Source organism: Candoia aspera, chromosome 1, assembly GCF_035149785.1.
Source record: "Candoia aspera isolate rCanAsp1 chromosome 1, rCanAsp1.hap2, whole genome shotgun sequence".
NCBI lineage: Eukaryota > Metazoa > Chordata > Lepidosauria > Squamata > Boidae > Candoia > Candoia aspera.
The window spans coordinates 244,885,632-245,173,989 of NC_086153.1; the positions used below are offsets into that span (position 1 = coordinate 244,885,632).

A 288,358-nucleotide genomic window follows, 5' to 3' on the forward strand; every position below is an offset into this window, starting at 1 on the left:
GAACAGGAATGATTGTGGGAATGATGTCAAGGCAGCCCAGAGCTTTCTTGGAAGGAGAAAGAGAGAACCTAACCCAGGAGGCAGGACAAAGTGGAAGGTCTTACAAATGGGAAAGCACCCAACCTACAGCTCCACCAAAAATACTGCAAAGTTCTGTTTGTGTTCCCTCCACGAGAGCTCAGACAACAATTAATCATTCATTAGCTTTATTAAAATTAATTAGTTCAGCTTCTCTAGACCCTGCACAGGCTGCCTGACACTGTGGAAACACGGGATAGCAATGCCAGACAGCAGACTTCATACAGAATGCTTTTTCTGTTACACACAAAAAATAAGTAGGCCAACCTATATGAAGGAGCTAACTGGATGTCATGTCATCTGCTGAGCCAGGGTTCCTAGTAAGATCTTATGAAAGAACTATCATCCCATTCAGCCTCCCTCCATCTCTCACTCATAGCAGACCAAAAAATTAAGTAGGCAAATGGAGAAAAAAGAAGTTAATAGTCATCACGCACATATCTTTATTTAGGTCAAAAGATGGGGGGGGGGGAACTTACTAGAAGCCTTTTATTGATTTCCCATGTCAGTCATGGAAAGCTTTCACTGCAAATATCTCTAAGAATTTTCATAGACCCTTCTAGACACCTGCTGTGAGTACTGTCATTTATTATTTATTCTACTTATTCTGAGTAAACATGTATAGGTCTCCATTGTGATCATTACAACAGGTCCTAATTTTTCAGTCATATCCAAAACTTACCCTTCAAGGATGCTGCAGCTATTAATTGTACATTAAAATTTTTGATTACAAGTTAATGGATTTAGTTGAAGTCTTCTAAATGTGCTAAATGTTCAAAGCTATGTCAGTATTAGCTTTCATACATATCTTTTTTATTTTTAAAAAGTATAATCCTGAGATATCTCAGAATCTTCTTATCTCTATTTAAAGAAATATTTTGAATTGCTTTCTTTTATTTCTTGCCACCATTCTGTGTGCACTTTCTTTTTTCATTATTCTACCCTTTTATCTACTTTTTCTTTTCTCCCTCCTCCCTCTGCCATCTGCCATCCTTTCTCCTGCCCCATCTCTCTTACTCCATCCTTCAACTATCTAATAAAGAAGCTTTAAAAGCTGCCAATGTCAGGTGAGAAATTGTCTCAGATAAAAAGGATTTTTTTAACTACTAGGAAGTCTGTTAACAGTAAGTAATTAAAAAGATCTCATTCCCTCTTTGTAATTAGTCCCTGAGTATTGTATTTCTAGCTGTAACAAGTGGTTCATTTCATTACAAATGATGAAACAGGACTGATATTTTCACCAAGGACTTTATTCTCTTGTAACTTCCAATGAGAAAATCACAAATAGAGGAGATTGCAGCTTTTCATTAACACTTTAGGCTGTATTTACACTATAAAAAAACACTGAAAGATACTCAGGATAAGACTTTTTTTTTTCAAATCCTGGATTATCCAATTCTCTCTAATAGTCAATATTAACCCTTGAGTGTAATCAAAACTCTCAGCCTCAGTGCCAAAAAAAAAAACAGCTAACTTACACAAATGTCGCAGCTAACCAGCAGGAAGGCAAGGGTCACATTCTGAGCAAAGAGTCACAGACCGACTATAAGGAAACCCCTGTTTTTTTCTGGAAAGAAGTGTTACCTGAAGAAGAAACATTTTTATTTTCTGCAACTGATCTGCTAGTTGTATAAAATATATATTAAATTTATACATAACTTCTATGTGACAGGAACTGAAATACCAAGTGTGATGGAGCATATTCACAGAAAAAGCTTTAAATTAAATCTGGTGCCAGTATTCATAATCCAGTTACCTATTATGCATATTGTTGATTTTCCTCCATTTTGGTCATTGTTCCAGCTATCTCTGAGAAAACTGGTTGCCTGACACCTCTTGAATTGTGGATTTTATTGTTTCAGTAAAACTGCCCACACACTTTAGATGCCCATTTTTGCCCAATGGGGTTGGATAGGGGGAGAGGAACAATGGAAATGGTATGGCTGAACTGGTCCTATATTGCCACTTCTCCAACTTTTTTTTTTTAATCAGAAGCCTAATAGAGATAATGACAAAGCTACAACTAGGTTTGGGTGGCCTAGTGGGCCATAATTTAGGTGAGTAAACTAACTATAAACTAATTGAAGTGAATATTTGTAGCTCAGGGTTGAACTGTGGAGTCCTTGGTGCTCTCTGAGCCTTGTCTTCTTGCAGATGTTTCATTGCCAGACTAGGCAACATCTTCAGTGCAAAGAGGGAGTGGGCCTTGCTCTCAGTTTATATACCGTGGCTTGCCCTGCTTGTGTTGGTGTGGGTGTTGTTCTCTCCTTGGGAGTTCTTTGATTGGGCTGTTGTTTGCTGCTTGGTTGATTGCCTGAGTTAATAGTTCCTTGATTAGGGTGTATTGTGCTGTTTGATGGTTCATCTGGTGTTAATCCTAGTGTCGATTTTTACATATCTGGGTGTTGATTGCTGGCAAGGGAGTATACCGGTCTTTTGGCTTTTCTACTGTCTCTTTTGAATGGTATGTAAATGTTGTTTACCTCTATGTGTCTGTTGATGGCTAATGTATCCATCAAAGCACCACACTGTTACACGCTTTATAGGTGACAGCCAACACTTTCAACTGAGCACAGAAGCCTCCTGAGAGCCAATGTTGGGTTTCTCTGACCACCAGCCTGGCTGCCACCACATTTTGTACCAGTTGTAGTCTCCAAGTCACCTTCAAAAGCAGCCTCACATACTCCTGCATTGCAATATTTCCCTTCCAAGGCAATCAGCTCATGAGTTACCATTTCAACTCAATGTCCTTTAGTATGACATTTATATCTCACTCTCTTCTAGAAGGTGAAAATGATTTCTCCTCATTTTCTCCTCACAACAACTCCACAGGATAGGTTGAACCGGGAGATATTGGCTCTGTTCACACAACATCTTATTATTTTTATTTTATTTTATTTATTTTATATCCCACATTTATTATTTTTTTTATAAATAACTCAAGGCAGCGAACATACCAAATACTTCTGCCTCCTATTTTCCCCACAACAACAACCCTGTTGTCCTGTTCAGACTATGAGGCAGCCAGGCAAATTTACTATTAAATTCTTTATTTACAATAACTATTTACAACAGCAAAAGTTCTTGTAATAGGATTAGGCAATGCAATTCAATCAAGTCCACCCAGGCAGTAAAGGACGCCCAGGCGAGGCTGCTGGTTCAGATTGTGGCAAAACAGCGAGGCAGAACTCAGCTAACTCTCTTACTGAAACTGCCAGACTTGGTGAAGCTAGAGTGCGTGGCAAAGAGGTGGCTGGAGGCACGAGTCTGTGAACGGGCATGCAGGTAGGACTAGGCGGGAACACAGAGGCTAGACAAGACTGGACTGGAACATCTAGGCAAGGCTTGGACCTGGAGACAAGGCTGGACTTGGCTGGAGCGTCAAGGAAAGACTCAGATCTGGAGGCAAGGCTGGGCTGGGCTGGAGCGTCTAGGCAAGGCTCGGATCTGGAGACAAAGCTGGACTTGGCTGGAACATCACAACGAGGCTTGGAACTGTAGGTGAGACCAAATCGTGTTGAAGCAACAAGGTGAGGCTTGGAGTTGGATGCAATGCTGTGCTCAACAGGGATGGCAAGGAGAGGCTCACCTGGAGCAGCATGTGCACAAAGCAGGTCCGCAATGACAGAAGGAGCTGGCTCTGGTTCCACGCTGGCTACAGGCAAGGCTTCTGACTGGGGTAAGGACTCTTCTGCAGGGGCCGTGAGCTCGAAGGATCAGTTGTCTCTGGCTGCTTGCTCTTGGCACACCTGCCTTTTTAAGTGATCCTTTCCATGCCTTTTCTCACCTGCAGCCAATCAGGCTGCCTTTTGATTCACGTGCTTCTCTGCTTGTCTTTCACGAGCGCTGATTGGAGGATTTAAACCTCCCTCCAAAGTTTGTCCAATCAGCGCTTCTAGTTTCTCCTGCTCTGCTGAGTCACTTCTGGGTTTTATTTCTCCAAATCCTTCCTGATAAGTTTCAATTTCCCCTTCTGACTCAAGATAAGTTTCATTTTCTGAGTGAGAAGCAGACTCAAACCTCACACCTGTAAAGTGAGTTGGGCTGAGAGAGAGTGACTGGCCCAAGGTCACCTGTTAATTTGTTCATTTGTTGGCGATCACTCGTAGCCAAGTAAGGTTGTCTTCCAGGATTAAAATCTTAATGGTGGATCCATAAGTGGCTGTAAAGGCCAATTCTGGATCCTCACAACCTCCCCCACTGAGGGTATAAGTTTCCAGATGGGAGACGGTCACAATGAGGATTTGCTTGATGTGCCTTCCTCTTGGCTTGCTTCTCCCTTTCGCCCTGTACTCCTGCTTCTTCGAAGTCCGTAGCGCCTTTAATAAGGGCTGACCTCCAATTTAAATGCTCGTGAGTTAGGACTTCCCAGTTCTCAGTGCTGATATTAAACTTTTTAAAATTAGCTTTGAGGACATCTTTGAATCTCTTTTGCTGTCCACCAATATTCCGTTTTCCATTCTTAAGTTGGGAGTAAAGTAGCTGCTTTGGAAGATGATGATCAGGCATTCAAACAACATGGCCGGTCCAGCGAAGTTGAAGTTGGATGATCATTGTCCCAACACAGGTGGACTTCGCTTCTTCCAATACACTAATATTAGTCCACCTATCTTCCCAAGTAATTTGCAGAATTTTTCAGAGGCAGCGTTGATGGGATCTTTCAAGAAGTTGGAGGTGGCATTTGTAAAAGGTCCATGTTTCACAGGCGTACAATAGGGTTGGTAGTACAATGCTTTGTAAACAAGCACTTTGGTCTCCCTGCAAAAAAAGTCACTTAGGCTTTCATGCCTAAGGCAGAACTAGAACTCTCAGTCTCCTGGTTTCTAGGCCATCGCCTTAACCCCTAGACCAAACTGGCTCTTATGCCATGGTTTTATTGACTATGCATAAATTAAGGCACATTATACATCAACCATAGCTTAGATACTATGCTAGCTGAGTTTTCATAACAAGCAAACCACATTTTCGCTTTGCATATTGTATAACCCAGCCAGTGACTGATACAAAATCTTACACTGGCTGGGTTCATACAACATGCTGACACTGGAACCTAGGTTAAGACAACGTAGTAGTTGCATTCACACAATATACCATGCCAAAACCAATAAATCATATTAGGGCTTAATACGATAATGTGCTACACACAGGAAGTGAAGACCATGGCTGGGTTTCTACAACACGTTGATCCACAAACTAACCAATCTTACACTAGCCTAGCCTAGCATTTTATGTAGCCTACCTGGTAAATTCCAAGGCCAAGTGGAAACTCGAACCTGGATCTCTCTCTCCCACTAGTTTTAGCCCAGTTCTGTAATGATTATACCACACTGGCTTTTATGAGCTATGTGCCTGCTTTCTAGGAAGCCTGAAAGTATTTGAAGCCACTAGGAGTACAATTTGTTTCTAGATTGTTGTGACAGTGTGAATGTTACATTTTGCCTGGTTTGGTTGATTATGCTGTGTGAAGTTACTGCAACTGTAAGAACAATTCAGCTGTGGAAGAAGCTCCCTATAGAGGTTGTTTGTGTACTGTGCCAGCTGTCATCGGTGCTAGACTGCCAGAAGCTTTGGTGTGGCTTCCTGCACTGAGCACCAGGTTGGATTTGATGGTCTCAGTGGCCCCTCCTGACTCTATAATTCTAGTGCATCTTTACAGACCCAAAGAATAGGACCAGAACAGTTCCAGAAATCCTGAAAACCTAAGCCTGGAGCAGCATGTGCACAATCTAAAGATCTAAGCCTCCAAACATCAGCTTACATTGCAGATCATTGGATTCATGGGAATTGCTGAGGAACCAGAGTACTTGTATGAGTCTCCCCCCACCCCATGCAAAATCTTCGAGAAACTCTTCACTGGCCTTTCACATGTTCTGATCTCATCGTCTAAATGGAATAATTCCAGACATGTGTAACTCACTTCCAGTGTGTGCCTTAAAAGTTTCAGTTAAATTTTATTGCCTGTATTTTGAAAGTAAAAAGTAAACATCCCCTTCAAGTTGCGATCAAATTCTGATGACTGTGTAGCAGAAATAGAATTCACGCGTGCAAAACGAATTGTTACGATGTTTTAAACAGCATAGTCAGGGAAAGCGAAGAAGTGTTGGTGCAACGGAAGCTGCCGGCGTCAAGTCGATCTCTATCCACTGAAACTAATGCGAAGTTAGACCGGTCCGAAGGAAAAAAGAAGTCAAGGCAGAGGAGGCGAGCAAGGGAACGCCTCCTTTCCCTATTGACCTTTTTTGGCGTCCGCCGGCCTTTCTCACCGTGCTATGCCGCGCCCTCTAGCGTTGGTCCAGAGTTCTGCTCACTGACCTCTCCCCCGGAGCAGGAGGAAACCGCATCCGCAGTGGGCGAGCCCGAGGCAGGTAGCGCGAGGCAAGCGCCAGGAGCAGGTCGCTGTCCCCGTTGTCATGGAACGGAAGGTGGCCCGGGAATTCAGGCACAAGGTGAGCGGGAAGCGCTCGGAGCGCCCCACGCGGCCCGCCGAACGATCTCGGCGGCGTTCGCGGATGCGTCGCTTTTTGCCTCGGTTCGGCCTCGCGCGCGGTGGAAGCGGTGGCGGCTGGCGGAGAAAGGAGGAAGTGACATTTTGTTGGGACTCTGGACTCCTGGTATCAATTAACTCGGGCTTGGCGGGGCGGGCAGAGGAGAAGAGCGGAGGATGACGGATGAAAAGTTTATTTCAGCAGAACTGCGGGGGTCTCTTCAAGGGGCCGAGATGTGGGGGGTTAGGGTTCGGCTCTTTCGAGAGGAAGGGAAGGAGATTCCCTTCCACAGGGGAGGAGCGGAGAGGAGCATTCCCTGCTTGTGGCGGAGTCCGCGCGCGCCGCCAAACCTGGGGCTGTTAAAGTGATCCCCTTTCCATCCATACACCTCTCGCAGTAGCGGATCTAGGTCAGGCCGAGTAAGGTTGAGAAAATGAGTCACTTTTACAGGAGACATCCTTGTTTTAAAAATGGTGACTCTTATCCTCACTCAAAGGGAGGAGAAAACTTCAAACATAGTTTTCCTTCCGTTTTGCCTTCCTTTCTCTTTGTAGAACGTCTTTGCCAGTAGGCAAAAGGCTTGGAAAGGCTAGTAGCGTTCCATAATAGTTCTTTTATTCTTATCTCCCAGAAGGGTAAGAAAAGAAAAATAATGCCAAGAGTGGCAAGTTAATACTAAGAAAAAGTATTCAGAAGCGTACAGGTGAGCCTAAAGATTATTTGAACGCAATTTTTAAAAAGCCTGGGTGGATGAAAGGCAAAATTCTGTTTATTCATTGGCCTTTTTCAAATACGTGATTTCATCAGTGGGAGAATGATGGACAGCAGAAGAAATGAGTAATTGACATTTCCAATGTTCACATATAATGTTTGTTTGTTTACTCCTCTTAGAGGTTTCCCAAAAGAGGAACCTTTCCCAGCCTTATACCTTTTGGATGTGTTGGCCTACAGTTGCCTTCTACTCCAAACGGCATGTTCCAGATGCAGCTGTCCTTATTTTGCAGTGTACAGATTACCATGAATATCATCCAAACAGCTCTACTGTAAGAGACCTAACCTTAAATGTCTTCCTTTTTCCCCTGAAAAAGGTTGTGGTTGCAGTTTAGAACAAGGGTGTGGAACTTGCATTGGCTGAAGAGTCACATCATGCTTTGCATGGCATGCTAAGGGCCACACTCTCCAAGTAAGCAGGGCTAAAGCCCATTTGGGGAGGTTCAGAAATGTTACATGGTGAAATGGGTGCCAAAAGCATCTGCATGGTGTAAGAAGACCTTCTGTTTTGCTCTTTAAGCCACCAGACCCCAACATTGCAAAAAAAAAAAGGGGGGGGACTGCAATTTTTGGCCCCATTTACTTCTCAGGCAGACCACATACAACCTTAGCAACTTCAAGATGCCCATCTTAAAGTTGCCAAGTTTGAAAAACACTGTTCTAAGCCATACTTAGTACTACTTTGGTCTAGAAAACAATCAGAAAATATACATACTGTGTTTTTAAGTAATATGTGTTTATTTTAAAATATAATTTGTGTGGCATAATTTATTTTCATAGGTTTCTTCCTTTTCCCAGGCATAAAACATTTCTAGGGGGAAAAACCAAAATAATTCTTTCAGTGAACTTAATTCCAGCAAAATTATTTAGGATTTCTCCTCTATGTAAAACAAAACGAAATATTTCTCCACCTTTTGTCTTTTATGCCTAAGAATTAAAGTTATCCAGTATAGTATTAGGTCAAATTATCAGAATACCATGAAGCAGAAAATGTTAAGATGTTTTGTGCAGCTTTTTACCCAAGACACCAGTTAGTTATAATTATGGCTATTTCTCAGAGCTATTAACATTTAGTTGTGGAGCAACAGACACATTTCAGCCATGGGCATCTAATATATTTATGGTCCTGTACTTTGTACTTGTGGCCTTTTATGCTGATAATATTCATGAACCATTCTGAAATCAAATTTGCTTATTTAAATTTCTACTATGAACACATTCCATACCTGTTCAGAATCTGGCTTCATTACCATTAGCATTATGTAGAACAAGACTAAATGAAATTAATACTTTCAGTAACTGACTCTGTAAGAAAACCTGGTTTATTTAAAGCAAAGGCTTCTATAGACAAGATTTAAATGTTTTATATGAACCTTCAGACAAAGGTTGTTATTAAAACATACTGAAGCTTGGATAAGTTTATTTGAAGTAATTGTAATTTGTTTTCGTGCCATTGGGGCTTCTGAGACCACAAATGAAGAGGGATTGGCTAAAGGAGCAACTGTGGGTTCCAAGTATAGAACTCATCATCATTATTTATGTTCTTATTTTATTTGCTTTAATGTCATGGAAAGGTCAAGTGATGCAGCAGAGTGCTACTGTCTCTTTTAGATTTATGTTCCATTCACTGTTGCCCATTCAGAAGCCATTGACTATGTGCAGACTCTTGTAAATATTCTGTTAATATATCTCTGGACTTGTTTTCTTCATTGTGACAACATTCTGTTTAGAATAATATACAGCACTTACAACTGATTCTTAACTGTTTGTTCATAATTTATTGGCACCCCTCTCAAAAAAAATAAATTAAAATGATTAATTGAGAGTATGTATGCATTGCAGATTAGTTTTCTTTAGGTTGACACTTCTTACAATATTTTTGTATGCAATTCATCTGCTTCTTTTTGAGTACCATTATTGGAAGTACTTATGGCTATAACTACATACCTTGGGGTCTCCAGGTGACCTGAACAGACATGAACATTAATTAAGGTGTATTACACCAAAGACTGTTAGACCGCCCATTCAAGCTACATTAATCTGGATGTGAAATTTAGTTCTTACACAGTCAGTGAAAAACACCATGATAGCCAAACTGATGGTAACAAAAGACTGATGGAAACAGCCCAGCTGATCCTAAAGGGGGAGCCAAATATTCTATTACGTAGGCAAGAAAGAAAACGATGTAAGAGGTTTTGAATACTGTTTCTGCATATAGACATGTTTCAAGGTGTGTTCTTGAAACACAGCACTTGCTGAATTTCTTGGATTATGGCTTCCTAACTTGCATTAGTAAGTACTGGTGGTCCCCTGTGCAAGCACCGAGTCATGTCTGACCCTTTTGGTACTTGCTGGAATTCTTCGATTTCTTGTGAGTTTACCTAAGTGGTTCAGTCCTGCCTGTGGAGTGAAGCTGGAAAAACTGTAATGAAAACTTTAGGATTACCACTATTTTGCGTACTGCAGTTAACCCTATTGGGATTAATTAGCATAGAAAAGATATTTTAATTTTTAAAATAGTGCTATTTATATGAGTGATGCTTTTGAACACACGGTTCCAAGTGGGACCACAGCAAAGAAGACCCTATTGCTTATCTCCACTGGCCCAATTATTTTTATAAGTGGATTTGTATATATTTCCTCCAGTGTCGATCATAATGTGAGTCGGGTTTTTGTGTTGTGAATGTAACCTCAGCCCAAACTATTTTAGAGCTTTAAAAGCCAATGCCAGCACTTTAGATTAGGCCTATTTGCACTTCATTATATGACTTACATGTAGAAATATAATGTGTGTGTTTGTGTATGTAACAAATATACAGTATATGTATAACACATTTTATATACACACACACAGTATTCATATGTATATGTGTGTGTATGTGTGTGTGTGTGTGTATGAAATATACATATAATCATTATATGCAGAAATAGAAAAAAATTGACCATAGTGAATAAGGCTTTGTGCCCGGGCCTGGGGCCCCAAGTGTGGGAAGGACCCCGTTTCATGGTTATATTAACACCATGGCTTTTAGATCACTCGGCTGTATTTATATTTATTTTTAATTTTTGTTATTGTTTTTATTTTTTTACATCATGACTGTTTTTATTGTTAGCCACCCAGAGTCACTAGTTTGAGATGGGCAATATAAATTGAATGAATGAATGAATGAATGAATGAATGAATGAATGAATAAGGCTGTGGTCACATTACCAACATCACTCTGTTCTGTGATGATCCTGCTTTCCTTTCTCATGGTTTTCTATATTTGTACCATACTTAGTCTTAGGCACTTCAAACAGAGGATGCTTTTTAATATTAGATTGCTGGTTTTTAGCTGTTAATTTATCAGGATTATCCTCTGAAGAATAGGATATGTAACCACCTTAAAACAGGGAAATGGGATATGACAGAAGGCATATTTTATTTTTCATTTATTTGTTGCATTTATATCCCATCTCAGGCAATTTAGCTCTCGGTGAAGTATATCCTGGTACTGAAGAAACCAAAAAAACTAGATACATAGGGTTGATACTAGTAGTAGTGATAATAGCAATCTACAGGTAGGAGCACCCTTTAGTTTCATCATTTCCCTTTTATTGCTAGGTTAAACATGTGGTGAGGGTTGAAGCTGATGAGACTGAATCACTCATCCTCAGTCAGATGGAACTGTTATTTAAACATGGAATGGAATAGGTGCCTTTAACTCTTTAGGCCAGGGAAATAATAGTCAAACCTCTCTTGATTCAAAAGGACAGGAAAGAAGGTGTAGAATTTCAACTCAAGGGCTGAGTGATGTGTGTCTATATATGCATATGACTTGACACCTGTATTTTTCAGCAGGCCAATTTTCTCATTGTCCACAATAAAGTATTATCTAAAGCATTATCTAGCCATGTCCGGTCTATTGCTTGGCCTGATGAAGTCTGACAGAGATGAGTGAAGACTTAAAGAACAGAGGAAATTTTGTTCATTTATTAGTTTTATATCCTGCCCAGGATATAAAAGTGGTGAACAAAGCATTTCCACCTCTAGCTTTGCTCCCACAAAAAACAATGGGGTGATAATAGCTGTCTTCCATTACTGGGCATGAACCCATGCTCTGATTTAGCATAAAGCAGCTTGGCATGTTCTTCTCTTAACTGGCTTTGAATTATATTGAAACCATTTAATTCTCAGTAAAATGCACAAATAATTTATTTTTACTGTTAATAGAAACTAATAGGCCGTGGAAATTCCTGATTTCCAAAAAGTATCCAGAGAAGCAAGTCATTGTGCAAGACTCCTTATTTTTATTTATTTTAGAACAGTTAGTAGAGTGAAAGTCCTGCAACTTGACACTAGGTTAAGTGAATGTGCTGTTTCAGAGAGTGAAGAAAGGATAACTATCTTACAGCAAGTTCAGCCACAATATCAAAGCGGCGTGGACTAATTTACTTCACTGCACATCTTCAGAAGGATGCTCACATTCAGTGAAACCAGTGAATAAATGGTTTTGGCCCACTCCTTCATGTTTGCATTTGAAATCATGGGCTACCTCAGTGAATGGCCTAAATGTTTTTTTAAAATATTTATACAGCAATTTAGTCATCATCAGGTAAGGGAATCAGATACTGTAAGGGTTGCACTCCAGTATGATGTTGCCAAACTCTGACATGATCAGAGAATTGGGTGGGTGGTTTTGGTTTCAAACCATCTCATAAACAGCTTTCTTTGTAGATACTGTCTTGGGACTAATGGCAGAGGGAAGATCTTCAGCATTTCTTATTTGTGAACAGAGAGAATTATAGTGAAATTATTCATTTTTCAGGTTGACCTGTTAATTGATAATGAAGCAGAGAAAGATTATCTATACGATGTGCTGCGGATGTACCACCAGTAAGTCTGTATATCATAGTTACTGCTTTTATTTTTGTGATGTCATTGTGCTTGGCTGGAGGTAATAGATATATAGGAAAATAGCCCTCTATTTTAACTCATAGTAAACTTAGTAACATAAAAAAATGGAATAGAAACATCAAGCACCTCCTTGAGCAATCGTTTTTGTTAAGTAAAAGACAAATGGTTATTTGAAAAAAATTACCATTTGTTAACGTTGCTTCATTGTATATAGTTTTCAGTAGATCTAAATGTATTATTGCATTTACAACAAGGTCATCAGTATATTTCTACAGGAGTTGTGGTTCTGTAAAAACAGACAAATGCATTGCCACATGAGCTCATGTGGCCAAAGCTAATTTCATCAGATCTATGGGATGGTGTTTTGAAGTAGCGGATAGGTATGGACATGGAAATGTAGCAGTATAAGAAGGGTTTCAAACAGTGTGAGCAGTGAGATCAGAGGAATTAAATGAAAAATATAGAGACAGTGATGATTACACTGAAGTTTATATAGATACATACATATATATATATACTGTGTATATATATAGTTGTTTTATCTTTAAAGTGCTATATAACTTAAATAGTAGTGCTGCAGCTGGCTAGTCTTCTTCAACAAGAAAATGCCTGTTCGATTTTTGCTCTGTTTCCTTGTGGTTTTCTCAACACAAATAAGCAGAGTGATTAATAAGATACAATTATAGTTTATTTTCCACTCACTAATAATTGAAATAGCCATGAGCCCATTTTATTTTACTTAGAAGAAATGGGAGTATTTCTCCAGTTTTCATAGGTGTGTAATTTAGATTATTAGTTTGTGAACATACCTTAATTAATAGCCCCTCGCAGAATGACTTTTGGCTGTTTTCTGTGTGATTTTTCCCCAAAGCTATAGCTTGGCATGGTTTTGGCTACTAACTCATTTTGGTTTCCCTTGAGACTGTGTAATTGCTTCTCCATTCATAAAGGTTGGTGTGCAGCAGTTTAGAATAGAAAGAGTTCTGCTAATTATTTAAAACTTTGGTGACAGGAACACACCTCTTTTCTTTGCCCAATCCTTATCTGCTCTGTCACAAAAGTGTACATTTCAGAGAATCCACTCTTTTTGCAAGAGGCTGTACTTTGCTTCCTACAGAGAAACTCAAGCATTTGCAACTCCTTTGTCAATATTAGTCTCTATCTACCTTTGCTTCTATCCTTATCCTATTCTATTCTTCCTAAAGGACCTGTCTTTGCCAAGACGTTTAGTTTAGTTTAGTTTAGTTTTTTATTACTTGGATCAGGAGTGGGTCCATATTAGATTCTGTCTTAATTTTTATTTTACATCAGGGATACTTAAAGACGTAATACCGAGGCAAATGGTACTGAAGTTCCTCCCCCATGATGGACTCCAGTCCTCGAAAACAAATGCCACTAGAATTGTATGAATCTTTTAAAGTACTCCAATACTGTTTCCTTATTATTGCATCACAAATGAACATGGTCTGTCGCTATAATGCTTCATTAAATGGGGAAAGATTTTTGTTTAAAATAAATAAATGGCTACTTATAAAGGAAAACAGTGCATACAAAATTCATGGTGTTAAAGTTTCATAATTCTATACAGAAAGCTCAAGTTTATTTGTTGTTCCATTGAAGGCATTGTAAATTTTGTGGTTTGTATTTGGAAGTAGCATCACCCTGTTTTGAATCTAATTGTTATGAATAATGTACTGCTTGTACATCAAGTAACATACTAGGATATTCAGTATCTATGATGATACAGTTGTACTATCATGCATTCTACATGCATTTTATATAGATGAATAGGTAGTACAGAATGAGTTCAACCTTCCCAAACCTGGTTAAGACTATATTTTCAAGGACTTCCAGCTATCATGGTCAGAATATCCCTGCAAGAAAATTTAGTAAATATCTTTCTAGCTTTAACCATATAGTTACAGATAAGTGATTGGATCCAAAGAAGGTTACTTGTATTTATTTCACACTGAAATCAGTGAAAGATAAATTATAGCTTACTTTCTAATTTACTTGGTTTTCACTACAATCGTACATGCACAGATATATATATATGTATATACATACATACATACATACACACACAGACACACAGACACCCCCCCCCCAATATTCTACCTACAGCTACCCTGCTATTCCTCTTTGAATAAGCAGTGTTGTGCAAAGTGCAGAAAAGGAGTAAGAAGTACTCAGTGCTAAACAAAAGAAATTAAGTACATGAGATGTGAAAAAAGAAATACGCAGTAGTTAAATTTTACACCAATACCTTATACAATGCTTATATTATAGAACTTAATCTTCCATATGCCATGGTTGTTACAAGCTGAGCTGACAGCTAGTAGGTTCTGCTGCTCATCAGTGATTTGGTCACTCAAGGCTTTCCCATTTTTTTTTAGTAAAATAAAAAAGGTATATGCTAGGCAACCAGCCAATACCACATTCTGTGCTAAATACATTGTCAGTAGTTGTCAGTTATGGATTTGCTTTATAACTTTCCACAATTTCATTCTGTAGATCCAAAAATCAGGAGGAGTCTGGTAGCCCTTTTCCAACTAACAAATGTAATGAAAAGTAATAACTTTTCATGAGCTGCATCTTGCTTTGATACTTTGTCACTTGTCATAAGCACACAGGGTGGCTCTCTATTACTATAAACTAACACAACTTTCACAAATTCTGTAGATCCATGAATCTTCCAGTGTTGGTTGGCGATCTGAAATATGTAATCAATGAACCAAGTCGACTGCCATTGTTTGAAGCCATTTGTCCTCTTATCCCATTAAAACATCAAGTGGAATATGATCAGTTGACACCTAAACGAACAAGGTAGGTTTGAACAATATCTTTCTTTGTATATGGGAACAAAAGTTTTGCTTCGGAACTAAGCTAATTCTTCTTATATGAAAACTCATATAATATCAAACCATATTTCCATACTTTTCACATAACTAATTATTTTTGTATTATAAAGCCCATACCAACTACAGAACCACTGCAAGGTTCTTTCTGAACTTCTTCACCCTTTCCTTCCTCTCTTTTTCTGATCATTAAGCATGACAGATCTACATTCCCCTCCCCCTTGCTAACCATTTATTTCACAAAGAACTACCAGACATCATCCAATTAAAATCTACCAAAATCCATACTCAAGTTGAAATTCTTATCACTAAGCTCCTATTATAAAAAACACATCAACAAATCATCCAAGGTACTGCCTGGTCAGTCTGAATTTTCCTCCTTCAGATCTATTCCCACTCCCTTAGAAAACCCTGTTCAGTGAAATTTGTTTTGTCTTTAGGGAACTGGTGGAGAGCAATGACTAGGCCATTCTGGGAAGGGTGCACCTTTTAAGTATCATCCAATAATGAAATCTATAGCAAAAGATTAATGAACAAGAAGAACAAAGCATTCCGCAATATATAAGTTTGCTGAATAAAAATACAAATTTTCCACAGCAACACAAGAGTTGAAATGGTTGTTGATATAATTCTGTATCCTTGCCACAAATTAATCAGATTTGAATAGCATATAAGCTCCAGAAAACAATAAAGTATTTGAAAGCCTGGATAATAAAATTTGACTCATGTACTTCATACTCTTTGAAAGCCTGGAACCTAATTATGAAGGAAAAACTGATTTATAGAAACTTTTAAGTTTCAACTGTACTGTACATTCTTTCAGTTGCCACAGTTTGTTATTCCAACCTTTACAGGAAACTGAAGGAAGTGAGATTGGATCGTCTGCATCCGGAAGGCCTTGGGATAAGTGTGCGAGGAGGTGCTGAATTTGCTTGTGGCCTGTTTATTTCACAGCTAACAAAAGGAGGACAAGCAGACAATGTTGGACTTCAGGTGAGGAAAAAAAGTGTATGTAGCTAAAACAAAGTCTTGCAGGTACCATAACCAAAATGCATTTTAGGAAAAAAAAACTTTGAGATTGTAAAGAATAGTTGAAGGAATCATTCCCTAAAAAGTATATATCATCACTAGTATGAGATACAATCTTACTATGGAATAGAATGATGTTAAATGGCTTCAGCTGCATCATAGACTGAATAGTGAATTTATTTATAAAAACTAAAATTCCAAATAAATATGGAAACTTGGAAGTCTCCATTAAATTCATCTTCATGATACATGGTGAGAGTTTACCTCTTGTTTGGTCTTATATCCTTTTTGGGGCAAAATTCTATCAGTGGTGAACATGAAGTAATTCTTATCTAAAATGCCAAATCTAGTCATTATTTTATTTTTATTTATTTATTTATCCAATTTGTCTCCTCCCATCAGGGGACTCTGGGCGGTTTACAATAATCAATTAAAACAACAATCATAAAATATACAGTATAAAATTACAATAATAAATAATATAAATAAGAATAAAAATAAAAAGTCCAAGTGGCAAAAGAATCTAAAACAGTCCAAGTTTGGGAGGAGTGGTCTATAGCAGCCATCCCCATGTAGATCTATTCCCCTCTCCACCCCAAGCGAGGCAGCAGAACCAGGTCTTCAGACTCCTCCGAAAGGCCAGGAGCGATGGGGCCAATCTCACCTTCAGGGGCAGCATGTTCCACAGGGCGGGAGCTACTGCAGAGAAGTCCCACTTCCTGGACCCCGCCAAATGAAGTCTTAGAGACGGGGTCCGCAGCATGCCCTCTCTGCACAATCGGGTGGGACGGGTTGATGTAATGGGGAAGAGGCGGTCCCTCAGGTAACCTGGCCCCATGCCATGTAGGGCTTTAAAGGTAATAACCAACACCTTGAATTGGACCTGGAAGCAAACTGGTACCCAATGCAGCTCACGCAGCAGTGGTGTTATATGTGCCCTTCTAGGGGCACCAAAAACAGCTCACGCAGCTGCATTCTGGACCAGCTGAAGCTTCCGGTTACTTTTCAAGGGTAGCCCCATGTAGAGTGCATTGCAATAGTCTATATGAGAGATAACAAGGGTATGAGTGACTGTTTGAAGGGCCTCCCGATCCAGAAAGGGGCGTAACTGGTGCACAGCACGTAGCTGCACAAAGGCTTTCCTGGCCATGGCTGCTACCTGCTCTTTGAGCAGGAGCCGTGAGTCCAGAAGGACCCCCAAGTTAGACACCAGTTCTGTCTGGGGCAGTGCAACCCCATCCAGAACCAGCGATGTTTTCTTACTACAACAAGGCTGATTCCAACCCCACTATTCTCACTTACTTGGTCTAAGGGTAAGTGACAGTGAAGACTCCGGGAGGGACATTAGTCATTGATTGGAGATATACAGTTTAAAAAGTTAAAAGTTATCACCTTTAAAGTCCTACATGGCATGGGTCCGCCTCACCCCTATTACATCAACCCATCCCACCCGGTCAGGCAGAGGGGGCATGTTACGGACCCTGTCCATGAGGGATTGCCAATTGGCAGGGTCCAGGAAGAGGGCCTTCTCTGCCGTAGCACCCGCCCTTTGGAACAAGTTACCCCTGGGGGTAAGACAGGCCCCCACTCTCCTGGCCTTTTGGAAGGGAGTAAAAATTTGGTTATGCCACCTGGCCTGGGATGGGAGGGTGGACAGTTATTCCTGGGGGTAGTTGGCTCCGGGAGGGTACCAATGGTTAAGATCTTCCCATCTGGAATTTTACATTTTATATTCTATTTTATATTGTATATTTTGTATTTGCATTTGCATTTTTAGGTATTTATATTGAATTGTTTTAGCAATTTGCTATTTTCATTATTTGTAAGCTGCCCAGAGTTGTTGCACGCGAGATGGGTGGCAAAGAAATTTAATAATAAATAAATAAAAATAATAAATACACTACACTTTAGAAAATATGAAACCTTACACAAGATCCATTATTGATTATGTGTGCCCTCAAGTAGGTGTTGACTCTTAGCAACTACATTGATAGATTTTCTCTAGGATGATCTATCCCCAAATTGGTCCTTCCAATCTCTGAACTCAGAAGGCGGTTCCAGTCTTGAATTGGTATGCTAAAGGTTACCAGTAGACAGACAGTAACTAAATCCAAGAAGATGGAAGGAATATACTGAAACGCATTACAGTAAAGGTGTTAATATCTTAGAAGGTATTACATACTTAAAAGAACTTAGGAGTAGAATATGAAGTTAGATCAGCACTCCAGTCATTACCAAGTTGGAATGATATTGGAATTGATGGATCCCTTGCAGAAATAGGGAAAGCAACAGAAGAAAAAAACTGTAAACATTGTAACCAAACTATGCCAGCAAATCTGGAGAATGACACGGTGGCCAACAGATTGGAAGAGATCAGTCTACATACCAATAACAAAGCAAGGAGACTTAACAGTATGCAAACTCTCATACAATATCCTTAATTTCACATGCTAGCAAAATAATGTTTAGGATTATTCAACCCAGATAGAGCCCTACATGGAAAGGAAGATGCCAGATGTTCAAGCTGACTTTAGTAAAGGCCGAGGAACAAGAGACATTATTAAAGATGCTAAATCATTGAGAAAGCCAAACAATATCAAAGAGAAGTCAACATGTGCTTCATTGATAATGGAAAGGCCTTTGATTATGTCAATCATGCCAAGCGAGCAGATACTAAAGTTACCATTTGTACTTGTAACTTGATATCTCCTTGAATATCTTCTGTATGCTGGGAAAGAATTCAGCTTTCTATTGCATGTACACAAAGGGGGAGGGATGAAGCACACCCAGATGCTGCTTATATCATGAAAGCAATGACTGATGAATTCATGCACATTCATGTTTTATGAATGGTTTAGAAAATCGTGAACATTAAATATTAACTCTTAAGCTAACTTACGTCAAGAAAAGGCTAAAAAGAAAGAAAAGAGCGAGTCCATGTTTAAATGGAAGACATTTTAAGAAATACTAGATTTTTCCCTGTAGTATAATAAAAACTTTCTAAAAATCTGTTAGGAATCTGCAGCAAATGTAGCTGCTGACCTTATTTTGTTGATATGTAATGTTAAGTATTAACATAAGCTGTGTTCATAATAATCTGCGAGGGACACTCTCTGAAACTTTCTGAAACCAAGTAAATAAGAGAAGTTGACAGGAGGTCCATTGTTCTGAATTGCTGTCTCATGATAATGCTAAATGCTACTGAAATTTCACCCATCTGCCTTATTTCATTAAATCTCCACACATTTGCTAAGCTGGAAATAATGTGGTCTGAGAAAAGGCATAATGATCTAGCGTCAGGATATCGGTTTCTTCTCTTTTTCCTTATACCATACCTATGAGACATTAAAAGGTTTCTGTACTGCTGAAAGTGCCCCCATATATATCTGTAACTGAGGAACATTGTGGCTCTGGTCTATTTTCCTGTGATTTCTTCATTTTTTCTGAATAGATAGTGTTTAGCCTTTTCATACAATTCACCTTTTCAAATATTCTTTTAGCTATTCTCTTGGATACAGATATCTTTGAGGATTTTGTGGGCTAAAAGGAGTTGGAAGTTATTATGGAGAACAAGTACAGCAAAATGAGAAAAGAGAAAATTTGAAACCACCGCAGTTCTTCTTCCTATAGTCCAGCTAGTAAAAAGGCTGTTTTCAAACGTCAAAACAAAGCATTTTCTGTTTGATACTTTTCTTTTTAGCCCTATAGTTCTTCGGTAATAACACTTGCTGCTTAATCCATGCTGAAAATGTGAGACATAAAACATTTCCCTAGAAGTATTTCCTTGGACATAGAATGATCCCATTTGTATATAAAGAAGACATTTTCTACCTTACAACTCTCTGCATTCTAAAATGCTTGAGAACTCAAGTTTGTTCAATTTTTCTTTTATGGCAACGGTGGCAGTAGCAGTGGCATGCTAGAAAAAGAAAAATATTTGAGAGGGTGGAGGGAAGAGGATAAATGAGGTCCTGAAAGGGCTACTTTTACTTTTAGTTTACAGACTTAGAAAAATTGTGCTCTGCTATGGAAAGTATAAAATAGTGAAGATTCCTTCAAGTCAAACTTAATGCCAATATGGACTATGTGGAAAAGTTTGCTGTTTTCTTTTTCTGCAGCTTTGGGATTAGCTAGTGGTTTTCTATCCAAGTACTAAGTTTCATACTCCTTAGCCTTTTTTGAGGTCAGCCATGGCAAGTCAATTGTTTCTGAGAATATGGGAGTAAAATTAACTGACAATCTGTGCTTCAGATCATACAAGAAGCTTCACTTTGGATAAATGTTTTATATAGGAATAGGATCAAGACAGACCAAGCAATGCTGGCAGGGTCCTCATTAATATGGAAAGTACCACCCCTCTTCCCTTGCTCATAGTCCCAAGTAGGAATTCAGCAGGACTTGCTATAGTTCAGGTGAATATGAGTGTACTGAATGAAGATTCAAAACTGAAGAAGCTGCAGGTTGAATTTCACTAGAGGAAGAAGTCTGAGTTCTGGCTGAATGGCAAGAAACAGTTGATTGGTTTATCTTTTAAACTGTGATTATTTTAGAGGACATAATCTTTCTTGTGAACAACTCAAAAACATTTTGTATATTTATTAATAAATAGAAGCAGCACAATGCTCCCCTTTTTTCTTCTCACCACAGTACTGTTCAACAGATGACCTGTAAACTCCTGTCACTCAAAGACACAGGGAGCATTGCATTATATTTTGGAAATATTTTGATAAATTCTAAATAAAAATAAATTATGACTTTCTGGCCAAGAGTGACTGACAATTGCAGTTCTCCTTGGATAAAGATAGAAAGCTCCACGTACTGTGGCTAACCATTGTTTGAGGGAAAGCAGACTGCTTTGAAGGCAGATTGGGGGAATGTTAGGAATGGCCAAGGATCTTGAGAATTAGACCAGTCTCTGTTGTGCCTCAAAACAGAGCTGGAGTTTATGCCAGTCTAAGAGCAAGTACAGTGTAATACATTTGCATTCTGTTCAAGGGAATTCCACAGGGGTAGGGAGAATAGAGGGCAGGGGAAACACCACTAGCTTGAAGCCCCTACATTAGTTTACCGCTTCTTTTTGGGTTGCAAAAACAACCTGGATTTTAGCCCATGGTGGCTCTTCATTAAGGCATTGTTGTTAGTCTTAACCATCATCATCATCATTGTCCTTTGTTTTTAAAAAAAGGAAACCTGTGGAGATTATGGCCTTGGAAAAGAGAATTGTCAAAGTGAGGAGTGGGAGTTTTTCAAAACTAGCTTCTGGAGGAGGATCTTTAAAACGTAGCAAAACTGTTATCCAAACATAATGGATATGAATATAATCATAATGGATATGAAACAGATTACCCTTAGTTTGATCTGCCTTTATTACATGATTATTTTGCTGATCGTCTACACAGCATCATAAGGATGCCCACTTAGCAAGTGCAATATCTGCTTTCATTCTGTTCTGCTTTACCATCACTGCAATCCCAGACTGTTGTTATATTTATTAATTCAACTGAATCTGAATTAATTAAAGTGAATCTGGGCAGCTTACAATTAATTATCTTAAAAACCAATTAATAACAATAGCACATCTCCCTATTAGGGATTTGTGCTTAAAAGAAGGGGTGGGGTGGGGAAGGGAGACTCATTAGCAATAAGGATTTTGCCCAGAAGATGGAGCAATCATATCATTGCTAACGTTTATGGAGACAATTGTTCATTCCATTATTTCAGCCTGACCCACAAGTAATACTTTGAATCTAAATTAAAATCTTCTATGCACTACATAGTTGTTACCTATTCATTCTAGCAGGTCCCTTTGGGCTTAAATAACCATATAACATGAATAAATAAATAATCAACAAGAAGAGAGGTCTTCTAAACTAAATTATCAGTTGCATAAGAGAGTCCTGCCTGAGAGAATATAATAGAAGACCTACTATACTGTCATGAATTTGCCAAGCTGTGGAATAAGACTAAGTAAAAAACCAGATTTGTAAAACCTATGGTGATCTTCCATCTATGATCTCATCTTTTTGCACTCTGTAACCTCCCCCAACATTTTTTAAAGGATTACATATTATTGATTCTTGGACCATTACTTGTGTTTTAATTTATTTCCAAGCACAAGCATATCAGGGTTACTGGTAATTACTGGTATTAGGCCCATTGTTGGGGAAAATGAAAATGGTTAGAGTAAGACTAAGGATGGCAAGTAAGAGGGTCAGATAAGAGGGAAGAGGAACAAATAAAATAAAAGGTACCAAATCATTTCCTGAGATAAAAGCAGGCTTGAGAAAATGCTATTTGCACAGCAGGGAAAATAGTTACTACTACATTACATAGCATCAGCATGATTTACACAAACTAGTCTGTGCATAATTCACTTTCCAAATTCAGCTGTGTCACAGCTTCCACATGGTGACCCACGTGCTGTCCAAGATACTGAAAATTACTTGGTGTATTCATTACCAGCAGAGTGCAGAATATGAGTATCTGTTGACTAATGCGTGGGAGAAGAGACTCTAACTCTTCACTGCATGGAATGCCAAGACAGAGGTCCACTTTTCAGAAACTTCCCTGAGCAGAAGGAAATCATTGAAACACACAAGCTTCCTTCATTCTCCCTTGCAATGCATGCCTACTTACATAGTTATTCATTATCATAAAGGGATGGGTTGTGCTGTTGTAGATTGTATCCCTTCAGTAGGATCCACTTTTCTTGGAAATTTGGCTGGTGGGATGGGGGTGGGAGGAAAAGAACTGGAAGAGATAAGATGGAATTAGTGGCTTCCCATGGCTTCCCCCGTCTATGAATAAACTCGGTTCTTTGTATGTTTGTAAGTAAATGTATTTACCAACACACACTTGTTCATTCAGTCACGTCCATCTCTGTGACTTGGTAGACATCATTGCACCAGGAATGTCTGTCAGTAACAGCATTTTGTAGATTTTTGTAAAATCATGATTGGGTTATCAGTAATAGTATCTAATTGATTGCCTTCACTTTTTCCAAGGATCAGGAACTTCTTCTCTTGCCTTCATGTTATGTATTCAAAATATCTAAATATAAGCTTTGTAATCAGTGCTTTCAATGAGCTTTCTGGGTTTGCTTCACCTGGTATTGACTGATTTGTTCTTCTTGTTAAGTTATTCTTAACAGTTTTCTCCAACACCTCCAACCTTTCTGATGATCCAGCTTTCAAATCATATATTATAACAGAAAAGTTATAGTCTTGGCAATGCACTTTCTTGTCAGTGTGCTATCTCTGCCCTCTAATATTTTGTCTAGACATATCAGCAAGTGCTTCTTTACTTCATCCCTGTGAATTTTTGAGACAAGGAAAATAAAGTCTGTTACTACTTAATTCTTTTCTGCTACTACCTGTTTATACAACCTTATTTTTAAAAACGGGCTAGAAACCAGGAGACTGAGAGTTCTAGTCCCACCCTAGGCATGAAAGCTGGCTGTGTGACCTTGGGCCCGTCATTCTCTGTCAGCCCAACTCACCTCATAGGGTTGTTGTTGTGGGGAAAATAGGAGGAGAAAGGAGTATTAGGTATGTTCGCTGCCTTGAGTTATTTATTAAAATAATAAAGGCAGGATAAAAATTAAATAAATAAATAAATAAATAAATAATGAGTGGAAGGCTGGCCTTTGCAGACTTTTTCTTCATCTTCCATCTCCTTGCTTCCATCAGTCAAACTGATGCCAACAGCATATCTGTTGATGTTTGCCTGGCAATTTTAATTCAAATTTCTTTTTCTTCTGGTCCAGCATTTTTCATTATATATTCTGTAGGTAAGTTAAATAAATACAGTTAACGGTATACACTCCTTCTCCAATACTGCTGCACTCCTTCTCCAATACTGAACTATTAAATAGCTCCTTATTCTACTCTTAATTATTACATCCTGGTTTGCACACAAATTCTTCAGTGGGCAGATGAGGTTGCCTGGTCTGCCCATGTTTTCAAGGACTACCCACAATTTTCTATGGCCTACAGTCAAAAACCTTTGTATAACCAATAAAACAAAAATCAACACCTTTGGGAAACTTTCTTGTCTTTTCCATTATCTATCGGATATTACTAATGTGTTCTCAGGTGCCCCTGTTTTGTGTGAATCCAGCATGTACATGTCATGTTTGCCATTGCAATATTTGATTTACATCGTAATGTTTCGCATGCCATGGTGCTGACGCGCGTTCCGGTTGGGAGGGAGCTGCTGGGAGACCTTGTACCAGGCTGTCTATCTGTTTTCATGGGGATGGAATGTGTTTGGGTTATCGTTTGTGTTCAAGGTCTTTTTACCCGTTGATTAGCAGAACTCGTTAGGGGCACCTGGGGTGGGGAATTTGAAACGGTTGTACGGGGGGAGGGCTTACATTCGCACCGAGGGTTTTTAGTTTGTATTTGGCACACTTCTGCTCATTCTCAGCTTTCTTTGTACTTGCACACTATTCTTAAATAAACCAGATTTGATTCAAGCTCTTGCTTGTGAGTCTGAGTGTGTTTTAGGATAGGCAACCATTACAGTACATTTGGCAGCTCCCATTCCAAGTATTGTTGAAGTCTGGATTTCAACATTCTTGACCATTAGTATGTGAGATTAACATAATTGTTCAATAGTGTGTGTTCTTTAGCACTGCCTTTTTTGGTACTAGTATATCCAGTAAATCTCTTGTCCTTTCCATTTGGTTATGTTCCGTATATTCACCCCATCTCTTCTTTATATTTCTTTCTTCAGTAGATCTTGGTCTTCTTTATTTTTCAATCCTGCCTATCTTAGCATGAATGGTTTCCTTGATTTCTATAAATTTTGGAAATGAATCTCTTGTCTTCACTATTTGATTGTTGTCCTGGTTCTTTGCACTGCTTATTTAGACCTAACTTGTCTCTTCTTGCCCTTTTCTGGAACTCCGTGTTTAGCTATGAAGATTTTCCTCTGTCTCTGTTTTATGTGCTTTCTGCCTTTCTATTTTTAACGTGTCAAAAGACTGCTACATTCCCTTCTTTTGTTTATGCAATATTTTTATTTGCTTCATCTTTAATGATATCCCAAATTTCAATCCAGAGTTCTTCAGGATTATATTAGATATAATCCATTAAATCTATTGTTTACATTCAGGGAAAATGGTAGGGTTATTATTATTAGTTTTTTAGTTTTCAGTTATAATTTTGCAAGATGTTCATGATCTAAGCCACAGTTAGCACCAAATCTGTTGCTGTCAGCCCCACTAGATGGACCAGACCAAGAATCAACTCCACAGGAAAGCTAAAACTACTTTTATTGAGATTGGCTATTATTACAGAATCTTTCAAGTGTGATTGGGCTGAACGTCCTTCCCCTTCTTATACTCAGTGAAGTAGGGAAGGGTCTGCCTGAGCTGCTTCCAAATAATATCTAGATGTTATGGGCTTAAAGAATGCTTCAGCCCTTTTTGCCTAGGCAACAGCTCCTGCATATTTCCATCAAGGTCATCTTCCTTACTCTCTACAGTTGTTTTTGCAGATTGAATAGAGCTTCTCCATCTGTTCTTGCAGAGCATATAATCAACTTGGTTCCAGTGTTATCCATCTGTAGAGCCATCTTTTCCAGTCCATTTCAGTCTGATTCCTAGAATGTCAATCTGGACATTTCTGCTCTGACTACATCATGTTATCCTTGATTCATGGTTCTGACACATACACACGTACACACACACTATACTATCCCATTTTAAGCTAGCAAGTTGGAGTACAGTGGCATAGTGTAATCAAAGGAGCCAAGGGCAGAGAATTTTAAGACACATCACCACAGATTATCTCCATCTGCTTATGAGAGTGCTTAATTATCACCTAAAATCTGTTCAGGGTGTTATTTCATTGGCTAGAAAGTGTGGTTTAAAATCAGTTAATTCAGGATTGAATTAAATTTGACTCACGTGAGTAAAGCAAGTTATAGTTTGAGTTCTTTAAACCAAAACTGAGCAGTAGAATACTTCGTTCTTGCAATGTGCTTTAACACAACCTGACTTGCTTTTCTAAACTATCAGATGGAAACAATATACAGTAGTTATTACGAATTGCCAGTGACTGCAAGGAAAATAAATTGAAACCGACTAAAACAACATCTTCTACATAATCAGTGGTTTTAGACTCATGTAACAGAATTTGAAAGATCTAGAGTTCATAAGATTTAGAGAATCAGTTCTATTATTAAATTATAGGAAAAACAGTTTGCATCTGTTGCATCTTTTATTACATGTTTATCAGTTTATATGGTAACAAAAGTAATAAAAAGCTAGATAACAACTTATAAGGCACAACCTCCATGGCAGACATATTGGGAAGAGGTAGGCCTTACTATGGCAGCCATTTTATGTACTGAAAATGCCATTTACACCTAGGATCCAGCCAATCCACTGTAAAGAAACTGAATGAAGGATGGGCTTGTAGAAATAAAATTATTTCTTTCTCAGCAAAACATAGTCACCTGAGATATGTTTGAGGGACTTTATATGAAAGTTTTTTTCTTATCCATTCTGTCCATTTCATAATAGAAAGTGTTGTCCTTTATACCAGAAGCAGCTTCTTTCCAATGTTGATTTGCAACAGTATATTTATGTTGAAATGTGCTATTCAGTTTTGATTGGTTGGTTGATTTTTATTTAAGGTCGGAGATGAGATCGTTCGAATAAATGGTTACTCCATTTCCTCATGCACTCATGAAGAAGTCATCAATCTTATTCGCACAAAGAAAACAGTATCTATAAAAGTGCGACGTGAGTACAGCATTGCTTTGACATGTGATAAGCTTGGATTAATTAGATAAGATGATATGCAAATTTTGTTAATCACCATTAAATATTATTTCATTGCAGATGTTGGGATGATACCTGTCAAAAGGTAATGCTTTTTTCTGAAAACATATCTTTTATGTACAATATAAAATAGTAATTTTCAGTTATATCTTTCAGCTTGTTTTGCTAAAAAAAATCATCTACAAAAAACTAAAAACTGCATAGCTTTATACATACTGTAAACAGGTATCATAGATAAGTAGCAAATGGTCTGGTAGGCTTTGGTTTGATTTTGATACATATCAATCTTACATCTTGTCATCTGTGTATCTTTTCTTTCAGTTCCCCAGATGAGCCTCTCAAGTGGCAATATGTAGATCAGTTTGTATCAGACCCCGGGGTAAGGTGCCCATTCAGCTACCACAGATTGTGTCTTGTGGCCTTAAAATTATTTTTAAACATCTGTCCTCATTATAGACTATTCCTCTGTACTCATGTTCCTAACCACTGGACTTGCTGATTGGGACTGATCAAAGTTGATATCAAAAAACGTCTGGAAGTGGCTGGGTTGTTTAATCTGATGGGGCAGATTAATACTTATATTTTTACTGAGTGACAACTTTCCTTTTTTGATGTTTCCCAGAGCAATTAACAGGTTCATAAAAATAGACAGTGACTTCCCTCAAGTTAAAGTCTACACAATTAAAATATTAGGAGGGACAGTGAAAATTCTGTCACTAACTCTTAATGTTTTAAAAACTGTGAAGCTATTACAAGAATAACTAGTTGAGATGCAAGCTGTAAAGATAGCCTGATGAAATGGCTGTTGCTAAGTGACTAGTCTGTCACCTACTCTGATGTAGCCTTACCAGCCTGGATGCCAACCAAGTATGTGGACTTGAACTCCCATAATTCCCTTGCTGGAATGATCATTGCTAAGAGTTCTGAGACTTGAAGGTCATATATCTGGAGGGTGCCCACATTGGAGAACTTTGGTCTGATGGAACTGGCTGAAGAAAATGCCTACTAAATAGCATCCCAGAATTAAATTCTTGTATGACCAATGATCCTTTAAAAAGCAAATTGCATATAATGGCTAAAAGGCTGAATTGGAAGATGTGGCCTTAAAGCAATTTTTGGGCAACCAGTCTTTCTCATACTAATATGTTCTGCGAATGGGTTGGGATAAAATTTATATGATAGAAACAGACAGACAGACAGACTTCAGCTAAATTTAGCTTTATTAGCTAAAATAAAGAGAGCCAGTTTGGTCTAGTGGTTAAGGCAAGGGCTAGAAACCAGGAGACCGTGAGTTCTAGTCCCACCTTAGGCATGAAAGCCAACTGGGTGACCTTGGTCCAGTCGCTCTCCCTCAGCCCAACCCACATCACAGGGTTGCTGTTGTGGGGAAAATAGGAGGAGGAAGGAGTATTAGGTATGTTTACCGCCTTGAGTTATTTATAAAAATAATAAAGGCAGGATAAAAATTAAATAAATGAATAAAATGCACACAAAAATGAAGATTAGGTAGTAGAAATCCTTAAGGTTCCCATCCTACCCACAAAAATAACCCAGTGAGGACTGATCTTGGCAGTGGACGTGCAGTGCCGACCGTTGCCCGGAGGACTGAAAAAAAAAAGTTATGGAAAGTGACAGAACAGAACAGAATAAAGCAGCTTAGAGCATTCAAGTTTCACTTTTATAGGTATAATTGTTATATCAAATGATAATTATATCATTTTTGTGGAAGCCATTATACCTATGACAGTCTGCATTAACTTTTGGAGTTTTGTTTTATTTCTGAAGAGTGCTTCCAAAATGCTTAATGTAGCCACTATTGAGATTTAGAAAGGCTAAAATAGTAGAATTAATTTGATAGCTTACAATGGCACTGATATGCAAGTCTGACAAGCATCCTATCCCATCATATTGTTATTGGTGTAATAGGTAAGAGCTTCAGCGAATGTTGCTCTGCTGAATGATCTTAATCAGATTTTCTTTACTCCATTCCAAATTCCATTCATGATTTTTTCTTCTTCCATACCCCTACTCCCAGGTATCATTCCATCCTCCCTCAGTACTCTCAGACCACCCTGGGGCCTTTTGGAAGAGTTCCCCCCCCCATAAATTTGTGTTCTATTTACAAAAAAAAAATGTCCCTCCCAAATTTGCTGATTCCTCGATTTTATAAACACTTTTTTCAGTTCCATTAGGAGAGGTGCTTTAGAATTTGAATTTAGTTAGCATATGAGATAATGTGAAAAAGTCATGGCCAGCCTGAGGCATTTTGCTGCTTGAGGTGAAAATGATCTGCCGCCATACCAACTGGACTGCAGCCAAATCTAACTTCAGGCCTGATGATGGGACAGGATCTTCCCCCTGTGATTGCTTTAGAGCAGTGTTTCTCAACCTTGACAACTGCTGGCTGGGGAATTCTGGGAGTTGAAGTCCACACCTCTTAAAGTTGCCAAGGTTGAGAAACCTTGCTGTAGAGTTATAAAGCAGATTGTCTGGAACGCACATATCTGATCTCCAGCAAGGTGAACAGGTATGGAATTACTACTGCTGCCCCTCTGTGCTATCTTCTTAAGCAGCTGCCTCGTTCTCCTGATCTCAGGCCTAGCTTTTCCAATATGAGTAAACAGATCAACTAATCTTGTGTTTCATTGAATCAATTTGAATTGGGAGGAGGAGGCAGTGGGATAACTTACCTATTTAATTAGTGGCAGTCAATCCATTGCAGTTTCAGAAAGCCTGTTCTCCTCTTATTTTAGAATGGACAAAACAGCATTGCAGGTCTTGCATCATCAGGAGGAAAACATCATAAAGAAAAGAAAGTTTTCATTAGCTTAATTGGTACAAAGGGCATGGGATGCAGGTGAGCTACTGCATTTTCTTGTTACTTGTTTCTCCAAGACAATGTAGTTAGTAGGAATGAGCCATTAATTTCATTATTGAAGAATTAAATATGATGGTTGTGCAGTGCTTTGGATTTGATTCCAAAAAGGTACTTTGAAGTAGCTCTGGGGAAAAAAAATTACTTTAAAGAGTTACAGATGGCTGCTATGTTCATAGTCCAGCATGCTTCAAAACACCTTTTTGGACCAGAATATGAAGTGCTGCGCAGCCCTGTTAAACATGTATTTTGCTTTCTCATATAAAACATTAAGTATTAAAAGGTCTGATTTTGGCACTTTTATTGTTCAAAATGCTGGTACAAATTATTAAGCCCCAAAGCAGAGGTAAACTACAAATATGTCTGCATTCTGGATCAGCATCTCAGCTGTTTGGCCTTTGATTCCTGTGAATCATTTGCACATTTTTATTAATTACTGAGATGTGAAAACTAGAAGAGTCACTTGCCTGTAAAAGTAATTTTCTTTTCATATAGATTAGAACACTTTAATTCTCTCCAGTGAGCTTATTTTGTCCTATTCATAGAAATAGATCCAAGCAAAACATTTGTGTGATGCAGTCCTTGTTTAACACACAAGTATTACAATAAACCTCTTCATTTTATTGTAATAAACCTTGTATCGCTCTCTTCTCCTTGCTCAGAAAAATCCCCAGCTTACCAGATTAGATTTGGTATATATGCAGGATGTGGGGGGATGTGATTAGTCTATTCTTGACATGAATTACATTAATTTGTGATTTTATTTCTTTCATGTTCTGTTCCAGTATTTCCAGCGGTCCTACACAAAAACCTGGCATTTTCATAAGTAACATTAAACCGAATTCCTTGTCTGCAGAAGTAGGGTTGGAGGTGAGAATAAACTATACAAAATCTAGTTATGTGCAAACTTTTAATTTGGAAACAGTTCTAATGGCCATTCTCTAATGATGAAAAGTTTGGTTTGTGAAAGTTGGTTTTTAACCTGCAGGTGAATATAGTATATTTTATACTATTATTGTTAGCCATGTTGAGGATCATTTGTTAGTGTTAATTAGGTAAATAAGGGGGGGAGTCATCAGTTAATTAAGTAAATAAGGGGGGGTCAGTCATATGTTCCAGAAGTTAAAGTAAAATAATGAAAATTGTGATAATTATGTACATTTATCTTGTTGCTTTGAAATGATCTAATCTTATGGCTCAAGCAATTCAGTTACCTTTCCTGGAGCTGTATGATTTCAGAACTTTCAAGTCTCCAGTGCTCTGAAGACAAGTTGCAAAGAAGTCAGGTGAAGAAGAGGAGGAGGAGGGAGGAGGAAGAAGGAGGAGGAGGCCTCTCCCTCCATTCCCCAGTGCAAGCAAATAGAGGAAATCCCATTTTTCCAGGCTAAGGGTGCATTCCATACCTCTCATCTGATCTTCCAGGATAGATAAGAAATTTCTTTGATACAAGGGATAAAGATCCAATCTCAAAATCCAATCTCATTATCAGATCTTCATTGAATAGAAAACTCTGCGGTGCTCATCTCTTAAATATTGAATTGTGACACCAAATGAGATAATCAAAGATAAATCAGGTAGCTCCTGAGAGGCTGAGTGTTCCAGCATTAACCCTGCCTCTAGCATGCCCCCTAACCTTGGAGGAGAATTTTGATCAATGATTCTGTTTGTTGACAAGAGACGGGGAATACTGTGTGTGTATGTGCATGTGTGCATGCACATATATGTTTTAATGGTAGAAAGAGTAGTGAAGAGGAGAGCTTTGGGGATCTGTCTTATTTCAAGAGTTTTCCAAAGCAAGGACGTTAACTGACACTTACTATACTAAGAAGTATACAAAAGAAGTCAGCACTTTTGTTTTGTTGATTGCTTTTAGGTTGGTGATCAGATGGTTGAAGTAAATGGTATGGACTTCTCTAATGTGGATCATAAGGAGGTAATGAAAGCCAAAGTGGCCCTCTGGGGCCTGGTTTCTTGAGGGACCACCTGTCTCCCATAATACCTGCTTGACTGGTTCGATCTGGCAGAGGGATCGAACTGGTCTGTTGGCACACTCCAGGTTCCATCAATTAAAGAGTGCCACCTGTTGGGACCCCAGAAGTGCACATTCTCTGTAGCAGCATCTGCCTTCTGGATGAGGTTCCCCTTGTAATTTGAATGGCTTCCACCCTACTGGGTTTTTGAAGGGCCTTAAAGACCTGGCTCTTTGCCCAAGCCTTTGGAGAGGATGATTGATGCCCCTTTCTTCCTTTCTGTTCCCCTCTGCCATTGATGTCCCTTTGTCTGGTGCTGTTTTTATGTTTTCTATATTGTTCTTCGTTTTTTAAATGTTTTAATAAATGTGAACCACCCAGAGTCCCTGGGAGTTGGGCAGCAAATAAATTTATTATTATTATGCATTCTTTAAAATAAAATATAAATATACAACTGATTGATTCAAGCCCATTGGTTGTCACAAAATTATAGCTACAATTAGCCAAAGATTTCGAACCAGAGAAATGGATTTTAATTCAAAATCTTTTTCAAAACAGGTCAGTTTTGTCAAAAGTTCTATACACCTGCAATCCTAACATACAGTACTTACTTGGGAATTACTTTCTTTATGTTCTGCATAAAATTGCATAAAACTGAATCCTCATTTCAAAATTGAAGAACTATCTCTAGGTGTTTATTTTTTATTAGAAGTTCCTAAAGTAATGTTATCATGTTGCGTGAACAAAACGATCAAAAGAAAGTTTTGTTGCAACAGTGTTTATGACAAATGCCTGGAAAAGGGTTAAATTCCCCTATATTTTAGAATATTAACTGAAAAAAATAACATACTGAGAAGAATAAAAAGCTATTCTGTATTGTTAGTCCTGTAGAAATCACATACTTTTAGAAGATTTAGATTTAACAATTGTTTGATTTCTCTGTCAGCACTTTCCTTTTCTTCTTCTTCTTTTTTTTCCCAGGCTGTGAAGGTGTTGAAAAGCAGTCAAACCCTGACAATCACTGTTGTAACAGGAGCTGTAAGTATTAATGTCACAGCAATCAGCAAAAGACTTGTGAAAAACGAGAAGGCTACTGTATACAGCAGTAAGAGATGAAGTACACACAATGCACGTTTGCCAGGATCACCAAAAACAGGAAAATGGGGGTGGGAGATCCGCCCTTACTTCCAAGTTCATGTAGTTAAAATCATAAATACTTTTACCTGGCCTTAAGTAACTTAACATTACAATCTTGTATATACCTACGCAGAAGTATGTCCCATTAAATGTAGGGGGTTTACAGGAAGGTAAATAGATACAGGATTACAGACTGGGTAAGTGTGATGGACTACAGTAATGCAGCTGGTTCTCAGGAAGGAGGGAGCACATTCCAAGGAGGGGGGCAAGATAAGAGACAACACAGCCTGGAGCTGGAACGTGGGAAGACTAAGAGGTTCAGAGTAGCCACACCCTAGAGCCAGCAAGGTTATTTCCCTTTAGGTTAGAGCAGAGTAGGTTTAGTCTGGCAAGGTTCTGTCTGTACAGTGTGAGCAAATAAAGAACTGGAGTTTGGGTGGATTGATTCCTTGTCGTTCTTGGGCTAGGCCTGACAGTAAGTTATAAACATCACAATATTATCTTTAATCATCTTTGCCAGTTCAGTATTACTTTCTCTGCTGTTTTATTTTGTTATGCATGTCACTTCATTCATGCATATACAGGTATTTTAGGATATCAGATCAGATCTGGTGATCCATCAATAGTACATTGTTAGTCTTTAAAGTGCTACCTAATGCCTTGTTGCAGTTATTGTCTCATATATTGCATAATTGTCTCTCATATTGCATATGCAACCGTAGAAAAAGTCATCGTCATAAATCTTGATCCATGTCCACCTATAGCAGATGCCACTTGTAGTCACACTCATACATGTAATATATGTGTATCAGAGGCTACAAATGGATGCAGTTTGTAGCTCTGCAAGTTGTACACTGAGAGAGATTTTAGTTTAAAAATTAGTTACCTAAATATTTCATCAAGCATTCTACTTGCTTTGTACCTAGATTGAGCTTCTGCTGCAGTTTATCATCTGTTTCAAAACGATAAAAGGAAAGTAAACAACAGCCTGTCCTAATTCCAGAAATACATTCACATTTGTTTTGTCTCACTGCTCAGCCAGAGAGACTGCTTGTATCACTAGCTATGTATAGCACCTCTGGTGCTGTGTTCACACCCCCAGTTCACACTGAGGGGTGTGAATATATACAGTTATAAGAAAATAGAGGTGGGAATGTAACATGAAGGTAATCAAGCCTCAATAAACAGCACTAAAATAAAATAGTATGCAGGTTTAAATTTATGAGACATCGTGATTCTAAAATAGATTTAAAATGGACTTCACGGCTCTCAAATGCAAATTTCTACAAATGAAATCCCAAGATACAGTGGGTGGAGGAGTAGGCACAGACGGCATACGTAAAAATAAGAACAGAATTCAAACAACTGCACCTTAACATGCCTCCAGTGTTTTCCTTTTTACATTTGTTACAGCTGTGTTTGTTTTAAATTATTTCTGTTTTATCAAAATTCTCACAGATCAATAAACGAAACAAGGTATTACTTATCTGTAAGTTTTGTAGAGACATTTGGTTCTCCCTGAAGAAAATATTGCAAAAGGTGTTATTTCTCAAACCCTCAAGTTAATTACTATGATAATTGACCAACTAAGTTAATTAACAGGGATTTAAAATAATATTTAGGGCAAGGAGCTGTTTATGACTGAGGAAGAGAGGCAAAGGGAAGAATATAACCGTGAGATGGAGCGCCAAGAGTTAATGCGTCAGAAGTGGCTTGCACTGGAAACCAATAAAATCCTGAAAGAACAGCAAGAAAAAGAAAAACTGTAAGAGCTTGGGGCAGAAGGGGTCTCGTGAATTAATGAATTACCATAATGTGCAACTGTTGATTCATATAACTATCAGAACTTAGTTAACTTGATTTCTTTTCTGAAGGCTTCAGAGCATTGCAGTGATTATATATCATGATCATTTAAGATTACTGTTTCTCAGACACAAAGCCTGATTTTAATAGTACAGAGAAGTCAGTAAGGTATTTTAAAGCAAAGAAGCATTTTCTTGTCAAAAGGCAATAGTACTAATCAAGAGCAGATGGCTATTAATAAAAGAGAAACAGGTTTTTACGTGTTTTCTGACTTTCCACACTAGGGATTTATAATGTCTTATAGCTGCAGCAGGGGTATAATAAAGCCTATCTTCTGTACTGATATATCCCCATTATAATGGCTGGATGATGCTATAAGAGCCTAAAAATAAATATGTGGAATTGACCAATGAAGTTACATTTCATTATGCAAAATAAATTATATTAACAGCAGGAGTGGAATTCTGATTTGAGAAGATAGGCCACTCAAAATGGTGTAATAAAATGTTCTTTCCATGCCATTAAATGACATGCTTATCCACTCTTTATAATGAAGTGAAATGTTGACCAATTCAGAAATTTAACTCAACACTTCTCGAACCCAACATACATCATGTTACCCTTCAGCATTAAGTACTCTTGAAGAGAAGCATGACAAAAGCAATAAAGGTTTTCTGGAACCTACTACAACATGCATGCTAGCATATGCACTCAAAATAGAATAAACCAAAGTTATGTTCATAAATACTGTAGTTCTGTCTTTTCTGCTAATCTAACACAAAGAAAAGCACTGAGATCCTAACCCAACTAAGAGTGAAATACTGAACTCTCAGTATTTAACAACTAGTACATTAAATATTGAATTCCTAGAATAACCACTCAGTGGGACATTAAAACAAAGTGAGAATTTTTTTTCATAATTCGAGACAACCCCAGAAGAAATGCTCAAACCTGTTCAGAAGCCCAGGAAACAGTCTCAAAATAGCCACATTAAACTTCAGGCTTCCACAGTTCAGTCATCTTCTTCAGTGACTCTCAAATCACAAAAGATGTTGGTGAATAAAGCCCAAGTTCAAATGTTGATCAATCCTACTAGTAACTCATCTTTGTTCATCAGAAAGAATCAGAAGGAATAAGGCTTAGACCTCTTAGTAGGTGGATAAGTCTTGCATTTCTCATATATATCTATCTGCCTATTTCAAGGTGTAAAATTGTGATCTATCGAAAATTAGAACAGGCTATCTACAAATTGTGACTTGTTACGTTAAGTATCATTAATTAGTTTCACTGGGGTGTATATTTCTAGGCGGAAGATGGAGATTGCACAGAAGGCTGCTGAGGAAGAAGAACGATATCTTAAAGAAATTGAACAGTTAAGTCATTCTTTCATGCATGCCTTTTCCTCTTGAATTATGTTCTTCACATGCCTATATTTGCTTTTTTAAATGGTGCTATGACTTTGGGAATGGCAAAAAAGCAACCAGGAAAATTCAAATTGTATTTCCAAAACCCTTCCTTCAAATATAGATATACAAGAATCAGACCTCGTTTCAAATCACAAGTGGTAGAAACAGCTGTTTAAATTAGCTCATGCTTAACTGGAATAGTTCTTTCTGACATGTCAAGGATTGTTTGGTTAAGGACCAGATTGTCATCCATGCCTTCTATCTCTTCTCAAATGATACAATATAACAGGAAAATTCTTACTCACAAGTCAGATCTGGCCCATGATCTCCATCCCAATTTCTCAACACAGTAATAGTGGTATGAGGTGAAGCTTTTAAAAATTAATTAATTAATTAATTAAAATGGATTAAAATTGGGTAAATAGGTATAAGAATGATTTGAGGGGGAGGAGATAAGGGAAGGGTGGAGTTTTCTTTCCTAAACACTATAATCCCCCCACAAATGCCCCCTGCAGAACAATTAAGCTAAAAAAAGCAACTGTTTCCAAGGGAAGATTTTTTAAAGCACATTTGCTATTCAGAGGTATGTAAGAGGGAGAATCTAGATGGTTGTTGGTGGATGGATAGATGGATAATGGATGGATGACTCTGCAAATGGATGTTTAGAGATACATGAACCCTTACACCAATAAACAGATATGTACAGATAAAAGTATGTAGGGTATAAGGAAACTTACTCTTTTCTCCCTTGGTCCCAACCAAAGACCTGGGGAAGATTAGCCATGGAGACTGATTGAAAATGGTTGCCCCCGTCTCCTGCAGTATGGCAAGCACTGCTTTACGTAGACTTACAGATACGTTTGTCTGCCTTTCACTAAGTCTCATAGTGGATAACATTGTAATAGCCTTATGAAGCTATTAGCCTTAGGAGGCTATTCATTTTTGTTTTTCCTTTAATTTAATCAATACATTTTTACATGGTTTTAATTTTTGTTTTTATTATTTTATACTTCTATATAAGTGACTTTGGGATGCATTTGTATGGGAAGCAGTATAGAAATATATAAAAAATAAAGTAACCCCTAAATATAAGTTAAAAAACCCTTGGAGATTCACTTTTTTCCTCTTCTGACCAAAAACTGGCCAAAGGCAAAACAACTAAGTCAGGATAGTATTTTCCACAGGGCAGCAACCATAGGCCTAGCCACACTTAAAGCTTTGGAGCTGGAAAGTTAAGTACATGCTGAAATGCCTTACTATGAAATCAGAAGGATCGGGGGATGTTTAATTTTGGCTGCATCATACAGTTTATTTTAATGTGCTTTTGACGTTTTTGTTAACTAGAGGAATAACAAAATAAATAAACTCAGCCTTGCTTAGTATGTTTGTAGCACAACTTTCTTCCACCATGAAGCTCAGAATGGTTAGTTGGTTTATATACTGATTGAGTCGTTGATGTTGTTTTTAATCACCAACTCCCTAAGTCTCCTGGCAGCTTACAAGAAAACAAAGCACACTTCCATTAGGTTTCTTGTCCCAAGATTGACTAGCATCAAATCTGCGTAAGCACTAAGGTGGCTCTGTTGGGTGCTTTCATCTTATGTCTCTAAAGAAGCAATATTTTCCTCTTTTCCAGGATAAAGGCAGAGGAAGAGAAATTTAAAAAGCAGTGGGAGGAAGATTGGGGCCATAAAGAGCCATTAAAAGCTGCCAAAACTGTAGTTGCAGAAGTACATCCTCCACCTCATACCAAACATCGATGTAAGTAAGAAGTTTCATTCTTACGTGTAAGAAATATGCTTCATTAATCCCGACATGGCACATTTTTCAAAATGTATGCCTGGGGAGAACCCAGAACTTTGAGCTGTGTAAATGAATCTCTAGGGTAGTTATTGATTTTTCTTCTCTCCCACTTTCTGTTACCTCAATTAAATGCTGTACATTCTGAAGGCTTTTCCAGAGGAAAACAAAAACTACAATAAACTGAGAAGGACGAGTACACCTTCTTTTTCTTCTCAATAAGAAATAATTTCCAGAAACCTATTTTTCTGTGAAAAAGTACATAGACTCGCTAACTGCTGTCATGTTACTCTTGGGACATGTAAATGGTTGGCATTTCAGATCAATCAATTAAGACTGCGTGGCAATCCAGGAACGGAGCACCATTTTATAGAACTGAAGCATGAAAGAATCTATTGCTCATCTGACTGCTAGATGTGCCCACTTTTTTCACAAACTCTTCTGGTTTTGATTCAGCCAGTTTAGTCTAGTGATTAAGGCACCAGGCTAGAAACCAGTTCTAGTTCCATCTTAGGCATGAAAGCTGGCTGGAGGACTTTGTGCCAGCCATACTCTCTCAGCCCACAATATCAGGCTTGCGCGACAAGCCGGTCAGTCAATTCCTGTCGCAACCAACGGATCAATATTTAGTTGATCTGAAAAAGAGCGGACCCTGCACATGCAGGAAAAACGCTTGGAAGAATAAAATTCAGGAGAACCACCTTCCTGCCAAAGAATTGTCATTTCTTTTTCCTTTGTTTCTTTCTTCCTTTGTTTCTCAAGTAGATTTAGAGGAAACTGAATTTGATCAGTCCACAGAAAATGATACAACTGGAATGAAGCTGAAGGAAAGCCAACAGGTTTGCTGTAGCACCTTGACTTCTCTTGATTTTCTTACTTCCTGCACTATTCCACCTCCTGACAGTCAGTCTTAGTGCTGGACTGGACTGCACTCCTCTTGATTTCCTGTAATTCTCACATTAAGGAAAATATTAATATTTATTTACTGTGCTAGCCATCATAATTTTGTATAATTTTTCAATGCAAGAGAAAAACATCATAAAATAGCTAAGCAATGGATCTTTGTCTGCTATGTTTCATTACCACTGTAAAACAGAGGTGGGATCAAGGAATAGTTCAAATCAAGCTGTATCAGGAGTGATTTCTGCCAACAGAAAACTAAGGCAGTGCCTTTTGCCTGTACCCTTCTATGTAATGTCCTTTAACAATTACTGTAAATAATTACAGGAAAGGCATACAGGAAACTATGTAGAACTTGTAAAAATGAAAGGTTTTGTTCAGCTAATTGTGCTTAAAGACTGAGCTTTTGAATGCTATCAGAAGGATTTCTGGACAAAAAACAAAAATTACATATGCTCTCTTCTCAATTAACAAGTTCTTGGTCCTGGTGTCCAAAGAATAAATACCAGCCTTTTTTTTTTTCTTTACTGTATATCCAAGTGACTAGCCAAGTATGAAACTGTAATTTAATTATAAGCTGAACATCTAGAACTGAAGACATATAGTGCAGTCTTTAAAGGACTAGAAGATATTTTAACACATGGAGACGGCTTAATTAAGTTACATCCATGCCTTATAATGCATAAATACCATTTTTAAGCTAGAAAAAATAACATTATTTGAACTGAACTGATCTAAAACTGGTGGAATGCCAATAAATTCCTTCATATACATTCAGCATAAATTGTAATTCTTTTTCATATAAGCAGTGATAATGACAGTTTCAGCTAATGTGTTTTCCATTAAAGAACAAATGACTATTCAGTATAATTTTGTTTGGAAAAATAACAGTTGAATTTTCTGCTGTTGATAGAAAGTAGCATGTTGGGTTACATCCCATTCTTAGATCAATTTTCTTTTAATTTTCAAAATCATTATTTTATTTATGGTAGGGATCAAAGTTCTAGCTCCAGTAGGTATGATCTCGCTGCACGCCAGCTAATAGCAACTTTGAACAGATGCCCTCTACCAATATAACTAGTGAAGCTTTTAGTTGGAGAGTGTCATACAATATGCTTCTGAAAAAATAAGTTCTAATACTTAGATTAAAGCACTTGTATCAAAATTGTCATGAAAGTGAATAAAAATGAGTGTGAAGTGTGAAGTGGTGATAAAAGTGAAGTGGCTGGAACTGTCATAAACTGAAGAAGAATAGACTTCTGCCTGTTATTTATAGCTGTTCCAGAATTAAGATAAAAATGTACTCTGTTTCCATTGCTGTAGTTTTCACCCTTTTATGTCAGTTATACATGGTAATCTGCTGATGCAAATATCTATAATGCATTGTTCTTCTTTGCATACATATAGCTTTTGGATGGTTTTATCGGTATGAAGGAAAATTTCCTACTATTCGCAAGGTAGAAAAAAATATTGGTTGTTGCTATGTTTTGAAAAGTTTGCTGTGGTCACTACATTCCAATCCAGTGTGCATCTTCCTCCATAAGTTATACTTATGCCTTAATAAGCATGAAAGAAGGAGGGGCCTGTGTGTGTTGTAATGACATAGATCCAAACCTGTTGTGTAAAAAAGCACTTCCGTCCTTGCATGGTGCCTGTCCCAAACTGAGCCCAATATCCCCTCACCGGGCATTGCCTTTCTCTCTCCCACATCAGCTGGGAGAACCTCAGTCCTCAAGAATAGGTTTTTAGGGACACAAGGGAATGCAATAAGAAGGCAGGCTGGAGTACCCCACTGTATGAATAAAAATCCACTATCTTACTGTCTACAGTATACTTTGTATCTACACAAGCACTTTCTTCCTTGGCATGTGCAAAACTGTAAATAATGCAAATACTCTTATTTGGAAGTAAACCCTACTGGGATTTAACTTTAGTTAAATTGTGTGATTTAATTAAATTTTGTGATTTAATAAAGTTTAAATTTTTTAAAATTTACTTTAAATTTTAAACATTAAATTTTAAAATTTAAATTTAAATTTTGCAATTTAATTTAATTAAATTTTAATATTTAATAAGTTTAAATTTTGTGATTAGCTAAAGTGGGTTGTGGCTTGCTTGCTTGCTTTTTATTGGAGCAAGGGTATTAAAACTTTATGGCAGAACCAATAGATCACTATAAAATGGCCTACTAGTTATTTTATTTCTTCAAGTGTGTGTGTGTGTGTGTGTGTTTTATTAAAACATAATAAAAAACACAAACATTTAAGATACAATAAAAACAGTTAAAATCATCTGAAATGAGCTCAGACTGAAGCATCCTAGTTAAACAGGAAGATTTTTATTCCTTCAGAGCAAAATGAATGGGGGCTCAAACACAACTCCCAGAGGAATGCTTCATACAGCTTGGGGCTGCATAGGTGAAACCCCTCTCCCATATTACCCACAACCAGACTTTAGAAACTGAGCCTTTCTTGCTGGTGTAATCATCTTGAGATGTTCTTACCCAGATAAGCAGGCTCTCCAATAATCAACATTAAGCTGTTTAGGACTTGAAGGTTGAAAATAATATCTTAAGTTATGTGCCAAAAGCATTGCAAACGGTAGTGCAAAACACAGACATAATGTTTCCCATATTGTGTGCCCTTTAGCAGTCTTGCATTGATTGAAGCTTCTGTTTATTCCTGAAGGCTAGATCCCTCCCGCTACCCAAGGACATTGCAGTACTTAGGTTGGAATGTAATCATGGCATATGTAATTCTTGATAGGCTTGACCAGCTCAAGAATGGTTGCAGTTGACACACTCTTAGTGATTGTGCAAAGGAATTCTTTGTTACTACTGAACGTGCTTTTTCAGAGGGAGCGCAATTCCATCCAAAAAAGATTGAACCTCCATCCCACTGCCTAGTTTCCTACCAAATAACTGTACTTGTTTGGATTAAATTTCAGTTTATTTACCCTTATCTAGCCCATTATCAGATTTAGGCAACAGTAGAGGAATCAGCTGCTTCCTAGAACAATAGAAGTGGGTGTCTTCATATGGATGACCTCTGATTCTAAAGCTACAAACAACTTCTCCACCATTTTCAAGTAGATATAGAACAAGATGGGGACAAAGTGGAACTTTGTGGGACATCACAAGCCAAACAGAAGTTCACTAGAACCATTTTGGGGTGGGGAGGGATACAGCTTAACAAGGAGGACTGGAGTCCCTATAAAACTATAAATTTGGACCACCAATGCAACCAAAGTAGCCTCAGTCCCATATCCTAGCCCCAAATCCTCTTTATATTCTAAAATCAGGTGCACAGCAGCAATTTTTGTAGAGATCTCATGTTTTGGTACAGAAAGATAACAAAATTAAGTCCTTTGGGCTGTGTCCAATGGGCCTGGACATCCTTTGCTGCCACTCAATACTGACAGCAATTGAACATCACGCAGCTCTCAGGCTTTCCAGTAAGTAGGTTATAGAATAATCATTGCAAAATCCTCTTGTGAATGAACTGGGTACATATTCCACATTTCTCTTTTTAAATGCATGGCAACTTTTCAAGTTAATTTCAGAACCCAAACGATTAGAGTTGATTCAAACCAATAACCAAAGTGCTGTGAAGCACTGTTCCATAGGAAGAGAAATAATTCCATGATAATTAAGTCCCAGGCCCTTGGTTTGCCATACTTCAATTTGGTTTATAAAAAGAGAAATAGCCAAAATAAAATAAAGCTACCATTCCCATCAGCGTAAACTCTCTTTTCTTGTTTAGTTCTGGACTTTTCTTAAGCTGCTGTGACAAGCTATGACAAGTGCTTACAATCACTTGTTGAAATCACAACGCTCAGTTCATGGAAACAAGCATTATTTCTGAACCTAAATACACTGGTTTATGCCATTTCAGTCATCTGACTCTAAGTGGCTTATCTCTCCAAATATTTTTTTTTCCTCTTTCCTCTTTTGGCTTCTATTAACTCATATTAGGGTTATCAAACTAAGACACTTAAGCAGGTTAATGAAATTCCAAATAAGTAGCTTGGTTTTCCACTGAAGGGTTTTGCTGTGTTGTTAAGGTTTGGTTTTGGTTTTTGTGCAGTTCGTTGCTTGATTATTCCAGCATTATGTTGTGCAATATATTGCATGATGGAAAACTTGCATTACATAATATGAGCACCTGTTCCTTAAAAGCATGCAAAACTGTGGATCTTTGGGATAATTTTTGAAATCAGTGTAGTGGAAAATGTATAACAGGTGTGCATGAAGGAGAAGCAGTCTGCCTGCAGCTTGTTATCTTTGGCTTTCCCTCAAAACCTGATGTATCGGTGCAGGTTGTGTTAAAACATAACTTATTGTGAGACTGGTTTTTATGCCTTGCTGCAATAATAACTGGATGATTGTATCCCAGTTATCCAGGAGAAGCTCTCACACATTTGTAGTATAGACGCATAATTAATAATAATGATATAACAATACTCCAGAAAGGTAAAGAAACAAAAAAATCCAAAAGTGACAGTCTCAGTGAACAGAAAAAAAGCAAAATGCAACTGGAGTTTGAGCTAAAGCTTCTCAAGGAAAAAGAAGAGAAGTTGGAAAGAGAAAAACAGTTGAAAATCAGTCGACTGGTACAAGAGGTATGTTCTTTGTGATCTGTGTAACTTTGTTTTCTACCTTCCCTCTTGTAAGAAAAGAGTGAAAACATGCATGCTTTTAGATATGGACTTCTATTTGAATATTTGCATATTTAAATGTACTATTGCGGTTGAACGTTAATTAACCTGACTCTAAATCATGATTTAAAAGCTGTAGATCTCCAACATTTGTTTAGCTGTAATGTAACTGTATAATTAAAACGTATATAAAAGTGAATCATTTTCTTAGTTAGATGATTAAACTAATATGGTTCTGAAATGTATTTGATTTGGCATTTAGATTTATTGGAAGACCAACAAATCTTTCCATATTTGGGAGTGGATGTGTTGAATGCAGTGGTTTTATTTTCTTGGTGTTGTATATCAAAAGGCTTTGGTCAAGTGGACTGATCCCATGACAACAGGGAGTAAGACGTCCCCTGATCCAGATGTTCAAATGGCACAGGAAAATCAGCAAACATTGCCCCTCCCTCTTTTCAACAGTCACTCTTTCTCCATCTGAATGAAGGATAGGCTCAGGGAAATCAGGTCTGCTGTAGGAACTCGCTGTTACCACTTCAGTTTTCAGACACACACACCTATTGCTACATGGGGTAAAAAAAGTGGAGTGGCAAGTCCCTCCATATCAGACATGATGCCGCCAACTGTGATTGTACCGTTCCAGTTGTTTTGTTTTTTTCAGCCAGGAAAAAGGAAGTGACATTCTCCTGGCCTTCTTAGAAAACAGCCATTCATTAGTTGATTGTATGAACCTGCGTCCATTAATTTGGGGAAGAGCTAATTAATTAGGTCAGCCATATTGTGTGAACATGATCCCCATATATTGTATTCTGAAAATGGATTCCCCTGTGACTTCCTGACATAGTTCAAACTAAATATGCTTTTTCCACATGTAACAGCATGGATTATCTCCAAAATGGAGGAATAAGTGGTGGGCAGGCATAAGTAGTCATGCTTTTATGTTCCCGAGGATTAAATGCTTGGAAAATTGGATCATCCTTGATCTTGTGTTTGCATTTGAAATATGAAGTATGTCGGAGTCTCTCTTTTTGTTTACCACAGGAATTAGTAGAATGGTCAGTGGAGGAGTCACATATTTAGATACTCACATATATATGGTCAATACTTGCTGAATGTGCATCAAAGGATGATTTATATGTGTGAAATAGCCAGACCAAAAACATTAATATCACCCCTAAAATAATGTTTTTTTAGAACAACCATTTATACCAAGAGTAAGCAACCACGTATCTGCCATATGTTTGGGGTTTCTACTGTATTCCTATCTGCCCCAACAAGGATAGTCAATGACATGAAACTGGAGAGTTCCTGAAAGCGCCAGCTTGCCTGATGCTCGTTTACAATCATTCAATTGCAAATCACTGAATGATTAGAAATTACCAGTGCAATCCTGTACATAATTCCTCAGATATAACCCCATGTATTTCAGCAGGACTTGTTGAGATACATGTATAAATTAGAATCTGTACATCAGCCAATTTTATCATGGAGTGAAGACACATTCAGAAATTTGTTGAGATTGCAGGAGATAAATTACAAGAATATTTAGATCTGTACACAATATTTTAGTGCTGAAATGTATTTCAAGTGTGCCATTGAATGTAAATCTGTAAATGTAAACTCTATTTTTTCTTCTGAAATTGTGGTACGACTCTCAGGTGTCTGAGACTGAACGAGAAGGTTTAGAGGAATCAGAAAAGACTCAGCACTGGGTGGAAAAGCTTTGTCAAACACGTTTAGAACAAATCTCCTCGGTGGAGAATGATTCCCCTGAGGTAAAATAAGATTCTCAGCCACCCAGTAAAATATTTCTTTTGTTATCCTACAAATTATTTTTAAGATGTAGCTTGCAGTACAATCTGTAGCAGGTTCACTTATTTTATCAGGTATGTAATGAAAAGGTTTTTTCGGATCATACGCAGAAATAGACACATCGATCTAAAGAAGCGTTTAGACATGATGAAGATAATAAACAGAAGCAGAATTTTTAAAAATGGCTTTGCATTACTTAAAAAAAAAGTAATGCATAGACAGTTGTTAGAGCTATACAGCTTTTATGTGACAGCATAATACCAAAAAAGTACTGTAGCTTGCTCTTTTCTCAAATATAAATGTTCAGTACTTACAAAAGCTGTCCATTTTTTTTTCCTAACTAAAGCAAATTGTCTAGCACTTATTTTGTTACTTCTATCTTTTTTAATTCAGGAAAGACCCAGATCATGTTGTTCAGGAAAGGCCTAGATCAAGGGTCTCAAATTTGTGGCCCATGGTCTGCATGTGACCCTCCATTTTGTACATCGTATGCCTCACAAGTGCAGGATGGAAGGTGGGCAAGATGATCCTTAGCTGACAGAGCCCAGCTCTGGGTAGCTTAAGGGGTGGCTGCCATCCTGCCCCACAGCAAGGCACTAAAACAGCCAGGACAAGGAGATGCTTCCACTGATGTCACCACAGCTCCTCCTCACTATGGAGAAGGATGGCTCCACATGCAGGTGGTGAGCCAAGAGGCCTTAGGCTAGCACCTCAACACAGGATTAGAAGTGCAACCTCCCCTCTGCCTGCTCAACTCTGGTGCAGAGGCACACTTCGCTCTCAAACTCACGGCTCTGGGTGGAACAGGCCACAGGGCAGCTGCAGTCCTAGCCCTACAACAAGGCACTGGCCTAAGGTCAGCCAGCTTACCACCTAAGTGCAGAAACCAGCCATCCCAGGATCTGCCACTGTCCCTTTCTCCAGCACCTTCATTGCTTATTGTCCCTCCTCCTCATGTGCCAAAGCACATGTGAATGATACTACAAGTACTCCTTGTTTAACAACTGCCTCGTTTAGTGACTGTTTGCAGTTATGATAGTGATGCAAAAGTAACTTTGTGACCAATCCTTGCATTTATGACCTTCGCAGGTCTATAAAGCAAAGGAAAGCTGAAGTAAGGTCATAAGCACAGTTGCGGTTTCACTTAGTGACCACTTTGCTTAATGACCAAGTTGCTGGTCCCAATTGTGGTTGCTAAACGAGGACTACCTATACTGATAGAATAGTATTAAGGGATTCCAAGGCACAACTGCAATTGTCTGGGACACCTGGCCTTGCCATTAAGAGACCAACCCTGGATGACCACATAGTCTTCACTCGTATTTTTCTGCACTCATTCCCCTCTTCCTTTGCTGGCTTCTTACAATTTTTTTTTCTAATACACTCATATGACCCAATCACTTCTTCTCTTTTTACTTTTTGCCATTTCTTCTGGCATAAGTCCTTATCACTGCTAAGTTTTCTGATTGTTACAAAGTGTAGGGTTGTGGGTTTTGTTTTGTTTACTAAGAAAACTACAGTATATTGAAAAATCAGGTGAGGAGACATTCCGCATGGGGTGGTGGTGGTGACAGGATGCATGGGCCAAGTGCAGAGCATTGGCCCAGGATCCGCAGTTTTATGAGTGGGCTGAGGAGGTACTTCCACTGCTCTCAGCCATTTTCCATGCAAGAGACATCTACCATCTATCTAGCACTGCCGTCAGTAGAAACCCTTAAGTTTCTCTGTGCAGCCATCACCGCAGCTGTTTAAATTTCCTACTGTACATGCATGGATCTTGGGTTAATGAATTAGTTCTCGTGCAGCCCTCATGATTATTTGAATTTGAGACCCCTTGCCTAGATGTTACTGGCTATAATAGAAATCTTGAGTGGGAAGCTACAACTTCCTTTCCATTTTGCTACCACTGATTGTTCTTAGCTTGTTAAAATGTTTCTTCAGCTGTAGGAGTTGTCTTATAAATAATAGTTTCCTTTAATATAAGTTCTTATTTATTGGTGTGGAACAACTACAGGTAGTCCTCACTTAATAATCATCCATTTAGTGGCAGTTCAGACTTACGACAGTGCTGAAAAAAACGACTTACAACCGGTCCTTACACTTATGACCATCGCAGCGTGCCTGCGGTCATGTGATCATGATTTGGGCACTTGGCAACCGGTTTGCATTTATGACCATCACAGTGTCCTGTGGTCACATGATTGCCATTTTTTACCTTCCTGGACAGCTTCTGGCAAGCAAAATCAGTGAGGAACAGTGTGATTTCCTTAATGACCCTGTGCTACACGTAATGCCTGCAGTGATTTGCTTAACGACCACCACAAAAAAGGTTGTAAAGTTGGGTTACTTATGCTTAATGATCGCTTTGCTTAGCAACCAAAATTCCAGTCCCAATTGGGGTTGTTAAGCGAGGACTGCCTGTACACAAAATGTTTCTCGTAATAAGGATTATTATTTGTTTTTATTGTTGTAAGCCACTCTGAGTCACTTGCTGAGAAGGGCAGCTATAGAAATCAAATAAATAAGTAGGAATTGGCAGCATTGTGCTCTTGAGCCTAGTTACTTGCTTTTTACTGTTAGTGAGGTTGTGCCATTTTAAACAAGTGCTGCGTTAAAATAAATCTGTTATACTAGAAAACAGGTGTATGTCCTGCTGTTTCTGCTTCTGCTACATCTGTGCGGAGGTTTGCTGGTGGCTTGCAGCTCCATACCACTGACCTTGATGATATCAGCTTAGGTGATACTGGCAAACTTTCAAAACGCCCAGCACCTCTGCCTCCGAATCTCCATACAGTGCCTGTATCCTCAGTGGCTTACCCGCTTTCTCCAGCTGCTAAGGGGCCAGCACCAATGCCCATTTCACCTTCATGGATCCCATCGTCCTCTCCGTCTCCTTGGGTGCATGTCCCACCACCTCCTTTGCCGCCACCATCTCCTCCACCCATCCATCCTTCCATGCAGACTATTGGCACTCTACATCATCCCATCTCCACTCATTTGGATGAAAACACTGGCTGCCACAGTTTTCAGCCTGGGGGCACAGAAGAGTCCTTGGATGACTGGGAAATGAAAAACTACAAAGAAAGAAAAATTAGTCCAGTTAATGCTCAATGTGGCAAGCAGACCTACTTTTCCAGTCCAAAGGTATGACAATAGCATAGAATATATATTTTGTGGCATTCGCAATTCTCTGCTGCTGCTTTGAGTTATCAAGGTATTAAAATATTTTCCACTCTGTCTTTTACTTCGTATGATACTGTGCTGAAATATTTCTCACTTTATTAACTTTCCATAGGAGCATTTTAATTACTTAGTCTGTCATGTCATCACTGTCTTTTTTCCCACTGCATGGAAGCATTTTTATAGATTGTATTACCTTTTTTTCCCCTCACTGCACATCACTGAAGAGCTAGGTAACATCTTAATTCAAGCCTAGTCCAAGATTCAGGATGAGCAGTCTTGTTAACTGATTTAGTGAATAGAAAAGAAAGTATTGCTAAATCCAGGGAAAGACTGGATTTGCCTCATTTGAGCCAGGTGACCCCACTGCTCTGCCAGTGGAGCTGGTTACCATCTTCTGAGAGGAATTCAAGATGCTGATTACACCTATAGAGCCCTTCATGGCATAGGGCCTCATTATTTGAGGGACCCCCTGCCACTGGTGAGATTGTACGGAGTGATTCAGGTCTTACTGATTAAGCTGTGTAGTCCAGTGGGACCCAGAAAGCATGCCTTCTCTGTTGCAGCGCCTGCTTTCTGGAACGATATCCTACCCACCCACCGCCAGGGATCCAGATGGCTCCCACCCTGATGACATTCAGGAAGCTTTTAAAAACCTGGATATTCTCCTGGGCTTTGGGGTGGGGTCATGGCTGAACCCCTGTTGAATGGGATGTTTTTGTTTTTGTATTTCTTCTTGCTTTTTAATTGTAAGCCGCCTAGAGTTCTTGGGAGTTGGGTGGCCTCTAAATCGTATAAATCAGATGGTGTGTGGGTGTGTTGGTATGGGTGTGTGTGTGTGTGTGTGTCAAGAAACAAAAATACAGAGGTTGTTCCAATGGCCAACTGGTCTCAGAGTCTATTAAGTTAGACATTCCCAGCCTCTACCTGAGCATGTATTTGGCACTAGTTAGTTCTAAGAGCAGGATTGGTTAGGAATAGAAACCTACTTCCAAATAAACTATCTGTCTCTACAGATAGTCCTTGCTTAACAACCATTTGTTTAGTGACAGTTTGGACTTACGATGGTGCTGGAAAACCCGACTTATGACCAGTCCTCACACTTATGACTCAGCATCCCCACAGTCATGTGATTGCGTGATTGCAACTGTTTCACATTTATGACCACAGGAGCATCCTGTGGTCATGTGATCGTCATTTTCAACCTTCCTGGTGAGCTTTTGGCAAGCAAAATCAATGGGGAACTGCATGATTAACTTAATGACCATGTGGTTTGCTTAACGGCCATGGTGATTTGCTTAATGGCCACCACAAGAAAGGTTATGAAATCCGGTCAGATTTGCTTAATTACCACTTCTCTTAGCAACTGAAATCCCATTCCCAATTGTGGTTGTTAAAGGAAAACTACCTGCATTCCTTCTGCTTCCAGCTCTTTAACTTTTGACCCAGTGGCTATAAGAGTCTCAACAGCTGAACAATCAAGACTCAGGATTGGGATCTGAGTCTGCAAGTGAAGGGGCAGAAGTAGAGCTAGAGCTCTGTTCCTCCAACCTAGGTCTGCCTGATCCATTATCCTGCATCTCTTCTGTGTGTTATCCTGTGTATTTTCCATTATCCTGTGTATTCCAGTGGTACATCGGGTTGGTTTAAGTCAGGTGAAAACCAAGTATTTTGTATTGCTTATTTTAATAGCATATTAAATACTAAGCAGTAGATCAGTGCTTGAGGAAAGAATAGCAGATGCCCTATTTGTTAGCCATAATGGGGATAAATCATCTTGTTGAATGATTTATATAGGGCAAATGAGATTTGGCTCTGGAAGCAGAAGAAATTAATAGACATGAAGTTTGGGAGAACCTGGCAGAAAAGAATCAGTTCAGTGATATGGACATGCCAAGAAGTGGGCGAAAGTGTACAAAAACTAAAAGAGAAAGGAAGTTTACTTAGGAAAAGAATCTAAGAAGAATAGCTGCCATGTGATGGCAAAAGGGTGAAAGTGTTTAGAGAAATACCTAATATATCTCATCCATGAGTTGTTCTACTTGCCAAGCTCTTTAACATAATCTCTCCAGTATGTTCGCTTTAGGATGCATTATTTTGTGTCCTACTTTCACTGGAGCTATACTATGTAGTCCTAATTGTGCCTTAAACATCAGTCAGCTTTTAATAGAGCAGAGGAAAAAAAAGGTTCTTCATTATGAAGCTACATTCATTCACTGCTTTTTGTTTTGGGGCTTTGTTGTTTTTGTTTCTTGAGTAGCATTTTTTTTTGGTAAGATGGATTATTCATTGTATGTTGCTTTTATCAAAATACAACCCCCTTCTGAGAATATCAAACTGAGGATATCAAACTACCCCCTCCTTCATTTCAAGGCACAATGAAAGGCACCTTTCATATTGAAAAGAATTTCATGTTATTAATTACATTAGTTAAACAAATGTAAATACTTTTGGCTGACATTCTCTTCATTGTAAATAGTGTTGACAAAAATAACATATTTGAATTATCTTTCAAGTGTTTGGTCTGCATAAAATACACAAGTCCTTTCTGTAACATTCTTACATTGGGACCCCTGTAGCAATTTACTTCTGGCCCTCCTGCCCAGCGTCACCCGGCTGTACCGATAGTGTCCAAACCAGTCATGCTGCATCCTGACCATAATATTGTGGTCAGAACTACAACCAAATCAGAAGCCCTGGTAAGTCTCTGCTAATATATTCTGCATGCTTTGAATGTATGGGAGATAGAATGTCCCACTATCGGTGTCAGCCTTTCTTTCTGTGGTCCTTACTTGACTGTACACTGAATAACTCAGAGATATTTAAAAATTAAAAGGTGTTAAGCATCTGCTTTGCACAATGAAGATTTGGCTGAATTTGTTGCATAATCTCCTTGTGGGTGTTTTGTTTTGTTTTGTTTTGTTTTCTATCCTATCCTTAGCCGCTACTAAATCACTTGAAGGGTTTAGAAATCCTTTAACTCTCTAAAGTAACGTAACTGGATGGAATGTAGGGAGGTTATACAAGAGATGCTTGCCTAACATAGGAGCAAGGAAACAAATGGACGTCTATTAAGTAACTAAACAAATAGGTTTTTAAAAAGGGTTGCTTACCGGCCTATAAAATTATTCCCGTCCCTGGCATCCCAGGCTTGGAATCTAAGCCTCCAGCAGACCTGTCCTTCCACCTGCCCTTCCCAAATCCTTTAGGTCTCTCCTCCTGCTGCCACCCTCCTGGGAGAAGATGCCCAGTGTTGCCATCCTGTATTGGCTCTTCCACCACCCAATCACCACAAAACGGTTGACATCAAAAGCTCAATGTGTCCAATAACGTGTGACATGAAATCAGTGCTTCTCGTCTCCCCTGTGGTTACTACAAGCAACACAGATTATAAGACAAAAGTTTAAAATGCAGAACTAATACTAAGAATACGAAATATATTCATTTGGAGTTTTACTCAGGATACAAACTGAGTAAACTGAGCTTTCTATATTGTGAAATTTAGCATTAATTATTTATATCTCTGTAGAATTAGACAAGCAAAAAATAGAATGAAAGGTCTTCTATATGTATCAATTAGACCATTTCTTGTTCTCTCCATAAACAGGATGAAAGATGCTTACTTGTTTTTATGCCAGTTAAGGCCATCCCACCAGTAAGACTAAAAAAATAGCAGTTTTCATCCTGATGTGGCAATAAGTAGATGGTCTTTTGGCTTCTGTTTCCAGCACTGAAGAGACCGATTATTCTTTGTAATGAAATAGGGATCTCATTTTCACTCTCTGTAGGCTAATAAAAAAATGAGTTACAGAGAAACTCAATTTCCATGAAATCTGTTCTGAAGTAGAATATTTAAAACATCTTTAAAGTAAACCAACTCTTTAAGAATTTATTTTAACATAAAATCAATAAGCAAATAAATGGTTAAAAATAACCATTAACTGATCAAATAAAGTTTCCCACTAAAATGCTTTTGATTATGTCATTTGTAGTCTGAAAAATGAGCATTATCACCCAATTTATCAGACTGTGGGTTACCATTTCTAATTGTAGACTTTCAATTTTTTTTTTCATTCAGTCCATTCAGTTATAATTAACAGCTCAGCTAAGTAATTTGAAAGTGTTTCCAAGAATTAATAAAATATCATCTCAAGGTTACTATAGTTAGCAAAGATTTGGTTTGCATTTTTCAATTGACAATTGTAATTAAAAAAAATGTTTTTGCTTTGTCAAGATGGATAGTATTAGATATGGCCCTGTGGAGCATAAATTCTGAATTTATTTTCCAGATTATTTTCATATATCCATTGAGGTGAGTGGAAGCTTTTTTCTAGATTTAGCTATGCAGTAGGTTGCTTATAAGGAGCATAACTAGGGAGGGAAAAATAAACCATCTGCTCTTTACCTGCTGCCTTCCACAATCCTTTGCCAAACATGACAAGCTTGGAGTGAACAGCCTTTCACTGATGCCAACAGGTGCCCTCCTGAGCTTAATTTCATGCGGTGAAGATATTGTTCCTCCTGTGTTAGGAAAGAAAAGGGGAAGACTTGAGAAAATTGTGGATTTTACTTAATCTGGTAAAATGTTATAAACAAGGGGAAGGAGGGCCTTCTCCAGGCAGCAAAAATGTATATCAAATCCTCATTGTGCAAGTGCATGCTTGGTTGGTTCCTCATTAATTATGCTTCTTCCTGCCCTACACTGTAAAAAATGGAAGTTTTGCTACTAAGTATAGGGTTTCCTATCATACTCCGCTATTTCTTCCTGTGTGTATATATCAGAATCACTGGATTGGAAGAGATCGTAGAGGTCTTTAGTTCAATCCCCTGCTTGGTGCAATATCTACTACTGTACCTCTAAGAGATAACCATCCACCCTCTACTTGGAGGCCTCTAATCTATATAATCTCTATACATGTGTATTAGTAAAGTTTGCTGCTTTATTTTTCATTCTGTAAACTATTCCACACACAGCCTCGTGTGGTGCAGAGTGGTAGGCAGCAGTATTGCAACCAAAACTCTCCCCGCGACCCGAGTTCAATCCCAGCAGAAGCTGGATTCTCTCTCAGGTAGCCGCCTCAGGTCGACTCAGCCTTCCATCCTTCCGAGGTTGGTAAAATGAGCACCCTGCTTGCTGGGGAAGGTGACGACTGGGGAAGGCAATGGCAACCACCCCGCTCTATAGTCAGCCAAGAAAACATCGTCCCCCCAAAGGGCCAGATGCATGACTCAGTGGTTGCACAGGGGACCTTTCACCTTTTTTTTAAACCATTCCACAGACAATTGCCAGTAGGATGGTATATCATAAAATGAATAATCATAAATATCTGGTACAAAGTGTGATGATGAAAAAGTGATGAAGCAAGTATCACAACATCACCAGGCAAACCCCAGCCTTTTATATTTGCCCCCTTAGGTAAGAGGCAAGTACAAAAGTAGCAGAATTTTCATCATGATGTCACACATCCATTTCGTGATTTGCTGCCTCGTGCAGATGCCTGTATAAATAAACAGAGAAAAATAACCCTAGTGTGGAGAAAAAGGAAATAACTATCCTTCTTTCTATCTTGCTTCCATTTCTGTCTTTCACTTCAAAACTTCCACTCTTTTCTCCATGCTGTTCTGTCCTTATTCCATCCTTCCCCTCACTCCTATAATCAGTCCAAGATTCCTCCCTCCCTTCTTGCTCCATTCCTCCCTTTTTGCTCAATTCCTCTATCTATTCTACTCCACTTTCGAGTTCTCATTTCTCACCATCCATCCATCAATTTTGAAAGATTTCCCAAATGAAGTCATGCACCATTTTATTTCACTTTTTTTTTATGAGGATAACAATGATAAATACCCATTAGTGTCTTTCCATGGAGTTGATAAAGAGCCAGGTCAGCAAAGAGCAAACACCTGTCATCAGTCCAAAATTGTAAATCCAGAATGGCGCTGTCTTTCCACTGTAGATTTTTTTTACTACACCCCATGCTCCGTAAATCCATAGTTCTTCATATTGATAAATTTCAAATGTTTGCTATATGCTTCAAAATCACATTCACATCTTTAAATCATATTACTCTTCCCAGAATCATATTAAGAAACATACAGATATTAAACCAAAATGGAACAATGCTGAACAAATCAAAATCATATTTGTAAGTGTCTTCTCCAAGTTCACTAAATACTTTTACTCTGTGTTTTTCTGATTTAAAGAAACAAGACTCTGCTTCATCTCTGAAAATTTCTATTTCACCACCTCCATGGTGGCTTTTATCTGCATGAATTCAGCCTTTCTAAAAGACTATAAATCATGAGAAAAGGTTTTTAAAGAGATAAGCAAGTCTACAGAACTTTGTGTTACTTTCCTTCATTCTCATGTAGATCTGGAATAAATCCAGCTTTGGCTGTTCTTCAGCTGTGTGAAACTGTTCCCCCTCAGATGAAAAGTTGGTTCTTGCTTTCTCTGTCTTCTTGATTTTAGATCCATAATTTATGACCACCGTGTCATGGGTCAATATAGAAATTGGGTTACTAAATTAAAAAACAAAACTAAAGTTTTCTGCTTAGCAATTCAGCAGTCAAAAGATGAGACATAGCTCCTTAAGCTGGCAAAGGAGCAAGTTAGGAAATTCAGCATATTGCCATTAGCAGCTGGAAGTCTATTGAGTATATCAGTTTGAATTACAGGGATTTGGCTGGGAAATTAATTGGCTACTTTGTCCTTTATGTAACATTAAATAAATACTAGCAACTATATTTCTGAATTTGCATATATTAATATAAGTTAGAACGAATAAGTGTAATGCAAGCTTGTGTCCTAAGGGTCTATGCCCCAAATCCTTTTGGTGCCAACCAATCTCACTTCTGCCTTGAAAATGGATTGCTTAAAATATCACTTAGGTTTTAGTCAGCTTTGAAAAACTGAAAAGAGAATTTTCTCTTCTGGAAAATTACTTGTGCTGCTTATATGCAAAGACACACATCTCCCAAATTCATTATACTGCCACAGAAAATAATCTCTCTTCTCAAGAAATATGCTATTATTTTTTTCCTTGTATATCCATTTTTCTCCTGATTTGATTTACAAAGGCAAGTTTTTCTCTGCACTATGCTCTATTCAGGCTTCATTTTTACATATTGTCAAACTCCTAACAGCAGCGCAAGACCAAGGAAATTAGATTCACATAGAATTTCATTAATCTAGTTCGATGGCAGGAAGAAGTGGTTACTTTACAGAGTCTTGAAAGGTAGATAAATATACTCCACCCCTTATTTATTGGGGCTGGACTGTACTGGCTTTAAAATTCATCTGGCATTAAACCAAATTATTTTCATTAATCTGGTTTAATGCCAGGAAAAAAAGGGTTAGGTTGGGGAACCTAGGGATGCAGTGGCGCTGCAGGTTAAACCACTGAGCTGCTAAGCTTGCCGATCAGAAGGTCGGCGGTTCAAATCCTCGTGATGGGGTATGCTCCCATTGCTAGTCCCAGCTCCTGCCAACCTAGCAGTTTGACAACATGCAAATGTGAGTAGATTAATAGGTACCGCTTCAGCGGGCAGGTAACAGCGTTCCGTGTAGTCATGCCGGCCACATGACCATGGAGGTGTGTATGGACAAACCCCGGCTCTTCGGTTTTGAAACGGAGATGACCACCACCCCCTAGAGTTGGACACGACTGGACTTAATGTCAAGGGAAACCTTTACCTTTACTGGGGAACCTAGATAAGTTTACTTCAGGATAAAATTATTATTAAATTTATTAAATTTATATGCTGCCTGACTCCCAGGGACTTTGGGCGATTTATTTTTGAGTACATTAAAGTGGGGTCTCTGTGAACTGTTTGGTCCTCTGATAGAATTCCTAATGGATGGACAGGTGCCTCGCTTGTAAGAGAAATCCCCATCTGGCCCTTGCCATGTTTGGAAAACTTCATTTTTCTTTCCCAGACTCTAGAAACATATTTAGGAAGAAAAGCTAAAAAAATAAATTGGTCCTGGAAAGAGTACTGCTTTCCTTAAAAATACGTATTTTTTAATATGAACATTTCAGTAATGACCTAGTGTTCCATATTTCATAAGTTCTTGAATAACATGCTGTGTCCTGGGCCCATTCCTTTACTGGTCAGCCTTGTGAGCTTACCTGATCTTTAGTAGAGACTTTCAACAGCAGGGCCATTAGGTGACTGATGGCCATTGTTTTAATTTCCCAAATGCTTCAGAGGACCTGGACAAAATGAACTTGTTAGCTAGACTCAGACTCCTCATGCTGGTCGGAGCGGAGGCTGAAAAGAAATTGAAGTAATAATAAGTCAGTAATAGACTCAGTCAGATTATTGGAGACCTTGTAGGTTTCTGAGAATATCACATCCTAACCTGTTTAATATTTTTGCTGGTAGAAACAATATCAAAAGAGTTATTCATCTGCAACTTAAGTAGATCTTTCTGATTTTACTTAGAGCTCTTCAAATAGCAGTATGCTTAAAGCAGGAGAATGAGTTACTGTTTCAATTTAGGTATAGCTTCATCAGCACACTTAAATTATGTTGCCATTCTAACACATCTGCTGACAGACTGCTATCCAGTATCACTTCTTTACCATTGCCAAGGGATTCTCAATTTGAAGTTTCAGCACAGTCCTGAGTCATACTATTAAATGATAGGAGGAACTGGTAAGGGGAAACCTGCTGTAAGAAATTAAATTTGCTCTAAGGCTCTATCACTCAGTTTCAGATTAATAAAATGAAACTCTGGCCCATTTTATAAAGGGCATAAATGTAAAATGCATCCAGTTACTCAAAATGAGCATCTGAAAATGTGGCTGTAATTTATTTCCAAGAAACCACTGGGAAATCTTTTCAGAATTATATAATGTTTTTAACTGGACAATTTTTTGCTAGTGTATGTGCTCTCAGCAACAATATTCACCAGAAAGGTTAGCACTGAATCATTAGGTAGGTGTTCAGAAATCTGCAAAGTTGTTAAAACTTACATTAACCTAGAACCATAGGGTTGGAAGGGCTTCAGTGCTTCTGTCTCCTGAAGATCTTATAATTAAAACACTTATGCTTCCGTAATACTGTAAATAGTTGGATATGCATTAGAATAAGTTCTGTTGTTGGCAACTATGGGTACTTCAAATTTTGACTGGATGATAAAAATACAATTTCAAGAAGTGCCTAATTAAGGTGCTTAATTTGGGAGTGTTGGGTAGTTTGGTGTAACTGTTAAAGGTGCTGGATTAGAAGCCAAGAGACTGAGTTCTCATTCTCCACTAGGCATGGAAGTTACATGGGTGACTTTGGTCCAATTACTTTCTCTCAGACCCAGAAAGAAGGCAATGGCAAACCATTTATGAAAATGTGGCCCAGAAAACTGCATAGACTTGTCCATGTAGGCTGACTCAGACAAAAAATAATAATAAGTATCTCTATCTAGTCTCAGTAGGACAATTTTATGTGAATATATTCCCATTTCATTATTTTTCAGGCATACTCTGTTTATCTACTTATGGTTTCTATTCCCTTTTTGGTCTCCCAAAGCAGCATATAAGCAATTGTAAATAATAGTAAATAATTTTATTATGTAATTTTCTGGAGGAGAAGAGACCATCTGAGCAGGTTTCTGTGGTGGTTGTCCCCTGCTTCTTCCTTCCTTTAGAGATCCTTCCTGCAGGAGCACCTGATGGTAATGGGCCTGAGGTAGAGGAGAAAGGAAGAATTCAGTTAAACAATGATGGTTGTCACCCGGCTTCCTACCTTTCCTTTCCAGGGCTCTTCCCAAGGGAAGTTGGAATAGTCCAGCAGAGCAGGCTTTTGTAACCATCATTTATTTGCCTTCCTGCAGTTCTAAAAACCATGTACTGTACATCTACAGGTTTTTCTCCAGTAATTCCAATTAACTTTGACAATTTGAATCAGTGCTTCCCTAATCTGGGTGAATTATCCAAAATTGGGTAAAAGTGGTTTTTCTTTGGGTAACAACACATGAACCCATTACCTTATCACAACAGGGACATTTAAATTGACTTAAAGTGTTTTATGTACATTAGTTAAAAAGTTTTTTTGTTTGTTTTGGGTAATGAAGGAAAAAGTTTGGGAAGCGCTGATATAAATGTAATATCTAAAGCTGAAGGACATCCATATGCATGTGAGCCTGAAGGAGGGGAGAGATGTATGGCTAAAGAACTAGTTGCTAATTCAGCGAGTTGTTTCTCTTTCTTTCAGCCTCAAGAGATGTTTAAAAGGATGGTGGTTTACAATTCGTCATTTAAAACTAACAAAAAACAAGTAAAATCACATTTCCTTTTTGCATATGTGTGCGATACTTTTGCATTTCAACTCTAGTGTGCTGTCACAGTTTTCTCTCTCTTCTTCTGTCTCCTAGCATTGAGATAAAGATTCAATATGTGTTAAAATAGCAAGCTTTGATTCTTTCAATGAATGCACGCAGTTCTACTAAAGTATTAAGAAACTGGCTATGAATACAAAAAGATCTGATGTTGTAAATTCTTCAGTCAATTGATGTTACACACTAGTGATGCTTAGACTTTTTCATTCAAATATAACATAAGGAATATAAATATTATTTTTCCATTCAATTCTATCTTATTTCTACCAGATCCCTTGTTGAAAAAATCAATCTCCTTCAGAAAATGCAGTTTGGTAATAAATGAGGAAAATGCTAGATTGCGTGAATCCACCCAGAATGACCAAGGGAAAAAACGATAGTGGCGTAGACGAGTTCTCAAATAAGTAACGCTATTACAGCTTTTCCAGTGGTTATAATTAGGGTCCCTGATGGATTTTGTAAAAGAGTATATTCTGTTTTAATCTTAGCTTTTCTAGTATTCTTAGCTAGTTGTCAAAGAATGCTTAGGTTATGTTTTTCAAAGACTATCATAAATTTACTGGTGTAGGCTTTCATAGCTGATACCTTGTTGGGCAATGTTGGGCATCAGGATTTAGTGACCATGGTCTAGAGGACAGATTTCCAGATGTTTTTCCAGCAACTATGGCTGGCATCTTCAGAGGCGTGGTGTGCTATGCAGACCACAGGCAACTAAGCAGGGAGTCAGTCTTCAGTTTCCACAGTATAATTGGTGTCCAGTCAGCCCAGTCAGTCCCTGCTCAGTTGCCTGTGGTCTGCATAGCACACCATGCCTCTGAAGATGCCAGCCAATTGCCAACTAAATCCTGAAGCCCAACTCTGCCCAACTGTCAAAGATTCTCACTGCTTAAAAAACACTAGGTAGCAAAGAATGAAGTGAGGGATTCACAAAAGCCATTGTTTCTTGGGAGGAGATGGACCCAGTTGATGCTGAACCTGAGGGCCTTCAGGAAGGTTTGCTTATCTTCAGTAGGATTCTAGCCACAGTTATGTCAGATGAAGAATCATATAAAAATGTTTGTTTGGTATAGATGATTGTTGGTGAATTAAGTAAATGTGCTTTAGAAATGCTTTCTGGTTTGTGTTTTCTCATGGCAGTCCAATGTCATCCTGCTTTTACTCTTCACATGTTCTACTCTAGTTATGCTAGAGGAGTGCAGTGGTCTTAATCAAAATTTATCTTGCCCATGACCTTCCTGTTGGATGGATTAAAATAAACGGTCAGTAGCTAAATCTGAAGAGCTCTTCCAAATTCAGTAAACCTTCAGATTAAGTTATCTAACTCTTGCATTCTAAAAGGTAAATCTGATTTAAGAAGGTTGTATGACTTAATGTCAGGAGGAACATACCATTTCTCTCTTTCTTTCTGGCATTTCTTTCTTACTTCATTTCATTTGATAGCCTATTTTTAATTAGAGCTCTGCATGTATTTGATTACCAATCTTATTTTCAGGGCTTCCAAAAATACGTGGAGGACTTTGATCCCTACACCATGGTAAGAAGTGTGAATTATAAGTGATGGGGGAAAGGCCTATGACTTAGTGATAGCTCACATGCTATGCATGCAGAACATCTGACGTTCAGTACATGGCATCTACCCAAGAAGAGCCTTGCTTTGGATAAAAATCCTGCCAGTCCAGCTGGGTAGCATAACAACTAACCAAATATACCCAGGAAGCTTACAAGTAGGATGTGATATTGATCGTTTTTCAATATTGCTGTCTAGCAACTGTTATCGAAGCATGTTCCCTTTGATTCTGGATGTAATACTGCCATGGCATTTAATAACCATATATTTCATACAGTGACAACTTCCAATTATTCATCAGGTATCAGCAAATTCTATAGTTTAAATATATGTTGCAAAACAACAACAATGCTTTCTTTTACTATTCCTGAATCTCCTCACATTTAGCACATTTTCCACATCATCCATGTTTTTATACAATTCTGTAAGGTTCCCCTTTATTCACCTCCTTTCTAAGCTGAAAAGCCCACCAAATTGTAACATTTCCTCTTAAGGGAGTGATTCTAACTCATAATAATTTTGGTACAAGTGGGATGGTTAAACCCTTACAGAGTATCAGTACTGAGCTACATGGATTAATGAATGATCTTAGTGTAAGGCAGGGTCTATGAATTTCCCTTTTTGTTCTAAGCTTCAGAGATTGGACTTAGAAGAGTTCTCATTCTGTTTTTATATTATATACTTCATGTTATGCATTTTAGAAAGTAGAGATTGCTTACTGACATTTGTTTAATTTTCTAGTTTTCACCAGATCAGATTATGGGAAAAGATGTACGGCTGCTTCACATTAAGAAGGTACTCTCTGTGATGGAAGAAAAATACTGTAATTACTACATTCAGAAGAGGAATTCCATTTCAGAGAATTCAGAGATGAGCCTTACCACTGAAAACATAAAACATTGAAAATTAAGCTGCGATCTTAGCTGTAGCTATTGTAACAAATGTTACATTTGTTTTAATATTATGAAGGACAGCTTCGTTTTTCAGTCTAGTTGTTTCTTCAATCATTGCCTTTGAATCAAATCTTCTTAGCATTTTTCCCACGCTATGGCAGGGTCCGCTTGGCCTTTGAATCAAATCAAATCTTTATTACGGTCATAGACCATCATATTGGCTTTAAATATTATGCTATTGAAAGAATAAATGGACAAAACCTATGAACTGAGTGGGCAAGCACAGATAAAGTGCCCAATGCAGTGTGTGGGTGACGGATGAACACTGAATACATGTCTGAGATTCCACAGCTTAACAATAATTCACTGACGCTTCACTGAGGTTGAGGACGCTTCTACAGTAAATGAACCTGCCTGATTTTAGAAAATTCTTTACAAGTCCACCTTCCAGTACTTCTGCCTGTTGAGATTGGGTAGATGTACTTTGCAGTAAAGTGTTTTCAGTGGTAATGCATCATTTGTAGAGCATCTTTCTCAGTCAGCATAAGGATGGGTAACCATTTTTTAGACAATTGGTTAAGATCCTTCTTGTTCTCTGAGGTTTTTAGTCTCATCTGTATTGCTGTGTTTACTTGTTCCTTCTGACTTAATATGATTTTAGATAATTTCTTTGGTTAACACTGGAAACTATGTTGCTTTTATTGGTCCTACCTAGTATTTTCTATTACGATTTTTATTTGTAAAGCTTGATATAATTTTAATAGAACAGTAGTATATAAAGATTATATCCACTGGTCTATCAGATGATAGAATCAGCTCTCCCTTTCCCTACAATCCTTTAATTCCACATCTGGCTTAGAGGGAGAAGGGGAAATCATTTTATATGTTCCTAACAGAAAATTACCTTGGAAAATATATTTATTTATTTATTTATAAATTTATTCACTGCCCATCTCACCCTCACTGGGGGACTCTGGGCAGTTTACAATAAAAAATATGTGGTGTTTAATCCAAAAAAACTCTATTCAGTTGATGACAAATACTATATGTTCACTTTTTTTCAAACTCTTTAATAGGAAGGATCATTAGACCTTGCAGTAGAAGGAGGCATTGATTCCCCAGTTGGAAAAATAGTGGTGTCTGCTATTTATGAGGGTGGTGCTGCAGACAAGCATGGTGGGTAGCCACTAAGAAAAAAGGTGGAATATATGAAATCTGAACACTTGTTAAATAAAGTTAGCTTTAACTTAGCATCTTCCAGATGTGCAGATTATACCCTGAGACTGGCATAAATTTATTTCTAAAGTACTTATATTTAAATTAAGAACTACTAAGTATTTACAGTTTTCTCCAATTTTCTGAAATGCTCCGGGGGAAATTATCATGGGAGCAAAGCTGCATGATCTAATTTGTTGGTGCATTGGGAAGTGATTAATTCTTCCTGTCATGTGGTCTTCAAGATTTCCCAAACTGCTCAAATATCAAAATGTTTACAAAAATTTGATATATCAATAATGTATAACTGTATTTGAGAAAGGACCAATATAAAACTTAAAAAATAAAATTTGCTATTTTAGCACATAACACCAGTGACCCTACCTGCATCTTTTCCCTAAATACCTTCATCAATATAGCTATTGTGGTATCTGGTAAAATAAATGAGTTTGGAACACTAATATTTTTTATTTTAATTTTCAATATTAACTCAGAATGAAGGTAATCAACAACCATATGTAATACATGGCATAATTAAATAAGGGTAGTTTAATACGTCATGATTTTACATTGTGATCATTCGATCTTAGAGGCTTCTAGTAGAGAAAAATGGCTGCTTACAGAAAAGCATTTCTTGTGCAACCAAACAAAATACCTTTATCATCTTCCTTTTGTGGAAGAAGAAAAGTCAGAGAAGCAGTACAGAAATATAGGAGGGCTAGAAGTAATAACCATGTTACTTTAACTGTAGCTCACATGCAGATGCTAGTGATCTCTATTTATTTATATTATTACATTCATTCTGAAAAGTGTTCTAGTGGTTAAACTATCAGGCTGTGACGGTGGAGGAGAGGTTGAAATCCCTCATCAGCCATGACATTCATTGGATGATTTGGGGCCAATTATTGTCTCTCATCCTAGCCTACCTCCCAGGTGTGATAAATACAATCTTTTTTGAAGGAAAGGTTGAATGTAATATATATCTAAAAATTTTGCATGGTACAACCCAGAATCTACCATTCAGAACCTCATTTTCAATAACTACTTCAGCTGAAGAAAGATAATATGGAATTGCTTGTTCCTTTGCCTTTTATTTCCTTTATCAGGGGGTATTGTGAAAGGGGATGAAATAATGGCTGTAAATGGCAAGATTTTGTTGGATGCTAAACTGGATGAAGCTCGGGCAGCTCTTGCAAAAGCATGGAACGTGGGAGGGGTAAGTTGGAAGGGTTTAGCCCCATCTCAAAAGTACATATAAGATATTCATTTTTCTCAAGAAGTGGCAGTAAATAATTCCTAGCCTACCGATAAACTTCAGATAAAAATTGGTAACTGTCTTATACAGGAATAGTAACAAATGTAGGAACAACAAACTGAAAATTGTATTGTCATATTCAAACCCTGTAATGATAGAATGAAATATGAAACACAACTTTGCTGTGTAAGCATGGATGTTGTTAGCAGTCCTTAAGTTTGATTAAAAATTGGTCCTTTTAATTATTTTTTTAAAACAAAAAATTATTCTAAACAAATTATAAGAAAGTATTTTGAGGACTGGACAAATAATGAGGTAATTGATGGTGTGTAAAAAAATATAATTGTACGCCAAGCAATCAAATTCCTTTTTCCAATGAAGAACAAAATGTTCATGTGGCCAGTTAAGCACTGGTTTATTTAAGCACAGCAGCTGTAATATATGCAGAATAATTCAGTCTTGTTTCCATCCCATGCATATTTATTCAGAAGAAATTCCCAGTGATATTCACATGACTCATCTTTTATATACAGTATATTCATATAGTACTGCTCAGAAAGATTCTGCATAGGATAGAAATTGCTCTTGGCAATGGAGAGAGAGAGACACTAAACTTCTTCACTTCTGCTTAAGCAAAATGCTTCAGGGATATAATCCATTCTTTTAGTATTCCTGAGTGTGTGCCAGTACATTGCATGTTCTTCTGAGTTGGTGGGAAGGTTATGATGAAAGACTGAGGGAATTAGTGAACGATGCAAAAGAGATGAGAAATTCTGAATGTGGGACAGGCCATTTTTTAGTAGCATCAAAAGTGGATCTTGGGGAAAATGAACATGGAAGGAAAGGAAAGCAATGAAAGAAAATGGAGTGACTGCTAGAAGAAAGCATGTAAGTCCTACATGCAAAACAATCTCCCAAATGGAATGGAAAATGGATATAAGGAAAGAGGATGTGAAAGCTGTTTGGAACAGCATGGGAACTATGAGAAGGATGCTTGGTGGAAGGATGAAGCAAAAGGAGCAGAGGTTTAGAAAAATCCGTATTAGAGAATGAGCGAGAGAAAGGTATTGTGTAGTATATATATATAGAGAAAAAATAATAGAGAGCGAGGAACATTTTAGATTAAATGAGGTAAAGAGAATAAATATTTCTTTATTGAAGGAAATAAATGGTTTTGAAGTGGGCTAAACAAGGAGCCTCCAGCAGAATGAATGGAATTAGAAATAAAAGCTATGAAATTATTTGGGATGAGGAAATGTTAAGAGTATTTTAGAGATGTGTGTGGAAATGACGGTGATACAGATAGTCCTTGCTTTGTGACTGCAATTGGGACTGGCAACTCCATTGCTAAGTGCTGTAGTTGCTAAGTGGAAAATCACATGACCATGATGGGCTTACAACCTCACTTCCCATTTGGTTGTTAAATGAGTCGCTGTGGTCATTAAGCAAGACATCACATCACTGCGACTTATATTTACTTCCGTGTTCTCCATTTACTCTGCTTGTCTCAAGCTGGTTTGGAAGCAGGTGAATGGTGATCATACGACCACAGGATGCTACAACAGTCATAAATGCATGTTGATTGCAAAGTGCCTGAATGGCGATTAGTGACCATGGGATGCTGTGATGGATGTAAATTCAAAGATTGGTTGCAAAACTATTTTTTTAAACCATGATAACTTCAAAAGGTTGCTAAACAAGGCAGTCGTTAAACAAGGACTACCTGTATATCAAAGAGAGGCATTGAAATGAATGCTGTAAATGTTAGTGTCCAAGAAAAAAGTAATGAAAAGAAGTGATTAATGGAGAATGTTGAAAAAGGTTAAGACTGCAGGTATAAATGATATATCCAAAGAAAAATTACATCAGTTTATGGAGTTTATATGTGTGTGAAAGCTGCTAACATTTGGAAAAATGCTGTTATTATTTCCCTACACAAAGGGAAAGAAAAGTAGCAAGAGTGAATGCAAAAACTACTGAGAGAATAGTTTGTTAAATGTGCCTGGGAAGGTGTTTGACAAAATTCTGATCCGAAGGGTATGAAAATGACAAAATGAGCAGAATTTCGGAAGTGCAAAGCATAGCTTTGTGCTGGGATGGGGTTAGAGTTAGGGTCAGGATGAAGACAGAAATGTTTATTTGCTGTTTATTTGCTTATGACCTGTTGTGAAGAATACATGTTTGTCAAAAAACGTGCAAATGTCTGTGTGTAAGATCATGCTTCTGTCTATTTTGTTATATGGAAGTGAAAGTTGAGTAGGTCAGGAGGAAGGTAAGGTAAGTTGACACCCGGGGGAATGGGGATTCTTAATAAGTGTTTATAGTAAAACAAGAGGTAGTGTCAAGAATGAGTGAGTGATTAATGAATGTAGATGGAATACAAAAGTATTGAAGTGTACTGGGATGGTTTGCTCACATAAAGAGAATGAATAATGATTGCATTGCAAAACAAATATATCAGGAAGCGTGAATTAAGAGGGAAGACTAAGAAGGATGTACTTGGATGGAACTGATAAGACCCTCAGAAGAGAGGTGAGAAGTTGAAAAAAAAGTCAGTGTACAAAGCTAAGTGTGGATGTGGTCAAAGTAAGGATGGTATGTAAGAAAAGAAAAGTGTGAAAATATAGCTATATTGCCTTTTATTTTTATTGCCTCATATCTTAATTTATCTGGCTCACTATTTTCAACTCCCTTTCTGTGCTTTCCATAATGTTGCTTACTCCAAAAGGGAAAAGAGTGATGGGTTATACCACATTTTCATAACAATCAACCTTCTTAATATAAGGAAAATGTACTCTGAAGGTATAATTTTCATGCCCTGGTCAGCTACATCTCATATTGATGAAGCATTTCTTCCACAGGACTGGATTGACTTGGTCATTGCAGTGTCTCCTCCCAAGGAATATGATGATGAAATGTAAGACTTCTCTATTTGTTCACAGACATAAACTTGATTGCTCTTTTATTCAACTTCAGCTGAAGTCCTTAAGTTCACCTCTGGTTATCACCTGTTAAGAAGAATGTAGTCAGACTGGATATATTTCAGCAAAGGAAAATGAGCTACTAATCAGTATGGAAGATAGAGAAATCTGAAGAAAATAGGTTGAGAGAAAAATGTACCAGTAAAAATACACAAGAACAGTTAGCAACGGAATGGAAAAGAATTAACTATCAAAACAACAAGTAAAGGAGAAAACTTTGAGTCAAGCTTAACTTCTGGGAGTCAGTGATTTGCTATTTCCTATCCTGGTATTTACTGGGAGTGTCCTATCCAAGTAGTAACTGGGTCCAACTCTACTTGTGGAAAAAATTAAATATTTAAAATGCAACAAAACAAAATTATATAGTAGGAAAAGCTTTTGAAAACTCAGGCAATAAATAATTTAAATCTGATAATTTAAATTTGGACAGAAACAAGTAGTCCTCAGTTCAGCTGATATAAAATTAGTACATCAAACAAAAAGTGTGATGGCAATTGCAGTCTGTTCAGTTAGTACTTCTATGCACACATGCTGAAGAATATAAGTTTAGGGTGTCTTCTCTCTGAATAGGTACATAAAAGAATGTGCTGTTTCTGAACCATGTTTAAAAGGACTCCAACAGATGTTCTAAACATCCTGAAATTCAGCCTACTTGTGATTGAGGAACATGGATGTAGGAACAGCTGCAACTGCCAAATCACTCAGCTTCTCCTGGGAGCTGGTTAAATGTGCACCTGGGTATCACCAGGGCAGTACTATGTCTAGCAACATCTCCAGAATGTCTGCTTAGTTTCTCCTGGAGATCGAATCCCTTTTAAGGCCAGTTATATAGCTGTGCTTGTAACAGTGCATCTCTGCTGTGTGGATTATATTGCACTTTATTCATATCCACCCAAGCCCAAACTCCTCTCAAATATTGATTCACAGTATCAACAGAAGTAGAAGATGAAAGAGTCCTTGATATCATAAATAGGGGCTGGCTGTTAAACAATGAGCTGATTTTATATAGATTTTATGTAACACTGGGGTGGGGGGTGCTGTTATAGATTTTTTTTAAAATCAAACCTTAAATGCTTTCTTTTCGAGAAGCTTCTGCAATCCTCATTACCCCATGGCCAAGAAGGATTAAAAAAAAACTCTTATTATGGGAATCTGTCAGGGTTAGGGTTAGGGTTAGAGACATGCAAAAGAATAATTTCCATCCTTAATTTATGTTTCACATTTTGTGTATTTAGTGCTACTGTTCCTTAATCATCTGTTACCCCAAGCCAAATGAAAAGGCTTTGGAGGGCAGTGCATCTGTGTGCAGAGAAGGGGTTTTCCTGCCTCTGTAAACACTGCAGCATTTTCTCAAGGGTGACAGTGGAGCTAAACTCATATATCTTATCCAAATTCATCCTTTGCAAAGCATGTGCCTGCTTATATTTTGCATGCCAATGAAAGGCCAATAAAAATGTTCTTTCTGTTGTAGCATTCTTTAAAAAATAAAACTGATTACATTTTCCTAATTCATACTAACTATAGATCCTGTATTAAGAATAATCCTGTTTTATGCAATACTTATAAAATACAGGTAGTGACATTTTCTTTAGTTGTTCCAGGTTTGATTTGCATTTTTTTCCAGATGCTTCTTGTAAGCCATCTTTTTGGTCTAGGTTACTGTTTAATGTGTTCCCAAAGAAAATAAATACTTTCTAGGACTGGATGCATTTCCATCACACATCAACAGAAGCTGTCATTGCATGTGCTGTTAGAAAAATCTTTAAGAATAGCTTTCCTATTTTCGGAATTTACCATGATCTGTACAGTTTATAGTTACTCATTTTTCAACTTCCATGAAAATCACATCTAATATTTAAATACCCTGGAACTGGCCTGCCAAAACCTAGATTATTGTTCACAGCAGGCTTTGAGTATGGGGGGGGGGGGGCGTTTTCTGTTGTTGTTGCTGTTTGTTTTCTTTTTTTCTTTTTTCTTTTCTCTTTTCTCTGTTTTAGTGTAACTAACTATAGCATCCAGTTGCTTAAGAACTATGAAAGTGATGAAGTTCAGAAATCCACTTGGTGGTGAAAGTACACACGAGTCACTCTTCCTTGTGTTGTACTTTTGGGATAATATTCAAACATATTATGGTTGAAGAGATAGCTCATGCAGCTCATCTCAAGGAAGAAGTGTGCATTTTTCTTTTTCCACCAGAAGCACAAAAGCATTCTTCTTCCCACATCCTCATCTTTGCTAATCCTCACTCGTCCTCAGTAAATCTCCTTAGGGGTCTTGTCATGCTGATGATTTTTTTAGTCCTTTGTGAAAAGTAAGGGATAAATGACGTACTGTTAAAGGATTTTTCACTGTGGTTCACAGTCTGCTTTTTATCTTACCATAGCTTGACCAGATGGGCATTAACTAAATTTTCCTACTGTGCTCTATTTCAGGACATTTTTTTAACAACATGGAAGAAAATAAATACACCTTTTGAAGAAATCTACCAGTGTATCGTCATTCTTACCCAGCTACAAATCTTTAGTTAAGAAGTACAAAAAAGAAGAGCACAAGATTATTGAAGTGATTCAGGCCAATATACTCTTAGAGCAACATATCATGTAATTTCTATTGCTCAGTTATACAGTAACAGCAGATAGCTCAAAAGTTCACTGTAGGTGATAAAAAGAGACAAATGCCGATTTTAAACCTAAGTGCAATTCATATGAAATCTTGTAGTAACTGTCATCATTATAAAGGAGAGAGAATACTTTTTCCATAAGTAATATGTTTACAGTCCCATTCATAACTGGACAGAAATAAAGTGAAATCAGTGGGACTTACTTTCAGGAAAGTATACAGAGAAATGGGGGGGAAAAACAGTTTTAGAAAGACGTGGCTGAAAATTGGCTCTGTACTCTTGTGGGTTTTTTTCTCAGTTATAAACTACCTCTGTGCAGACCTTATGTAAATAGCCTTAAAGGTAAAGATAAAGGTTTCCCTTGACATTAAGTCCAGTCGTGTCCGACTCTAGGGGGCGGTGCTCATCTCCGTTTCAAAGCCGAAGAGCCAGAGTTTGTCCATAGACACTTCCGTGGTCATGTGGCCGGCATGACTAAATGGAACGCCATTACCTGCCCACCGAAGCGGTACCTATTAATCTACTCACATTTGCATGTTTTCGAACTGCTAGGTTGGCAGGAGCTGGGACTAGCAACGGGAGCACACCCCGTCACGCAGATTCGAACCGCTGACCTTCCGATCGGCAAGCCTTACCTTTTGCAATTAATTCAAAATCTATCCAATGCATATTCTCTACAGACGTTTGGAAAAGAGCCACCTAACTTAACCCTAATCCTAACTTCCTAGGATTTAAAACATATTATTGCAAAATTACCAAGAAATTTAGTGGGATTATAGCTGTGTGAAATGTAACTGGGTTCTTATTTTATGATTTAAATTAAAATGTAACTCATCTCTGCTAAGAAATTAATGTTACGTACTAAATGTTACCTTAGTGATTATTTGAAGGTATTTAAGTTAATAAGATCATCCAAAAATCCAGTAACAGCAAATGCACAGGTCCCCGTTCAACATTTATCACAACAGTTATCAAAAAGCATAAACCTGGCACTATACCAAACACAAGTTTGTTCCATTCAAGAGGGATTGCAGTCAGCATGATAGGACTATGGCAGGGATGAAAGGGAAGGAGCAATAAGAATGGGATGGAGTCCGAGAAGAAAAGGTCAGTCTGGTTCTGTTGCTGAACAGGAAGTATTACATGAAGAGTAACTTCAGTTATCAGTTAGAAAATTAGAAAATACAAGTTGAACAGAGTAGTATGTTATATTGCACTCTAGCAATTCCTGTAGCTGAATTGCTTTATTTTAAAACTATGCAGGTTTTAAATCAGTTGGCCCGGAAACTAATACTACAGTTGCATTTGTACGAAGTTTTCAGCAGATTTACTTTACATCAGAGTTCAAGCTATTCATTGCTGGAAAGGCAAATATAAAATGATATAAATAAATAATACACTGTTCCTATATTCATCTAACTTGGCAATCCACATTCTGGTAAAATCAATTATACAATTCACATGTCAGATAAATTATGCTATTGTCTAGACATCGGCATCTGAAGAGGGTGGGGTGCAAGATGCCATCATCAAGGAGATGCCACATTATATGTTATGACATCAGATGTCAGGATGTAAGTAGTTAAGGATGCATTTGCTTGATGATGTCACTGTGCATGTATCATCATTTTGGCATATTCACACTTTGCTGCAAAAGCCACTGCTCTGGTTTAATCAAATATTTACCACACATGGAAACAAAATTCTCTCCATATAGATCAGTTATGTGGCACTGTGTCTTGCATGCATAGTAGTGTGAATGTAACACTGGGCCAAAAATAATAATAATTTCCATAGTGGTATAAATACTGAAGGGTAACATTTTAAAATTTCATTGCTTTATTGTAGATTATTATTTTACAATGCTCAGGTACCTCAGAGTCACAATATTTAATATGAGCCTATCTATCAAAGTTTATATTCATGAAATTATCTAATGTATGAAGTAGAATTTTGGAATCAGAGTCCCGTATTGTCGATCAAATTTTTCATTAAAAGAATCATACAAATTTATTCTTAGCACAAGCAGGATTTTTATGTGTTTGCAATTTCATTTAAATTTCATTGTAAATATTATGTTGTTTTTAGTGTCCTTTTCTAACTTACTAGTATTTGAAATATTTATGATAAAGCAATTACAAAAAGGATAATACAGATTTTGTAAATATTATGCCTTTTTGAATTGCTATCTTGAATCTTATTGCTAAATGGCTAGGTACCCTAAAGCAGTGTGACAGGATACCTAAATATGCATTAAAATTTCTTAAACTGTATTTAAAGGCAATATTTTGAGATAAAATGTTTATTGCCAAATATATGAACTATTTTGAATTTTAATAGTACTGTGATAGTTACTTATTAGTGAAAGATCACTCACATTATTGATATATCAAACAGTCAAAAACCTTTGAGGGCATAATTAAGAAGCACTTGTACCCATACTAAGTGTGTATGAGGTGGGCATAGTAGTGTAGTGATATTTTGAAAGGCTGAAGGTATTTTGATATCTGAAGTGAAGGACATGATATCCACCCCTCTCAGCTTTCCAACTGAATTAGCACGAACCTGCCATCTTGTGGATTTTGAGCCTCTCCTGTGGACACTCCTGGTGAAATACTAGTGGCACCCTGTACTTGGATAGCATTCTCCATTACACTCAGCTAGGGAATGTAGGGTAAGCAGCATGGCAGCTCCACCTCTGTCTTCCAGTACTTTGCCATCACTTCCTGATTCCCGGGAACTTCTTTCTGAGCTTGCAACCTTATATTTCCTAGTGGTAGATTAGTCATGGAAAAACATGCAGAAATAGAAGTTTCCAGATCCAGTTCTTGGTATATCATATAATTCAGCTAAAGAGCTCTGCCCTAGATTTTTAACCCGAACTATACTAGATAGAATATTAGTCTAACAGCGTAAGCTGTCATGAGAACATGATTAGGAACCTTAATTTTTGTATCATTTCATTCCTAGATTCTGTGCTCATCTTTTCCATACTGCAGCAGATAACTCGTAGGAATAATAATAATAAGGTTTCAGCATGGGGGGGGGGGCAGGAGGAGGAGGAGGTGGCAGTTACATGTCTAACAAAATGTGGCATGGGACCTTGAGAGAGATGGCAGAGAAAGTAGAAAAGTTAGAAAACACTGGGATTCTTTGTAAACTAAAACATGAAACTTTTCTTGATAGTATGAACATTCTAAAAGCAACCTCAGGACATTCTACAGTCACTGTATTACAAGCATTTACATTGGCTGTTCACACAGTGCAGCTAACAAGCTGCCATCATAGCCCTTGGTCACGTGCTGTTTTTTAGGTAATATAGTGGGCTTATTTGGTCATCCAAATCCAGAGCAGCTGCCAATGGGTCAATAGAATCTGGAATGTGTAACCCATGAAGCTTAATTTGGTTTGTGCAAATCAATAATGGAGACTACTTCAGGCTTGGATGACACAATAAGCCCCAAATCTAGTTTTAAAAAATTAACCAAGCTTTCTGGGTCACTGTGTTGTACAACCATTGTGCTGCAGTTGGTATTATATGTCAGACTTGCATGAGTTACTGCAACATGGAATATTCTTATGCAATCAGTCCCTGCCCTTTTTCAGGATATTCCAATTCAGCTTTTCCACCTCCAACCAGCAGTGTTCCATGACTACTATATACACTGGCATTATTTGTCTGGTTTCAGGATTCTCTTTCCCTTGAAGATTTTTTTCTGAAGTTTTGGGGATGTATTCTCTTCCTTCCTGTGAATTAGTGGTACTGTTTTGGCTAAATAAAGAGACACATTTAGGGAAAGAGTTTGTTACTGGTTTCCTTTGAAGCAATGTTTCAACTTTCTCAGGATAGTTTATTTAATTTAATCTTTTATTTCTTTATGTTTTTTAAAAGACTTGACATCTGTATTTGAGACAATAATATAGAGCAAATTTTTCTCACAATAATTAAAAGGCACTTATTGTCTCTTAGGAATTTCTTGGCCATGCTACAAACATTACACATTTTCCAATGTGTCCTTACAAAACTCTGAAAGGAAATGGGAACTACAGAAAGCAGTCAAGAATTCTGTGGCACTGTAAATGCTAACCAAGTTATTTTGGCAAGAATTCCATAGACAAAGGACTACCTTATTAGAGTTAGGCAGAAATGTAGGAATTGTAAATGTAGACATTTGTACACATGTACACATTTGAGAGTTTTTAAATTCTCACACCATATTTGCACAGATGCAGGTAAATGCATTGAAATCACCCTGAGATGTTGATTATAGCACAGTGTTTACAATGCCACAGATATCTGTAGGAATAAGCAATCCTAGAAATTCTGCTTGCTCTCCTGCCCTATTTAAAATCCCATCACTGTGTAATATTGCTGGTATCAAGGTTAAAAGTATCACACTGAGCTGTAATATATTCCATTTTTCACATTTCACTTTTAAGTAAGTAGTAGGCTATGGCAATGAAAAGTGCATATGCAAAACCAATTATGACTCAATTTTCTTGATTCCTACCTTTGATAGGGAGATCGATAAGTAATCAAAATGCTGTATATATTCACAGATAAGGTGACCTGCACATAAGTCAACCCACATTTTTCATGGTATTTGGTTAAAAATTTGAGGATCGCCTTATCTGCAAATGGGCTTACACATATGGAAAACAGGGTGCTTTTTACTTTTAAAAAGTATTACTGTATATACTTATGGATACACCCATCTGCGGATAAGCCAAATCTGATTTTTGGGGGTAAACTTTGGCACCTAAAATTCTCGGCTTATCCACAAGTACATGGTATCTGCATCTGAGGGTTGTAAGGGGTGAAAGATAGCTGGACTTCATAAATCCTGTGCCACAACAGAGAAATAAAGTTCAGGTATTTTATAAACTCTAATTATATCCAATGAAATGATACTGTCATACAGCAGAAAAGCAATACTTTTAATCATTTTAAAATGTCAGAATACTGTATGTATGTATGTACGTATGTATGTATATAAATAACTTACATGGCTGCCTATCTCAGTGATCCCAGATGGCTCACAACAATCATAAAATAAAAACAAGAGAATCAAAACAGACCATCCCTTCTCACCAGGCACCAGACCAACCAAACTCCTAAGCTTGCATCCAAGGAATTATCAATGGAAGGAGAATGACTCTTGATGCTACTGTTGCACAAGCTAACAAACTTCTCATTACGCGACTGAGAAATATGGTATAAAAAAATATCAGGGTTGTGAAAACTGGTGCAAAGCAATGTGCTATTGCTGTTATAAACATAATTTCTCTAAGCTTAGAGTCATTTTCCTCATGCAAAAACTGTTCCATAAAATAAACTCAACTCTTCCTCAGCAATTATGCAAACATGTTGTAAACCATGTTTGGATTTCAGACATCTTTTTTACTCTTCTAGTCTTGTCTCTTTTCCAGGATGCAGGTCACTGATCTTATCCTCCCTTAGCTTCAGCATATTTTTGTTTACCCATTGCTCAAGAGGAAATTGAAGCAGGAGAGAAAAGTTTTTTCTCCCCTATGTGAGACAGATCTGACAGTTATACTGACAGGATTTGGGGTGGAAAAATAAAATCATTTTAATATATAAAAACCTGAAGCATGTTGAGAAAATTATTTCTATCTATTTTAGTTATTTAAAGAATAATTAGGATGGCCCATCTGCCAAAGGAATTTCTTCCCATCAGACTGTTGCCAGTTGTTTCTGCTCTGGTTGCATTAGAATAAAATGCTTTTTAAAATAATCAGGCCAGCAATTTTACACAAGAGTTTTGACAGAGTAAAAGAGGCAGAGAATATTTATAGGACCCATCACTCCACCTCTTTCTCTTAGAGTGGAGTTTAAAAATCTGGGCCTTTCAGAATTAGCTCAGAATTACAAAAATCAGATGTAAGTCTGACTTTTACCACTATTTCTTCAGTGCTTCAAAGCTACCTTTAGAGGCCTTATTTCAGTATGTATATGTTTGTAGGCTGGTCAGTAGAAGTCAAGAATATAAGCATAACCAACTTATTGGGACTGTGCATCCTTTGAAAATGATGTGGAAGTGCTTTGTGCCTTCTGCAATCACAGCATCTCTCTCAGGAGTGTCTGCAGGAATGTAAAAAAAGTCCAAGGTGGTGCCACAACCATGCGATCAAAGCCCTGTCACAATGCACATACAAGAGGGGTGGGGCTTTGATCACATGGTTGTGGCACCATCTTGACTTTTTTTACTCTCTCCCTGCAGATGGTCCCCAGTTTAAGAACAAATTCTGTTCCTAAGTCTGTCCTTAAGTCGAATTTATATATAAGTCGGAACAGTTATTCAGTATCAATTAGTCAAATGTTTGTCAGAATGGAATGGAATGGAATAGACTTTTATTGTCATTCCACTATACACCAAGGTACACATTAAAATGAAATTCTCTTGCAATTGGCTCACAAAAAAATAATTATTATACTATATGATATATATATTTACCATTCCTCTCCCCTAATCATTATCCCTAATAAATAACATGGTCCTACATACAACATGTGCCACGATGAAATGAGATATAATAGATATAATATATAATATATATTTTACCTTTCTATGCATATAAAACACTTAAACACTTCCAAATACACTAAAACATCTTAAACATAATAATACACATGTTGTGTATTTAACCCGAAACATTACTTAACTTGAATTTTTAATATAGTAGTTTTTATGGCAGTCCATTCTTAACTAGGAGTCATCTATAAACTGGGACATTCTTAAACCGGGGACCTGCTGTATTATCAAAGCTGTACCTCTTTTTTCAGCTTCCATGTGAGCCTGAAAAAAAGATGCCACTGCCTTAAGGTATGTATGTATGTATGTATGTATGTATGTATTTTTAAGATTTATAAGGCTGTTCAGCTCAGTGTGACTCTGGGTGGTGTGTAGTGTGAACACAATAAATCAAAAAGAAGAAACAATAAAATCATGTAACACTAAACAGACAATATATAGATGTAAAATGTAAAATAGTGACCAAGCACACAACAAAACAACCACAAGGAGACTCCCCTTCACCTGACCCCTAATGCCTGTGGGAAGAGCCAGGTCTTTATCCAGCTCCTAAAGGCCTATCATGTATCATGTATCGGGAGAGTTCACTCTAGAGAACAGGGGCAACCACAGAAAAGGCGCACTTCCTAGGTCCCATAAGATGACATTTAAAAGAAGGAACCTGGAGCATGTCCTCCCTGTGGGAGCTTGTGAGACCGATAGATGTTCTGGGGAAAAGGTGGTCCATCAAGTAACCTGGTCCTATGCCATGGAGGGCATGGAGGGCTTTAAAGATAATAATCAGCACCTTCAATTGCACCCAGAAGCATGCTGGGAGCCAGGGCAGCTCATAGAATAGCAGTTTTACCCAGGTCTGAATCCTGAGTGGAAAGGGTTCAGATAATCTTCCTCCAGGGCCTTCAGAAGCTGGAGGCCAATCATCTTCTCCACCACCTTCCCTAAAAAGGAAGAATGAAGATTGGACAAAAATTGTCCAGATTGGCTGGATCCAAGGAATCCACTCTTAAAGCAACTGTATCTCCCCCCCCCCCCGCCACCCCTTTTCTGGTTGCTGTGGAAACCTGAAAGAAGTCAGTCTGTTTGAATGAGTGAGGTCCAAAGTAGTTCTTCCTAATAATTTTTATTCCTAATAAATTTTAAAGTATGCACAGCCCTACAAATCTTAATCATACATACATTTGGGGTAAGTTGTTGTATTCTTAAAGCCTATCTTTGAACCTGGAGGCAAAAATTATGCAGGAAGGAACAAAGTACTCAAGAGGCAAAGAGGTTGGCTGGGAAGAAGCTTCAAATATAGGAAAATATTTTGAAGCAGCAGCAAGAATGAAGACAATGTGCCAGATAAAAAAACCTGAATTTTAAGATTTTACTTGTCCTTTTCATAACTAGGCTAGATGCAAAAACACATGGAAGCACCAAAGGAAAACAAAATAAGCTTAGCTTGGTTAAGAAAGTTGTTGGCTCACATGTCACCAGGTAATCACTCTGACGTTGCTCTCCATCTGGACACAATGTGATTCAGTTTATTTACACCTCCGGGAAATGACAGCACAAATGGAAAGCAGACCAGAGTCAATATGCCAGCCAAGCTCACTCCCAAACAGATACGGCATCTTTTTTATACATATGTTTCTAAATAAGGTGGTGCAGAAAATTTCCACTGACCCTTGAGTTATCACATTGCTATCAGAAATCCAGCTCTTTTACAAGGTCAGTGCCTTGTTAATTTTATAAGTGAAGACTCTATTCTTTCCAAGCTCTGGAACCTCCTAGAACTGTTACACAAGTGAAATTACTGTAGTTTGTTCCAGATAATCATTTTCCTGTATCCTAATCAAGACCATTAAGTATTTTGTTAGAAGAAGTTAGATGACGTTCTTGACATGACGGGAATACCCTAAAACTACAGTCTACTTGAAGAATCAGAATAATAACAACTGAGAAAAATATTTAAGCTATATTCCAATTTATGTTTTTTTAATGTAAGTTAAATGCTATTTTTAAAATACGTATGCAAAATAATTCAAATGTAAATGACATTATAACTAAGAAAAATACATTTCAGAAAGGTTAAACAGAAAAGGAAATTATTTTCAGGAACATTTTCATCAGCATTGAAAAGCACTGGGAGCTGGGGGGGAAATTGTGATTAAAAATGTAACACGCCTTGCTTTTTTAGGAACCATCACTCAGTATAAGGTAACATCAGCATGATGCCACTGTGTTCCCTGATCAGATATCTCCCACTCCAGAAAACACTGTCCTCTCTCCAGTTCAATTTGGTTTACTCTCAGTGGCTTCATTGGATCACCAAGTCTGATCAGAAACCTAATCCTTGGCACTATTTGGTAAGATCACTCTAAGACAGTGGTGGACACACTTTTTTGGATTTGTGCTTCAAGCTAATAGTGTTTGCAAGCAGTGACACTGTGATATCATGGAAGTAGGTGGAACCAAACAGTTTGGATTTTATTTGGCAGGCCTTCAGGGGTGAGGGCAATCCTTTTAGCATTATTGAATCAAAAGGCACCCATTTTGCTCCTCAAAATCTTCCCATATCATTTTCTTCTCCTTAGAATGTTTCATGGGTTCACTTTAAAAACTAAAATACCGTTTTCTGTCCATGTGACAGCAGTGTTTCATTTCTGGCATGAGCCAACACACACTCTCTAAGTATAGCCTAGAGAAGGAAGAAAAAAAAATGTCACCAAGTCTTATCTCAAAAAGTTAGACGGCGCAAGACTGCCCACTGAACTCAACTATGCCAATTCTATCCATAGAATATTTTTGCTATATTGAAAGTGAGTTCTTTATAACTTGATTTTTCATTTTTCTATGAATGGAAGGTTGTTACCAGAATTTATGAAAAGAATTCTGATCCAGAGAAAGGACTTCTGGCAGAAGGAGAAATAATTATACTGGCAATCATATGAGGTCCCCCAAGCTTGGAAGCAGTTTGTGAGAGCAAAGGGATCCAGAGGTGTGATATAACATCAATATATAAAACCTTTTCTTTTTTCTTTCATCCCTTTACCAGCAGAAATATTTTATAAATATTATTCTGCTGAGAGCCAGTTTGGTGTAGTGGTTAAGGCATCGGGCTAGAAACTGGGAGGCTATGAGTTCTAGTCTTGCCTTAGGCACGAAGCCAGCTGGCTGACCTTGGGCCAGTCCCTCTCTCTCAGCCCTGAGAAGGAGGCAATGGCAAACCACTTCTGAAAAAACCTTGCCAAGAAAACTGCAGGAACAAGTCCAGGCAGTCTCTGGGAATCAGACACGATTGAATGGATTTTTTTAAAAATCCATTTACGGGAGCTTAAGGATCTCATCTTTTACTCAGCAGAAATCCTATTTCTTTTTCTAAAAGATGTTATGATTCAGGTATTTGGTATTGGGTGGGAATTAAGATACTAACTGTGCTTGAAAAGGGACAAATGAGGGGAATGAGAACTATGAACATATTTGTAGGGAGCTGACCTTTGTGCTGAATTTTTACAAGATACATGGGATCAGGTGAATTTGCTAAGATCCACAATATTTAATCCAAACCTGTAAGGAAGTAGCCTTTATTCTTTTATTTCAAAAGGGCAGAATCATATACTCATACATCCTGCTTTTGAGAGGGCACGTAAAAGGGCAAGAGGGGTGTAAAGCCTTTGCAATCTCCATATCTCCATATAACTAAAGGAATAAAACTTCAGTTATGCAGCAGCTTGCTTAGTTTCATCTTGCGTGTTAAGTCTACATGTACATTTGTTCTCCCTAGGAAAACTTTGCAGGGACACATTTGATGACAACAGAGGTAGGAGTACGCAGTGTCAGCTGTCAAGTTAAGACAGCAGATGTCCACATTGCTACTTGTATTCTTCATTTTTGTTATTTTCATATGCTTCCTTCAAGGATTGCTTGTCCTGTGAGAACAGAAACACTGAGAAGCTGCCATAACCACTGACCATCTTATCCAGATGCTTCTATGGCTTCTGAGTTTTCAGCATTTGCCATACATTGTCAATGATATTTCCACAGCTGTTAGAAAAAAATCATTTGCAAAACAAAAACACAAGCTGAAATTTTCAGAAAGGAAAATTGTGTGATCTCTGTCATGCTTTGCATTTTTTCTGGTTTTTGAAAGACTGTAGCATATACATATAACCTGAATGTACTATCTATGAGCATTGCATATATTATTAGAATATTTAGGTGCAGCAGTTTGGTGTGAATCTAGGACCTCTATCATCATTTAACTATAACTTTATTTATTTATTTATTTATTTATTTATTTATTATCTTGCCTTTCATTCAGGGTGTCTGGACACCCTGGAGAAGATGCTGATGCTAGGAAAAGTGGAAGGCAAAAGGAAGAGGGGCTGACCAAGGGCAAGATGGATGGATGATATTCTAGAGGTGATGGACTCATCCCTGGGGGAGCTGGGGGTGTTGACGACTAACAGGAAGCTCTGGCATGGGCTGGTCCATGAAGTCACAAAGAGTCGGAAGCAACTGAACAAATAAACAACAACAACAACAACTTTCATTCAGGTGCTCCGAAGTACTCCCTCCTACTACTTTTCCCTACAACAACCCTGTGTGATAAGCTGGGCTGAGAGAGAGTGACTTGTTGAGGTTTTCCTACTAATAGATTATTGTGCCTAGTCATTTTGGCTGAGTGAAAAAGGTTGCAAGTGATTGTCTCCTCGCACGTGCTTCATGCAAATAGCCTGGGGGAGGGGAGAATCCTGCCCGGACTTGTCTTCTCACTTCTTCTTTTTTCTCTCACTGGAAATGTAGCTCAGCAAGGCTTGCTCCAAAAAGGGAGCTAGGTCCTTTAAATGTTTTGCTTTTGTTTTTGTTTTCTGTAAATAAATTATTTTTATAGAAATGCTTGGTGTGTGACTTTCTTGACCTCTCCTGGGCTAAAGGCTTTCCCAGCATCTGCAACATGACTGACACAAAGTCATCTGTGGAGCTTCCATGACTGAAGATGGACTGGAACCTGGACTGGACTACTCCAACACAGCACTTTATCCATTATGCTCCATTGGCTCTCTAAATACAGTAGACATGTAATATGCCAAAAGAGACCCTTTCATATTTAATATGAAATAGTTATTTAAATCTGAAATCAGTCAGATTATTTCTGGCACAAAAATCTGTTACATTTTCTTAAAGCTTTGAAATATTCACAAATGCCCTTCCTCTCTTTTTACAATAGGAAAGCCTCTCTACTTTAATAGATTAGCCTTCCTCAATCTTTGGATGAATTGGGGCCACAACTCCAGAATGGCCAACTAGTTGGAAATTCTAGGAGTTGAAGTGCACCACATCTTGAGAGCAGAAGACAGAGAAGGCTAATTTACATGAATTGTTTGGCTTGCTTCTATGGCATTAAAAAACTAATATATTACAATTTATTTGAGTTTTCACTTTATTTTCAGTATTAAAAATATATAGTATTCTGCTGTATTTCAACTTAAATTATGATTTATTTCTACTTGAGATCACATGCTTCAATTCCCTTTTCTCATTCTGATTTCCCCATTCATTGCTAATAATACGATTTGTTTCAGAAATAAAATTGTGCAAAGTAGAAAGCATACATTCCATTAATGCATTAGAAAGAAATAATTTGTTCATCCATTTATAATAGTCCTAACAAGCTTTCCAGACTTTCTTACCACTAAACTTTCTTCAAAAAACATTCAGTAGATCAAATACATATAGCTGCATCCTTCCAGCCACTTATCTGATTTATTTCCAACTATGAAATCCCATTTTGAAAAACCCAATTTTTGTAAAAGTTAGCTATTGTTTTGGATAAAAGTACACAGGGCAAGAGGTTTTTATTAGTACTTTTACTAGTACTTGTGGGATGACATGTCTTTTGAATATCACCACCCCCTTTCTCAAGAAAAACTATTCTCTCAAGAAAACGAGTAAGTAATGAATAAATATGATGGCACTGGGGTTTTATTGTGCTGCCAATTGCAGTGCCTCAGCTGAGGCTGTGAACGTGCGTGTGAGTGAGTGGGTTGGTGTAACTGGGCTTCACTGACATCGAGCCAAATTCCGCCGAAATCATGTTATTTAACGCTTACTACTACACTGTGCGCTTCCATTCCTATTTTACTATGTATGCTGCTTTTTCTCTCTGCAAAGCCTGATGCTCTCCCCAGGCAATCAGGGCCAAGTGTCAAGTGGGCCTGTCTGCAGTAAAACTGTTTATAAACAGAGGACGCGGGCTTTCCCATGCACGGACGCCTGACCGCAAGACAGAGGAGAGGCCGTTTTTTGGCCGACGTGAGGAAGCGGCTCCTTTAAGTACCGCGCTGCGCCTTCTCTTTCTCTCAGCTGCTCCCGGAGCTGCGGCGAGGCGAAAGCGTCCGGTCTATTGTTGGAGAAAGCGCACGCGCGCGCCGCTTTTGCCAGCGGGAATCCTCGCCGCCGCCAACCGCCCGGCTCAGCGCGACCAAAGCATCCCCTCTTTCTGCCGCTCACCTGTCGGCGCCGAAGGCAGGTCCGCGCGCCTCCGCGCGGCAAACCCTCCAGCACGCGCGCGTGTGCTGCCGAGGAAGCGCTTCTGGACGCCTTCTGATGGCTTTCTCCGCGCGCACCGCCTCACTGCCGCGCGAACGGCCCGGCCCGGCCACGGCGTCCCTCAGGTAAAGGTGCACGGAGAGCGCCGCCAAGGCAGGAAAGCCGGAGCCTTTCAACCGCGCCGTGTGCCTGTGCGGTCCGGCCTCCCCTTCATCCCGCCGCCGCTGCCGCCCCCCACCATGCCGTTGGCTTTCTGTGGCAGCGACAACAACTCGGCTGCCTACAAGGTGACCGACGGGGTGCTCAACAACGGCTGTTTCGTGGACGCCCTGAACGTGGTCCCTCACGTTTTCCTGCTTTTCATCACATTCCCCATTCTCTTCATAGGTGAGTGCAGCGTGCGGAGGAGGGAGGGAGCGCGGGGCGGGCAAAGAAATGCTTTCCAATTCTTAGCGCCTGTCCCTCCCGCGGTTTGCTGCGCCCACATCCCCGCTTCCCAGCAGAATCCCCGTCCCGCGGACCAACCTCCCAACTGGGTTGCGCTTCTGGGTCACCTTCCTTGGCGTCGCCCATCTTCAGCGGGGCGCAGGAAACAGGAGGACCGGCTGCTTATTCGCAGACCTCCAGGGAACGGGTGAATTGAAGTAAGCGAACTCCTTGTGGGCTGAACGAAGCTGACCTGCTTTCTTCTTTCGCCGGCCCCCCGCTTCACCCAGGCAAATCTCCTTTGGCAGCCAATGGCATGGATGGGGTGCAGGTTCCATCGAGTCCACTTGGCTGGGTCTCCAATAGGTTTAGTGAAATCAAACTTTTTTCTTTTGCAAACACAGCTGAATTGTCAGGTATCATAAACAAAGGGGATGTATGACTCACAGTATGAAATGGAATTGAGCAACGAGGTTATGGTGACTTTAAAAGGAGAGTCTGAAATTTCTAAGCAGAGGAAAATAACAGAAAATAATCTCACTGTAAATAGTTAATGAAGATATTCCTCAGCGTGTGGGAGATGATAGGGACCTTCCAGATGATAATTTTTTCTACTTTCAGCCCTCTTATGTTTTCTCACCTCTTCCAACTGTGGGTGTGTTTGGATGGGGGGAAGTATATGGATAGTGAACAGTGATTTTAATTACTAACAGTAGGAGTTTCCTATCTGAAGATGAATAACATTTTCCTTAGCACAGTATTTCTTAGTTTTAAACCATTTATATGGCTACCCAGAGTTCCTTTTGGTAGATGGGCAGTTATATAAATTTGTTTAATAAATACAATAAAATTAATAAAATTATGCATTTTCAGTTAATTTAATAATCATTTACATTGCCAGCATGCAACAAAATAACCCAGTCCTTGAACTATTAGAACTTTTAATAAAATACTTTGAATTAGATTCCTAAACTAATGAATCCATAATGACTGACAAGTTATTTTGACAAGATGTATTTCTAGGCCTCTTTTTCAAGACAAAAAAAAAGTAGAATTTGTATATGAGAAATATATATGTGAAGTATAAAAAAGCACCAGTGCTAGCTTTCTTTGATGTTAGTTATGCTTTCCCCCACTCAGTGGTTCACTGATCATTCACAGCATCTCCATATAATTGTTTTCTTGTTTGTGGAAAGAATGTTCTCTGTAATCATGGATCTATGTTTGTTTGCTTATTTATTATTTTAATCTGCCCAACAAGAGTTTTCTGGATGGATTACAATGCAATTGCAATTAACAGTTTTAAAAAGAGATATGCATATAAAGAAAGGCATTATTCACACTGATGCTGAACCCAGTCTTGCTGAACTTATTTGTGGAGAAAATAGTACAGCCATTTCCCACATTTCCTTCACAGAGTTTATAACCATCCCCCTCACTTTTATCCTCACAGTTACTCTGTAAGGAATGAATGTGATTTTTCTGTATGTACTTCCCAAGGAAGTCCAGACTTCTAACTATTATACTCACTATTGTTGCTGATTGGATTCATGGCTGTTATGAACCTGAAAATATTTTCCTTATTCTCTTCAGTGAAACTAAATCCAAATGATTAGTTTCTCAATCTATAGGATGAATTACCTTGAAAAGTTCTATGATTGTTTTGAATTCCTAGCCTAATTACAATAGATCTTTGGTTTCATCTGTATGTCATGCTATGCTCTTAATACGATTAGGTGGTGTTGTTTTTCCTACAAATGCAGTATCAGTGCCAAAGCTGGTCTTTAATCAAGTATTTCTCACTGTGTTTTTTTTAAATCTCTCTTTTAATTTATTATGTGAAAAACCTGAAAAGATCAATATATTGTAAGTTAATGGTGATGATCTGCTTTTTATATTTAGGATGGGGAAGTCAAAGCTCCAAAGTTCATATCCATCACAGCACTTGGCTTCATTTTCCCGGGCATAATTTACGGTGGATTTTGACTTTTATCCTTTTGTTTGTGCTGGTATGTGAAATAGCTGAGGGGATCGTGTCAGATGGGTAAGAATACACAATGTATATACTTTTATTCTAACATAACTTGCTGGACCATTCTGCTTGTTAGGAATTGAATCTTAAGTTCATGGTGATTAGCTTAGTGATCTTGTGACATATATCCCAAAATAACAACAACAACAACAACAACTGATATTGCATATATACATGCACACTCAATTGTTTTTAGTTAGCCAGATGATTATATTCTGTTTATCACTTTGTTGTGAATATATTCTATATTCTCTATGGTTCCTATACCTATAAAGGTTCATAATATCCAAAGAGAGAGAAAAGAAATGCACTGACCTCAAAACGTATAAAGCTGAATCCAATCTATTCCAAAAGGGGTTGTGATGCAAAGTTTTTTCCCCCCTAATAAGAGCATTTGGGAATTTGAGACCTTCAACCTACAGTGCTGTTCACTTGAAAATACGAGACCACACTGGTAAAAAGGCAAAGGTTAACAACATTTTTCATTGCAATGTTGAAGAAACAGATATGTGTTATTCTACGAGTATTTAACAGTTACTTATTTTATTTAATAAAATTTGTTAATTTGAAAAGGTGCTACCAGACTCTCTGATTTTGGGCTATCATAGACTAACATGGTTCTCCTCTGGCAGTTATTATTCATTTATTTGTCTCCTAAATAATTCTTGCATCCACACTGGGGGTGGGGCTGAGGAATGCATTTTTACTAATAACTGCTTCCATTGGCAGTGTTTCACACCATTTATCACACCATGCTGAAGAGATACCAGTTGTAGTGTTATCTAGCCGGTTTGGTCTGGTTTGCACAAATTGGTTTTTATTGATTTTCTAAGTTATACTTCATCTTTTTGTCACTGTGAACTAAAACTGAATAAAACACCTTTTTAACTATTGTTGTAAACGGTACAGTTAAAGATGGGAGGTGCACAAGCCAGTGGGAAGATTGTTGGCAGCAGCAGAAAGATTTAGGAAGACAAGGGTTACATCTAAACCATTTGTTACCCAATTTTCCCTAATACCTTAGAGCAGTTTGGGAAAGCAGGAGCTCCAGGAAGACGGGAGAAAGTCCCATTATATAAATATTAACTCCATTCCTTTTACAGAACAAATGTTCAGTTAAGACTGAAGTCAAGATCTACAGTAATCCCGAATCCTTGGCTTGCACTTAAGGAGTATTAATATACACATACATCTCAGGAACCAAGTGTGGAAAGGGGAATTTTGATTTTTTATAGTTCAAATATCTATCAGCACTGAAAGCCCAAGCATTTTCTCCTTGTAACAGTCTTCTTGGCTACAGAAGCTTAGGACTTGTAGAGTATATGAGATCAAATTAAAAAGAGGGTAAGGCCAATACCCAATTTGGAATCAGTTTCAAGAGTTAGAGTATGTTGAATTTCTTAAGTTTATTTTGCTCTCAAAACTCAGAAATACAACAGAAGAACTACATTTAGGTCCTACTCTTTGGGAGGTCTGAGTTTCACAAAAGAGATGTTGATGGGCTGCTTGTGGGCTCTAAACTAAATTTTTTATCCCGCCCCCCTTCTTTTCTAACAGTCTTCTTTGAAGTGAGCTCAATTCCTGATGGCCATGCTATTTTCTTGGTAGCGCTATGGAAACAGTTAGTCACTGCGTTCATCCACAATTTCTGAAATGCTGATACTCCTTGGCAGTCTTCCATTCAAGTACTGACTGGGTAACCCTGTTCAGTTCCACCCCCAGATAAGGTTGCCCAGATGCTCTCAATTGCTGTATGTATTTGGTATTCACCAAAGCAGTACAAATACAGGCACATCAGTTCCCCTTCTCCTGTATCCTTATTCTAAATAATGAAGATGCTATATGAAGATAAAAGTGGGGCTATATAAAACTGTTCACTGGGTTCATACGGATCCAGTGATTTACCTTAGATGATATAGCTCTGATGTGCTTCCTTATGTGTACATATGAAAATCCTCCATCTGGAGACAGCTGGAGGTATGTGCATTATTTTATGTATGTGTATTAATATTTCTCTTTGAAAAAATTAATATAGCTATTAAATCATGTTTCATTTTACTTAGGGTTTCAGAATCTCGTCACTTGCACCTATACATGCCACCAGGGATGGCATTTTTGGCAGCCATCACATCAATTGTTTACTATCACAACATTGAAACATCCAATTTTCCAAAGTTATTAATAGGTATGTATCAGCTGTAAGGAATGTGGGGTGGCCAGCTTGGGAATATAATGGTTGATTAGAAAAGCCTTTGATCTTTATACAGTATGTTCTTATGAAATTGTATTATAGACAAAAATACACAGGGTTTTAGTTATTCCAAAACAGTTTTGGAGGATATTACAATACATTAATTTCATATTGCAAAACTAGAACAGTTTCCTAGTTTTCTGAGAAATGTTCTTGGCTCCCTAGTTTAGTTGAAAGTAAGGGTATACTTCTCCAAGACACTATTCCCAAGCATGTCTAATATTTCCCATAGTTTTCTTGCAACATAGATATGAGGTAGACGCATGAATCATCTATTAAGTTTATGCACCTGCATTTTATGTTAATAGCGCTGTATGCCATTTATTTATTTATTTATTTATTTATTTATTTATTTATTTATGGGGTTTTGTTGTCACCTCAGTGAATGAATTCTAGGTAATGTACAAAATTAAAGCGAAAAACAACAGTTTGCATATTTTCACTATTACATAAAGCATTCCTTTCAAGAATGAGAGCACATAGTTATCTAAATTTCATGTGCATTTGTTATATCTTGGAATATAAAGAGACGATGAAGATTTCATTTACCGGAAATGTCTCAGGAAACCTGCTTACAATGTTACAGAATGAACCTGTCAATGAAGTTCCTCAGATTCTTTCAAAGTCCCTGTTATTTGTTTTAGGGCTTCTTTTTTTACATAATATTATATGCTTGTTTGATCTTGATAATTTTATCTTCTCCAAGTGAGATTTTTGAGTCACTATATTAAATAGGTTTTTTTTAATAATGATAATAAATCTAGCTATATATTTAATGGAAGATTTTGGTTTTACTGCAGCCCAAATATACAATGTAAAAGGTATCTTTCCATTTGGATAAATAACCTGCTGTTTATTTATTGTAATGAAAATAATAAAAAGATAGGCAATACCCTTCTGTTAATTCACAGTCCAATGGTGATGAATAACACACATTTCTTAATATGGAATACATTAGACAAAAACAACTGAAAATGAAATGGATTACAGCAAGATGCATTTGTGTAAATCTATGGTGTATCTATTTTCAGAAAACTGTACAGTTCTGTTCTCCTATCTCAAAAAGGATATAGAGCTAGAAAAGGTGAAAAGGGTAACTAAATAATCAAGAAGCAGGACATATTTCCTGCAAGTAAAAGTTACTACATTAATAGCTTTTGAGTATTTGGAAAATTATGACTAAGAAGGGTTATGATTAACATTTGTAAAAAAAAAAACACATACAAACACACACAAAAACACACACACACACACCATATATGGAGAAAGTAAACAAAAAGGTATATCCTGCATCTTTAATTTAGATATACTCAGTGGAACATCTTGTACCAATGCATTAATTTAATAGAATCTACAAGATGTACCACTAGGTAGCTCTAAAAAGCTTTCAGTAGTGCTTGACAGATTCAAAAGTGGCATTGATCTCTCAAAGGCTGTCTCAACTATCTCAGTGACTTTTTAATTCCTCTAGTCTTACTTCCACTTCATACTGTCCATTATTCTTTGGAAAGAATTGCATTTAAAAATGGCACTATTGTGATAAATATGCATGGAATAAGATTATTCTGGATTCAATCATAACAGTCTGGCCCAGTTTATTAAATTTTATCAATAATGAATATATGGTGGAACAGATTGAGAATTTATTTATTTATTTCGTATTTCAATTTCTATGAACCTGGGTAGCTTACAAGGATTAAAACCAATGATGTAATAAATCAAAATGACAAAAAAAGTAGCTAAGGTTGCGGGAGGGACAAAACAATTAATTAACAAACCATCTCAATCTCAATGGTTATCTTACACAACCTTCTGGGCCACTGCTTGCTGAAAGAGACAGATCGTTAAGGCTTTCTTAAAGAATAGCATGGTCAGGGCCATATGGACCTCAGGGCCAATGCTCTTCCAAAAGGCAGGTGCGGCAACAGAGAAGGCATGCCTCCTGGGTCCTGTAGGAGGACATTGTTTCAGAATCCAAAACATGCCAACCTTGCTGGATCTTACCAGCTGGGCAGAAACAGTTGGAGATAGGGATTCCACAAATATCCAGGCCCCACACCATGTAGGGCCTTATAGGAGACAACCACTTCTTTAAATTACATCTGGAAGCCCACTGATAACTAGTGCAAGTCTGCAGCAGAGTGTAACATGTTCTTGCCAAGGCATGCTTGGAAGTACTTAGGTTGCCAGGTCTGGAACAGCTGTAGCTTCTGAGTCCCCTTTTCAAGGGCAACCCCATATAGAGTGCAGTGCAGTAATCCATGTGCAAGATGACTAAGGTGTGAGTGACTGTGAGAAAGGCCTCTCACTCCAGGAAAGGGCACAATTGGCACAGCAGATGAATCTCTACAAAGGCTTACCTGGCCACAGCTGCCAGCTCTCCACACTTCGAGGAGAGCTGTGAGTTCAGGGGGAAAAAAAACAGATTGCAAATCAGTTCCATCTGGGGAAGTGAAATCTCTTCTACAGTTGAACTTGGGATGTCCCCAGAACAGGATGATCCATTAATGCACAGCCTCTTGATCTTGCTAGAGTTGAGTTTCACCCGGTTTCTGCCCATCCAGCCAGAGTTCAATTCCAAGTGGCTCCAAGTGACTTTATCTAACAGCTGCCTTGAACAGTTCTCACAGTGGCCTTGTAGATGTTCTTAGTCAGCAATCAGCAGATACAATAAGAGCAGAAAGTTAAAGATAGTTACATTTTGCTGCTTTTATCATCACAATGTAGTCTCTCATGTGTACTCTTAAATAAGTTCTGTCAGATTTACTCTTCTTCTAGCAGCATTTTAGGTATCTATTCTTTCGCTTCATCTCCCAAAGCAGGGAGGCTGATACAGCAGCAGCAATCTCAACTGTTCCCTAGAGCCCAACATCAATAACAGCATCATACATATGATTAACTGCAGCCCACTTGCCCTGTTCATTTATTCAGGTTTACACACAGGTCTTAATAAATTAATGGCTGAATCTCTGTATTCTGTGTTGTCCAAAACATAGATTTTGAGTGTGTCCATACCCTAAGCATGCTGAATCCTTATGGATGATCAAAGGTAGGGCCAATTAGACCTCCACAAGATCTAATTATCTACTTGATTGGTAATAAATTAAAAATCAATCTCAAACTGAAGATGACCCTGAAAAATCCACAGTCTGCTAATCTGATATTGTTGAGAAAGAGAAAACAGTAGTTTCAGTCTATAGTATACAGCTTTTTCTGTGGAGTACCAGGTTTCTTTGCTGAGATATGACTTTGCATGTTTGACTAGGGAATAAGCAATCTGCTGAGAAGGAACTGGTGAGAAGCACTGCATGAACAATGCTGCAATTAAACAAATATGGGCCTACTCATCAGTGCTTCAATGACAGCTCACCTGGGAAACTTAGCATGACATTTGGAGAAAGGCTGGACTGAAATTTAATTATTTATTAGTAGTTATTTATAATATTCAGCAAAGATTGTTTAAACTGTTTAGGAAAGATTGCACTTAATACAACATTGCCTATTTATTCTGTTTAATAGATACACGTTTTAGATACTTCATATATAGGGAAGTATCAAGAATGGGGTTAAGACTGTATACATTTCATTAGTATTTTAAAATAAGGAATACATTTATTGCCTTACAACTTTTATTGTATGTAGTCTTGAAATAAAAAGAGAGAACATTTTAATTTCTCCAAGTCTGGACAATAGTTTAGTGAAAAAGTATTATATACTCTTAAACAATAGCGTTCCATATCTGTGTGCGTACACGTATAGAAAACAGCTACAAATGGCAGTAACTTCATTCCATGATATTGTAAAGAGTAAGTTCATTGTTTGCTGCCTCTTTATGCCTATCCCTAAAGGAATAGATCATAAATATTGCATTTATTTAGGAAATGGATTGGCAATGATTATTATTTGTTCTGCAAAATTCAGTTAAGGGAACTGTTTTCCTCTATCCAAAGTGTATGGAGAAGAGAACAAAATAATTCTGAGACTTGTCCTGTCTCTGCTTTTTTTTTTCTCCCTCTCTTTTAAACCATATGTTTTAACTGAAGCAAACAATAGCAAGTGAACTCAGTTCATTATGTGCATTCACTTCCATTAGGCTGCAAGCCAAGAATTAGGACTGAGAAAGCTTTAACTATGGTAGATGATCAAACCTAGAGACTGGGAAAGGAAGTATAACCTTGCTAATATTATTACTCTGAAATTTTTGATTATCATCAGGTTTTCTTAAACTGCCTAAAAGATTCAGAGTGAGACCTTTTTTCTGCATACATTACCATTTTTTTTCTGCAGTAGTGCTCTTATATAGACATCAATACATTTATTTTGCTTTTATCCAATGAGTTTAGTTTATTATGCATTAGCACTCAAAATATTTGAAATACAAAGATGAAATCCAGTGAACGGTGTGGTTTTTTTGTGACAGTACTGTAGTTCTCTGTGCAATTTCCAACTCCTACTGATTTTCTGTTTATGAAAATACAACTGCATTCAGGTACATATGGTGAAGTTTGCATCATGACTGACGTCATTTGCCCCCTTGGCTTCCCTGCTGAGCCCTTGGTGAAAGCAGAGTACAGGTAGTCCTCATTTAACAACCATTTGTTCGGCAGCCATTCGAAGTTGTGGCAGCACTGAATGAATGGTAGTTACACCAGGTCCCCAAAGTTACTGCTGTTGCAGCACCCCCACGGTCACATGATCAAAATTTGGGCACTTGGCAGCCTGCCCATAGTTACAACCAGAGGGGTGCTTCAACTCCCCCCGCCCACCCATCTCCCCCCGTTTCTGCCCTTTTGGCCGCCCTGCACTCCGCCAGCCCTGCTGCCTTGGGCACCACTGGCCCTGCTGCCCTGCTGGCTTTGCTGCCCCAGCTGACCTTTGCCATCTTCTTCCTCCTGCTGCTGATGAGGCATGCCTGGTCTGGCCCTTCACAAGGCAGCTGCTGGCCATGCCAGGCCTTCTTCCCAAGGCCACGTGCAGCCTTGTCCAAATCACATGTGGCCTTCTTGTGAGGCTTTGAAGCCTTCCAAAGCTTTGTAAGAGGCCGCACACGATTTAGACAAGGCCGTGTGTGATTTGGACAAGGGTGGCAGGGCCAGGCCAGGCCAGGTATGCCTCAGCAGCAGCAGGAGGAAGAAGACAGCAAAGGTCAGCTGGGGGTGGCAGAGCAATTATTAAACTGGCAGAAAATGATAATGGCTTGAAGGTGAAGTAGTGTTACCATCTGTCATATTGATCAAAGAAAAAGTAATTTTTTTATTTTTAAAAAAATGTTTTATATCTATCCTCAACATGAACATCTATGATGTCCTTTTTTTAGCTATCTGTGGTAGAGTAACTACTTGGCTCTCAATTTTATATTTTCTTTACTATCAGATTTTTTTCAAATCATATTTTCTTCTACATTTCAAATGCTGCCAAAAGCAAGTAAAAACATTTCTAAATAAAGGATATTATGTTGAAATTATTAACATAAACATATATATGTGTAATTTATTTTTATATTGACTTTAAAAAAAATTCTGAGGATTGTGTTCTACCTGTATATTTGAGATCTACAAAGGTTGTTTTCTGCCTACTTCAGATGTATTCTATGAGTTGACTAGCGTTTCTCCAACTCCCCCTCATGCACAAACCAACACACTGAATGAATGTTTCACTGAAATTGGAATCAAAGATTATAAACAATAAGAAAGAAGTGCATCTATTGTTTTGGGTTATACACTTGGTTAACAATGCAGTTTTTCTAGTAACCATTGCAATCTAATTTATTATACTGAGCTTAAATCAATCTTCAGAGTGTAGATCCTTTTTAAAATAATATAATATATCTTCAGTAATTCCTCTTATTATCAGCATCTCGTACTATTCCTTTGTTTTCAACAGCCTTGCTGTTCTATTGGACTTTGGCTTTTATAACCAAAACCATCAAGTTTGTCAAGTTTTGTGATAATAATATTGGACCACTCCAGCTTCGATTTTGCCTTACAGCACTTTTAGTTGTACTTTATGGAATGCTGCTAATTGTAGAAATTAATGTAATCCGAGTGAGGGTAAGTTATATTTCCTGATCCATCCTTTATAAATCTGTCAAATAAACTTATGAGAATTCAGAAATTAAATGCTTAAATCTAAGTTCTCTAAAAGTGCAACAAATCTTACATATAGTAAATTCGTATGCATGCTACTATGCTCAAAGGAGTTCTATGAGATTTCAGTTAAAATTATAATGTACTAGTTTTTCATTCATCTAAAATTAAAGTTTACTGTTAAATTAGTAAAGGGTGTTTTTTTGTTTTTGTTTTTTGCCTGAACAGATTCAATTCCAGTCCTAAAGGACCTTCTGTCTTCTGTGGCTTCTGCCCAGCCAGTATGATCAGGCAGTTCGCATGTTTCAGTCTTATCTGTTAGGCAGTATCATCTATTGAAGCATGCCTTCTCTGTTGCAGCACCTGCCCTCTGGAACAGCATCCCCTGATATATGTATAGCCCCCACCCTGGTCATGTTCAAAAGAGCTCTGACAATTTGGCTCTTTCCCCAGGCCTTGGATCACAGTGGGTGATGAGTCCTTCATGTTTGATTATCTTGTAGGATAATAAACAGAAAGAGATCTTTAGTGATATGTGGACCAACATTCTCCCAGAAAATAATCCACAGAGAAGAGTTAATTGTATGGGCATGATAGTTCAGGGAAGAAGAACATGAGAGAAAGCTAGACAGCTAGGTTCTTTCTACTTTGATCTGCTGGCCGGAACTTTAGCCAGTTGAAATCATTCTGAGGCAAGGCTTATAAAACTAACTTGTTCTGTAAGATGGTGCCAAACAGTCTGGCACTCATTCATCAAAAATAAATCTGGAGTTAGATTAGATAAATGATTCATATTAGTGAGAAATAATGCTGTTCATCATTAGCTACTTCCAGAACAATTCCATAGTTCAGAAGTTCTATAAATACTTTCCTGAGCCTTTTGTGTGTATGTATTTGTATGTGTGTATGCGTGTGTGTGTGTGTGTATTTAAGTGGCAGAGATAGGACATCACATAATATCCAGCTAGTTACATTTAGGTCCTATCTTTTTCATGCCTTCTGATGAAAATGAGGTTTGGTCTGGTAAAATTATCAAGTTGCAAGCTATGTAAGTCTAGCCCCAAATCAGTTTAATTATAACTGTTATTATTTACTCAGAATAGGAGACAAAATGCTTAAATCTCTATCTTTTTCCAGGCATTAATGACACAATGATAGAAATTATAATTCAATATCCTGGAATTACAAGGTGCTTATCCATCCAAATTGAGCTTAACTTTTGATTCCTAGGATGAATAGCATCTAATAGAGACACAGCACTAATCAGACAAATATTTACTATTTTCCAAGTCATGAACCTGTTGGATGATATTACATGGGAATGAATTCTAGTTATGTTTTTGAAAAACATTTTTCATTGTAAAAGTAGTTTAGCCAAAGCATTTTTAAAATTTCATGTTATATCATTTTGGTTTTAGAGAATCTGCATTTTGCTGTTTGAGTACCTTTTCTAGTCAAATACTGGAAAAAAACAGAACCCCTTGAGAAATAAAAACTCTAAAATTCATGATTGTCTGGTCATCCTGAGCAGGGGAATGATTATTTTATCTGCCTTCACATTAATTTGCTGATTCTTTTTGACCTTATAAAATTTAGAGATATGTTTTCTTCAAGAAACCCAAAGAAGTTAAACCTCCTGAGGATCTTCAGGATCTTGGAGTCAGATTCCTGCAGCCTTTTGTGAATCTCCTGTCCAAAGGAACATACTGGTGGATGAATGCTTTTATTAAAACTGCCCACAAGAAACCGATAGATTTGAAAGCTATAGGCAAACTGCCTATTGCAATGAGAGCTTTGACCAATTACATGCGCCTTAACCAGGCTTTTCAAGCACAAAAGGTATGACTGCAAAACAAATGGATTTCATTTAGTATAGGAATGCTTTCCTAACCATCTAGTGTAATACATAGTGAAGTAATTATGAGTTAATTGTTAGACAGAGATAGATCTATAGTTGAATGGTAACAAATGGGTTGGGATGGTAATTTTAACTTATTTCCCCTTCCCCCATGGCCTACTTGGACTTGCAGGAAAATAAAACAATTACAATCTCTTCTAGTAAAGGTCAGGACTTAAAAACCAATCTGTATGTGTTCCTTATTTTAGAATGTTTTTAAATTTTTAAAATGTCCTCCCCCCTGAATTGACAGTTTTTAATAATAGTTATTATTATTGGACAGAATAAAGACACTCCATACCCACAAGGATCTAAGAGTATTTGGTGTGCCCTCTGCTATGGCTTTGGAAGACCTTTGGTTCTAAGCAGCACTTTCCGCATTCTGGCAGATTTGCTTGGATTTGCTGGTCCACTTTGTATCTCTGGCATTGTTCACGTTAGGAAAGAAAACAACACTCTCAATCCCCAGGTACTACCTTTGAATCATTTTTAAAACGTTTGTCAACTTTTTCTTTGTTATAGACTTGTTAAACTCACTTTTTCTAAACTTCAGCTATAGAACTTGTGGTCCCTGGCCTAATTATATGAGGACATGTAGATGTTTCAAATCAAATCAAATCTTTATTACGGTCAAAGACCATCATAAGGAGGGTAGAGTACAGTAAGTTGAAAACATAGAAAATGTCTTGAGCACTGATGGTGAGCAGGAGGGGACCCCTATCTAGGGGGGAAAACGCATGCATAGTTTAGAGAGTTTGAACTGTCATTCAAAGAGACACAGAACAGACCCGCCTTGACTTTTGGGGTTTAGCTGTATGGGTTTTCTCACGCTCCTTCAGTTTGGTAGGATTTTCTGTCTACAATAGCAGTAATAAAACACTAGAGACTTTCTCCTCGTCTCGGCGTGGTCTTTGCTTAGTCAGGATAGAAAATAGATTAAAGTCTAGAAAATAATATTAAAACACAAAAGTCTAAAATAAATCTGAAAGGGGGTGTAGGAGCATTAGATGGGTATAGGAGAGCATAAAGGTTAGTATGTGACACACTATATCTATCAATTTACAGAGGACTCTAGTATGATGAATTAGATAATCCTTAAGAGTAGTTTATGGTGCCGATCATCATCTGACGAATTTTAAGCGCTGCTGCGCAGAATGTGGCAACATTGTATGTTGTAGCAGGGTTGGTATCTGATAGCAATATTACAGGGAGGTGTAATACTGTCCTGTGCACCCTGGGTATTTATGCAGTAATGGTGAGGTGAGGCTAGTATGAATGTCTCTGTAATACAGGCACCGGAGGAGCACATGCTCTGTTGTTTCTGTGTGACCAGAGTCACGGGGGCCTTGTCTCTCCGGGTAGGGCATCTTCCTGTATCAGCCTTCAAGGACAGCTGAGGGGAGGGTGTGGATGTTTCAAATTCACTCTTCCTCCCTGGACCAACCTTGTGGTAACTGATTCCTCTTCCCTTTTGTGTATGTGAGTGAATGAGCGTGAGTGAATGAGTCATTCAGTTTTGGCTATGACCCTGTTCCAACTGGCGGTGAGCCACAAGAAATGACCATAAGGTTGTCAAAAATGAAATACAGTATTTAAACCAACAGTTAAATTTTCCCATTCCCAGGATTATCATTTTCCTGTAACAAAGAAGCTTAAAATGGGAAACATGTAGATCTCCCAGACAATTGTAACGGCCTCCTCCTCCTCCTCCTTTTTTGTACATAACAACTAAGAAAAAAACCAGATTCTGTTGTGACAAAGCATTTCCATGACAATCTTGAGGGCCATCATATTGGAAAGGTTAATAAAGGGGTGTGGTGTTGCAAGAAAATTCTATCCAAGGAAAATTAGACTATACTTTGTTGTTATACTCCCAGCTCCCTCCCCCACAAAAAGTGTTTATAAATACAAGTTCAGAGAAAACTTTAAGGTTAAGAAATGAGCAATGTTTTGTCCTAATTAATGAGGTTTCTTTAAGACTCCCTAAAAACTAGTCTGTTTGATTGAAAATATGCAGTATGGTAAATGATTGGCATTTGTATAATAAAATGGAAATAGATAATTTCCATAATTGTAGCTTTTAAAACTACAATATACTGTACTGTATATACCGATATTTTTATGTTTTCTCCAACAAGTCAGTATTTGGGAAGAGGAATCAATAACAGACTATAGATTAAAATTATTCAAAAGAAAAAAATACTGTATTTATTATACAAAAAGATTCTGCTTTATCTCATGTAACATATTTAGAAGGTAACCACCCTAGTGATTTATAGAATGATCCAGTGGTTCCTGTGGTAACACAAAGCCTTTCTGCTTTAATACTTTATCATTTGTATAAGCATTATTAATATAGTGTGGCTAACCTCACCATTTAGTACAGGTATCCTCTCTAAGAGAGCACAGAGAAGGACATTATAAAGAATCTCACCAAAATATCATGACTTTGAAAGTGAGAATTTATTTTCATAAGATGTTTTACATTTTCAGTGATATATTATTCAGCCATATATATTGTGTTACAAAATGGATCATGCTAACTATACTTCCTTCTTTAATAATAGCTTTAGATAGCATTAGTCATTTATTTTAGTTCTAGTTCGCACTGACAATGAGCTTGTTTTATCATTTGAACGTATCTTGCTTTCAAAATTAGAAGCAAGAATAAAATAGAGCAGATTGTATGGTAAGAAATATATTAAGATATACAGTACATTTAAAAGAATGCAAATCTGTTTAGGTACAAGAATTCTAATTTAACTAGTTTCATATATTATAAAGACAAAAGGACTTTTTTTAAAAGAATTTTTATCCCGTCTTTATTAATTTTTTTTATAAATAACTCAAGGTGGTGAACATACCAAATACTCCTTCCTCCTCCTATTTTCCCCACAACAGCAACCCTGTGAGGTGAGTTGGGCTGAGAGAGAGTGACTGGCCCAAGGTCACCCAGCCAGCTTTCATGCCTCAGGTAGGACTAGAACTCTCAGTCTCCTGGTTTCTAGCCTGGTGCCTAAACCACTAGACCAAACTATTTAAAGAGAAGCCCAGATGGTATTATTGTACTTGCAAATCATTACAAAACAACTGAAAAAAATTACAAGTTTGATAATGAATTGCACTGTTAATGAATTGAGTTCATTCAAACCACAGTCCAACAGAAGATGTCACTGTGGGTTTCTTTTCCCCAGAGCCACCTACTTCCTCCAGAATCTGCCCAAAGGGCTGGAAAGCTGTCTGAAGTATAATGAGATAAAGCTAGGGGCAAAACAGGAAAGGAGGCTTAGCACTCTACAGATGGAAAAGTCTCTTCTGTTCATGGAATATGAACTCCAAATCTAACCCAAGGTGTTACGCTTGCTATATCATTGTAGTTTGAAAAGTGTTGGTGATTCATTTTGAGTTTAAATAACAGGGCCTTTTTTAGATGAGGCAGTGAGAGTTTCAAACATGGGAAGGCCATTTCAGTATTTGATAGTGATGAATCAATATTTAAATTCAAAATACTAAAACAATTGGTTCAAATACAAGAATATTTTTAGTATTTTGAAATTCCCTATGTACTCACGTTTACCAGGCCACTGAATTCATTGGACAAAAAAATGAAGAAAAACATATTTTGACATATAGCAATACTCAGTAATAGTCAGTAAGAAGAAAACAAGGTTGGAGGCTCATGTAAATGTTGTGTCCTGGATCTCAAAGTCTTGGAAAATTCCTGAAAACAAATAAAAGAATTCATTGAAATGGACAGATACAGAAAACAAACAATATGGGATGTGTGGTCTGTAGAAGATTAGGTCAGCACCTTCCTTCTCTTTAAAGAAAAACTAGATTGACATTCAGACACTGGAATTTGAAACAAAGAAAAGGGGCATTCTTTCAGGCCCCACCCATAAATACTTTCCCCAAATGCCCTATCAAATGCAGATACAGAAGGCAAAGCAGTCAGTGGAGGAAGAGGCTTTCTTCCTTTAGACAAAACCATCCCTTTTATTTCTCTACTCTTTTTTGAACCTCTGTCTCCCTCTTCTTTCTGTTACTTTCTGTTACTTTCATGTTTTCTTTGGTGTAAGTAATAATAAAATTACAAAACATTTATTAACTAGTTTTCAGACTTTTTGCTACAGAAATATAAATACCTAATATAAGAATCTCTCTCTCTCTCTACACACACACTGTATATTCTTAGTTTTACAAAACAGAACAATGTTTTTGAAAGAAAGAATCCCATGGTTAATTTTACCAGTTTCTTGTGAATGTGCTCCCTTTGAGTAGCATTTAGGCATATTCACATACAGTAGATACTGTATGTTTCCCCACTCCTCTTTCATTACAAATGCAACCTGCCTACAGCCTCTTGTTGTGCAAAGCACAATGAATGCATATGGGGAGTCCACAGGGTATAGTAAAAAAGAAATACAGACGGTAGCCACAAGTGTGTGACTGAAGCTCTGCCTGTTTTTTACATGCATTGCACATACACATGCAACTTACACATAAAAAACAGCTGGAGCTTCAATCACACCATCTTGGCCACCTTTGGGACTTTTTTGACCACAGCCAGCAGACTTCTTGAATGCATACCATATTTTATCTCATAGGATTTGATTATATTACTGATAAATCATACTTCTCAAAGTAATTTAGCATAGCCTACAACTTTACTTTTGTGCCATTACACTACTTTGACTTCGTTAAATTAAAAATCTTCTTTTGTTTTGATGCAGTTAGATCTTGTTGAGGTTAAAGACTTCAAACAATGATGCTATAATGCAATAGCCTTCTGGGAAATAACAACCAAATAAAAGGATGCACTTGCTTTAAAAATCCAGACTATAACATGTTGCGGGGGTGGGGGGTGTTTATCAGCACTCAGCTGACACCAAAACAAGATTAAAACAAGAAATTGATTTCAATATCAATATTCACCATAATATGTGTAGCAAAATCTGCTTGATGCAAAAGAGGAAGTCATGTAGCAGTTTCCATGTCTTTAAAAAATGCATTAACATTAATTATTTATGATGGGAGGAAGAGATGTTTTGAGCAAGGTGAAGAAAACTGAAACAATAAGCTGTGTTCAAGACAGAGAAAGGTAGAAAGGAAGTACTTGTCTGGAAACCAACACTGATATTTTGGCAGTGCAATCATGCCCACCAGATTTTAGTTTTAAAACAGAGGGAAAAGAAGTACGATAAATAAAATCATTTTCTTTTGTTAAGAGCAAATTGTTACTCAAGATATCACACTAATTAATTGAAATATTAAAATCTATTGTTGGTTTAGGCATACGAAGAAACTAATTTTTCCCCCACATTCAAATATATTAGTATTTTTCCATCATGTATTCTATGCCATAGGTCATAAAACAGCCAATACATCTTATATTTAATAGATTTTGGACAGATATTTTCATATTTAGTGTTTACGGTATTGAACCAGGAGCAATGAGACCCAGGACCAAGTCAATATTCTACCATGGAAGCTCACTGTGTGGTGCTAAGCCAATGGGTATCCTTCAGTCTCCTGTTATTTCACAGGATTGTTGTTTTAGGGATCAAATGGAGGAAAGCTGGGATATGAATCAAAGAAATAGAATGTACATTACCTAGGTTAAACACAGTTGCATGATCCAGTCCTCTGTAGACATCAATCTATACATGGCAGGAATTCCATAGCGCTCAATACTCAAATTCCCCACCGCCCATCCCAATCTTCTGATGTATATGCATTCAGCCACCCTATCCCCTTTTAGTGTAAGATATTCAAAGTACCTAACTAGCTTATATCTAATCAAAAAGGAGAGCTGATATGGCTAAGATAGACATTAATTCATTATGTTTCATTTAATGGCCCAGTTCAACCCTTTACTGACTCTTAAGAACTTCCTCCCGCTTCATCTTTCCGCTTCTCAAATACATTCCTGAAGAATCAGTTGAATGAAATTATCCTGATGCTTCTGTCTTCCAGTCAAGGTCATTCTTGATATATCTTATTCTTGATATATATCAATTATTCTTGATTATTTTTATCATGTTATTGATCAAGTTATTATATGTATATGTATATATATATATATGTTGTAATACGAAACTAACACCAGACACATACAATCTCTTTAACCTCTCCCAAGGGCAGTTGCATATTTTTGACAAGCAAACTTCAGATGCTAAGTTTTAGTCACTGCTATTTTCTCATTGCTTTTAACTTTGATTTTATTAGTATTGAGAACACTCAAGTGATAATCTTATATGCAAAATGAAGCACTTTAATATATTATAATTTCTAATTGCCACATAATTCTGAAAATAGAAAAATGGTATTTTCAAATATATGCACAATATTTCTAAAATTAGCATACAGCATATCATGCAAAGTAATACGTTCCATAAAAAAGATGATATATAATGGTTTTCTGGCCTAAGTTGCTAGTTCTAGTGCATCCTAGCCAGAATTATCTCCATTGTGTGCTAGTTGCAAAATTTACTTAGGAAAACTTCCATAAATAGACCAAGGGGGATTTTAATGCCTCTTTGGCTATTTTCTGAGTAAGATTCTGCATGGGAAGAGAAACACTGCAGACTTTATTCTCTGCCCTACATTCAAAGCACATGCTTTAAAGCTTGAGAATATATATTTAAAAACCCACCTCATTTTATCACTTCATTGTGCTAATGATGGCTAACAAACCTGAATACATTCCCACCCTAAAATTCTTTGGAATATGCAATTATATATGAGATAAAATTTCAGCCTAAACTTCTTCCTGATGTGCTTGTTTTTTATATACTGACTGTCCTTGTTTGTTTTGCCTAGGGAAACTTTCAGTCCTATGAGAATGCAACAGCAAAATGAAATGTTACACTCTGGAAAATAGAAATAAAGCTTGCTTATTTTTTACAGAAATAAGATTGACTTCAATATGGGAAATACAGTAAATATTATTTTTAACAATAAATAAATTAGTTTGTTAGGGCACTGGCACTCTAATGTAACTCAAAATTAGATTAAATATTTCCCATTTCCCATTTGCATGATCTTATAAGTAATTTCAGCAATTGTTCTATGGCTTGCTAAAATATACTCAGGTATTTCTGCAGTTTCCATTGTGCTAAAGTTCTATTGCATGTATAGGAATTGTTTAAAAACAAAATAGATTCTTAATGGCTTTTGTGTATTTTTTTTTTCTACAGATTAAACTAATAGGTGTTTTCTTCATTTCTTCTCAAGAATTCTTGGCCAATGCTTATGTGTTGGCAGTCCTCCTTTTTTTTGCACTTCTGTTGCAAAGAACCTTTCTCCAGGCATCCTACTATGTAGCTATTGAAACAGGAATTAACCTGAGAGGAGCAATACAGGTATTTCAAATATCCTACAGATTCATAGTGAAATGCTTTTATTTTATAGCTGTTTTTATAGAAAAAGCATTTTATTAATAAAGACTAGAATAACCCCCACACAGATATGTATTTGTACAGATGGTATCAGGAAAACTAAAATTCAGATTGAGCTAATATTAGTGAGGGGTCAGAAGAGTAAGTAAAAGGGCTTCCTCAAATATATCCAAAAGAAAAAGAACAGAATTAGAGGTTTTCAGGGAAGGCAATATATCAAAGAAAAGGCTGACACTGTAATAAATCTGTTGATTTTCATCCTAGCTTGGTACTCAGATGCTTAATGTCATTAAGACTCATCTTAACTGTGATCGTGAGGACATTAAAAATGTGCAAGATTGCAGGTGCTCTTGAGTTAAGGGAAATGGTGGATAGTTTACACCAGGGTTTCTCAACCAGGGTTCCGTGGACCCTAGGGTTCCACAAGAGGTCACTAGGGGTTCCCTGGGAGATCATGATTGATTTAAAAAAATATTTTAAATTTGAGCAACTTCACATTAAAGAGGTAAGTTTCATTCTTTATTTTTAGTTTAAGAACACTGTTAATATTTATCTGTGTGTGTGTGTGTGTGTATACACACATACATACATACATACACACACAAGCCTACACATGAAACAAATATAATAATTTTCCACCTTCTGCCTATATTAGAGCCTGAATATGCAGGGGTTCCCTGAGGCCTGAAAAAGCCCTCCAGGGAACCCTTTTCTCAAAAGGTTGAGAAAGGCTGGTTTACACTATTCTTTCTCTTGCCTAACTGAATATACACATTCATAGCCTAGAAGATTTTGAAAGTCATGTTTACATGCAACGATTAGCTTTCTTAAAATGTACATTCTCTAGACAGACCGGGATTTTACTCAACAGCCTCTTTCTAATGTGATAAACTTTCGTGTCCTTGCTTATATATATATAAGCTGCAGCTGTCCTACATGGCTCCTGAAATTAGTAACTCATCTGATTTCAGCATAAATAAATCATGGCTTGGGTTTCTATATTAAGAAAGGAAGGAAAGCAAGAAAAAAGGAAGCAAAATGAACCTCTGATACCAGAAATAGCAATAATTAATTACCAACAATAACAGTTAAATTGACAGCCAGTTTGGTGTACCAGGCTAGAAACCAATAAAAAACCTTGCCAAGAAAACTGCAGGGACATGTATAGGCAGTCACCAGGAGTCAACATATATATCCTTATATAACTTTTTCTTTCACAAAAAGTCACTTTCTTTTCTTTTCTTACCCAACCAGAATCAGGACTGTACTTTCCCGGATCACATTTAAAGTAATATGAATGTAACAAGATAAGCTCTTCACAATATATGGAGGGTTCCACCCTAAGTCCAACACCCAGAGACTGTACACCAGCTGGAAAGAGGGAGGGCGGGGCCTGGGGAGTGTCACAGCCACTGTCCTGGATGAGACCCAGAGCATCCAGGAGTACTTCAGTAAGATGGCACCCAAAGATGAGCTGCTGAGAGAATGCCTGAGGCAGCAGCAGACATGGGAGGCAGATCAAGCAGAGGAAGTGCCACGGCAAGACAAGACCCTGCATGGGATGTACCATTCACAGATAGCTGAGGTGGCTGACATTAGGAAATCCTACCAGTGGCTGGAAAGGGCTGGACTGAAAGACAGCACTGAGGCACTGATCATAGCAACACAAGAACAGGCACTAAGCACCAGATCCTTAGAAGCAGGGGTTTACCACACTAGACAGGACCCAAGGTGCAGACTGTGCAGAGAGGCCTCAGAGACAGTCCAACACATAGTGGCAGGGTGTGGGATGCAGGCAAGAACAGCATACACTGAATGGCACAACCAAGTAGCTGGCATTGTGTATAGGAACATCTGGACAGCGCATGGGCTAGACCCTCCCCAAGTCCAGATGAGAGATTCCACAGAAGGTTGTGAAGAATAATAGAGCTAAGATCCTGTGGAACTTCCAGATCCAGATGGACTGGCAGGTACTGGCCAATCAACCAGACATCGCGGTAGTAGACAAGGACGAATTTGAAGTCTGAATTTCTAAAATACCTACTAATAATCAGAGGGCTGCCTCCCATTTATAAAACCATATCAGTGCGGAGGGGGCTATGGAGGGAGTATATTCTGTAAACTCCATGCTAATGTTACCATCAAGCTGTTAGCATCTACATTTTATATCCTAGCATCTAGAATATAAAACAGTAACTTGTAATCAGTAACTTTCACAATCTGTTGGAACTTTACTCACATTCAGTACTACTATTATGTAAGTCTCATAGCATGAAATAAACATTTCTTTTGAATAAACTTAATTATATAAAAATGCTGCAACGTATCTATTACTGTAGTGTTAGACGTCCTGATGCAAATATGTAATCTCAGCATTCTCAGCATTCTCATGATCACATCACTATGGTCGTGCCATTGTTTTGGTATCATCATGATTGGTTACAGATGCTAGCAATATGTAACAAGATGTTATCAATGTGGAAGTCTGTTTTTCCTCTTCAATAAAACTGAACGTTTTCATTGTAGGCAAAAATCTATAATAAGATAATGAGACTATCAACCTCCAACATGTCCATGGGGGAAATGACCTCAGGTCAGATCTGTAACCTGGTTGCTATAGACACAAACCAGCTAATGTGGTTCTTCTTCCTGTGTCCTAACCTCTGGGCTATGCCTGTACAGGTAAGAAAATGCATGGATTATTAATTAACTTTAGCCCATGGGGGCAGGGATCAATGTAAAATGTCTGCTTACTATCCTCCCATGGGATCATGAGATGTGAGTTAGTTGAATCTTCATAGCTTTTCCCCCTGGTTTTGTAGTTATTCTGAGGTGGAGTATGCTTTGTTTTTCTGGAGGGGGAGCCTATGTCTCTCTCCAAAAATAACAATTGATGATATGTCTAGAACTCTCCCATCCTCCTAAATGCTCTTATTGTCCAGTTTTGGAATTGCACAAATCAATGTCCTATCTTTTTCCATCATCTTAGATTATTGTTGGCGTTGTTCTGCTTTACTATCTTCTTGGAATTAGTGCCTTAATTGGAGCAGCGGTAATCATAGTGCTGGCCCCTGTCCAATACTTTGTAGCCACAAAACTTTCACAAGCTCAAAGAAGCACACTGGTAAGTTCCGCCAAGATTATCATACCCATCCAATTTCACAGTTTCAGACTACAAATTTGTAATCTCAGATTTATGAAAGTGTCCTTGGCGTAGTTGTTCATATCATATACAGTCCAAATGTCCACTCAAAGGTCAGTTCTGTTAAGTGCATCAAATTTACAGATAGGGATAGAGGATTGTACCTTTAACATTGTTTAATCTACTTATATTTTCAAAATATCTACCCACCAAATTGAAAAAAGAGAGAAAGGATGTACATTTTCTGAAACAAAAATCTGGTATTGTTAAATAAATAAATCTGTTTTCCACACAGAACTAGACCAATTGAAAGCTGTGCAGATATGCCAAGTAATCAACTTAGTGAGTCTTGGATATATAATGCCCAGATTTAACAATGAAACTTCCACTCTATTTGGAGCTGCTCTTAAAGAGTATTTGGAAACTACAGTTGGTCCAAAATGCAGCAGCATGCATCCTTTTGGGCTCCCAGTTTTGGAGCCCATTGCACCAGTTTTCCAGACCCTGCATTGATTACTGATTGGTTTCTAGATGTAATTTAACATGTTGGTGCTGATCTATAAAGCCCTTTATACCTTGGCATCACAGTCCCTTCAAAATTGCCTGTCAGCACCAACCTGACCAGTTAGATCCACCAGGGAGAAACTGCTGCAAATCCTGCATCTTCAGGAGGTGCGGATGGTGGTGCTTCTCCATAGCAGTGCTGATCAGACTGTCTTCCTCTTTGCTGGTCTTTTGGAAGTTCTTAAAGACTCAATGGTTTTGGAGAACTTTCCCCTGATGTGCACATTGCCATCTTTATTTTATTTTATTTTATTTCTAGTTTATGTTGTATGGCTTTTATTCCTATTACTTTTTTTTAGTCCTACTGTGGATATTTTAATCTATATTATTCTATGTAACCACTGAGACTCTGTTGATTGCAGCAGCATAGAAATATATTAAATAAGAGGGGAAGAAGTATTTAAATCAAAATTGAAGCATCTGTCTTTTTGCAACAATTTGTACTACCATGGATTGTTATGTAATACTATATCTTATGAACCCACTACAATCCAAAATTCATTTTTATGCCAATGGTCCAGGAATATTCCAATGAGAGGTTGAAGAAAACAAATGAAATGCTTCGAGGCATAAAACTTCTAAAGCTCTATGCCTGGGAACACATTTTTCATAGTAGTGTGGAAGAAACTCGGCAAAAGGAAATGACTAGTCTTAAGGCTTTTGCTCTTTATACCTCTATATCAAGTAAGTAACCCACTTCCTTTTTTCTGTATAACTGTAAATATTAGTTTTTAGCTAGTTTACTGCATATTTAAGGACTCAGTTCCATTAATAATATACCAGCAAAACTCCCATGGTGTTAAGAAATTATATAGTCTTTAGAAAATTGTATTTCAAAGGCAAGACCAATTGTGTATTTTTTATTGAAATATAAATGAGAACTGCTGATAGAATGAATTTCTCCTGCCAGTTCATCATCAAATCATTTGTACCCTTCCACTTAGAGTTCCCCATGAACCCTCAAAAATTCAATCCAATGGATTGGGGGGACTTTTTTGAAGGCTAAAGGAGGAGAGAGAACAAATCCCATCACATAAGCACTATTTCTTCAATTATGTGAAAAAAGAAAGATTTCACAGACTTTCAATTTCTACTTTATTTTTTCAGTGTTAGAAATATATTTCTGCTACACCTTAACATTGAGATAAAAGTATCCCTTTTTCTACATTTAAAAGAATTGACAAAAATGTACAAATGCTCTCAATGGTCTTAGAGATTTAAAGAAAGCCCTTTTCAAGCAGTCAGATCAGTATTAGTTAATGTGCTTGCATGAAGATCAAAGCAATAAACTATATCTCCAATAAATAGCTGGCTTCATGTATCATGCTAAACTGTGGTTTGCTCTTGTCAAATTGACTGGGTTAGCACATAATGTTACATGAAAATCATGGTTTACAAACTTCAATTTACACAACATTCTAAGCCCAAATGAAACAAACCCCATTATGGATTAACATCTTCTTACTTATGGTCAAAATAGAACAATCATACATACAATGGTAGATACTGTATATGGATCTTCCTTTGCATGACAGGCTAATTGTCAGGCTGTCCCGCAGTGAATACTCACAGACGCTGTGGTTAAACAGGATCAGGATTTATTCAGCTAGGTACAGGTTCGTTAAAGCCGAGAGTAGTATGGGTTGTCAAAACAGTTCAAATATATCCCCTTGTTCCCGCCAGAGTTCTTCCCCCCTCCCCTTGCTCCGCCCTTCTCCGGATGTCCTTATTTGGGTGTGCTTGAGTCATGACTGTGCATGTCTCAACCACACCCTGCTCATTCCTGCCCCGTTCGTCATCCGGAGAAGGCGTTAACGATCGGGTGCCGGTTCTTCTTTAGGTAGGAGATTTTCGATTATTGCTTTCTTTTGTTTTCCTGACTGCTTGTCCTTCTCCCCTCTTTACCTGAGTCTGTCTTTTGTCATGTGTGCGCCGCCATGGCTTTTGCCCCATGGCGGTGCACTCATGACATACCGCCCCTCCCCAGCAGACAAGGTGAGGGGGGGGGGGAGTCTCAGGGGGGAGTCCTTTCCAAACTGCTGGTTTGGGGGCCCTTCCCCCGTGGGTGATGAGGATGGGGGGGGGGAAGTCCCAAGGGGAAAAAGTTTTCCTAAGCTGCCGGTTTGGCTGGGTATGCGTCGTGGAACCTGCGAACCAAGTCAGGGGCTCGCATGTCGCGAGCTGCTACCCATTCAGGTTGGGGAAAATGTCACCATTTTATTAAATATTGGAGGGTGCCCCTGTATTTGCGTGAGTCAAGTACTTCTTGCACTTCGAAGTGCTGTTGCTCGTCGACCATGATGGGCGTTAGGGATGGTTCTTGTGGATGCCATCATGGGTGTTGAATAGCAGGCTTGAGGAATGGAATACTGGGTGCAGCCGTTTTAAATTGTGTGGTAGGTTTAGTTTTACTGTTACTGGGTTAACGATTTCTGTGATAGGGAAGGGGCCAATGAATTTAGGGGCTAGCTTTTTGCACGGTTGGGTTGACTTGATAAACTTCGTTGAAAGGTATACCAAGTCCCCTATTTGGAAGTTTGGTTCTTCGCGTCGGCGTTTGTCTGCGTGGAGTTTGTAGGCTGCTTGTGCCTCTCTGAGGGCGTCTTGGATGACTGGCCAGGACTCCGCAATTTTTGTACCCCATTCTCCAGCGTCCATCAGTGCCTCCGCGGGCTGCGGGAGCTCCGGTATGGGGACAAACTCTCTGCCCGAAACTACTGCAAATGGGGTTTTTCCTGTGCTTTGGTGGACGGCGTTGTTGTATGCTGTCTCTGCGAGCGGGAGTAGGTCGACCCAGTCCGATTGTTGGTAATTCACGTAAGTCCTTAAGAATTGTTCTAGCGTTAAGGATCTCGGTTGCGCCATCTCCTGCAGGGTGGTTTGCTGTTGTGAGGGCCTGTTTGGTTCCGATGAGTTTTAGGAAGGCTCTCCAGAATTTGGAGGTGAAGTTTGACCCTCTGTCAGTCACTATACGAGAGGGGCATCCGTGGAGGCGGTACACATGGGTTAGGAATAGCTTTGCTAGTTGCTGTGCCGTAGGGACAGTTGCGCAAGGTACAAAGTGTGCTTGTTTACAGAAAAAGTCCTTAACGACCCAGATGGCCGTTTTCTTTTGGCTTGGTGGAAGGTCTACAATGAAATCCATGGAGATTTCTTTCCATGGTTGAGTGGGTCTAGCAACGGGTTGCAGTAAGCCCTGGGGTTTTCCCGGCAGTCGTTTGGTTGCTGCGCAGACAGGGCAGGACTTTATGTATTCCTTGACGTCTTTGCGCATTGACGGCCACCAGAATTGGCGTCAGAGCAAATGGAGGGTCTTGAGGAATCCAAAGTGTCCTGCCTGCTTGCTGTCGTGTGCACGCCCAAGTACTGCTGCTCGTTGTGTGTCCGGGACGTACAGCCGCTGTCTAACCCAGGCGAGTCCCTGCTCCATTGTCACTTCTCTGGGGTTTGCCAGGACCCATGGGTCGGATTTCAGTGCAGCTTCGAATTCTGCTTGAATCCCCCCCAGTTCTTGTGCACGCCTACGGCCCGGGTTGGGTGGCCCTGCCGGTGTTCGTGCGTCGTGAGGGTTGGTCCGAGTCGCGGCGTGGCTTCTGGTGGTCGCCGTCAGGCCCAGTTGTGATGTGGAAAAGACCGTTCCCATGACCTGGGGGGCCGGTTCGTCATCCTGGGGAAGTCGGGAGAGGGCGTCTGCTAGGAAGTTCTTCTTCCCCGGGATGTATTTCAATGCGAAATTGAACCGGCTGAAGAATTGTGCCCAGCGGATTCATTTAGGGTTTAGGCGTCGATGCGCCCGAAGGGCTTCCAAATTCCTATGGTCTGTCCATACCTCGAAAGGGTGGGTAGCCCCCTCCAGGAAATGGTGCCAATGGCCTAGGGCCGTTTTCATGGCGAAAGCCTCCTTCTCCCAAACATGCCAGCGCCGCTCCGTTTCGGAGAATTTTTTTGACAAATATGCGCAGGGTTTAAGGGTTCCAGTGGCGTCTCTTTGGAGTAGGATGGCTCCGATGGAGAAATTGGAGGCATCTACTTGTACTACAAATTGCTTTTCAGGGTCTGGGTGGGCTAGAATGGGTTCGGAGGTGAATAGAGTTTTCAATTGGTCGAATGCTGCCTGGCACTCAGGAGTCCACTTAAGCACTGCCCCTGGGTTTTTTACTCTGTGGGTCTCCCCTGTACCTCGCGTGCGTAGCAAGTCCGTGAGTGGTAGTGCGATTTCGGAGAACCCTGGTATGAAATTTCGGTAGTGATTAGCGAATCCTAGGAAGGATTGTAGTTGTCTGCGCTTTCGGAGCCTTTCCCATTCAAGGACAGCCTGCACCTTGCCCGGGTCCATTTCCACCCCCTGTACAGAGATTCTGTAGCCTAGATAGTCTATGCTAGATTTGTGGAACTCGCACTTCGAGAGTTTAATGTACAGTTTGGCTTCCCTGAGTTTAGCGAGTACTCGTCATATGAGTTCCACATGGTCCCTTTCATTGTCTGAATAGATTAGGATGTCGTCAAAGTATACCAGTACGCCTTTAAACAAAAACTCGTGTAATACTTCATTGATAAGTTGCATAAAGACCCCCAGGGCTCCCGCTAGGCTGAATGGTAATACTTTGTATTGGAAGGAGCCCAAGGGGCAATTAAAGGCCGTTTTCCATTCGTCACCCACCCTGATTCGTACCCGGTAGTATGCCTCCCTCACATCCAGTTTAGAGAAAACCTTCCCCATGCACAAGTGTGACAATAATTGCTTTGCTAGCGGCGTTGCATATTTGTTACATATAGACACAGCATTCAAATTACGGTAATCAGTACATAGTCGTAACGTCCCATCTTTCTTTTCGCGGAAGAGTACGGGCGCACCGACCAGGGAGCTTGCCGGTTTGATGAAGCCCCGCGTGAGGTTTTTATCAATGAATTCTCGTAAAGCCTCCATTTCTCGTTGTGACATCGCATACGTTTTTGGCCTTGGGAGGTGGACATCGGGAAGGAATTCGATGCGACAGTCGGTTTTCCTGTGGGGGGGGGTAGTTCATTGGCTTCTTCCTCCCCAAATACGTCTGCCAGGTCGGCATACTGTGCCGGCAACCCTTCTAGTGGGGGGTCCTCTCCGGGGTTTTGGGTGGTCTCCCCCCTCCCCACTAACACAGCAGAGTCCTTGATGTCGGTCGGCACTTGGTAGGTCCCATCGGTGAATTTGATCGATTGGGCCTTCCAATCGATGCGGGGGTTGTTGCAGGTTAGCCATGTGATGCCCAAGACGACCATGGGGCGACTTACTGGGGCGACCACGAATTGTATGGCTTCCCGGTGTGTCCCCAGCTGAAGGGTGACTACCCCCGTTCCCAGGGTTGCCGCCCCCCCCCCCGCTGTGGAACCGTCTAGTTGCTGGAATTCCAGTGGTTCCAGAAGGGGGATGCAAGGTGACTTCAAAGCAGCGGCTATGGAGGGGTGGATTAGGTTTCTAGAGCAACCAGAGTCTATGATGCCCCTATTGTGACGGTGTTGCCCTGGAAAGTCAGTTCAATGCTGATCCTGAGGATCGGGGCGTATGTACTCACTTTGGTAGTTCTGCGCATCTCTCCTGCCACCTGTTCCTCCGCGCTGTTCAGAACAGGTGGAAGTTGTTTCCCGCTGACCGCGTTGGTGAGCTGAGGTCATCTTCCTCCTGGTAGAAGTCCTCCGTCTCTGTTGTGGCGGCGACTTTCCCGGCGAGTGTTCACGGCCGGGGTTGGGGTCTGGGGATCAGTTTCGGCGTCGCTTTGGGTGGCCGGTTCCTCGTCCGAGGCTCGCTGCATTCCGCCGCTCTGTGGCCCTCTTTGCCGCATGTGAGGCATAGCCCTCGTGTCAGTCGCCGTTGCCGTTCGTCATCCCAGGTAGTTCTCAGTGGAGGTGCTGGTCTGTCACGGGCGGCCATCTCATCACTGCGGGTCGCCATGCGGAAGGCGTCCTTGGCATTCTCTGTTTTCCCGGCTAGCCGTATCCACTCGTTTAGCAAGTCCGGGTTGTCCCTATACATCGCCCACTGCAATATCTCGCGATTGAGGCCCCGTTTGAATAAGTCAGTCAGTGTAGCCTCTCCCCATTCCGGGACCTTACCGGCTAGTACTTTGAATTGCAGGGCATATTCTGCCACGGACTTCTGTCCCTGTATGAGTCCCGTGAGTGCGATTTTGTCTTTGTCTTTGGCTAGCGGGTCTTCGAAGTACTCTCGCAGTGTGGTTAGGAAGGCGTCACAGCTAGCTAGGGCAGGGTCATTGGAGTCCAGCATTTGCACATACCAGTCTGCGGCCCGGCCTCTTAGTTTGGTGGCCATGGCCGAGACTGTCGCTCTCTCCGAGGTGAAGTGGTGGCCCTGTTGTAATACATAGTCTCTCGCGTTTGCTAGGAAAAATGATAGATTTGCCGGCTCACCGTCAAACTTCACCCCAAAATCCTTCGCGACGCCGCCTCTGGGGTTGTAGCTTGGGGGCGCTTGGTCCGGGGTAGGCGCGGGCAGGGGGTCTGCACACCGGTCGGCTCCGAAGGTTTGCGCCCGGTTTCCATTCCTTGGGGTCGGCGGTTGTTGGGGTGAGTCACTGTTGGGCCCCCTTGCGATGTCTCGGAGTGCCTGTGCCATGGATTGTACCGTGACCTCAAGTGACTGTATTCGGGTCTCGATTTCTTGGCGCCAGTCTCTTTGCGCTTCTGCCGCCCGCTGCTCCGTCTGTCATTTGGTTAGTACTTTTGCTGATGTCCCGACAGAGTGGAGTTGTTCTGCTCCATAGGGTGACTCTGGTCGGGGTTTGGAGGCGCTGTCCCATTCCGGTGTGTCCGGCTCGTCCAGGACTACTTCTAGGTCCCCCAGTTGTATGGAGTCCTCTTCGTCGTGGCGCTGCACCGTTGCTGTCAGGGACCACATCAGTGTTGCCATCGCTAGCTTGTTCTCTCACAAAAAAATTTTTTGGTAGAGGCTAGCGGGTTTGGAGAGGACTCTCGGCTTTTTGTCAAGCTGTCCCGCAGTGAATACTCACAGACGCTGTGGTTAAACAGGATCAGGATTTATTCAGCTAGGTACAGGTTCGTTAAAGCCGAGAGTAGTATGGGTTGTCAAACAGTTCAAATATATCCCCTTGTTCCCGCCAGAGTTCTTCCCCCCTCCCCTTGCTCCGCCCTTCTCCGGATGTCCTTATTTGGGTGTGCTTGAGTCATGACTGCGCATGTCTCAACCACACCCTGCTCATTCCTGCCCCGTTCGTCATCCGGAGAAGGCGTTAACGATCGGGTGCCGGTTCTTCTTTAGGTAGATTTTCGATTATTGCTTTCTTTTGTTTTCCTGACTGCTTGTCCTTCTCCCCTCTTTACCTGAGTCTGTCTTTTGTCATGTGTGCGCCGCCATGGCTTTTGCCCCATGGCGGTGCACTCATGACACTAATGACTATCGCAAGTGGTGGATAAAGTAACTATAATTACTGTTAAGTCTTGTGTCATGAAATCACTGATTTCCCTGTTTTTTTCATTCTAGATTTTAGGCCAATAGCATGTAATTTAATCAATGAAGAAAGCTGTTTTATATCAATAGCAGAGAATATATGTAGCTGAGGATGGCACTGTTATGTTCTGGGTGTTCTCTTGTATTTCATTACTAGGCTAGGTAACATCATTGGTGCATGGGAGAGCAGAGTTTGCTAGTTGTTTGTATATAGTAGCTTGCCCTGCCTGTCTTGATTGGGGTGTGGTTTCTTCATTGATGGTTCCTTGATTAGGGTGTTAATTCTTCCTTCATTGTTTATCTGATGCTGTTTTCTGTTTATCTGGATATTAGTTGCTAGGGTGGGCATGCTTCGGGCTGTTTGTTTCCTTCTTTGACTTTTGGTTGTATATTTTGGTTGTTATCAATTTTACATCATCTCAGAATTTGATGCAATTGTGATTCCCCCCATCTTTAAAAATTATAAACAGACAAGAATTGTGTTTTATTATAAAACATTTACAGCAGTTTTGCATTTTTATTCCATTTAAGTTAATGAAACCAAGTCTGAAACAATTTCAGATTTTTAACAAATAATGTGAAAACTAAGAGCCAAACACTTAATAATACATAAAGAAGTAATTGACTTGCAGTTCCAGATGATCCTCTGAGGACCAGTTTAAATGCCAGTAGCTGCCTGTAACTGAAAATTCTTTCCCTGATACAATAAATAATGCTTTATATATCTCAGACCTAAAAATGTAGGTATACAAAGGAGAGCTTCCTCCATGAAATTTGCTTGCCTGTATTTCAGACCTAATGACTGTTACTGATTAATACTTGTTTGTTATGAATAGTAAATTGAGTAATATAAAGACAAGAGGAATTATGTAGTTCTTACCAGGAAATGTTGCAGTATAGTATTCTAATCTTAATCTTAAAAAAAAATTCATTGAAAACAATGGGATTTACTACACAAGAAATGTGTATGTCAGGAATGGGGAACTACATTGTAGCTGAGAGGATAGAGTTTTGTTTTGTTTTTAGAGCCTCTGAAGTCACTAGAATGGGAAAGGCTGAAATTTTCAGAATGTTTCCTTCATTTTTAGGGTAGGAAATAGGTGTGTTAAGGCTATGAGGGCTTTAGAGAGGAAAAACAGATGCAAAGGAGGTAAAACATAGACTAGTCTAAAGACTAGGGGTTGATGACACACAGTGGTGTGTTAGAGCTGGCTTGTACAGGCTTGCGAGAGCCAATTGTTAAATTTTCTGGAATGTTGTGTTGTTATACAATATCAGGCTAATACTGATTTTGTATGCATATTTACCAAGAATTAATTTCCACTTTGCTGAACAGCACCTGCTCTAAACTTCGTAGTTTAGAAACCAATTCTATATCTAGGAGCAGGTGCTGTTCAGCAAAGTGGAAATTAATTCTTAAGAATAAAATATTTCCTAAGAAAATGAAATGAAATGAAACAGTAGTTTTACAACACCACCATGTAACTATGCAGTTAATACCGGTGCAGCATTTCAAGTCTCCCATAGGAAGGACACCAAGAAAATAATTACTGTGATATCTGTAAATAAATGTAATGGATTTAAATGATTAAAACTGAGTATGTGAAACATCTGATAGCATATAGGAGTTCTTCACTGATTATCTCCAAAAGGACAATTAGTGTGTGACCCAAAGCTGTTTTTAAGCAGCTGAGAACATTAAGCAGGGCAAGGAGAAAGGCCCTGGGAATGTTTTCAAATTTGGCTGTACTTAGGGCATTAACTTCACCCTTTAGCACTAGAAAGCTGCTTGTGTTTTCCTTAATTCCTATGAGATCTTATTTATCATACTAAATGTTCATCATGAAAGAGGTCTCTTGAGATGGTGATACACTAGCTTATGATAATAAGCAACCAAATGCACAAAGCATATGTTGTACTGGCAATATTTAATATCATAAGTACTTTAACTCATTTTCTTTTCTCTAGGGAATAAACAATCTTGATTTTTAATGTTTTCCTTTAAAAATTAATTTGCTTGAAGAACTTTACTTCAGAACAGGATTCTGGTTCCTTCCAGATGTGAATTACCATGAACAAATTTTCTTATTTAGAGTAGGCTTTGATAAGACATCACTGTGGGAAATGAGGGAGGGATAACTACCCTATATCTATCTTCTCTTCTTTCCTTACCTAGGATTAACAGATGTGGGATGCAAAACTCTGTACAACCTCTAGATGACAACAAAATGATACACAACACTAACACTTTCTGGTGCCAACTAATAATTGTCCTGATTTTTGCAGCCCAGATCTGTACATCTACTTGGTCAGGCAAACCATGACTCCTTTTCTCTACTCTGTACTAATTCATTCAGTTTGCCTATCACCAGATCCATCCTAGGGACTGGCTTTTGGCTAGTGGGAGAAATTTGGAGGTAAGGGATTAGCAGTGTTCAGCACATTCACAATCTGAACAGAGAGTACCGGCTTTTGCTAAGAGAATTAGGTATGGTCTGCCCCATCTGAAGCCATGAGTTTGAGATCCCTAACATGCTTTCCTGTAATCTTAGAGAAGGATTACCAACCTGTTATCCTACTTCTGGCCATTGCTCTCCAGCTGTCTGTGAAGAAACCACAGAAGAGTAGGTGAAAGACTGTGTACAGCCCATAAGTTGAGAACTTGAGACCACTGCACTGAGTCATAAGTTATAAAAAAAACACCACAATGTCTAGATTCAATTCCACTAAGAAACCAAACTTTATGGCTTAACATGATGTGGCAAGCCAGCCACAAACTAAATTTGAAAACAGACCGTGATAATGAATTGTTTTAAAAGTTAGAGTCCAAATTATGTTATTCTAGAAACTATTAAGGTATCTTTTAATGTATTAATGGGGAGGAAGAATTGTCCTTGGCACATAGGGTATGAGACATTTAACCTTCCAACTCTGAGCATAATGAAAAGCCTCTCTATTTATATTTGTCTTAGAAGTTCCCACTGGTGCAAGTTAATGTTTTCTTTCTAAAGCTAGTGGGGCACTGGAAGATTCTGCCTGAGGTTTCATTGAAATTATCTTTATTTAATTTTCTAATGACATTTACTTTTTACCTTTTTTTGAACCCCAGTAGAAGTAAATCAAGCATGGAATAATTCAGCATTGTGATGCAACAAAATGATACCATTTTATCAACAGCATTTAGCAAGATACCATGTTATTTATCTTATTCAACAGCTTTCTGCTTCAACAAACGTATAACATACTCAAATCATCACTTTATATATTTTATGGTAAATATGAATCCTGAGAAAGCAATATTCTGATTTGCAAAATTTATTAACAAACATATGCAAGCATAAAAGCATTTGTAAATGTCTTAATAAGATTGGTTTACTTGCTTATTTACTTACCCTAACCAGTCTTACGATACCAGGCAGTGTACAGAGTAAAAAAAAAACAGAGGTGTAACAAAAAATATAGATATACAGAGAAAGCTCTTTGCACCAGGCAGCTGGAACGGATAGTTCATTGAAAAAGGAAGTTCTTTGACATCATACTAAATACAAGAAGGGAAGGTGCCTTCTGAGCCTCCAAGGGTAACCCATTCCATAATATGGAGGAGCTGTTACAAAGAAGACCCTTTGTGTCATCCAAATCCCATGAACTTTACAAGGAGAAGCGACTCTCCACAGGCTTCTCAAGATACCTGAACTAGATAGATGGAGTTAACTATGGCCAGACAGTGCCTGATAGAACCTGCTGCTGAGATGTAGACGGCTTTGTAAGTAATAACTAGTACTAGTACATCAGGCTAATAGGAAGCCAGATGACAAATTATAGATGAAATAATTTGTATTATATAAAATTCCAGAAAATATCTTCAGCAAATTTTGAGAAAATACTTCTCACATTTTGTCATTTCCCGGTCAAAGGCTGGCTGGGCATATACAATATGGTAAGTCAAACCATATTATGACTTAGCATAGTCAGTGTATCTAGCCATTGTAGTCTTTAAATCACCTATTACAGATTAATGCCACATGTGGACTCAGCTATTACAGAATTGTCAACAAATAATAATTAAAGCATGCCACAGCTTAGTATGATGCATGAACCTAGCCACTGACATTTACTTAATAACTTAGCTATAAAACACAATCTACAAACCACAATAGTTGAATTGATATAATCCATTAAGTATCTGAGACACAGAGAGAGAGAGAGAGAGATTCAGCCCCATATATTAATTAAGCAATAGTGCTTTATGACTTTGCATATGTGGACCCAGCCAATTCAGTTTATTGAACAAACCATTGTTAAGCAAACCATAGTTTAGCACAGTGTGTGAACCCTGTCAAAGAATCTTTATTACAGTGTTCACCAAATTGATGCCCATTACTATAGTGTACATAATAAAGGTGCCTGAAATGAAATAGCACATTAATCCACGTAGTTCTATATTGCCCACACTGGAGGCATCATTCTAGAGTTCAGGGGAGAAATCAACACTCCTTATAGATGCCAAGAGATGAATCTCAGATTTTTGCTTTAAAACATGTACTTTACAATGAAATTTCATTGCTTTCCCTCCAAATTTATGTTTAATTAAACCCAGAAAGCTTATCTATAGCTTATTTTATTAGATTTTGAAATATTTCCTGTTTAGCTGCCACAACAAGATTGCAGTGTGAACCAGGAAGTTGAAAGGAATACAAGGAGAGTATCTACTTCTGAGATAAATTGAGCAATTTGACATAGTTATCACTTGTCCAAATTAGGAAGAAATTTTGGCAATACTTGTAATAGTGATGACTGCTGACAATGGAATGGATAATTTATATTTTAATGACCAGTTGTGAAGAAGACCCAAGGCAATAGGAAACACATTCCAGTCCACAGCCATCTGTGGTTAATTGTCTCTACATTCTCCTGAGACTGCCTAGACACAGTGAAGAAATCAGTACTATGTATCTAATCTACCCGGAATGTCCACGCTCCCAGGAAACTGCTATTCATTATTTTATTGCTATCATTCATGGTACAGAGACACTACCAGAACAGTGTCAATGTACTGTAGCTATAGTACCTGACTAAAAAGCAAACCATCTAAATAAACGTCAAAGAAAAGAAAAAGGCATGATTGGAGTTGCAAATACATACTTTGTTAAGCATTATTTCTATTGGGTTGGAATGTTTGTAATTACTGACAGGTTGTTGGTTTTTTTTTACTTATACCGTACCTTGTTAAAGGCATATGATTGTTATTACTATTACTATTCTAAAAGTAAATGAAAATGAATAAAAGAGATTTAGATACAAAGTATGTAAATAAGAAAAAACATTTTTCCTACAGTTTTCATGAATGCAGCAATACCAATTGCAGCTGTTCTTATAGTAAGTATAAACATTTGTATTACAATGTAATTTTATTTTAAAAAATAGAGAAAAATACATATTTTTTAGTTATGAATGCAAGGTTTCTGAACCAGGATTCCATGGCACCCTAGGGTTCCGTGAGAGGTCACTAGGGGTTCCCTGGAAGATCACAATTTATTTAAAAAATTGTTTCAAATTTGAGCAACTTCACATTAAAGAGGTAAGTTTCATTCTTTCTTTCTAGTTTTAAGAACACTGTTAATGCATATATACAGGCCTAGCCATGAAATGAATATAATAATTTCATAACTTCTGGCCTGAATGTGCAGGGGTTCCCCAAGGCCTGAAAAACATTTCAAGGGTTCCTCCAGGGTCAAAAGGTTGAGAAAGGCTGAATGAATGTGTTGATTCTGCTTTTGCTGATTCTAAATTACTATAAGGAGATTTGGATCCATGAAGTCTGTTCATGCTATAGGAAGGAAGGAAGACACCAAACTGCAGCAATTACTCTTCCCAGTAGCCACCTGAAAAAGATTTGCAGAGAGCTAATGAGCCTCTCGAACAAGATGATACTAAGGACTGCAGGGACGTCAGTGTAAATCACTGGCGTTTCCCATTGCAGTTGCATGTTGAAACTTCAAGATGATGCTGAACTGAAGCTTATCATCATCCATAACCAGAGTCCTTGTTTTGGGTTAGGATGGACTATGTTCTTGATACATTGGCTGACAGAGTGATGGATGGGTAAAAAAAAGAGTAGCTAGTATATTATTTCAAAAGCTGTAGAAAATCAGCTCATGTCTGGTTTTGTGGTTGTTCTTAATTAGCTTGACTGTAACTGATTCTGCCTGCAACATATAGGACAGGATTCAGCCCATTTGCACCAGCATCTTCCTTTGGGTAGCACTTCCTTTTGGATCCTTGCAGGAACTAGTCTAGTAATAAGATGCAATTAATTGTTTTTACTAGACTGGGAAAACTCAGGCACTTTTCAAGTCACACCTCATGGACTTACTCCCCATTCACAGATGCTTCTCTGATTTCTTTTATTGATTTACCTATTCCCAAAGACTCTGGACAACTAACATTAAGAAACACCACCAAGTGACAACCCTTACAAAAGAACACATAAACCCACCCAAAATAAATTAAGAAAGAAGAAAACTCTTACATAAATGTTCTATTTATAGTTGTAGTTGTATATATTTATGATGCCTGGAAATTGTTTGCAGTGCTTAATTCTATAGCAGTAATAGCTCTCTGATCTTTTGGAGTTTTGAAGTTCAATAAAAATCTGAAATTGTGTCTTTAATATGTACTGTAAGTTGTCTGAAGTAATGTGTTTTGTTTTTGTTTTTGCTTTTCTAATAAGACATTTGTTGTCCATGCCCATCTCTTTGTAAATGCTGACTTTTCTCCTTCGGTGGCCTTTGCATCGCTCTCCCTCTTCCACATCCTTGTGACACCCCTGTTCCTACTCTCCAGTGTGGTTAGATCCACTGTTAAAGCTCTTGTAAGGTAAGGTTTCATGAGTGAACTCCCAAAAAGTTAGAGACTTGGTTTTAAATATTCAGCTCCATTGCTGCAGAAGTTAAAAATCTGATTTAGATTTATTTATCACTCTTGATGCTTTTCCATCTTACCAGGTCCCTCATCACTGTGAATTTCCCTACATTATATTATCAGCTTCCCTACAGCTCCTATTACCAGTATTCATTGTGGTATGCCCAGTGAATTATGTGGAAGATGTATATTAGGATGTATAGAACATTTGTTAATCCTTTGCGGAAAAAATAGCATTGATTCGGCTGAAATACTAAGGAAATATATCTTTTCAATCCCGCTGGTAGTGCTAAAACTGGTGTCATGTTAGCGTTTAATCTAAGCATAATTGCTGATGGAATTTAAGATTAATCATGCATTTGGGTGCTGTGGAGCTATATCATCCTGTGAACGTAATTAATGATGGACTAAACAACTATATATGGACTGATGGAGTACAGAACTGTATACAAATCACAATAGGTTCTATTCAGTTCCATTCATCCAACCCTGAAAGGGACACTACCAGCTAAGGATATGCAAAGTTTGCTGAGTAAGGAATAGAATGTTTGAGAGAACTGTGGAATATTCCATGTGATTCCAGATTGTACCAAATCTCCTCCCAGGCCATGTCATTTCAGGAGAGGTTTAGCAGTTTTTGGAAGTAAGTACTCCATACTGAAAGGAGTTCAAGGTTGCACTGGGGTAATTTAACCCTGAAACAGGCTTGTTTCACCTTACATTGCTTCTAGTTTGGAATTGCTTCTTCTCATCCCCAAAACTTCCCTGAAATAGCATGGTACAGAGAGAAGCACAATGTTTTTATTGTTTATTGGAATATTCCTCTCCCAGATCAACAAATTTTGCACATCCCTATTTTTAAGGATTTTTTAAATGAAATTGATGCAGCCTATGTAGGACAGAGGTGTGTATAATTAGGAACAGCCAATGACGATAAAACATTTACAGTTTATATAAAAGGTGCTATCACAGATTTTAAAATGGGTTTTGTGTACTTGATAATATCTCATAACATCTTAATTGCATTTTCTGTTTCTCAGTCCCTCTGTCTCTTTCATAGGCACCCACATTCTATCATACAATTCCTTTCTTATTACTATTTCATAACTCTTAACTATATGGTGACCACAAATCCACATTAATTCAATAAAGATTTCATAGCTCAAACTGTGGATTTGCATCGTTCAGCAGATTGTGCCTTAAAGTAATGCGTATGATTATATTGTGTGTGTGTGTGTGTGTGCAAGCACGTACATGCGTGCAGATGTGCTATGTTTTTGTACTTCACCTTGTAACTCCATCAAGAAATTGAAAATGATTACAAAGTATTATCGTACTTTTAAATGTGAGAGCCAGCTTGGTGTAGTGGTTAAGGCATCAGGCTAGAAACCAGAAGACCATAAGTTCTAGTCCCACCTTAGGCACAAGGGCCCAGCAGGGCACTCTTGGGCCAGTCACTCTCTCTCAGCCCTAGGAAGGAGGCAAGGGCAAACCACTTCTGAAAAATCTTGCCAAGAAAACTGCATTGATTTGTCCAGGCAGTCTCCAAGAATCAGACATGATTGAGCTGATTAAAAAATAAAACACGTGTCTACCTATATGCAAGTGTATACGTAGATATAGCTATTGTTTTTCTCAGGCATCTTTTCTGCTCTCTTACTCAGAGCCAGTTTGACTAGAACTGTAAGATCTACGCAGATTATCTTTAAAGAGGCAACCTCTATCTATGGACAGGGAGATAGGGAGGTTTCCATATAACATTTTATCATGCGGTCACTTGGCCATGTTTGTTGAATTTATTATGACTTTAGAAGCTCTTGTTTCTCCTTTGTGCCCCTCTGGTGTTTTCTTCATCCTTACTACTATCAGAGGACACAGTGTACTTTTCAGCGCTCTTTTATTGTTACATGTAATTGCTTTATTTTTATTATATTGCCACATTTCTGGTTTACTGGTCTGATATCTTACATGTACATGTTATAAATATTCTAATAACTAATGAATAGGTATCATGAAGCCATCAAGAACTTTAAGTTTTAAAGCAATAACTTTTTTCTGCTCATGATTTCATCAACAGTAATTATGATCCCACAGCTCTGTTCCAAAAATATATTTTGTGGATTCAGTTATCTCCATAGAAACTGAAAAATGGCATAATCAAGCTATACCTAAACAGTTATAAAAGCCCTAATAAAATTGCTGTGCAAAGTGTAGATATAAAGCCCTAATATTAGCTTAATAGTCTTACTCAAATTCCTAAAAGGGCTGTGTGCATTTTTAACCATTTCAATGCACAATTATGCAGACTTCACTGGATTTTTACCCAATCAAAATGGAATCCTTATCTGTCCAAAGACTGGACATCGGAGTGTCCTTTATGGAATCAAGGTTTTGCCTCTGCTGCAGTTTCCTAAAGTAGTGAACATTGCTGTTGTAAGCAGCACTGATATAATTTGTTTAGCTTGCTACCATTCTTCTCTTTTCATAGTGTTCAAAAGTTAAGTGAATTTCTCTCAAGTGAAGAAATTGCAGAAGACCATGATAAATGTTCTGAGCCAAGAAGCCAAGACAACCACAGCAAATACCAGGTGCTTGTAAGTGTCATTTTATGTTGCCTGTGAAATTGGCAACATCCCATTCTTAAATCCTTGCCTGTAATGCCAATAACTGTCACTTCCCTTGCAATTAATAACTACAGTAGTAAAAGTTATTAATGTGGCCTTATTATAGATTATACTATGACTGCTTTTTGTTTAAAGCCAGCAGTGGATGGTGAGACAGTTTTCTGGCAGGATCCATCAGCTGTATTGTGAAGCAATCAAAGGGGGATAAAATCCAATCCTTATCAGAACAGTTGGGATGCATCTCAGTCACCAGTGTAAAGGCATGCAGTTTGCTGATTTGATAGCAGTCCCTGGAACAGGCTTAAATTCCAGATAGCAATAAGGGATTCAAGCCAATCAGCAGCTGCACACTTAGAAAATGACTTCATGGGTCATGCTGCACCATAGTTTGAATTAAACATGGTGGGTTTAAGAAGCCACAGTGTTCTGGTTCACATATTCTACTAAGCCATGAACCATGGTTTGCATCCAGAAAGACTTGGGATGACACTTTGCACTATGCCACCATAAAGCAAACCTCATTATGGCTTAGTACAGTGTGTAAACCCAGCCAAAGCTGACCAAGACGATAAGCCTCTGCCTTTACTGAACCCAAATATTTGTGATAGAAACCATCTTTTCTTCCCTTTTTGTGGTAAGGAGTGCATCTACTAGGAAACCAACTCATTGTCCATTGCTGGCATCTGCATTCATGTACCCACTCACCATGTTTCTGTCTTCCTGGTCTTGCACAGACCCTCAAAGTTGTTAACCGTAAGAGGCCTCCCAGAGAGGACTGGAACAATTACAGCTCTCCTATAAGAAGATCTGTTAGCAGCACAGAAGCAGATGATTTTTGTGTAAAGGTGATAATAAGGTCACTCTTTCTAATTATGTTGTTTCTAATAAGCATAGAAGTTCTAGAACCATAGTTCCAAGTTGGGAACACAATCCATATTTATTGCCTGAAACACCCTTATTTGTATTGCAATAGCGAGCCACCAAGATATTTCTCACTAACCTGAGAATATAGAGAATGATTTTGGTAATATGATTATCAGATTGGAGGATAGGACCTTTGAAGATAGACCGGTTTGGTCTAGTGGCTAAGGCAACAGGGCTAGAAACCTGGAGACTGAGTTCTAGTCCCACCTTAGGCATGAAAGCTGGCTGGGTGACCTTGGGCCAGTCACTCTCTCTCAGCCCAACCCACCTCACAGGGTTGTTGTTGTGGGAAAATAGGAGGAGGAAGGAGTATTAGGTATGTTCCCTGCCTTGAGTTATTTGTAAAAATAAAAAAGGCAGGATAGAAAACAAACAAACAAACAAGAAACATGGATTAGTTGCTAGGAGAGAAAAGAAGGTAGTTTCCACATAGTTTTGTTAACCATAATTTGTTGACTAAACCACAATTATCTAAATTCAGACATCACACCAAATCATAAACCAGTGAGGCTGGGTTTACTCAATATGATAAGTCAAAATCAAACATATCCCATTGTAGTTTAGCATAATACGTGAATCTAGCCATTTACTCTTTCCACTCACTTCTATTTAGTTCTAAAAGTTTCAGACTTAAATTACACTAGGGCACAGATGTAACATTTGTAATAATCTTCACATAAAGTTTATGAAGAAAGAGTGAATAAAAGGCCTCTTAACAGTTTCATTATGCTTTCTTCCCCACAATAAATATGTACTAAGAATCCCCATATATCTGGGGCTAGAATAAAACTTCTATGGAAAGGATGGTGTTTCCGGACATATCTCAGCCATTTTTATAAAGTGAAGACAAGTTTGTTCTCTATCTGGTATGACAACTACGGGATGGATTATAGGGCTGCATCTCCTCCACCATTTGAATGAACCTCCACTTACTAACCTCTATGCCTTAGTCTGATTTTACTTTTATATGAATAAAATAAAAGTACACGTGGCTATTATGTAATTCCAGAATTTGTTTCTCCAACAGTCTATAATTGTCTATAGAAAGTAGAAATAGAATTTAATTGTTGGATGTAGAGTTGTTTTTTTACCATGCACTCAATATTTAATCATGTTTTTTTTTATGTTAAGCATTGCTCATAGTTATGCTGTATAATGTTATCAATTGTTAAAAATAAACAATGCTTAATTCAGATGGATTTATCCCCAAGAGTACATAGAATTGCCTTTCAGACCTAAACACATTTACAGGGAAGCCAGATAAACTGAGTTTATTTAAACCTACTTCTCAATAAAAATACTTAGGGGCATATTATTGTTATAACATGACCATTCTGAACGTGAGGAAGAATGGAATTGTAAAGTCTGATAGGAAGAATTATGGGATTTGGGTTTTTCATTGCTTATGCCATAGAGGTTAAGTAGGGTTTGTGGTTTTTTATTTAAAAAATCAAGATGTTTTGGACTTAATACAGAAAGAAGCATACTGATGCAACAGAGAAATATTTATTTCATCTACTATGTTGCATCATGCATTCTATCTTCTATGATGTTGCAGTAAGAATTTAAAATTGCCTCCTTTGATTGAATTGGAAAACCTTGGGAAGATGCTGGCAGACCAGATAAGGATGTTCTGTAAGCTATAATCTATGAGCCAGGTTCCCCCCCCCACCTGCTAATACAGCAGTTGCCTATGATCAATACTCAAAGCATAATGTTAAATTGGGAGTAGGAGTAGGTAGGGATCAGATAAATCCAGGATATCTGTTAAATCAGAAAGCTGTAAAGAAATTTTAAAGGGGACAAATATGAGTGATGTTTTGTATCAGCTTAGATCATTTATGTTCTTGTTGCTGTTGCAACCATAGGTCACAAATGGATTTTTCACATGGACGCCTGAAGGAGTTCCAACCCTGTCCAGCATTGATATTCGAATTCCTCAAGGTATCAATGCATCGATTATAATGGGTAGGGTTTGCAAATGTTCATAATCAAGCAAGAGAAATCACTGTGCAACAGTAAACTTCTGAGCACAAAGCAGAACAGGTGTGCATCCATATCTACATCAGTATTGCATACTGTAGTGTGAATGGGGATGCACATTGATCTTAGCAATGTGCATGAGGGGAAAATATGGTCCATCTAATACTTCAATTGCTTAATTGTCCTCTGGACTGGGACCAATATAAGTCAACATTTCAAGAAAAAATATTTCTATTATTGCAGGTCAGCTAACAATGATTGTGGGACAGGTAGGCTGTGGTAAATCATCTCTCTTGCTAGGAATACTTGGAGAGATGCAGAAGATATCTGGCAATGTGATCTGGAACAGGTAATTTTGTTTATCCTTTAAGTTGCTGTGTGGCTTTTTTTTTTGAAGGTACAGACCTGTCATGTCTTTAATATATATGAATTATATTACTATAGCAGTGAACCCTGAAGTGTATTCATGTTGCATTTAGCTGCTAAATATCTTTGCTTTCCTCATTTAACTAATCCATATGAACAGCTACTGTAGATTCAGTGTGTGTTCATATGTGTCACAACCAGCTACACACTTACTGTATCATTGTACTTGTGATTGAGAAAAGATTGATCATATTGCATTATCTGTGTGTCTAAGGAAAAAGAACATTCATTTTTCTTCAAAATGCAAAATAATGTTTATAAAATTGCTTCCGTGTGCCATATAACATGGGATAAGATCATGCTGTAGACAAAATGTTATCATATATTAATAACCTTTTCTCTGTTATTGATATTACAGTAGCATTCCTGACAGCGAGACAGGGGAAGATGTCAGGTATGATGATACATTCGACTCTAGATCATACAACACAAAGAAACAAAAACATCTAATATGCTAGAAGGTGTTTTTTTAAATAATCATTTTTTTTTGTATCGGAAAAATTGTATAGGCTATTTTGATGGGAATGTTTTGATGTTTGGGATGACCAGCCACAGTGACTTGAACCCTGAATGAATTACTGTATATCACATGTCTATGAATGTTGATCATATTCATTTACTTTTAAAATTCAAGCATTTCTAATTATTTGCTAAAATGTGTAACAACTGCTAAGTTACTATGTACCCTTTTTGCAGCTCCGAGATGGAAACCACTACTGAAATTGAATCCAGGTACAGCATTTTAAAACAGTTTTAAAAAACTTCCAAAGATTTCTGTCAACAAAGTAGTTTCATTCTGCTATAACTGTAAGATCAGGGATCTTTTATGTGCTTTCTACATAGTGTTATATCAAGAGAGAGAGAGAGAAACCCCTAAATATCCATGCTGTCAAATTTATGCTAATATCTAGGTAACTCCTGTCCACTTTGTAAACTGAGAAATTGTGCCTTATAGAGAATAGTGGATGTACATTTTATCATTACAATTCTCTGATGTGCAAAAATCAGAGCAGCCCATATATAAATACTAGCTAGTGTTTCTATGATTCTTTTAAAGCCTAGAATCCAATTTTTTTTCCTGCACTGCTGAGATGAAGTTAAAGCACACCTAATACTGAGTGTCACTCCTAGATTTTGCTGCAGTTGACTGACATTTCTTTCTCTGGAGCTAAAGGCTCAGAAAAAGGAAGAAAAAAACCAAAGAATTTATAACAAGGCAAAAGGGCATTATTGCCTAATAAAATTCTCAATGGATTGAGAGATGTAAAATCAGGAAAGAACTGAATCATGACTAGGGGTAGCACTGGCTCACTATTTTAGCAACATAACTGCTAAATTATGCATAATTTGAGAAAAATGGGATGGCTAATAAATGTTTCCGTTCATTAAAATGACTGAGTCTCTGTCTTTATGATTATCAAAGAAAGTCATAAATAGAAGTCAAAGACTTAAACATTCATAATGATTCAATATGAATTGAAAATTTCCATTACAGTACTTTCTGAAAGAAACAGTTTTCCTCACATTTAGAGACTATCTAACATTTTCAGCTATGTCATCTTTCGTATTTAATTAATACGGTGATACATTAATCTAGGATGACGAACCACACAATTGTTCAGAGGAATTAATAGATTAAATTTCTTATAATATAAAAATGCGGAACTGGGACAACTTCCCAGGGAAGTATGGCAAACTGAAGTTGGCTCTGTGAAAGTAGAGCCAACAACCACAGCAAAGACCAAGGAACTAGTGAGTAGACTGGTTCTTTGGAACCTCTCCAGATATGAAGAGGACAGGAGATCACCCACACGTGCTCTGGACGGCTGCTCCTCATGAGGAGATCACAGGACAGTGGTTTTCCATAGGTTTCAGTGCCAGGAGATGGCAGGATTAGCCAACTTACTTGTAACTGCAGTGGAGACTTTTAAAGGACACAAACTTTCCAAACTTCACCTTCTAATCACTTTTGGAAATTGCTCATTAACTACTACTAAGCTATTAGAGACCTTCAGACCAACAAGTTAGAAAATACTGGGTGAGTCTGCCTTTAATCCTGAATGAAAGAAAATTTTAATCATAATCTTAAGAATTTAAAGAATCTGAAATAAACAGCAAAAAGCTAAATAAGATTTTTATCTTATAAAGTTATAAATGGACTAAGGGTCCAGATAAAATTGGAATATTGAAACTTTTACAATAAGACTTTGGAATTAATTATAAAGAACAAACAGCTTCCCATGGGAAATAGATTCTGTTTTGATTTTTACAAGACAAAACAAAGATAAGCAATTTCATGATTTCAAAAACTGGACACTAGAGGGAACTAAAGTTTTTAGGTAGATGAAAGATTTACAAGCCTGTAAAATGTTGCAAAATGTTATAACAATAAAAATACTGAAGAAGACTTCTGAAGAACAAAATCAGAAAATAGTAGCTACAATATCACAATGTTAGTAATGATGTCTGCTTCTATGGATAGACTATGTCCAAAAGATGTTACTGAAGAAATGACAGATGTAGAACAAAGTTTATTTGACAAGATAGAGGTGGTATTGAAAATGGATTTGCACTGACAGGCCAAGAGAATGACTTCGAAAAGGATGTTTCACTGGAAAGAAACTGGCTGAGGATTTAAAATTTAAAAGGGGAATACAAATGACAAACCAAGAGAGTGACCTGGATAATTTTTTCCTATTGGAGTTACAAAACAGGCTTGTTAAAGCCTTGAAGAACTCTGTGCGATGGGACAAAGAAGAAGTGAAGAGAAATCAAATCCTATGACAATATTTGAACTAATGATTAGGACTGTTAGAAGAAAAAGGAAGAAATATAAAGTTGGTTTATTTGATCAAGGTTAAAACAAGATATGTTGTTACTTCTGGCAACCCTTTATGGACTTTCTGCTGACACCAGGGCTGAAAAGATGATGTTTTATGGATTTGTTTATAGATAAGAGATGGGATATGGGATGAAGAGATAAATGTTTGTAACCTTAGAGGGGATGAAGAGTCACTAAATTTGTTTAACTTGTTGTGATGATGGTTGGAAGTCACTTCTTTATGTATTTATTTTCTCTTTCTTTATTCTTTTCTCTTCTCTCTTTTTTCTTTTTTCTTGCCCTTTTTATTTCTTTCTATACACTTTTCTTTCTTTAAGTTTAATTTGTATTAAGTTTTACTATTATAATAAAAATTCTTAATAAAAATTATATATGTAAAGAAATGCCAAACTGGGAGCTATCCTATTCAAGGTAACCTCACTATAACCTTGCATACAGTAGTTAGGGCAAACAAATGTTACAAAGAGTAGTTTAACTGATAATGCATCTCTTATGACAATATTCTTTTTTACGAGCAATAGGACATATTAACTTATCTTTGAAAGAAGACATTAAAATAACATAGTGAAGAATCATTTCAATATCTTTCAAAGTAAATAGACATCATACATAGAAACACTTAGGTGAGTTCTTTTTTTTTTTCTTTCAGGAAAAGAGGACCAGTGGCATATGCTTCTCAGAAACCATGGTTGTTAAATGCTACAGTGGAAGAGAATATCACTTTTGAAAGCCCCTTCAATAAACAAAGGTAATATATTTAAGAGCCATGTAAAAACTCATAATAGGCTGTCCCCATTATCATCCTGACAGTAAACGTTTTTACTGTTGTTGATAATATTATTTTCCTAGCTACACAGTGCAAAAGTTGAGGTATTGTGTCAGTTATAGTTACCTTTCAACTATGTAATGATCTGAAACATCAACCCATATTGATTGGGGATCTCTCTTTTCCTGGAAGGTCTGTATTGACAGCAGTAGACTTTGTCTTCTTGACTATATGCCTATTCAAATATTATTGCATTTATGTGGAAGCCAATGAAAAATACTTTTATTTGGAAAGTATATTACACAGAGAGTTGAAACTGCTGTCTAACTTTGCCCAGGTATGTGGAGGGGCTTGATAGCAGCACTACATATTCTTTATAAGAAACATCCAATGTGGGCAACCTAAGATCTGTGGTGTCCATTTGAACTTACTTTCAGCAGTCTCCACATAGAAACTTAATATTTGTGGTGATCCAAAGATAGTCTTACTAAGATTATATGAATGCAATTTCTTTTAAATAAAAGAACAATCTAAAATAACCATCATTATATCTTAGTAACAAAAATACTTCAATGTTTCAAACTAAACTGTTACCATATAAAAATACCTGATTAAACATGTTTACTTATGAACATTTTTGAAGGATGATAATAAGTATTCACTTGATCCTTCCTTTTATTTGGAAAGCAACTTTCCTTCAGTTGTGTCCAGTATTCTAATGGACTTGATTCTATTCAAAAGATCTTATTACTAGTAAAAGAGGAAGACTATCTTCAATTCTTAAATGCACATCAACTTTAAGTGCCTCCAATTTACTGTGACATAGCATCTCTGAATTATACAATACTACTCAGTATTTATGACATCATCTTTACATATGCTATCATATATCATTTGAAGCGCAATATGTTAGGAGTATGATCTTCAGATAGTGTATTTTCCATCCAGGAAGCGGTGGCAACATATGAAATAAGTAACCAATGGGTTTGAGGAAACACCCCCCCTCCTTTTGCATTTCAGTACTAGGTACTATTTTTCTACATTATAATATGCAGTCTTTGCTTATGACATCCTTCTTGAAGAAGACATTTATCTACAACATGTTTGTACTAGTATTCTGAGGCAATATATTTCATACTCTGAGATTCTGCAGAAATACAAATATGGAATCATTATCATGGTAGATCCATGGCAAGATTTTGGTGTGTTCTTTCTCAAAGGAGTCTTAAGAATGATTCTGGAGTACACTGTATCTTAACACTTTTTACTAAATAACAATTTAAACATAGCACTCTCACAGTTCTCCATTTTACCACCTTCTCCATCCTTCTCCTAAGTCCTTCCTCTTCCCTTTTTAATGTTTGTTGTTTTTAGACACTGCCACCACATTTTAGATCTTTTCCATTTGTTTTATGTAGTAATCTACACTTCCCAGTACAAATAAATGAATGTGATGCTCCTAACCTACAGAGTTGACAAGTTTACACTTGTAAATAATCTGATTTAAATCATTTAGATCATGCAGCCCCTAAAGGCAGTTGTAGACTGTAGTCTCCTTGAAATACAGAACCAAGGGATACTTTGTCTATTTTTAGCCTCAGAATACTTGATAGTGCACTATTAGCTAGAATGTCATACATTTGCCTGAAACAGGTGGGATTCCCATTAGAACAGTAAGAGCTTAGCAAGCATGCATTTTCCAATGTGTGACTTTTCCAGCTGATTAATCTTGTTTTAAGCAAGCTAAATATGCTGGTGAAGCAGTCTCCACATGAATTGACAATTGCCCTTTTTGTTTCCACAGGTATAAAGCAGTAATTGATGCTTGCTGTCTTCAGCCTGATATTGACATACTACCTCATGGAGACCAAACTCAGATTGGAGAGAGGGTTAGTGACTGTGTATAATTTTAAAACATTGAGCACCCAGACTTATCACATGGTCTTAAATTTCTAATTGGTACTTGAGAAAATGGCTTTGTTCAGCAAACGCAGTTTCAGGTCCTTAGTATGAAGGTGTTACACTTAACACACAGTGTTGCAGCTTTTCTGTCTCCTGTTCTTCAGTCAATATCTCTGGTGACCCTGACACTGACTGAAATACTGTATTGGTAAAGTATATTTATTAAACAAAACAGCATTTTTTCATTATCTAGAAAGCATCTATGAAAATAATTTTAGAATACTCCAACTAAAGTAAGAAGTAGAAAGGCACTTGTTAATAAACATGGAATACATTTCCTTACTGAAGGTTTAAAATAATGAAAAAGAAACTTACTCTTTGCCCTAGATACCAGTGACAACTGTCGCATAATGAAGGAGCTCAGGTATTCAAACAGTTGGGATCTTCTAACAGTAGAAGTCTAGATTTGTTATTCATTCATTATTCATCTAGACATTTTATTCACTGCTTCAGTGGATTTAGACTTCTTCCTTCATGGATGTTGTAGTATCAATAGAGCATATAATGGCTAAAATGCAGTATTAAAAGATAAAGAAAAATATTAGAATGCTAGAGAATGTCCAAGGAATAATAGAAGACATTGAGGCTGAGCTGTGCTACAGAGGTACAGTATATCACTGACATGTTAATTTCTTGCAATGTGTGTGTTAATATATAGCATTCTCAAAGGACAGTTTTATGAATGATTTTAACATGCATTGATTTATATAATTTCTAAGTCATGACCATAATAATCCAGACTAGGTTGTTATCTCAGACTTTCTTTTCCAGCTGTACCCTGGGAATAATTACCATTGACTGCAGGAGCTGCTAGTAGTAATAATGGAATGAATGATGAAGCACTTTGTATTTTAGAAATAATCAATGCATTATTCAAACATTATTAGGGTAATTTTTTTAGAATGAATATGAAAGTCCTGACTATCTTGTTTAATAACTTTTGATACTTATGTCATGACTGCCCTCTCTTTTAAGCATGCCTAGAAGTGCCAGGTTTGGGAAAGCATAGTTTGAACAATAATCTCTCAAAATTATATAGGTTTCTAACTGAATTACTTTGTCTTTTCCCCAAGGGTATTAACTTATCTGGAGGCCAACGTCAAAGGATCAGTGTAGCAAGAGCTCTTTACCAACAGACAAATGTGGTGTTCCTGGTAAGCTTACTGTTACTAATTCTACCATCTAAACCAAAAAGGCTTTCCTTTCACTACAAATGGCACTCTTCAACCTAAAAGCCCAGCAGACAGTTACAAAATTCCTGGACTAACAACAACCAATTCTATCAAGAGCTTATAGTCTGGATCCACAGAGTCAATAGAATATTTTCCCCAGTATGATGCCAGTTGCCAACATCTGGTACATTTAAGACCAAAATAGACAGATGAATTCTAGATATAATTCTTCCATGCTATTTGTTCCAGTCTATTCCATCCAATATAATAATTTAGAACTTGGATCAACACTAAAACTTCATAAATTACCACTCACCATCTATTTATAGTCATAAAACTTGTTCTGTTCTGATAGCCAAAACTGCTTTTTCAAGTTCCCCATATAAGAATTGGTGTGTTGGTAGGCACAGTTCCTTGAACTTATTTGTTATTATTTATAAATTTTATTAAATGGCTGCACATTTACCAAATGACTCGGGATGGCTAATGGAGGATTAAAAACATCAAACTACAAAAAGGATGATTAAAGAAGATCTTCATGAAGCAGAGGAAGTTCAAATCAGAGCCACAGAAGAATAAATTCCAGAAGCCAAGTTATTCCCTCTGTTGATCTCATAAAAGCCTACTGCTAACAGGCATTTTTTGAGATAGTCATGTGGTAAGAAACATTATCAGTGGAAGCCTTTTCATTCAGTTTCTCCTCCATTGTTGCTATTAAATGCCAGGTCAACCTATAGTAAGGCCTTCTGTATTCATGATTTAACTGAGAGATCTAATCTGGCATGTGTAACTGAGACCAGGTTGAGCACACTGGGGAACCTCCCCTTGGAGATGTACCATCTTGGGTGTAGTAATAATTATTATTTATTAAACTGTATGCCGCCCAACTCCCAACAACTCTGGATGGCTCACAAAAATAAAAGAAATTACAATAAAATCAATAAAAGGTAAAATATGGCAAGCACGACAGACCAGATGGAATGAAACAAGGGGTCTCACTCTCCCTCACCAAAGGGCTGGGTGAAGAGCCAGGTCTTCACAGCTCTTCTGAACAGCAGACTGGGAGCCATCTGCATCTCAGGGGGAGCCTCATTCCAGAGGGCACACACTGCGACAGAGAAGGTGCACTTCCAGGGTCCCAATAGATGGCATTGCTTAATTGAAGAAACCCAGAATGTTCCAACCCTATCAACTTAAATCAGCCAGGCAGATAATATGGGAGACAGGTGGCTGCTCAAGTAACCAGGCCCTATTCATTCATTCATTCATTCATTCATTCATTCATTCATTCATTTTCTATCCTGCCTTTATTATTTTTATAAATAACTCAAGGCAGGGAACATACCCAATACTCCTTCCTCCTCCTATTTTCCCCACAACAGCAACCCTGTGAGGTGAGTTGGGCTGAGAGAGAGTGACTGGCCCAAGGTCACCCAGCCAGCTTTCATGCCTCAGGCAGGACTAGAACTCTCAGTCTCAGCTGTAACCACTAGACCAAACTGGCTCTCCCACTATGCCATGTAGGGCTTTATAGGTAACAAACAGTACCTTGAATTGCACCCAGAAGCAAACCGGCAACCAGTGCAGCTCAAAAAGCAGGTGTGTTACATGATTTTGAGTGTGGCACCAACTGTGATTCTGGGGCAGGGGCAGCAGTGTGGCTACTGCTATTTGGGAGATTCTGGAGGATTTCAGAGTTGCTGTATCACAGATAACCAGATGTGAGGACCTGCTTGTGAAAGTGGCCCCTTGAGATCAGTGGGGATGGCTGCTACTGTACCAGACTTTCTGCTGCATGGCAGCTTCCCTGCCAGAGCTGCTTGACTCTGTAGCCAAGCTGACAATGGAGTTTCCTAGAAATGTATTGGGAGACTTCAAGGAGCTTGGGGCTTTTCTTGAGCCTCTGATGCACAATTTGACATTGGCCTTAATTACTACTTTGAATGAAAGGGTGGCACCTTTGATTGGATTGCACCTGTGCTGCCTCTCCCTGTCTTGGAGAGTCCCCTGGTTTTCAGAGGAACTCTGGGCAATGAAGCAGCAGAAGAGAGCCAACAGAGGAAGATGAGAAGCCAACTGAACTGAACACAGGTAAGGGCTTAACCTGTGGAGATAACAGTGATGAATGTTAAGTATTTATCTGCTCTTACCGCATTTGCAGATTGCTAGCCGATGGCTCCATTTAAAGTGACTTTTTGGAAAAGAGAGCTCCCCTTGAAAGCTACTCAGAGGTTACAGCTGATCCAGAATGCAATGGGGTGGGTAGGAACAGACATGCTTCAGCACACCCATGTAATACCACTCTTGCACGAGCTGCACTGGCTCCTAATGGGTTTGTAGGAGTAATTAAAAGTGCTGGTTATCAACTGTAAATCCTTTCAGGTAGTCCTCATTTAGCAAGCACAATTGGGAGGGGCAATTTGGTCATTAAGCAAAACAGTGGCTAAGTGAAACTACGACAGTGCTTATGATCTTACTTCAGTTTTCTTTTGCTTTAAAGACCTGCAAAGGTCATAAATGTGAGGATTGCTTGTAAAGTTACTTTTTCATCACCATTGTAACTGCAGTTGCTAAACAAGACAGTTGCTAAATGAGGACTACCTGTAACAGCATAGAGCCAAGTTATTTGCAAGACTGCCTGCCTCCACTTATTTCTGCCTATCCCATGAATTTTGACAGGGTAGGTATGTTCTGGGTCCCTTCTCTAAAACAATGTCATCTAGAGTCGCCCAGAGTCATTTGTTGAGATGGGCGGCTATAGAAATTTAATAAATACATAAAATAAATAAATACATAAAATCTAACAGAACCCAGGAAGCATTCATTCTCTGTCACCTACCCACTATACCTCTAGAGATTCAAATGACCCTGACCTTGCTGGCCTTCTATAAGACTTTGAAAATATGGTTCTTCCCTGGGAATTGGGCCATCTTGTTAGTTTTGTTTTGATATTTATTGAATGACTCCATGTATATTGGGTTCTCTTTTTTTTTAATTGGCTTTAAAAACAAAGTTCTTTTCCTATTATTGGTTTCTCTTTCTATTGTTTGTTAGCTGCCCAGAGTCATGTCTGAGTGGGTTTCTATATCAATCAATCGGTCAATCAATCACTGTAGTTTAGATGCAGGCAAGGACCAGTAAGTCCAAGTAGCAAGGCAAGGTGGAAGATTGCTAATGTAAAGCACAAAACTGGCTATTACAAACACAGCAAGTAGTCTTTGCATGTGTGCTTTTATGCTCCTGCCATTTGAGCCCTCCCTGTCTCAACGGGGGTTTATTAACCCTTCTCTTGGCTGCAATTCTCTACAAGACCATCACTCCCAGGTAGCCCAGCCTTGCAATCTGCCATTTGCAGCTCAAAGTCTAAGCTCTCTGCTTCTGAACCCTGTGGTATGGACAGTTCTTAAATGTCAGAGGCCAAGGTGTCAGTCATGAGCAGCTGAATCTGTACAAGCGGACAAGGAAAACCACAATCTCTCAATAAGGGATGAGGGATGAGCTGTGCTTCTGTACCTTTGCTCCACTTCCTCCTCTGAAAGTCAGTGGACAACATACTAACTCAACAAGAGATATTTTCAAGATGTGGTAGGTCTCTTCCACAAGCAAAATATTTTATACAATGTCTCATTTCCAGAAATGGTTCTATTTTACCTTCCTTAGCAGCAAATTTTCTCGAGGAGGAGGAAGATGCTGTGGGTAGACCTAGAAGGAAATAGGATTTTTTCCCCAACATTTCACAAATTGACCCACAGTATTTGGATAAAGTTCTGAGCAGCTCTTCTGGTGACAGAGCCCTTTCCCCAGTAATGGTGAAGTCAAACCCATCCCCCATCAGGGGCAATTTGCTGCTGAAGTTAGCAAACTCCTTCCCCCCAGGCTGGAAAAATGAGAATTGTCTCCTCTTTCTCTCTTACCTAGTTTTTGTGAATTGGTTAGTTCCAGCACCAACAACAACAACAACAAAACCCTTCTTGTCAGCAAGCACTGGTTTTAACTTTCCTAAAATATTTAAAAACAAAACAACTACAATAATACTGAAATATCATTTGTTGGTAATGTCTATTTTCTTGTTTAGGATGATCCCTTTTCAGCACTAGATATCCACTTGAGTGATCATCTCATGCAAGAAGGAATTCTGAATTTGTTAAGAGAAGACAAGAGAACCATTGTTTTGGTTACCCACAAACTACAGTATCTGCCCCATGCTGACTGGGTAATGAAACTTCTTTATACTGACTTGTTAATCTTAATATTATGTTGATAAATATTGAAATGGTGTGTAGGTGTGATTCAGCAAAAGCTAAGCACTTTTAAATTGTACTGGTTTCGGGTGGGGGAGAGAAAATGAACTCAGGTAAATTGCGTCTCCCGCTAAAATCAATGAGACAAATGTGTTTAACTTTGGTTATTTATTTCTCCACCTGCCCTTAGTGGTGTTGTTATATCACTGCAGCCCTGGTAAAATATTTGCTTTGTAACTTGGTATTGTTACAGCTCCTGGCAACCCTACGCCAGATAACTTTGTAAGACTCTCAGAGGCAATTCATGCTTTATGTATTAATCTGTTAAATAATGCAAACAACTATAGACAGCAAAATACATGTCTCATTTGCATACATGTTTATGGCCATGTTTATTTGCATTAAGCAGGAAGTAGAATTGGGAAAGGAGTGCATCTCTACTTCCCTATCTCTTCCATTCTATTTAAATTATTTATAGACATGTAGGTCTATTTACAGGCTAACTTTTAGGGTACTGCTCTCATGAGGCAACTCACGTAATAATAAAAGAGAAAATGTATAATATAAACTAAACTAAATTCATAATTATTTAGCTGAGCCCAAAACTATGCAAAAGCGTACTGTACTTAAAAATGAATAAATGACAGCAACATTAAATTATCATGTATTTCAGAAAAGCTCCATTAAAACTGTTTTAAAATAAACAGGGTAATACCTCAGTGGGAAAAGAGGTACAAAGGCTGAGGTGCCTCCCTGAGATCACCTTGTCTCTCTTGCTCACCAACTGTACAACTTTCATTTTTAGGCTTATGGACAGGACCTCTGATCAGAGGTTAATACCTGAGCAATTGATTTAAATTCTTGGTCCTTGAAGTTTTTTTTCTTGCTTTAAGTAATAAAGAAAAGTACTGCAGTTATTGCAGCAAAACCTAGCAATTTCTTTGATTTCTGAAATATGTTTCAGTCTCTCATCTGATCATTTATGAAGCTGTCATAAATTTAAGCATGATGCAGTGTGATGTAGTGGTACAGTCGTTAAAATCTAAATCCTGCTACACTGGATGGTCTTGTATTGTTCAGTCTTCCTCAGTTTAACCTCTTTCACTATGTAGGACAAGCAGTATATAAATGATGTAATAATGCCACTGATAATAATGAACCATTGACATTGACATCTGGATCCCATCCATAAAACACTTAAAAAATTAGATTGTTGGAGGAAAGGAATTCATTTTATGGAAGATGGCTTCTTTTAAGGGTTCCTAAAATAAATGCCCAAAAACATAAGCACTTAAAATTATAACTAGCCTGACATGCTTTGGGGCATTTCACCTTCTTGCTCATGGGAAATTTGAGAAATTATAGATAGCCTAAGTCATTGAAAAGACTGGCCATGTATCTTGGAGAAATGTTAGTTTCAGTTAATGATTCATTGATTGAAAAGAAATTACAAGTAGTCCTTGACTTATGACCATTTGTTTAGTGACTGTTCAAAGTTACAATGGTGCTGGGAAAAGTGATTTGCGACTGGTCCTCATACTTACGATCACCGCAGCATCCCTGCAGTCACGTGATCAAAATTCAGGCACTTGGCAACTGGCATGTATTTATGACAGTTGCACTGTCCCGGCGTCACATGATTGCCATTTGTGACCTTCCCAGCCAGCTTCTGACAAACAAAGACAATGGGGGGATCCAGATTGGCTTAATGACCACATGGTTCATTTAACAACTGTGGTGATTTGCTTTTTTTGCTGTGTCAAAAAAGGTGGTAAAATTGGGTGTGACTCCCTTAACGACCACCTCACTTAGCAATGGAAGTTCCAGTCCCAATTGTGGTCATAAATCAAGGACTACATGTCTATGAAAACAATCACAAGCATTTAGTTGTGAGCCATTGCAGTCTCCCCAAATCCAATTAATTTTGCTGACAGGGAAAAATGATTTAAGAGCCTTTCCAATAGTGCCCACAGTAGTGGCAAGGAGGATTAGAATGATGTAAGCAGGCTTGTAGAATCGTGATGCAAGCCCCACCATTTTCTACACATGTCACAAGTCATATACATATCCAAAAGGGGCAGAGCTTGTAATGCAATGTACATCATCTGCAAGACCTGCAGACCACACTGGCCTTTTCTGTTTCTTAAAGTACTTACCAAATCAAATCTTTATTATTGTCATAGACCAGCATATTAAAGCACCTAAGCTTCCACTTGTGATGCACTGTTGATGGCTGAGTACAAACAAATATTAGTTATCTTGGGATCTTTATCTGCCAAAAGAAGTTGCACATAGAATTCTCCTATCTGACCTGGAAATGGGCTTATAAGAAGTGTTAGTAACTCATTGTGGGTATCTTGGTCAAAATTACAGTATAGCAGGACATGATCCTGTGGTGCAATGCTCTGATTTTTACCATAAAAAAGGCCCATCTTTCCATTTATTTATATCGAGTCTTTTCCTCTGAAATATCAGGGTTGCATACACTGCTGCTTCCTCTCATTTTAACCTCCAACAACAATCCTGTGAGGTAGATTATCCTGAAAGAGAGAGTCAGTGCCCCAAAGTCACTCAGTTTGTGTTGTGATTGAGTGGAACTTCACCCAGGGCTTTCCTGATTCAACTCCAACCCCTTAGCTACTACCCCATACTTGCAATTTTTAAAAGTTTGTTTCTCTTTTCCCTTCACCTCCCATCAAAACTATTACTTACAGGGATATAAATCCTGCTTTCCAACTGTACTTTTAAAAAACAAGTCTGGTAATATATTTGAATATGCATTCAAATATGCACTTAGTAAAAGCAATTCACTGGTAATAAAAGCCATCCTCATCTAGATGTGATGCAAATTTCCATCACATAATTATCTGTGGTGCCTAATCCAGCAAGTGAGAGATATTCAACAACTTGCTTGTGTACATGAATTTGCGTAGCTTTGAATTATTTAAGTATGTTTTCTTCTTTCTATAACTGAACTTCAGTAAAAGTTGCATGAGGTATTTTTTCTTCATTAACCCATTCTGTTAATCTTCACTTGAAGAAAGATGAGGCTTTGTGCTTATTATTACTGCTCTTATTATTCCTTTGTTGTCCCATGCTTTGTAACTTAATGACATCAAATGTAGCACCCATTATTGATGAAATCATTTTCTCAAAGCTAAATGGTAAAACAGAAGTTTAACTCCATTGCTGGTATCGATCAATGAAATGCTATCTGTCAGCAGAATAGATTTTCTCTGCAGCTCCTCAGACTAATCTTTTGAGAGTTTAGAAGAGGTCCTTGGACTGCAGGAGAGAGGAAAAGATGGAAATCCCATGCATAAATGGATGCGCATTTGCACGATGTTAGATATTATCCAGACAGATTCAGATGTCCTGAAATATTATGGAATGTTCTGATAATTTACAGTGGTGTCAGACCAAGACATTTATTGATCTCCATTCCTGTAATAATGCTGGCTGAGTAAGTTGTTCATCACTGTGTTCTGGATTTGGAATACAACTTTTTTTTTCCTCTGTTGCAAAGAACAGATAAGCCTTCTTTGCCTTGAAACTTTTTCAGATGCAGAGGGTATAGTTGGCTGGGAGTTTGGGCTGTAGTTCTTCTAGATGTCAAATTGGGAAAGTCTGATATAGATGAACTAAATACACAGAATGTCATCTTTGTAATCCTACTTCATCTGAAAGAGTTAAATTTTAATTAAATCCACATATTAAAAAAGCAGCTGTTAATGTATGATGTAAAGGGAAAATATTTTTGTGATGAATTAAAAGGTTAATTTTTCCAGATTATTGCAATGAAGGATGGCACCATTCAACGAGAAGGCACATTGAAGGATATCCAGAAATCCGAATCTGAGCTCTTTGAACATTGGAAAACACTAATGAATCGACAGGACCAAGAACTAGAAAAGGCCTGTTCTGATTTTTTTAGATCTCAGTAATGCTAGGCAAAAATGTGTTGATTATCCTAGCATTTTAACATATTTAGATATTAATATTTTAAATTGTATGTTGCAGTGGAGAATTTTAACTATTATTTTCTGCTTATGCACCTACTATTTATATAATGCAATTTATTAACTCCTCTAGTTTAAATTGTTATTTTTGTGTGCTCTAAATTATCTTGGGAAAATATTGTTTTGAAGAGTAGCATACAAATGATGAAAAAATGCATAGGGTTTCCATTCTCATTAGTCAACAGCCTTGCTGGTTGGGAATTCTGAGAGTTGAAATCCAAAACATCTAAAACGTGCCAGTTTAGGAAGGATGTCATATGTGAGTTAAACATTTAACTCAACATATTACTCACAGGGTAATGTTTTGAGTTAAAAGGAAGAAATTATTCTTTTTGACTCAGTTAACTAAAACAAAGTTACTCAAATTAAAGGAGAGTTTAGATAAACTTTCTCCAAAAATATTCCTGCATAACAAACATGGAGTTGAAGTATTTATAATAAATAAAAGTTAATGCCATCTAAAGAATGACCAACTAGTTCCATTTGTGCTGCTATTTACTTAATTTGAATTGTAATTTTTAAAAATGAAATTTAATACTAGTCAGAAATATATTAAAACCTTTTAGTGCTTTTGCTTCCAATTTCCATTTCAACAAGCTAATACTTCTGTTGGAAAATTCTGTCATGTGAATACTAAAAAATGTCAGTAGAGTAAACCATGCAGAATTAAAATGAGGAATTAGAACTTTTGGTCCTAACAATGTAATCATAATTTTTGGAACAAGATTCCCAAAAGTGATTACAATTTTTGAAGATGGCCCCCCTGCTGGTAGAAGAGACTCTCCAACCCAGTGACTCTTTCCCACCAGCAGAAATCTTTGGCAGTGGAAAGTTACTACTAACAATGTTACCAGTATACATAGCTTGATGGAAAATCCCCAAACTTCATGATTGGGATCTGCTGAATTCAGAGTCCTACAGACCAAGGGGACTCTAGACTATACTTCTTGGCTGTACTAGCTTAGGAACTCTGAAGTAAATTTTTTCTTGAATTGCAATGGGGAGGATTTTTTTTACATTCTTGAACTAGTGGATAGAATAGAAAAAATAGGAGACTTTAGATTTTTTTTTTCTTCCTAGCATTTTTCCTGCATGTGCAGGGTCTGCTTTTTTTCAGATCAGCTGAATGTTTATCTGTTGGTTGCAACAGGAATTGACCAACCGGCTTGTCAAAACTCTTTTTATCTAGTGTGAATCTTACCCCTTGGAAACACAGCATACAAAATTGTAACTCAGCTGTAAACTAAAGTTCAGAAGATTGGAAATGGTTCAATTTATACATGTTCTTATATGCAACTTATGTCTACTTCATTTGCGATCCCTGCTCATCACCCTTAAACCTGGTTAACACAAGCTTAATGATATTCCAACCCAACTTCTGAAACTCATATAATAGTTTTGATTTCTTAATCCTTGTTAATGGCTGGGCCAACATTATGTCTACATTAGCCTCAGGTGACAGATGGAATATGTGTCCTGGGATCTTTTTAATGTATTCATATGGAATTAAAAATTCATTACATCTAAATGCATTTGGCTCACTTAATTTTTAATACCCAAACAATTTCAAAATATAATTATTTGATAGGAAAATAAATAATGAAAAAAGAGTGGTGATACTCAGCTTCACTTGTTTTTCCTACCCTTTAGGAGACTTTAATTGAAAGAAAAACTGTTTTAGATAGGAAGAATCTTCAAAAGACAGTGTATTCTCAAGAAGTCCTACTCCAAGATGAAGAAGAGGATGATGGTAAATTAGTTTTTCAAAAAGGTTTATTTTCATTAACACTGGTTATTATTTGTCAGTATTTAGAGACCTAAGGCTCCAGGCTGCATAAGGCCCTCATCCTCAATTTTTGCAGCCTCAGAGTCCACTTCTGTCACAGAAGCCAAACAAGTAGCAGCATTGTCTCCTGTTGTAGTTTTTAAAAAGTAATTTATCCCAAGCTTAGGGAGAAAAAACCAGAATCTCCTGAACTAACCCACATATGTGTGATATGACCTCAATTATTTAGCATCCACTGGAACCTTCATCCACGCCACAGATCCATCCTAGGGAGCCCGTTTCTTGTGACAGCAAAAGAAACCATTTCCTGAGTTTCTTGGGAAAATAATGGTAGGCAAATATGATATAGGCACCTGAACAAAATGTATTTTTTGCTTGGTATCCCATACTTGACAAGAAATTCTTTCAGCAGAATTATTTTAACTATGCTTAGAAGCCATAACCAAACAGTTGTGCATGGAGAAAGACTTCTGAAGTCATAGACTGATTGCTTATCCTTTGGACTTCCAAGACTGCATTACTCATATATCTATAGAACACAGTTGCATAAGAACATTCTGAGTAGCTGCTAAATAATTTATTTATTTTCTATCCCGCTTTTATTATATTTAACTCACCCTGTGATGTGAGTTGGGCTGAGAGAGAGTGACTTGCCCAAGGTCATCCAGCCGGCTTTTATACCTAAGGCGGGACTAGAACTCTCAGTCTCCTGGTTTCTAGCCGGTTGCCTTAACCACTAGACCAAACTGGCTCTATTTAAATGAAAAAGACTGAATTAATCTTAAGTGTCTAATGCAGAGGCCTTTTATCATTTTATGTAGGAAATAAAATCACTGCAGAACAATTTTCTCCAATTACCAGAAACTGTAGTAGTGGTTTATCAGAAAAAACTCCAAGAAGTAACACACTGGGAATTAAATCCTTTGACATTAATGAATACATTAAAACGTCCTCTTTGGATTTACACAGCCTATTTGATCATTACAGGTAGTCCTCGCTTTCTAACCACTCATTCAGCAAATGTTTGAAGTTACAACGGGGCTAAAAAAATAACTTTACAGCCAATTTATAACCATTTATGACCTTTGCAGCATCCCTCAGTCACTAGATCACCATTACAGTCAGTACAAGTTGTCCTATGTCTGACCTGTGTTTTTTCTTTTTTCCCTCCCTTGTGGAGCAAAGAAATTGGAGAGGAAGGGGTTGCAAGAGAGTAAGCTGTTTGCTCTTCTACACATTGAAAGCAATGTGATCATGCTGAACAGCTTACTCTCTTGAAAACCTTTCCTCTCCAATCTCTCCGCTCTGTGAGGGGAGGGTGAGAAAAAAGCAAGTGTTTTGTGTAGGCAATCTCTTCTTTGCCTGACCTTTCCCCCCCCCCCCCCCGCCACCAGGAGAGATAGGAGAGGAACAGATTTCAACAGAGTAAGCTGTTGCTCTTCTACACCCTGAAAGTAATGCAATCATGCCAGCAGCAAAAAAAGTCAGGCAAAGGATAGAGAGCCTACAGAAATTGCTTGCTTTTTTTCTCACTTCCCCCCTTACAGAGCAGAGAGATTGGAGAGAAAGAGATTTCAAGAGAGTACTGTAAACTGCATACTGCTCCTGCAGCTCCCAGCCCTGGGCTGCTGTGGGATCACACTGCTTTCACTGTGTACAAGACAGTTAGCAGGCACTCGAGCATTCCAAAGGATAGGGGAGTGGTTAGGAGGCAAACAAAAGCAGAAGGTGTGAAACTGAGTAGTCTTCTCTCTTTCCATCATGATTTCCCACTTAGTGACTGCTTTGCTTAGCAGCAGAGTTGCTGGTCCCAATTCAGCTCATTATGCAAGGACTTCCTGTATTACATGCACACAAAGACATATTCGCTTGAGAAACTCTATTGCCAGCCTTCTCCAACATTATATCATCCAGAAGCGTTGGGCTACAACTTCCATAATTCTAAGTATTGAAAGGCTATACGCAATGAGAAAGTACTTATTTTTTTATGTCTATACCACCTCATTTTCAAAAATATAGCTGGAACATAATAGGCAAACCAGATGACTAGACTAAAATATGCTGTGTTCTAGTTTAGATGAGGATGAATTCTCTCTGACTTCATAATCCATTTCCTCACTAGAAAGGGGGATTTGTAGGTGCTTCCAGTGTTTATTCTGCCTTCTACTCTGCTACTTCCTTCACTTAAAAGCTTTAGCTTCACTTTACTCTTTACTTTAGCTCTTTTGTCAAACACTCCTCCCTCCATCATGTACTCTTGTCCTGATCTCTATAACTGGCTGCAGTTCTGCTTTAAAAAATCCCATTAAACTCCACAAGTGTTCCTTTGCAACAAAAATTCATTTTGATAGGAATCTCTGAGATTCTTGTTCTGCATCTCACAGAAAACTGTCATAATTCCATAACACGGTGGAGGAGAAAACTACATTTATGGAATCAAGGAATATTTTTACAGCTCATTAGTGTTCTTCCTGTCAATTTACAGATGAGATGCCTGAGAGTGATGATGATGACAACTTCTCTTCTGTCCTTCATCGAAGAGCAAAGATGCCTTGGCAAGCATGTGGAAAGTATCTTAGCTCAGCAGGACTTCTCCTCTTGCCTCTGCTGATCTTTTCTCAACTCCTAAAACATTCAGTCATGGTGTCCATTGACTATTGGCTAGCATTGTGGACATCTGATGCTATTTCTTCTGAGATGGGGAAAAACTGCTCTTTTTGTAAGGTATTTGTATTTCAAAACTCACCTTTCCATATTTGTTCTTCCCATCATCTTTTATGATAACTTCTCATAGCATGACTTCATCAAGATGAATTCCCTTCTTCTGTTCTACTAATTAGTCCTGCCAACCTAGCAGTTAGAAAACATGCAAATGTGAGTAGATAAATAGGTACCGCTTCGGCGGGCAGGTAACGGCGTTCCGTGTAGTCATGCCGGCCACATGACCATGGAAGTGTCTGTGGACAAACGCCGGCTCTTTGGCTTTGAAATGGAGATGAGCACCGCCCCCTAGAGTCAGACACGACTGGACTTAATGTCAAGGGAAACCTTTACCTTTACCTTAATTTGGTACTAGTATATCTTAGTGGCCAAGCTAAGCCTGGTTAGTACGTGGAGGGCAGTTTTGTTGTTTATTCATACAGTTGCTTCCAACTATTAAGAAATACCACAACTGTAGGCCAGACTGGAAAGAAAAAAAATGCTGGCAATCCACAACCACCTGGGTATAGTGGGCAAGAAAGCATGGATGTCAGTTAGGTCATCAAGACTTAAACTGGCCGCAAAGGAAACTTTATCTTTTCCTATTTTAATAAGCATGATTAAAACGTATTTTTAATCTCAGGCACCATCAAATGTTTTATGAAAACTTAATTTGAAATGCTGAGTATTTTATTTTCACAATAGTCAAGAAAAGATGAAGTTGGCTGGAAATGATTATCTGGTCTGACCAATACCATGTTAAGATAAGTCCGCCATAGAATAACTAATTCTATAGTTTTGCAATAGTCTTTTTTTTTCTCCTTCCTTTTTTTAGGAATCCAAGTTTAGCCATTTTTCCTATTCAAAGATATTCAGCATTCTCTGTTGTGTTGGGATTATATTATGCCTTGTAACATCAATAGCAGTGGAATGGACTGGTTTAAAAGTTGCCAAGAAGCTTCACTGTAGTCTGCTGAATAAAATTATTTTGGCCCCAATGAGGTATTGTATTATATGAAACAAAACAGAATGCTATGTTAATAAAGTTATGTGTAATTTTTAAATAACCTTTCATGTTCAGTTATGTCTCATTTAATTTCATTCTTTGTACATCCTGTAGAAGTGTATTAGGAAAGTTTACATTTTCCTGTCTCAATGGACTCATGTTATAAAACAAACAATGACATGGGGAGTCCACATAACAGCACTAATGATCTCATAATTTAATGTACCATGTTTATATGCTCCTTATTTACCACTTTATCTAATATAATTTTAATCTAATAAAGTTAATATAATCAACATAATCAATATAGTCTGTAATTTTAATCCATCTCAATGTGCCTTTGCTCATCTTAGTCTATTCCTTTCTGTTACAATATTTTTCCTCATGGGATTGAATAGAAACCACTAGATAGTCAATTATATATATCTATTTTTCAGCTACAGAACTTCAAGAGAGAGAGTGGAAGCAAATTTAATGAATGAATTAAAAATAGATTTTTTTTTACCAGTATATTACATACATACTATATATACATACAAATATTCCTCGTTATGTTCAAGAAGAAACACAAAGTGGCAACAAAGTAGTCTTTGTGATTGTTGAAATTAGAAATATATTCCAAATCCTATATTTTTACTGTATAATATGGTATCATGTCATAAAATTCCATAATTAGATAGTCTGTCTATGCTGGTTATACAGTCATAATGTAAGCATTCAAAAGAAGCATATGATCATGTCCTTACAGAAGTTAAGGTGTCTAGAAGCTTGACTGCTCAATCTTCATGGACAGTTAGCATGACTGAAGGGCAACCAGGCCTGCAGTCTATAACTCCTACTTGGCAGCAAAGAATTAGAGTTTTCTATACCCTCTGCTACTGTCTAGTGGACATCCAGATTATTGCAGTTGAGATCTGGGTAGCTGTAATGTCAGTGAGAAGAATTCTAAACCAGCATGCCTTCTCTCTGGCTTGTTAAATTATTTTCATGTTTGATATGAGTGAGAATTTAATAATCCAGCCTTTAAACATTTAGACTGATTCTTGGAATCATACATTATTGTTATTTAATTAAAAGCAAGTATCATGCTAAATTCCTCTTTTATTCTTTTATCTCTTTTAATCTCCAAAGTTAATTTTATTGGTCTGTCTTTCTCTTAATGCAAACTATTTTACTAAACATTTTCTCTGGCTAGCAATGCTTCATAGTTGCAAAATGCAGTAATATTAGAATAACAATCATTGGAATTCTATAAATTATGAAGATGGAGTATTTTTTCATTAACTATTGCTAAGTAAAATAATTTTACATGCCTAGTCAAGAAAAAGTGAAATATGCACAAATCAGTTTTTAATCTTCTTTCAATATCAAACTCTGTTTTTATTGTCTGTTACAGATTTTTTGAAACAACACCTCTGGGAAGTATTTTAAACAGATTTTCAGCAGATTGTAACACTATTGATCAGGTACTTTAGAGACATATTCACTAACAATAGATTCTGATTTCTGTATTAATTCTCAATACAAAAAAATTAACAATGATTAGAACACATACAACACACAGATCATATTAGGACCACACGAATAACATTCATGTGGAATACTACTATATTATAATATCACTCTCAGAACATGGATTTGTAACATTTCCATGAGGATATCTTCATTGTTTCTTGTGAGAATGAAAAATGGAAAACAGCAGTATCACACTATTCAGAAATGAATCCTGTTGAACTCCATGGATCTTATTTCTAAGTAAACATGTTTAGATGTTGTTGTAAATAGTGCAGAACATTCCTAAGTGGGGTCAGGGAGGTAAATGAAATGGCAGCTCCTTCATTGCTTCCAAATCTGTAGCTGGTTAAAGATAGGATAAGCACAGAGCTTGTAGCTGACTTGCCTTTGGTTACACTGCGGAGTGTTTTTTATGCCATCAGCTGTTCCAGGGACTGGCAAGAGATTCTCCTTTGACTTCTACGTCAAGTGAATATGCATTGAATTTGGTGGATCCAAGACTGCCTCTCCCCAGTCTATGGGCATCTCATTTTAGGGTTTTCGTTCACTGCTGCCATTGGGAACCCATCTACCTTCTGGCTCCAAAGCAGTCTCTCTGCTGTTGGAGGAGAATTTCTGAATACTGTCCAAGAAGATTGCTTCATCCCTAGATTACCTTCTTACAGCCTGATTCCCAGGCAAAGTATGCTTATTCTGCTATAGGATCTTGCCCATTTAAATCTCATTCAACTGTCAGACATTACTTATGTGTAGCTTCTGTTTTAATGAAGTAGCTGGTACTGAGTTCAAGGAGCTGTCTCCCCAAAGATCTCCCAAGCAGGGTCCATCTAGCTCCTACCCAATTCACATTAAGCGAGCCTGCTACCAAACTTCCAGCCAGCATGGCAGGAGCTCTAAGGGGTGATTTCCACCCTCCCTTCTGGGGCATCCATGAGAAAAGTATCTAATCTCTACTTATGAACAGACAATAGGATGACTCTTTCTGCTTCCTGCAAGGCTTGCTCAGAGCTAGCCGTTTAGTATTCAACAGATGAATAATCTCCTGAAAACTGTAGTACATAATAAAAGCACAGCATATACTTAAACAAACCAATTTTTTCCCACTCCCTTGGCAAAAAGCTGCTTCTGCACATAATGTCAAATAGCTGGGTTTTTTTGTTTTTTGTTTTTCCTGACTGCTTGATCCCTCCTGGATCAGTCACCAATCCACTTTGCCTTTCATCTCGTCTAGCCATAAAACTCCCCCAGCCAATTCACAGATGAAATTGCCAGTCTGCCCCTCCCTCCCTCCCTCTCTGTCCCTCTCTCTCCATGCATTGGCTGAGCTGCCTGGGGATACTACTGAATCCTTTGTCCCTTTGCCCTGATTAGCTGCAGAGAGTAGAATCCAAGTTGGGCAAAGGGCTGCAAGGAGAAAAGCCTTGTGCTTTTACCTCTTGCTCATTCAGTGGACATCTTTCTCTCTGCCCTAACTTAAAACTTTGACTCTTAATCCCTTTATTTCATAGGCTGCTGCTTTTAGTTATCTTGACCTCTCCTTTTTCCTCTTTTTCTTCGCCATGTTTCCAAGTTAAGATTCTTCTGCTCACCTCCTTTCTCCTCTCTGCTTGTGTGTGTATCCCTATGTCTCTGGGTGTAGCCACAGCTCCAGAGCATTTTATACCTTTCCTAAATCATCTAAGTTTCATTTCTTGCCTCTCTACTATTTGGGACAGTCCATCTCCCTCCTAGAGGTCTTCAGTTCTGATTTCCTTCCTAACTCCAACCAGTCTAACAACCAGCCATTTCATCTCTTCTTTAATCTCATTTCTCATCTGACTTCTTCCAGACCTTTGCACCAGACCCTTAGCACCCAAGTTAACTCTCTTAAATCTCCTGGTGAACTCCTGCCTTTTTGTACCAGATTCATTTATTTCCAAACTCTACTGCAATCCACTAGGTTACATATGCCTGAGTAATTGAGCTCTAAGTGCAAAGTTTCAATAGAATCCAAACTTATTTTGCTGAAAGGCCTAAAATCAAATATTCAAAGTGTGTGCAATTTCATTTTGAACTAGAGAAGAGCAAATGAATTTCAAAGGCTTAATTCAGTCATATCACATTTAACATTTATCTTTCTTTCTTGTATGTGTCTGTCTGTTTAGCATATCCCTGCCACCCTGGAGTGCCTGAGTCGTTCTACCTTGCTATGTTTATCAGCTCTTGCAGTGATTTCATATGTAACACCTGTGTTTCTCATAGCTCTTGTTCCTCTTGCCATCATATGCTATTTCACCCAGAAATATTTTAGAGTAGCATCAAGGTAAGGATTTGAAAAGATGTTACCATATAAGAAAAACTGGTTTCTTTATATGAAGTTATTAAGTGTGTTGTGTGTGTGTGTGCACGCTCATGCGTGCATGTATATGTATGAATCCATCTGGAAACAGAAATGGAAAAAAATGTCACAACTAATCACCTTTGAGCTCATGAATATTCTGTTCAAGATATATCCTCTTGAGACCATGTATCTTATTTATACCATTTTAACAGGGTCTCATGGTAGGATTACATTTCTGTGTCACTGAGTTAGATATTTTATGTTTATCTTTGCCTGCAAAATAGCATGCAACACTTCTGAATTTCAAGTATTATCAGAAAAATGGACATTCTCACACATTTCTTACAAATTAATTAATATTTGCTTTAGGGATCTACAGCAGCTGGACGACAGTACACAGCTTCCATTACTTTCTCACTTTTCGGAGACCGTGGAAGGGCTAACAACTATACGAGCATTCAGGTATTTTTTTTTTAAATCTGCATTCTTCTGATACTGCAAGAAATGTATTGGTTATGTCCTAATTAATCCCCCTGGTTTTATTACTGTATTGTGAGTTCTCCAGCTGCCCATAATTCTAAAAACAGCCTGAAGTTGCACTCTCAGGGAATACTTGTTGATGAAAGTGCTCTCTGGACATACTTCCATTCTGATTATCTGCTTTTCTGATATGCTGATTACTGCAACATACTTTCATTTATGAGAGTTATCCATGTTTTATGTCCTCGTGTGCTACTTGCTTTCCGTTCTTTGTTGATTAGCAGCATCTAATGGGAAGGGCTGCAACTCCATGATGGAATATATTGTTCACATGGAACAACATCATACAGTATATCTGGCATTTCAGCCTAGATTGAACAAGAAAAGAAAACTTCTACTTGAATTTCTAGATAACTGCTGTCAATTAATGCTGCTGGTATTGCCTAGGATAACTGGCTCTGTGATCTGACTCAGCATAGGCAGCTTGCAGTATTTCATTCATTTGTCTTGGCTTCCCTGGTCAGGCTTGATTTACGCACGGTCATCTGTTCAGAGCATTTGCTCTTATATCCAGATGGAAAAAAAAATGTGGAGAAATGGGAGAGCGCTCACTGACCTTTTAATGTCAGAACTTTAATGACTGGCACAAACTCCAGTCAGCATAGAACCAAATCATTGAAGCAATATGAGTGATTATGCAAAGTTAAACCCCGTTGGAATTAGGCTATTAGCTTAATGGTTAACCTGACACACCAAGCATCTCTGAAGAATACCATCAAACTTGCTGAGAGGCTAATCTTTTGGAGTCTAGAACGAAGTATTATCTTCAAATCATTCTCTGAGATAAAAAGTTTCTCTTTTTTACTAAAATATAATCCCATTATAGTTTAAAACAACCAAAAATTGAATTAAAAATTGCAGATAATTTAGCATGGCACAACATTGCTACTAATACAGGTAGTCCTTGCTTACCAACTGCCTTGTTTAGCAACCATTCAAAGTTACGATGGTGTAAAAAAAAACAGCTTTGCAACCAATCCTCACATTTACAACTGTCACAGCATCCCACGGTCACGTGATCACCATTTATGTGCTTCCCAGCTGGCTTGCAACAGAGTTAATAGAGAACACAGAAGTAAAATTGCAAGTCACAGTCACATGCTGTTTCACTTAACGACCGCAGTGACTCGCTTAATGACTGAATGGGAAGTGATGTCCTAAGTCTGTCACAGTCACATTGCTTTCCATTTAGCGACTGCAGTGCTTAGCGACAGAGTTGCCAGTCCCAAATGTGGTTGCTAAACGAGGACTACCTGTGTGATGTTATGATTATCAGGAATAGAGTTAGGAAAAAATGTCAGTTGCTTCTATCAAGTTAGCTACTAGCATCTTCTTTCCAGAATTCCCTGTGTTTCATTAATCTGAGACAACATTTTCCTGGGAGATTTTCTATAATTCAATTCACTAATATTTTTGTTCAAGTTGAATTGCATAGATGATGCTTCCTCTGTTTCAGCAACTGAATGGAGTGTGAAATGTATGTTATCTATTTCAATTTAAAACTTAGGAACTAGGAAAAAATGATGCAATATGTCTCCAATACAAAATTACAATTTCCAAAAGTGCAGCATCCTACAGCATTTGTGTTGACATGCACTGGGTCATCACAGCCTGCAAACTATTTTCAGTTTTATGAATGGACTGAGTAGCAACAAAACTAGTTCTATATTTATGTTTTAATTACCATGATTATCACATATTTGTTAGGCTGCTGGAAATTGTCCCTACTAATTAGCATTTTTTACATTGATATGTTGACAAGAAAATTAAATCTACTGTTCCATTATGTTTTTAATTGTTGATTACTTTCTGTTTTTAATTTCTAGTATTCCCTGTATGGGAAGAAGATAAAAATGCTCTTCTAACCAATAATGAAAATTTGTATGCAGCTTTGATGGGACAAGTCACTTCCCTCACGCTACCTCTCTTATGCTGTCATTGGGTTAAAACGTCCTCTCCAGATTTCAGACTTTGCCTTAAAATAAATTGCTGGAAGGGGCAGGTTAACATTTAGACAGGCAAACTGAATTCAGACTAATTGATATACCTCTAACCCAAAACAAACTAGACATTTATCAGTTCCTGCATTTTATTTACCATCAGGCATCTCTGTGGAACTCAGCTATATTTAGATACTCTTTTCAGCTGCCTTATGTGCAACAGAAGTGACATTTGAAGTTTGGATTCTAATCACTAAGCAAAGTACTCAGATCTTGAGTTTCTAAAATTAGCTCAGTAATAAAAACAAGTTAAAGAGCTAGTTAGCACCTCTTTGCTTTACTTAACTTCATGCTAGCAGCTCCAAATTTTGAAAGCTGCACATTTTTCAAACTATGCTAATAATTCACCAGCTCTGCATGCTATTGTCAAATACCTAACATCCATTCTTTCCTCTTATATATGTAATGTATACGTAAGTGCTGCATAAACCCAGCACTAATTTACTTATGACTAAATGAATGGTGAATAGCAGAGAAATAGAATTTAAAAATGCACTGGGGCAAACGATTATTTTAACTAGTGTGTCATATTTTCAAAGCTGAATTAACATGAATACTTTCAACACAAGAGAGTTAAAACACCGTAATTCTTAAAATAAACACTGTGTTCATCTGTCTTTTTTTTATATATAAAGGTATGAATCCCGATTTAAGCAGAAGCTTCTTGAATATACGGATTCTAACAACATCGCTTCCCTTTTCCTTACAGCTGCCAATCGTTGGCTGGAAGTTCGGATGGCAAGTACCTTACTCTGGTGTAAAGTTATATAAATGCCCCTGCCCCAATCTTTTCTTTTTTCACAAGACTGCTCATTCTTATGATCTTGTTTAGGATTGCCAATTGGTTTTAAATAGGATGCCTGTGTTTGTAACAGTTGCACAGCCACCAGCATTCAGAAGCTGAAGGTCATTTCATTATTGCTTCTGTAGCCAGGAAATTCTTAACTGACTGAATTTAGTAAAGTATTAAATTAAAGAAAAATCTGACAAAATTAAACTCTTCCTATGAAAGGAAGAAAAATCTTGATATACTTGCACATCATTCCTATAAGTTCTTATTCATATATTACAGTGCTGTTTTATTATATTAACTGGAGCATATCATGCCAAACAAACGGGTCAAACAAAAATGACCCTCATTCAGCATGCTGCTATTTTTTCGTGGTATTTATCTACTTACTAGCCAAATGATCTTCATTGGCTGCTACATTTTAAAAGTGCCCAGAAAATAAATGTAACTTAAGATTTAGCTGGTGTTATTGAGCCTCTTTTTGGATTCATTTCTTAACACAAATCATGAGGCTCTTCTGAATGATAATGCACCAAACTTTCTGAGTTAGGTCATTACAGAGATGGCTTGTTTCTAACTCACTGGTCTTAACTGGCTAATAAGCCACATGCCTAGAAAACATCAAGCTGGAGAAGGTTGCACTATGAAAACCAATCCCTAGATGTATGTAAGATGATTGCACATATCTGGAGTACAGTTAATGTGCCTATGCAAGATTCTAAAATATTTTCTTCAAACAAATTCTGAATGAAGAAAGACATCAGGAGGGACTCAATAGGGAAATAAGAGTTTACTGATATTGTTTTGCTTATTTAATCAGAAAATGGATATCCTTTCTGTCCTTTCTGACTTTTTGAACCAACAGTGCAATATTAGTATTGCATTTCAAAGACTCCTGGGTTCCTAACATGGTACATTTGTTAAAGAAGACTTTGATAAAAATTGGCTTTGACATATTTCCTTCATTGAGTCTTTAGTTCAAAAACTTGTATGGTATACTCTGGACATTTAAATGCTCATAAACATATATTTCCAGAAAGCAAGCAAAGTGACACAAATAGAATATATATGGTATTCTCAGTGCAGTAAGAGCCGTTGGTGTAGTGTTCAGCTGGCATTGGGGAAAACCCTGTTCAAATCCTTACTGAACCACAACCTTCATTGGGTTAACTTCTCCAGTTGTTCTTTTAGCCTAACTGAACTCAGCAATTGTTGCAATGATTACATAAACAGGAAAAGAACTGAGTTCCCTACTTGCAACTCCTTGTGGAAAGGCTAGGTAAAAATGCAATGAAGAATAAGAACCACAGTACTTTCTTGTGTGCTGAGATTACTTACACACTTCTTATTTCTTTAGGAATACATTGGAGCCTGTGTGGTGCTTATCGCAGCTGTTGCATCCATTACCAATTCTCTACACAATAATCTCTCTTCAGGTCTTGTGGGTTTAGGATTAACCTATGCTCTGATGGTAAGTGAATTAAAGAAGAGAGGTTCCCTCCATTCAAAGGGGTGCAATTTGTATTTTCTCCCCAAATATACAGAATGTAATACACTGCATGTTGAATTAAGTTGAGTAAGTTGCTTTGGCCAAGCAATGCAGGTATACAGTTCCAATAATGTTATGCATATGAACAGTCTTATTGTTACTGGTTTGTATGGAAGAACTGCAAAATATTCAGATATTTAGACTTTTTTGGGAGCAGATAATGGTGGTGGATTGTCCTCAAAGGATCTTCTATTTTATATGTGAGCTGCAAATACTAATCTTATTTAGGTATTTATTTTAGGTGTCCAACTACCTAAATTGGATGGTTCGCAACCTGGCTGATATGGAGCTTCAACTGGGAGCTGTGAAAAGACTCAATGGCCTTATAAAAAAGGAGGCTGAAAATTATGAAGGGCTGCTTTGTGAGTATCTTGTATGACTTTACAGCACTTGTTTAATTATTTTTAGTGAAGTGCTGGATTCTTAAAAAAGATCATGTTTGCTGCCAATGGTTGATACATACATACAACAAACAAATTTATGCTATTTTCTTTTTGGATATAGCTCCAGCGCAGATTCCTCAGAACTGGCCTGATCAGGGGGAGATTCGAATACAAAATCTGAGTGTCCGCTATGATAGTACTCTGAAGCCTGTACTAAAACATGTCAGTGCCCACATCTCTCCAGGACAAAAGGTAACACAGATATTTATTATGCTAAGTGGTGCCTTTAACAATTAAACTCAATTTAAATAAAACTACATCCATCAGACAAAAACAGACATTTCTTAATTATTCCAGAAACATAATACTTAGTTTAGAGTGTACATATATACACATACACATACACACGTACATATACATATATATACATACATACACACACACACACAAACAAACAAGCAAACAAAAATGTCCTTTCAAGTCAATTTTGACTCCTGGCGACTGCCTGGACTAGTCCCTGCAGTTTTCTTGCCAAGGTTTTTCAGAAGTGGTTTGCCATTGCCTCCTTCCCAGGGCTGAGAGAGAGTGACTGGCCCTTATTTTAGTAATAATGTTATAATAATATTGTAAAATAATCCTATAAAGAATGCCTATATACAGTTATCTGAAAGTAAGCTCCTTTGAACTCAGTGGAAGTAACTTCTGAGTAAACTTATGTAGGATAGCCCTCCTAACTTTTAAAGAATGATTTTGAAACAATATTTTTCTTATGAAAGCGTTCTCTGCTGTATACCTTGGTATGCTTACCCAGAAGTAAATCCTAGTGAATTCAGCAGCATATTTACTTTTAGGTAAATATGCATAGATTTATGGTCCTACAAGATACAATACTCAAGATTACACATACTGTTTTAAGAAAAAGCTTTGTTTATCACTTGTTTTTTATTCAAGTTTTTATTTTTCCAATACATCATTTGAAAATCAATCTTTCCCCTTTTCAAAAGCTTTCAAGCCATCCATTAACATTTTTTTTAAAAATCACATGACGTGCCGTTTATATTTTGTTCTTAAATTTTCAGTACATTCTGATCACATTTTCAACTATGGGATGATATCTCATACAATAGGATTTTCTCTTCCTCTCCTGGACCCACTCTCCAAATTTGCATCAGAGCAGAACTGGGGTCATTCTCGACATGGACAAACAAAGTGGGATACAATCTCTCCATTTCTGTCTGAGGAAACTATGAGAAAATGGAATTTTAAAGCGAAAAACTGAAGTGATACTTATTAATTAATGTAGAAAAAGATCCATCATATATGTAGGTGCACCTTCTACATAATATTCCTAAGTGCAGAGTCACTTTTTAATAACTTCTGATCTTCAAAAGAATCTAACCTTCCAATGACAATCTATGTTTCTACTGTTTACTTTTAATCCTATCCCCTGTACCATTCCTAGCACCGATATTTTTTATTTCTGATTTGCAGATTGGAATATGTGGCAGGACGGGCAGTGGAAAATCATCTTTTTCTCTTGCCTTTTTTAGAATGGTTGATGCCTTTGAAGGTAATTCTGTACTAATAAAGTGTTAGAGAAACATCTGCCATTTTTGTTTTATTTAGATTAACATAGTTGGCTTTCTTTGTAACAAAGGGACCATCTGTCTTTTGCCCATTCCTACCACCTCAGTATCTCAAGCAGACATAAAATATCTTTTGCTCTATTTGCTTCTCCCAGTCCTCATAAACTAGCAAGGGATTACCTTCTGAAGCAGACTTCAGATTTTGATTTCTGAATGTTAATATTTTATCATATTTATATGGCTAAATGTGGCCATATAACATTCCTGCCCATTCCATTAGAATAATGGAACTGTAGAGATGGAAGAGGCCACCCAATCCGACTCTCTGATCAGTGCAAAAATCTGGGTAAATTCTTGTCCAGCCTGTTTAAATGCTTCCAGTAAAGGAGAGATCACCTACTTTCCTAACATTAAAGAGGAATTTTCCTACCCAAATGTAAGACCCACTACCCTGTGGCATGCACTCAGGGATGGTAAGAGAACAGGTCTCACTCTACTTCTTTTGTCATGCCCTTTGGATTCTTGAAAAGAGCTATCTTATCTCCCCATCATCTTTTCTCAGGGTTTAACAAATATCCCTCAGCCTCTGCTGGTAAGACATAGTTCCCTATATTCCCCCATAGTTCCCTCCTCCTCTTTATCCTGCTCTGCATCTGATTCAGATTTCAGTATTTCAAGGACATGGGAACTTGAGGTGGGGACCTGACCAATACAGAATATAGTGCAATGAATTCTTCCTGTAATTTGGAAACTACTTCTATTTATGCAACATAAAATTGCTTTTTTCTCTGTAATGGGTATGTTACCTTACTCACATTACATTATTATGTTCACCTTCTGATCAATTACAGTTCCAAGTTCTTTTTTTTAAGTATTACTACCAAGCCAAATATCCCCCATTCTATACATATGCATTTGATTTATTTTCCCTAAGTGAAGAAATTTCCATTTGTCACCACTAAATCTCATTGTTATTTTCTTATACTTTTCTAACCTATTAATACCACTTTTGAATTTTGTTTCTCTCTTCTAGCATATTAGCTATCCCACCTGCAAATCTGGCAGCATCCCTCTGCCTCATGCAAATTATTAGTGAAAATGCTGATGAATACAAAGACTGAGCCTTGTGTCACCACAACTGATCTCTATTTGATAGCAAATCACTGGTCACCACTCTTTGAGTTTGAGATAGCAAATCACAGGTCACCACCACTCCAGGCAGCTGGAGATCTAACTTATAGATATGCCAAACATCCACTATCTAGCTAGTTTGTTAATCAGAATGTCATAGGGTTAGCTATTTACAGTTCAATCACTTTACAGGCTGCTCTAGAATTTAGAATCTTCCCAAGTTTTGGTGTCAGGCTGACTGGTCTTTACTTCCCTAGCTCTTGCATTTCCCCTTATTGAAGATAGGGCTTGTATTTGCTTTCCTCTAGTCATCTGGTTTTTCAACCCCAGGACTTCTCAAAACTGATACAGGTTGGACCAAATCCTCAGCAAGTTTCTTTACTACGCTAGGATGTAATCCTTCTAGCCTTGGACATTTGTACTCATTTGAGGTCAGTAGGCATTATCTGACTATATTAAGTTCAAGCTGGAATGCTGGTCCTTCAACAGCTATTCACGAATACATGGAGGAGGTCAGAGTCTCTTCTAGTGAAGACTGAGCCAAAATAGGACTTGGGTAAGACTGCCTTTTCTTTTGCTATTTTCACTGAAAGCTTGATATACCTTTTATCCTGAATATATCTAAAGAAGCCCTTTTTGATTTTATGTGAATCCTTTGTACTACTCTGAACTCATCTGAGCTTCAGCTTTCTAGATGTTATCCCTACAGATTCAGACCAACTGTGTGTACTCCTTAGTGCCCTGCACCTCTTCTCATCTCCTATATATCCTTTTTGATGTCCCCAGTTTAATTAAGCTTTTTCTGCAGCTACATTGGTTTCTTATGACATCTTTCCATTTTTTCTCCTTTTGGAGCTGTCTGTAATTTTACTTTTAACATCTCCCTTTTTAAGAACTCCTGCCTGTGTTGGGCTCTTTTTTCCATTAGCTTGTCCTGTTATGGAAACCTATTTATGATAGTTTATTAAAATTTACTTTTTAAAATTCCAAAGTATGTGTTTACCTTTGGCTTCATTTTCCCTTAATATCTAGAATTTTAAGATCAGGTGGTCAATTTCTCCCTATTTTCCTTTCCACTTTGTCTACTAAGTCTTACCTTTTAGTTAAAATCAAGTCAAGACTAGCTGATTCACATGTGCCTTCCTTTAACTGCTGGTGGAGAACGTTGCCAGGAATTTTCTGGTAGGATCATGCTTGGGCCATCACTAACTAGACCCATCACTAATACTTCATGCTTTTTTTAAAGATCTGCAATTCACCTTCGGAAAACTTCATCTGCATCTTCTCCTTGGTTCTATAAAGCCTTTAAAAGACATTCTTTATAGCAGACAGACTCATCTGAAGCATCTTTTCTCAAATCAAAGCAACCACATCATTTCCAAAGTTCATGCAGCTGGTTCAGAAACTGGTCTCAGCACTTTCCATGTGCAGCTGCATGCACAGCCATGTGGTTTCACTTCTTTCCTAATGGGCAGGATTAACAATACTGTAGTGCTGCTCTTATTACTTCGTCCATTTGTTTTAATCATATGTTGTTAATGGGGTCATTAACATTCATTCACCTTTGGATCCATCTTTGGCATTTCATGCACAGGTCCCTATCCTGAAAATCTTGGTTTTCATTTTCTTAAAAAATGATTTTTTTGCCCTTTAGATGCTTATACATAAATAATGCAAGCATCAGTATTTTCAGGATTAAAAAAACAACAGCAACAACCTTGGATTGCCATCCAGTTTAAATGATGTTTTTCAAGTTGCACTGATCTAAATCAGAATTTTCTGTCTCTGAAACCTAAAAGGCTTTAAAAACATTTAATTTGGCTGGATCACACATTGCTTTATACTAGACTACCTATAGCTCCCTAGGTTACGGGTAGGTCATGCTTCCATTTCTCTAAGGTTTCTTTTAATTAGTAATAGGGCATAAAAAATACTTTAACTTCCCAGTCTTGCATATCAGGTTATTCCCAATGGGATAAAGAGTAATCAAAGTCATTATAGATATAAAAGCATTCCATGTTAACTGAATGAATTATTGTTCTGTGGCAATTTTTGATTTTTAACTGTTTGTAAACTGCCCAGAGTCATTGTAATACGAGATGGGCGGGGAAGAAGTATGATAGATAGATAGATAAATAGAATATATCCTTTTACCATTAATGTAATCTCATATCATTATAAAATTTGATTAAGAGTATTAACTTTTGTGTTTTTTTAAAAAAACAACAACAGGAAGGATCATTATAGATGGCATAGACATTGCCAAGCTTCCTTTACAGACTCTGAGATCCAGATTGTCAATTATCCTCCAAGACCCCATTTTGTTCAGTGGCACAATCAGGTAAGTGTTCCAATGATCAGGTTCAGTCATCCAATTTTCCCAGCTTGGATAAAGAATGCTATGCAAAAACATAGTTGAATGCTGGTGGGAGTTGTTCGTCCATTAATCTCAATAGATAAAGAAGAATATGAAGGAAATGGGAGATTTAATGCTTTGATGCATTTTTGGTGGGAAATGTTATCTACCACCCCCCTGGGTCCACAGTTCACAACTTGTTTGAAAAAAAGTTATAGGGGAAAGAATTTCAGCTTTTCTATATGTGCCCCTTCTTGAAATTTATTTTAAATGATGTTCTGCTGGATTTTACTTTAAGAATATGAGACTAATTGTTTCTTGTGCTTATCTGAATGCATATGCATAATTTATAATACAGGATAAAAGAGCTATGTATTCATTTTGTTTACTTTCCTATCCAAGCAGCTTCAACAAGCTTTTGACCAAACCTTTTGTTTCTTAAGTCCCTCTCTGTCAGTGCTATGTGTTTATTATTGTGTGTTTTTAATAAATGTATTTCTTCGTTTGATGTTGTTGTTCTGTCTTAGTTTTTTATTAATTGTAACCCACTACAAGTCCTCCAGATATGGGCATATATCTTTATGGTGGTGATATAGCCACTTAAAAAAGAAGAATTCATTTGCTGGACCAGTATCTTGCATTTGAAACTACAAAATAAGACATACCAGCAATAATAATAATACATTGTTATTACTGTTTTGTTTACTGTTTGAGGGTCCACTATACTTCCTAAAGGAAGAAGCCTCAAGAAGGCCCTGTCTCAAGACATCACGCCATAGGCCATTCCCACTCTTAAGTACTGGGGCTCAAAGGCATTTAGGGTGTAGTACTCAAGGATCAGTGCATTCAGTAGCAGCTGGTAGTTCATAGGCAATTATCATACATCGAATCGGACTAACAAAAAATCAGAGGAGCTTGAGTTTATTTAGTCATTTTTATTATTTTTGCAGATTTAACTTGGATCCAGAAAAGAAATGCACCGACAGCACCTTGTGGGAAGCTTTGGAAATAGCACAGCTGAAACATGTGGTGAAAACTTTACCTGGGGGGCTAGGTAATAATCTCTTTAACTGTGGAGAGACCAGCACCTAAAATATTTCTGCTTGAATTTTAGCTGCTTGAGAGAGAGAGGGAGAGAGAGAGAGAGAGAGCGAGAGCGCACAATGCTAAGTTTATTTATAATTTGCTCATTTTCTTTAGAAACTGTTCTTCCTCCAGAAAATGGTTCATTCTGTAGATATAATTTCAAAGTAATAAAGTCAGGTGGTCAAATTATATTCTCAAAGTCTGGCTATACTAGCATTTTTCAGTTTTGTCTCAAGGTTTACTGTTTGAGGGTCCACTGTACTTCCTAAAGGAAGAAGCCTCATAGTCCGATAGCTGCCATCAAGAAGGCCCTGTCTCAAGACATCATGCTATAGGCCATTCCCACTCTTAAGTACTGGGGCTCAAAGGCATTTAGGGTGTAGTACTCAAGGATCAGTGCATTCAGTAGCAGCTGGTAGTTCATAGGCAATTACCATACGTCGAATTGGCCCTGGGAGCTTATAGGTAGCCAAGTTTGAGGTTCAGGGTCACATTTCTCCTTAGCTTCCCCTTAGAATCCTAGCAACTATACCTGCAATAGCTTTCAGACTGCCTTGAAGCTTAGACCCATGTAGAATGCGTAGCAGCCATCTAATTATAATGTTATCAGGGCACGAATTCCCCTATCCATAGCACTTCGGTCTTGTCATGATGCAGTGGGACTATGGTATCCCAAATGGGTGCAGGAAGCAGTGAGGTGAGATGTCTATTACTGGACTCCAAGCCTGTCAGGTCAGCTGAAGTTAGCTGGATTTTTGGAGTTCAGTTCTCCCTCCAATATGCAAACATAAGACTGAGAGACACTTGCAGGGGTGGGTGGAAAACAAAGCAAAGGAGGCAAAGCAGATCATTGTAATCTCAATCCCTATCGGTTAGGTGTGGTTTTGCATGCCGGTAAAAGTGGTTTGTGACTGTGCAAATGGTGCAATTGTGTGTGTGCTTATATATGAGGGAGAGAGAAACGGGATACATGAATTTGGCTGTGAAATGGAATTGGTGTATTCAGAAATACAAGATTGCATAATATAAATAATGCTGATGTATGAGAAACTGAGACTTAGAATGGTGAACTAGTATAATAAGGAAGATATCTATAAGTTTGCAAATGTCTCCTTCTCGGAATATTTGTTTTAATCAGATGCAATAGTCACAGAAGGTGGAGAAAATTTTAGCCAAGGGCAAAGACAGCTGTTCTGCTTAGCCAGGGCGTTTGTACGGAAAACAAGTATCTTAATCATGGATGAAGCCACAGCATCTATTGACATGGCAACTGTAAGTTCAGTGCGTCAAACATTCCCAACAAATGATATAATGGTTTTGATAAGGAGGCAAAATTATTTACTAATTAGCTAATTTATGCCCAATGTTTCCATGTATATAATTAATATAAAATTAATTCAACTAATTAATATAAATATTTGTTGCCTGCTTATGTAGGAAAACATTCTTCAGAAGGTTGTAATGACTGCCTTTGCTGATCGTACAGTGGTAACAATTGCAGTAAGTATATTGTATTTTACTGATTTGTAGCATTGGGCCTATTATTTCCTGCTTCAAAAGTTGTATCCACTTAGAGTGAGAGTTTTTATTTCAGTTCAATTTATATCATATCAGCAAGGAACCAAATTGTCCATAATGCTCTGTAATTGGACAGAGCCAATTGAATATGGTTGATTGATTGATTTTATACCTCCCTTTCCACCAATACAACTAATAAAATAATATAAAGTCAACAAGCAAATTAATAATAAAATGAAAACAGAATCTCTCTATTCAGTAGAGATAAAACCTATCTTGCTTCTTAACAATTTCTCTATGGAGGTGAAATGCTTGATCCTGAATGCGTTGGGAGAACAAGTTAACATGGCTGCCTTTTCGATTTCTCGTCCTGTGCCCCTGATGTTGTGCTCAGGAGAAAACTCTTGCCAATGAAAACAAAACTGGTATAATATTCTCCGTGAAGCGGCTTTGTTGTGTGGTTTGATGAGAATGAAGTGATAACAGCCAAAATTGTGTGTTTTTTTCTGAAATGCATTTTTTGAATAGAATAAAACAATGAACATTCTGTTTGGGGGTTGTGGGGGACTGTAGTCCAACATATCTGGAAGGTATTTGTTTGGAGAAGACTTTGTTTCTTTCAGAGATACGTGGTAATTAAAGTTTTTCTCATGTCTACTTGTTTTCCAGCACCGGGTGCACACTATTCTAAATGCTGATATGATTATTGTTATGAAGAGAGGAGTCATTTTGGAATATGACAAACCAGAAGTTCTGCTGGAGAAGGAAGACAGCGTGTTTGCTTCTTTTGTTCAAGCAGACAAGTAGATACAGTATAAATGATTAAACTATTTGAAAGGGCAGTTTTATTATCTATTTTCTAATTATGTAAAGTATCTGTAAATAAAAATAATTATTTAATAATGAAAAGCTTAGTCTATCAGTTCTTAAGAAATAAAGTACAATTGCTTTACCTCTTAAGTGTGAGTACCTTACTTTTCCAGTAGGAGCTATTTTGTTTTTTTTTCTTTTCTACTAATTTATCCCCAAGTTTCATAAAAAATCAACTTAAAAAAAAAAGAAATAAAATCAAGTTTGCATGGTGAGATATTTATTTTATTTTTATTTATTTTTCAAATTTCTATCACCACCCATCTCTCCCAAAAAGGGGACTCTGGGCGGTTAAATTAAGGTCCCACCAGATGTCAAAAGTAGACACCTTAGGTAAGAATCTTATATTAAGCCATGACTATCTCTAATAGGCAAAAGCTACACCAGCAAAATAGTTCCCTAACTGCACCTCTTTATATACATTTGAACATCACCGGATTTGAAAAATAGTGACAGGATAATAGTGAATGTTAACATAAAACCATTTACCAAATTATGCAGACTCCAAGCCAGTGGCAGCTTTCCAGGTCAAAACTAGTTAAATGAAAATATAATGCAACACCTGATACACTGAATATACCAAAACTGAGCAATTAGTTCTTATTAACCATACAGGCTCTGGTTATTATTGTCAAATATGCACTCTACTGCTTACTAATGTCTTTGCATAATTGATCACTGGTAATCCTGTGACATGTTAAATACCAGTCTTCACACACTTTATGATTTAAAAATATCTGTATTTCACTTTCAAATTCTTTCTATCAAAACCTTTGTGCTTTCTAAATATGTAGAAACATGTGCCATTTGTATGAACAGAAGGCTCACCCATTTTTTAAAATAATTTTTATTAAAAGATTTTATACAATAGAAGAAGTAAACATGGAGGGAGGGAGGGAGGGAGGAAGGAGAAATAACAGAGCAAGTGAATAGATAAAAAAGAAAAAAAATATTACAGAATGGCTTCCAATCTTCTTTACAGCAGTTGCAAATAAATTTATCATCTATCCTCCCTCTTTAAGGTTACATCATAGTTCCCTTCAACACTCATCCATTTTTCAGCAGACCCATTAGCCATTCATTCTGGATGCTGTCCTTTCCAACCATACTTTTCTCTGCTATTCCCTCCATGCACACTTTTCTCAACCAGCACAGTTCACAATGTCCTGAATGTGGCACAAAGATTTTCATTGTGTTTGCACACCATGTTAACCTTGGTTAAGGAGCATGCCCATGCTGGGGGAGATACTGCAAGGCTAGAGTTTTCCAGGACGGGAATGCTGAAAAGGTCAGTACCCATCTGCTGCCTAGCACAGAGAGGGGAAATGTAAAGTAGGGATTCTGTTAAGCCATGGAAAGGCCAGGAGGAAAAGGTGCTGATCTTAAAACCCAAGAGGTGTAAGGTGAGGACAGCAGCCTTAACTGTCAGAAGGCAATCAAGTGGTGAGCAATAAACTTTCTGTATTATCCCAGAATCACTGAATTTCTAGGAACCTTCAGCCACCCCAAGGTGAGTCTGATACATATTACTATTTACCACACAAAGAAATATAGCATAGCGTGCAATACTTTAACCAGAGTCTTAAACTTTCCATGTCCTCCAAACGCAGAGCAACCACTATATGAGATTTATGGAAACCAAAATTCCATTGGCTATGAACCTTTGTTATAAAGATCCTCTCTTAGCTGCCCACTCGCAGCCACCCAGAGTCACTCACTGAGATGGGCAGCTACAGAAATCAATCAATCAATCAATCAATCAAATAAATAAATGTTGGTTTTGCAGGAAGGAGACTCAGTTCTAGTCTACTCTCAGCCACAGAAGCTCACTGGGTGACTTTGGGTGAGTCACTATCTCTCAACCCAAGCCACCTCACACTTGGGTGGTGGTTGTAGGGGAAAAGGAGAGGAGGGAATACTATGGACACCATCTTGAGCTCCTGAAGGAAAGGCAGGCTCTAACTCTAAACAGGCAGTCCTCATGACCCAGCAAATGCAATATTTAGGTTATGCATGATGGAGACCCAGTTTGGTACAGAGGCTGAGGTGCTGGGCTGGAAACCAGGAGACTGAGTTCTAGTCCTCTCTTAGGCATGAAAGCCAGCTGGGTGACTTTGGGCGAGTCACTCAACCTGACCCACCCAAGAGGGTTGTTGTTGTGGGCAATACAGGAGGCAGGAGCAATAGGTATGTATGCCATCTTGAGTTCCCCGAAAAGAAAGGTGGGGGAAAATCTAATAATAAATAAATGGAGACAATGTAGCAGTGAATAGGCTTCTCTACCTGGCTTTTTGGCTTAGCTTATATGAAATGCAGTCTGAAGACAGTGGTGTTCATGCACTGCTGTGTTTCAGATCCTTTTCTAAAACCTCTCACACTGACTTTGTTTTTTCCACTGATCCTGCAAACTGAATTGCCTAAATATATTAGGAAAGGGAAACAGAACAACAGAGCAGCTGTTGGAATGTCATGGTTATTTGGACTATGGTATACAAAGCATTACTTTATAGTATTATCATGCACCTATGCTGAAGCATGCTGAAATTAGCAGTTAGTATGAAATGCAACTATTAGAATATAATAATAGATTATATTCTACTCATATTATAAGAATATAATAGATTAGGAAGCTGGGCTTCATTTCCCTAAGTCAGATGAATTGCAGATCTGTAGTCTTGCCTTTTTCTTACTTCAACAGTAAATTCATATTTAAAAGTTTGTTTCATATATCAGTAGAATAAAAGAATGAAAATACATTGAAAAATGTAGCATGTTTTAATGCACTGTCCATTGACCGATGCATAACTAACACAACAGGAGCAGCACACAGCATTGTTTGAACTTCTAATACCTGCATTATCAACGATTGCAAAATGTATAATTTATGAAGTGTTTGATATGGTTTTTATTTCACTTTCATCTTAAGTTTACTGAACACAGCTTCAGAGTGTTTCTGTAATCCTATCTTGTAACTGAGCCTATGATATGTCATAGCTGATGCTTTATATAGCATAACGGAGTATAAAACATTGCAGTTCACCACCACAGGAAACCTATTTAGTAGGTTTCTGTACATTAATATATATTATATCTATACATTGATTCCCATCAAGAAACATGTATAAACGTATAATGATAAAATTGACAGAAAAACAAAACACAGATGTCAAAGGCCATTAAATGGGTGTTCTCTTATTTCTGATGTATGTCCGACATTAAAGTTCCTCTGTTCGTTGAGCCACTCCAGGTTCGTGGCAGGAGACAAAAAAGGCTTCATTCTCACCTCACCTTCTGGTTAGCTCATACTGAGCATCCCACTAAATAGTGTTTAATACACAGTCCATGAACAGGATGTCAAGCAATTATTACATTGTGCTGATCTCTTATAATTAATCAGGGGATATGTTAATGTGCATTAAATGAGTTCACTTGAGAGACTGCTAAAATATTGATCTACCAAGTGCAAAAGTACCAACAAACCTCCTAAGGCAAAACAGCTTGCAACAACAGAAGTTGTTCTATGAAGTGAAGATAAAAACAATGACTGTAGGGGGTCATGGTATTTTTTATTATTATTGTTGTTATTATTAGTGGAAGACTTTAAACAGGTGGTCTAATAGAACTGGCCTTATTCATTTTTCTTTTCTCATCTATTGCCATTATGAAATAAGATAAACTAAGTTACAATAGAAGTATTTTATGTACCTATCAATCAACTTCACTGACGAAGACTTGATGGTTCCTCCCCCCTTTTTTTTCTTTAAGAGAATATAATAAAACGAAATTTCAATTCTACCTTTTTATGGCGGGTGGGGAGGCGGGCAGCGTCCTAATTGCTTATGCACTCTATTCTTTAATCGAGCATACACCTAGTGTTGGCTGGAGAGGTTCATGGGGGGGGAGGTTGAAAACGCTCCCCAACCAACCCGACTCTTCGTGGCCGGCGGCCTTCTGCCGCTCAGGCGTCTCTGCCTCCGCCGATCGTGAGGGACCGTCGCGCTGGGATTCCCTACCGCGAGAGCGCCCCCTGCCGACCCTGGTTGTCGCTGGGTGAGGGAACGGGCGACCGCAAGGGGTAGCCGGCACCTGACGACTCCTTGCCTGGGGTTTCTCCAAAGCCGGGGGATCCCTAGTGGGACTGTCGTCTGTCGCCGTCAGGAGCAAGTCACGAAACGCCGCCGCCTCGCCAAAGGCGAAGCGAGCTGTGATTGGCGTGCGCAGCTGGGGGAGCGGACGGGACTTGCAGGGACTGGCGGGGCGGAGAGGGGGAGTCGGCCAGGGCAACGCGAGCGCCGGGGAAGAGGCACAGGCGCCGGCGCGGCGTTATGGCTCCGCTGGCTGGCGTCTTCGCAGCCGCCGCGCGCATGTGGCCGTAGCCGAGGCAGGGTCGGTGGGGGGAGCCCACGCCAACCATGCTGTCCAGGAAGGGGATCATCCCGGAGGAGTACGTGCTGACCCGGCTGGCCGAGGATGTCCCCGATCACACGCGCTACCGCGCCCGGGAGCGGAGGGCCAGGTTCGTGGGCAAAAACGGCGCGTGCAATGTGGCGCACAAGAACATCCGGGAGCAGGGCCGCTTCCTGCAGGACGTCTTCACCACCCTGGTGGACCTGAAGTGGCCCCACACGCTGATCATCTTCACCATGACCTTCCTGTGCAGCTGGCTGCTCTTCGCTATGATCTGGTGGCTCATCGCCTTCGCCCACGGGGACTTGGACCACAGCACTCAGCAGCTGCACCTTCAAGCCGGGGATGAGAGGCTGGCAGCGACGGCGGCCCCCTTTGTGCCCTGCGTAACCGACATCCATTCCTTCACCTCCGCCTTCCTCTTCTCCATCGAGGTGCAGGTGACAATCGGCTTCGGGGGACGCATGGTGACCGAAGAGTGCCCCGTCGCCATCCTCGTCCTCATCGTGCAGAACATCGTGGGGCTGGTGATCAACGCCATCATGCTGGGCTGCATTTTCATGAAGACCTCGCAAGCGCACCGCCGAGCCGAGACCCTTATCTTCAGCAAGCACGCCGTGATCGCGCTGCGCGAGGGGAAGCTCTGCTTCATGCTGCGCGTGGGCGACCTGCGCAAGAGCATGATCATCAGCGCCTCCATCCGCATGCAGGTGGTGAAGAAGACCACCAGCCTGGAGGGCGAAGTGGTGCCCCTCAACCAGATCGAGATCCAGATGGAGAACCCGGTGGGGGGCAATAGCATCTTCCTGGTCTCGCCGCTCATCATTTACCACGTGATAGACAAGAATAGCCCCCTGTACGAAGTAGCTCCAACCAACCTTACTCACCATGAGGACCTGGAGGTGATTGTCATCCTAGAAGGGGTGGTGGAAACCACCGGCATCACCACCCAAGCCAGGACCTCCTACCTGGCTGATGAAATACTTTGGGGCCAAAGGTTTGTGCCCATTGTAACCGAGGAGGATGGGCAATACTCTGTGGACTATTCCAAGTTTGGCAACACTGTGAAGGTGCCCACTCCATCCTGCACAGCCAGGCAGCTGGAAGAAGACCGGAGTATCATGGACACCATTTCCTTGTCACCCAGAGGCACCATCAGGAAAAGATCTGTTAGGTTAAAGCCCATATTTACCATAGCTGGAGAGACTTCATGACAGCTCTGTCAACTTGGCTGTTGTATCAGGCATAACAAAATCAGAGGCAGCCTTTCAGGTTGGTTCCACCAGTATATGCGATATTTGTGGTGCAAGACAAAATGTATGACTCGGTATCTGAGGACAACTGAGCATACATAAAGCTTTCTTCAACTTTTGTATGTACTGTATTTGCACTTAAGATGGGTCAACCTCCCAGAGAGAGAGATACTTTTTTGGGGGTGGGGAGAACTTATTTTCTATGTATTGGATTGTATTATTTCAGATCCACCACGGAAAGGGTACTAATAATCAGGTATTCATATTTATGAAAAGACAGTGTAGACACAAGAATGCCCATTTATGTGGCAGTGGTTTATGTACTGAATGAATAAATATATTAATTTAATTCATAAATGATACTGCATGCTTTCTTTTATTGCCAGTGAATTGGAAGATCTATTGGCTTACAGTATTCATGGATCCTATAATGAAGTTAATTCCACTTGTGTTTACCTGTTGTGTTAGGGCATATGGAAAAAGATTTTTAAAAATTAGACAGTTAGGAGGGAAAGCAGTCACAGTTGTGGGCGGCAGAGGAAAAACTGATTTTTGCATAGTACAATCCTATCCAAATCTACTCAAAAGTAAGTTCCATTGAGTTAGCAAGGGCTTATTTCTAAGTCGTGAATATAGAATCTTAACTTCGGTGGGTTTATAGAGTGCCACAATCACCCTCTGCTGCTACCCCAATCTTTTTATTGTAAAACTAAACACTGTATCTTACTTGTATGAGTAATATTGAATTGGTAGATCCATTAATGTTGGCTGCCTTTATGTAACTTAACTGCAGGATTAGATCCATCTGTTCAAATGTTATAGCTAAAATTGATCTTTCCAGCCATTTGGAAAAACATGGACATTTTTAAGGAAATAATACTGTGTAACCAGCTGGTTTGAACTTCCTAGTTGTCTTGACTTTCAACTCCAACAATATTCACCAACAAGTAGAAGCAGTAGGGCTGACAATTCACTGGTGACATTGTAATCCTAGCTGTGATGTGAATTCCCATCTCTATCACATGGCATCATTAGTAAGCTTTCATTCATTTTATTTATTTTAAGTGACAGTTTTTTAAAAAAGCCTGCAATGTCTAATTGTTGCAGTGTTGGACTTGGATGAGGGAGACCAAGATTCAAATTCTACTCAACCATAAAACTCACTGGTGACCCTGGGCCAGTCACTCTCTTGCTCTAGCCATACCTACCTCACAGAGTTCCTCTATCTATGCTACCTTGTCTTTCTTGGGCAAAAGCATGCTAGAAATAAAATAAATGTACTTTATATTAATTGGTGCAGAATGAGGACATATTGGGGAGAGGGGGGCAATTAATCAATTTATCAATAATAAAGAGATCCTACTGAATTGCCCTGTGGGACTTACCACATTTTCAATTATGGAAGTGATTTGACAGAATACATCAGGAGCTTAATTAATCTAATAGATGTACAGAAATTAGAGAAATTAGATTCCACAATTAATACTATTAAGGATTAAGCATGGTGATGTTATCAAAAAAGGTGTTACCTTATTTGCCAAACAGCATACTATATGCATTGTATTCCAAAAATAAAGTCTTAATGTCTTTAAAATTAGCATGTATAAATTTTATTATAATTGCATGCTTTACTTTTTTCTTGTAATAATAAGAGAACATTTTTATGTCATCTGCACAGTAAATCAGAAATGTCTGTGGCATGGAATAAAGTGGCATAACCATGTTAATTTTATAGACCAATAACCACAAAATTAAAAGGTGCATTTATTTTTTTAAAAATTAATAATAAAGTGCCTGCTATAAAGATCATGTTGTTTAGTATAATTAAGGACCATTTTAATATGTCATTCTTAGAATTTCTGCCTTTGTGCCCTTTTGTTCTAGGGATGTAAGTACTCTTAATTTCCCAGATGATCCTGTTAGTCTTTATAGTATACCTCATACTTCATACACAACTTTGCATTTGTTGTGGTTAAGGAATTTGAAAACTTTAATCAAAAGGCAGAAGATCTGCTTTTATTTCTGAATTCCAGTCTATAGCAATGCCCACATACTAATTCTACTTCTCTATGAACACAGTTACTCAGAGCTACTTACATTTTTGTTTAGTGTGATGCATTTTATAAAAGGCAGATAATTAAATTCATCTTCCCTTTCCATATCTCAGATCACATAATATAAGAACACGGTATCTGGCAAAGTTCCTTATTCAACAGGCTGAATAGCTATTGCTTAGTTTAAACAATTTACTAACCCACATTGAAAGTATCTAATTCACCCTTGGTTGAAGTATATAATTAGCTACAGAAGTTAATTGTGGTATAAAAAAGAAGGAAAAGAAGCACAAGTTGCAAGTCAAAACATACTTGCAAGTTTACTTTGAAAAATGGATCTGCCTTCTTCACAAAACTTTTCTCCTCCACTCCCTGGGGTCAGGAGGATGAAGTTTCAAGCTTAATTAACCATGGATGGTCCTGAGAAATAATATCCAAGGATTTCAAAGGTAAAAAGAAGACAAAAGTAACTTCAGGAGTTGTTCAGAGATTCCCTGCTCCATGGCAGTTGTCCAGGGAAACCATTTTGATGTGGGGGCTGCAGGTGTTCTCTATTGCTTACTAATGTTTCCGCCCAGAAAAGCGTATCAAAATCATCCCCCCCCCCACCCCCACATGCAGACCTGTGATCCTCCCTGGTCAGGACCAGAGATTTTTTGCAGATGGGCAGTGGTGGACCTTGAACTTCATCCTCCTAGACTTTTCTAGCATCTAACATCTGGAACAGGGAAAAATTAGCTATGGATATTTCATTCTAGACAGAGATTAAAATGAAGCATCTCCTTGCTCATCATTCTTGCCTGAGTGTTTTTGAAGTCTGATGCCAGACTAGCTTGGGTCTCAAAGTATTGCTCCACTCTGCTCCCCTCCCCTGAGCAATAGCAAAGGAATAACTGGAGCTGTCACCCACTTTCCTGAGCTGCTGCTGCTTCATCAAATGGTATCTTCTCAGAGCAACAGCAGGTGGTGCCTTTCCTTCACCCCTCATTAGCTGTCATCCAAGCCATAGGGCCTGTCACGTTCAACATCTGTCACACGCTTTCATGTGGCAAGCTTATTATGCAAAGTTTCTACCATGAAACTATTTAAGGGGATCTTCTACAGCTGAGATTGTGATTGTGTTTGTTCACTTAACATATATTTCTCTTCTCATTGTTCAAATATGGTTTGGTCACCTTCAACTTTAGGATGCACATCCATACTTCCAGTTCCATATAAGATGGACACCTTTTTTCCTATCTGCTTTTCCACTGTTAATCTTCTGCTTTTAGTCAGAACAAGAACAAAACCTACAATCATCGAGGGGGCCTTCTATCTTAACCAAGGGATAGGAGATTCAGAGCCTCCCACAAATTATTGTTCAGACTCTGCTTGAGCTCCAGACCTCTCCGTGTAGCTCTTCTTCTTCATCACCATCAGAAGGTTTCTCCTAATCTTCAACTTCTACTATAATAAAAGCCCAGTCCATCTAATCTCACCCTCCTGGCAGCAGTATTTGCCCTTTTCTATGTTGACAGTTCTGTGGGTAATGAAGGAATGCCATCACTTACTCTATTAAAACTGGTGTGGTTGAAATGGGATCAAAATTACTTTTAATTCAGAACTGCATTGTACTGTTATCAGTGGGACTTCTTCATAAGAATGTCTAGTCTACTAGCTATCCTAACAAACTTTTAGACTGCTCCAAAGTCAGAGCTGTCCAAGAAAAGAGCTGAGCAGAAATAAGGATTGAGAAATGTTTGTATCAGTTCCTTGTGGCTGTATTTAATGTAGTTTTTTAAAATACAGTTTTGTGTGTTCATTGTTTATGTTTTTATGCTGTTTTTATGGTGTATACTGCTTGGAGTCATTTTCTGAGTCCAGTGGTATGAAAACATGATAAATAAATATTAACCATGTTGCACAGAATGTATACGAAGTATGTGTATGAGAGAGAGAATGAGGATCATTATGATCAGCCTGATCAATCCACTTCAGGATTAAGGCCTCTTCACTGAAGACTATGGATGTAGTCTATCAGGCTGGTTCAAGATGGGTTGGTAAATAGATGTTTTTTTCTATTTCTGAAACTAGGGTTGAGAGAGAGTGTCTGGCTCAAAATTACCCAACCAGCTTCTGTGCCTCAGGATGGGCTAGAACCTGGGTCTTCTTGCTCCTAGTTCAGCACCTTAAATACTACACCACAGTGGCTCTCATATACATGTATGTATGTGTGTATATGTGGATAGACAAACACACAGAGATAGATAATAAATAGATGATAGATAGATAGAGATGTGTGTGTATGTGTGTGTGTGTGTGTGTATACCTACCAAACAACTGATCTAATTTCTCCTCAGCGGAGGGATGTGAGAGATTCCAAGCTCTTCCAGACTCCAGCCCAACCCCTATCAATTCCCAGAGGCTGGAATTTCCTGAATCCAGAAACAGCCTGCCATGTGGAAAAGCAGAGAAAATGAATGCAGTGAAATACTACTCACTCCTATGCAATAGTTCTCAGAGGGAAGGGAGGCACTGTTTTTTGCCTTAATGACTTGCTAATCAAGTAGAAAATCAATAGCGCATGCTCTGTATTTAACCTTGGCTGGCCAAGGCATAAAAACATGACTGAAATTCAAGTAAATTTAAATGAATTCCATTAACATAAAGGCCCAAGAATCAAGTGCATTCCTTCAGGGTATTGAATGGGAAACAAAAAGGACAATAAAGAAGGAAATATGAACTATTTGTTGAATTTTGGATTACATGAAATTGTATTCAAACCGTCATGTTTCAGGGTTTCTAAAGGACATGAAATCTTCATACAAATGATGCTTTGGAGTATGCCAGTATTCTTATGCAAAATGATAATTGTATTACATCGATAGGATCTGGTAATTAATTAAAATGGTGCAGGTAATTAATTAAAAATGGTATTCTACTGAAGCTAAGTCTGAGGCTCCTCAGAAAGCAGTAAATATTACTATTGCAAAAAAAGCCTTAAAAAAGCTAACCATTGGTCTTCAGAACAATGGTTTGTGATGCTAAACAGTCTACAGCATATCACTAAGGATTTAGAATGAATTCTTCTGGAATTTTTTTTTTTCCTTTGATGCATCCATGTGCTATCTTGAAAACTCTTCCCCACTGCATCTATATTTTTCATTGGCTGGATTTCTGCCAATATTAAATGCAAAATAATTCAGCTAGAAGGAGCTTCTAGCGGAAACAAAGCAGCAGAGGGTTGAGGAGGGCAAACCTCCTCTTCCAAAAGGTGGGGAAAGGAGGCCCAGGTAATTAGAAACTGGTTGGTGACATTAATACCTGGCAGAACTCTGGACAGACTGTTAAGCAGTCAGTTTGCTATCATTTGGAAAAGAATGCATTGCTTGGCAGAAGTCAGCACGGTTTTATCAGGAATAAATCATCCAGACCAATCTGATCTCCTTTTTTGATAGAACAGAGCTTTAGTTAAGCACTGGAATGCAGCTGACATAGTGTGCCTTGACTTCAGCAAAGCATTCAGTAAAGTGTCCCTTGAGATTCTAGTAGAGAAGATGGCAAAATGTGGGCTGGACTATGCTATCATTAGATGGGTTCGGAGCTGACTAAACAATCTTATCTTATGAGGGAACATCAGTGGTTCTACATCCAACTGGGGGGCAATAGTCAATGCCATGCTGCAGGGCTCTATTCTACACTCTATGCTGTTTGACATATTTATAAATGGATGAGGAATTAGAAAATAGGATCATTAAATTTGCAGATGACGCAAAAGCAGGTAAACATCTTAGAGGACAGCATCACAATTCAGGAGGCTTTTGACAAGCTGTAACAGTGGGCAAAACCCAGCAAGATGCAAAAAGAATCTGGGGATCATGAGCTGCACAGAAGCCAGCAGTGTAATGCAGCTGCAAAACAACAAAACACACACACACACACACACACACACACACATTCAAACCTACACTATTTCAGCAGAAGTATAATGTCAAAATCAGCCAAAGTCACTGTTCGTACCTATGCTGCGTTGCCCAGACTGCAACTAAAATACTGCATCCAGTTCTGGGCATCTCATTTTAGGAAAGGCAGAGACTACCTGAACTGTGCCAAGAGAAGAACAACCAAGATCTTAAGCGGCTTGGAAGGGAAAACAAGGAATAGTTAGAGGCACTGGGGATATTTAGCCTGAAGAGAACAGGGAGACATGATGACTGTCTTTAAGTATCTCAAGGACTGTCATATACAAGGATTTTTCAGAGTTGCTCAGAAGACAGGACAAGAAGGGAGTAGTAGAGGGCCAGTTTGGTGCAGTGGTTAAGGCACTGGAGTAGAAACCGGGAGACTGTGAGCTCTAGTCCTGCTTTAGGCATGATGCCAGCTGGGTGACCTTGGGCCAGTCACTCTCTCTCAGCCCTAGGAAGGAGGCAATGGCAAGCCACTTCTGAAAGCTTGCCAAGAAAACTGCAGGGACTTGTCCTGGCAGTCGCCAGCAGCACACACATACACAGATTTCCCTTGAACATAATGGAAAAAGTCCTAACAGTAAAAGTTGTCCAACAGTGGAGCAGACTGCCTTAGGGGGGGGTGGACTCTGCTTAGCTGGAGGCTGGATGGTCATAGGTTTGGGATGCTTTAATAGTGCGTTCCTGATCTAGACAGGGGTTTAGCCAGATGGTCTGTAACTTTCAACCCCTACATTTTATGATTCCTTGAATAAAATGGAGGTTATTAATACGGCCAAAAAATAAGAAAACACAGTATATGCAAATGTACCATTTTTTGATAATTTTCAAAACAATACGATGGCTTGAATCCTAAACAAATAAATGAAAAAAAATCCTTAGGAGGTAATCATGCGGCACTTACCCATTTCCTCAAAAGTAGTTCACATAAGGATGCTGGATATTGCATTCAGATCTCATTCCAAGCGTAAGTCTTCCAATGCAAAAGATCATAGCAATGTTTTTTTAAAACTCTAACACCTAAGACTGCATGTACAGGCAGTGCCAAGGAGATGATGAGCTCTGTCCACTTGGACAGCACTAATCTATTTGGAGTGTAGGGGACTGTATCCAGACCAGCCTTCTTTCTTGGTGACAGCAGCATCCAGTGATTCAGTTCTGCCTGGAGAAAGATCATTACTCACAGCATGGCATGGTATGCCCATTAACCTTGAGATCAGCCTTCCCTAACCTGGAATACTTTGGGCCTGTTGGACTACATCTCCCATCATCCCACACCAGCCTGACCTCACTGGATTGTTGGAACTACAGTCCAGCATGTCCAGGGAGTTTTGGACCAGAGAAGGCTGCATAGTTGACACTTCCTCGTGGGCTGAGCCATGTAAGGCAGAGCCTGATATATTGAAACACGCAGTAGCTGGCTTGCCATACAGGAATCCAGAAAGCATCTCATTTTTGGAAGCTCAGCACAGCTGATGTCCCATAATAGGGAGGAATGACAGGTTGTGAGGTAACATCTTACATGCTTGAAGCTGAAGACAAAGGAGGGAGGGATCTTGCACAGGAGCATCTCTATTGTTCTCGCACAGTAGTTAGTGGTTCTGTGAGTTGCCGGCTCAGCTCAGAGACAGAGAATTGCAGTGGGCACTCTTTTCTTCTAATGCCTGGTTGGGGGAGACCTTCACAACGGGGTGCACTCTCATGAAGGCCAATCTGTTCACTGGACAACTCCTGAACAAGCTGCAGGGACATGTGAACAATAAGAGTCAAACATGGCGCCTCCTTTCCAAGGCAGAACACTGAGGGCATCACAACATAATCCAACAACCTTCAGCATCACATCTGTATGACACAGTAACAGCCATGTGAGAAGGAGCTGACAATTTGGTCCAGGGAGGAGGAATTGACTGAAATGTTAACACAAATAACAGGAGAAGATGAGATGCACAATTCATTTGCCTCAGCCAAGGTAACCTTTCTTGCTCATATTTTGCTTCCGTTAAAAGTAGCATACCTTTCAAGGCCACAAGCTAGACAACTTCACCAATCCCTTGTCACATCATGGGTTGCAAATGCAAAGAATCTAGAGTCAGTGTAATAGGAGTAGAGTTTCTCAAGCCAGTATAGTGAGTAAACACCTTGGTATGTCCTAAGGATGCAGCCTCTGTCAGAGAAGCCTTCACTACCCAGGAGGCATTCCAGCAGCTGTCTCTTGATGGGCTTCTGAGTCACGTCAAGACTAAGACGGAATAAACAAGCACATGGGAATGAATAAGGATGTTGGGGAAAAAATCCTGAACTCCTGCCTCCTTCACTTTCATTAAACTTTTACATTAAAACTTCATTAAACTTCATTCAACATTAAACTGTTGCTGACATATTTCCAGTAGCAAAGCAAAATATGTTGCTCCTCAGAAATCACCACATGGACCTTGCATGTAACTGGATTCCCAGTCTGTCTGTCACCTTCCATTGTGAGTTCTTTTTCCCAGTATGAACTATTGCAAAGCAGCAATATTTCACATTGCCCACAGCTCACGCTGCAAAAGCACCGTCTGAACCCTGGGAAAGCTTAGGGGCTTTCCTTCAGCCTGGGAAGAGAGAAGCTATCAGAGAAACAAGGAAGGTAAGAAAGAGAAGGGGTGGGCCAGAGAAGGGGTCTCCCCGCCCACTTTAGGCCCCATCCCCATTCCCTGACGGCTTCACCCCTACTCACAACATGGAATGCAGCACAGTCCGCCTATCACATTACTGGAACCTTCTTCAGCCTGGCATCTTCTTGACCTGTTCAGCAGCTGCTCCCATTATGCCTGAACAAAATATATTCTCAGGAATAAATGCTATGTTATTCAGAGAAAAAAAATCAGTGTAAAATAAGCTATGATGTTTTCAGAGGAATGCATTTTTAGGTTGTACACTGCCCAGAGTCACATCGTTTTGAGTTGGGTGGCCTTATAAATCTTAAAAATAAGTGACTAAATAAATAAGCAAGCAAACAAGCAAATAAATATAACTGTCCTAAGATGGTTGAAGCTTATGATTCAAGAAAGCTGTTCTAGAAAAGAGAATGTCAATAGAACCAGCTTTTTTCTGTGGCTGGATTCACACATTGTTCTAAGCAGTGGGTTCTTTTAATCATGGTTTCTTAAACAAGCCAGAATGGCTAGATTCATAGAATATGCTATATAATTTGAGTTAGCAACCACAATATCCGGGTTCACATGTGGTGTTAAGTTATAAGGGGATTTGCTTGGCTTTGTCTTTGTGGCTTCAGCTTGTGTGACAAGTTGTACTGCCCACATTTCTTTATCTTTACTTCACTTGATAGCCCTAATTTTCTTTGAAATTTGTCACTTGTGCCTTCTTGTAGCCCTGCTGCCTCCTTTATTTCACACCTGGGGGGTGGGGGGAAACTGGAAAGGTGACCTGAGATTGGGAAGAGGACTGGGACGTCCTGTAGAGGGATTGAACTAACACTGGTCTGTTTAAATTAAATCCATGATTAAATAACGTCCCACTCCTGAAGCAGTCCTTGCACTTTGATTAATGAGAAGACAAGTCTGCAAATGTGAAGTGTGTTTCAACATTTCAGTTACTCAGCAGCAAATGACACTATGTACTATTTTTGATTATGTGGCAAGAAGGGGTTATGTAATACAAAATGGCACATCTTGTCCCAGATTGAGGCTAATAAAAGACAGGACATCAAGAGCCCGCATCTAGGGAGACAGTTTGTGGTTCTTCAGCTTAATGATTTCTTAATGTGTGTAAACACTTCCTAGCAGGGTCTCCTTTCTATCTGTGTTTTTAAAGTAACTATGGCCATGGCAAAGTGACCGGGTTGGAACAGTTTTGGTTGGCAATGCTGCCATGGATGAATGATTCTGCTATTCCTGTCTTAATCATATAGGGTGCAGAATTTTGATTAGTTTTACATGGAATTATTAATGACAAATCAAAAACTTCATTTTCTCCACATTGCAGATTTCTTGGCTGCCAATTTTTCTCTCTCTCTTTTTCTCTCTCTCTTCTTTCTTTCTTCTCTCTCTCTCTTTTGTGGGGGTGGGGGTTTCAGGTGGTGGTTTTGTGGGGGTGGGGTTTCAGAGAACTTTTTAAAAGGGATGTGTCACTGTTTTGCACTCTTATTCTGAAATAACTTCTGATAAAAACAGTGTGTAACTATTACAATGGTTTCACCTTGTAAATTGCGCTACTCTTTTTACTATTAATTATTATATCTCAAATTATACACTAATAATAATATAGGTCCTGTGATAAGGGATATCATAGGAAATGAAATGAATATGTCCTGAGGTGTGATGGGGTAGGAGCAGATAAGTGAAGCAGATAAGCCTAACTCCTAATCGTTTGTAGATGAAATAGACAAAACATTTTCCTTAACAGTTTATCTCAGAAAAGAAAAAAAATGATAGTTTATAACTTAGTAATATTAGTAAAAGAAATTAGAGTAGCTCATCATTTATTTCATCTAAGCTACTTCCAAACACGATACTGAATAATTACAGATATAAAGATGTAGCTGTAGATATACATATAGATATAAATATAGATATATAAAACTATGACAGCATTAAGAACAACCTATCAGGGATCCAGAGATTTTGCTTTCTCTTGGAAAATCAATGCTCTCTTGCTTCTTCACCTCCAGTGGGTTAGCTGCTCTCCAATTCTGAAGCCTTAACATTTTGATATATATTAATTATTTGATTATGTAGATACTGTGCTGAACTATGGCTCTCACCTAAACATATATTCCTGTGTGCTGGTAATATCTGTTCGATGCTGTAATGTATTTGTGTCCTTAGTTAACTGAATGGTTTTTCATGCCTCAGAGAACCATTTGAACATGAAATGATTTTTGAAAGTTCGGGCAATACCTTACAAGGAAGTCTGTGGGTGCCCTTCAGAACTCTAAATGTATCCCATTGATGATAAACTTGTGGCTTACTTAAAACAGAGGGTTTTTTAAATTAATTAATATAAAAAACAAAGAAGAATAATACACAAAATTATAAAAGGAGGGCGAACAAAGCTAAAAAAAGAAATACAAACATGCAGGGCATATACGTATTTACAGACATACATACATCCATAAATGGAAGCCATGATTCGTTACAGTCATCCATAGCTAATCTATATTAATCAATTCTGAAACCACTGAATAGTTGGACATGTATGTTTGTCTTTCCAATGCTGAACAGTAAGTCTTTTGGCTACAAGTAAGGTACAGGAAATCCATTGTCTTTGTCCAGATGTCATCTCCCGTGTGATAGAGATAAACTTCAAAAGAATATAAACATCTTAAAATATTAAATCTCAGAATTGAGTTTATACATGTAATAACTGCTTTCCCAAATGGAACAATATATTTAAATGAAGCATCTCCAACAACATACTGTACATGCAATGAGGTAATTTTAAAATATTTTTTCTTTAAAAAAAATGAAATTTTTGGTTTTATTTTTTAACAACTCTTTTTTTATTAAGTAAAACATGCAGAAAAAGAAAGAAAAAAGAAAAGGGGAAAAGATACATGTGCATACATAAAATATTTTGAAAAAAGTTTAAAAAGGAAAACAAAGGAAAAGGATTTTTAAAAATTATAAAAAGGGCATTCTAGTAACTCAAAAGGGAAAAAAAAAGAAATATAATAGTAAAATGTCTCTAGTTTTACTAGAGTACAAATGTAGTAACATCATGCTTATACAAATCACTATAATTTGATTTTTAAACAATGGGCATATAAAGCATATTGTCTGATCTTGCTTTTCCAAGAATAAGAAGCAATCCAAAGGCTAAGGGCACCTTTTTTTCAGCCAACCTTTATCACAACAGTATTAATACGTAAGACTGGGAAAATTAAACAAACAAACAAAAGGATTTGGTGCCAAAAAAACAAGAGAGACATTGCCAGCCATACCTCACTGGAAAAAGCATGCCAAAATCAGGCCCTTTAAAAAGGCCCTTTCCCAGGGAGGGGGGCATCCAGAGCATGCCTTTTGAAGACGATGGTAGGGTATGGGAAGGAATATACAGAAAGAGGCATTCCTTTAGTTACTGTGGTTCCAAGCTATGAGGGGCTTCACAAGTTAATATTATCATATTCAACTGGAGCATAAAGAATGGGTGAGATGTGTTTTATTTTAGCTTCTATTCACAGTGAATGTGCTGCCAGCTGCCCACCTCCACATCCCAGAAAAGCATCAAACTGGAGTTAAGAATGGAAGGGATATAAACTATGATTGTCCAGTACTTCTGGATCCAGCAAAGTTTTCATGAGTCGGGGATGGACCATCACCCCTTTAAAACTGGTGGTATTATTCCCTCCTTCAAGGAAGCATTTATTATTGCTTGGATCCAATTACATGTCCTCTCCTGGAAGACTTTATCCAGCCAAGTAAACATGGATTTAATATACGGTTGTTTGCACTCACAGCACTGAAGACCCCCTCCACTTCCTTAGGTCCAACAGGTTCAAACTGTTCCCATGTAACTACACTAGACATTGCGGCAGTCATCTCCAAGGGACTTGCATAGCTGAAGTCTAACTCAGATCGAATCCAAGCAGTTTTATCCAACAGATGCCTAGAATGGTCTTCACAATGGCCCTTTAGCTGTTTTGCAGGTTCCTCCTTCCCCAGGGGAGATTGGATTACTCTGATTAAGGTGGCTGGACAGCTTTCTGCAGATGCAATAACAGTGTGAAAATAGTTATGTTTTGCTGCTCTTATCACCACAAGGTAATTCTTTAAAAAGTTCCTATCTGTGCTCAACCACACAGCTGAGATCCCAGGCCTCTGAAAGCTATTAGGATCTCTCCAGCAACTATAGCCACTCCACTCCACTGCCTCTGCCCTGGGATGGCAGCTTTGGCCATACTCAAAATCCAGGTGGCACCTTCCAAAAGAGGAGTTCTCTCCTCTGTGCCAAACCAGGTCTTGCTTATACATAACATGTCAGCCCTGTCCTCCACTATTAAATCATGGATAAGGGGAGTTTTAGTGCAAGTACACCTGGTGTAATGGATAATAGATAACTGTAGTTCAACATAGTTCTTTCTATCACCTTCATCCCTGACGGTGATAACAGAAACATCAGTCTGCTAGGACTTGCATCAGTCTGCTAGGAAAGATGTACTTGATTCTCTGCAGGCAGGTGCCCTCTCCCACATTCTTTCCTGTTCTGCCTACACAGACCATCTTCCCCTTCCCTCCTTTTTTCTAGATCGTAATTTTTTGGTTACTGTCAACTATACTGTAAATCTAAGTATGAGACCCAAACTGACACACATTATCACCAATATGATAATCTGTGCGCATATCTGCATTTTACTTACATTAAAAGTTTAACACTCACTTTGTAGAAGTTCAAAGTGATTATGATTCATAGGTGATGTTGGGTTTCCTCAAGAAGTCCAGAGAAATCTTGGAATTGGAAGAGGAGGAACAATAAATTAACTCCTTTAAGCTTTGGAACACACTTCAAGTCGTATCATAAAAATCTGTCTAACGAGTATTTGTCATACTTCGTAGAGCCAGTATTAATATGCTTTCAAGTATACTAAGTCGGTCAATCACTCTCAACTGTCTTTCAGGAAGAGCATTTCATGCTGTTGTAGGGCCAAGAACCATGGAAGTAATATTTATAAGAAAATATCAGTCTAGCTCTTGGATACATTCAACATTAAACTGAAAAGGAGAAAAATGGAACACTTAAGCTCCTTATTAGGATTTTTATACTTCTTAATAACCAAAAGTTATGGGTGATAATAAAACATGGTGACTGCTTTAGTAAAGTGATAATAGCAATTTTGTGCCACAAATTCTCCTCCTTTTCAACATGCATGTAATGTCATAATGCACATATAAAAGGGGCCGGGCTTGTATCGTGTCCGTGTGATGCTGCTGCCATCACGTGGGTCACTTTGAACGTCATTGCGGACACCACTGCTTCCAAATAGAATCTACTCTAGCAACCAAACAAGGAATCTTCTGAATCTTAAAAAATTACTATGGCACAAATGCTTGTGGAATAGAGCCTACTTAACCACAACAGCCCATTGAACAATTTTTCATCATCATCCTCAGTCTATCAACTTTAAAATGCTACCAGATACTTCAGTATTTCTCATGCAAACAGAATAACATGGCCATCACTCAGGAATTTGAAAAAAAACAAAACAGTTTTCTTTACTTGTTGAAATAAGTCAGTCCTGTCTGTGGCTCGGTTTTCACTTTTTGATATACTGCTTAAGAGCCGCTGTCTTCTATTATAGATGGCATCTGCCACACCAGCAAAGTGGGAATCAAACTTACATAGTTTGGGAAGCTTTTATGAGCTTCTTCTTGAGTAAAGGCCCAAAATATAACATGCTGCAATCCTGTGCCCTATGCAGTATTTGACCCATTCTGGTTATGTACTCCCCTCCTTTCCCTCATGCAGACAAATACGGACAGTCAAGTCATAATAAACCTAGCAGAAGGTGGGAGCAGGCTGGGTGCCCCTCAAGAGGTGATCTGAACAGACACATAACCTGGCCCGGAATAAAGGAGCATCACTAGTAGTTACAGACTAATTATGGGCTGCTTAGCGTCTAGGTCAGTGCTCCTCAAAGTGTGGTCTGAGGACCCCTAGGGGTCCCCCAAGACCCTCTCAGGGGTCCATGAATTCAAAATTATTTGCCAGCCTATGTTGAAAAATAATACAATATTAAAATCCCATCAAACGATTCTGAGAAGCGGTAGTGGCAGCAAATGCGTCAATTTTAATTTTCAATAGGGTAAATATCAATAAATATAACCCACACAAACAAAAGCTATATTTATTATTTGGGGTCCTCCATAATTTTCAAAAGTGGGAAGGGATCCTGAGAGAGAAAAGTTTCAGAGGCGCTGATCTGGGTGACAGCTATCAACAGCCTGCATTAGCAGGTACAGCAAAAGGAGACTTGCGTTTGCTCAATAATGTGTTATGGTGGAGTGACTAATAGGCTAACGCATAGCACTTTTCTTTATGCAGTTAACACGGCATACACTACAGTTTTTCTCTCTCCCTTGTTATTATTTAATAAGAGAGAATTTTGGATCTTTTATAACAACTGGGAAACAATTGCACATTCAATTGTTGGAAAACAATCACTAGTCTGGATATTCCTTCAATAAATGCAGTATTTATGTATGTATCCACACTTACCTCTGCTATTCAGTATCAAGCTTTTTTCCTCAGTAGATGTTGGATGTTTAACTTCGCATCGTATTGTCTTCCCAAAGTCTATTGCTGTTGGCTCTAAGTGTATTTTATTTACAAAATAACATAAGTGATCTTCTCCAATGTCAACATTCCTGGGATTGATATTTTCAGATATTTGTTTCCAGCCTTGGTACCATCTTACTTGTATATCATGAGGTGCAAACTGTGATATAGAAATTTCAAGTAGGATGCTCTTGTGATCTGGTGTTGCCTTTATTTCAGACACAGCTGGACGTTTGGCTAAATGAGAAGAAATAAAATTGAGCCAAAATGACAGTGTAATAATATGCTTCCAGATCTTGGATTAATATGATTAGTGAAAGAAGGATCTTTAATACGAGGAAACAATTTAAGGACTGATCCTTTGTAGTCTTGCATAAGGGAACTATTGTACAAGACCACTGCATAAGACCAACTGCATGGTTTTCACCAAGCAAAAGGTGAAGACACTTTCTGCACCATTTGTAACAAACCCCAATGAATGAAATTCATGTCATGTCATGCAACCTTCTCTGTGGCTGACCATTTAAGCTGGACATAGCAAACCTTTTTTGTTGTGGCTTATTCTACAGTTTATACCTCTTTTTCTTTGTTTCCATCACATGGTTGAAATTCAGAAATGCATTACATATGTTACTAGAGGCATCTGTGGTGGGAGGAAGACAAGTGTGTGTTGTGATGTGCAGTTCAGGTATGAAAGGGTAGGGGTTGTGTTGTGACATCATGTTTTGTAATTTGGGTATCATTGTGGTTGGAAATGGATATCTGTGCAATTTATTGGTAGGTAAGATAATCTGATTCCATAAACATTCTCCCCCACTTGATAAAAAGACAAGGGTGTCCGTAAGGTGTGGTCAAAAAAGTTAAGATGGTGGCCATGACAGTGCAATCAAATCTCTGCCTGTTTGTTATGTGTATTGAATGTATGACACACATAAAAAATGGATGGAGTTTTGATTGCGGTGTCATGGTTGCCATCTTGACATTTTTGACATACTCTGCAGACATCCTTGCAGGAAGATTAAAAGAGGCTTGTTCATATCCCAGTATGTAAAAACTGTGGAGGGAATCTTAAGTCTTGCTATGTTTCTTTTTAATGACCAAGTTTGCAGAACACAGTTCCTACTTAACCAAGTCAGTTATAAATCTAGCAGTGGCATTCACAAAACATGCTAAACTTGGTTAGATTTAGCCAGAATGTTTTGCAGCTTGGTATATTATGCCAACCCACCCCATTTGGTTAGGTTCAATGTGTCATGCAAACTCAATAAGTGAGCTGGTTCAGTCAGGGGTTAAATGAGCGGAAACCACCCAGGCTGTTTGAGATGGTTTTAATTTACTCTTAAATCAGCAACAGTAATTACCTTCGGAGAACCTAAGTCAGAGAGAACATTTTGTATCTTTTAAAAATCTGGAACACTAAAATCACTGCCAAAGTGTAAATATTTCTACTTAGCCGGTTTTCAGTGGCTTTTCTCTGTGGACAGGAGAATTTTCAAGAGCACTGAATGCTACTGAAAAATGACAAATCCTATCCCATCAAAGATATCAAAAAAATTAAAAAATAAATGGGTATCCAAAGGGCAGAAACATGACATTTTTCTGTAAACTGCTTAAACCATTAGTTCCCCTTGATACGTTGCTCTTGGTGGCTGTAGGGCAGTGGGATTTTTCCCAGGTTGTAGGCATTCTTGGTCACTACATAAATACCAGAGGTATACTCTAAGATCTAGTGGATGGGACCAAGACAAAAACTGAATTTGATCTCATCTCACTTTTGTTGTTGTTGTTGTTTATTCGTTTAGTCGCTTCCGACTCTTCGTGACTTCATGGACCAGCCCACGCCAGAGCTTCCTGTCGGTCGTCAACACCCCCAGCTCCCCCAGGGATGAGTCCGTCACCTCTAGAATATCATCCATCCACCTTGCCCTTGGTCAGCCCCTCTTCCTTTTGCCCTCCACTCTCCCTAGCATCAGCATCTTCTCCAGGGTGTCCTGTCTTCTCATTATGTGGCCAAAGTATTTCAGTTTGGCCTTTAATATCGTTCCCTCAAGTGAGCAGTCTGGCTTTATTTCCTGGAGGATGGACTGGTTTGATCTTCTTGCAGTCCAAGGCACTCTCAGAATTTTCCTCCAACACCACAGTTCCAAAGCATCGATCTTCCTTCTCTCAGCCTTCCTTATGGTCCAGCTCTTGCAGCCATATGTTACTACGGGGAACACCATTGCTTTAACTATGCAGTCCTTTGTTGTCAGTGTGATGTCTCTGCTCTTAACTATTTTATCGAGATTTGTCATTGCTCTTCTCCCAAGGATTAAGCGTCTTCTGGTTTCCTGACTGCAGTCAGCATCTGCAGTAATCTTCGCACCTAGAAATGCAGTCTTTCACTGCTTCTACATTTTCTCCCTCTATTTGCCAGTTATCAATCAAGCTGGTTGCCATAATCTTGGTTTTTTTGAGGTTTAGCTGCAAGCCAGCTTTTGCACTTTCTTCTTTCACCTTCATCATAAGGCTCCTCAGTTCCTCTTCGCTTTCAGCCATCAAAGTGGTATCATCTGCATATCTGAGATTGTTAATGTTTCTTCCAGCGATTTTAACTCCAGCCTTGGATTCCTCAAGCCCAGCATGTCGCATGATGTGTTCTGCGTACAGGTTGAATAGGTAGGGTGAGAGTATACAGCCCTGCCGTACTCCTTTCCCAATCTTAAACCAGTCCGTTGTTCCGTGGTCTGTTCTTACTGTTGCTACTTGGTCATTATACAGATTCTTCAGGAGGCAGACAAGATGACTTGGTATCCCCATACCGCTAAGAACTTGCCACAATTTGTTATGGTCCACACAGTCAAAGGCTTTAGAATAGTCAATAAAACAGAAATAGATCTTTTTCTGAAACTCCCTGGCTTTTTCCATTATCCAGAGGATATTGGCAATTTGGTCCGAGTTCCTCTGCCTTTTCTAAACCCAGCTTGTACATCTGGCAATTCTCACTCCATGAACTGCTGAAGTCTACCTTGCAGGATCTTGAGCATTACCTTACTGGCATTTGAAATGAGTGCCATTGTTCGATAGTGTGAACATTCTTTAGTGTTTCCCTTTTTTGGTATGGGGATATAAGTTGATTTTTTCCAATCTGATGGCCATTCTTGTGTTTTCCAAATTTGCTGGCATATAGCATGCATTACCTTGACAGCATCATCTCGCAAGATTTTGAACAGTTCAGCTGGGATGCCGTCGTCTCCTGCTGCCTTGTTATTAGCAATGCTTCTTAAGGCCCATTCAACCTCACTCTTCAGGATGTCTGGCTCTAGCTCACTGACCACACCGTCAAAGCTATCCCTGATATTGTTATCTTTCCTATACAGGTCTTCCGTATATTCTTGCCACCTTTTCTTGATCTCTTCTTCTTCTGTTAGGTCCTTGCCATCTTTGTTTTTGATCATATCAATTTTTGCCTGGAATTTACCTCCGATGTTTCTAATTTTCTGGAAGAGGTCTCTTGTCCTTCCTATTCTATTGTCTTCTTCCACTTCCGCGCATTGCTTGTTTAAAAATAATTCCTTATCTCTTCTGGCTAACCTCTGGAATTTTGCATTTAATTGGGCATATCTCCCCCTATCACTGTTGCCTTTTCCTTTCCTTCTTTCTTGGGCTACTTCTAGTGTCTCAGCAGACAGCCAGTTTGCCTTCTTGGTTTTCTCTTTCTTTGGGATGTATTTTGTTGCCGCCTCTTGAACAATGTTGCGGACTTCTGTCCATAGTTCTTCTGGGACCCTATCTACTAAGTCCAGTCCCTTAAATCTATTCTTTACCTCCACTGCATATTCCTTAGGAATATGAGTGAGCTCATATCTAGCTGATCTGTGGGTCTTCCCTAATCTCTTTAGTCTGATCCTAAATTGTGCAATAAGAAGTTCGTGATCTGAATGTAATGGTTGCCCAGCCCAAATACTCAGACTCACAAGAGGTTGCTAAATGAAATCTGATTTATTAGGAACTTAGGACAAATACAGAGAAAGCTGAGAATGACAGAAAGCGCGCCAAATACAAACTTAAAACCCTCGTTGGAAACGTAACCCCGCCTCCCTACCAGCAGAGCCGCCCGTCCCAGGTGCTGGCAACTGTCAGATCTCCTAGCCTGGGAAAGTAACCTTGAACACAGGAGATAACCCAAATACATTCCAAGTTTACAGCCAAGAGATAAACCACTCCCAACAGGAACCATCCTCCCGGCAAAGATGAAACACGCATCCAGCTAATGACATGCGAAACGTTACGATGTATCAAACACATTGAAACGGCGAACATGACATACCGCCTCCCCAAAAACAAACTTAAGGACCCGGTTTAGACGGGTAGGCGGAATGGAAGCAGGCAACCAGGGTAGGAGAAGCCACGTCATAGGCAGTGACCCATTCCGGATGAGGGAAATGCTTCCAGCGAACTAAATACTGTAGAGTATTGCGAAGGCATCTAGAATCTAAAATTTCTTTAACTTCAAAGTGTTGTTGACCGTCAATCATGATGGGGGTTGGAGGTGGAGGCTGATCATGCCATCGGTCAGAACGAGTAACTGGTTTGAGCAAGCTGCAATGAAAAACAGGATGTAAGCGTTTACGGTTATGTGGCAAATCAAGCTTAAAAGTCACAGGGTTAATTTGAGCGGTAATGGGGAAAGGACCCACAAACCTAGGTGCCAATTTCTTTGAAGGTTGCGAGGACTTGATAAATTTAGTAGATAAATAGACCACGTCACCGACTTGAAAAGCAGGGTGAGGTGCACATTTCTGGTCCGCGTAGTGTTTGTAATCCGATTGTGCGTCAGCTAATGCCTTTTGAATCACCGGCCAGGACTCCGCTAGTTGTGTTGACCAATCCCCCGGCGAGGTCGGTCCAACAGAGGGTTGCGGGAGATCCGGGATGGGCACAAAGTCCCTGCCATGTGCAATACGAAACGGGGTCTGACCGGTGCTTTGATGAACTGCATTGTTGTAGGCAACCTCAGCAAAAGGGAGGAGGTCAACCCAGTCGTCCTGCTGATAATTTACAAAAGCCCGGAGGTATTGCTCTAGCGTGGAGTTTAGCGCCTCTGTGGCCCCGTCCGTCTGTGGATGCCACGCCATGGACAGGGCTTGCTTAGTTCCTAAAAGTTTGAGGAACGCCCGCCAGAATTGCAAGGTGAACTGTGTGCCCCTGTCCGAAATCAAGCGAGAAGGACATCCGTGTAGCCGGTACACGTGTACCAAGAAAAGGCGGGCCAACTGGCGTGCGGAAGGAACTGACACGCATGGAATGAAATGAGCTTGTTTAGAGAAATAGTCTTTGACAACCCAAATCACTGTTTTGCGCTGGCTGGGTGGTAACTCTACAATAAAGTCCATGGAAATCTCATCCCAAGGGCAAGCTGGGCTAGCCACAGGTTGCAGGAGTCCCTGAGGTTTACCGCCTTTGCGCTTTGACATAGCGCAGACAGGACAGGAGGCGGCATACTCCTTTACATCTTTGTGCAAGGTGGGCCACCAGAACTGCCGCCGAACTAGGTGCAAAGTTTTTACAAAACCAAAGTGTTCCGCCACCTTGTCATCATGTGAACGGAGCAACACGTCTTTTCGCAAATTCTCAGGGACATAGAGACGGTTAGATTTCCAAGCAAAACCCCGGTCAAATGTAACATTGTCTTTGTTGGCGAGCAACCAAGTATCAGTTTTTAACTCTTTTAGAAACTTTTGTTGCAACTGGGAAGAAATTGACAAAGCGCTCGGCGGTCCAGGGTCCCTAGCGGCTGGCTGCTGCGCCCGTGTTTGGCTGCGTGTCACAGCCTGCATCCCCAGTTGTGGCATTGTCCACAAAGTGCTGACCACTTCGGGCGCTGTGCATGAGTCCTGAGGTTGCCGTGACAACGCATCCCCCAGGACATTCTTTTTCCCCGGAATAAACTTCAATTGAAAATTAAATCGATTGAAGAACTGAGCCCAACGGACTTGTTTCGGGCTCAGTTTGCGGGGGGTGCTGAGGGCTTCTAAGTTTTTATGGTCTGTCCACACCTCGAAAGGGTGATTTGCCCCCTCTAATAAGTGCCGCCAAGATTCTAAAGCAGCTTTTACTGCGAATGCCTCCTTCTCCCAAACATGCCAACGCCTCTCCGTCTCAGAGAACTTGCGGGACAGGTAGGCACATGGTTTTAGGCACCCTGCCCCATCAGCCTGCATCAATAATGCACCAATGGAATAATCAGAGGCATCAGCCTGAACCACAAAAGGTTTGGAGGGGTCAGGGTGTTGTAAAATTGGCTCTTTGGTAAAAGACGCCTTTAGCTGCTCGAACACCGCCTGACAGGCCGGTGTCCACCGCAGCAGCGCCCCTGGATTCTTTACTCTTCGAGTATCTCCCAGTCCCTTTGTGCGAAGTAAGTCCGTTAGTGGCAAGGCAATTTCAGCGAACCCCCTGATGAACAATCTGTAGTAATTGCTGAACCCCAGGAAACTTTGAAGTTGCCTGCGGGTGCGGGGTCTTTCCCAATCCACGACAGCCTGGACCTTGGCAGGATCCATTTCAATGCCCTTATCTGAAATTCTATACCCCAAATAATCAATTTGTGTTTGATGAAAGGCACATTTGGACAGTTTGGCATACAATTCAGCTTTTCTGAGCTTGCAAAGCACCTGTTTATCCAAAGATACATGTTCCTCCATAGTTTCAGTATAAATCAATACATCATCCAAATACACCAATACCCCTTTAAACAGATGTTCATGGAGTACCACATGGATCAATTGCATAAACACCCCAGGGGCCCCAGCCAGACCAAAAGGCAAAACCTTATACTGAAATGCACCCAATGGGCAATTGAATGCTGTTTTCCACTCATCGCCCTCCTTGATCCTTACACGGTAATAGGCTTCTCTCAAATCTAGTTTGGAAAAGATTTTTCCTTTGGCCAGATGAGACAACATGTCCTTGATCAAAGGCAAAGGATATTTATTGGAAATTGAGACTGCATTTAGCCCCCGGAAATCGGTACAGAGTCTTAATGTCCCATCCTTCTTTGGGCGGAAGAGGACTGGTGCCCCCACCGGCGAGTTGGCTGGCTCGATAAACCCACGAGCCAAGTTTTTGTCCACAAATTTCCGAAGCAAAGTTAATTCCTTTTGCATCATGGAGTAGATTTTCAGCTTAGGTAATTGGGTGTTAGGCATCAGCTCAATGGCACAGTCCATTTTCCGATGAGCGGGCAGTTGATCTGCTTCTTTCTCTCCAAACACATCAGCAAACATCTGGTATTCCACCGGCAGGCCCTCCAGAGGAGGGGCCGGGCAATGCGGAGTCGCAGCTGCCGCTACCCCCACCACCTCCTCTGGGGATTCCTTCCCCTCCGGTGCTTGATAAAATCCGTCCTTAAAGGTGACAGTCCGATAAACCCAGTTTATTTGGGGATTTTGCTGGACCAACCAGGGCACTCCCAAAACCACCAGGGGACCCCCCACCGGAGCCACCACAAATGACAACCCCTCCCGATGGCTGCCCAGTTGTAAAGCCACTAGCCCAGTGAAATGGGTGACCGGTTTGCCACCTGCCATGGACCCATCCAATTGCGTAAAGGCAATGGGTCGTTGCAAGGGGAATGTAGGTAGCTCCAGGGCCGCTACCACATCAGGGTGCATCAAACACCGGGAACACCCCGAATCAATCATGGCCCACACTTCTATGGTCTTGGATCGGGAACCCAACTTTAACTTCACCGTGAGAATGCGATAACTGCCACTCACCGATGTAGGCTCGCGCCCTTCTTCCACCACCTGCCCTGCGGCGCCCTTTAAAGCAGGTGGCTGCCATTTCCCGCCGGCTGCAATAATTCCGGTTCCCCCTTGTCTTCGTAGAACGGCACGCTGTCTCCCTCACTTTCAGCCACCGCTGCTTTCATTTTCCTCAGCAGGGAAGGGGACTTCGCCGTCGACTTCCCTGGTCGTTCCTCACCCTTTGCCTTTGGGCACGCCGCCGCTCGATGTCCCTCTTTGCCGCATCACAGACACTGCCCCTTCGCATACCACCTCTCTCTCTCCTCTTCCCAGGATCTTTGCCCGGGTCTTCCCCCGGTACTCAGCGGGCGACTAGGTTTCACCTCTCGCCCCGACTTCACTGTTCTCCGCTGGGCAAATACCTCATGTGCGTGTTCAGCCCTCCCAGCGAGCTGGATCCACTCGTACAAAGTGTACAGGTCGTCCCGTTCTAAGGACCAGCGCAGCACTTCTGTATTCAGGCCATCCTTGAACAGCTCGATGATGGTGGCTTGAGATCAGTCATCCACCTTTCCTGCCAGCGCCTTAAACTCCAGCGCATAATCAGCTACTGATTTCGACCCTTGCTTGAGTTCTTTCAAGGCACGCTTCGCCCTCTCTTTCGCCAAGGGATCCTCGAAGTGCTGCCTGAGAGCCCAGAGGAATTCATTGAATTTTTCCAGTTCGGGCGCTTCCGACTGGCACATCTGTACATACCAGTCTGCCGCCCTCCCTTTCAGCTTGGTAGCAATGGTGATGATCTTCGCTTTTTCCGAACAAAAAAGCGACCCCCATTCCTCCATGTATGCCTTGGCATTTGTTAGGAAAAATGAGAGTTTTGTCGGGTCCCCATCAAATTTGACGGGGAAGTCCCTCAACCCACCCGCCGACGGGCTGCACCCTCCCACTGAGGGTTCGGTGGGTCCGACTTCTCTTGCCGGCCGCCGCTCGGGAGCTGGTGGCGACCTTACGGGCGGCGACACTAATTCCACTCAAACAGCCTGGTCCCCTTCCCTCGGACGTGCCGCCCTTCTCCGCTCCGGGGACTGCCCATGGGACGAAGGGGTCGAATGCCGTTGGCTTGACCCCTCCCGTGTTTCCTTCAACGAACTCAGGTCCAGACTCATCTGTTTCAGGATCGTTTCCAATGACTCCATTTTTGACTCTAACACTCGGATACGGTCCGGAGTGGGAGAATCCCCTTTTGGCGGCACCTGGATCACTGTAGGGGACAGCGGGTACCTCTGCCTCCAGGATGGGCCCCCCACCACCGAGACGTCCCCCTGGGTTTCATCCCAGGTGACCAGTTCGCCTGGGGTGGTTACGGTGGTTTCCGGCGCGGTTTTCATGCCTCCTGCTTCGCCCTCCGACCCAGAACTTGTCTCTTCCCGAATCGCTGAGAGCACCCCCAGTTGGGGAGGTCTGTCGGGGCGCATCACGGTTGAGTCCGGCTCCCCTTCACTCGACTCCTCACTTTCCAGTAGCAGGATGTCAGGTTCGGTCATCGCTAGCACTCTCCCTCACAGGGTCGGACAAACTTGCCTTCTCCTGGAAAGGGGCCAGCGGAATTTTGAGTTTTAAGATTCTCAGCTTTATGTAATGGTTGCCCAGCCCAAATACTCAGACTCACAAGAGGTTGCTAAATGAAATCTGATTTATTAGGAACTTAGGACAAATACAGAGAAAGCTGAGAATGACAGAAAGCGCGCCAAATACAAACTTAAAACCCTCATTGCAAACGTAACCCCGCCTCCCTACCAGCAGAGCCACCCGTCCCAGGTGCTGGCAACCGTCAGATCTCCTAGCCTGGGAAAGTAACCTTGAACACAGGAGATAACCCAAATACATTCCAAGTTTACAGCCAAGAGATAAACCACTCCCAACAGGAACCATCCTCCCGGCAAAGATGAAACACGCATCCAGCTAATGACATGCGGAACGTTACGATGTATCAAACACATTGAAACGGCGAACATGACACTGAACTACAGTCAGCTCCAGGTCTTGTTTTTACCGACTGTATAGATGTCCGCCACCTTTGGCTGCAAAGGATGTAGTCAATCTGGTTTCGGTGTTGTCCATCTGGTGAAGTCCATGTATAAAGCCGTCTCTTAGGTTGTTGGAAGAGAGTGTTTGTTATGCACATTGAGTTGTCTTGGCAAAATTCTATCAGCCTATGTCCTGCTTTGTTTTGTTCACCCAGGCCATGCTTACCTGTAATTCCAGGTGTCATCTGACTGCCCACCTTAGCATTCCAGTCTCCCGTGATTAAAATAACATCTCTTTTAGGCGTGTTGTCCAGTAGGTGCTGCAGATCCTCATAGAACTGCTCTACTTCAGTTTCTTCAGCATCTGTGGTTGGGGCGTATATTTGGATCACTGTGATGTTAGATGGCTTGCCCTGAATTTGAACTGAGATCATTCTGTAGTTTTTTGGATTGTATCCAAGCACTGCTTTAGCCACTTTACTATTAATTATGAAGGCTACTCCATTTCTTCTGTGGTCCTCTTGCCTGGTGGTCATTTGATGTGAAGTGGCCCATTCCAGTCCATTTCAGTTCACTGAATGTCTATCTTTAATCTTGACATCTCACCAATAACCACATCCAATTTGCCCTGGCTCATAGATCTTACATTCCAGGTTCCAATGGTGTGTTGATCCTTAGAACATCAGATTCGCCGTTCACCACCAGCACCGTCGGCCGCTAGCCGTCCTTTCGGCTTTGAGCTAGCTGTGTCATCACGTCTGGGGCTAGTTGAACTCATCCTCTGTTCCTCCCCAGTAGCATTTTGACCATCTTCCGACCTGGGGGTCTCATCTTCCAATGGTATACCGACATATCTCTGGTTGTACTGATCCATTTAGTTTTCATGGCAAGAATACTGGGGTGGGTTGCCATTACCTTCCCCAGGGATCGCATTTAGTCTGACCTCTCTGTCATGTCCTTCCCATCTTGGGTGGCCCTTCATGGTTTAGCTCATGGCATCATTGAGGTGCTCAAGCTCCAGCACCACGACAAAGTAATGATCCTTTGCTGAAGCTCATCTCACTTATTCTTAATTAAAATTAAATATAGTTGATATGAAAACTCTCCAAGCATGTAGTAATTGAGTAATTATTAATTTAGCAATTAGTAAAAAAAATAGTAATTTTTATCACATAGATAAAAAAATGCCTAGCTGGCGATTTCTGGGAGATGCAAGGCCACAGAATGCCTTGGGGGGTCACAGGTTGCACACATCAGCTGTAGATTTGATGGATGGATGGATGGATGGATGATGTGCCATCAAGTCATTTTCTACTTCTAGTGACTACATGATTGGATTTCCTCCATGTTGATCGATCCCTAAGCTGGTCTGAGGTCCTCCAATGGTGTATCCATCAGCACTGTAACCGAGTCCATGCACTCTGCAGCTGGTCATCCTCTTCTCTTTCCTTCTACCTTTCCCAGCATTAAAGTCTTCTTCAGACAGCTAGGTCTTCACATAATGTGCCCACATAATGTGTATAAGTAGGATAATTTGAGCCTGGTCATTTAAACCTCGAATGAGAACTCTGGGTTGATTTGTTTGATGATCCATTGGTTTGTTTTCTTGGCTGTCCACATTATTCTCAGGAGTCTTCTCCAACACCAAAGTTCAAAGGAATCAATGCTCTTCCTATCCTGCTTCTTCAAAGTCCAACTTTCACTTCCATAGAGTGTCACAGGGAATGCCATGGCTTGCACGCTTCTGATCTTTGTAGGTATAGATACTACATCACGGCATTTGCATATTTTCCAAGGCCTTCATGGCTACTTTACCAAGTGCTAATCTATGGCATATTTCTTGACTGCTTGTTCCTTTACTGCTGATGGTTGATCTTTAAAGGCAGAAGCTATCCACCACTTCAATATCTTCATTGCCAATTCCAAGGCTGGTTGTTCTACCTGTTATCACTAGTTTGGTTTTCTTTATATTTAATTTTAGTCCCATTTTTTTACTTTGCTCCTTAACTTTTATTACTAAAGCTTGCAGGTCCTTTGCATTTTCAGTATCAGGTTAGTGTCATCAGCATAGCACAGGTTATTGAAGTTTGGTTGATTATTTTATTCTAGTGCTCTATTTTGCATTTATTGGTGTTCTATGTTTTATTATTGTAAACCATTTGGTGATTGTGAGATGAAAAACAATGTAAAAACATCATAATAAAACAGTAACATAGCTGTATGTCTCATATAGTAACATACCCATGTTTTAGTCCTGAAGATTAGTGCAGAAATACTTAAGTAAATGAATGCCTCTGTTAGAAAAAGAACCTAAGCCCAATTCAAGCAGGGTTGAAAGTAGTAAAACTCACAGAGTGGTGGTGAGCAGCTCTGCTCCCAAGGATGTCACACCTGGGAGACGGCTTAAATCCTGGCATCCATATGAACAGCGCAAAGGATACCACAAGACAGACACGGGTGCTACAGACTTGGAGATTTGCTTTTAAGTAACCTTGCAGCTGTGACTTACAGGAAGTGAGGCTGCACCACACTCCTCACCTATTGAATTTCATTGCTTCTAATGATGCCTAAATAGGGTAAACTCATGCCAACTTCATCATTTAACATCAGACGATGGATAAATCCAAAAAATTCTTGGTACACACCTGGAAGCTTCAGATACACTTCTCTCATAATAGGTTTTTTCAGTTTCGTATGGGTCACCCTGAAACGAACGGCCTTATCGCAAACTGAAGCAGTAGCTCTTAGTTGTAACACAGAAGTTAACCTGAAACAACCATTAGAGCCCATCTCTGGCTCCTCTGTGACCACACCATTCCTTATTGAATTATCTCCCAGGAACCACTGAGTACAAATGTCTTTAGGATGGAAATCCGTGATGTCACAGGTTAAAGTTAGAGTTTCTCCATAATCAGCATCACGTGGTTCAATAGCAATATTTGAAACTCTGGGAAAACCTATACATGTGACAAAATAGAGAAATCAACATTAGACAAGGAATCACTGTTAAACGCAAAGAATAGCAGTGTATCTAATATAAAGGGCATCAAAGTAGATAAGAATAATTTTCAATGTTATGTTGTTACATGACAAAGGAGGAGTCTTTGGTCCCCTAAAAATAGATTTATTGTAGCAGGATAAGTTTTCATAGAACAATGCTTATACATGAAGTCAACTCTCAATTGATTTATGCAGATATCATTTATTTCTGTTCCCCTGCTTCTTGTGTACATAGGTTGGCCATGCAGTGAGACACCAGTGCCTGTACTTCTATTTTTGTTTTTTTCTACACTTTAATTCATGACATGTTATTATATACTGATGTGAACTTAGGAGACAGATGATGGAGATGGAGATGGAGAGAGAGAGAGAGAGACCATAAAGTTATCAAATCATCATGGTGAATATAATTCTTAATACATCATGGATATGCTTGTGGAACAGATAGAATAAAATTGTGTAAGGAGAAGCTAAATGTAAAAATAAAAATAATGGATCAAGGGACCGGTACTTTTGTTAAGATGTCTTGGGCACTTATTTCAGTGCAGCATGTCTACAACCAGCCTCCCTGCTTCAATTCTGACACATGTCCAGTGAACCTTGTGAAGGAAGGTTGGTTAACAAATGGAACATTATGAGGCAAGTCGATTGTGCAGACGATGATTGATAGATAGATAGATAGATAGATAGATAGATAGATAGATAGATAGATAGATATAGATAGATGATAGATACAGAGATCCAGATAGATAGAGATGATAGAGACAGAAAGAGATAGTAGATAGTCTTATGACCATATTGAAGAAAATAAAATAAAGGTAAATACAAGGTCTATTTCCAGGATAGAATAGGTAAAAGAAAATACAATAATAAAATACGTATGTGCTAAATACAAAGAATCAGTGTTCAGATAAATGCATCACCTTTACATGATGCCCCAATCTGTTCAATATAACAGATTCTTCGCTGAACTGCCTTGTCTATAAACTTAGCAGTTCTGCTAACAATGTATACAGTAAAACCCAGGAGGAAATAGGACAATCTGCAATACAGGTCCCAGTGGGTTGTTCTTTCAAATAGGAGTTTTAAATATCTAAGCCTAAAAGGAGCATACAGTTGACAATCAAACAAAACACAAGCAATACCTTTGATGGCTGGGGCGCCACATATACATGATCTCTCTTGATGTGGCTAGTAACGGAAGTACCCATATTTGGCCGTGGAACCCAACAACTCAAACCTTGCTCTAGAATAGGCCCCTCTTAGGAATTGCATGGAACTCATTGACAGGTATTTTTCAGCTTGGAAAGTGGTTTTGTTCTTAGCCAGCCAATTTAAAGATCTATTTTTTGCGAATTATCTACAGATAAAGGGAAAATATCTATACAGAATGCAGGTGCTAAGAATCCTCTAGAAGAGCAAAGTGCATATGACATGATATACCCTTCCTTGGCTATTCATAATTAATCATATGATTAGTTAAATGAATATGTATACTGGAAACTTGCATATTCCGTTCTTGTTCTACTCAAGTGTCTTTTCCCTTTCTGGAGAAGTGTTTAATGATCATAATTCTTCATTATATAATAAAGTTATATGCTGCTAATTCTCTCCAGCCTGTTGGTTGATTCACTCAGGATATTTCCCCAACATTTTTCAACATGGGGAGTTTAACAGGGGAGGGTGGAAGCTAGAGCAAGTATGCTCATTCTTGGTATTCCCTCCCTCATCCAGATTCAACACAGATAATCAGTGCCTGCAAGGGACAGAGATTTTTTGCAGAAGCTCAAATATGCAACACTCTGAAAAAAAGAGATGGCAATTCTGATTAGGTTCCAGGATAGCAACATCTGGTGACAAACTTGCCCAGGATAGCAACATCTGTCAGCCTTGTCTGAAAGAAGGGCCAGGCTGGGGAGAAAAAAATCTCGTCAGGTTGGACACACTGTGCAGAAAAAAGGAAGAACTAAGTGCTTAATGGCATTTTTGGACTAGTTTCCCCAACATGGAGCCCTGGTTGCTAGGAGTAAAAAAATGACTTGATAGCACACAATCAATCAGTCCCCAAACAGCTGGAAGGCAACAGGTTGAGGATGAATGAATTAGAGCTTTGATGACAATCACCTTTCAACAGGACTGTATATCCCTTCCTTGAAATTTTGTTGCAATGATTTATTTCAACAGAGAAGTCTACTTCATGGTCTTCTGCACTGGGGATAAAGGTCATTTCACTTGTTCTGGAGTACAGGTTGGACGTTCTGTCCAACTGAGGCTCCTCTGTTTTAAGTGTAACATCGGTGAACTCTTCAAAGCCTTTTCTCCAACAAATGTCACACTGAGGTGGATGGTATTCTGTCAGTGAGCAAGTCAGTGTGATGGGTTTCCCACACTCGGGTACAGGGGGCTCACATTCAAGTTTGTAAACTTTGGGGGCAAGCACTGTAAATAAAATACAACAGCAAACACCAGGGTTAGTACTCAGTACAGAACCTGAGAAGCCAAAACACACGCTTCTCTTTCCACATGACTGTTTAGCTTAGACAACTAAGTGCCAAAGTCATCACAATAAAGTGCCAAATGGATATAAATTATAAGTCTGGTGGGAAAAGAGATAGAAGATGGCCTGAATGATAAAACAGTATCAGATGAAGGCTTCTGTAGACTAATTTGGTGAGGAACTAGATTTCTGTTCTCTGATCCTGCATTCTGGTTTGACCTTAAAGAACGTGGCTTTTCTAATATTGCAGAAAGGCACATTTCTGCACTAAAGAAAAAGAGATCCTGTAATCTGCACATAGATACAACTGAAGCTATTTGCATATATTTGCCCATTTTGCATACCCAACTTGCGCTAGCCATCCAGCAATGGCAAGGATCATATGAAGCTATACCAATTAGCCATCAAAAAGTAGTCTACTCAGCAATATCCCTTTCTGCTTCAGACGATATTTGCATGAAAGAACTGTGAATTTATCTCAGATACTGAAATCAAAACCCTGGCCTGAGAGCATATTCTCAATTTTAAGTTTATATGTCTCCCTCTTCTGTTACCAAGTTGGTCCTTGTGATGGTTCAGGACTCTACTACAGATCTTTATGGCTTTCAGAAACCTAACATCTGCCCAGTCGCATACTAGGGTGCTGAAAGAAGAAAGCAAGCAAGCAAGCAAGCATTTGTGAAATCCTAAATATCAATACACATATTTATTATAACATGAGTTGCAAATGGAGCCTTATTCTGAGATGTATAGAGTATTATTCTGAGAAAGGAAACGTAATGAAATCCACAGCTGTTGGCAATGTGGGAAGAGAAGAATTGAAAGGGGGAACAGCAAAAGAAAAAGTAACAGATAGTGTCTATTATTACAGCATCAGTAAAACTGTAAAAGTGTCAGTTTTTTAAAAAGTGAAATTACATGGGAGGAACAGGAAACATTTTTGCAGGAAGGAGCTGCACATTACTGAAACTACTCTGTGCTTAGAACCTTAAGAGTAAAACATACACTGTACAATTTAGGACAATAAAAATTGTAGTTTTTATGCTCCGCTTACCCAGAGTGTTCATCTGCCAGGCAGATTCTTTGCACTCTTTTGAGCCTTCAAGCTTAGCTCTGCAGACAAACCTCTTTCCAGAATCTGCCACTTGGGGGCAATATTGAATCTTGCTGATGCAGAAGAAAAGCCCATCAGGACCTTTTGTGGGTGGGCATGTAAAGGGACCATCAAGAATTCCATCATTTTTATACCAACAGACTTCAAGTGTTTCCGGAAAATAAGAATGAATTTTGCAGCTAAGAGTGAGAGGCTCATCTGGTCTTGGCACATTTGTGGAACACTGAACTTCATGAAGCAGCGGTAAGGCTAGGGAGAAAACCAGGATGGCTTCAATACTGGAAGACAAGCAGCAAAAATGTGATGTGCACAGACATGCCCAGATAACCAGGGAGAGCCTTCAAAGCCACTGCATGGGCCTTCCAAAGCCTTGATGACATCTCCTACCGTTTTTCCCTGCCCAATATTCAGTAGCTATTTCTTTAAACAAAGCAAGGAAGGACCAACCCAAGCCCACTTGCCAAAAAAACCCCTGGACACATCACCCCTGGCCACCAAATTGTTTCTTTATAGTGCAGAATAGAAGAAGGTCCTTAGACTTAGTAGACTTAGTGTCCTACTTTCCATTTGGGTTCTGCTGCCATTATATACATAAAAGGGTTAAAACTAGAAGACCCAAAGGGCCCTCCTTTGGGACTATCCATGCTAAATATCCACAGTGTGTTTCCAATAGCTCTGGAAAATTCTGTTCTTTTTTTACATATATAGATAGATATAAATAATGTAAATTTTTGCCTGTTGTTTGTGTTTCTCTTCTTATTTTTGCCTGCCTTTTATTCTGTTTTGCCAGTTAACTATTTTCAGTGTTTGCTGATGTTTCAAAATAAACTCCAAACTGTACTTTTTGATAGCTGAAACAAGTGGCATATGTGCTTGCTCTGATCTGAATTCAGGGCTTGACTGGGAGTATACTGTGTGCAAACTAAACTGGAAATTACCCACAGTAATTTTCCAACAATCTTGAACTGCTCAGAGGAATGGTGGAAATGTATCTGTCTAGATCTAGATCTCTATCAGTATCTAGATCTAGATAGATATGAGTGTATTATCCATCATAAAAATAAAACTGCTTAGCAAAATCCTGTGAATAACAATACAAACATTTAAAGTCATCTAAAATTATACTTGTAAAAACCAAAATCGGTCACAAATAATACATGAAGGAAAATCCTACAGATGAAAACAAGAAGAAACAGCTCCATGTCTGCCACCAAAAATGCTTTCCAATGAAGTCAAATTTTAGCCAGGGAAGTCAGCAGATAATGGGTTCACCTGCACCTCAGCTGGTAAAATGATAAACAGCATGGACAAAATTTTCACATCAATAAAGATTGTGACATGGAACAGCATCTTCTTTACAAATCTGAAAGATACATGAGGCATATAAGGGAGGGAAGTAAAGATGCCATTTCCTTGGCAGCCTTTGCTTAAGTGGCTTGGCATTGCTTTCTTCTGGAATATTTTTCAACTTCTTAGTCCAGCCAACAGCTCTGGAATTTCAAAGTGGTCCTGAGTCCAAGGACTAACCAAGACCCACCTTGCTTTTCTTTGAGATGCAAGACACTGTGAAGAACTTGAAGAGTGGTCATGGGTCTCACAAGCAGCACGTAGTCATAGAAACTGAGTTACAAGAGATGTTCTTTCCAGGCCATCCATGCCAAGAGATAAACAGCATCCTGTCACAATTCATGTTCAGCCCATGCATAGTAGTCCAAGGTATCTGCTGGGACCATGGCTGGACTGAAATTAGCTAAGTTTCAGCATCATTTAATACCCTGCCATAATCAATACTTACCTATCACTTTAAATGGTTTTGTTTTGGTACACAACCCATGCTGAAAGCCCTTATGTTTAACTTCTAATAAAAGGTCAAACTTCTCCAGCTTCTGTATATCTGGATTTATGCAGATTTTGCAGTGAAAGTCAAAATAGCCTTTTGGTTTTGATTTCAACTCTGGATAAAATCTAAGCATGTCCTCCAAGTTCCCAAGCAGAGGAAAATTTTCACCACCTTCCTCAGGCTCATCAAATGACCTTGTATGCCAAGAAGCTATTTTCTGTTTTGTACCCTCGGGTTGGGTTACTAAGAACAGAACTATATGCAAAGGCTTGGGTCGAAAGTGTGAAATCAAGCACTGCAACTGTGTTTCTTCCAAATGCTTCAATTCTTCATTTCCAACCATTTCCAAGGATGGTGGACCTATAAAAAACAATGGGAAGTGAAAACCTTGCTGCTTAAAAATGTTGCAGCAACATTTTAGGATCATTCCTTCCACATTTTACAATGCATTATTCTACTTTTTAAAAACAGTTCTATGTATTTCTACTTAGCACACTTCACTGCTCCATTATTGTGCATTTCTTGAATTGGCAGAAAAGTATGCAAGCATACTCTGCCCTGCTCCAACAGCCAAACCCCATTCGGCCTCAGGAATGAGGCAGAAGACTGGTGCTGCCCTTACAGATTTAAGGGGAGACAAGTTAAGAAAAGTGACTGTTGGGTTTCCCTGGCTTTATTTTCACTCCCACCAATCATCAACTGTCAATAGGAAAGGCATCCACCAATCACTGTTTAACATGGGGTGGAGTGGGCTGGGGAGGAGGTGAGCTCAAACAGATGGCCAGACCAGCAGGTTTAGTCATCTGCCAAAACGTGCTCTGACTTTGCACAAGGGTTCTGCATTCTAGAAGAGCCCCTTATCAGCTGATAGTTGGGTTTCCTTCGGACAACAGTTTAATGCTGTTCTGGAAATTGATGTCTAAAAGACTATACAGGTAGTCCTCATTTAGTGACTGCCTCATTTAGCAACCATTCGCAGTTGCAATGATGATGAAAAAGTAACTTTGCAACTTTCCTCACATTTATGACCTTCGCAGGTCTGTAAAGCAAAGGAAAACTGAACTAAGATCATAATCGCAGACATGGTTTCATTTAGTGACTGCTTTGCTTAACAGCTGAGTTGCCAGTCACAATTGTGGTTGCTAAACGAGGACTACCTGTAATTTGGCAGGTGCAAAGAATGCATATATTTAATTCCCTTTCCATTTTGCCCCATTGCTTTTTGCCTCTGCCTGGCTGTTCTTTGGGAGTTTTCGAATATTGATACTTTAAAACTAACTTTCACAAATATAAATTTAGGCTGCAATCTTTTAAGTAGACAAAAGATGGTACTGATAATACATATTTAGAATGACTTACATTTCTTTAAAAAAGTATTGTATACATAGTACCCAATTACAAGTACAAGAAGAAAAGTCAAATGGAGACCTGAAACCATTCTATATATAGATGCAGTAATCAAGTTAAGTTCTGTGGAAAGATAAAAAGAAAATAAGAAAGACATTATGCTGTTTCTGATACACTGCAAAATGTTGCTTATTGCTCTTGATGCTTTTAATAGGTAAGCATTTTATATCTGATTACATCACATACTGTATGATAAGAAACAAACAATGCTGATATAGGCTATTTTATCATATACTATTGGAAGCAAAACACTAAGCTATGAGAAGAAATTACTGCACCATTTTATTGCCCATTGGTACTCTTTGCAGAATATTTTGTTTTGCAGAACGTTTTATCAACCTGAACAGTTTGATGTCATGTAGAAATATTGCCATACTAGCTGGGAATTCTGGGACTTGTAACCCCAATACACTTGACTCTACCTTTCCATTTATCTCTTATTAGTTCTCTCACTTTTTCATAAACATTTTCTTTTGAGATCAAACTTTGTCAACTTTTTCATAATTCTTTTTTGCTGGCATATGATTCTGTCTCAGACTGTAAAATTATAGATAAAGGTTGTACATCACCGAGTAAGTACATTACCTTGCTAAGAAGTCAGAGAGAACATTTATTTCATCTAATACTTTAAGCAGTATTGAAGCAGAATCATGGGAGTCATGGAGTTGGAAAGGGCCATTCAAGCCACCAAGTCCAAGTCCTGTTCAGTGAAGGAATCCAAAATAAAGCATCCCAAACACACAGCTGCCTAACACTGCTTTGAACACACTCAATGAAGAGGAGCTCACTCTGTCCTTATGTAATTGGTTCCACTGTTCAGCGGCTCTTACCGTTAGAAAATACATTCAATCAGAATCAGGCTTCTGGAACTCAAATCCACTATTGCATGTCCTGCACTATGCAGTGAGAGAAATTGGGTCTTAATCTTCTAACTGGCAAAGTTTGGGGCATCTGAAGAGTGCTATCACATCCTTCCTCAGTTGTCTTTCCTCAAATGTAAGCTCCTTTAATCTCTTTTCATGGGACTTAATTTCTAATCCTGATCATCTTCATTGCCTTTCCCTACATGCAGAACCGGACACAGTACTTAAAAGGGAGTCTGAACAAATCAGAATAGAGAGGAATGATTATTTCCTTTAATTTGGAAAGCTGACACAGCTTAAAATTGCATTTGTCTTCTTTTCAGCTACATTTCCCTGCTGACTCATATTCAACTGACTCTAGTCAACTATTATTCCAAGATCTTTTTTGCAATTACTAATACTAAGCATGGTATCCACCATCCTATACCTGTGGGTTTAATTTTTGTTTTATGTGAAAAATTCTGCATTTTGTTTCTGTAAATTTCTTTCTATGGCTTTCAACCTACTTCTCCAACTTTGAAAACTACACTCTGTCTGTCTGTCTGTCTATCATCTATCTATTTAATACATCTGTAGAACCACCCATCTTAAAACTAAACTCTGGAAGGCTTACAACCCAACAATAAAAACAACATATACAGCTAAAACAAAACAATAAAACCAAAAACATGTAAAACAGAAAAATCTGGTGCTGCAACCACACATTCCTGATGCAACCCCTCACAATCTCATCCTGCTCTGACCTCACCCTATCCCAGCACTTGGGGGAAGAGCCAGGCCTTGAGTGCTCTCCCAAAGGTTAAAAGGGCGGGGGCCTGTCAGATCTCCAGGGGGCAGGGGAAGGTGTTCCATAGGGCAGGGCTGCAACAGAAAATTTAATTATTATGACATCCAGCTCACACGTAACTAGTTTGCTAATCACCATTTTGTGTGGAATATTATCAACTGCCTCACTAAAGTTGAGGTATTTCATGTCTGCAGCATTCCCACAATCTATCAGGAAGTTGGCTAATAGCTAGATTGATACAATTAGTTCAGCAAAATTGATGCCAATTTCTGGTAATTATTAACACTAGCTAGAGTTTTCGTAAGTCTTTACCATGATAAATGTCAAATAACAAATATTATACTGATTGACAACATCTTGGACTAACTAAAAGAAAAATGTAGAGCAACCGTCTTTCAACATGACCTCTTCTGGGATGAATAATTTCTAATAAAACATATTATAATTCTCATGATGAGCTTCTTTGTGGAATAACTTTATAGCACAAGAGAAAAGAACAAACATATCTAACTCATTAATATCTATATCAGGCTGCAGATGAACACCTTATGACACTTTGACAGAACTAACCAGCAGCAAAAGTTTGGTATAGAATTATATCTGGAAAAGGAGAAAATTCACAGAAAGAATACCTGTTACTGTCAAAGTTACATTGTAGACTGGATGTCTGGCAAATGACTTATGCTCCACAATACAACTATAGAGGTTTCCTTGATCTTGTGAAGATGGTTGAAGCCTGAGTTTACTGGTGATGTTGAAAGTGCCATCACCATTTCTCACAGAAGTTCCTGTGCAAATATCTTCTGCAGATACACTTTTATCCAATGTGTGCTTAGAATGCTTTTGCCAGAGAATGACAATTGAATCAGGGTAGAATTTATTCACTGTACATGACAATGTCTTTTCCTTGTCTCTTTCTATTTGAAGTTCCTTGGGAGACAGTTCAACAGTTGGTTGAGCTATATTGCAGTGGAATAAAAACAGAATTAGTTATTGATTTTTCTACATTTCTTGTATTTTTATTTTGCCTTTCAGCCCCCTCAACAGCAACTGCACTTAACATCCAATTCAAATAATAGCTAAAATGAAATGACATTACATTAGCCTTTGTCAACCTTTTGACCCTGAAGGAACCCTTGAAATATTTTTCAGACCTCAGGGAACCCCTGAACATTCAGGCTCAAATATAGGCCAGAAGTTACCAAATTATTATATTCATTTCATGGGTAGGCCTGTATATATGCATTAACAGTGTTCTCAAACTAAAAATAAAGAATGAAACTTTCTTCTTTAATGTGAAGTAGCCTGAATTTGAAATAATTTTTAAATAAATTGTGATCTCCCAGGGAACCCCTGGTGACCTCTTGTGGAACTCTGGTTGAGAAACCCTGCATTACATGTTTTCCAAAGACCACGATCTAGGAAAGGAAAGGAAAGGAAAGGAAAGGAAAGGAAAGGAAAGGAAAGGAAAGGAAAGGAAAGGAAAGGAAAGGAAAGGAAAGGAAAGGAAAGGAAAGGAAAGGGCAATGTATGAATCAGTGTAGGTATGTGGTGGAAACAAAGTTGTTTTGGAAGGATAGAAAAATAATGTGAATGGTATAGATACAAACTAGTTTTAGCCATATTTCCTTGTTTTTATTTTCATGCCTTTACAGTAATTTCTTTTGCTTATTATTTCTTTTTCTTTTCTGTACTTTTCACAGTGTCACTTATTTCAAAAGGGAACAGCACAATAAGTACACATGTAGGAATTTTGGGGAAAGACTGTCTAAAGAGAAGGGGATATTTTTAAAAAGAAGCAGGTAGCTGGAAAAGCATTGTAGTGAGTGTCAAAGATGGCTTTGAAGGATAGAGATCTGTTACCAAGATCTGTTACCAAGGCAACCATCAGATAAATGAGGCTTGAGCCCAGGCCAAGAAACTGGTTTATGAAAACGCCTCAGACAGCCCCCTCCCCCTTAATTCACATGAAAATTAAAGAGGGAGGAAGGGAAGCACACTCACACTTGCGAGATTCTGGTACTGTAGCTGTTCTAATAAAAGTAGCTTTAGGTCCCACAGTGTCTGTTTCTTAATCTGGTCTACCTTACATGGCCAACAAGCAATCACAGAAGAGCAGCAAGAATGAGGCAGTTCTGACTACAGGACTCTGTTCATCATCTCTAGGCTCCTCCCTGTACCCCATTCTGTCCTAATCCAAGTTTAATTTAAAAATTAAAAAATCAGAATCACAAGCAACATTTTTATTTAGGATTTCTCTAACTCTCCTTTCTTTCACACACAACAAATGCTGATTTCCAGATTCCTCTGGGTTTTGCTCAGGAGGCGTTGGTCCCTAGTGTTATGCTATTGCAGCCTGTTATGTCATTTCACTGTTACACCATTCAAACCCCACCAAATAGTTTTAATTTTTGTGCCATCCTTCATCCACCACTATATCTAACTCTTTAGGGAGATAACAGCAGAATGTTGGCAGACAAGGCCAACCAAGGCCCAGTGAAGATGGAAGAGAATGTATCTGTATCACCTTGAAACAGTGAATAAATATCTCTCCGACCTACCTGCTGATCACCCAGCCTTGTCTCCAATGTAGCAGGTAGCAAAGCCTCATCAGTTTTATATCCCTTAGACCTTTCAGCTTAAGGAGATATTTTTTTAAAAAACACCAGTAAGGCTAAGGACAGCCTGTCTCATTCATGGGCTGAAGGAAATATCATGGGGGTACGACCAAGAAAATTAGTATTTGTTTGTTTGTTTAATTCATCGTAGACACTGCCTGACTGCAACTAACTATGTGCCCTAATAATAGCAAGTGTTATCAGGACACCTTTATATTGTTGTTAAATGAAATAGGAAAAGTGAACAAGAATGAAGACAGCATGGCTGGCCAGAGACCTGAATAGAAGCAGCCCGCACTGCAACATTTTGTTGCAAGTTTCACTCATTGTGTAAGAGCCTGAGCAGACTCAATTTTCAGTGAGACAATTGTATGCTCTCATTGTACGCAAGAGTCCCCTTTTAAGGAGAGAAGCCACTTTAGATTTTGTGTGTGCGTGTGCGTGTTCCTTCAAGTCAGTGTTGACTCCTGGAGACTGCCTGGACAAGTCCCTGCAGTTTTCTTGGCAAGATTTCAGAAGTGGTTTGCCCTTGCCTCCTTCTTCCCAGGGCTGAGAGAAAGGGACTGGCCCAAGGTCTCCCAACTGGCTTTGTGCCTAAGGCAGGACTAGAACTCACAGTCTCCCTGGTTCCTTAACCACTACATCACACTGGCACTTTAGATTAGGCAATATAAAATGAAGAAATTGTGCAGGACATTCTTCTTTTCCTATCTCCCTTTTTCCAAATCATTCCTACAAGGCTCTAAATGGGGGTCTTCTTTGTGAGAGGAAGAAGTTTGGAATGCAATCATGTGCAATTGGCATTCAGGTAAATCTTAACGCAGTAAGAATTCCAAAGTAACAAGCTCGCTCTCTACAAAGGCATATCACAAATGTCACTTACCAACTAGATATAAAGTGGTGGCTCCTTCAGCTTTATCAGGAGTAACAATCACAACACAAATATATATACCCTCTTCATTAATCTGTATTTGTGGAAGGAAAAGGGCAGCATTGCCTTTTTTTAGTTGAATTGCTTCCAGTCTTGAACCTCTTCTATTTGAATGATGCTCTCCAGCAACAAATGAATAAAGTGTTTCTTTTTTACCCCCTTCAGATGTGTTCAAATACCAGATGACAGCTGTTTTTTCGATATTGAGTTCCGGAGCAGGGTAACCAGAGATTTTACATGGAAGTGTCACATTTGTACCCAAGATTGCTGTCTTCCGAAGTGACATGCTTACTTCCAAGGCTTCTTCACAAAAAAGAAAAAAAAATGGACTGTAGATTATTATGATTAAGTGTATCTCCTTCTTCCCCCTCTTCCCATTTCTAATGGAGTTGTATTGGGAAACAGCAGGGGTTCAGTGGGAAGAGATGGAGAATAGAGCTGATAAAGACTACATGAAATGGCTACTTCTGGAGTGAGCCATAACTTGGAGTTGCACAGCCTAGGCAAAATTTGTGTAAGTCCAGATGACACAATAATCTGTGGACTACATAATTACAAGCAAATTCAGTATTGCTATGATGGATAATTGTTTTGTTCTTCCTTGGTTAATAACAGTTGAGACTCTCTCTCTCTTTCCCAGCATAACAGGTACAACTGTGGTCCAGCTAGAATACTTCAATTAAGAGTCTTAATTGGCAGCAATGCAGTATGACAATAAAGAGACACAGAAAACTCTAATCTGGGGCACCCCAGATCTGGCTTAATAGAATGTGTGAACCCAACCCCTGTGGAGATGTCAGGGGGCAAGATGGACCAACCTACTAAATTCAAACCAATAATCAGCAGTTGGTAACATTTCATCTGCCACCTGTAAATCTCTTTATAATACACATTTGACGAACCCTCCCCAAGGAATGAAGTGTCCCTTGTTAAAGGTACACCTGTAAATTAATTTCACTCTGATGAATGAGTAGCAAATGTGGTTTTGCCAAAACTAAAGAAAGATCAAGGTAATATCTGTACTCTGAGGCTGGGTTTGATTACATGATGTATGAACATAACCACAGAGGTTGAAATGCATGGTTTATGGTTAGGGGTTATGGGCAGAGCAGGCTATTGTAGCTTCAAGCAAGGAGTTAATATAAGTAACAGCTCAATAGCATCAAGCTATTACTCTGAGTTGAGTGCTTTTCAGATTAACACGCAGGGCTTCCGTCTCTTTCTCCGAGGTCCACAGCACCACCTGGTGGCCGGAGAATTTCCAGTTGTCACTTTAAGACTGGAATGTCCCCATAGGTATCACGTGTAGAGGAAAGGCTAGGGTTTTAAATGAATTAATAGAGCCGTTTCCCCTCGACCGGGCTTCAGGGCTCGTTTCTGTGAGGAACGAGTTACGGAGTTTACTTTTGCTGTGGGCGAGGAATGCATTTTCCAAAATGCGTTGGCGCTTTTCAGAGCGTTCTTTGGAGGAGCGAGTGCAGGCGCGCTTTCGCCTCCAGAGACCCGACCTTTGACCTAAAGCTGCGTCCGCCTGCCTGTCGCGCACTGCCCCGTTCCTCCTCAAAGAGCGGACATTCCTTCCCCGCCCGCCAAGCCTCAAAATTTGCCACACCCGACAACTTCTACGGCATTTGCAGCAGCGAGGACGGAGCAGAGCTACTTCCGCGCTCCTCGCCCTGTTACCTGCGCCCCCGCCGCCTTGGATATACAGTGGGCGCGCAGTTGCTCCAAGGGCTTTGCGGTTCTCTTTTGCTTCGTTACCTGTCGGCCGAGGAACATCACTGAGACATGCCAGGAGGCTAAAGAAAAGATAAAGTCGTCTTCGAATGGAGCTTGACTCCTGGCCGTTTAAATGGACATATCCATGCAGTTTTCTTAGCTGGAGCCCAAAGTGAGTTGCCATTGCCCTCTGTGCTTTTGATTTCTCAGTTTGGCCCACAGTTTTCCAGATGGTCGCGCTCTAAATAGTAACCAGAACCGACGTTGCACACCTCTCTAGATCCGTTTCCTGAACGACCGATTCCCTCCTTTTCCCCCCGCGAAACAGGCCAATGATCTTTCTCTCCTAAACTGTTTCATTTTCACTTCTGGTCTTCCTGTTTTTTCAGTTCCTGAAAAGCCAGGTAAGAAAATAGCTTGCATCAGTTACCTGCGACCGTTTAAAAGTCTTGAGGTAGGATACTAAGGTACCTGCGTAGTGAAGGAGCATACATGTCTGCAGGTTGAGTCATGGCAACTGGATTTCTTTCTTTTTGGCTGAAACGTTTTGCTGCTTGTCCAAGCAGCTTCTTCAGCCTGGGCCCAGACTGAAGAAGCTTCTTGGACAAGCAGCAAAACGTTTCAACCAAGAAGACAAATCCAGTTGCCATGGCTCACCTACAGACAATTCCACCTGGATGACTGAGAATCTTCATCGACAGAAAGGAGCATACATGGTTGCAGCCAGTCAAGGAAGTTTGTTTTAATTCTCCTTTAAGTCGAAGACTGCTAACAGAGATTCCTACCAAATTCAGAAATCTTGCATTTAATTAGGTTAGAACACCAGTTAATATCCTGGGTCAAATTAGCTTTCTTTAAAAAAAAAAAAAAGGCAGAGGCTACTACCTTTAAATTCGTAAACAACCTTCAAAGTTCAAAATCTACCCCCTCTTGCCAATTCCTACTAAACTGCCTGAATTTTATGAATTTAGATAGTGTAATGGGCAGCAATGTTCCTCATTGGTAATTGCCCCCTTGTAGAACAGCCTCTCTTAGAAGCCTGGTTGACACATTCTACCTTGACATCATTTTGGAAGACAGTCAAATGAAACTTTTCCATAGGGCCTTTGAGGCAGGGCCTGGCACCTGTGTGTTATTGATCGGAGTTTTATTGGATCATTTTATCTCTGTAGTCCTGCCACATTTTGTTTTTATTTGCTTGTAATCCAACATGCATTGTCCTGATTTGGCAGCATATAATACCCAAATTACTGTTTTCGTGGGCCTTTGTTGCATTTCTTTGCATCTGCTGAGGCCAAGGAATTCTGATGAATGACTAGTGAGATTGTCTCTTTTTGTGATCATTGTGCAGGTCAGCAAGGGATGCCAGGGATTATTGGTAGTAACAAAGGGCAAACCAAAGTGCATTTTTAAATTGGGCCTTTTCTTACAGGAGTACATGCAAGTTCCTCACCTCCTACATAGAGTATGTGAGGAAGAATAGTATGATAATCTTCATTTCTGATCTAAATGGGTTTCCATTATGAACCTATTCTTTACCCATAAACTGCAGACAGAGTAACAGCTGGAACAGAATGGAATAGGCCAGGATAGGCCTTCTTAAAATAAAATTAATGCCAGAAATACTGGGGAGTGTTAAAGACCCATGACAGCAGTATTTAATAATTTTCAATATTCTAACAGTATAAACTTTTAATATGCAGAATGATACCAAACAGGGAAGAATTGTCCAGAATGTCAATCTGCTAGCTAGCTAAACAGATTTACATGCAGGAATAAAAGACATTCATGTAATAAATGGAGAGTCTTATTCTGTTACCTCTTTCTGTCAAAAGTTGATATTGCTAACTTGCTAGCCCACCAACTATAACAATGATGACTTGATGTAACAAGACTAAAACATTTCTATGGAAAAGCTATGTTCTGCTACCTGCTCTGGACAGTAGTTAGTATTTCAGAAAAACTCTCTGGAACAGTAGTTTTTACGTGAATCAATCCAAGCAAATTGACTATTACACAGAATAAGAGGGTCTTGATGCCATAAGATCCCAAACTCCCCAACAGACATCCTTCCTGGATGCTTCAAGATGGAGTTTTTAGTTCTACTAGTCTAAAGACATTCCATCTTTTCCTCTTTATGATATTTTGTATGGGTGGTGTAGGAAGATGAATATTGGATGGAGGGGAAACAAGTTTCATAAATGGAAGTCAACAATAAATATTTTGTAAATAAGGTAGGAAAATGGGTTAATAAAAACCTTGTTAGAAAAGTTCCCCATTTTGGGGGAGGTGGGGGTTAGAACCTTGTTGTACAAACGGCCATTAACTTCTACCTCTATTACCCTTCTTTGAGCTATCTGAACATGATATTTTCCTTTCTTCTGCAACAGCAGGGATGCAGAAAAGGATGCCCACCATAACTTCTTTGGCATCTCCCTGAACTGCCCAGAGAAAGAGCTAAACAAATTGATCTAAGATTGTTTGCATTTGGGGAGGAATTAAAAGGGAGAGAAAAAGTCAAGAGGGACATTGGGATGTATTTCAGGTGGTCAAAAGTTAGGAAAAGCAAGCACAATTATGCTTTCTTAAACATTTAAGTAGGAAATTGAATAAAAACACTGCAACAACAAAACCTGATACAGATCAAGTTAGCTTATGCATATTTTAAATGCTGATAGAAAAAATGGGGAAGGAATTGATTGAAAAGAGTTTTTAAAATACTTAAAACAGTGAAAGGCCTGTTTTCCAGTTGAACCTGGTAACTGATCTATTTGAAGGATGAAAGGGTTTTGAAATTATTTTTGTACTTCTTGGAGTTAGAGAACTTTTTAAAAAATTGTGTAAGTTGTGCATGGTTATTTCTAACAAATTTCAGAGCCTTGTTGTTTTCTTGCAGATGTTTCATTGCCAGACTAGGCAACATCTTCAGTGCAAAGAGGGAGTGGGCCTTGCTCTCAGTTTATATACAGTGGCTTGCCCTGCTTGTGTTGATGGAGGTGTTGTTCTGTCCTTGGGAGTTCTTTGATTGGGTTGTTGTTTGCTGCTTGGTTGATTGACTGAGATAATAATTCCTTGATTAAGGTGTATTGTGCTGTTTGATTGTTCATCTGGTGTTAATCCTAGTGTCAATTTTTGTGTATCTCAGTGTTGATTGCTGGCAAGGGAGTTTACTGGTCTTTTGGCTTTTCTATTGTCTCTTTTGAATGGGTATGTAAATGTTGTTCACCTCTGTGTGTCTGTTGATGGCTGCTTTGTCTGAGTGCCAGGCTTCCAGGAATTCTCTGGCGTTTGGGGATTTGGCTTGGTTTAGGATGCCCACAGTTTCCCAGTTGAAACTATGGTTGAATCTGTCCATGTGTTGTGAGATTAAGGAGTTTTCATCGTGTCTTCTGACTGCTAGTTAGTGTTAACACCAGATGAACAATCAAACAGCACAATACACCTTAATCAAGGAACTATTAACTCAGTCAATCAACCAAGCATCAAACAACAGCCCAGTCAAGGAACTCCCAAGAAGAGAACAACACCTCCACCAACACAAGCTGGACAAACCACAGTATATGAACTGAGAGCAAGGCCCACTCCCTCTTTGCACTGAAGATGTTGCCTAGTCTGGCAATGAAACGTCTGCAAGAAAACAACAAGGCTCAGAGAGCACCAAGGACTCCACAGTTCAACCCTGAGCTACAAATATTCGCTTCAATTGGTAAACAAATTTCATAAATGACTCGATTTAGTTAAGAATAAATGTGGGTGATGTTGTCTTGCAAGTTTTACTTGCATAATATTGATCCTGGGATAAGCTTGGGATCAACATTGGGCAGAGTGCCAGAGTATGACTGGAGCTTCATATATATGTATCTTGTTTTAATTTCATCCAGTGTTAAACCACCATCTAGCTATTGTTACCATACAGTATAACAAAGTGAGGAGCTATAGAAAGTTAAGAAGATTGTACAGTATATGCAGATCGTTACAGACGATAATTTTTTTAAAAGCCTAGTTTATGATACATGCTTTTGAGGTATTTTTTTCTCATCTGTACAGCCACTGGAAAAAAAGATGGCAAGCAATAACCAAAGAAATTGAGTTTGAATTCAATTTAATCTGATTAAAAATTATACAAAGCACAAGTGGAACAACATTCTTCTTACAAATATTGCACTTGAGAGCATATGGATATGTACAACTTGCCATTCTTTACATCCAAGGTATTTTTGTCCTGGTAAGTTTCAAGATGAAGCGCTGCAGGGAGAACTTCAAAAGCCAACCACTTAGCATCATAAGCCAACCACTTCCATGATAAGTTGGCCACCACCAGAAATGTATCACTTGAATGTAAATTGCATTAAAAACAAATGAATATAACTTATCTTGCAATGCATTTAGAAATGAAATGTGAGGGGCTCCCTCCTGATGGAAAGGAAGTGGGATGGTGATTTTCACAATTCCTCCTTTGCTCAGTTGATTGGGTGGGTGATCTTGGGAGAGGGGAGGAGATAATTTGGCAACAGCTGATTCTTACTCTTCTCCCTGCAGAAGTAGCTACTTCATGGTGTTCTCCTCTTCACAGCTCCAAATCCAATCGCTATCAGATTCAGTTAACAATAATTGAGGTACAGGTGGAAAGTATGCAATTTGAAATTGTTCTGTGAAAGTTACTTTCCCTTATAACCAGCCCCCCAAGCTATACAAGACATTGTAGTACTTCAAAGATTCCAACTGATTTAACAGTTGGGGTGAACATCACCCCATTTCCACTTGTCAGCTTCCCTAGCTCTGTGAAAAGTTTCAGTGGCCTCTCGATGATCATACTCCATCTCTCTTTGCAAACTTTACTTGGTACAGAATAGGACATTTAAAGTAAGACATTTGTAATCTGAACATTTTTGAAACAAACTGAGAAAGACAATAACTGGGATTGGATTGTATACTATCCATTTCTTTGTCATTTGATTGTATTTATAACCTAAAACAAAGGGATGAATACTATACAAAATTAAAGGACAGAGTGCTAATAGAGCTATAAAAATTTGCACAATTACAAACACAAGATAGACCTTTTATCATCGTACTGGTGAGCCACAAGCAAGGGCCACAATTTGTGTCCAAGCTGTTGTCTCTAGAAAGCAGAGAACCTGCCTGTGGAAGTTTCTGTTGATTGCCTAGTTGGGTCTACTGTATGAGGAATAAGTAAGAATTAAGCCATGAATATCCTTTTGGGCCACAACTGCATAATCCAAATAAGAATTCGTCCAACATTGAGTTGCCAGTGGTTCCTTCCATTTGGTTGCCATATGCCATGCAATATATCCTAGAACTACAGAAAGCAAACAGGGAAGTATCCAGTTGGGGTAAATAAAACAAGGAAACCAACTCCATTCACAAGCCTGATGGCAGGCTGGCTGCATAAAAAACTTCCAATATTATCTTTCTATCTATAGGAAGCAAGTTGTGAGAACTTAAAAGGTTCTGCTTTTGGCATTTGTTCAATTACAGCCTTTGGGTGAGTGAGATTAAAGGAAATGGCTGAACAGGGAAGGGGCCAAACTCTCCTGCTCATCAAAGAGGAGGAGAAAACTTGCACAGGAACTTTGAAGCATCTACTAGGAGCCATATGCAAGTAAGATCCAAAATGGGAAAACCTAATTCTGTGTATTGTATAGCATGAAAGGATCACTTAAGAAAGGACAGTTATTTTTAATACTTAAAATTGTTTTAAAAAAATCTAATCCATTTGAAAGTCAAAATCGGTATTAGCAAGGGACTCTTTTTCCTTAATTTTTCTGGTAAGAGAAGCTGTTTTTCATTTTGTTATATATAAAAACTGATTTCTTGAAACCCTATGTAAGTAATTATATTATAGATTATGTCCCATATCCCAGAAATAAAAATAATTACGATTCTTCAGTAACAAGATAACTTTGTGTTCTTATTTTTTAATCATCCCTTTTCTTCAGTCACGAAGTATAATATCAGAAATGTTACCCTCAGAAAGGAATCTGGATTTTAAGTCTTATTCTAAATTGAAGAGAATTTAGACCTGCAAACCTTTCCATTTACTTCAACGGTACTTGAATCAAAATCAAAGTCAGTGTAACATGAGAAGAAAAAATGCATTTAAGAGTAATGTTGAAAGAGTAAATTGGATTTCATCTGTAAGGAACAGGAAATTTCTATTTGTGTTAAAAAGATAGAGAATGTTTATATGCATGCCTTTTACCATCGTAGTCTGTCTAATAATGTAATGTGATTAAGTGTTTCAACTTAACATTCAAAATGCAGTTTCTGACAAACGTTGTTTGAAACATGCTGATGATTTTGAAACGAACCTTTTATGAAGAAAGAACAGACAATAAAAGGTCTTTGTTAATCCTAAAAATATTTTTTGCCATCTAAAGAGCTTCCTTTCATAGTTCATAGAGAGATAAATGCAACTGGCATGTTATAAAAGGGGGGGAGGAGAAAAGTATCCTCTTTGCAGTCAACATGCAGGGATGAACTGCATTTAGTTAGCAACAATAAAGATGGCTAAATCAATGCACTTCAAGCACAGTATTTCAGTGTGAAGAATTCTTACATTATTGTTCACAGACATTTATAAACAGAAGATACATTCCCTGTTCTCCATTGCTCCCTGCTGCAATTACACTTCTTTTACAAAGTAGAATGTTTTGAAATCAGATCACAGATGTTTCTTTTCAATGGATCTTGAAAACCAAAGGAATTGTTACAACTCACTCAGTCCACAGCCATACAATTACAGCTCTAAATTGTTGGCACTTTTAGGAACATACTGTCATGAACTAAAACAGGGGTGGGGGGTGTTGCCTCTTGCTTAGACCAGTTCTGAACTTCTCCAACTTTAAACCCATTGCCAATGGAGAATGTCAACATAATGAACCTTGAGAAATTTAAGAGGTTTGCTCATGTTAACTTTCTTCTTGACAATATCTCTATAGGATAATGATTTAAAGGTGAAACAGGAGATTTTCAAAAGCACAAATGATAGGCAGCCAAATTATACCTGAGACAAAAAAAAAGTTTTTGCAGGGAAAAAAGTTAAGATATCCTGTTGTCTACTTAGGTGTACTGACAAAACTAGAATATCCACAACTTTAAGGTCCTGTATTATATCATTTGTGCCTTTGGAAGCCTTCACACTGAATTTGGATTTTAAGCCTGTATGAATCCCACATCTGAAATGGAGCTTAAAATTCTCTTTTTTCACATTTCTTTTTAGTCTCTGATTATTACACACACACACACACACACACACACAATGTGGTATAAACTGAGGCACAAGTGGTTAAGGATGAGACTGGATGTGATCAGATCTAGCAGCTGCATCTTGCACTGGTATATTTCCTGGTGGTAAAGGCTGACTGCCTCCTACTGGATGATTTTGCACATTTCCATCTGGTTCTGACAGAGCTGTAACACAAAATATTTTTTTAAGATGTTAATTTTGTAAGCGATTGTTTAATAATGCACAGCTCAAAAGTTCATTTCTCATTAGATAATGTTTGAAAAAAGTCCATGGAAGGAAAAGCACACATAGTATTTGCAAATTAGAACAGAATACTTCATCCACATATAGAATATTGCACAAAATGTGTAATAAATTTTATTGTATTTATTAAAATAAAATTTACATTTATTAAATTGTACTTGAATGCTTTTATTCTCCAGGAATACAATTATTTTCCGTTTCTAGTGTATAACTTGTTCTGAAATAATGGTAGAAGCTTATTTCCAGGGAATTTTAATTATTTATTTATTATTAAACTTGTTTGCCACCTCACTCCCAATGACTCTGGGCAGCTCACAACAATCAAAACAGATATTACAATAAAACCAATTAAAAGGAAGGAAAAAAAAAGATAAAAGATGGCAAGAATGACAGACCCAATGGAAACAAAGCCAGGGGTCTCACTCTCCCTCCCAGCTTTTCTAAACAGCAGAGAGGGGTTAAGAATGGAGAATTATCACACTAGCATACACAAAAATTCCTCTTAGAAATGATAAAGTAGATGGGCTTGCATTTTTACAAAGAATAGATTTGTCTTATATCAATTGCATTCACTTCTGATCTGCTTCCAGGTCCAGTTCAAGATGCCAGTCACCTATGAAACCTTAAATAGTTTGAGGACCAGACATTACGTCCTGCAATGATGAAGTGCCCATAAAGTGTATTCTTCTTCTGAGGCAGTATTGATTGTCCCACCACCAAGAGATTTTATTGGTAAGCTGTGGGACAGATGCCTTTCCAGGGTAACACCTCAAGTATGGAATTCTTCCAAGGCATGTAAAACTTTGAGGTAAAGAATTAAAGCATTTTATTCTGTTAAATACATGACTAGAGTGTGAGCTATAATTTTACACTCCTTTATTACCGGAGTTACAAAATCTTTCTCAGAGCATCAATCTCTGAAGGAACGCATGCTTCCATTTTCAAGTAGTTACCTCACTGTCATACCAGTTATAAAGAGTTTCCACTATCCTGGCCAAAACACAATTTTAAGAAAGTTGGATCAAACTATTAGGACCTAAGCAAGCTTAATTGTTCTTTGTAATAACATAACAAATGGACAGACCAGGAGCACCCTACTATACTGTCATAGTAAAGGAAAGGCAGACAACTTTACTGCCTTGTTTTTGCTGGGCAGGCAAGTAAAAGGAAACCAACCAATGAAAGAGAAACAGCAGGAGGAAGACAAAGTTGCTTACATGGTTGAAATTTCAGTTCTCCGCCTGGACCTGAAGGAGGATGTCCTTGCTGTAACTTTTTCTTTTCCATTTGTTTAACAGCCTGTAAAACCATTAATTTACATGTAATAATATGGAAAATATATAAAACAAGGTCTCAGAAGTTTCATTTCCTATAATAAACATGGTGCAAGCTGCAAGTAGAACTATAAAGTTATATAATATTATCACTGTGGTTCTAGCAATAACATTTTCTAACTGGGGGTAACTCCTAGTTCCTCTTAACAAAGAAAGTGAATTAATGAGAGCTGGGCTTAGGTCATTTATAGTGACACCAAACTTTGGAAAACCCCAATGACAAAGCATCTGGGATAGCCAACCAAACATGGCACAAGAGAAAGCAACAGTCAATAAAGAGAAATATAAAACAATAAAAGGTGAAAAACATACAAAAATAACATCTTAGAATCTCTTAATAGAGATTATAACTGAATGGATGTTGGGTTTTCTGAACTTTTAATTGAACTGTATTATATCTTCATTCTAAATGCATGTTATATTATACATCTGGAATAGCCCAATACAGCATAATAAAAGGCAACACTCAAACAAGAAAAAATGGGAAATAGAGCAGAATAAAGTGCAAAACATATACAGAGTACATAAAAAGGACCTTTTATTGTCCCTCAGTCTAGACTCCAAGTGAATAAATGCTGGGTTTTCTGATCTTTTAAATGAACTCTATTCTACATTTATTCACTTGGAGTGTTTCCCCCTTGGATAAACAACATGCAAAGAGTAGACATGAAGCTTCTTTTTCCCAAATCACACCATCTAGTTCAGCATTAACTTCTCTAATTGGCACCAGCTCTCAACAAGAGTCTTTCTTGATTCTTCTGTTGAAAGAAGCCAGAATCTGAAACTCTGGTGGACCAAGCAGGCACTTAGAACTGAAACATACCCCAAATGCACAGGGCAGAGTAGCAACAGGCACCCTCCTCCTGAACTCAAAGTTCAAAGTCAGCCACATTATTTTGGCAGGTGAAGTAGAAAATCCCAGAAGAGGCAAAATAACAACATATTAAAATAATTAACATTCTGCTGTCTTTCCTTGACACCCAGTTTCTGCTGCCATGGTATATACACAGCCTAATAAGGATTCAGGTGCTTGGGAGAGCATTCACAGACAACTTCACCTTCTTCAGTGATCTGGTTAACAGACAGACAGCCTGTTCAGAGAAGGGGCATTAAACAGGGGAGGTTTATGCCCTAACAAGTTAAAAGATAAATTGGGTTCTAAAATGAAAGTAGTCCAGTTGCAGAAATTTCTGCAATCTAGTCAGCTTCTCTCTTAATAAATTTTGTTAAAGAAGACTCCATGAGAGTCTTGCTTTAGGAAAGTTGGCTGCAAAGAGTCTGACTTTGCCCGTCAGTAGACCTGGCCCTGTCTCTCCATTATGGGGATGCTTGTCTCTAGCGAGCCTACCCATATACATCTCATAGACAGTATACATCACAGCATAGTTGTGATGATTTATCCCTTATTAAAAGCAAAATGAATTAGTTTCCAAAAAAGTAAATGAAAGGTTGCAGCTACTCTAGTTGTACCGTTTCAAGTTCTTGTTTCTGAGCCTGGAGGAAGTCTTGTTGCTGCTGTAGCTCTTCCTTCTTTCTCTGAAGTTCTAATGCTTGCTTTTGCAATTCACCTTCTTGCTGAGAAATGTGACTTTCAAATTCCTTCAGATCATCTTCACTGAACATCTGCTGCTGGTCCAGAGTCTCAAAAACAACAAGAACAACAAATCTTAAACAACTCTCTAAAAGAAAGCTCAATGGGAAAAATTAAGATGCAGAACCATACATCTGTATCTGTGCCCAAGATTCAAGTTGTTTGATGATTACCTACATTTGGATAAGGAGAAATACTGTTTTTGGAGCATGTGCACACTCACAAATTCCTCCCAGGTAAAGGCAGGACACAATTTCTCAATATTGCCCTTACTGTCCCATCAGTTTCATGTTCCCCTATTCCACGGACACATCTGGAGGCAATTTGCCTGTAGAGTAAATAAACAAGCAAATTGCAGTCAACCTCTTCCTTATTAAAGGGAGAAGAACTGAAGCCTGCCACATCACAGAGCAAACTCAAGCAGAAACCACTGCCAAAAGAAGACACTGTGCCTGAGGATCTTCTGAGCTGTTTCCAAAACAGATTGCTCCTCCTCACAATAATACAGAGATGAAGCAGGAACAGTGTTCACCGTTCTTGGCTTTTTCCTTGTCTTTTTGCCTGGATGAAGTTGAGTCCAGAAAATATATGGATTGTATTTGTTTTAAATGGGTGGTTATCTATAGACATAGTTTTCGTATGCCCATAATGTCCCTTGGGTACCATGAAGCAGAGTAGAAACTCTTACAGTTCCTTTGTAACTATGGACTATTACTGTAAGGAGGAAAATTTCCAGACACAGTGGCCTTACAACCGTGCACTGTTTTTAATTATAGTCAAGTTTGGGGTAAAATGTACACATCTTGCTATAGGAAGAAAAAGATAAAGAAATTCTTCTCCTTTGCTTCCAATTCTAGTTACCCCTTTGCTCAAATTCTGTAGCCATAATGGGCATGTTTACTCTGTTTCAAACAATGAAGTTGCTCCACAGAGAGGATTATGCAGTGTCCTTGGACTCACTGTTCAGATTTTATAATGTCATTAATGATGACACATAAATACAATAGAAGAAATCGGGAGATGATTAAAAGTTCAAAACAAATGGGCCATTTGCTGATGATTACAGTATATCTTAGCTGAAAAGTGTCATTAGTACCTCCCAGCTTTCTGGCTCCAAAAACTCTCTTTTCTCTGTAGCTCTAACGAACTCTTCCAAGGTGACTAACCGGTCTTTGTTGATGTCAACCTTTTAAAAGAGAAGCAAAAGTTACACACTCTTTAGGCTATAGAATTGGTATTTATTTGTCATTTTTAAAAACAAATGGGAATGAGGTTGCAGAAAAGACTAACCACCCCCATCAGTAAACACTAGCAGACATAACCAAAGCCATATTTGGGGTGCACAACAGAATAAGCTTGAGTCAGTTCTGTTGCATAAAACAAAATGCTAGCAGGGATGGGAATAAGTGATAACAAGCATTGGCTATGCACAAGATAAAAACAAGCTCTCTTAGTCTTAACTGCTGTCTTGTACAAACTCCCAAAGAAAGAAGTAAGGTAAAATTAACCATGTACAATAAAAAGGATGTTCCTTTCCCAAACCAACAACTCTTTGTCCTAATAACGTATCGAGGAAAAGGTGGATAATATATATAAACCAACATGATACATTGCTGCTTGACAGTAAACTTTTGTCTTCTATTGAGAACACCCTGGGATTACAGGTTCAATAAAACTTGAAAGCTATCTTCATCTGTTTTGGTTTTACTGCCCTAAATTGGGAGTAAGGGAAAGGTTTTCCTATGTTCTTTACTGAAAAATGTACCATCATGGTAGAGCAAAAAGTGATAGGTAGAAATAAAATCCTTAGTCTAGCCTAATGACTTTTTAAAAAAAATGTTACTGCCAGCACAAGCCATTTTCACTCCAAGGTATTACTGAGTTCAACAGAACTTACTCCCAGGGTAAGTACGGATGAAAGAATTAATTACCTATATCCAACATTAGGCAAACACATTTCCACTCAGGAAAAGGGCCTTCCCCAAGCGTATTCCCCTGTGTTCTCCTCTATATTCTCCAGACCTGCTCCAGAGAATCTTCCAATGCAGAATGGTACAGGGCCAAAAGAAAATCAATTTTCCAGAGCAGATACCATTCAATTTGCAGAGACAATTAAATTGACAATCCATTATTTTCAACATTCTTCAACACACCTGATTTGTCCATATAAAAAATTATAAAATTTTTCAATAAAAATGAGCATTTTTCCTATTCTTTATGTTTTACTGCCTAAGGAGCAGAAAATAAACAAGTCTTGTTACATGGGATGCTGCGAAGACAGTATTTCTAGCCTAGTGAGAGATGTGCAGTTTATCGGTAACATTTAGAATTCCATGTCACTCTAAGTATACTATGTGAGAATTCAAATTTCTTCTGCTAAGTAGCCAAAAAAAACAAAAAACAGATCAGAGATATTTGATTTGCATGATGGTGGTCAATGTGACAGAAGAATCACTTATCATGAAACCGATTTTGGCAATGACATTATGCTGGTCTTCCAACAGTTTAAAGGAAAGGGTAGAAGTTTTCATAACTTTATAGTTTTAGATATACTTACTGTAAAAAATGGTAAAGAAAACAATCATGCCAACCTCACACTAGTCAGAATAGCATTCTGATTAAATGATTAAAAACCAAAGTTGGATTCACACAAACATTCCCATCCCAAGGCACTCCATTCATGAATAATCAATAGATATCATTCAATAGCAAAGGTATGTTTTGGTATTTAATAAAGCTGTTCACATAAGGATAACTAGACATGTAGTAATAAATTCACAATGTATTGGGCTGGGGTTAGGAAAGTGTCAGGCTCTGCCTGAGACCCAATAAAAACACAGACGCTAGTGTAGACTTAGGTTCTGGGTTTATTTGGGAATAGAGTGCATGCCCTTAGAAAGCTGAGAGTGAGGGGAGCACGCCGGAATGGGATTTAAATAGCCCATGCCGGTCAGCGCTCCACCCCACATCATCCCAGGTGCGTCCCACGAGTTCCAACGGTTTCATCCCTGCCAGGTGAGAGATCGTGCAGCCCCCCTGTGCCCCGGGCATCGCCTCGATCGCCTTCCTGTACGGTAACGATCCATTGCCGGGCGATCAGGCTCTTAATTCTTCGAAAGCCCGGGCGCGCCTCTCCTGTTGTTAGTCAATTACCTGTTGGCTACTTTGTATCTTTTGTTTCCCAGTCTGCCGGTCTCGGTCGTTACTTAGTTTCCTTGCACCTGCTGGTTCTTTGTGTTTCTTAGTTGCCTTTGCCTAATCTGCCAGAGACCCATTTCCTTGTATTGTCATGCGAGCCGTTGTGATGTCACAAGCATCGCAACGGTGATCATGACATACTGCCCCCCTTGAGATAGTCAAGCCACGGGTTTGGAGGGATAGGCGGTATGGAAGTTGCGGATTAGGTCGGGAGCCTGGATGTCGCGGGCAGCGACCCACTCAGGGTGTGCGAAGTGTTTCCATTTGACCAGGTATTGGAGGGAGCCCCGCAGCCTGCGGGAGTCGAGTACCTCCTTGACCTTGAAGTGTTGTTGTCCATCTATCATAACTGGTGGGGGGGGGCGTGCGTGGGTGCCACCAGGAGGGGTCACTTGCTGGCTTGAGTAAGCTGCAGTGGAACACCAGGTGCAGCCGCTTTAAATTGTGGGGCAGATCCAAGCGCACCGTGACTGGGTTCACAATTTGTGTGACCTGGAATGGCCCAATAAATTTGGGGGCCAGTTTCTTGGACGGTTGCGGTGATTTGATGAATTTGGTGGATAGGTAAACCAGGTCCCCTACCCGAAAAGTTGGTTGTTGGCGCCGGTGCTTGTCCGCTTCAATTTGTATGCGGTTTGTGCCTCTTTAAGCGCATCCTTGATGACCGGCCAGGAATCTGCAAGTTTCGCCCCCAAATCACAGGCGGCCACTGCTGGGGACGGGGGCTAAGGTAGCTCAGGGATGGGGACGAACTCCTGACCCGACACCACCCCAAAGGGGGTTTGTCCCGTGCTTTGATGTATCGCGTTATTGTATGCGACCTCTGCAAACGGGAGGAGGTCCACCCAGTCGTCCTGGTGGTAGTTAATATAGGAGCGGAGGAATTGTTCCAGTGTGGCATTAAGGATCTCTGTAGATCCGTCTGTCTGAGGTTGACAGGGCTTGCTGGGTACCTATTAGTTTCAAAAAAGCCTGCCAGAACCTCGAGGTAAATTGTGTGCCCCTATCGGTCACCAAGCGGGAGGGGCAGCCGTGGAGGTGGTACACGTGTACCAGGAAGAGTTTCGCCAGCTGTTGTGCTGACGGGATCGAGGCACAGGGGATAAAATGGGCTTGTTTTGAGAAGTAGTCTTTGACTACCCAGATTACCGTTTTCTTTTGGCTAGGCGGTAAATCCACGATGAAATCCATTGAGATTTCCTCCCAAGGGCGGGAAGGCTCAGCCACTGGCTGCAGCAACCCCTGGGGTTTACCGGCCGGTCGCCTTTGCGGGGTCCATCTCTATGCCCTTGGCTGAGATTCTGTATCCTAAATAGTCCAAGCGCGACTTGTGGAATTCGCACTTGGAGAGCTTAGCGTAGAGTTTGGCTTTCCGGAGCTTAGTGAGAACTTGTCTCACTAATCTCTCGTGTTCCCTCTGAGTCCTTGTGTAGATTAGGACATCGTCTCGATAAACTAGGACTCCTTTGAATAGACGGTCATGCAGCACCTCGTTGATGAGTTGCATGAAGACCCCCGGGGCCCCCGCAAGACTGAAAGGCAGTACCTTGTACTGGAAGGAGCCCAAGGGACAGTTGAATGCCGTTTTCCACTCGTCCCCCTCCCTGATGCGAATTCGGTAGTACGCCTCACAGAGGTCGAGTTTGGAAAACACCCTTCCCTTTGACAAGTGTGCCAGCATGTCTTTTACGAGGGGGAGGGGGTATTTGTTTGATAGGGAGGCGGAATTTAATCCGCGGTAAACTGTGCATAGTTTCAGGGTGCCGTCCTTCTTCTCCCGGAATAGGACGGGCGCTCCAACCGGCGAGCTTGCCGGTTCGATGAAGCCCCTAGCGAGGTTCTTATCTAAGAATCCTCGCAGCGCCAATTCCCTCTGGGTCATGGGGTAGATCTTGGGCTTGGGTAATGGAACGTCCAGGAGCAGTTCGATTGCACAGTCCGTCTTGCGATGGGGTAATTGGTCCGCCTCCTCTTCCCCGAAGATGTCTGCAAAGTCCGAGTATTGCTCCGGCAGTCCTTCTGGGGGGGGGGGCTTGTTGGTCGACGATCTCAGCCCTCCCCACAGTCAAAGCTGAGGATTTCTCTTTCGTTGGTGCTCGGTAGACCCCGTCCTCGAATGTTATGGAATGGGTCCTCCAATTAATGCAGGGGTTGTGGCGTGTTAGCCAGGAGATCCCCAGCACCACTATGGGCTTGCCCACTGGGGTGACCACGAAATCTATGATCTGCCTGTGGGTGCCCATTTTCAGGGTGACCTTTCTTGTACCCTGGGTGGCCAGTCCCCCCCCCCTGCTGTGGAGCCATCGAGTTGCTGAAATATCAGCAGTTTTGGGAGGGGGGAGCAGGACAGTTTTAGTGCGGCAACAATGTCTGGGTGGATCAGATTTCTGGAGCACCCGGAGTCCACTAGAGCTCCAACCGTGATGGCTTTGGAGCCGTAAGTCAGTTCGATTTTCCCTGCCAGGATGGGACAATCTTCACTCACCCTGGGGTTGTCGCACCCGTTCTTTACCACCTGCCTGGCGGCGCTGCTTAGGGCAGGTGGAAGGCGTTTCCCGCCAGCTGCTCCTGGGCATCAACCACGTCCCCTGAGAGGTAGGCTTCCTCTTCCTCGTCCGGGGTCGCTAGCGCTCCGGTCAGCCGTCTGGGAGGGTTGAGTGGCTTGTGCGGTGCCTTTTGCGTTGGTCTGGGCGGGCGATCTGTCGTTCTGGTTTTGAGGCATTCAGCTGTCCGGTGCCCCGTCTTCCCACACCTGATGCATTGCCCGCGGGCAGACCGCCGTTGTCGCTCTGCATCCCAGGTCGGGCCTGACTGTGGGACTGGTCCTTTCCCGTTGGGAGGGGTTCTGTCTTTCTTGGTTGCTAGCATGAAGGTGTGCTGGGCATGCTCAGCCTTCCCGGCAAGGCAGATCCACTCATGCAGGGAGTCTGGATCGTCCCTGTATAGTGCCCATTGCAACACCTCACGGTTGAGGCCATCCTTGAACATGTCGATCAAGGTGGCCTCAGACCATTCCGGGATTTTACCCGCTAGGACCTTGAACTCGAGAGCGTAGTCTGCCACCGTTTTTTGTCCTTGGTGCAGTCCTTTAAGGGTGCTCTTGGCCCTTTCCTTTGCCAGGGGGTCTTCGAAGTACCGCTTGAGAGCGGCCAGGAAGGTACGGAAGGTAGCCAGGGCCAGGGCTCTGGACTCTGACATCTGGATGTACCAGTCCACAGCCCTGCCTTTGAGTTTCGTGGCTACTGCCGAGATTTTGGCCCTTCCGTTATGAAGTAATGTCCATATTGTGACATGTAGTTCGTGGCATTCGTTATGAAGAAAGACAGGTTCGTGGGGTCTCCATCAAATTTCACGGGAAAGTCCTTGGAGAACCCCCCAATTTGCGAGACCCCCACCTGTGGGTGGCTAGGGATGGCCCCCGCCGGAATGGGACCACAAGGTCCTGAGAAGGAATCCCGTGCTTGTCCCCTTCCTCTCGGGGTTGTCGATGGGGTGGGTAGAGTGCCACAATACCCCCCTGCCCCCTGTGCAGCAGCAGTCCTTGTGAGCTCGCTCATCGCCAATGCCATGGACTGGAGCATGTGTTCCAGGGTTCGTACCTTGGCCTCCAGGGCTCTGATCCTATCGGGGGTGACAGGGTCGTCCGTCCTCGGTGCTGCCGGTTGCTGCCCGATCGGCAGTCCTGTGACTCCCCGCTTGGGCGTTTGGGGGTAGTGGAGTCTCCAGGTGGTGTAGGATGTCCCCGGCCGGGTCCCGCTACGCCGTCCCATGTGAAAAGTTGTTGGCCCCTAACTTCCTCTTCCATCGGGGCTCTCCACTCCGGGCTGGAGCTCCAGGTCTGGAACTGGGGTGCGGTGTGGGCAGGGAGGGAGCCCGTGTCCCATCTCGGGTGCGCCGACACTAGCAGTTGTCGGGTCGTCTCCCCCTCTTGCGTTGCATCCTTCACGCCTCCGGTGTGAAGCGCCGACTCCATGGCCATCCCCGGTTCCGTCATCGCCGGTGTTTTCTCTCGCAGAAAAAAATTTCCTGGTGGAGACTGGCGAGGTTCGTTTTTGTGACTCTCAGCTTTATGTCAGGCTCTGCCTGAGACCCAATAAAAACACAGACGCTAGCGTAGACTTAGGTTCTGGGTTTATTTGGGAATAGAGTGCATGCCCTTAGAAAGCTGAGAGTGAGGGGAGCACGCCGGAACGGGATTTAAATAGCCCGTGCCGGTCAGCACTCCACCCCACATCATCCCAGGTGCGTCCCACGAGTTCCAACGGTTTCGTCCTTGCCAGGTGAGAAGTCGTGCAGCCCCCCTGCGCCCCGGGCATCTCCTCGATCACCTTCCTGTGCGGTAACGATCCATTGCCGGGCGATCAGGCTCTTAATTCTTCGAAAGCCCGGGCGCGCCTCTCCTGTTGTTAGTCAATTACCCGTTGGCTACTTTGTATCTTTTGTTTCCCAGTCTGCCGGTCTCGGTCGTTACTTAGTTTCCTCGCACCTGCTGCTGGTTCTTTGTGTTTCTTAGTTGCCTTTGCCTAATCTGCCAGAGACCCATTTCCTTGTATTGTCATGCGAGACGTTGCGATGTCACAAGCATCGCAACGGTGATCATGACAGAAAGCTCTGAAACAGGCATTTTCCAAAATATGTTCTAGCTCTGGAAATATGTCCACTACTGAAATGCATATTTGCATACCTATTTTCAACATTTAGTTTTTTAAATCTCACTGAGTACCTATCTGCACAATAAGAACAATTGTCCCAATTGCAGACAAATATCTCTGTATTGTTTTAAGAAGTCTTTTTTCCACTTTTGCTTCTTGGTGTGTTTACATTAGATGCATGCAAAGACAATGCACTGGGTGGTCCACAAAACTGAAAATCTGTGTGCACTTTCCAGATCCACATCCAAAGGTGACTGACAGTGTGAGCAAACAGATATGGGATCTGAATGTTAAATAAGATAAAATCACAGAGCAGACATTCACTGCAATGACTTGTCAAGTTACCTGTGCACAGTTCAAGAGAGAGAGAGGATCAGCATTCTGCCATGATCTCTGATAATGCTGTACATGGACTCTATGTATTCATGTAGGAAAAAAATCACGTCTGTCAAAATTTCTTACATGTCAAATATGGGTTGGAAGCAATGATAACTTCCACAAAAATCATCCTGTGAACTAGATGTAAGTATGTTCTGTTGGAATACTTGCAACAGCAGAATTTTGCTAACAGTTACTGTATTTGTAAAGTGTGTGCACTTAAACCTTACCTCATTCATGACATGCTCCCTCATTCGTAGTCTCTCCTCTTCCATTTCTACCATGTCATCCTCTTCATTTTTGGGATCATAGACTTTCTCTAGCTAAGATTAAGGAATATGTTTTGAACAGGTTATCCAAATTTATTATTAGTTTATGAAAATGTGTTACTTTAATGCTATTTATGTACAGTATTAAAAGGGACGCGGTGGCGCTGCGGGTTAAACCGCTGAGCTGTCGATCGGAAGGTCGGCGGTTCGAAACCGCGCGGCGGGGTGAGCTCCCGTTGCTCGTCCCAGCTTCTGCACACCAAGCAGTTCGAAAACATGCAAATGTGAGTAGATTAATTGGTACCGCTTCGGCGGGAAGGTAACGGCGTTCCGTGAGTCATACTGGCCACATGACCCGGAAGTGTCTATGACAACGCCGGCTCCAAGGCTTTGAAACGGAGATGAGCACCGCCCCCTAGAGTCGGACACGACTGGACTTTACGTCAAGGGAAACCTTTACCTTTACCTATGTACAGTATTAAACTTACACCTCACTGCAATCAGACAACTCTCAGCAACTTACAAAGTATATGAAATAGCTAAAGTTAAAATATCCAGTTTGATTAAAATAAATAACATCATAAGCTCTCTAACATAAACAGCAAAAACAACAAACAAAACAGCAAGATAAAACAAAAATAGACATTTTTGAAACAAATGTCTGCTTACTACGTATTTAATGGCAAAGCTTTATATCTAACTATCAGTTTCTGATACCTTCATCCATGCATTCTTTTAGAATTGATAGAGGGGATTAGAACTTCAACGTTCAAGGTGGCTAAATTACTAAAAAAATAGGTATTAATCTCCAGTCCATACAAAAGTATCCCACATACCCTTGAATACATATGCCTAGATATGGGTCATTTACACATAAGCTAATCTCAGCTTAATGACTGCTAGATATTTTGAACATAAGTCTCATTAGCCAGCAGAACTTGCTCAGCAATGACCAGAGTTTATGAAAGTTGAAGTCCAAAATGACAGGGGAGAGCACCAGATTGGGGAAGCCTACTTAGACTAGGATATATCACTCTAGTGATATTCAATACTTCTGAAATGAATTCGTAAGCTGTTTTTTTATTATTCAATTAATATCTGAAACATAGCAGATACTGATGACCATCTATTCTAAATATTTTTCTGACATTCACTGTATTTGTTAATATACTGTAAACTGTCCTTCAAAACACACACACACACACATTTTAAACTGGACACTCAGTTCCCATTCTAACAGTATATAATAGTCATTCCATGCTCATGCTGAGCCAAATGAAGCGCCATGATTCTGAAATAATCCAGTTACATATATTTACCTCCTTAGTAAATAGGGCTTCTAATTCCTGTTCATCCAGAAAACCGTCAGCATTGACATCTGTTAAAAAAAAAGTACACGAATATAAGTTATAATATAAGTTAGCACCCCCCTCTGAAACTCTAAATCTAATGTAGTACAGAGCAAGAGCATGGCACTTTCAGCTGGAAGTTTTAGATGATCACATGGTTTTTAAATCATAATTAGAATAATGTAGACATTCAAACAATATAGCCTTTCTATAGTCAATAGAACTCAAGGAATTTGCCTTCAAATGTTCCATCCTCCCATAATATTGTATATCAATAAAATGCCCCAAATAAAAGTAATAAATAACATCTGATTATAATTTAGAATCCACAGTATTATAAAGGTCCTAGAGGAAAGGACTGAAAAGAGTTTATTGATGCACTGAAACAAACAGTGATGAGAGAAAGTTTGTAAACTCTTTGGAATTGTCCATTATCCTGCAATACTATGACCTACAGCGATAAGGGCTATATTTGAGTCCTATTATTAGAAAAAGAGATTCCGGCTGAACAGAGTACACAAAACAGTGTACTCTGTCATGTCTTTGTTAAACCCATTTAACCAACATTCACTGTCTTTGCTGGAGAAAGTATGGGAAGCTCTAAGATAATCAGCTCTCTTAAGAGGATAAGTTGAGTCAGGGGTTCCAATCTATGAGATGACAATCAGGTGTAAGTTTGAGGAGCCCTCCACCTTATTTTATACTATATCTTTTATGCTTTTTATTCATTTATAAACCGCCCAGAGTCGTTATACGAGATGGGCAGTGAATAAATATGATAAAAGAATTAAAGAAATAAAGAAAAAACACACCATTGGTTGCCATCATGGAAGTCTGCTCTTCATTACACAGACTTGTAAAGTGAACATTGCCCAAACAAAAGAGAATTTGGGAACTTCAGAAAAAGGGTTGCTGGTTCTCATGAAAGGACTGGAAAGGACTATAAAACCTTACCCCAACTGAAATGTGGCATAACTTGAAACAAGTAGTTCAAGCAAGACAGCACAAATATATCAATGAGTTGAAGCTGTTTCTGTAAAGAGCAATGAGCTAAAATACCTCCGAGCCAACGTGTGAGACTGATCAAAAGGCATGACTGGAAGTGAGTTCAAGCAAAACATCAATGAGTTGAGGCAGTTCTGTAGAGAGAAGCTGGTTTGTGGGATAGATTGATGGGCAGAGAAAACATTGGGTTGAAGTCAGTGCTGCTAAGGAGGTACCACCACTTGTTCAACCTAAACCTTTACAAATTTTTCCCAGTAAAGACAATGAACTTGATGTGTTCAGTGAAAACATGACATAGTAAACTATTCTGTGTTTTGTTTGTCTACCAGAATCTCTTTCCTGATTGAACTAGATAAGCTCAAATCACATTGTAGGTCACAGTACTGCAGGATTATGGATAGTTCAAAAGGGTTCACAAATTTTCTTTATCATTACATTAATAATACTCTATTAAACTTTTTTTTTCCTTCTGGATAACACCCTATTTTTTTCAGAATTATATAAATCTTACAAAAATTAATTTTAGAAAATTAATGCTGTAATGATTGGCCTACAATTTAACTGTTAATTGCCATTACTTTGTAAACCACTTTTGTTTGGTAAACAGATTCTAACTAAATGGATTTGTTAAAAGGTACCAAGTACAAAACACATGGAAAACAATAGTGGTTTTAGATTCTTAATTTCATGCTTGATTACTACCCATTCCTAACATGGTTATTCTTGACAAACTAGAGGGCACATTACTGATTAGCCACAGAAAAGCAAATAAAAATGCCCAGTGATATATATTCTGGCAACGGAAGGAAAATAATCAACTAATTTCATAGCAGTTTTTTTTCATTTTCCTTTATTTTCTTCTTTGCACACACTCATAGAACTAACAGGATAGCGCATTCTAAGTTTTAAATAATTCAGCCAGAATTGCCAGTGATTTAGCTTTTCTTCTTAAAAGGGGCTAAAGCATTAAAACCTAATCAAGATCCACAGCCAATCTTGCACACTTACTAGAAATAAGTCTCCCATTACTTATTAAGGATTTCTCCCAAGTGTAAATGTAGGAGATGGCATTTCTAATTTGCTCAACAGTAAATTAGCAGAATGAAATCTGTATCTGAAACTTCTATTCATAGTAAATTATTTTACAAACGTCAGGATATTAGCTAATTTTTCAATTATTTGTTGAATACCTGTTAAAGAAGAGAGTGAACCATCTCTAAAAAGTTTGAGAGCTCAGCTGTTATTTTAGAAGTTGTAGCTACTTCTTTTAGAAATAACAAACAGCATTATCCTCAATTCAACTCAAAGCTGAATTCATTCTGTGTATTTACTACAACTATATCCAACTTCATGGAATTATGTAGGGAGCTACAGTTCCATTTGCAGGTATTGTAAAGGCTTTTTTTTTTTTGGTCCCAACAGCTGGTTGAATCCTACTGCATCATCATCATCATCATCATCATCATCGGTGTAGGTGCCCAATGAATTATTTCTTATTTGCCCTGGCTTGCGTTCTGCATTTGTATCAAACATGGAGTTAAAGCACCTTTAAAATAGTATTCAGTCTATCCAGAAATAGAAGTCAAGATGCCACAGAGAATTACCAAAATATTTTTGAAATCTCTAAAAGAGTGATTGCAATGCATTTAAAAAATAACTTAAAAAAACTTTTTAAAAGCATGTTAAATCTTCTTCAAAATCTTGTATTTGCCTTTCAGTACAGAGTAGATATTTTTGTGCAGAATTAATAATGCCAGAATTAAAATGCATATGTCAATACCACCAGTTGCTAAAATTGCACTTTAAACTTGTACTTTAAAATTTAATCTTTGACATTTAAAATGCACTTAAAATTCATGCTCATTATCTTTAATTTTCATGTATCCCATCCTTCTATTCTGATTCTTCAGTATTATATGAACAGAACTTTTCCAGTATTAATGGGAATGTTTGTCCGGAGCAAAGAAACATGAATAAGATCCTCTAATTCATAGCCACAGAATTGCAACTTACAAGAAATTCAACTTTTTCACTTGTGGATCAATCAAGATAAGATTTTTTTCTTTCCGCTAAGGTGTTCGTTTACTCAGTGATGCTAAGAAGTTTTGTTTTCAACACCACTGCTGTTGTAAATCATTTCTGTACTTACAATATAGCTGCAGCAATCTAGATTCCAAGGAGAAAAGTTGACACAGAGTAGCAGGGCAAGCATATTGCCCCTGCAGGTAATCCTTAAAGAAATTTGCTTTTCCTTGGGCTGACCGCTTGCACTTGTTTAAAGAAGATGCTGACAAGTGTGACAGAAGTAACAATGCACATTCCAAATCACCTTCGCCACTCCGAACCCAGACGACACTGTGTGTGTGCGTGTGTGCGCGCACAAAGATAACATTTCATTTTTCTTGGCTATCATGTATATTTCTCCCCCTCCCCAGCTGGGAATTGTCATCGCAAAACACATGGTAGGCCACCTGATTAGGAAAAGCCAGTGCAAACCTGTGTATAACAATGTATATTTGCGTACTAAGAAGAACATTTCATACATCTGTTGAAGTTCTCTGGAAACATGCACACCAAGATACATTTGTCAATCTGAAAAGTGCAACAAGATTCTCTATTCTCAATGCCATGTGATAATTCTGTTCCTTGATTTTTTATATAAATCTTACCGTGCAACTTGAAAAAAGTCTTTGGATCAAAATCATTAGGGTCTAAGCCATCTGATTCCTCCCATACTTCTTTCAATTGGTCTTTACTTCCCTGAAAATTGATAATGAACACCAATTGTGCAAATGATTTCACAGAGGCTTCCTGCTGTCACAAAGAGTTAAAACCATACTAGGTTACACAAAAAAGACTTCAAAATCTAGTTAATTTTCCCCTAAGCACTCTTCGTTTTTTGTCTAACATGCACTTGAAAGAAGTGTGATCCCATTATTTCCCTGCATCTTCAGTATGAACTCTTACACCGTCACAAAGAACTATACAGATACGAAACATATATATTTTATCCACCCTAAAAACAATTCTGCAATACCCATCTAGGTGATTGATTGACATATTGTGACAAAAAAGGTGGGCAGAATTTAGTCACACTCCAGTTTTCACAAAAAGTGAAAAGTGAAAATAGAGATATTTTTGAAGAAGCACAGAATCCTTCCATTTTTTAAAAGATGTCCTAATTAGTTAAGAAATGATCATATGGGAAGCATATGAAATTGCATTTACACTTAGTTTTAGTCTAAAGGCTTAATGAGATCAGTGAGCAAAAAACAAGCTCAAAAGCTAGGATATTTTAGTGTGATAAATACTGTAATGATATTGACATGACATTGTTAATAAATAAATAAACAATTCATTATCCATTTAACTGACCCTTGTGACTTTCCAGAAATCCCTAAAAACATGGCTTTTTCAGAAAGCCTGGGGATCCCTTGCCAAGGGGGAGCCCATGTGTTGGCTGCATCACATATTATATTCTGATGTGTTCCATTATGCTGGTCTATGACCATAATAAAGGTTTTATTTTATTTGATGTGTTCTCTTTCATCACCTTGTTTTTTCTTTATATTTAATTGTTTTAAAAGGCTTTTGAATAATGTTTTAATTACTGGTTTTACTGTACACTGCACAGAGTCACTTTGTGTGAGATGGGTGGCCATATAAATTTGATAAAATAAATAAAAATTTATAAACAAATACACCTTCTCTATAGGCATTGGCACAAACAGTGGGCTTACAGGATGATTAACTTTGGGGTGATTGCTGTGCTTTTTTTTCATTTCCTCATATTTAGCTTCCTCTTGGTGTCTCTTTTCTTCATCCAGTGTTTTTAAATATTCTCTCCTCTCGTGTTCTTTCATCATCTCATATTTCTTAAACTCCTCGTGACGGGCTTTGTCATAGTTTTCTAAGTCATTTGTAGCCTGCAAATAAGAAGAATTAAAAAAGAAAAAAAAATCTGGGACTTTCTCGAGTGAGGACGAACATTGAACTAAGCAGCCTAAGAAACTTCTGTTGACCAGGCCACCTTGTTGTGTCTCCCTCAGGACCTTTTTCTCAGGATATATCCAAGTTCATAAAGAATCCCTGACTGATAAAATCTACAACCATCCCCTTCAAATTATTTAGCCGAAAATGAGAACATGAAGTAGCTTAGAATCATTATAGTATACTAAATATCTTCACTGCATCTAGAGTTACAGTAAATGTGAAGTATAAGGAATTCTTAGCCATACTATCTAAAATTACAGGTAGTCTTCGTTTAGTGACTGCCTCGTTTAGCAACCTGCTCACAGTCATGATGGTGATGAAGAAGTAACTTTACAACCAATCCTTGCATTTACAACCTTCACAGGTCTGTAAAACAAAGGAAAGTTGAAATAAGATCATAAGCAGAGTCACAGTTTCACTTAGCAACTGCTTTGATTAATGACCAAGTTGCCAGTCCCAATTTTGGTCAGTAAACAAGGACTACCTGAACCACTGTGATCAAGTGGAGTTACCACGAAATTACATTTAGCTGCAGCAATGAGCTGTTCTAAACCCTTGAAAAAAGCTATGGTTTAGCTATCCTGGCTTGTATCATTTCCAGGTAGAATTTGTAGCATGGTTTCCATGGATATAGGGACGCGGTGGCGCTGCGGGTTAAACCGCTGAGCTGTCGATCGGAAGGTCGGCGGTTCGAAACCGCGCGGCGGGGTGAGCTCCCGTTGCTCGTCCCAGCTCCTGCACACCAAGCAGTTCGAAAACATGCAAATGTGAGTAGATTAATTGGTACCGCTTCGGCGGGAAGGTAACGGCGTTCCGTGAGTAATGCTGGCCACATGACCCGGAAGTGTCCTATGGACAACGCCGGCTCCAAGGCTTTGAAACGGAGATGAGCACCGCCCCCTAGAGTCGGACACGACTGGACTTTACGTCAAGGGAAACCTTTACCTTTACCTTTCCATGGATATGGAGGTACATACCGAGGAGGACTATCCCACATTGTTCTAAATAAATCCTAGATTTGTTTATTGGGCAAAGTATGAAAACCGTTGCTAACTAAGTAATCCCAGTAGCCCAGTGTTCTAACCTCCAAAAGCAGGGCCCTGCAGGCAGGAGTCAAAAGATACCACACAGTATCCTAACAGAATGCAGAGCAATGATCATTTAAATTGGTTCTGCTTGTAAGTTCCCTTAAATACAAGCACTGCAATTTTTAATTCTCTCACTATACTACTACTACCCTCTGCCACTCTTACTTCACCTGCTTGTTGAGTTTACTGTTGAATCATCAGGTTTTCTCCAACAATACCTCCTTTATAACACAACGCAGAGGAAATACCTCCATTTTACTGGCTGCTTATGTACCTTATTCACAAGCTCACCAGCAGTACTTCTGTATTCATGTTTTTCTCCCTGTCATTCTAATTCTTTTTTAGTCTTGCACTGGTACTCAGCAGCATTAATTCCTCCCACAGAGAAAACCCACTTAGGGTGCTACAGCAGTAATAAAATTCTCTGTCACTAGATATCCCATAGTAAATGTTACTAACACTAGTGGATGCTAAAAGTTCACTTTTTTCTGCCTGCCTCCATATCTACAATATAGGAATAACAATACAGGCTTATTTTGAAATATGATTGTTAACAGTTACTGTCATGATGAAACTGACTGGCCATGGGCACTTTAAAGTAGAGAGGCACAATTTGGATTCACCAAAACTTTGAATGCAGCCCCCAAACACCCCCCAAAGATTATCACAAAATCATCAATCATTCTGGTATCAGACAGGGAAAATGATTAGATATTGGTATAGTCATCGTATTAACTTTATTTAATTAATTAGTTTTAGACCTGCACCCACCTAGTTTTTGAAATCACATCACTCGAAGTATAGTCTTTGACTCAAAAGAGGTTGTGCATTTATGTTTGGATCATTGATCTCTATCATATATGCACAATCCGTGCCTCTCAAGGATTCTTTTGGTGGCCTACAAATTAGGAGCTCCGATCACTCATCTACAGGGTGTGGGCACAGAACTAGTTTTCTTGCTGCTCAGCTGGGAGGAGAGAGGCACTAACTTCCTCCTTCCTCCCAGCATGCAGGGAGTAACACAGCTTCCTTCACAGAAGACTGCCCTATCTTTACACATTCATTTATCCATTCATTTATTTCAGTTATATATTTCATATCTGCAATTCTGTTCCCTGATGGAAGCCCTCAAGAGAGAGAACTCATACATGTATGAATTTATTTTAAAAAACACAAGTTTTAATTAGTAAATTAATTAACACATGCAATAGTTGACTTATCTGTGGAGCAGATGTTAAACCAGATATATTCTTAATTACATGTTAAAGCTATTCAGGTCCTGCTGAATTAAAAAGGCTTTTCCTGCCATCACAGGGAGGTTGTATTGCTTTGAACTTGCAAATTAGATTACTCCTTCTTAACACTGCAAAATAAACTATATTGTCATTCGGAAAACTGACTACATTTAAACTGATTTCTATATTAATTAAGACAGATCATTAATCCAGTAAAACAATATTTGGTTGAATAATATAAAGATACTTCCAAATATAATGAAAGGGGAGAAGGAATTAAGTTGGCTGAGTTGAAAGGTTTAAAGACTTAGTAAAAACATAAAGCTGCTTATATCGGCATGAGAACACTCATCCTACGATGCATTACAAGGAACATGAGCAGATGGGGGCAGGGGGCAGTTAAGTGCACAAGTCTTCTGTTATACAATATTATATTATGGATCCAAATGGGGTTCCAAGTAATGATTCCTGAGATAACTACATAAGATATTTAAAACTGAGAAATTGAGAGGGAGAAGAATTGTAGACCAATATAGAAATATATAGGGTGTTTTTTTTAAAGAGCAAACAAGCATCTGAGAAAATATTTGCTGAACACTTACAGCTTTGATTAGCATGTCTAAATCTTTAACTTCAAAAGTGTGAGGGTTCTGATGGTTCAGATGCTCAAACTGTTTGAGAAGAGCTTGATGGTCTATGCCAGTATCTAAAAACAACCCACACAAAAACAGAACTGTTGTGACTACATTAATAGATACAATACAACAAGCACTGAGTGGAATTCAAGAGCGTATTTTAAAATGCAATTCATGTTTTAAGGAGATATCCATAACCTACAGCATTCACAAGGTTCAGGGGAGGTTTTATATCAGATGAAAAATACCAAGGGCATATAAAAGGTAGGTCTGAACAAGGTATTTTTTGTTGCTAGCAGTAACACACACACACACCAAATATAAAAGCTGACTGGCTCAGACCTTGAACTGTTTTCAACCCTGGTGATTGGATGGCTTTCTCCATGGCACCCAAGGACAATAGGCTTGCTCAGGACAGGCCAAAACTTTGCCCTCGGCTGGGGTAATTCCCTCCTCTAATCTCAAGACAATTTCTCAGTTGGCTTAAACACTTGATGCTGCAAAGATGATAGAATCTGCTTGGCCTTAACCACAGGGCCAAGGTTTAGGGAGAATGAGAACTTACACCAGTCAGGAGAGGCTATAGATAAGAGACAGAAAAAACTTACAGCTGGACCAGGACTGAATGCTTGAGATTATGAATAAATTTAGGTTGCACAGGATGGTGCTTGGGAAGGGGGGGAGAGGGGAAGGAGGAAGAGGAACATCCTAAGTATTCCCAAAATATGACAACATTCCTAGAGAAAAAAATTCTGCGCATCTGCTACTTGTTGGTATGATATACAGTACACATCCAAGCAAGATGCAGGTTCACACCTACATCAAATTAATTTTCCCACATTTTTTTTCATACACCAAACAATTCTTAGTAAGGAAATAAGGGCACTAGCCATTTCCAACCAGGAAATTATATTCCTATCCTGCTCCAAAGAATTATGCCTTTTGAGAGCCTCTGTGTAAGAGGGAGAAAATAGATTTTAAAGTAACAATATTTTAGTAGTATGTATTATTTATCATACCCTATTTGGGTATAATCAGAGAGCTAAAAAAAATGATATAAATAAATAATTTACAGAACCCCATTAAGGCAACGTTGGTTGGTTATGAAGTGCTTTCTTCCTATACCCCACTCCAATCTTCATAATATTTGAGAAGTCACCTACAGTGTAATGATATGTTCCAGTGTGGAATAGATTTAGTCAAAATAGGAGGAGAAAGAAACGTAAAGGGGGTGACTGTGTAAATTGGCCCTAATTCTCCAATGTCAACTTGACTCTTGATGTTGACATGCCCATATTGTTTTCCTGATACCAGTATGGAAGTGGTCTGGCATTGCATTCTTCTGGATTGTTGCTTTTCTGGATTTCCCACTTTAGTCTACACTTCCTGGTAGGCTCCCATCTAAACACTATCCAGGTCTGACTCAGTTTAACTTTTTGAAATCAGCCAAGGTCACTTAAGTGCTGCCATCTGCTATAGAGAAGGATTAAAACTGTTCCATAAAGTTGTTATTACACATGCTGATTTTTCATTATTTAGAAATATAGCTTATTATTTGAAATATTGCATTGATCCTATGCAGAGATTTACTTGATTAGTTAAGCTATATGGCAATGTCAGAATGGAAACCCTAGTTGGATTCTCTTCTTTAAACTGATTCAATTTTAAATAATTTATTTTGCATCTGTTCTTTGTTTTGCATCTGTTGTTTCTTCAGAATGAGCTTGTCTTGATCATCCCTGATTTCTAAACAGAACAAGAATGAGTAATGAGGTCAAGAAAAACACAGAAACACAGTTTTATCTGATTTAAGCACAGCTGTAAATGAAGGAGACAACTGAAACATTATTGCCAACTCATCCATTTTTTTCCTTTGTGTGCTTACCTTGATAGGCATCAATCTTGGCTTTGATTAACATCCTTAATCTTCCAACTTCTTGTCTTTTCAGTTCATCCAGCTTTGTTCTCACATGATGGCTAACTAAGTCTAGCTCTTTGCTAAACTTTCCACTCTGTCAACAACAACAAAGCATTGATATAAAAAGTCATCACAATTATTTTTCTAGAAAATAATTTAGAAAATAATCTAGAAATTACTAACAGTAATTTCATTAGTTCTGTGCTACCATCTAAAACTGAATGCATTGAGTAAAATACCACATTGCTTTCTCTTAAGAGAAACCAATATCTGAAATTTTCAAACTCCAACCAAAACTTTAAAAGAAGAGGACATGAGCATTGGTGAGTAACTTTTTCACTTAATAATTCAGTGAAAATCAATAAGCTGATTGAGAAGGTGCCTAAATAGCGTATACTAAAGACTGCTACACAATGGTGTAACAGAGTTTATGCACATTTTAGAGCTCCCAGACAGATTTTTGAGGCACCACATTTCAGCAATTTCTGCTTTTCCTGAAACGTTTTATAAGATGTGCCACTAACAGTATCTTGAAAAAACTATAGTAAAGGTAAAGGTTTCCCTTGACGTAAAGTCCAGTCGTGTCCGACTCTAGGGGGCGGTGCTCATCTCCGTTTCTAAGCCTTAGAGCCGGCGTTGTCATAGACACTTCTGGGTCATGTGGCCAGCATGACGACTCGGAATGCCGTTACCTTCCCGCCGAAGCGGTACCTATTGATCTACTCACATTTGCATGTTTTTGAACTGCTAGGTGAGCAGGAGCTGGGATGAGCAATGGGAGCTCACCCCGCTGCGCGGTTTTGAACCACCGACCTTCCGATCGGCAGCTCAGCGGTTTAACCCGCAGCGCCACCGCGTCCCTGAAAAAACTATATTTAGACTATAATTGACAATACGCAGCATCTTCTACATCATAATCACTATGGATTAGACTGTCATATCTATACTGAACTGAAATCTTGGCAGTGGACAACACCAAGAACACATGCTGCAACAAGCCCTAACTTGATGAATTGAGATGATTTGACTTATTAAGATACATTCTGGTGAAGGCTGATCAACAAAGTTTTCATTTAACATTAATATCACAGGTAGTTTCCCAACACTATGTCTCAGCTGTTGCTTTTTCATGCTGGGAGTCAGAAATGAAAATTAGTTCTCACTTGAAGTGAGCTGCTATCTTTCCAAAGCCTATTAGCCATTGTATGTCAAACAGCATCACACAAACTAAATAACTTGGATTGGCCCTCCTCTGGTTGCAACCATCAGAGAACAGGCAAAATAACTCACCTGCACAGGAAAGTATAGGTCAGTAGATATTTAAATCTGGATAAGAAATTTGTTATAAGAAATTTGGTAAAGGAAGACTGCATACAGGAGTAATAAAACAACTCCAGAAGATCATAGCACAGACATTTCTAAAATTCTTCAAAATACTCCAGTTAGTATTGTAGTAGTTATTTTGTATTACAGGTGCACTAGCATGGATGCACATATCACACTTCTATACACTTAATATCTTATACTATACACCTAATATAAATATAAACACATGGAAGCCGGCTGGGTGACCTTGGCTAGTCATTCTCTCTCAGCCCAACTCACCTCACAGGGTTGCTGTTGTTGGGAAAAGAGGAGGAGGAGGAGGAAGAATTAGGTATGTTCATCGCCTTGAGTTATTTATAAAAATTATAAAGATAGAAAATACATAAATAAATTTGGGGGGGTGTCCCCAGGGCACTGGAAAGGCTCCTCTTTATGCTGCCTCTGAATTGAGCTATGATTATCTAGTTGCCAAAGACCTGAGCCTATACTTGCAGCTCTCTACTTGCGCTGCATAGACTAGTTTCAGACACTAAATGTGGCCCTCCAGACGTTGTTGAGCTGTATCTCCCAGCATACCTTCCCAGGTAGGAAGAGTTGCATGCAGAAACATCTGAAGGCTGCGTGATATTTAAACCATAGATTGGGGAATAACCTGCAACATCTGAGCTTATACATAATACTGAGTCATAAGTTACAGTTTACAGATCAGAACTGCTGGGTTCACATAACATATTTAGTCAAATCCACATACTGTGTTTTGACTTAGCAGTGTGAGAACCCAGGTGCTGTTTGTATCAGTGCAAGCTAGGTAACGTAGAGATTGTTTTGAATTGCAGAACTTCAAAAGATTTCAAGATAAATATTCCACAAGAAAAAGATGTATTGATATCACAAGTTAATACAGGATCCCAAATTATTGATTTTATTTTTCATGAATTTTTTTCTATGATAAAATTCATGGTTGCATCTTTCTACTAGAAACACAGAATTCCAGGTTTTAGTTTTTAGGTTTGTTTTTCCAAAAGAAGCTGCATATTTCATATTGCTTCAGAGGCATACTTAAAGCAAGTGATTACATTCTCCCTTACTGAACAGAGGGAAGATAAAACCACCCAGCTTATTATTTTCATTTTATTAAAATTTGTAGTCATTATACATACCTTTATTTCCTCTATGTCTGCTGTTTGGAGCTTCTCTCTGAAATGTTTGTCTGTCTCCAAAACATCTATCACTTGCCTGAGGTAGGCATCATAATATAATCCAGTATCCTTTAAGATATACACAAAATTAATTCTATTATCATCATCATCATCATCTTAATAAAGAAGAGGCAGGGATGAGAAATGTTCCTTTTTCCATAAAAATGTTACATCTACAGTAGGTGTCCCTTATCCTTGCTGATTTTCTAACAACCAGTTATTACAATTTTTTGTTGTTCAGTGCTGAAGATGAAGTGAATTCAAAGAGCAAGAATTAATTATAAATACACACACATCTTATGAGAAGTTCAGATAAACTTGAAATGCCAAGTTTTGGGTTTCACTGGCTCCTACAGAGAAGACATCTTTCTCTCTTTTCTCTCTGAAGTTATAATGGAGACTTCCCCAAACTAATTGTAACCTTTCCAGGTTTGAGGAACTGGTCTTGCAGTCCCAAGACTGCCAGATTGCTTTGAATCTATTGAGCCCATTTTCCTTCAGAAGCAAGTCAAGTTTGTGACTTCCACTGGGGACATGGCCAACTGAACAGCTGTGCCTATGGACTCCATGGACAGAACTGACAACACTGCAGTTTTTTTGGGCTCAGACAGGTTTTTTCTTGAAGCGCAGAAGTGTCTTCATGAACAAAGAAAATGCTCAGAATCATCCCATCTGTCCTCCAGAATGGCGACTTGCAGCCAGAGAATCGCAAACAGCGTTCACACTAATTGGTAAGAGCCACTGGGAGGCTGGGACGTCACCATTTCCAAGCCACGCTGTAGCCTTAAAGAGACAGTAACTTGAGCCACCCCATTTCTATATCACCCAATTTATATTTTTTAAGTTTATGTGCCCTAAGAGAGGCTTTCCACAGCAAGCAGAAGCAGGCTTTCTCAGTGCTTATCATTATTTTTGGAATTAATTTTTTTTTAATCTTTTAAAGTTTTGGCTTGTTTCTCATCCAAATACTAAAGAGGAATGAGAGTAAATAATTGTCTCCCTGCTATTATTTTTGCACTGAATTTGAAGATTTTAATATTTTCCTACACATTGAATCTGCTGTTTTGAACCTTCAGCTTTCTGTTGCTACTTTCTCTGGGGAACTACTTGTTATCATACTTACACTTGTGTAAATACATTCCAGTTTTTTTCCATTATCTTCCACTTTCGCTAGTTAACTACCTAGGGGGCGCCATAATCTACTGCATGAGACATGGAAGATTTCAAACCGACTTTCTCAGATTTCCACCAGGACCTTAAACAGATTCTTTTTGATTCTTGCCAAGCTATTATGCAAGATATTCGAGACATTGTAGAAAACATCAGCTCTAAGATGTCTCATCTGGCTGGGGATTTCGTGGAAGAAACTGAAGCGTTTAACGACGATAGAAATGTTTCTACTGACAGTGAGAGTGAAGCTTCTGTTGAAATGCCAGCAGCGACTGGATTGTTGAGTTGAAGAAATTAAAGGGACAGATTGAACTGCAAACTATAAGTGGAATTGTCTTTTTGATGGAATGTTATGGGAAAGAAGAGATTGTTATCTATGGGAGGTTTTCCGTTGAGAAGTTGGGAGTTTTTAAGGGGGGCAGTTGGGCTGTCTGATTTCTTCATGAAAAATGCTCTGTGTGTACTGTGGAGATATGTAAATGCCTTGGTCTATTTTGAAGTGGTGTAGGGGTTTAAGAATGTTTATTTGGATTGCTTTCAGGGCTTGTTTGACTTCATTCTTTTTACTAATAAGGTATAATAATAAATGCTTGGTTTTAGGTTTAATATGATTAAGATTGCTATAATTGTAGTATTATTAATTATAAGAGCAAACAATTTATATGCTTTTTAGCTAAATCTTTATTATAGCAGACAGAAATGTATAGAATAGTGGTAGAAAAGAAATAATTAAATAAAATTTGTTTTTGGGGTGGAAGTTGATTAGGGGGTTTACATATTTTTTTCTTTTAATATACGAAGAGGGAGCAACTGTATATAGTGACTTTTATAATGTGCTAATGTAATGATTAATAGAAATAATGTAATTTTGGTTTGATACAGAGTAAGGGACTGATTATGGAAATTGTTGTATATTCTTGCTGTTAAAAGTCGGAAGTCACCTCTTTATGTAATCTTTAAAAAAATTTCTTCTTGTGTTTTCACACTGTTTTAGTTTTCTTTTTTTCTTTTTGTAGTTTTTTTCTTTTTTGCTTTTTTGTAGTTTTTATCTTTGCTTTAAATCTAATAAAATTCTTATGGAAAAAAAAGGAGCAAGTCAAGTTTGTCAAGTTCTTATCCAACGAATTAAATCTCTTTCTTAAAACACTTCTGCTAACAGAAAGCAAATGCCTGCTTCTCCTAATCAGGCCAATTTTGTTTAGGGAAATAATTACAGACTCTCCCGCTTTGCAAAGAGTGACTACCATTGGTTGAGTTCTGTGAGTTTAAACCAAACTACGTATTTTCTCCTAGACCAAGCCAATCTCCCTATAAAAATTTCAGGACCAGAAGTCAGACGAGAGGAATCTGACAAATTATAACTTTACAACCAAAATCAAAGATCCTGTTGCTTAAGATCAAAAAAAGATTACAGCCTGCCAAGCTCCACCATAAACTACAGATAGTGTCCTGATTACCAGGAAACACACTGAGACAATGACTTGGTCTCTAATATTTATTAGTAGTACTTAACAAGAATCCTAACAAACTGAGGAAGCGTGGGAAAACCCCGCCATATAAACCCCAAAGGTTAAGGCGGTCCCGATCTGTGTCTCTCTGAATGGCTGAACAGTTCCTCAGTGCTACGCATGCGCTTGACAGTCTGGGTGGGAGCCCCCTGCTCTCCATCCTTACTCATGACAGATAGTCCTCACTTAATCACCCTAATTGGAACCGGAATTTCTGTCACTAAGTGAAGCAGTGGTTAGGTGAAATATCATGTGACCATGCTGCTAAGTGACAGCAGTTCCAGTAGTCCTGGTTGCAGTCGTTAGGCAAGGACCATGTGATCGTTAGGCAAGGATCTCACACTTCTCCTGCCCTGCATGAACTGCTGGCTCCTCCTTGCTGCCTCCTCCCCAGCCAAGCCTGGCAAGCTCCCTTCGGCAGACAAGGCTCCGCCATCCTGCCGTGCTCACTGTGCGTGTCCTGGGGCCGTGGCCTCACCCAGCGCCTGGATCCTGGGCCAGCAGCGGGAGGAAGATGGCAGCAAAGGTCAGCCGGGGGCAGTGGGGAGTGACATTGGTAGGCAGCTGCGGAGTGCAGGGGGGCCAAATGGGCAGAGATGGGGGTGAGATAGGTGGGTGAGGGGAGTTGAAGTGCACACTGCGGTTGTAAAAGTGAGCCAATTGCTAAGTGCCCAAATTTTGATCATGTGACTGCAGAAGTGCTGCAACAGCCATAACTTCAAGGACCAGTCATAACTACTATTCATTCAGCACTGCTGTAATTTTGAATGGTTGTTGAGCGAATGGTCATTAAGGGAGGACTACCTGTAAATGCCAGAATTTGAGCTAATCCCATCCTATGTGGGTAAAAGGAATACTTTTCACCTCCTCTTTGATATGATTAAAACTACTTAAGAACAGGCATTTTCTTTGTCTTGCTTTCTCTAAATTAAAGATACCTAAATATACTTGGAGGGAAGTAACCTTGTAGCCCAGGACAATGGTTTAAACATCACTTTGCTTTTCTTTAACTTTTTCTTCTTCTCTTTCTTGGCTCTAATATTCCCAGAAGCTAATATGGAAATATATGGATACAGACCTGTATGCCACCAAGGACCCTAAACACTAGTAATGTGTTACATTCTAGTCTGAAATACTATGTTGCTGAAAAAGCCGCCATTAAGAAAATAATAATTAACTAAATGACTTACCGAATTATCTACTTTTGCACTGTCTCCTTTTTCTTCTTCCTGTACTTTTGTTTTGTCTACATCTATAGGTACTGCTTCCAGAATAATTACAACATAGGTCAGCAGCAAAACACACTGTTGTAATAAAGTAGTTCTCCATCTTATCTGAAATAAAACAAGATATCTCTTTAAGCCGGTGTTTCTCAACCTTGGCCACTTCAAAATGTGTGGACTTCAGCTCCCAGAATTCCCCAGTCAGTGATGCCACAATGGGTGGAGCTACAAAGTTCATCTAATGCAAAGGCCTATTAAACCTGCATTGTCTAATCAATGGAAAGCACATAGCATGGCAGAATTATAGCAACATCTTCCTGTTCCTCTTCCCAGCAACAAGTATTGAGAGACATTCTGCCTCTGATCCTGGCGGTAATATATAACCACCATGACTAGTAGCCAGTGAGACATCAGCGATGAGAACAAAGTTCAATTTTCCCACTTGGCAATGAAGGTCAGTAGGCTAATCATTTGCCTTCCTACAACCCATGCTACAATAAAGATAGTGAAAAGGTAAGAACTGTGTGAGGATTTCCACTGGGAATGCAATGGTATGGGGCAGGGCAGAAGAGAATAAAATATATGATTTAGAAGGGCATGATTTGCAGTTATTTCATACATTTCTTTCTGTCTCTACTTATACCTATTTTTTATGATGATTATTTTAAGCATGTCCCAAGAGTCATTTGCACCTCCCCCCCATGCGCCTGTTCTATAGCCCGTTACTGTACCGCTAGAGGCAGAACATCAAATGGTTCCCTTCCCAAATCAATCAACTGCTACACAGGGCACTTTAGACCACTAATCATCTTCGAAGAAAAAAAATGAATAACTTCATTCCCATCTATACTCCTGCAAAATTCCCAGAGCAACAGCCCAATCACAGGAATATTCCACACTCCTGACATTCCGATTCCAGTACCAAGATTCATTGCCCGAGCAACATCCATCCAATCTAATGCCAATATTCCTGAAGGCTGTAGGTAACCTGGCACTTTCCAGATGTTCTAGAAGCTCCCACAATCCTTTACCAGTGGCTATATTAGATAGGCTGAAAGGAGCCCAAGTAAAAAATGTCTAAGTAAGTAAGTAGGTAAGTAAGTAAATAAATAAGTTTATTGAAAAATGTCTAGGTGGTATCATATGCTGTGCAGTATTTGTATAGTCAGCTGAAAGATGTGCTTTATTGCCAATGAAACTAATGTTCTAGGATGGGGAGAATATAAAACTGAAACCTTCACTCCCACAGGAAACTTGCTGGTGACTCTGAGCCATTCACTTTCTCTCTACCACACAAGGCTGCTGTGAGAATAAAATGGGGGAGTCAGAAGACTACCTTTAGCTTCTGGAGAAAGGATGGGATATTAAATAAGCAACATAAACAAGAGGTCAATAGAACAAGGCAGATATGATTTATGGTTTTATTATGAAATTAGCACAAATCTTTTTAGAGTTCATGAAATTATAATGAAAAATCACATCAAAATGTGTCAGTGGTAAACAGATTCTTGAGAATAATCAAGAACAAGATTTAAAGATTTTAAAATAACCAACAACAGAAGATTTAGGCGACACAGTAATGCAACAGCTGCATATTCTTTAGTTAAGAGAATATATCACATTGCTTCATATCTGCTCTAAGAATCACTAACAAGAATTAGACAATCTCCATTTTGTCAATAAACATCATGAAGGAAAAATATAATCCCTAACTGTTTCACCTACATTATATGACAGGCTGAGTGCCATATAAATAACAGATCTTAACAATAAAAAATCTGAGAAAATGTTTGAGGGGGGGGGGCTTGTTGGGCACTGCAAAAGAAGAAAAGGTAGGCACTAGTCAAACTTTCCTTAAAGATTATAACTGGGTCATTGCAGCTGAAATGTCCCATGGCAGATGTAAAAATTATTTCAAATGACAATCATGATGCGCATGTACAGTGGGGTAAGTTTTCTTCTGATAGTTTGGTTTCAAAGCATATAGCGCTTTTAAAGATAAATACTGACACTTCAGCTGAATCTTGGAAATGGATGATAAGCAGCAAAGTTATTTAAGAATCCGAAAATAACGCACTAGCAAATTTTCAAAAAGATCTTTGAAGGCAGGCAAATCAAGAGGTTGCCAGAGCATGGTATCTGTGGTTATATTATCTATAAGCAAGAATGGGCTTGATCTGGCACACCAGCCTCAGCTGAGTTACTAAGAATACCAACAGGACTTGTTCAAGAAACATGTCTCAGCTGCACATTTGATCCTTTGAAGGGAAGAATCCCCAGACAGAACAGCTTAACATGTACTAATACACATATAGTCCATTAACCATCTCTATCTTACCTAGACTGGATTTCAAATTATTGTTATCTTCCTGTTACTCATTTCACACAGAGGCTCAACCCATCTGTATTTTAACATGCGAAACACTGAAGCATCTACAGAATACATGCCAGAGAAATCCCAGAACTACGTTCCTCAACCCACCTGCCAAATATGAATAGTATCACTGAAGCACATTCCTTCCAATTCTCATCCCAGGAAGGGTATCCAGAACGGCATCGCGTTGGATGGTACTCAAGGTTAAATTAGAGAAAGAAAAGCAAGCCAGAAACACACTTTCCAGCTGTATTTTGATGTAATACTATGCCATTAGGTGGGGTAGAACTATCCACAGCTTGCTTATTCTATCTCCTGTGCACAATTCAGATTTTCTCTGTCCTGAGGAAATTAGGAAACAAAACCATGGCTAGCTGTTTGTTAGCTTCATTCTCTCGCTTCTTGTGGGCAGTCAACGCCAGAATCCCAGTATACATAGCACACTGTGTTTGGCTAACCATAGTAGCTTCATCTAATTGTGGGCAAAGTGAGGAGATGCACAATCACAGCTAAGGCAACCTTACAGTATATGCTATCTTATCATGGTCTACAAACTGCCCCCACATCTCTCTCAGAGATCACAGGTCATTTATACAATCTTTCTGTAGCAAAACCTGGCTCCAAACCAGTCTAAAATGAATCAAGGTCATTTAAAAAGAATCAGACAAGGCCTTTTGTTTAGCAGAGACATAATATATATTCTGTGATCTACACAAAAATCTAAGAAATGGAATCACTGAGAATACAAGCTATTTAAGATTCATTAAGGAGCACTACATTCCCTTTTTAAAGAAAGCTCTGCCAATTATATTGGGGTCAACTAAGCCATTATTTGATATTTGCAACCACTGACTGATAAAACACACTTGTCTTTCTCACAATGGAAGTCTTAAGCATGATTTCTCAAAAGTTAAGCCCTGCAGAATGTGGTGGAACTGACTCCCTAACAAAGTGCTCAGGATTGTAGTCCTGAGCACTAAAACAAAAACGGGATGAAGCATATGGAACTAAGATACATAGAACAGTATTCATTTCCCTATTTGAGAATCAATTAAATGTGCCTAATAAAATTTCTTCTGCCACATTTAATCAATACATTCCTTTTAAAGTGAAATGGCTAATCAATGTTTCTTCTTGGAGAAATGAACAGTTACTGGCTACAAGAGGAGGACAAAGCTGCTATACTTTTGGCAGTTGTGACGAAGACAGAATTTTTGACTAGTACACAGTTTGGCAGAGAAAAAGTACACCTGCAAAGTTAAAAGTACAAAGGCTTGCAGATGCAGCTTTTCTCAGCCTTTACTTACACAGTTATTAAAGATACAGAACATATATCAACATAATAATTGTGAGTCATTAGCTGAAAGAGCCAGATGATAGCTCAGTATTGACAAAAATAACTGAAATGCCAGTTTTCACTTTTTAAGTGAAAATTAAACATTAATTATTAAAAATAATTGCTGAGAAAGACTACTACATCAAGGATGCAGTTAAAAGAGGAACATTTATATATTTATTTGATTTGGCCTTTATTTTTGGTCAACTCAAGGCAGCATACATACCTGATGCTCCTGTCTCCTATTGTCAGGCTCTGCCTGCGATCCAGTAAAGACACAGACGCTAGCGTAGGCTTAGGTTCTGGCTTTATTGAGGAACAGAGTGCATGCCTTTAAAAAGCTGAGAGTGAGGGGAGCACGCAGGAATGGGATTAAATAGCCCGCGCCAGTCAGCGCTCCACCCCACCTTATTCCAGGTGCGTCCCACGAGTCCCACCAGTTTTGTCCCTGTCGGGTGAGAGGTCGTTCAGCCCCCTGCGCCCCGGGCGTCGCCTCGATAGCCTTCCTGAACAGTAATGATTCATTGCCGGGCGATCAGGCTCTTAATCCTTTGACAGCTCGGGCGCGCCTCTCTTGTTGTTAGTCAATTGCTTGTTGGCAACTTTGTATCGCTGTCTTCCACGCCGCTGGTCTCGGTTGTTACTTAGTTTCCTGCACCTGTTGCTTTCTTTTGTGTTTCATAGTTGCCTTTGCCTTAATCCGCCAGGGACCCATTTTCCTGTATTGTCATGCGAGCCATTGCGATGTCACAAGCATCGCAACGGTGATCATGACATACTGCCCCCCTTTAGGAAATCGCCGAGGGTTTGGAGGGATAGGCGGTATGGAAGTTGTGGATCAGGTCAGGAGCCTGGATGTCACAGGCAGCGACCCATTCAGGGTGTGTTTCCATTTGACTAGGTACTGGAGGGAGCCCCGCAGCTTGCGGGAGTCTAGTACCTCCTTGACCTCGAAGTGTTGCTGTCTGTCTATCATCACTGGTGGGGGGGGGCGTGCATGGGTGCCACCGGGAGGGGTCACTTGCCGGCTTAAGTAAGCTGCAGTGGAACACCGGGTGCAGCCGCTTTAAATTATGGGGCAGGTCCAAGCGCACCGTGACTGGGTTCACGATTTGAGTCACCTGGAATGGCCCAATAAATTTGGGGGCCAGTTTCTTAGATGGTTGCGGTGATTTGATGAATCTGGTGGATAGGTAAACCAGGTCCCCTACCCGAAAAGTTGGTTGTTGGCTCCAGTGTTTGTCCGCTTGCATTTTGTATGCGGTTTGCGCCTCTTTAAGCGCGTCCTTGATGACCGGCCAGGAATCTGCGAGTTTCGCCCCCCAATCACAGGCGGCCACTGCTGGGGACGGGGGCTGGGGTAGCTCAGGGATGGGGACGAACTCCCGACCCGACACTACCCCAAAGGGGGTTTGTCCCGTGCTTTGATGTATCGCGTTGTTGTATGCGACCTCTGCAAACGGGAGTAGGTCCACCCAGTCATCCTGGTGGTAGTTTATATAGGAGCGGAGGAATTGCTCCAGTGTGGCATTAAGGATCTCTGTAGATCCGTCCATCTGGGGGTGCCAGAAGGTTGACAGGGCTTGCTGGGTACCTATCAGTTTCAAAAAAGCCCGCCAAAACCTCGAGGTAAATTGTGTGCCCCTATCGGTCACCAAGCGGGAGGGGCAGCCGTGGAGGCGGTACACGTGTACCAGGAAACGTTTCGCCAGCTGTTGTGCTGACGGGATCGAGGCGCAGGGGATGAAATGGGCTTGTTTTGAGAAGTAGTCTTTGACTACCCAAATGACCGTTTTCTTTTGGCTAGGCGGTAAGTCCACAATGAAATCCATTGAGATTTCCTCCCAAGGGCGGGAGGGTTCAGCCACGGGTTGAAGCAGCCCCTGGGGTTTATCAGCCAGTCGTTTGGCCATCGCACACACCGGGCAGGATGCCACATACATTTTGACGTCCTTCCTCATCGAGGGCCACCAAAACTGCCCCCGAGTTAGGTGTAGGGTTTTCAGGAACCCGAAGTGACCAGCCTGTTTGCTGTCATGCGATCTGCTAAGGATCATCGGTCTTTGTGAGTCAGGGACATATAACCTTCCCTCCGCCCATGCGAGGTCCTGTTCCATAGTTACTTTGTTAGGGTTGGCGAGGAGCCAGGAATCAGATTTGATCGCTGTTATAAAATCTGCCCGTAGCCCACCTGGCATCTGTGGTTGCCTGCGCCTTGGGGCGGGTTGCGCTGGAGTCGCTTGCAGGGGGGGGCAGGCTGTCCCCGAGTGCATCCCCGGGTGACAGCTGCCAGACCCAGCTGGGAGTCAGAGAGCACAGTCTCAACGATGTTGGAGATAGGCTCTGCATCCTGAGGTAGTCGGGAGAGTGCGTCTGCCAGGAAATTCTTTTTTCCTGGGATGAACTCCAGCTGGAATTTGAACCGGCTGAAGAACTGAGCCCAGCGTATCTGTTTGGGACTGAGGCGCTGGGGCGTATGGAGCGCCTCGAGATTGCGGTGGTCTGTCCAGACCTCAAACGGGCAAGTCGCCCATTCCAAAAGGTGACGCCAAGTCTCCAGTGCTGCTTTGACCGCAAAGGCTTCCTTTTCCCACACGTGCCAGTGCCTCTCTGTCTCTGAAAATTTCCTAGAGAGATAGGCGCATGCCTTCAGGATTCCAGTGGAATTCTTTTGCAGTAGGATGGCCCCAATTGAGAAGTCAGAGGCGTCCGCCAGCACCACAAAAGGCCGTTCGGGGTCCTGGTGGGACAGGATTGGCTCCGCTGTGAACAGCACTTTTAGCCTGTCAAAAGCGGTTTGACAGTCGGGAGTCCAATTAAGCACGGCCCCTGGGTTTTTGACGTTGCGCATCTCCCCGACGCCTTTGGTCTTTAGTAAATCGGTTAAGGGCAGGGCAATTTCCGCGAACCCCCTCGCAAAGGACCTATAGAAGTTCGCAAACCCAAGGACGCTTTGAAGCAGGCGCCTGGTGCGTGGGCGCTCCCAGCTCAAAAGTGCCTGAACCTTCGCGGGGTCCATCTCTATGCCCTTGTCAGAGATTCTGTACCCTAAGTAGTCCAAGCGCGACTTGTGGAATTCGCACTTGGAGAGCTTAGCGTAGAGTTTGGCTTTCCGGAGCTTAGTGAGAACTTGTCTCACTAATCTCTCGTGTTCCCTCTGAGTCCTTGTGTAGATTAGGACATTGTCTAGGTAAACTAGGACTCCTTTGAATAGACGGTCATGCAGCACCTCGTTGATGAGTTGCATGAAGACCCCCGGGGCCCCCGCAAGACCGAAAGGCAGTACCTTGTACTGGAAGGAGCCCAAGGGACAGTTGAATGCCGTTTTCCACTCGTCCCCCTCCCTGATGAGAATTCGGTAGTACGCTTCGCGGAGGTCGAGTTTGGAAAACACCCTTCCCTTTGACAAGTGTGCCAGCATGTCTTTTACGAGGGGAAGGGGATATTTGTTGGATAGGGAGGCGGAATTTAATCCGCGGTAATCTGTGCATAGTCTCAGGGTGCTGTCCTTCTTTTCTCGGAATAGGACGGGCGCTCCAACCGGCGAGTTTGCCGGTTCGATGAAGCCCCTGGAGAGGTTTTTGTCCAAGAATTCTTGCAGCGCTGCCAATTCCCTCTGGGTCATGGGGTAGATTTTGGGCTTGGGTAAGGGGACGTCCGGGAGCAGTTTGATTGCACAGTTTGTCTTGTGATGGGGGGGTAATTGGTCCGCCTCCTCTTCCCCGAAGACGTCTGCGAAGTCCGAGTATTGCTCTGGCAGTCCTTCTGGGGGAGGGGGGGTTTGGTCGACGATCTCTGCCCTTCCCACAGTCAGAGCGGAGGATTTCTCCTTTGTTTGTGCTTGGTAGACCCCGTCCTCGAACGTTATAGAGCGGGTCCTCCAATTTATGCAGAGGTTGTGGCGTGCTAGCCAGGGGATCCCCAGCACCACTATGGGCTTCCCCACCGGGGTTATCACAAAGTCTATGGACTCCCTGTGGATGCCCATTTTCAGGGTGACCTTTCTTGTACCCTGGGTGGCCAGTCCCCCCCCCCCCCCGCTGTAGAGCCGTCGAGTTGTTGGAACACCAGCGGTTTAGGGAGGGGGGAGCAGGACAGTTTTAGTGCAGTGACAATGTCTGGGTGGATTAGGTTTCTGGAGCACCCAGAGTCCACCAGAGCTTCGACCACGATGGCTCTAGAGCCGTAAGTCAGTTCAATTTTCCCTGCCAGGATGGAGCAATCTTCACTCACCCTGGGGTTGTCACGCCCCTTCTTTACCACCTGCCCAGCGGCGCTGCTTAGGGCAGGTGGGAGGCATTTCCCGCTGGCTGTTCCTGGGTGTCAACCACGTCCCCTGCGAGGTAGGCATCCGCTTCCTCGTCCGGGGTCGCTAGCGCTCCTGTCAGCCGTCTGGGAGGGTTGGGCGGCTTGTGCGGCACCTTCTGTGTTGGTCTGGGCGGGCGATCCATCGTCCTGACCTTGAAGCATTCAGCTGCCCGATGGCCCGTCTTCCCACACCTGGCACATTGCCCGCGGGCAAACCGCCGTTGTCGCTCTGTGTCCCAGGTCGGGCCCGACTGTGGGACTGGTCCTCTCCCGCTGGGAGGGGTTCTGTCGTTCGTGGTTGCTAGCATGAAGGTGCGCTGGGCGTGCTCAGCCTTTCTGGCCAGACAAATCCACCCGCGTAGGGAGTCTGGGTCGTCCCTATAGAGTGCCCATTGTAGCACCTCACGGTTGAGGCCATCCTTGAACATGTCGATCAAGGTGGCCTCAGACCATTCCGGGATTTTACCCGCTAGGACCTTGAACTCGAGAGCGTAGTCTGCCACTGTTTTTTTCCCTTGGCGAAGTCCTTTAAGGGTACTCTTGGCCCTTTCCTTTGCCAGGGGGCCTTCGAAGTATTGTTTGAGCGTGGCTAGGAAGTTGTGAAAAGTAGCCAGGGCTGGGGCTCCGGACTCTGACATCTGGACGTACCAGTCTGCAGCCCTGCCTTTGAGTTTCGTGGCCACTGCCGAGATTTTGGATGCTTCCGTCTCGAAGCAATGTCCATACTGGGCCATGTAGTTCCTGGCGTTCGTCAGGAAGAATGACAGGTTTGTGGGATCTCCGTCAAATTTCACAGGGAAGTCCTTGGCGAATCCCCCAACTTGCGAGACCCCCACCTGTGGGTGGTTAGGGATGTCCCCCACCGGGCTGGGACCAAGAAGCCCTGCGAAAGAGTCCTGTGCTTGGCCCCTTCCTCTCGTGGTTGTCGATGGGGTAGGTAGGGTGCCCTGATCCCCTCTTTCCCCCTGTGCAGCAGCAGTCTTTGTGAGCTCGCTCACCACCGATGCCATGGACTGGAGCATGTGTTCCAGGGCTCGTACCTTGGCTTCCATGGCTCTGACCCTGTCTGGTGTGACAGGGTCGTCCGTCCTCGGTGCTGCCGGTTGCTGCCCGATCAGCAGTCCTGCGACTCCTTGCTCGGGCGTTTGGGGGTAGTGGAGTCTCCAGGTGGTGTAGGATGTCCCCGGCCGGGTCCCGCTACGCCGTCCCATGTGAAAAGTTGTTGGCCCCCGACTTCGTCTTCCGTCGGAGCTCTCCAGTCCGGGCTGGAGTTCCAGGTCTGGAACTGGGGTGCGGTGTGGGCAGGGAGGGAGCCTGTGTCCCATCTCGGGTGCACCGACTCTAGCAGCTGTTGGGTCGTCTCCCCCTCTTGCGTTGTGTCCTTCGCGCCTCCGGTGTGAAGTGCCGACTCCATGGCCATCCCCGGTTCTGTCATCGCCGGTGTTTTCTCCCGCAGAAAATTTTTTCCCGGTGGAGACTGGCGAAGTTCGTTTTTGAGACTCTCAGCTTTAGGTCAGGCTCTGCCTGCGATCCAGTAAAGACACAGACACTAGCGTAGGCTTAGGTTCTGGCTTTATTGAGGAACAGAGTGCATGCCTTTAAAAAGCTGAGAGTGAGGGAAGCGCGCCGGAACGGGATTTAAATAGCCCGTGCCGGTCAGCGCTCCACCCCACCTTATTCTAGGTGCGTCCCACGAGTCCCACCAGTTTCGTCCCTGTCAGGTGAGAGGTCGTTCAGCCCCCTGCGCCCCGGGCGTCGCCTCGATCGCCTTCCTGAACGGTAATGATTCATTGCCGGGCGATCAGGCTCTTAATCCTTTGACAGCTCGGGCGCACCTCTCTTGTTGTTAGTCAATTGCTTGTTGGCAACTTTGTATCGCTGTCTTCCGCGCCGCCAGTCTCGGTTGTTACTTAGTTTCCTGCACCTGTTGCTTTCTTTTGTGTTTCATAGTTGCCTTTGCCTTAATCCGCCAGGGACCCATTTCCCTGTATTGTCATGCGAGCCGTTGTGATGTCACAAGCATCACAACGGTGATCATGACACCTATTTTCCCAACAATTCTATGAGGTGGCATGGGCTGAGAGAGTGACCAGCCGAAAGTCACCCAGCCTGCTTTCATCCCTAAGGGAGACCTAAAACTCACAGTCTCCTGTTTTCTAGCCCAGCACCTTCACCACTACACCGAAGACGCTCTCTGTTTAGGAAATCATTGAAGAACTGAATCTGTCCTCAGATTGGGAAACCCATTAAAAGCATAGAATTCACAAAGTTATCAAGGAAACTTTGATTACTGAACATCTATAATTTATCATTTAAATTAAAAGCGTGAATTTGGCTCCATCTCCTCATCTTTCCCACAGCATTGCTTATTTTCTTTTCTCCCTTTTTTTTTCTTGTCAGTCCTTCAAGTTTGCTCTCAACATGATAATGGAGGACCATTTAAGACCCCCTAAACCTGGGAAGCCCCATCAGCACACAAATATCTTGTATGACTTAAAAAAAAAACTAAGCAGGGTGGGATCTATATAGTTCTTAGAAAGGAGACCTGTAGGAAATCCTTTAACTATAGGCTAGACCAAGAAGTTGAAAAAAAAAATCCTGGAATAAAATAATCACTGTTTAGCTTTTAAACTTAGAAAGGTTTTATATTCTCTCTATTCTATGCCCACAGAATTAATCCCTTGGACAGTTGCTAGAGAACAAGACACTATTTATAATTTCCTGACCCAAAATATGGTGATAACCACTTTAACAAAGGAACATATTAATTGAAGAAAGGTTTGTCAATGATAATTGATCAATATACTTTTCATCTGCAGAGACAGTAATCTGCACACATGAGACAATGTGGATCCTTCCACTTAAGACTGGAAGGATACTTTCACCGCAAAGGAATGAACGGCACACCAATGAACTAATTTCATTTTCCTAGTGTATCTCAACACAGTGTCTGATATACACAAACTTCCTTTCAACTCTGGAAGAAGAATCTTGCATAGAGTCCTTCAGATGGTTAAAACATTAGACGTTTACAGAATGCTTCCACCAGCTCTAAGATAATTGGTATATGGTATAATTTACCACATAATTCTATCAATATAAAACAAAAATACCATTCAAAACTTCACAAACAACAGGCATAATTAAAGAAGCTGAAAAAGAAGGAACTCTCATTATCATGAACAGGTTCAGTCAGATACTACTGTATCAGATCTAACTAAGGAATATCAAAATATACAAGCTGATGAAGAAGCTTGAAGTTTTGGACCAGATTTGCGTAACAAACCTCAGAAATATGACCTATCTGCTGTCTTGTTTTTGGATCTGATATTATCACCCCAGGATTGTACAGTTTTATGCATCCCATTCTCAAAGTTCCAGTTACCTATGAGATTTCCTGAGGAAAATTCCATCCATCAATTATCTCCTGAAAAATAATCTTAATTATCATAGATGTTAAGTCATTTTATGCTAACTTGTCCCATAAAGATGGACTAAGATCTTTAGAAATAGCATTTCTGCTGATGCTGCAGCATTTCTGACCATCATGTTCTTTCATTTTGTATGCATTAACAATTACTTCTTCTTATTTTATTTGATTTCTAGGACTGCCCAATTGCCAAGTGACTCAGATTGGTGGCACAATGGTCACTCCCATAGCTGTCCAATATGTTGATGTCTTTTAGTTAACTCAAAGCTTGCTTATCTCTTATCCTTAAAAATGACTTCTTGGGGACATATTGATGGCATTTTTCATTAATATGATCCATAGACAGGATGCCCTAGCAATGTTGTATCAGGACTTCACTAAGTTTCATACAGATGTATCTTATCCAGTACTAGGAAAGTATGTAATAGGCATATATACATATTTCTAGTTTCATTCATAACATATCACAGAATCTATTATTTATAGCCAATCACAATGATATCTGCTCAAACTCAACAGAAAGAAACACACAGTAAGATTTAAACCAGCAATTCTCAAAATACAAAGCTCACAGAACAAAATGAAAATAAAAGAAGAAAAACAATGCCAGATGGTGCTAGGAATAATTTTCTAAATAACTAGATAGTCCCAGAAGAGGAAACAATATAACACTACTTTTCACCTTCAGTTCCAACTAAGACCGGTTAAAAGGGAAACACTTTTCCTTTACAGGCCTTTAAAGTAAGCCTATGCTTGCTAAAACCGGCATTGAACACTAACAACACTGATAACAGATCCAGAAAATGAACCACACAGTAGACACAGGCTCTAGGTCAGTCTGGAAAAGGATTTGCAAAGACTGATTTGGCAAGAAATAGCAGCTTTAGAAATCCTTCAGAGGTTCAGCATCATTTCCCCTTAACAAGACCAAAGGTTCTTACTACACCAAATGTTAACCAGCTGACAAATGCAGTAATGCCTGTGCCACATCCAACAACTGGTTACTGCTCACTACTATCAGCACAGGTGGGTATTCCAGTCTGAAGATAGTACTCCATGCATCAGAAGAAGTGGACTGTATGTTACAGAAGCTACAAGCCTTTCTGAATTGGGTATTTTTCAGATTCACTCTTCAGCGGGTACTGCAGCTTCCAGAATTCCTAGTCGGTATGGCACTGGTTAGGAATTAGAGATGTTACCCTTCCAATGCATCTAGAAGTTATCAGGTTGCTGAAGACTTCAATAATAGATGTGTTAAGTCTTTAAAATGCTACCCAACTTCATTAGTTTTGCTTTGACAAATTAAAACAACATCATTTTTAGAGAGCGTGGCCACAATACATTAACTGTTGGGAATCAATAGTACAAGGAAGCAACAAAGACATTCAGGAAGTATCCAGCCTGTCACCAGTCCACATAGATCTTTGATCTGATCATGTAGGAATATGATGTATTGTAGAGGGGATAGAGAATGGCCTTGAAGGAGAGGAGGAAGAGCTGCCACCAAGGCAATAGCCCGGTAAGAGAGGCTTGAGCACAGGCCAAGAAACCAGTTTGAGGAAATGTCTCAGACAGGCCCCTCCCTATTTCACAAGAAGATAAAGTGAGGGAGGGGGAAGCACATTCAGACTTGCAAGATTCTGTTACTACAGCTGTTAACAATAAAAGTAGTCCTGACCTATATGGATTTGGTTTCTTAGTCTGGTCTACCTTGTTAGATAGACATGTATAGAACCACAAAAGTTTGTATCAATGGATTAAAAAAAGCTTTAATAAACTAGATGACATCAAGGAGCTTACATCTGATCTTTACATCTGCTTTAAACAGAATTTTTCCATTTATATTGTATGGAAGAAGATATTATACAGAAATCACTGTTTTATACATACACATATATTAATTTCATTTCATTCTCTACATTTGATAATTAACATTAGAGGGTATGAACTGTCCAAGTATTTACGATCAACTCGTATGTGCGGTCACCAACAGTGCTCACATTAAGTTATTGTCAGCCCTTTGAGGTAGGCCAGGTCAGGGAACAGACTCTACAGGTTTGACTGGAACTCTACTTTATGGAAATAGGTTATAGTAACAGAATCTTGAAAGTGTGACAGAGTTTTCCTTTCCCTCCCGCTTATACTCGGTGGAGCCAGTCTGAACTTCTTTCTCTGGTGTTCTCTGTTTCCCAGGTTTAACACATGCTTTTGTTTATGACATTGTCATCTCTGCATAGTTTCTCCAGGGTCATCTCTGTGCTTCTACATTCTTCCATTCCTCATTTTAATAAGCTGGAGCCTACTTTGAATATTTAAATATGCTTAAAAGTTAAACAAACAACTATCGTACTAGATGGCTCAATGGCTAAACTGAACTAACACTCCAGAACTTGCTATCTGAATAGCAAGCTGGTAAGAATGGGTTGGGTGACATGTCAAGTGGATACATGGTTGGATTAAAATGTATGTTAAAGAGTGCTCATCAATTGTTTCTCATCAAAGTGGAGAAGGTTATCAAAGATAATGCAAGACCAAATAATGGACTTGTACTCTTCAATATTCTTATTAAAGACTTGGAAGAAGAATTGGAATAAATGCTTATTAAATTTATGGATGACACAAAACTAAAGAGTTTTTATAACTGACCCATGATAAGACAAGCACTAAGTTTCAGTATTAAAATGTAAGAATAGCAGATGTTTGAAAATAGATTGAAATACCATGCTATAAATCTTTCCTCCTTCATGGAAGGAATTATGGACATTTTAGTACATACGATACAGTATCCAAGACTGTGCAGCACTTTGGATCTGAAGGGTAAAAGGGGCTTCAGAGCTTGCCAGGTGCTTAAGTAGTACCTCTCAACATGCAGCTGCCCTCCAAAGCTACACTGAAACCCCTTGAAAATATGTTTTTGGTTTAAGAAGCTGCTGACATGTCCTACCTGTTGCCTAGAATTCCCCAGCCAGGAGCTGAAGTTCACACATCTTAAAAGTTGCTGAAGTTGAGAAACACTGCTCTAAAGCATCTTTTTCCCTTTCAGTTCAAAGCACTGTCCACCCTAACAGTTTCTGCAATTCTGCTTGCAACACTTGACACAGAGATGTTACTAAGAAATAAAAGAATGGAGAGGAAGCCAATGGATCTTCTACCCCAGCATTAGAAAACTTGTGGCCTTCCAGAACTACAACTCATCCCTCAACATTAGCCATATACACTAAGTGAGACAGGCACTTTGGAAGGGCTGGGGGATAAAGAATGGGGTTGGTTTTGTCCACATGTGTTAACAGATTTACAGAAAAAGAAAAACTTTTCTAAAATTATTCATGCTGTGTTTAGCCTCAATAGTAACCTGAAAAACATTGCTTCTTTTTAAAACCTGAACAGAATCATCATGATTATTTAGTTTTATATCTAGCCTTTCCACTAAGAAAAATGCCTGAGTGGCTAATAATAACGAAGAATACAGACAAAATGAAGTAAAACCACAATTAAATATAATAATTATAAAGACAAAATGAAAATAATAATTTGCTGGTGAACTTTTTGTAATACAGATTTTGAATATTTGGATTCGCAAAATGTTTCACTTAATACTTCCTCCTTCTACTTAAAAAATGTCCACCTAAGAAAATGTTGTAACTGTCATGGTGTACAAAACCTTAGTAAAGCCGTTATTTACTATTTCAACACTAAACAGTCAAAGTGTGGTCTGTGGTTGTAGGTATTACCTCAAGCGTAACAGAAATTTGACATTCTGAATCTTAATGATAATGTAAAAAGCATTCATATATAAATGACCCTTTCTTCAAGCAGCTTAAGTTTTATTTAATTCTTAAACTAATCCTGAAAACAACTCTCAACTAACTTCTAAGTTGTCAAAATGAAATGGTGGGAGTATAAATATTTTCAAGAAATACTTTAAAAGAGTGATTGGTCCCAGTTTAGCCAGTAAGCCTCATTGTTGAGGGCTGATTTCATCTCAGTTTTCTCTAATTTAATATTTTGGATTACATGGTTTATTTATACAGCACCCCCAATCGTATGCCATGATTACAGAACTCCCCAGATTTTAAAAAAAGTACCCAAGGAGACTACAATCTAAAAGAAAAAATGGGAGAGACAAATATAGAGAAGAATGAATGCAAATGAAGTTACAAAGACTTCAATCTGTTAATTACCTCCTTCTAATACTCCCACATGGCAGGGCACAAAATAATGTTCTTAAATTACAGGTACAGCAGATAGCTCACAGTTTAACTTCTTAATAATAAAAGCAGTTTAATAGCTAGACCAATTATCAAGGAAAGAATGTTCAAATTGGAATTCCTGCACTACGCAGGTAGATACTTTGAATATCTCCAGTAACATATGTTAAAATATTATATATTTTAATATATTTTTAAAATAAGCCTAACATGCCAGAGGAAAAGACTAGCATGAAAGCATGAATCACCAAGCAAAGGATGAAAAACCCTGTGCACAGAAGAAAAAAAAAAGACTAAATTCTTTCCTAGGCATACTTTTCAATAATAATTTTCAACTTGCTGCCAAAATATTGCTAAACTTATTACAGGCGAGTGAGCTAAACTACCAAAATGTGGACTTACTTTAAATCGGGCATCATTATCTATTGTAAACCAAGCTATAGAAGCTAATTTGCTTCTGAGAAATATATTTCTGGTGCCAATGCAAATATGTCTACTAACCTAGTTAGTACAAATCACTATAAACATGGTATTCTAAACTGTTCTGCATTTCATATACATCTTTTAATCACTAAACAAAGCAGATAAATCATTTGCTAATATGATTATTACAATGTAAAAGCTACAATCACAAGTCTCCTTTTCAATCTTCAGAGAAGGCAGTACTTACCAAATGTGATGTTATAACATGCATCTTAGCTTACAATGAAAAACAGTTCACTCAATATTCTCATTAATATAAATACTGCATTTTACATACATACATACACCTTACACGACCACAACTGGAGCAATATCAGTTTACTGGTAGTGGTTCATTTTCTTGGAATATCATAGGGTTTTTCTAAATATAAATGACCATGCCTAAAACAGATGATAAACGAAGCCATGTCATTTGTATGGACATCATACTAGAAGCTTATATGATAAACATTTCATCATTTAAAAGTGATAATACTAGAAGCTTACACTATTACCTCATCAGACTGCTTAAATACCGTTTCCCACAACCCCATTAACTGCAGTATACGTTTCCAATACATTAACAAAAAAATGTGGAAGATTAGGTTCTGAAATGCAGGATGGTGAAGCATAATAACAACAACAACAACAAGGTTGCTTCTACCTTTTAGCTCCCCTACACCTATTTCAATAAATAATGCCATCAGCACCTGACTGCTGTTCAGGTTCCATTCAAGGGAGCATCACAGCATCTTTTGCTTTCCATTTAGTACTTTTGCTGATGTGATTTGGCTGACTTTAAGTTCTTGTACTGCCAGTGTTTGTAAAAGGAGAATGCTTTCATCCCACGGGAACTGAGGGCATCCCAAGAAACTTTACTTCCTGTCATTCCTTCTGTCATCCAGTGGGGAACTCTGAATCCATAGGCTGAACAGAGTAATCCGAGATACTAATCTCTTGGAGCGGTTGTGCCTCACCCACAGACCCACTGCAGCCCTTCTCCTACTGTGCTACTCAAGTTTTCCAAGTTCCTGCGGAGAAATGCACACACCAGGGGCAGCCAAAGCCCCGCTCATCGCCGGATCACCCCTCTCCCCCCTTTGACAGCCCATGCAATTTTGAAACAAAACCCCCGGGCGCTGCTGGGCAGGGAAGAAACTTGGGGCAACCCTTGTCGATCCCCTATTGCTCAGCGGGCCAAGAGGAAAGAACCCAGCGCTCAGCTCCGTCTGCCCTCGCTGCTCGGGCATTTGAGAAAACCGTACCTGCTTTCTCTGGCCACGATGCATAGCTCGAGAGGTGGGGACCAGGTGATCCTGGGCAGCTTTGCCTTCTCTCGACGGGAGCCCTCAAAACCTCGAGCCGCAACAGCAAGACAGCCCGGCGTTGGGGTTTGCTTCGTGTACTCACCTCTTCCTTTCTCCCTCCTTTCTTCCCCTCCCTCCTCTCTTTGCTGATACACCCCCTGAAACTGCTCTCTAGACAAACCTGGTCCCCGTTCCCATAGTGACAGGTACCGCCTCTTGCAGCAAACGGATTGGCGGAGGCGCTCCCCCTTCTGGGAATCGCGTAGGGCTGCGATTGGGCCGCCGCAAGACAGCCAAGTTCAGTTGCGCGACCAGAAATAAAGGAACAAAGGTGCGTTGCATCGGGGAAGGTACGTGGCGCTAACAGGAGTGGGCGGCGCTTGTTTTTTGTTTTACCTCATTGACGCGAGGCATTGAAAGTGGAAACCGGAGGAGGAGCTATGGAATGCAGGGCAGCCAATGGGAGAAGCCTAGCAGGTTTTCCCGAATCTGACAGGGGAAGCCGCCGAGTGTTTTCTTCCTTTGCTTGTGTTTTGGGGGTGGGGGGATGGGACAGCCTGCTGTCGAATGCACTATCCAACATCTGGAATTTACCATAGAAATATCATCACCAATTGGATGTCGCTCTCTTAGCACTGCAGTGAAGATAACACGGCTACCTTGTTTGGTCTGCAGAAATCCGGACGACCACTGAACGGAGGAAAAGCGATGTAGAAATCTGGGATTTTTGCAGCTCAGATATGGTAGCCCTGCAGCAAACCAACCTCGTGGAACTCTGCAGAATCCTTTTATTAACTATGCATCAGCGAAACGATAATTTAAGGGCTAACAGATTTACTATGGCATACTTAAAATCTTTTCTCATTCTCTTGCAACGGGTGGGATTTCAACTCCCAGTAACGTTGGTGGTGGGCTGGAAGCACCAAGTGGGAAAGATCGAAATAGTGTGCATGGATTCAAGTACACTATATTTCATAAAGGTGGGACAAGGCCTTGTTATTTTTGTTACAGCTCGGAAGGAAGGAAGGGAAGAGAAAGGAAGGGCTCTTTCTATCTACTCAGAAATTGTAATGGTATGTAGGAATTATGTCAGCCTTCCCAGGTAGACCAGATAGGAAACACGATGAGCTAATTCTACTTTATTGTAAGGCTACATTAACAGAATCATGCAAGTCTGAAAGTACAAATCCCTTCCCTCTCTTTTTACAGCCTGATAAGTTAGGGATGGTCCTTTCTGAGTTTCTTTCTGTGTCCGGTATGCAGCTGCAGGCTCCCCCTCCCCCATCTGATCATTCCCTAGGCAGCATCTCCCAAGGTCATTCCCATATACCATTACAGAAATAGAAGTAAGTATCTCCCTTAGACATTAAAGCCAGCTGGATGACTTTGAGCCAATCACTCTCTCAACCCAACCCACTTCACAGGGTGGTGGTTGTGGGGAAAATAGGAGGCAGGAGTATTAGGAATGCTTGCCACCTTCAGTTATATATAAAAAAGGTGGGATAAAAATATAATAATAATAATAATGATGATGATGATGATGATAATGATAATAATTGTGTTTACTCAGGCTTATTTTAAAAATGTGTATTGGCTTGAATCCTGAGGATGGCCTAGCCAATTAATAGTTGTCTTTATTTTGTAGTATTTCTACTAGAACCAAGGAAAAAGGCTTGGTCAAACCATGAAATTGCACTATAGATTGGCATTACAAAATTGATTTTGCTTTGTTTTATTTGGTCTTTAAATTGATGCAAATAAATAAATCCTTTCCTAATGATCCCAAACTCTGAATTTGTCTTTTTTTTATTGTTGCAAACAGTTAATGTTCTGGTGATGTCATCCACTACAGTCCCTGCTTGGTCATAATCACCTTGAAACATAGCAGAAAATCATATATTTGACATTAGAATTACTTTGCCCATGTCTCTCATTTTAAACTTGCTTACCTGGATCTGCATTTGCCACTGTAATGTTCATTCCCCTGATGGGAGAAGTATTTAATTCATCCATTGGCCATTATAATTTAAAGTGGAAAGGTATATCCAGTCAAGAACAAATGGCAGAATGGCAATCCACTGCAATGTGGCCTTGCCTTTTGCTCCTGATGTACTTAAATAATTTGGTTAGCATATTCACCCACTTGAATGGGATCAAAGGGTAAGTGCTGAACCTTAAGTGAAGCAATTCTAAAGGGAAACAGAGTGTTCAAACAAGATGAGAGGGAATGTATTTATCTGTTTACAATATTTAGTACTTCCTTATTCTGTGAGCCTTCAGGCAGAATTTAGTTAGCTCTAAAATTCTCTGCAGGTAACAAGTATTGCAGAGGGTTTGAGAGTTCATGGTCAACCAACCTACCCATCCTGCACACTTGCCACCCTTCCTTTTAACTGTTTTTGTCTCTCATCTTGGGAGGGAGACACTGAAAATCCTATAGCCTCTGGGACAAGTTGGGACAGAGTTATACCCTAAAGCGTAATTTACAGTAATAAAAAATAACATGTAACTTTTTGTGTATCGGAAAAAAACAAAATTATATATTGTCAACTCCCTTGCTTTTAATAGACAACTATAAAAGTAAAGTTAATTGATATGACTATTTACTTCCCCGTAAGGTTTTTCATAAATGTGTCATATTAGTGTTGGTAGATTCTTTAGACAAGATATAATGAAATTAAAAAAAAACTACTATGCTACTAGGAAAACATTCTTTTTCATGACTACTTTTTAATCACTTTAGCCTGCACTTTAGTCACTGCAGAATAAGGAACTACTCTCCCCTTTGAGGGAAAGTTATGCAAGAACCTTACAAGGATAGGCCTAAATTTGCAAATGGCCCCTTAAAAAGAAACACCACATGAACTTCTTAAAGGCTAGTAGGCATTTTGTACAATTCAATGGGTTTATACCGGAGAAACTTCAGCAAAGGATCGTTACCTTGCCATGGTGCTGGAGCTTGAGCACTTCAATGATGCCATGAGCTAAACCGTGAAGGGCCACCCAAGACGGGAAGGTCATGACAGAGAGGTCAGACTAAATGCGATCCCTGGGGAAGATAATGGCAACTCACCCCAGTATTCTTGCCGTGAAAACTAAATGGATCAGTACAACCAGAGATATGTCGGTATACCATTGGAAGGTCGGAAGATGGTCAAAATGCTACTGGGGAGAAACAGAGGATGAGTTCAACTAGCCCCAGACGTGATGACGCAGCTAGCTCAAAGCCGAAAGGACGGCTAGCGGCCGACGGTGCTGGTGGTGAATGGCGAATCCGATGTTCTAAGGATCAACACACCATTGGAACCTGGAATCTAAGATCTATGAGCCAGGGCAAATTGGATGTGGTTATTGGTGAGATGTCAAGATTAAAGATAGACATTCTGGGCGTCAGTGAACTGAAATGGACTGGAATGGGCCACTTCACATCAAATGACCACCAGATCTATTACTGTGGACAAGAGGACCACAGAAGAAATGGAGTAGCCTTCATAATTAATAGTAAAGTGGCTAAAGCAGTGCTTGGATACAATCCAAAACACGATAGAATGATCACAATTCGAATTCAGGGCAAGCCATCTAACATCACAGTGATCCAAATATACACCCCAACCACAGATGCTGAAGAAACTGAAGTAGAGCAGTTCTATGAGGATCTGCAGCACCTACTGGACAACACGCCTAAAAGAGATGTTATTTTCATCACAGGAGACTGGAATGCTAAGGTGAGCAGTCAAATGACACCTGGAATTACAGGTAAGTATGGCCTGGGAGAACAAAACGAAGCAGGACATAGGCTGATAGAATTTGCCAAGACAACTCACTCTGCATAACAAACAGCCTCTTCCAACAGCCTAAGGGCCGGCTTTATACATGGACTTCACCAGATGGACAACACCAAAATCAGATTGACTACATCCTTGCAGCCAAAGGTGGCGGACATCTATACAGTCGATAAAAACAAGACCTGGAACTGACTGTAGTTCGGATCACAAACTTCTTCTTGCACAATTTAGGATCAAACTAAAGAGATTAGGGAAGACCCACAGATCAGCTAGATATGAGCTCACTGATATTCCTAAGGAATATGCAGTGGAGGTGAAGAATAGATTGAAGGGACTGGACTTAGTAGATAGGGTCCCGGAAGAACTATGGAGAGAAGTTCGCAACATTGTTCAGGAGGCGGCAACAAAATACATCCCAAAGAAAGAGAAAACCAAGAAGGCAAAATGGCTGTCTGCTGAGACACTAGAAGTAGCCCAAGAAAGAAGGAAAGCAAAAGGCAACAGTGATAGGGGGAGATATGCCCAATTAAATGCAAAATTCCAGAGGTTAGCCAGAAGAGATAAGGAATTATTTTTAAGCAAGCAATGCGCGGAAGTGGAAGAAGACAATAGAATAGGAAGGACAAGAGACCTCTTCCAGAAAATTAGAAACATTGGAGGTAAATTCCAGGCAAAAATGGGCATGATCAAAAACAAAGATGGCAAGGACCTAACAGAAGAAGAAGAGATCAAGAAAAGGTAGCAAGAATATACAGAAGACCTGTATAGGAAGGATAACAATATCGGGGATAGCCTTGACGGTGTGGTCAGTGAGCTAGAGCCAGACATCCTGAAGAGTGAGGTTGAATGGGCCTTAAAAAGCATTGCTAATAACAAGGCAGCAGGAGACGACGGCATCCCAGCTGAACTGTTCAAAATCTTGCAAGATGATGCTGTCAAGGTAATGCATGCTATATGCCAGCAAATTTGGAAAACACAAGAATGGCCATCAGATTGGAAAAAATCAACTTATATCCCCATACCAAAAAAGGGAAACACTAAAGAATGTTCAAACCATCAAACAGTGGCACTCATTTCACATGCCAGTAAGGTAATGCTCAAGATCCTGCAAGGTAGACTTCAGCAGTTCATGGAGCGAGAATTGCCAGATGTACAAGCTGGGTTTAGAAAAGGCAGAGGAACTAGAGACCAAATTGCCAATATCCGCTGGATAATGGAAAAAGCCAGGGAGTTTCAGAAAAACATCTATTTCTGTTTTATTGACTATTCTAAAGCCTTTGACTTTGTGGACCATAACAAATTGTGGCAAGTTCTTAGCGGTATGGGGATACCAAGTCATCTTGTCTGCCTCCTGAAGAATCTGTATAACAACCAAGTAGCAACAGTAAGAACAGACCACGGAACAACGGACTGGTTTAAGATTGGGAAAGGAGTACGGCAGGGCTGTATCCTCTCACCCTACCTATTCAACTTGTACGCAGAACACATCATGCAACATGCTGGGCTTGAGGAATCCAAGACTGGAGTTAAAATCGCTGGAGGAAACATTAACCATCTCAGATATGCAGATGATACCACTTTGATGGCTGAAAGCGAAGAGGAACTGAGGAGCCTTATGATGAAGGTGAAAGAAGAAAGTGCAAAAGCTGGTTTGCAGCTAAACCTCAAAAAAACCAAGATTATGGCAACCAGCTTGATTGATAACTGGCAAATAGAGGGAGAAAATGTAGAAGCAGTGAAAGACTTTGTATTCCTAGGTGCGAAGATTACTGCAGATGCTGACTGCAGTCAGGAAATCAGAAGACGCTTAATCCTTGGAAGAAGAGCAATGACAAATCTCGATAAAATAGTTAAGAGCAGAGACATCACACTGACAACAAAGGTCCGCATAGTTAAAGCAATGGTGTTCCCCGTAGTAACATATGGCTGCGAGAGCTGGACCATAAGGAAGGCTGAGCGAAGGAAGATAGATGCTTTTGAACTGTGGTGTTGGAGGAAAATTCTGAGAGTGCCTTGGACTGCAAGAAGATCAAACCAGTCCATCCTCCAGGAAATAAAGCCAGACTGCTCACTTGAGGGAATGATATTAAAGGCCAAACTGAAATACTTTGGCCACATAATGAGAAGACAGGACACCCTGGAGAGGATGCTGATGCTGGGGAGAGTGGAAGGCAAAAGGAAGAGGGGCCGACCAAGGGCAAGGTGGATGGATGATATTCTAGAGGTGACAGAATCGTCCCTGAGGGAGCTGGGGGTGTTGACGACCGACAGGAAGCTCTGGCGTGGGCTGGTCCATGAAGTCACGAAGAGTCGGAAGCGACTAAACGAATAAACAACAAATGCATAAAATCCCATTTGGACTTAATGAACATTCTGCTTTAATGAATACTCCTTCCCCCATTAGTCTGTTAAACTGAGAATTTACTATCCCTCTATAGTATGCTTTTTTTCTTATAACTTCCTCAGTAAAAGCTCCAGATAACTATGGGGTGATTCTACCCCTGACTATATCTGTGCGGCCTTCTTTACTAAGATTACTGCAGATGCTGACTGCAGTCAGGAAATCAGAAGACGCTTAATCCTTGGAAGAAGAGCAATGACAATCCCTTTTTTGGTATGGGGATATAAGTTGATTTTTTCCAGTCTGATGGCCATTCTTGTGTTTTCCAAATTTGCTGGCATATAGCATGCATTACCTTGACAGCATCATCTTGCAAGATTTTGAACAGTTCAGCTGGGATGCCGTCGTCTCCTGTTGCCTTGTTATTAGCAATGCTTCTTAAGGCCCATTCAACCTCACTCTTCAGGATGTCTGGCTCTAGCTCACTGACCACACCATCAAAGCTATCCCCGATATTGTTATCCTTCCTATACAGGTCTTCTGTATATTCTTGCCACCTTTTCTTGATCTCTTTTTCTTCTGTTAGGTCCTTGCCATCTTTGTTTTTGATCATACCCATTTTTGCCTGGAATTTACCTCCAATGTTTCTAATTTTCTGGAAGAGGTCTCTTGTCCTTCCTATTCTATTGTCTTCTTCCACTTCCGCGCATTGCTTGTTTAAAAATAATTCCTTATCTCTTCTGGCTAACCTCTGGAATTTTGCATTTAATTGGGCATATCTCCCCCTATCACTGTTGCCTTTTGCTTTCCTTCTTTCTTGGGCTACTTCTAGTGTCTCAGCAGACAGCCATTTTGCCTTCTTGGTTTTCTCTTTCTTTGGGATGTATTTTGTTGCTGCCTCCTGAACAATGCTGCCAACTTCTGTCCAGAGTTCTTCCGGGACCCTATCTACTAAGTCCAGTCCCTTAAATCTATTCTTCACCTCCACTGCATATTCCTTAGGAATATTAGTGAGCTCATATCTAGCTGATCTGTGGGTCTTCCCTAATCTCTTTAGTCTGATCCTAAATTGTGCAAGAAGAAGTTCGTGATCTGAACTACAGTCAGCTCCAGGCCTTGTTTTTACCGACTGTACAGATGTCCGCCACCTTTGGCTGCAAAGGATGTAATCAATCTGATTTCGGTGTTGTCCATCTGGTGAAGTCCATGTATAAAGCCGTCTCTTAGGTTGCTGGAAGAGAGTGTTTGTTATGCAGAGTGAATTGTCTTGGCAAAATTCTATCAGCCTATGTCCTGCTTCATTTTGTTCTCCCAGGCCATACTTACCTGTAATTCGAGGTGTCATTTGACTGCCCACCTTAGCATTCCAGTCTCCTGTGATGAAAATAACATCTCTTTGAGGCGTGTTGTCCAGAAGGTGCTGCAGATCCTCATAGAACTGCTCTACTTCAGCTTCTTCAGCATTTGTGGTTGGGGCGTATATTTGGATCACTGTGATGTTAGATGGCTTGCCCTGAATTCGAATTGAGATCATTCTGTCGTTTTTTGGGTTGTATCCAAGCACTGCTTTAGCCACTTTACTATTAATTATGAAGGCTACTCCATTTCTTCTGTGGTCCTCTTGTCCACAGTAGTAGATCTGGTGGTCATTTGATGTGAAGTGGCCCATTCCAGTCCATTTCAGTTCACTGACGCCCAAAATGTCTATCTTTAATCTTGACATCTCACCAATAACCACATCCAATTTGCCCTGGCTCATAGATCTTACATTCCAGGTTCCAATGGTGTGTTGATCCTTAGAACATTGGATTCACCGTTCACCACCAGCACCGTCGGCCGCTAGCCGTCCTTTCGGCTTTGAGCTAGCTGCGTCATCACGTCTGGGGCTAGTTGAGCTCATCCTCTGTTCCTCCCCAGTAGCATTTTGACCATCTTCCGACCTGGGGGTCTCACCTTCCGATGGTATACCGACATATCTCTGGTTGTACTGATCCATTTAGTTTTCACGGCAAGAATACTGGGGTGGGTTGCCATTACTTTCCCCAGGGATCGCATTTAGTCTGACCTCTCTGTCATGACCTTCCCGTCTTGGGTGGCCCTTCACGGTTTAGCTCATGGCATCATTGAGGTGCTCAAGCTCCAGCACCACGACAAGGTAACGATCCTTTGCTGAAGGATTTTATGCATACTTACTGTATTTTATACATGCATAAAATGGTGAATGTTACACGTGCACTGAAGATACAGAGTATAGATTTAGTCCCCTGCATCATCTAAAGTTTGATGAACAGAAATCTGCTGAATCAAGAGTTTACTACATTTCAGTAGGTACAGGTAGTCCTTGCTTGACAACGGTAATTGGGACTGGAATTTCTGTCACTAAGCAATGTGGTCGTAAAGCACAATGTCACATGACTGCACCACTTAGCAACAGCCGTCATTAAGCAAGGACTGCATGGGTTTGATTTATAAATTACAATGTGTTTAAGTGTCATGTGAAGACAGTCACTATATGATTTATTCACTAGATGGCACTACTAGTAATTATATCTGGGTGGAATCAAGAATTTCCTGCCTGAACTGTTTTTCTTTTGCAACAACATGGTTGAATGAATTGTAAATTGTGAGATCAGAGGGAAATGAAATGCGAGGAGTGTCAACAACTTCTTACCAGTCAGTGCTACCAAAATTTTGAAGAAATCAAATATATTTATTAAGATCCTTAGACAGCATTATTCTGCAATAAATGCTAACCTACCCATATAATAAATAACCTTAATACTGGCTACTGCAGAGATTATTATTACAAGGAGGGGAAATACATATTGCCAATACTCTTTGTAAAGTAGCCTTTCCAGTTCTTTTGTAGATAGTTACAAGAAATCATGACTGATTTCCCAGTGAGAGTAAGGAATTTGGAGACAGTGCCAAATGTTTTCCCTTTCTCAAAGAAGGAAATCACACTTGGCAAAAGTATATTACATACCTGTTGCTAAGAAATCTGCTGTTTGTTCCTGAAAATGAGGCTTATTTTAGAACGTGTTTAGACACTTATTCAGTAACCATGGAAGAATTATCAATGGTATCCACAGACTATCAAGTGCCATTTCTGTCATCAGTTTACTTTGAAGTGGTAACTATGAAGCAAGGAAGGAAGGCAGGACCACGGTGTGGAGACCCACAGAGTTTCCAGGACAGTAAATCCGAGGCCTGCACCTTTCACCCTGTTGGCTCAGCCAGGCTGCTACAAATGCCTTTTCCATACCTCTAGTAATATTTGCACTTGGTATATGCAGGGAGCAGGAAACAGATCAGAAAATAATATGGCATTTTTTAATGTTCCTAAAAGGAATTTTCAGGGAACAAAATGTACAAATTGTTTTTTATTTTTTTATTTTCTATCCCTTTATTATTTTTATAAATAACTTAAGACGGCGAACATACCTAATACTCCTTCCTCCTCCTATCTTCCCCACAACCACCACCCTGTGAGGCGAGTTGGGCTGAGAGAGAGTGACTGGCCCAAGGTCACCCAGCTGGCTTTCGGGCCTAAGGCGGGACTAGAACCCACAGTCCCCTGGTTTCTAGCCCGTTGCCTTAACCACTAGACCAAATTAGACAGAAGAAATTAGACAACTCAACTTAGACACAGGTTTGCTGGAAGAAATATATGTAAGAGGACTTTGTATCATAGGCTAATTAAGTAATTCTCAAACTAGACTTGAAAAGACTGGGAAATTGCTCATATCTCCTTAGCAACTTCCTATACTTCTCAAGTGTGACATTATACTATATAGAATACAAAGATTGGATAGCAATGATGAATGTCAAAGAAATAATTCCATGGATTCTTTCTTAGTTTCTGCAAGCATAAGTGAATACAGAAAGCTTTTCATAGGGAAAAAATAAATATTAATATTTAAATATAAAATAAACATACATCCCAGAATGTAAAGTTATTCATATCCTAACCAGAAATCTTAACTGTTGGGAAATTACACACTGATTACTGGTTCGCTTCCCAATACTTTTAGGAGTTATTTGAAAATAGCATCTGGTATATGTGGCAATTAGCATGCTTAAGAATTGACAGATAAATGCTGCTCAAATAACTAACGTGATTATACGAATTGTGTGCTACTTTTATGTAGCTTATTCTATAAGTTGCTTACTATACTTTTCAATATATGAACCGGTGAGTTTTCCTATTCAATCCAGAACTTTGCCTGGATGCAAAAATGTATTAGATTTTTAAAAATAAGTTGTTGCATCTCACTCTTCCTATTTTAGGAAATGAAAGTATTCATGTATACCCTGAAACAAATTTATGTTTCAGTGAACTTTATTTGATCAATAATATAAAATCCCAAATTCAAGCATACAGATTAGAGTAAACTGGATATTTTCTTTGAAGTAATTTGAATTGTTCATAACAATAATCCCTTAGCATGCCTTATTACAATAGAATATTATAATAATTTTATTTCCAGTCAAAGGGACCTGAATAAAATAGAATACTGACAATATTTAATTCAAAGAAAGGCTGTATCAGCCTAAGGCAACCATGTAAGGAGGATTGGGCAAAAATGCTTGGCTTAAGCCATTGATAGTGAAAATTATCAGATGGTAGTAGGCTTGATAGATAAATCTGATACAGTATTATTGAGCACCTCATTGTATACAAAATTGACAGTTGAGCAATAAACTAATTAGAATCAAAATGAGAATACAAGCTTTCAGTTTCTCCAATGCCCTTCATCAGGAAGGACATTACAAAAAGCAGGGGAGGAGGAAAACAGAAGAAAACCATGCATTTGTCCTGATAATACAGCAATAAAGTCTGCTGCTATACACAGTCTCAAATCTCAAAATGAGGTTTGTTATCATGAATGCATTTGGCAGCATTTAGATGCAATCAATATCAACTTTCAATGGATATTCAAGGACAATGGAAATGATGCCCTCCCCACGTAAATATAAAATGTATATATCCTTATGTATACACATGGTTTGTTTATTTCTTAGAGATTCCAGGTGGAAATGTCTGATGATTCTTAGGTGGTATATATATGTTGTGTTCATGGCACTTCCACACTGGCTGAAGCTAAAGGAACAGGAATAGTGTTGAGCCCAATGATGCCAAGGAAACAACACTGAAAATTCCCAGCTGTTCTGGACAATGCATATGGTGTGAATTGCACATATCATTCTGACTGAATGTGCATGAAATAAACATATATGCAATTCTCTAAAAATAAAAAATAGGTAAATGTATTCCAGAATCAAAATTTAAGGGCTCCCTGCCTTTCTACACATATACATTCTCTTTAATACACACATACTGTATATTACAGTCAACAAATAGAGTTTGCTATCCTGTACACAAGAATGATACACAAAGACAAACTTACACTATTTCCATATCTTTTCCTTTTTCTTTCACATACACAGTCTGATCCCACCAAATATTTGTGGGAGTTGCAACAAAAATAACAATAAAGCTATGAGAGCAACACAAAACGTCTAAGAGCAACAGCCAAGGTCATGAATTACACAGCAAAACTATCCAGTATCAACAGAAACTTTAAAAGAATTTTGTGCCAATATTGGTTAGGATTCCACAGAGTGTTACAGTACAGGTCTGCTCAAATGTATGGCTTCAGATGCTTTTTGGGAGTTTGCCTACTTCAATTTATATTTGGATTTTTATGCTTTTGATCATCTCCCTTATGGCAGGGAATAGTGGATGCAAATATTCTTAGGAATAAGGTTTGTCCACTTGATCTGACATTGGACTCCTTCAAAGGCCATACTGTTTTTATAAATATTGCTCTGTCAATCCCACCCATCTTAATTCTCAGTTTCAGGTATATCTACTGGGAATCTAATCTCAAGGAACAGAGGAATCCTAAGTGGAAAGAGAGAACATAGTAATGAATTGTCTGCCATTTCCAAAGCTTCAGCCAGCCAGGAGAGGTGAGGCAGTGGTGTTACCTTCCATTTGATGTTTGTAAGCATTTTTCCCATTTCGAGGCTGGGTCTGATTTGTTCTGTCCTCAGAATTCCATCTTCCTGGAGGCCCTAATCCTAAGAGTCAGGATTTTATTCTCAAGAATAGGACTCAGTGAAGGTTGAGGGATGGGGCGGGGGGAGGGGGAAATAGTTAAAGTGAGCATTTTGCCTTCTCATTGTCCTCTGTTTGTCTCTGCTTGGGCAAAAGCTTGTTTCTGGAGACCAAGCACAGACACGTATGACTAATTAGTATAAAACTGTGGTGGCTGTTCTAGACTCCACACCAAGGGGCCATGACTCTTGGTTTCAGCATATACTTGGACACATGAAGGCTTCCTCTGAATCAGGTTCTGTGAATTGGCAAGTCCTGATGCTTTCTTCCCATACCAGTGCAAGAGGGGTGCTATTGCCATATTGTGAATTTCTCCCATATGACCTAAGTATTTTTATATTATTAAGGTATTGCTGGAGAGGTAGAAGGTGAAATTCATCCATGCTTCAAAAGTTATCACTTCTATCTGGTGTATTGTGAGATACTTCCTAATATCTATTCCTACTGGAAACAGCAGGAAAGCTATTCACTTTGGGTTGTATGATAGGGAAAGAATCTGTATTTATTAAAAGGTAAACAATCTTAATCTATTAAAAGGTACTTTTACAAACATGGTAAATATTGTTCTTGACCATTTAACATTTGAACTGGTAGCCTGCTGTTTGAAATGGCATTTACCCACAAGTATGTCTGCTTACCGGTAAACATCCCAAATCACTATTTAAGAATATACTGAAAAACAAACAAAAATGGAAGTGTGATGAAGATATTGGTGGTGCATAAGTAAGAAAATTGGTTCTCACAGTAGTGGAAAACTTTATTGTCTTTCCATTCACCTCATGAAAGATTTTGTGGAAGTCAGAAAAAAATATAGTTAAAACTGTCTCATATATGATATTAATGGTCTTGTATTTTTTTTATGTACTTTTTTGTTTTTAATTTTGTCTAGTATACAGATATGGTGGCTCCCATTCTAAAAGAACTACAGAATCATCCCAATTTTTATAAAATAAATGCTTTCAGAAAAGCATGGCTAAATTAGACTTTGTTTACAAGCAGTACAGTAATGTATCAATATTGTCAAGGATCAGAATGATCTCACTAACAAAATATGAACCAGAACAGAAAATGAATTCTTCAAGGTTTAAATAACTGAATGAGTAATTGCTGTGGGGCTTGGGAAACGCTTTTAAAATGCAAACATACAATACTAACATTAATAATTGATTTCAGAGGTTAGATGGATGTTTAAAATTATAATTGCAGAAAAAACTTCAGATTTTTAGCTGGCCTTTTCATTTTCTAAAAATTATATAAGAAGAGGTCTGCAAGATCAGACCATCACACCATCTAGTTCAGCATTCTTTATTACACATAGTGGACAACTGAAAGTATTTGGGAAGCTCCAATGGGCTGGAAGGCACTAGCCATCCCACTGGTGCTTCCCAGCAATCTGTATTTCAGGTAGTAAACTGATATAAATAGCTATTGATAGCAAGATCCTTCATGAATTTGTCTAGTCCCCTCTGAAAATCATCCAAATTGGTTGTCGTTTTACCACAACTGCTGGCAGCAAATCCCCCAGTTTAACTATGTGCTATGTAAAAAAGTCTTCCTTTGGTTTGGCCTGAATCTCCCTGTACTCAGTTTCAATAGATGACCTTGAGTTCTAACACTGTGAGAGAAGAAAAACTTATCTTTCTCTTCCTGATACCTCTATCACACATTTTGATATACCTCAGTTAGTCCTCACTTAACGACCACAACTGAGACCGGAATTTCTGTTGCTAAGTGAAGCGGACTTTAAGCAAATTGGACCTGATTTTACCACCTTTTTTGCAGCGGTCATTAAGAGAATCTCCACGATTAAGTGAACCACATGGTTGTTAAGTGAATCATGCAGTTCCCCATTGATTTTGCTTGCCAGAAGCCAGTCAGGAAGGCCAAAAATGGCGATCTCGTAACCCTGGGATACTGTGACGGTCGTAAATGCGAACTGGTTGCCAAGCACCCAAATCATGATCATGTGACTGTGAAGACGCTGTGACAATTGTTAAGTGTGAGCACTGGTTGTAAGTCAGTTTTTTCAGCACCGTTGTAAGTCTGAACCATCGCTAAACAAATGGTCATTAAGTGAGGACTAGCTGTACCATGCTTCACCTATCCTAATTAAAAAGCCCCAACTGCTGTAAGGGAGCTGCATCACCTCCTAATCATTCAGCCCTTATTAGACCTTTTCTAGCTTTATACTGTAATATTGTTGTTAACGTACTGTGACCAGAACTTTAAACACTAGTCTACATGCAACCTCCCCATGGATTCATATATGTAAGGTCATTATTATAGTGGCAGTTCTATTTTCTTTTCCTAATAATGCCAAAAGTGGAATTTGCCTTTTTATAGCAACTGCAACCAGAGCTAATATTGTCATCAGGCTGTCCACCACGTCTCCACATCTATTTCCTGATCAGTTACCACCAGTTCAGATCCCATTAACACTGGAAGTTTGGATTTGTTGTATCAATGTGCATTACTTTACATTTATAAAGCAACGAGAGATGAATATTAAGATCAGACCTTCTTAAACTTTCATTTCCTGCCCTTTTTCCTTAATTTGCAGGAAACACAAGTAGGTTCAAAACCAGATTGTTAGATGATGTGAAGGGGGTCTATTATCCAATATCCATCTACATAACTGTCTGTCCGTCCATCTGTCCATCCATCCTTCCATCTAATATACATACCCTTTGGATGCTGGGTATTACACTGTATTTTATGCCCTTATTTAGGTGTTCATTATAGTCCACCTTTCCTCCAGGAGCTCGGGATAACACACAGCACTCCCTCTTCCAATGTTATTCTCACAATCACCCTGTGAAGTAGGTTGGTCTGAGAGAGAATTGTGGCCTATAGTCATCCAAACAAGTTTCTGTGGTGAGAGGTAGACTTGAACCTAGATCTCCCAGCTCTACTCTGACACTTTTACTTTGACAGCATTATCTAGCTTGAGATGCTATTTGTCTTAAAGAAGCAAAAGAAAAACAATTCTAGATGCGTATTCTCCAGTAAGAAGTTAAGTATAAGAGTCATTGCATGCGATAGCTATATAACTGTGATAAATAAATAAATAAATTGACAATTGGCTTTTTTTTTCTTCCCCAGTTTGGATATCTCCCCTTATGGCTCTTTCTTCCCACCCTTTCTTATTTTTTAATTGACTCAATTAGAATTTTTTAGCCTATAAAAAAACTAAAATCTAAAAGGACATTACATATACAAAGGAACAAAGAGGAAACCCAGTTTCCCTGGACTATTTGAATAAATCAGTAGGTATAAAAATCCATTTCAACATTTCATCATAATTCAGTGTTATTAAAAGGAAAAAGTTTTTTTTCCAGCTTAAAGGCATGGCTGCCATTCTAACATAGTACATGCTGTTCCATGTTGAATGTAATGCACTGTAACTTCAGCATTATGATCGAGGCAAAATCTACCCATCACCTCTGTCACTGGGTAACTAGCACCACCAACAGTATATGCAATATTTACTTGCTTTGTACACACTTTGTGCACAGGCTTTGATATTTTTCCCATCCTTGCTTTCTCTACCAGGGCTGGCCTTCTATCCAAAACTGACAATGCTGCCACTATAGCAGATTAAGCAATGGTAAGGGATAGATCTGCTTCTTTGCAAATAGCAGACAGACTGATTAAAAGGAAAAAGAGAGGAGTGTGTGGAAGAAAGATAGCAAAAAGGAGTTGTCTGACCCAATTTTATCTCTGGCCTGCCATTTCTGCCTTTAACACTGCTCACTACCAATACGGCCACCGCCTACGGAAAAATGCATTTTCAGTGGAAAAAATGCTCCCTATTCCTGTGGTAAAATAATGCTTTTATTTGCTTTATTTAAACTTTTATAAAGGCAGGCTGTTTTCAGTGGGTTGCTAATATATACAAGCAAAAACACACGTTAAACATTTCTTTACACATGCACCTGTCTGCTCTGCCGATATCAACAGACTTTTATAATACAATCATGTCTAATATGTAATGTTTGATGTCTTGATAAAGTTATGTTCCTACCGAGAGAGCATTTAAAATTATAATGAATTGGTATAAAATACAGATGCTCCTTATTATGTTGATATTTGTTGCAGTGCACCTCCTTTTGGGGTCACACATTCTCTTCTGTAGTGAAATCAGTTATTTAATTAGCACTTACTGTTTAAAAAATGCAGTTTAAATGTACTAATAATCAATCAACTGATTTACTTTAGAAGCTTTTGCAAATCCTAACATGGTTAAAAAAAACTGTTTTACTTCCCTCCACCCACTTACAGCAAACTAAAACAACCATTTTTATTTCACAATATAAACCATACTATAGTACTTTGTAAAGATAAAATTTAGATTAAGCCCCTTATTTATAAATATCAATTAGAAAGGAACATGCAGAAGTTCTACATAAGATTTTTCACTCAGAACCATAGCTTATGTACATTTTAATAAATCCAAGTAATGAACTGCAGGTCACCAAGAGCCCCATTTGTAAATTTCTATTATCTCATCCCTACTGAAGATTTTCAAATGCAGTGACAGTCTAAATGTGCAGTATTACAAAATGATGTGTAGAGCAATTGCTTCTTGTACCCTTTAGGCAAAGAATATATACTAGGCATTCAACCAATCAGATTGAAGCTTTTCTATTTCCTGCTTTTGAAATGCAATGACATGGCACAGAACGGCCAATCACAGTCTGAAGTGTGTACATATGGAAAGAAATGTAAGAGGTACAGACAAGACCAGAACCAAAAAAAGTAATCTTGGCTAGTATTCTTGTGAATGACTCATTTGGCATTATTTATAAATGGATCAAACTGAGAAATCTAAAGAATGTTTATTATCTGAGAGCTGCTTTGGATTATTTTCAAATAGAAAAATGGCATAAATGTTTTGTAATAAAGGAGTAAGAGAACTTTTTTTTTAATCCATTCAATCGTGTCCGATTCTTAGAGACTGCCTGGACTAGTCCCTGCAGTTTTCTTGGCGACATTTCGGAAGTGGTTTAATATTGCCTCTTTCCTAGGGCTGAGAGAGAATGACTGGCCCAAGGTCACCCAGCTGGCTTTGTGACTAGAACTCACAGTCTCCCAGTTTCTAGCCTGGTGCCTTAACCACAACACCATCTGGCTCTTTTACTTTTTGCTTTATTTAAATGTTTATTTATAAAAAAAAAGTTATTTGAATTTATAAATAAATTTATAAAGTTTTTATAAAAGTTTAAATAAAGCAAGTAAAAAAGAACATAATTTCTCACATTTATCCACCTATTTCTGAAGATATAAACATTCCTTTTTTAAAAAAAATGGACTGTAAAATGCAATTTTTTCATACATATTATGTCTATATTTTCACTAGTCAATACTTTTATGCCAGCTAGAAGCTATTTATTAATTTCATAAGTAGTATTGCAAGCTGATATGAAGAAATAATCAAGTTCTCACTCCACACTCCACACATTCTTTACACAATGGTGTTTATCTCATGCAAACTTTGCCTGCAATATCAATTATCTGACAGGATGTTCAACTTCGGCCACAGAGTTCATTTTTAAAGGCTTTTATGATTATAAAGGATTCAAGACAGAGTCTTTAAGTAGTCTTTTATTTTTACAAGTATTAATCCTATACATGTTTACTTAGGCATATATTAATCCTATACATGCTTATTCAGGCATATATTTTATTTAATTTCATTTTTTTTTCATAAATGTGTATAGTATTACAAATTAGGCAACTCAAAAGTGTGCTGTATGGAGTTCTGGCATGTATAATGTGTTTTTTTAAGTATTAATGTAGAGTTTAGAGGCTGTGATTCTCAAATATTAGTATTTGTCTAAATAGAATAACATACAATATATTTGACTGTTTTAGGACAGATTAATTTTCAGAAAATGTGATCATATAGAGTTCAGTTTAAATTTAGTAAAAACAATTAATTTATAATTTATACTCTAAATTATGAAGCCTTTACAGGTAAAATATGTATTGCTTTTAGTTTTGTCTATCCTGGAAGATAAGATTGTAATCAATGCTATTAATATATTTAAGTAAATCGTATTTGTTCAAAACCTGGATAGACAAATTAAATGACAATCTGTTTCCTTCTTTTTCCTGTACATAATTTCCACTAGGAATTTTTGAATAATACTTATATGTACATTAAACATATTACATTTACATTAAACATACATATATTTTATAAAGTGTATGTTTAACATATGTTATTTATTTGCTAAACAAACTGGAAACATGCATTGTTTAGTCAATACTTTAATACTATACTTGTGTTACTTCATACGTCTTCCTTTTTGTTTAGCTTCCCTTAGTACATTCAGTGCTTTTTTCCCTGTACTATTTTAAAAGTTCAATGATCTCACAATTGCATTCTAGCTCACATTTTTGTGCAAGTTTCCAGTAATTTACAATATTTTTAGTAAGATCTAATGATAGGAAGATATTACAATTAAGAGATCAATACTTCTTGAAAATCTGGATATAACATTTTATCGTAATTGTACTGTAGTGACTTGTACTATAATGAATAGTACTGTAATAATATACTAAAGCTAATTGTCAGAGAAACATTTAACATTTAATGTCAACAAGTAGGTTGTGTTATAAGAGGCCTATATCCTGATTTAATAAAAAATATCTTTAACATGTTTAAAGTTCCAACCATCACATCTGTAGTAATTATAATAGTGATGTAGTCCTCTCTATTTATGGGAATAACATCCAAATAAATTACTATTTTATTATTTATCCTTTTGGGATATGAACTGAGGATTGGAGAAGAGAAGAAATAACCATTGTATCATTCTTTTTGCTGTATAAAATGCAATTTTCTAAGTAGAAATGGGTGACATCCTCAGCCTGGTCCCAACACGATAATCATACATACTGCCATAGACAGTGCATCGTAAAGAACAAAAGTCATGTTGTCTGGAAGTAAGCATGAAATCCAGCCTCTATCTGTCACACTGCTGCGTTTTTGCCATCACCCACTTTAAGAAATACCCAGTGAATGTGAAGCAACTAATGTTTAGTCTGCTCTTTCTAGAGTTTGCATTTGGTCCAGTTCAAAATGTTAAAGTTCCAATAAGTATTAATCATTCCACTATTTGGGAGTGCAGATAATGATTCAATTTGAGGGATACCAAGGAATACTGTAGGGCCTGTTTTCTGTTCTTTTTTGGCGGGGAAGGAAAGGAAGCTGTGTGACACGCAGAAATAAAAGATTATGCTTTTCTTAATATGGAGATAAGTGTTAGCCATTGGACTTTTAACTGTTCTAAAGTTGATGAAATATGCATTGGCTGCTAGAACAAAAAGGTGAAACCCTCATGGGCCTTTCTAATGAGTCACCTGTGAAGTTACATACTGAGTGGCCTGCGTGGCAGAAGAATATGAGAAGAGAACAGTGTTCAGGTGACATCAGACTCTGTTCAGTATCCAGCCACGTCCCAGAACCATTAGAAGTACATACACAAAGAATGAGGTAACAGCAAGTTGGTTAATCAAAACAGCTGTAAATGTTTCCTCTGTGCCTTTAACAGTCACATACTGTAATTATTTAAAAATCAGGTGGCAAAATTCTAATGCTAATTCTTCAGGCTGAAAAAAAAAACTTTGCTTGTTGAGTTTTTCCTATTTAAGTGAGATCCAAGTGACAAAACAATCTGTGTTATCTGAAAGCTTGTCTCTGGTTTTCAAAAGAGCAAATTGATTTGCCTTTCAGGTCACTGGAATCAAGCATTTTCCTACAAATACAGCTACTTTTATTTTGAAGGAAAACCTGTTAAACAGTAGTTGTTGTTGGTAAGGATTTATTATTATAGTAGGAATTATTATGAAAATTGAGCAATGGGGTTATACCAACTCTTGATTGTGCCTCCTCTTTAGAGTTTGCTAATTGAGGAGGTAAGGGTGGGATGAACACAGTATACTGAGCTTGGTTATTTTGCTTAGTTATATCAAGCACAGCCAGAGCAAGTACCTGTGTTGTATGTAATCCGAAAAACTGGGTTAGATAAACTATCGTTTATGAACAAAGGCAACTTCATTCAAAGGGTGAGTATAAGGATGTATTTATGAATAATACTAAGTCTGGCTTTTTAGCCATGGTTTGTTGAACAAGCCATAATGACTTTTTGCATATAATAAGTGATAACAGAACAGTTAGCACATCCTGCTAAGGCAAAAAGGAACCACGTAATTGCTTAATATGCTTTAATTAATTGGATTGAGTAAACCAAGATAAAGCTAACCGTGGGTATGTGTGTCATGCAAACTCAAGACAAATAGCGTTTGCACAATACAGTCACTGTGACTACACCATAGCTTACTGAATCAATCCAATTTTTCGGGGTTCACAACATGCACTGAACCATAAACGGGGTTCCCACCACCCGCTCGGCGGGAATGTGTTCGGCTGGTTCGTCGTTCCGTGTGTCGTGCAGACGCAGCCATACCTCGTTGCCTTTTCAGGACCCCCATAATCAGCAGCAGCCGCCTCGCTTTAAATCACGGCGCCGCCAGGATGCCCTCCCAGAACGAGTTGGCGCGGGGTCGCGGGCAACTCCTTCGCGGGGAGGCACGTGGCCCCGCACTTGCCAGATCCTGCCTCTGTTCTCGGAGAAGCCCGGAGCCACCCCGCGGCACAGGAAGAGCGCTGCTGCCGATCCTCCGTCCCTCGGCCAACCTTCCTTCCCAGAGCCGGAAGTGAGAGCGGGCGGCGGCGGCGGCCTCAGCCTGCCCAGCTCGGAGAGCCGAAGAGGCGGGGACGCCGAAGGCGAAGTGGGGGGCTTGCCAATAACTTTCGCCGCGGCGAGGACGACGGGAAATGGCTGCAGGAGCAGCGGCGGCGGCGGGTACTTCGGGATGGATGCGCGTTGAGGTGAGGAGGCTTGGAGGGGTAGCGAGCCAGCGAGGAGATCTTCCCCAGGCGGGAAGGGGCTCGGCTGATGCGGAGCCCGGTTGGACCCGGGGCGCCTGGCAGGATTTTTGGGTCGCCTCTTCTCCTGGTGGCTGAGGCCTCGCTTCCTCTCGCCTTCTTGGCTCTTGCCTGTCACTACGCGGGGCTCCGCGGATTTGCTGTTCCTCCTGACCCCTTCGCCTGCCCCCCGCTGTGCTGGGTCGGGACCTTCCCATCCAACCCGGCCGGTAAGGGGAGGAATGAATGAGGGGGTGCGCTGTTGGGCTTGCAACCCGCGGGGCGCGAAGGCCGATAACGCCTAAAGCTGCCTGCTTGGGGCTTCAGATCTGGAAAGGGGAGGGTTGAGTAGATAAGGAAGCTTACTACAACTACAAGTAGAGCAATAGATGATACTCCCCTGGCTTCTTGGCCTTGCAAGCCAGGAATTTCTAACCAGCGAAAGGCTGGGTTGGTTGTTTACCTGGTACCAGAAATAAGAAGATAGCTCCCCTTTTGAGTATCCGAGGCCTATTTCCACAGCTCTGGGTTTTGTGGGTTTGTAAATGTGTGGGCATCCTTTGGAAGGTTGGCAGAGAGACATTTACTACACAGCGTGTATTGTAAATGGTGCTGGTATGTTACCGATGATCAAGCCCTGAAGCAGTAATTAACCATGAGAATAATTGTAGTGGACAGGAAAGGCCAAAAGCCCTTGGCTCTCATAGGTGGCCCAAGAACAGCTCCTGGGGCTACAGTTTAAAACACAGGCAGCACTTGATTAACCCCCTGTGTTATTCCATGCGTGGTATTTATGCTCTCACAAAACCCAGAAACATTGTAATGTTCCTATATGTATTCATAGAACTGCATGGAACTTTTCTTTCTGTTTTGTTACAGTATTGTTATTATTTTTGTGGATACAAGCTATATGGGGTCCTATTCATTACTTACAGGGTCTCAAACCTTCTGAGATGATGTTGTTTCTTGGAATGTCATGATTTTAAAGTATTTTTTGAATTTAAAAATGTGCTGCTG

General features: G+C 39.3%; 5 protein-coding genes across 8 annotated transcripts; 3 read left to right on the plus strand and 2 right to left on the minus strand.

Moving 5' to 3' along the window:
• The first annotated feature begins 6,316 nt into the window (after positions 1-6,316).
• Positions 6,317-69,194, plus strand: USH1C (USH1 protein network component harmonin). 3 transcript variants are annotated; one of them, XM_063289394.1, is made up of 21 exons: positions 6,379-6,524; positions 12,143-12,210; positions 14,914-15,057; positions 15,944-16,082; positions 26,763-26,871; positions 26,971-26,995; positions 27,232-27,289; positions 29,664-29,767; positions 30,571-30,655; positions 31,659-31,718; positions 32,737-32,793; positions 34,515-34,657; positions 36,002-36,067; positions 37,738-37,862; positions 38,664-38,740; positions 60,281-60,322; positions 61,097-61,150; positions 62,325-62,424; positions 63,570-63,679; positions 66,580-66,635; positions 69,132-69,194. In XM_063289394.1, exons 1-21 carry the CDS (start codon positions 6,489-6,491, stop codon positions 69,142-69,144), a joined length of 1,671 nt encoding a protein of 556 aa, XP_063145464.1. In that variant the 5' UTR covers positions 6,379-6,488; the 3' UTR covers positions 69,145-69,194. The 3 variants fall into 3 exon arrangements, with proteins under 3 accessions (XP_063145466.1, XP_063145464.1, XP_063145465.1); XM_063289395.1 differs by having other exon boundaries at positions 38,667-38,740; XM_063289396.1 differs by lacking the exons at positions 66,580-66,635; positions 69,132-69,194 and adding an exon at positions 64,880-64,982 and having other exon boundaries at positions 6,317-6,524.
• A 13,450-nt stretch (positions 69,195-82,644) lies between these two features.
• Positions 82,645-164,745, plus strand: ABCC8 (ATP binding cassette subfamily C member 8). Its single transcript, XM_063289398.1, is given in 39 exon segments — positions 82,645-82,794; positions 84,736-84,877; positions 86,929-87,050; positions 93,000-93,166; positions 94,799-95,041; positions 95,383-95,599; positions 102,312-102,463; positions 105,026-105,181; positions 105,489-105,623; positions 106,727-106,889; positions 119,003-119,043; positions 120,398-120,543; positions 123,077-123,182; positions 123,947-124,057; positions 126,005-126,080; positions 126,363-126,468; positions 126,907-126,939; positions 127,242-127,277; positions 130,037-130,135; positions 131,958-132,042; positions 133,189-133,269; positions 137,363-137,500; positions 141,317-141,442; positions 143,198-143,297; positions 145,819-146,057; positions 146,869-147,035; positions 148,436-148,505; positions 150,699-150,856; positions 151,244-151,336; positions 154,050-154,152; positions 155,562-155,675; positions 155,995-156,115; positions 156,258-156,388; positions 157,628-157,706; positions 161,086-161,194; positions 162,160-162,263; positions 163,434-163,567; positions 163,733-163,795; positions 164,483-164,745. Coding segments are annotated over 39 exon segments (4,752 nt in total). The 5' UTR covers positions 82,645-82,646; the 3' UTR covers positions 164,621-164,745.
• A 4,108-nt stretch (positions 164,746-168,853) lies between these two features.
• KCNJ11 (potassium inwardly rectifying channel subfamily J member 11) lies at positions 168,854-172,114 on the plus strand. The gene has a single exon (XM_063289399.1). The coding sequence runs from the start codon at positions 169,096-169,098 to the stop codon at positions 170,302-170,304; it is 1,209 nt and encodes a 402-aa protein (XP_063145469.1). The 5' UTR covers positions 168,854-169,095; the 3' UTR covers positions 170,305-172,114.
• A 9,752-nt stretch (positions 172,115-181,866) lies between these two features.
• On the minus strand, positions 181,867-212,459 carry NCR3LG1 (natural killer cell cytotoxicity receptor 3 ligand 1). 2 transcript variants are annotated; one of them, XM_063289400.1, is made up of 11 exons: positions 212,190-212,459; positions 210,381-210,731; positions 207,512-207,838; positions 205,182-205,292; positions 203,778-204,182; positions 201,923-202,231; positions 200,496-200,810; positions 198,017-198,328; positions 185,555-185,851; positions 183,719-183,786; positions 181,867-183,044 (listed from the first exon to the last, which is right to left on the minus strand). In XM_063289400.1, the coding sequence occupies exons 1-10, from the start codon at positions 212,329-212,331 to the stop codon at positions 183,746-183,748; spliced, it is 2,610 nt and encodes an 869-aa protein (XP_063145470.1). In that variant the 5' UTR covers positions 212,332-212,459; the 3' UTR covers positions 181,867-183,044; positions 183,719-183,745. The 2 variants fall into 2 exon arrangements, with proteins under 2 accessions (XP_063145470.1, XP_063145471.1); XM_063289401.1 differs by lacking the exons at positions 181,867-183,044; positions 183,719-183,786 and adding an exon at positions 186,158-186,257 and having other exon boundaries at positions 185,753-185,851.
• A 3,773-nt stretch (positions 212,460-216,232) lies between these two features.
• Positions 216,233-266,344, minus strand: NUCB2 (nucleobindin 2). The gene is made up of 13 exons (XM_063289402.1): positions 266,110-266,344; positions 248,699-248,837; positions 244,792-244,899; positions 242,273-242,399; positions 240,355-240,458; positions 237,177-237,362; positions 236,106-236,196; positions 232,402-232,460; positions 231,044-231,136; positions 223,682-223,771; positions 222,465-222,635; positions 220,878-220,959; positions 216,233-219,581 (listed from the first exon to the last, which is right to left on the minus strand). Exons 1-13 carry the CDS (start codon positions 266,136-266,138, stop codon positions 219,457-219,459), a joined length of 1,404 nt encoding a protein of 467 aa, XP_063145472.1. The 5' UTR covers positions 266,139-266,344; the 3' UTR covers positions 216,233-219,456.
• Between the last annotated feature and the right edge of the window lie 22,014 nt (positions 266,345-288,358).

Coding starts and splice junctions, on each gene's coding strand:
- KCNJ11 (XM_063289399.1), top strand. CDS start 169,096: ATGCTGTCCAGGAAGGGGATCATCCCGGAGGAGTACGTGCTGACCCGG.
- NCR3LG1 (XM_063289400.1), bottom strand. CDS start 212,331: ATGGCAACTCACTTTGGGCTCCAGCTAAGAAAACTGCATGGATATGTC. Junction 198,329..200,495: donor ATATACAGTCCTGTTGAAAG/GTGATTGTCATC, acceptor TCACATGTATAG/GTTTTCCCAGAGTTTCAAAT. Junction 185,852..198,016: donor AGTGTATCTGAAGCTTCCAG/GTGTGTACCAAG, acceptor CTTCTCATTTAG/CCAAACGTCCAGCTGTGTCT.
- USH1C (XM_063289394.1), top strand. CDS start 6,489: ATGGAACGGAAGGTGGCCCGGGAATTCAGGCACAAG. Junction 6,525..12,142: donor CCCGGGAATTCAGGCACAAG/GTGAGCGGGAAG, acceptor TTCATTTTTCAG/GTTGACCTGTTAATTGATAA. Junction 36,068..37,737: donor TATCTTAAAGAAATTGAACA/GTTAAGTCATTC, acceptor CCTCTTTTCCAG/GATAAAGGCAGAGGAAGAGA.
- NUCB2 (XM_063289402.1), bottom strand. CDS start 266,138: ATGCATCGTGGCCAGAGAAAGCAGGTACG. Junction 237,363..240,354: donor TAGACATGCTAATCAAAGCT/GTAAGTGTTCAG, acceptor TCTTATTTGCAG/GCTACAAATGACTTAGAAAA. Junction 232,461..236,105: donor GACTTTTTTCAAGTTGCACG/GTAAGATTTATA, acceptor TTTTTTTAACAG/ATGTCAATGCTGACGGTTTT.